The sequence below is a fragment of the Anticarsia gemmatalis genome, chromosome 5 (assembly GCF_050436995.1).
Source record: "Anticarsia gemmatalis isolate Benzon Research Colony breed Stoneville strain chromosome 5, ilAntGemm2 primary, whole genome shotgun sequence".
Classification (NCBI taxonomy): domain Eukaryota; kingdom Metazoa; phylum Arthropoda; class Insecta; order Lepidoptera; family Erebidae; genus Anticarsia; species Anticarsia gemmatalis.
Genome location: NC_134749.1, coordinates 6474887 through 6719199, shown reverse-complemented (window position 1 = coordinate 6719199; position 244313 = coordinate 6474887). Strand labels below are relative to the sequence as shown.

The following is a 244313-nucleotide window of genomic DNA, read 5'->3' as shown; positions in this document are numbered from 1 at the left end:
AGTATAAATTTAGCTTACCTATAGAAATCGTTTTTGATTTAAACCATAAATGACTTTACCATTTATTACTATTAGATCATGACCTGTCATAATTATGTTCTTGTGGTAATTGTTATGTACCTTCATAATCAGCTCGATACGATGATCAACTAGTTATATTTTATTTCAACACTTATAATACCCATACTAATAATATACATATATAATAATATACATACATAATAATAATACGCATAATATAATACCCAATTACAGAAAATCGCCTTTTTTAACTTTACATTCTATTATTTGTCGCCTCTGTTTTATCACACAGTCTCATATCATATGAAAATCAAATAACAGACTATTCTGGATATATTAGCCTCATTAAACAATATTGTTAGTTTTCAAGCGCGACTTGTAAACAATAGCGAGATGTCGCAAATTCTTGTCACACATTATATCTAACATCAATCGTAACCTAGACGTTTGGAGTAAAGTAAATCTCGAAGATTTCAAGATTATCTTTTTCTCACTATTCCTAGAACAGTGTACAGAGCTTTAACAAACGTGTGTCATAATGACAATGATATGAAGCTTTCAAACGAACCCATTGTGTTTTCACTCACGTACTATTTCTTAATCTGTCTGTCATGATTCCGTTTACTTTTTATATTCAATTATATTTTTGGTAAACTACGTCATATGTAACCAACAACTTCTGAATGCATTTGTCTAGGTATTAGGATTAACCTCCATAAAATGCATCAACTTTTTGCTAAACCGTCTGGATATAAAAAAGAGACTTATGTTATTCATGCATTTGATAAATAGATAGTCTATAAGGGAATAATTCTCTTTTAATTACATCGTTACAATGGTAGATAAAAAATATACTTACGACGTTTAAAATAGATTTATTCATTATTATAATAAACATCACAATATTATGGATGAGCCTCATTATTAACGTCGTGATGACAGAAAAACTATAACTCTGTTTACGTTTTAATTGTGTATTTACCGCAGCTCATTCAAATACACATAATATGGACAATTTAATCGACAAAGCATCCAATTACTATGATTTTGCTGCTATTAAAGGTTCGACTACTATTTCCTGTAAATATCAAAAAAATATGATATCTACATAAATGTCACGCTTTAGCTCCGCCCGGCCTAATTCAAATTCACGAACCAAAATTAAAGATCCTATGATAATCTGTAGAGTTTAAACGCACACAATATACCAACAATTACGTTACTATTGATTAAATACCAATGATTGGCAAACATATCGCGAATAATGGTATTGTTGATTAGACATTTGACTTGTGGCCATGTCCAAAGTTCATAAAAAAGTGCTGAGGTCTATTGGGTGTAGAGTGGAGCGAGGAGCGCGTCACCGCGACCCATCCTCACATGATGTCAGCCTTCTGCAAGTGCTTGCAACTCGGGATATATATAAAATGAACGATCTTACACTAGTTACTCATTCGTTAGTTTGAACTCAAGACGAATACTAAGCATCATGCTCAAATACGTGAGTCGAAATTATTTTTTTTATTTTTACTTAAATATAATAATTACGATAAGTACCGAAGACTCGAAAATTATGTGCTTCAAATGTTTAAATTTATAATTACTCGTTATGGACGTTGCGAAAGTGTGTCGTGGCTTTTGTGATGCATCTCGGTAAGGTGTAGTAATGATCGTTAGATGCGCAAAAACAATGGGTGGAGGTGTCATACCGGAGTGACTTGATGATTCCTGACCTCTGGCTCGCGCTGCAATACTTCTCTCATTATCGTAACAGCCTGTGTTCATCGTTACTAAGTCCGAGTCTATGTGTGTGGTATTTGTAAACGTTAATTGAACTGAAAGGGCAAGTGTTGTTAAAGTTTTTATCTGAACGTTCAGTCGCTGCAATCGGTTGGACGCGTAATTACCGGGATTATAACCAACGAAATGATGTGCTGACATACGCATCGACATTAAAACTAGACTTAGTTGAAACACACGTAATTTAAATCCTTACTTTTACCAATATTTATTTTTGTGTCTACGTTGTGTATAATTATGACCCACGGTTTGGCACAAAACGATCTGAAACGTTAACATACTTAACCCGGTTTAACATACTTAACATATTTAAAGGTTCTGTATTTCTAACAGTCGCAACAATCGGGTCATCTGTTCAACCGTGCACTCTCGCTACCTCAGTGATAACATTTAGAACAAATATTGAAAGGAGTTTATCCATACTAGCTTAATTCTACAATCCACTAACATTCATAATTAATATACTATAAAACTCTAAAAGGAAAATTTGTATTAGAGGGTTGAATAAAAAGGGTAATTAATCTCGGCAATTACTGGTCCGATTAAAAAAATTCTTAGTTTGTGAAAAAGCCTGTTTTTTGAGAATCATCCCTAGAAAACGTTTCTTGCTAAAAATCTTGAATGCAGATGATTTTTGTTTATTATTAAACAAAGAGGTGTTGTATTAATAGGTTACGACTTGTGCATACGTTACGCAATTGTTTGGCGACAAACGATTACATACAGTAATGTATGAGTTACGAGCGTGTGTTTATATGCCTATTAAATTGCAACTAGCCAGTTTGAGGTGCCGAGTAACTTAACGACTTAGTGTGTGGAAAATTTAAGGAGTACATTAGTTAAGAAATAATAAACAAAACTATTATGAGACATTTAATTGAAAAATACATGCTTCATTAAATAAGAAATATTATAGCGAAAACTATTATCGCGAACAAATTCGCCATTGTGAGCAAATTTTTAGGCATTTACAGTGACCAACATAATGATTAAACCTCTGTGTAAATGAATACAGCAGACATTTCAGCATGCAAAACTACAACATAGTATTAAATTGCTGCTTGAAAGAGCTTTAGGAAGAAAAGCTCTTTCAGACAGTTATTTTAAAAAAATGCTTCAAGTCAGAAAGCGGGCGGTACTTATTTATTTACTTAGATGAGAATTTGACATTAAGGCTCCACAGTACTAATATAATGTATATATTTACAGGTGACAGTAGTGTGTGTGTTGGTCGCGGTGTGCGCTGCCGCGCCGCAGCAGAACCCGCAAGACGTGCAGATCCTGCGCTTCGATAGCAACGTCGAGCCTGATGGCTACAGCTTTGCGTAAGATAACAACTGCTTTAAAACTTTCTTTCACTATTTTTGAAGTCCACTGTAGAATTCAAAGATCAAATGATCACGGTAAAATAGTTTTGGTTCTGTTACATAACTTTGTCTGATTATTAAAATTTTACTCATACTAAAAATGTAATACCTTTAACGTAAATAGTGAAAATTGAAATTTTGCGCAAGTAAAAAAAATACAAGGTATTTATTTGACTATATAAACATATAGTCACATATATATCATACAGACTGATATAAACACCAATTATCTACTCCAATCGTAAATGAAATGCAGCTATTGTTGCTAAACGAACCCAGTTGAGAAGAGGTGATGACCCTTTGTTGCATAACCACATACCATTATACAATGTTGGCAAGCCATAAAAATATCATGAATATAACCTTTTTAAGTATCACTTAACAAAGCTCTACGTAGGGTTTTAATTACGCAATATGAAAGTTGAATATATAATCAGATAGAGAATACATCACTCAGACTATCATAAGCCTATTTAGTAGTTTATTATGATTAAATAAACATCTGTTGAAAACTCATTGTCGGCAATACAAAATGTTAAAAAACAACCTAAATTAGAGCGCGCGTTGATGTCTTTTATAGGGACTGAACTCATTTAACTAGCTAGCAATTAAATGCAGGCCAAATAACTATTTTACATACTTTTAAATGTTTATACATTTCTTTATAACCACTTTTTTATATAAAATTACAATAAACCTGGAAAATAAAATCTGACATCGGTTAATCCAAAAAATGACATTACAAAAATTATAAACTCATTTTGTTCTATAGTTACGAAACCAGCGATGGCACATCCAGGCAAGAGGAAGGCAAGTTGGACAACCCTCAGTCAGAAAACGCAGCTCTTACAGTGACCGGTCAGTACGCGTACGTCGCTCCTGACGGCAAGCACTACACCGTCACCTTCACCGCCGGCCCCAACGGCTTCCAGCCCAAGACCTCCCTAGGACAGTAGAAACCCCCTCGAGTACCTTGTAAATAGTTAATACTCCACACAACAGATAAAAAGTCAGTACACACTTGAACACGAGATCTCAGTATGCCTTGACATATCGAGGGATCATCCGACAAAATTCACGTGCCATAAGGACGTCTTTTGTACTTTTTATATTTTTTGTAATATAAACGTTTATCAAGAAGTAAAAATCTTATTTTGATAAATATTTACTGATTTTTCATTTTGCATGCACATTACCCCCACAAAAAATCACTTTAGAAAATAAGTAACCAATGGGCAAAATTACAACGAATTTAGGACTTTACTTTTGTTAGTACACTACTCTTCAATCTACATACTAAACATTTAATAAACATGTAAATAGTCCATAGCCGATTGTAAGATAAAATATGAAATTATTCTAAGAGATTGAGATATTAAATTAAAATATGAATGGATTGAAAATCATTTTTTAATGAAATTATAGCCAGTTATTAATAGTTGTTCAATTCAATAGAGTTATAATACAGTAGAGAGGTAGCTACTTATCCAATTTGAGTTTCAAAACGTGCTCAATTTGACCCCGGAACCATGCGAGGCTCTGAGATCAAACGATGGACATTATTTATTCCGTACCGTGCACAATTTCAATACTTAATTTTATACGAACTATTAAAAATCTATACGCTATAGGAGAACAATCTATATGTTTGTTCTCCAACATTTATAAAAAAATAAGAAGCAGCTTAAATATATAAAGCGATTTGTTTAAATACAAATTTCAACTAAATCGATTCCGCCCAAACTTTGTTGGCAAATATATTTCCTTCCAAGAAATGTAAAAATACCACAATTTTTGCTTTATGAAAGTAATTTCCAAAATAACTGTAGAACAAAAAGGAAAGGGTAGTTTTTTCTTCAAAAATATATTATGCTCTCGGTTGTGGTTTTTCAAACTTTTTCGATTTAGAAGCCTGATTCCCGCACCTCTTACGACGCCATAGCGCGAGGTAAAATTCTGCTACAACGCCATCTATTGATCACAGCTATTACTTCCCTTATTACCTATCTTTCTTTTATCCCTAACATCTTGTTACTCTTTACTTAAAATCTAGTATGATTATCAAATAAGATAAGAATAATAGATAAATATATTTAATAATTGTTTTTCTTCTTTTTACTCGGATTTATTTTCCACCATTGGCCATTTAATAGCTTTATTGTGAAAGCGTGTTCTTAATGTTATAGCGCACTAGATGCTATGATAAAATGACAATTCATTATTATTTTATAGTTAAAACGCGTTTCAACTTATATTTAACAGTTAGACGTCATATTATGCATTTCACACATATTTGTTTAACACTTCTTTCCTTACTAGTGGTATTCTTTTAATCCGCCTTATCGAATAAAAATAACGATTACGTACTTAACACAATATTGCTACAAGCCGTTAAATGTCAAATTATGCGCAATAATGAGTGATTGCTCAATATCTCACAGCTTTGTCTATTTAATTACGCTACATCGCCGGCTTATGATTAAGCACCTTATCCAAGAACAGTTTAAGTTATTACGATAGAAGGAGTTATGGAATATTTGTACAGCCTTACACAAGGAAAACTGAATATTATTATTTTGATCATCTATAGGTACTAATATTATAAAAGCAACTGTCTGTCTGTTTAGCTTTTAGTACTAAACCTCTAAACCGATTTTCATCATGTGATAAGGAAGGATCAGGGGTAATTTTATGCTTTTACCACAGACTACCGTTTTGTAAAAAACGATGTCCACGCGGGTGGAGCCGCATCTTAGTTTGTATTTTTATAGGATTCCGTATGTTATTACAAATTATTTCTTCTGTCTTTAGTAAAACATACCGATTCAGTGACATTTTAGTTTTTTCAGCAGCTTTTGTTTTTATCTTTAATTCACAGATTGTTATTTTTTTCATCTTACATAAATATTATTATGTACAAATATAAAATCACACCTCTTTCCTTTCTCTGTACGGGAGCTCTGTACTAGTACAAGCAACTGATAAAATGAAAATTTACGTGTAGAAAGAAACATACACTCGAATAAAGTTTATATTGATTTCATGAACCGTGAATATCAATATAAAATAATATATTTAAAATAGAATAATTTTATGCAACGGAATGTGTCAAATATGTTTTAATTTAGCAAATTAATTCTTAAATACAAAAAAAGACCATAAATAATATAATTAAGTATACAATTTCAATTTAATAGTTTTATTTATGTTACTGCCTTAAGTTTATATCGATATTGTAATTGTTATTGGATCAACAAAATGCATAATCTTGTACGAATATTAATTAATCGCTCATTTACGCAACTATTTTGAATATTAGTCAATTATATAGTCTCAAATTTTAAAAAATGGTTGAGGATATTTGATGACAATTAATATGCTATAAATGATTTTTACCGCGCATTAAAATATGCTGTTTGATCTATCTTACCATTGTTTTCGTCCAAGAACTTAACTGAAACTTTCTCAATGCAGCGCAAATATCACAATATATAAAGTACAAGCTGAACGCTTGCAACAAGCATCGTTGATTCGATTCTAATATGAAAAACTAAAAAAAAACAGCTGAAATTCTAATAAAAGGAAGAAAGCTGTAACTAATGACATCGACCAAAAATTAATGCACAGTTACTTTTATTTTCAGAACCTAAACAAAAAGAAAGTTACCTTTTAACTAATACAGAAAGTAGTTAAGACCAATGTGTTTAGTAAAACTAAACGATTTACTAGTGTTTCGTTTATTGTTATTTGATGACAGAGGAACTACGTGTTTACTAGCACACAAGGCCGACTGGTAGCACATCACGAACGCTACGAAATCTAACAATCAACTTATCGCGTGTACATTTTTTGAGTTCTTTTTTTGAGAACCTCATTAGGAATATTGTTTTAAAGTACACTACTTATTACAGCAGTTTTTTTTATAGATTCTATTAGAGTGAATCATGTCGTTATTAGGTTTTACTGTTTATTTTTTCAGACATCGCTAATATTCTACTATCACTACATTTCAATCTGTCAACATTAAACTTACGTTCTACTTGAAAGATTATATTATTTAATATTGTGACAGTATCTCCTTAAAAGTCTTTAGACCATCCTGCATATTCACTATAGTGGAAACATTTTGTTCTTTGGACAATAATGTACATTTTCTTCACTTGCGGCAATTGTTAACGTCCTATAATATTCCTTTGTAACGTTATAGCACTATAAAATTCATTTACACATTAGTGCAAAAACATTAGGCTTAGAAATTTCACACAGCTAGTGTTCAATGTGTGTTTCGTAAATGTATCTAAATGCCAGCGCACACAGAGTTGGTCGCGAAGGTTCTCGCATCCGTTTATGTTACACACATAACTGTTCAATTATATTTGTGTATTGCAACCTTCACTTATCACGATGATTCTTGTGACTGACCGGTAATTAATCATATTGTTATTCGGCACTTTAATTGTATGATACAATCAACCGCATAATTATATACTTGCCAAAATGATTTTGGTAATCATAGTTCTGACGGCCATTTTCACCACCAAACAAATTGAAAACCAAAACTTAGCCAGAGTATTTTGTGGGATTGTTTCATATGTCATCCGATGCTAATATTAATCTATGTTCTGCCTGACATTCATATGAAACTGGGGATTCCGGCCCTGACTCTGTTGTAGTTAACGATATAGCAAATGAAAGATCTCGTCGGCCAGTACCTAAGATAGTAGTTTCCGGAAACATAAAACATTCCTTTAATTAAAATTACCATAACGTCGTAGTAAATTATCTCAAGCTGCAACAACAAGCCACTGATGACATTGGCGGCAAACGATCACGTAGATAATAATACATTTAAAACGACAGATAATGTATTTTTTCTAAATTGCACACACGGCCTTGAATGATTATGAACTCGAATGAGCAATAAGCATAAGATTCCAAGTTTGTTTTATAGATTACGCAACGACTATTGTCGTGCGACGAATGACAGAGTGTACGGCACTCTGGACGAGTGTTGTGAACCATCGTCATTTAAAACGGTTACAAAATGAGTGTGACGAAACCAGTAACCTTTTGTACATCTATGCGGTGGGGTCACCGTTTGCCAGACTACATAGTTTCAGTTTACGACCTTTTTACCCGATTACGATGTCGAACAGATGGATCGTATCTTGAACATACGACTCGCTATTGTACAACACTCTAAGAACACATATATGTTATGTATTGATTAATGATTAATGAACTTTTTTTTATGCTACATGTCGTAAGCTAAGAGAAATTCATATTCTACTTTGTTAAATTGAGTATTGTATTCATACTTACATAAATAAAACCATATCTTACTCATACGATCACTGACAACTAATACCGCTAATTGCGTAGAATTTTAGCCTATGAGCTTAAACTATAATCTCTATGACTTACTTGTGACTATTTCAATTAATCTGTATCACCAAAAGTTCAGAATTATGTAACAAATCAGTTAAATATTTTTTTTTATCTTTCAATTTTTAAAACTGTATGAAAATTGCTTATTTAAAGTTTCGATTATGTTTTCAATCAAAATCCTGCTAATTAACACATTTGTGCTGTTTATAAATGTTAAAATAAATACCCTCACCTACGCCTCCGCGCCGTGGGAACAGACCGTGCGAATTTGCTGTTATTAATCAAAATATTTTGAATATTTGAAAATCTAGTGTCATTAGTCAAGTATTTCTTTCGTGTATAGTCTTTGTACAGTAACATTGTTATACGTGTAAATTAATATTGGATTATTTTGAAGAAATCGTGCGAGTTAAATGATCTGCCCGTTATTTTTTTTGTGTGTGCCGAATAATTTACACTACAGTTTCTATGTTTCCATGTTTACACTTCAATTTTTTCTACAGTAAATGTGTGAAGAAACCATCAAATTGCCACCTAATAGGTTGAACACTACTGATTTAGAAGCAGTGAAACCGGAGCTAAAATAAGTTTAATGAATTGTTATTTGATGACTACTTTTTGCACAGTAAATTATTAGCTCCTCATTTATAATCAATCATATGTTAGAATAAGTATCGAATTAATAGTATTTTCATTGACTATAATATTGTCTTCACTTACGGTTTCATTGGATTATTCAGCATACACGATTCTGATAGCTACTGACACAAAACAGGCGCTTAGGCAGAAGTTGAACGTACGTTTTATTATTTAACTGTGTACTTTACGTCTTGGTCTCAATATAAAGTTATTAAACAATAAGGTCTTTTAAATAAGTTTTAGAGGAAAGCCTAGCCTAGTCATTTTAGACAAGCTAGTATACTTTCAAAGGGGAAACAAAGCATCATAGACGCCTGTCGTATATTTCGCGATAATACGACTAGCAGTGTTAAGTTTGTTGAATTTTACTTGTGTGAAAACTAGATGGCGTTAGTGATACTATAAGATTTAGTAAAATCACTTCATCGAATTTATGTAAATTGATATTCAAGAATTACGTCAAATAACAAGTAATGAATACACGTTACTTTATTAACACCTACCATATACAACCAGGATATTATACATATGTAGATAGTTACGGTAAAAGATTATCGACAAAAAATAATTTACTTGTCTTTGTTTTTGCAAATCGATCTTGTAAAGCTCATTAAAAATTCTTTAGAACTACGCATACAGTTATACTAGTAGCTTTGATTTGGTTATTATTGACCCACTTAATGGCTTACTTATGGGACATGAATCTGAATATTACATTATTTACCAGCCAAATTAATTAATGAAGAGATCTACTTAAACTATCGCAAACTAAACATATAGTATCAAATAAATGAAGATTAAGTAGATGTCAGTCAATTCACAAAATTAAATGTTTAACTCTGTCATCGCTCGTGTCGCCTTATAAAAATTACTCAGCAAATTTAATTTATTCAATAATATTTAAATACAATAAGGTTTGTATCATCGCAATATAAGGCTTTAAGGCTTCCTTTCCTCTTACGTTAACGTTCGTTAAGCACGCTGAGCTCGCCGTCGCTCGCGTCGGTCGTATATTACACAGAAACAACTGCCGACCAAGTCTGATTAAAAGTACAGTATCCAATAAAGCCTTGTGTTTATTCGTAAGCTCTACAGATGTACTCGACCGACATCGGCTTTGAAGGAAATCAAGCCTTAGTCCAATGTAAATTGCAGACGTGAACGGTGTCATCAATCGTGACCGAGTCGAGTTCCTGAACTACATAGATTCTTCAATGCACACATATTAGAAAGGTCATTCATGATCTAATGAACAATGCTAACGATTTCAAACGTAACAGCAATTATTTATAAGCTTCAACATTGTTACTTGTTAGGATATGTTCATATCATTAGCATGCAACTTTGTAAGATTTTTATTAATTTAATATACATATTAAAAGGGTACTTGGGGACGTTGTTGCGATACGTGAATACAAGCAATAAAGATAAGCTCAAAAGTTACTAAAAACCAACAAATAGTAAATATTACCAATTTAAATTTGGACAAACGGGAAAATAATAGTTCCTACCGAAGCTACGAGGAAAATACATTCAGAATTTAAATATTATATAAATAAACCATTGATCTTCAAGAAGCAAAAAGTCGTCTGACACAAAGGTTTAAGTAGCTTTTTTTTCTTCAAACCTCTTATTTAAAATAGAAAACGTGACATCATGTGGTGAAAGAACTTAACGGCGCTTAATTAGTAGTAAAACAAGCAGCGATTAGATATCCAGCTGAGAAATTAGCTGACAGGTTGACGACATCAAAACGAGTTGAAAATCATACCTACACAGTTCTATGAAAAGATAGGATAGAGAAAGACAGGATAGGATTTTAAGCTGTAAATTTTATTTATATTAATCTCCAGTTTATAACTTGGTTTACTTATGTTTTTTATTTGATGGCAAGGATTACAAAAGTATTAGCGGATTTTATTGTGATATTTACGACAAAAGTATAAATCATTCTTGAACAATTAGGCAATATGTAGGTTGAAATGATGTCAACAGGTAATAAACATGCCTTTTATTTGCCAACAAATATTTTGGTTCGAACTTTATTGAATCGGAAATATAAAACTATGACGTCACTGTTCATTATTGACGCATTTAAGTGTTTTATTAAAGAAGCTCGCGTTTTATCGAATAAAGTACATTACCTATAAAACGTGTGGACGAAACCAGTTTTAATGCGTAAAAAAAATATATTTAATTTTGTTTAAAAAAAGGATTTTATTGTAACTGTAAATGAAAACTGGTCGCCAATAATTCTATGGTACAACTTAAAACTGGATTCTAATTAAGTCGTGAAGTAACGAAATCTTAATATTGTACTAATATATTTACGGCATATTCACCAAAATATTCTATAACAAAATTTAGCCTTTAGCGTAAAGGACTGGTTTAACAATAACGTAAATTCATTAAGCAGGGTATTCTCGATCTAGCAGGTACAGGTGAACAAAATAAACACATCTTTGTACTGGAAAATTGATAATTAACAACAGAATATTAAACAGGTATTGTGTTCTCGTATATTGCAGACAATGGAACATGGAGTCGGCAAATAACATGCATAATATGATGCTTCACGCGCGAATTATTTGCTCACGATCGATTTATTTACATAGAGAACTTGAACCTTATATTTTGACCTAGAATATTTCGGTTAACTAGTAAAGAACAGATTAACGTTGTATGTTGTAAAGAGGCAGATCGACGAATATAGACTGCTGTCAACCAAGATGTGGTAATTGATCAAAAAAAAATTTTCAATAATAATCATTGTATTGGTTGTTATAACAACCAATTATTGTTAGTCGTAAAATATTAATTCACTACGGTTTATTATAAAAAATTGACTCATGCAAGGTATGCTTGACGTAGTTTTAATAAGTGCATGCTATCTATCTATCTATCTATATAGATAGATAGATAGATAGATAGTGCGTGCTGAAAACTGTATAAAATCCTTTTATCATATCAGATATTTGATAGCGTTGATCATTTCAACCACAATAAATGTATTCCTTTAAACTATATGCGCCAGCCCCCCAGCTTGTGCCTAAGGATAAAATAATAAGCTGCAAAATTTATTCGACAATATTAATCTAACAAACTGCCCAAGGCTGAATCAAATTAATTGAGTACAAATGTGTTTCCATTTGCATGTCCACACCAAACAAAATTGTAAATATACGGAGAACGCGTAAAACGTTTTTGATTAGATCTGCCTCTAAACATCTTGTTTGATTTATGACATTTATTTGTCCATATTGTAAAAAAAGTTTCCACAAGAATCGTGGTTTTAAATTAGCCTACGATTGCAGCTCCGCGCGCAGAAAACAGTATTGTAAAAGTGCGATTGTTTTCCACGTATTCAAGTGAGAGCTGTTTTATTTTTAATGGACGGGTAAATTTATCGGTATATCATTTTTAATGATAAACACTCTAAAGCTAAGTAACTTACTTGTCTTCAAAATAGAAGGAAAGAGGAATTTAAAACATACAATCTAAGATAAATACAACACTTAAAGGTTAGAGTATCGTTCTTGTAGTTAAGTTTCCGTCCCACCAACTAACATGGCATCTTCAAAATATACACAATATTTTAATCAGCAAAGCTCGTCTCAACAAAAACTCAATGCAAAATATGCAATTTTCGTATTGCTACGAAGGCAAAAGGTATTCAAAAATCAATAACTGATCAAGATATGAAGCTATTAAGTTTGCTTCACCATAATACAACCATTATTGTGGAGGTAAACTATAATTTTATGCATCGACGGCATTACGTCTTGTATAAATAAAACCGAATCAAAACAAATAACGTATATGTTTATGTAATATTTAACTTACTAGTAGTTTTTGAACCATAACGAGTCCATTGAAGCATCACTTGAACTTTACGTTTCCTCGTCTGTTCTGCATGGAAACGGTTTCCTACGTATTGAAGAGTGGCCAGCTAGCTACTACATCCAGTGGTATGCGCTCACAGCCTTGATCATGCCGGCAATTGTATAGTAAACACTTAATATTATTCAATTCTGACCTTTGACAATTAGTATTTCATTCTCAAGTGCCGATCAAAGGACTACTTTAACTTTTGGTAAACTCATTTATTTCTTTTGATTCGAAAATGTAGAAATATTTTATTAAACTTACATTTTTATACTTACATCACCGGGTCTATTTACAGTTATAATTTTTTTCAGAAATATTTCGATTTCTCATTTCACTTACTAACGTATGCTGACTTAGAACAAAGTAAAGCTATGTCTTTAAACAATTAAACTTTATTGGTTCCAATAATCATTTTCATCAAATGTTTATTTATAGATTTCAAAACTAAGGGTCAGTATCACAGCTATATATACGTAGGGCAACCCTCTGTTAGATCTCTTGACAACAAATTTGTATTATAATTATAAAAATAAGCAGTCACAAATCCGTTTGATAACTTTTTTTAATGAACTCCGGCACTAAGAATTGCTCTTGTGATATGAGTCTATTACAAACATACATCTGACTCTTGAAGAAACAGATTAAGCACATGGGCCCACGACTAATCTGTAGTAAGGCTTTAGTTCAATTGTGTATGCAAATATTGCAAACGGAGAGACAATTTGGTATTCTGTACACGTCGAATGCTTTAATCCTGCAACTATAGATTGATGTATTCGTACCTATAGAGTTTATACATAATTGAACGGACAAAACGAATTATTACCACCAAAGCACGTGAACAGTCTAGACGAAAAATATTTGTGTGGTGTATTCTTAGTTTACCTTAATTTTATTATTATTTGGCTGTGTCTTTGTGATATAGGTACAAAAGGACGTAAGAAAGTTCAATCCAAAAACAACAAATTTTCAAAATGGTACGTATAATGCATACCACTAAATTTATTTTTAACAGAATTTTATTAATTATAAAATTTAGTTTCTGTCCATATTTTAGAATAGAATTTTGCAATTCTTCAGGCCTCGCGTAATGTAGAAGTATTTCCAATCACGAAGATCTTTTATTCATGTGTTATTGACTGTTACCTCAGTTATTATTACTCTAGAAGAATTGTTATAGGCGTGATTTCATTTTAACATTTTTGTGAGGAACCAGAAGCAGTAAATTTCTGTGGTTTCGTTTTATGGTACCGGTTATAATTTGAAACATTTATGTAGGAAAGAATATTTTGTGCCATATCTATATATTTTGCTGGGTGAGGTTGAAAAGTAAATAAATCAGTTTATTGTATAAATATACTAATTTATGTGATTTTAGGGACATAAAGTTAACGGTAACTTGTCGCTAACGAACATGCTCTGGGAGTAAACGACGAGGCGGATTAGTTAAACACTATAAATAATATTTTATGGAAATAACATCGTGACAAATTTATACGGTGATACACAGATACAGCAGAAGTGACATCTGTAATCATCATAAAGTATACATAATTTATTGATCAATGAAACCTGATACTATTATGCAAAAGTAAAATGTCAGCAAATTATCGATCATTATTGGACACATTGACCAAACGTTCGTCTCTTTGTATCGCGATCGTATCAGTCTGTCAAAGGAAAATCACACATAAAAATATGTTTAATACGATTATTGGTCGGAGACTGCCGACCGTCTGACACTGATTGGCTAATTTATAAGAGGAACTTGATTTAATAATGGGGTTCAACCCCATTATTAAATCAAGTTCCTATTAGTATTATAATGCAAATTATATATTTTGTGTGAATTTTTGAAGATGCTTATTTCATTCACAGATTATAATAAGCAATTATTATTACTTATTCAGTATTATACATGCCATCGTTTAATACTTGACCTGTGCCACGCTATTCGTCTAGTCAACTTGTCAAATAAATTAAATTTTCTGTTGTAAACTCGCAAGTCATTTAAACCTATAATATATTCCTTATTAAATTGTTTTTAAGTAATAAATAGATGAATCACCAACGTAACATCGTATTGAATTAATTGATAAGTACTTGTATGTCAAATTTTGGTCATAGGCTCGTCTTCTTATATACAATGACGCTTAATATGATAAAATTAGCTATATGTGGGTGTGGTTACAATCATCACGTTGACGGGTTTCGCATGAAATATCAAAACAAATCAATAAGGCCCGGTATCACTTTTGGATAAACGTGGGTACTTATTAAGGAGAATTTTGCCAGTACTTTTCATTCATTTATTATGTCTTTATCTATCGAATAGGTTATATTATGCGACACATCCATAAACGGTGAATTGAATGCAACTCATTGAAACATACGTATCGTTAACTATTGCTTTCTAAGATTTGGCTCCTTTTACTGTTGCACCTGTAGAATCCTATAATTCAATTGAATCCTTTAGATTGTATTAGAAGACGACCGATATTTATGTTCTTTAATTTAATTTTAGTTCTTTGTTTATTTTCCGCTATTATAACATAATAAAACTCGATATTTGCAATACCTAAACAAATTTTATAATATCCATGTCTTAATTAAGATGTTAATAACGGCGCATTAATAATTAATTCAATCGAATGTTTTATTTTCATATATATATAAGTAGAATGTACTGATTTGACGTTTACTATATTCTTCAATCAATAATGTTTAAGGCATTGCTTATCACCCTAATTTGTCAGTCATTTATATTTCTGTTAAGTTATTGCCATTAAAAAAGAAAAAGCTCATGTAGCCTTATTTTATTTTTAACATTCTGAATTTACATGTATTCAATTTGAAGCGACCACAGACAATTGCACCTGTATTGCCATCTTGCTATAAAACATGTTTATAGCGAAATGGGATTAGAGTTCCAATTTTCTAAACTCCATATTAAATCATAACATCTTTTCATAACAGTACTGACATATTGTTGGTTTTATTACATCATACACTTCGATAATTACAATAAAGCCTTGATATTAATAAAGTTTTTCTTAAAAATCAATTTTACAGAATTAAAGCTTACACTAAACATCAATATTATGATATTATTTATTTAGTTAATTGTAGACATCTAGACAAAGTTTTGTCTGCGGCAAAACAAACACGAATACATTTTAAAAATAATCCCAAATGAACGAACTACGGTAGAACAGTATCAATAGAAACATAACTACCTAATTTTTTGAAGCCTCTCTGAGGAAAATATAAGGATATCTCGATAATAAAACTTTATCTTCGATTTTGCGATAATTTGTGATGCGGTGAATGTTTATTGTTTAGATTGCTGTTTACACAATAATCCTTGATTTCATAGATAACTTTATAAGCTGTTAAGCAACCAATAATTAACGGGTAAGATGTGCGCATAAACTAATAATCAAGTAATTATTTACTTAGAATACGTGAGTAATAGACTGTAGCTATTTATTTTTGCGAACACACAGTAATTATATATTTTTGTCGTGAAAAATCTACCTTCTATTAAATTAAGCTTTTCATACATCCTGAATGCTATTTTATTTATGAAAAGGGCATATACAAATAACAAGCATAATTACAAATAATTACACATTAATCGTGACATCGTTTGTATTCGTGACTGTGATCATCTGGTGCGGAAACAAACGGTAGCATTGCAATAAATATGGCCATAGGTACAATACCATGTCGCTACTGTCCGTCGTCTAGCTGTTCTAAGCAGAAGTATTAATAAATTACGTAGACCAAAGAATCGGCACAGTCTCGTGCGAACTCTTGCGCAACGGGCCGCGGTACTCCGGCCGATTTAACAAATAGGATTAAGCATATAAGGTGAGTTGACATGCCATTAATTAGTGTAATCGTAATATTGCATTTAAACAATAATTATAAAAAACAAAAAAGCTGTAATTAGTTGTGGAATTTTGGCGATTGTAACTTTTATTGATAAGATAGACACACGTATGATCATTGCTCGATGCTAATGATTAATATAATTTAATATTTTTACTATCCTTCAAAAATCTAAACCTTGTATCAATTTTTTTATGTAGGGACGTTGATGGGCATTTGAATAAAACCAAATACTTAATCAGAAATAATTAAAATTTAGTGAACATATACGCATGTAATTATGTATATCAACATAAAAAAAAATTAACTTGAAAAATATATTAGTTTTTTGTACATACAGTTTTGCTAGAAGAGCACTTTTACAAACAAAGCGCTGAAATGCATCTAACGTCACACAGCAAATATACAAGTACATCGTTATATCAGTTCATCCACCCTCTAACCTTAAACGAGGATCTTAACGATTTCCTTATTTCGTGGAAATGATACAAAAACGACGGTCATGCTGATTTATATAAATTACGTATTAAACATTTTCCGCGCTACTTAAAATACAAAACACATTAGTTCAAAATCTTAAGTAGCTCCGTAAGTTCTTAAGTAAATAAAACTTTTATTTATTGAGGAAAAGTAAACACTATCGGCGAAAACATACCTGCTTCTACATAAAGTATACATGATTAAATCACACAGAAGAAATTTTAACTGAATATCGTATACTAGCTTATACCCGCTATATTGCCCGCGTGAAAAGATGACAAGCTATGGACACACATTTTCATCCAAATAATCCATTCCATTCAATAGTTTTAGCATGATTGAGTAGCAAATATCCACCTGGACATCTAAACCATGTGTCCTCTTAGTAACAAAATAAAGTTCGTAACATAGTTGAATGATCGCCGATATTTACAATAAATACCTCATACATTACAATTTAACAGTCGGTATAACAAAGTAGATATACGATCCCATTGTGCACTTGTGAATAGCTTCTGCAAACATTTTATAATTTATGTCACCTCGTCAGTGCTAAACTTAGCCCTTGTTGTGAAAATTTGTGGAAATCTTTAGTCAATGATTGAACAGAAACTCTCAATTCAGACAAGATAGGAAAATTGTAAAGATATTATCAAGAAAATCAAAAACTGTTATGGTATGTACTACACAAACTTCATTACAAAGTAATGTACTCTATTCAATTATAACACGGTCATTACTTATTTTGGACATTCCTTAAGTAGTAACGCACTGTTAATTTCTTATTTATCTTATTACGTAGGTATCGTATTCCAAAAGCCTACTTGAGAGTGATTTTCACGTTTTTCCACAAGGCGGAATTAAATCGATAAACCATTTTAATGAGCGTGATTCAATAAAACACCTACTTCTAATGCATTACATTTTTATGATCGCTATAAAATTTTACGATATCGTTGACATTAGTCAAGGCGTAAACATTTGGTATTCAGGTGGGGCGGATGAAAACTCAGATAATTGTTCGTCGTATCAATTAAAGTGAGTTTTTGAAACTATAAATTAAGTATTCTGCGAGATCTAAGATTTACCATCCGACTAACAATATACAGCCGCCATTCACACCTTCAACTAAAATTCTTTCTATAATCTTATTTGTATCTTGGTATCTACTACATTTCCTATAAAGCTACTATTACCTGCCACTAAATAACTGGTAAAATGTTTATACATCTCTGTATTACAAAAATACGCAGACGATGACATTTTAACATATTATTATGAATATAGAAGTATTAGAGACACAGGTTACCTTTAAAATCTAATTTGGAAATGAATATTGAAGGCCTTGTATTAATACAAAATACATTTGAAAAGTTTTGTGACACCATTAGGTAAATTTAAAAACTAATATTATTCCACAGAGGTTAAAGGTCGGCAGTCTAATGGCTGCTATCAAACGAATAATATCTTTTATATCTAGCCAGAGGTAGGAGTACGATTACTTAAAAATTTTACCCATTAGGAATTAAAATTTTATTCCGCAAATAACACGTTAATAATATTTGAGAATTTATTTTCGGAATGCGAACAAAGCGCATCGTAGCAATTACTTTATCAAATAAATAATTGAATAAATAGATAATCAATTTTACGCATTAATTTTATGTTACGTTGACTACAAATATTTAATTAACTGTTTCTAATCTGTGTAATAATAAAGCATTATTGCAACTTGTTTTTTGCGGCGATATTGATATGTCAATGAAAACATTTTACAGCCAATAAACTGAGTAATAAAATTGCTCATTTGACAAAAAATACGTTATAATGTTACAGTGCTATCCAAACTTTAGTATCACGTGTTAGCAGCAAACTTTTTCACCCCCCTTGCACAGAACAATATAAATAACGTTACCATCATTAAACTTCTCGTCTCTGCCATTGACACTTTCACGTGTTTGAATCTAATAAAAATACAAAATTTAAATACGAACCGGCTCAACAGGTGGCACGACCACGAATCAGTCACGGACTTTAATAATAATAATTAATCTCATAATATACATACATAAATCTTAGCGTTTTCACATTAGAGTCATTTAACATATCAACATCATAATAAAAACATTCATTTGAATTAAATTCATTCATAATAATGCTAAAATCAACTATAAAATCTGTATCATTTGCTCAAACGCCCATAAATCTTAATACCTAATCTGTAACAGAAGCTTTAAATGCTCTTAATTCCAAAATGTGTCATTTATGTCGCTATTAAATTAAATATTTGTTTAATAATGAATAGATAATTTGATACATTGTGTTACAAGTGTATCTTAAACGTATTGGCGTAACGTGTGCTCAAATATTTTGCTATTAATATAGAAATTACGTATTATTCGTGTCGATTAATTCCATGTCACACTTTTCGCAAATAGATACAAAATGCGAACTTGTATAACTGGTTTATTTTTTTAATTACATTGGATCTTTATTTATCCGCCAACACATCACTACCTTGTTACGATAACGAACAGATATCTACGGGAACTTATTAAAATGTGCTATTATTTTTTATGTAGGCAATAAACGGTTACTACCAGTTCATAAAGTTGTGACACGGATTTGAATAAATCTCAATTCATATTTAGATTTTACAATGATTTTTTGTAGACAATATTGTAAAACGTCGTAAATTGGATTCAGTTTGTAATTAAAATGCAAACATAATGAAAATTATATTATATATTTAAAGTACATATTATATATTTAAAGTAGTAAAGACACATAAATATTCCGCTAACATTAAAATCTGTTTGGCTACTATTTGTATGCTAATAAAGATATTTATCGTTTGTCTTTGAATATTATCATAAAATTAACGTGACGATAAAAACTATTGTTCAACTATAACAAAAAATAATAATTTTATCACCAATTAGTAAAATATCACAGGCAGTCCGATGCCACAGGATCCTTTATCTAATCTGATCTATGAATGAAATCTGACTAACTGTTAGATAAATCTAACGAAGCCATCGTTATTATATCGCAACATAAAAGTGTTATGCATTGAAGAATATTCGTGGAGACTAATACTGATTTATTGAAAAATATTGGGTACCTAGTCATATTTGTATGCTTGGCCAAAATGTCATCTAATAAAAATAAAAAGTTTGACTACAATTATAAAAAGTCGTACAGAAAACAACTCATACAAAATCGACAATTTATAACTTAATTTGAAACCAATACGTTTAAGTACAGTATCAATACTATTTATGGCTCAATTTAGGCCTAGCTGACATCTATTATCAACAAAAATGTGGAAAATTAACGAGAACATGAGATACTTATCTAACATCACTAATATGGCTTTTTAATTAATGGTTTACATAAAAAACTTGTAGCAATTAATCACTCATGTTAATACGCTACTACATAAATATATATGAGTAATATGTGTAGTTTTGACATCGGTCATATATTATAATTACGTGTTGATGTATCAGGAAACTAAGTTACGCATGAGTGTACAGTTATCTTCACTCTTCTGCCGGGATGAATTAATTGCTATAGAACAGAGAATATTTGTATAAATTGCATAGAGCCAGCTTTAATGTACTATCAAGAGCTGCAGAAAAGCTTAACATTATCATTATAAAGCCACCTATTGTGTATTTTTATTAAGATTTAATTGATCACTTGCGCTTTTTCCTACAACTACGCGATTAGGACGACGAACAATTTTGCATACAATTCAATTCAGTAAACGATGCGAGATGGCACGATAACATAATGCTGAGTGTAGGAAATACCATTGTTTAGTCTAGGACGAGACGAGCTATTAGCAAAACCTTTAAATTAAACCAATCGAGGCTTTACGCGTGACCAATCACATAGCACGTTTAACGTTAACTTATCTTAAAATGATCATCTGAACATTTTACGGCTTTATATGCGTACTACGGTTTAATCGGCTATCTTTTACGCGGCTTAATAAGTTCTTAGACTGATTGCCACCTCATAATAAGCTGTTGGTTTTTGAGTTAAGAAGTTTAACTTATTTCCGTGGTCGATTCAGACAGTAGTCGTAATTAAACTTTGACATGTATTAGTGTAAACACAAACTAAGTTGTTACGATGTACTCTACGATAATATATACTATTATACTATTTCCTACATAGCTTTTACATGTTATTATGATTACATATTATAAAATTATTTATGTAATGATAAATCAACATGCAATCAACAGCCTATAAATACAACGGTAAAATATTCAACAACAAACTGGTAATGTACTAAATCAGTAGTGATTGTATAATTACTTGCCTTATGTATGTACAACTGAATCCTTCTTAAACAGTCACAGACGTCACAGTCACTAAACGTTAGTTCTATGAATAGAAAAGAACCTTATTATTTCAAAAACTCTTATATTCCATTACTCCTTTTCAAGTACCCCACGACAAATATATAAAAGGTATTACAGAATAAAATATATATACCTACATAGGTAGGTATAAAAATATATAAATACGTATTATGCTCGTATGCTTTCCAAATATGGGCCACCCAGCTTGTACACGATATATGTATAATTGTATACTAGTGTGTACTCTTTAAGCGCTTGAAAGTAATTCTACTTATAGACCAGGCACCCGAGAAAAGCAAATAGCTACCACTTTTTATTCAAAAAATAATTCTGGCCAAAAGAAAAACAATTATGCGTCAACTGTAAAAAGCTCACGCCTCAAGTTTTGTCAAATAGAATGTGGTCAAAAAATATATATGTAATTACTAGTTATTACCATAAGTTAATATTGAAGTTCCGCCTCGCTTATAAACATTGTTTGCTCAGTTAATCGATGATGTGCACAAATTATTCATATCCAGTCACATCGATACGATAGACCATGATCCATCAACATTTTCTCATAATTGGGGAATTTTAAAGTTATATTCTAAAGAAAGCCTACAAGTACTCCTCTCCTTACTGTCAAAGGTTATTTTACGAAAATTATTCGCAATTATATGTTTTATTTCTCTATTTTAAAGCTACTTTTCAGTTTTACTACATGCCTGCTTGCTACATTGCAATATATTAATTTAATGTAAAGTATTAATATATTAAAAATACGGGATCTACTCATCTGTATTATACGTTCCGCTGTAGATTTGTATAACATAATCATTAAACTAAGCAGAACATCTTGTAACTACAATGTCCTATCACTATGTGTATACCACAGTGTAATTTTATCATAATTTACGATGAGTCTATAGTTTACCCATGTCCAACACTACACTGACAAACGACTGACTGTAGAATTCTGGCAGGTAATATGTTTGAAACTGAATGATGTTTTACTGATAATTTCTTACTTTACACATGTAAACGCACAATCTACTGTATTATAAAGTCATTGAGTACTTTACATACACATATTTTATCAGCGATGGCTTGCAAAAACTCAGATTCGTAGTACTTCTAAATTGCGGTCCTGTATGACAAGATCTATAGATGTGAATGAGGCAAGGGATATTTGTAAGGATCGTGGCGACGTGACGATCAAGTGGCGTTCTTTGATCTCTGCCTACCCATTATGTATGTATGTATAACGTACTTATCGTGGCGAATATGTTTACTTATTCTCCTTGACATCAAGTTCTGTTTTAGCCAATGACATAATATTTAGGAAGTACTTCGCCCTGTCAATTTTTAATAAACACATTCTAATTGCTGAATAGCTAGAAGGATGCCGCGAGTCTTTTCGAATGCCATCGTGAAAATGATTCGTAATCAGTGGCTATTTGTACATGCGTATTACGTGTTCAATTAGTATTAAAAACTTACGCAAATATTCTCATGCGTCTGGATTCGAAATCAATTAATTTACAGTTTACCGACGAAATTATTGTAATAAATACTTTCTGAGTCTTAATTTGCAAAAATATTAATTTATGGATTAACAAAAAACGGCAAAATATATTTTTTTATATGTCTCTAAGTTTATTTTCATGTCTTTAGCGTAACATTTAGAAAAAGATTGCTCATTGATGCGCGATATGTGACCATATAAGATATATGTTGGTCCCCTATTATAATGGGACTACATTCTAAATGATGAAATATGCGTGTATTTCATACACCTTAATGTATGCATATACTCAAGTTATGTCAAATGAAAAGTATTTTTTTCTCTTTTATTTCAGATGCATCACTATAGAAGTTTAGGGTTTGCAGTAAGCATATTATTATGCTTTCTAGTGCAAGCTCAATGTGCTGACAAATATACGGACGAGAACAGACCGTATGAGTTCGGCTTCAATGTTGAGATCGAGGGCAACAAACAACAACACCGACATGAGAAAAAAGGTAAATAATTAATAAATTTTCTTGTAAAACTAATAAGTACATGATAGCAACTATTGTGGGTAAAAACGTCTCCTTTCAATACATAAAATGTGAACTGTTGTGGTTTCGTTTTGAAAAGATTCTCATTTTGGGCTTGAACGCAAAAAAATCTTGCAACAACTGTATTTTTTATAGTTCATTTATCTTTCTTTAGAGTAGAAATCATAGAACTTTAAAGCTATTTACAACTTCAAATAGAAATTATGCGTCAATTTGAAATAGAAGATTTTTGTATTCATACTACATATCTACACTTTGAGCAACATTTTTAATAATATTTTGAATAAAAATAATATTTGATTCATCCTTAAATTCGAATTGCGTAGACAGACTATTTTAGTCATTTGAAGTCGAGTATTGAAAATTATCATAATCAATAGCATTTCGGAATGTACAAACACTTAATTTAAGATAATAAAAATAGTATTATGATAAGATCTGAATAAATAGTAAATTTAAACTGCATTTTGGGAGATATATTACCACTAATGAATATCAATTATCCATTTTAAATGGAAACATGCATACACTAATTTATGTATCTTTTATGGTTCTTAATGTTCAATCAAAGTTGCATGTCAACTTACAGCAAATATCAAACGAATTAGAATACCAAAGCAATTGTCAAAAACCGGCGAAAAACATTCAACTTGATGAATCAAATGTTGATTTAATGTTATTTGAATCTTTTCGTATTCAACCAATTTGGTTTTAATTTGGTGATATCATCAAATAAATAATCTTAATTTACCGGTCGTTAGACAGTTAACACTTGGGTGGATAACATTAAAAGCTTAAACATATACGACGAATAACTTAAGTATTCATTTTCTTGTAAATAAAAGCTTTATTTACATGACTTTAAAAGCTGTGATAACTTCTTCAGATTATTTAGAGGTAGGTACTGCTACAAGGTCACTAGACTTCTTGTCACGTTGCGAGTAGAACAAGCTCTTCATATTATCGTCCACGTGAACAGAATCACATATTAAGAATAATAAATTGCGCAATCTAAAATTAAGTAGTTGCTTAAAATATCGTTACTAACAAATATAAAAGTTGGTTAGATTGTATGAATAAAGTGTAAATGACTTTAACCTATAAATGCTTTACTAAAAACAAGAAATTAAATTATTTTTATAGGGCTGGAACGAAGCCTTGTGAGACAGTTAGATACCGAATTATACACAGCTTTAGGTTTGGGAAAATTGTTAACCACTGCACTGCTAATGTTTAGCATTATATTATTGTTGTTTAAGTTTATTATTTCCTATTTTCGCGTCACCGTAGTAGGTACATATTTATTGCTTTACGCGAAACAGTAAAAATGTCAGGTTATAAATTACGAAGCCTTGACAGGGCAGTCGTTTGCTTGTTATCTTCTTATTTAAATATAATGCTAACAAACATAACACACCTTATAACGAACAAGTTAATAATACAATTGATTGTGACGTTTCAGACAAAGACGGGATCATCATGGGCGAGTTCGGATTCGTCACCGCTGATAACGTCTACCATGTCACTGTGTACGCCACCGACAAAGATGGCCGTTTCAAGATATTGTCAACGAAGAACATTCGATTAAGTCCGTGTAAGTTATTTATCAATTTATGCTGCTTAAATAAAATGTTACATTATATAATATAATTCTTGGTATTCATTGTGAGTATTTTTGATAGAAGTGTTTCATATTTGCAGCACCAGACAGAAAAGCTGGGCCATCTTCTGCAAGACAGGGCCATTCGCTGTCCTTGCCTGATTCGCCGGCGGCCCCCCCTCCAGCAGGAGTACCTGCATCTAGACCATCAGTTCCTGCGCCTCCGGTTTCACCGTCAGTTTCTGTATCACAACCTCAAACTCCATTCAAACCACTAGTTTTGGAACCACCAGGAAGGTCATGTTCGTCTTGTAGTATTCCTACGACCACAGTAGTCCCACCACCAAACTTTGTTCCTCAAAATCTACTGCCTTTCTCACCACCCGCACCTGCATTACCCAGTAATGTACCACAGAGTCCTTTCGCCAGTCAACCACCAGCTGGACAACCCAATTATGCTCAACAAATTCCTCAAACACCTGTTCAAGTTCAACTTCCGAGTAGTGGCGTAGTACCTAGACCACTTTCAAACAACGCTCTTGCACCTAACAGCCCCGAGTTAAACGCTCCGAACAATAATTTCCCTAATGTACAAACCCCCAATGGTCCTTCATCTAGTGGCCTCACACCAAATGGTCCCTTACCTAGTGGTGCTGTACCTAATGCTCCAAATAGTGCACTGCCAGATATTGCCCCTCGTATCGGAGAAAAACCACAGGGGGGATCAGGTAGAACATCTAAACAATATACAGGACCAGCACAGAATTTCGGAGCAAGTCTTGACCCGGCTAGTCCACAAAACCCAAGCTTAGTTCCAGGTAGTCAACCAGGACCAGTGAAGCCTACCTTAGTGACCGCACAAATGTCAATAGTTGATAAGAATACAGACATCCATGCACTACGTCCTGGCGAGCAACAAGGCCTACCACCTGGCATAACCACAGATGATATATCCCAGCTTCTATACACCTTCAACTATACTGTAGGGTTCCATGGTCATTTTGAAGAAGGTTACACCAACGGAGCCAAGAAAGGTTATTATTATGTGACTGGTAGAAATGGTGTAAGAACGAGGATCGATTACACAGCAGATGATACAGGTTTTCACCCCAAGGTTTCTCAAGAAGTCTTGGATCTATTATCCGAAGATGTGCCTAAGCCTGAAACTGAAAAAGACGCGAAATACGGTCTCAAAGGCTATGAATTCAAATGGTTATACTTCCCTGCTGATCCGAAAAAGGCGTGAACACATTCCATACCAGAAAATAATTTAGTTTGAAGCTTTAGTGGACCTGATCCTATTAGGCATATAAATTTAGTTTTAAGTTTGTATAATTATTTTAGATTAGACTATTGTAATTATAAGAAAATCGATAGAAGTATTACGACATATGTACCTTATTTTTAACAATGTGCAAAGTAACACACTGCCATGTAACTGCCATTAATATATAAGTAGTGGATACTTTTAAAAGACGGTATCACACCTTATAGATAAGTGTTGGATAGCCTAAACAACAGATTGACTAACATATGACAAAAAAAAGATCTATCACAGTATTTTTGTTACGCTAATCAATTATTATCTTTTCGTTGTGAAATCATCCATAAATAGATTTTAAGATCTATTGGATTGTTATTAAAAATAAGCAATGTTGTGATTAAAAACTAGAAAAGTATCTTTATAATAAATAAATGAAGATAAATAAGTGTTATTATTACCAACCTCTTGCCCGCTATTTTATTTTTAATAATAAAATAAATTGAACAGAATATTGATTCATAAAATCATAACACAACAATGGATAGCATTTAGTCAACAAATATTGTCTATGAAATATATCACTGTCAATTAATTCTACATAAATTGTATCATATAAATCATTGTGTGAGACATATTTTGAATAAATAATGCAAATTACTAATTAGAGTTTACCTCTTATTTATGGCCAATGTTTTTCAAACAACATCCTTAACAATAGATTTGTAATTAACATAATAATGGAGTCGATGAAAATTGCTGAAATACCCTAAATTGGGTAGATCATTATTTATATGAGAATATAATTTTTGACAATAATGCTGTTTTTGAACAACTGCTTATTATTACCACTGTTTACACGTGGAAAGTTAAAATCAGTACATGTAGAAAATTATTTGAGGTATTCATTCATAGAAGAATTATCTTACAGATGCAAGAATTATCGAGCTGTATTTGACCAGTCACCTAAAATCCAGTTATATAAAATCCAGAAAATACGAGTAAAAGTTAGGAAATAACCTCCTCTATCTGGAGTCTCCAGAATTTCCATATTCTGACTTCCATACTTATATAATAACTACAGAAGTAACTCTGTCCGTCTGTCTCTTCTTAATGCTTTAACGATTCTTCGATTTGGATGTAATATTTTACGAAAAATGATTGAGACCCGAGAAAAGCCATCATAGAGCAGTTTTTAAGCCGGGTATTCCTCATGACCTATGCGCGTAATAAGCCACATAACTATAGTCCACACGGACAGAGTTGCGGGCAATAGCTTGTTGTTTATAAATTATTCTTATATCTTTCTTAAAAATCTAAATAAATAACGATCATACTGGTAGAAAGCACATAGCAATCGAAACATCTACAACAATGTGTAGTGTCGTTTTTGAATAAGTTATTCAATATAATTTCCGCAATAAGGTACAAATAATGCTGCATATTTGCTCTTCAATAAAAATGTTAATCTTAGCCCACAATAAACCCTAAAAACCAATCAAATATACGAAGATAACTTGATTGTAACTTAACTATAACTTACTGTATGCTTAACATTAGCTCACTAACGCCATCTAGTAACGAATAGTTGTACCACGAAGACACACATACAACATGGAATATATTTCGTTACTCGTAAGGCCAGTCTGTGAAGAACGATATTGAATATGTTAAAGATCTTCATTTGATGTTTTACTAAAATACCGACAGATGTCAGGTAACTGCTGATGTTGAATTCTTGCTAAGATTTGCGTAGTTTATGGCCAACGCATTTGAATAAGTAATGAATATCTCAACTATGATGAATACGCTTATTCCTTACTTAGTTAATTATGACCGTCCGAAGGCACTTGTCTCATCAAATGGCACCTTATTTCGGTATAAAAATGACCCAAGCGCTAACTTATGTGAAACTGTTTTGCTTAGCCAGTATCGAGTATCCCACTGCTGGGCAAAGGCTTATGCCCTTCCCATGTGTGGTACTATCTTTAAGAGAAAACTTCACGACCCTCAAGTAACCTATACTCCTTTAACCAAGTAAATTTGAAGAAAATCTAGATAATACCTTTACGAGTATTAGACGAAGGCATATTCTGCACAAATACTTTCATTGATTGCAGTGGTAATGATAATTGGTGCGCTTTGCGTGTTGCGCGAGCTTTTAACATTCTTCAGGCACTGATATTTGTAATAATACTCTAAATAAATAGGCTTTTTAATCCAGGAATGAGAATGTAAAAAATCCACCTATGCCACTTGAATCATTTAAAACAGACGCGTACAGGCTAATAATGATGATATTATTATAAATACAACTCAAAACATATAAACACGTGTTGCTTGCTTATTGCCAAACAAACGGGCTCAGGAGCAATAGCGGACATTTCAAATAATATAATTATATTACAAAACAGTATAAAATGGTTTCTTAATCTAGCACATGACGCCTTCCTTTGCAGATTAATCACTCTGAGACCTGCTATGCCGGATCTTACTAAATCTAGGTTAACTTAGAACCTACTGTTTTAAATCATGTACTACAACAATACAATGCCTTCGGTCAGTTAGAATGTTTAATTTAATAATAGGGTATAGATCCTGGTAATGTATTTTTTCATAACAACTTATTGAATTTATTTATTATTGAATGGAAACTGAGCATTATTGCCTTTTTTCCTTCGAACAGCTGCAAACAACCCCAAGTTGAAATATACACTTTTTTTCGGTAGTTTAACTATATCCTGTTATGATATTTATGTATGTTTGTTTTTTAATAAATAAATAAACAACATACACCGTTATCGGTTTCTGAAAAACAAAATTGACAGCTTTGCATTGTACGGTACACTTTTGTATAGTCTGGGTAAAGTAATACTGATACGATTACCTATTCAAGGAAAGCATCGTTGATATTTAAAAAATATGCTGACATTCGCGATTTCGCAAAATCAAAAGCACAGCGGACAAAATAGTTTTTCCTCATAATAAAATATTAGTAATACGATGCAGACATCCTTCCTTCCCATTAAATATCGATTATTTTTAATGACGTCCGACCGTTTCTAAATCAAAGCTTATTTCATAATTTCTTTCTCAACAAGATCCTGGTATGTGTTTCGCACATTATAAATGGTCATGTATGTGATTAATAATGATCATTTATGTTCTCACTTCCTTTCATATAAAATGTATGAGTGGTTTTAATTGAAAAGAAAGCTAATATTTGAAAAGCACAGCAATATCTGGAAAATAATAATTAATTAACTAAATAAATGATTCCCACGTTATAAATACCTAACGGATAGATACATCTATGTAGTTGCTATCGTTCTACCTATCCGTATTAGTTTTTACGTATTATAAACTTGTTTGCGATTATAAAAGGCTTTTTTGCGATGATAATGAAATTTTACAACACGCATGCAAGGAACTAATTAATATTGGAGAAATGTTTACCGCTCTGACTAACTGTATATGTTAAAAGAGCTATGAAATAAGGCAATATAAAAATCCTTGTTAGAAAAGCAAAATACCTAACTGGATCTCATCAATACATATATACCATCACGCCATTTATACCACGAAGGTGTAGGTTGTTTATATTTCGCCATTTACAATGTTAGTCCAAACTATTCTAAATTATTATTACTATTCTTAATTAGAAAATACCAACAGCACTTTGTCCAATCCTGAAATCGAACCTAAGACCGCGAGATCAGCAGTCGTGTACATTACCGACCGCACCACAGTGTCAGTTCAATATCAATTCAAAGGTGACAATAATTATACTCCAATACGATTATCCTGTCAATTCTAAATTAGAATGCAGCATTTGGAATTTAACATTTTAATGGATACTATTGAGCTCATTTTAAATACACGTCTCGCGCTTAGAAATATAAAATCGCATTCATAATAACAAAGTCATAGTTGGGACGTCTGAGACTTGGAAGTTACACACATGCATGATATAATACAACCCCTTGTCACATTAAGGGTAGGTGGAACTACACACTTACTGTGCTCCCAACATAATACTTGTGTTGTTTCATCTACGTTTCAAACATCACGTTACATATGTACGTGCGCGCAGATTTTTATATTATTTCAGATACAGTACGTAAATCTTGGTGACTAAACTTCTAATTTACATAATGGCGTTTAGTGTTTTCCAAACATTTATGACGTCATATCATTGCAATTTTACAATCCGCTACGTTATTACCAATGACGTCACAGTATACGCACTGACCTTATCGCAAAAACTTTATGTTAGATGGCAAAAAGCCTTATATGAAAAGTAAACGATTAACGGTAAATTACAGAAATGGTTTGTCCCCGATTGTCTCATATTTTCTTAAAACTATAAAGCGCCAAATACGACAAATATTTTATCAGTAAGGAAATGTAACGGACCATAACTAAAAACGTATTTGGTCAAATATTTCGTACCACACTCCTTTCTTTGTAAATTACTTCGTCAACCATTGTACTGTTTTCATTTAACTCCGTATACCTATCATGCTCAAGTCTAGTAAGCATAAGGTTTATGCTTAATGCTTTGAAACTTTAAATAATTTAACTTAATGGCTTAAGCTCATAGAAATTTAAATTTGCAGTAAAATTAAAAGACGACAGAAATACATTAAAATGTATTGTATTACTGCGGCGATAGTTTACTAAACGTTATTGGTAATTTGGAATCTTAGACAGTCATATTGTGCGTTAAGTAGATATTATCACTAGGACAAAAGAACTTTTATTATGCAGCCAAACAATAAATGACCCGTCCGTATCTCAGCGGGTTATCGTGACCCAACCACAATGGTCCCTGTAATAATCTCAATAACAAGAAAATTGCATAACATTCGCATTCATGAATGAATCTGTGCAGCTACTTGCAGGCACTATCTCTGCGTGCTTTTGGCGGGAAACCTCCACCAGTCGTACCAAAGCCGGCGCGTGCGCAACACGCGTTCGTTATTCAAATTTTCAAACTCAATGCGATCGCGAGCGCGACGTTTCGTCTCCTAGTCTTATTGTTTTAAAGTTGTTTAAATGGAAGTATTGAGGACACACCTCATTTCCCATTGTATCGATTCTATTTAAAATGGTGTGAATATGCTTTGTTAACTGATAAAAGAAGTGTTAGTTCTACTTTCTTAAACTTAAAACAAAACAAACCCTAATCGAGTATTTGATGTTGGACATTATTGAGCGAAAGACGTTCCTATAAAAGAAGTAAGTAGGATTACATAGCATAAAAATAAATCAATAGATTGCTTATCTACTAATCCAAATTAAATAACAAACGCGTAACAGAACTAACCGTAGCTTTCTCCTAATCATGTTAACTATCAATGACGCGAGTTTAATTGTTACCATTGTTTGGTGGAGGAACTTTGTTTAGTATTTCTTAACTTATAAATGCTAATAATAATACTTGACATTTAAAATTTACAACAAATATTGCCGTAAGGGTGGATACTTCTAAAAATAATAACAGCATTATATAGACTCATAATTATTTAATGACGTAATTTACCTAAATAGCTTAAGCATAACAAATGATTTAATTGCAACAAAAGTAAAAAGTGCATTTTGACCTTATACAAATCAGGTTCATATCTACGAATTTATATCATAAAATAAAAATATTTGCTACAATCTTCTAATAATTGTTATATGTTAATTCACTTGACATTTGACATCATTGTTTTTTTATACGATTTGAGCATAGAGAGATGGCATTCTGGGTATTATGGCCACTCCTTATTTTTAATGGTTGCATGTTACCGCGATCAGCGTCTGATATTATCGGATCGGAAAACCTAAACACTCAAATATCGAATAATGTTATCTGAATAATTGCCGTTTTAAAGTATGCCCACGTGACAGTAAAATCAAATGTAACAAAAACTTCATTGAAGAGATAACTACGGCATCAACCTAGCCTATCGTTTTTTCTTAATATCTTGGAGTCGGCCTCTAGTAGTACGTAGTGAATGCAATCCCGATCTCGCGGGATCCCGATCTCGCGAGATCCCGTGTATTCTTTCGGGATCAATCCCGAAGCATAATATGACGAGATCCCGTTCGGGATTGTCGGAGAGGGCATTTTTAGCAGCTGGCTACATTGCAATAGACTTAAGATGCCGATTAGAAGCTCGTACTATTGATACACTTTGTATTTTAAGAGGCTACTTTCAAAATGCCATGTGATTACTTTTTATTTTGATCTCCTGGAGCTACACCTACTTTTTTGATTATGTTCATGTTATTACACCTGTTAATTATGTTACGTTGTTAGTAATATTCAAAAATAAAGGCTTTTATTTTCTTTCAAATAATAATTTATTGCATATTACACACTATCACACTCATATTACATTAAACAAGCCGTTCGAATTGTATTATTATTACTAACTAGACGGGATCCCGAAAATCTCGGGATCCCGCGGGATTGATATTTCTGATCGCGAGGGATCTCGAGTTGACGATCTCGAGTCGGGATTGCATTCCCTAGTAGTACGACAATACAATGTAAATAAAGTAATCATAAGAAATTTGTGCCAAAAGAAAAAGGTGTAAATAATTATTATTTTACTCATCACCAAATTTTTAATGGGGCTGGCTTAAACTCGTAGAGTTAAAAGCCTTTATTAATGAAGGTTAAAAAAGAAAAAACTAATTATTAAAATTATATTAAAGGGCTACTTATGAGTAATGTTTAAACTAATGTTTGTACTTTTATTACGATGACTGCGTCACGTCATTCTAAAGCCTGTAATAGTAAAAAAAAACATTATCCGCAAAAAGAGGAAGTCAAGGAGCTTACAATATAGAGGTGGTAAATAATATATAATTAATAACACATCCAAATTTTCTTTACAATGTCAACGTATAAATAGCGCTTATTGATTACCAATCAACTGATGACAGGTTCAAATTGGATACTGATCATAGACTCGCTAACTCATTTATTAGTCACTATTAATAACAAAAAAAAATTAACCAAATATTACTTCCTTAAGAAAGCACTAGCATACCGCTCTATAATATTTATTATTAATATTTACATCACTGATTTACAAAGTGCGTGTGTAAGATTGATATTAATTAAATTAAATCCTGATTTGCAACCTTTTTGCAAGTATTTGTTAGATTATCAAATAAAAACATGGTCAGACGTTATGTTGCGGATACTTATTTATTTACTTATATGTATATCGCGAAACTCACCCTTATTTGTATTTCCGCTACTTCAAATAATATATAAATTATATTCAAAATTTTACTCTAGCTAGCACAAGAAATTAATGGCTAAGATAAATTGTTAAAGAAAGTACCGGGTACAGTTACATTATGTGTTTTAAGAATCACACTTCAGAAAAACCCATGAGGTAAATATATACTTCCGATAACTTAACTAATGAATCAGAGGAATACTTGAATTACTATACAAGTTACAAGATGGCTCTGAAACACATGACTCGAGCAAAATTACACATAAAAACTAGTTGCAACTATGTAATTTATCCAATTACTGACAACTCGCAAGGTTACTTATAATTTCATGTATTACGATTCTAGCTTCGCGAAATTAGCTCTACGACCTTAAAAGGATGCGTAGGTACACGGATGACCCTAAGCAACATAACCTACCATCAATCATGAATCAATCTAAAGCTACCAAAAAATAGACAAAATTCTTGTCATTCTAAAGTTTTTTTGATAATGACCAAGATTCTTTATCCGATTAGTTCGGGACTGACAAAAAAGGAACTACTTTAGTTGATTGAGTCACCAATCAATGTCCACTTCGAATATCCTGTGTAAACAAACCTTTTTACTACCCAAGATTGTATCACGATTAAATTGTATTAAATATGACTACAAGACGTATAAAAATTTATAAATTAAGTTTAATTAGTTTATAGCATGTTATAAAGGTACGAGTATGTTTGCAAGATATTTTAGTATGTCTCGGTCATGAATATGAAACACAAAGTATACTTTTTAGGAAATTGAAACATATGTATATATATTTTTTTTTCAAAACGCGAAAACAGTTTAATCAAATAAAGCTGAACTACGAATCTTATCTTATTCTAATAACTAATAGTGCTTAAGGACCAAAAATAAAAAGACAGCTACAGACATAAATTCTCCTCAGGTCTCTTCACCATTTTGCGAGTCGGTTTACTAATTAAAATGCAAATTGTGAGGATGCAGATAAAACTAAAACCAAATCTGATCTTCTTTGCAAATATAACTAAGATCTTATGTACAAGTAATTTATTACTAGGGTAGGACTTTTTACTATGCAGTCATCACCATAATAGGCTCACAATTAGTGCCCGTTATTCAGCGGTAGGTGTCATTAAGGCATATTTTATGCAACACCATATTTCGATACAAACTACACATATCACGTGTAAATTGTTCATAATGACTAAAACAATTACTTACAAACAAACCATTCACATACAATCATGTAGAGAAACAAAGAAAGTGCACTTGCAATGATTACAAAATGCGTTCACGGCCCGCGAGTGAATTGTGCACTCGATATTAAACTCTTATAACGTTTTATTTATTGAGAAACTCTTTCCGGAAAGGTATAACATTTGTTCTGCATATAGTTGTAAAGTAGTGTACAAGAGGAATGTGTTAAATTATTTGTACTTGCTTAGTTGTCTTTACTCTACGTTACCAATTTTTTTGTAGTAAGTGTCTAATTATACATAAATATTTACAAATTCATCATGCGAGTAAATAAGACAGCTCAACAAATACACACATAGTTGAGTGGAGTCTCACCATAAGATATCATCAAAATGCTTTTCTCTAAGCGCTGATTTGATCTCGGAACCTATAATAGAACTCTTGTGAGAGACACTCTAGTAACGTCGAATAGATTTAAAAGGATACTAGACATTCCAGGCAATGCTGGATTGCATCTAATTTGCAAACCAAATGCAATCGTAACAACGACAGCTCGTTCGTATTCAGTTGATAACATAGAATTCGGAATCAATTTGGTGATTCAGTTTAATAGACAGGCAATTCCCGTGTTGTAAATAAAATGCTAATTACTTATTAAAAAACTGATTTATATAGATACAGATAATTACAATCTTACTAGAGCTTAAATATTTTTGCTTATGGTCACCCATCTATGGAATGACCGCAACAAGGTTTGCTTATCTACAGGTCGTTTGCCGACCGGTGAGCACAACTAGCTATCGGTGCCTCGCCTAATAATAATTAAGTCTGACAAAGTTATTCAATCCATTCCTTATACCTAGCTCTAATACACATGATCAGCTGATGTAATCAAAGTCTCATCATAATAGGCTGCATAATGTATTATCAGCCTACGAGATAAGGAAGCTGTAATAGTTACGTGTGATTAATTACTAGTGCAAAAATAAACTCATTATCTTTCTGAATATTTAAACTGCACCCACGCGGCACAAGCTAATTAAATCAATTCAACGAAAAAAAGACTTGAGTAGCTCAGACGAAATGCCAAATAAATAATGTACTTTTCAAAGTTCATGATCTTGCCTCTACCATACAAATTAAAAATGCCAGCTATAATCTTTTCAATGACCTTACTCTCGCGAACTTAGCATAGAAAGTTTTGTATCATAGCAGTATTATATTTTCACGCTTAACACCTTCGAATCTTCCGTTCTATGCATTTCAATAATTACTAGAATAGGTAAAAAACTATAGTTTCTTCTTTCCTTATTTATAATTGTAGTATTTTTATACGTAACGCGATACTTGCCGATTAATTGATAATATCGTAGGTATCCAGTAAAAAGTATACAATTATTCAATTATATCGGTACGGTGAGCGTTAGTATCCGCACATTGCATCACAAGAAATCACTGCCGTTAGGAAATAAAGCTTTTTTAGCTTAATGGGAAATAGACCAAAACACTAGGAAATTATTTTCACAGCATTTATTACTTTTATCAAAAATATTCATATTCAATACTAAATTAGAACTGATGTTTCATAAGACTTTTTTGGTTAAATTTTATCTTCAGAACAATGAAATGTATGTTCTTCTTATGAGTGTAAAAAGTACTAGTAAATGGTAATTGCTTTATATTTATTTCTGGCTTTTGACCAGATAAAATGCCTGGCATGAGTCATCCAGTACGAAGCGATGCGTTAAATTCTTGGATACGATCGTCACACTCGATCATCTTACCTACTTTTAAATAATTAGCTGAATATTTTGAGACTGTGAATAGATCAATTTAAGAAGATATTTGAGGAGCGGCATCTTTGATTTATGTCATTTTAATATTCATCTATGCGATCGAAAGTTCATAAGGCTCCTAAAACTGGTATTTATCTATAGCCAGCCAGAAAAATGGAAACTCATGTCCTAGAAAAACATGCCGCTAAGTCCAAAAGTCTTCTAACTTTTTTGCTCTACATACCGCCCACATTACTCATTCTTTTATTTAAGACAAACCTTTTATTATTAAGTGAGCCCATTTTTTATGTTATTTGTTGTTTTTAAGAAGAAAACTTATAAACAATCAACATAATTATTTCGTAATTCGTTCCGTATAATAGATAATTGTTATAAATATTGCGTCTATCATTGTGAACTGACCGCGACGACACGCTTCTCTTACATTATTGAATTACTTCCCCGCATTTCCTATTCATTGTAATCTACTATTTATTACAATAAGCTGTTTGCACTAAACCACAGAGTTTATCTCATTTGACAGGAAACAGCTGAATACTGAAAAATATTCGCTAGTTATGGTTGGACTCTTTGACATAAAACAATCATGATTTCATTTCATTTGAAAACCCAATATCAAATAATATTATTAGCATTTTTCAATCATATTAACTATCTTATCGTTTTATTTAGGAAATGCTAAAATGTAAATCAACATTCGAGAAAAGTTCCCTCGCATTCTAGCAGTGTAAGCCAATACATTGTTTTAATTACGAAACGATTTTTTTAACAATAACGCGTAATTTTAAAACAAATGCAATTTCTACCGGAATCAGGTCGAGTTGCAATAGTTCCGACGTCGATCATGACCAATCACATAAAACACACCAAATGCCTACTTATTATGCGAAGGACACCAGCATTTTCACTATCGTTCAATGTCCCATTGTACTGACACTTTCTATAGTAAACAACGCCATAATAGAAGGAATTTATAAATAATTACGTATTAACATTGTATGGCATGGCGAATTGTGATGTCACGCTTGTTACTTAATTAATATTATATTGTTTTTCAACAGCCGCATACCTATTTCCTTAGTACATTGTATGTAGGTGGATAATCATTACTTCGCTTACTTGTCAAACAAACAACTAGCCTAGCTCAACCTTCTAAATCGGGCTCTATGGCATGTGGGTACGCAGTCTTTATCTTTGCGAATGATTCAATCGTCACATATTTGGCTATATATAGTATTAATTGGACTAGTTATCAACTCGCAGTCTGAGTTCTTAGAAAAAAGTATTAAATATCTATAAATTGAGGCAACAAATTAAGTCGTTAATCTCAAAACGTAAGATAATCGCTCTATCGATATTTAATTTTGTCGACTTAACAAAGGTCTAATCTTTAATAATATTGATCGAGACCAGGATGTCAGAAAACGAATTCAGTTTACCTATGCGTGAGAAAACAGATATGCCAATAAACTAAGTTTGCATATCTAAGTACCGAGTAATTAATTGCGCACGCACTAGAGCGAGCCTCAAGTGCCGTCTCAATGTCGTTGAGTGCCGGTGTCGGTGCTTGGGCGCAAGACGCACGAAGCAGTGCGACACCCACGTGCAACCTTGCCTTAACTAGAGCACGTGAATACTCACTGTGACTAAAATAATTTTCTTTTATGTTTACCGGCCCGGAATAATAAAGATTTATATGTAATCATGACCTTACATTACTGATTTGGATGTGCTCTTTAGCTTACCACAATATTGCAATTGTCATTGGGTTACTAATCTTAAGTAGTCAATATTAAAATTGATTAACAATTAAATGTCAGATCGGCCATTAAGAAAAACTACATTTAATATTTTTTTTTTACAGGAACTCCCAAAGTGGTGATGAAAAATGATTAAATACAACATTATTCTATTGGTAAGTTCTTCCCATCGTTATAGATTCTAAACGTTTATATAAACTAGGAAAGTGTAGCTCGTAAGTTGGAATTCGTATCTGTGAAGTAAGTATACTTACAAATCGCAATCTATTCTGTCGTAAGTCAAATTTTATGGCCTAAGTCAATGATTTCAATTTCCATTATTTTGTCCAACAATGTTCTTACAAGTTACAACATACTAGGTAAAACTCGTTATCTACAGGTTTCCAATTTGTTAGCCCATTAACGTGCAATGTACCAAACTATTGTTAACATTTTATGGCGTATTGATTTCTTCGAGTCCTATTCGTGAATTCATTCACGTGTGTTATGTAAAATCAGAAATGAATTTCACTTTTTTATGTTTAGTCATCATTCCGTTTGTTTTATTGCCGGGAGCTAATGCGGTAAGATAAGATATTAAATTCCTAAGTTCAGTGGAATCCTACATAACTAAAACCAAATTAACCCTTGCTTTCTTTTAAATTGTTGCTATATTATTTATTACGACCACAAATATCATCTGATTTTTCTAAAAGTCAGTCGTTAATAAATAATTATATTTCACTCATCAATATTATAATGTACGGCGTGATGACAGCAGTCGCAGTTGAACTACGTTTTCATTTTAATAATGTAAATCGTTATAAATAACTCTAAAGCGGAAATTTTAACTTGATTCCAAGATATTGTTAGAACTCAAGTACTATATTAATAGGTCTTGCCGTAACGCTTGCGATCGTTTCGAATTACATAATATTTAGGCATATAGGCATTCTTTTAATACTAAAATATTTTTATATTTTCCAGCTTTATAATAAGGATGTTACGTGCATAGTAGATACGGTAATTATCAATTGGTTTTATACAAAAAGCCTCTTTAATTCAATTAGAGTACATAAACCTGAGTTTTGTAAAAGTTCATTAGTTAACTCAGAAGGAAATTATAAAATCTACCAATAAAAGCGATATATAAAATGATCATCATCATCATCAATCATTGTAATTTTCAGGGCAAAGAACCTGTTTGTAAGACATCCCCAAGGATCAGTCGTAGAAGTGATACAAATAATGTGCCCTCACACGATCCTTACATACCTAGGAAAAATACCATACTTTTTAACTGTTCCGTAGAGTGTCATACAGTTATACCACACTCGATGACTGATATAACTACTCCAAACCTTAACCTAACATCGTGCCATCTGCAAGAGTCAGGCAGGTTCGATTGTGAACCAATAAGATACAACTATCTGAAAAATGTTGACAAATTATTATTTTTAGCGAACACCATTCGCGATAAAACATTTTACATTGTCGATTGTTTAGTTTACTCTGGCGGTGAGCGCGTGTGCCATAAGAAGGACAATAGTGATTCATACGCCAATTTGGTCGACACTGGAACTTTAGCGAGGCCAAACGAAACCAACGTTCTGGCGCAGGACGAATTCATATGCGAAGAGAGCGAAGCTAAAGAAGTAAAGTGTGACTTAAATCCGTACGTTCCTTTTAAAACTGGTCTAGAATTGAAACAAGCGATACAGTTTGGAGATAGCGTTCTTCTCAAGAGCGGTCCTTACGTGGTCATATTGACTCGGTCATGTAAAGATTCTTGGTGTGGATATAGTGGGACAATATCGTCTACGCGCAGGCAGTTCACATACAAACCACCCGGGGGTCACGTGTTCCGCTGTTACTACGCTAAACGGCAGCAAGTATGCAGATTATGGTACTCCCTTAAAAATAAAGAAGTTTACAATGAACGAGGATGGCTCAGATAATAAAAAGTTTCTGTAATCCTTTTGTGTTTATCTTCTGTAATCTCAATTTTCTTGTTGGTGTCTTTTTTTAAGTCATGACTGCAACAGATGTCCTCCTATATTATTGTCTCACAATGTTTATGGGTACTGCAACGCACCCGAATACCTTACCATATTGAAATAGCGCGAAGTATGGTGCGAACAATTGAATTAATCAATTTTATTGTTTTCGATACTTCATTAGGCTTGAGTTCGTGTTCGTATTTTGTTGGAACAATAAATCGGATATCGTAATGCGTTTCTTTGGTGTGACGTAAGCGCATGACTTATCTTAACAAGATCAGTTGAAGTGGTCTCGATGTAGTAACCTAACATGGCTCAGACAGGACATGTTCAGCTAGATGTAATCTTAGATACGATTGAAATGCTAATTTGTCACGTCCAATTAACACTGATTGAGGAAGGTATGTGAAAAATGAGGTTAAGAATTCCGAACAAAAGTCTATATTTAATAAATATTAAACGTTATTACTGATGAACATTTCTAAAGATAATCCCCGCTTATAAGAAGACGAATTAATCATTTCTGCAGACGTAACTCGCAGAGACAATATGAAATCACTAATCACTTCTATATAAGTGATATATTTTTAATCGACTCTGTAACTACATAAATTGTGTTACAAACGGACACATAGATTTTCCTCTTAACATAAGTATAGCATAGAGAAAAATATAGGCTCTTAACGACATAGTGAACTGCAAAATGATATACCTGCTAAGTTATGTTTAGTCATACTTAGTAACAAGTGTTGCTTAACAGCTGACAGCTTAGTATCAAATTGAAATATCTTTCATGCTCCATAAGGCACATTATTTATCGCTATTTCTCTCTCACAACAGGCTCGTTTGAAACGATTAGATCTGGAGAAAAATACAATCCTACTACAATTTTATCTTTAACAAAGTTATACACTTAATTCATATTTCAAAGTTAAAGGTCATAAGATAATAGCTTGTTCAACTTTTGTCGTGAACCCACGCCTCGCTCATAGGTACCTATTTACCTTTGTTGATCAGAATAACGTGAATTATACACAGTAGATAGCACCTGTTCTACCAAAAATAGTAAATGAATAGACGAAATTCTTGAACTCATTAATTTTCGTAGAAGGTAATTAAAAAGTATGTCTGATTCGAAAGGAGTCTAGTTAAAATAAAACTAGAGGGTCAGTTTAAAAATAAATGGCGATTTACTCCACTTACATAATAAAAGTAGGTCCATTGCATGTACCTGGAACCTTGTCAGTATTTTAAGTTATTACCGGTATATGTAAGTAATTGCATCAACGCTCTTGATACTATTTCGCTCATTAAACGTACAACCATTTAAGGACTGCTGACCGCAATTATCTTGTATCTAGAATAGGGTCTTACAGAGTATTTTTGGCGTAAAAATTTAATTATGAGTGAAAGAAAAGCAAGGTACAGCAATACCTTTGTTCCATTTCATGTCTTTTAGTTGAACAATAGAACGACTATAGTCCTCTCTTTCCGCGTATTGCACAAATCACCTTTTGAAACTTATGCGCTGCGAGTACTGCGACCAATCGGGCTTATTGTACGGATCATGACACTCTTTTGATACTTTACACAGGAAATTCCCATGTTTTGAAGTGGTTCTAATACATTAGCAGCTTTCTATTCCTAGCTTACGAACAGTTAATATAGATATAAAGAAAAAAAATACTGTTTCTAGATAGGAATCATCAGGAACACTATCGAACAATGAAAATAATTTATTACAAATTTCAGTATCGAGGCGAGGAGCTTCCTTCTAATTCAGTAAGCGGTTAAATCGTAAGAAATACTTAACCGCGAACAAAGCTTAGATAAAAGCTAGTAAAAGTAGGGTTTCTATTACAGCAAAATATGAAATTATACAACTAGTCGCGGAGCCAGACATTTTATGGAGACCAGTTTTTTGTAGCAATTTATCATTTCTATAACTGGTACAAACTGTCACTCCTTATTGATTTCGCAATCCTACATATATGTATTTGTTAAGTATTTCTAGCTACATTTATTTTGCCGTCGCGCGCCCTGAGAGTGAAAGTGACAGTGGTCCAATGGTCACAATATCTACTTGCAATTACCCACATACAGGACCCAATTCCATGCAATGAAACTCGATTTCGGTATGATTATGTAACTGTTACGCAATGAATATTTCCTGCCTTAAATGTGATCTTGTTAATACAAGGATGATATGGTTTACAAAATAATTATTATACGGTCATGTAATCAATGAATAAAAAATCTTGTTTTTTTTTCTCTTATCGAAGACGTCATATAATAATTGCTTCGCCAAAAAAGTTTACATCCGAATATTTGCCATTTAAAATACCTAATATGTCCAATCCTTTTAAACCCATCAATTAAAAAATAATATCGGTCAGATTAAAAACTATGCCATAAACAAATATAAGCTATTAGTGTTATTAAAATAGGTTATAATAACACTGACAACGTTTATAGGCGGCAATTTTTCTTTGAAACGGAGTTTCCTGGATTTTTTTACACCAAATTTATGGCTTGTAGACGGATCTTTATAAAACACCTAATTTATTGTGATATGAAACATAAAGAATTAGAGTCATCAGATCACATAAAACTTTTAGGATTTTTTTTTCGGGTGTGTGTTGGTAGAACATATTTCTTTAACTTCCCAGAAACTGTATAAGAAAGGAAAGTTTGCAAACGGTGTCTATAACTGTGATTGTTTTTACTTTGACCGAATCGCCTGAAAGTAACACGTTATTTTGTCAAATATTCGCTACGTCCGAAGCATGAGAAATCGCGAGTTCAATAGCGCATACATTCAATATTCATAAAAACATCATTAGTAGTCACCACAGGAGTACTGCGAATAATTTTGAAAAATATCTTTAAACGGGACCATTACAATAACAAAAATCTGAACTATGTTTAGTATGATTCGCAAAATTTTTAAACAATATAAAATACAAATTTAAGTTGAGTATACACGTTCAAAGCTGCCTTGCAAGACTATAGTACAGCTCGATCTAAGTCGTAATTGGAAATGGTCAGCGGTTCTATTGCATCGAAAGGGACTGGGAAGTGGACCCTCCTTCAAGAGTATGTAATGATAGAGGCATTAATAGATTAAAACTTGAATATTAAAGAGTTAGACAAAGACGCACAGTGGCACTCTTCGCGTTCTCCGTGGGTGTCACACAAGATGATTAAAAGATTACACCCGAAGGTTGCATAGTAACGCCCACCTGTAACTTGTAATAACACATGACGATCAAATCAAGTATATCAGTTGTATGGCCAAGTGTAGCAGTTTCGTCAATATCCCCTCAGGACATTATTAAACTGGTGATCAAATGACTCCGATCAAAGTACAAGGTGCTGGTCCATAAGGTCTATCATGACAAATTAATTTATAACTAATCATATCTGACGAATAGCCTTCATACGAACTTAAAAGACAACGCGACAACTTACAAATGATCATACATTATACAAGTCTATATCGTACGCCCACGACCAATTAACCACACCTGGTGGTACTTACGAAGACAATAGGCTCAAAAAAAGTTTCGCACAGATTTGCTCCCGACGTCGACGTGCATTCGGAAGTTAGTGGTCCAAACGAATTGCCGACACATGCGCATTCTTGTGAGATTGTTTACACTCAGTGTATAACAGCATGATATTGTCGTTCGTATACTTCACACTTAGATATGCAAACGACGATCTTAGATAATTTAGTTCAACTTTTCCACCATCTTTGTCACAACTTTTTCACGATAACAAGAAAAACCTGCCTATTGTGTTATGCCGTAATGAGTTATTTAAAATTATATGTGCTCGTTTTCATTGTGTTCGCGCATTCTAAACAGAACAGACATTTTTATTTCAATTAGTTTCTATTCAGGGCTTAGTTAATTTACACAAACATAGCCTAAGAAATTTGTAAGAAAAGAAACCATTAGCAATTCCCTAGATGTATTCAAAAAATATATTACATGAACCGTAGCATTTTTTTTTCATATTGTTACACTAGTGTGCATAATATGGATGTATTATAAATCATATTATTTCTATGTGAAAAACAAGGTTTTGTCGAGTAGTAATTTCAACTTGTATCCAGGTAAAGCGTGAAGATTCGGATCCTAATGTTATGTTGTAAAAAGGTAACACGTTTCTTTATTAATATTTTTTAGTGCATTAGGGAGAAGATATTTGCATTAGTGTTTTTGTGTGTCCCATCAAATTTAACTAATTTAGGATCTGCTCGCAAGGTCAGTAACCCGTACAAGGGCATATGTCAACTCGTTTGCCGTCTCTTCACAAGATATTTAGACTAATTACTGAAGGTAAATGTCCTAGAATTACTTAAAAATGGACAGAAGAGGTCATTTGTCCGCGTCAAACGGTCAGTTTAGACTCTAATTACGTACTTAAAGACTTCGTTCTCACTCATTACTTACGAGAAACTATAATAACGTAAGTATATCCATGTGTTAGTAACTAAATAGTCGCCTTGATCTGGTAGTAGCATGTACGTCTGATTCTAATTGGCTATTGTATTTGATCCTTCAAGCGAAAAAAAAGCCACAAAATTTTACACATGCGGTTATGTCCTAACTTATTTTTGCTATAAAAATGGCAACGAAACTCAGCATAATAAATAGACAAAATCTTATGTTTAATTTTGAAGATTCAGTTTTAAGAAACTTTAGATTTGTAGAGCTGTTGTGATTACGGTTGTTGAATATTTATTACTTACTTCGCATTACCATAATACTAGACATAGGATTCTAGTTTTATAAACTATCCTAGCCGTACGGTTTCATTATACAAAATCGAAGGATCTAAATGATAATAGCTTAAAAAGTTATTAAAATTAAAACTTATAAAGTTTTCACGTACTGTCCGATATGACCACCATGTTGTTTCATAATGTTTCTCTCAATTTCTTGCAATATTTTATCCAACACGGTCCATCCGGCTAGCTAGACAGCCATGGTCACTTTCCCATTCATATTGAATATACTCTTACATGTAATAAATACTTGTTCATTATCTTAACACAACATATCCACCGGATCAAAATGAAATCGTGATTATGATAACAAGAACACTCTTAGGTAAGAAGGTGGGTCCATTGATGTATTCTTATATTATATTAATCTATACTTATATTATAAACCTGAAGAGTTTGTTTGTTTGTTTGAACGCGCTAATCTCAGGAACTACTGGTGCGATTTGAAAAATTATTTTACTGTTAGATAAGCTATTTATCGAGCAAGGCTATAGGCTATATAACATCACGCTACCACCATAAGGAGCGGAATAGCAACGAAAAATGTTTAAAAAACGGGTTATTACCCATTCTCGCTTATGAGACGCAAGCGAAGTTGCGCGAGTCAGCTAGTTCAAAATAAAAACAGATTACCGTACTAAATCATCATATAGTTTCACTCCTAATAAATATTCAAAAATATGACGTGATATGTTTATAAATACATATTACGTTGGCTTAACCGTAATATATTCACGGTCAAATAGTAGGTACTGTAACGCTCTAATTTCTCTATTGAGCAATATCTACTAATAATGTTGTATAACAGAATGCAACATGTTATTGCATATAATTATCTTTAGTACGGAAACTTTATTCGAGAAATAAACTCGATATTATCAGTCTATATTTATTGTAAATGTGGAATCTGTAGTTTAAAGTTAATACGTTATTAAAAGATCTTTGTTACCATAGAAAAGTGAGGACATTAGATAACTGTTGAACGTGGGTTTGGGTGTGGGCGAATCTGCAAAATCTCGCAAAAATCTTGACAACGTAACATCACTCCTCTGACACAAAAATATTGATGTGAAAGCTGTGTAAACATATATAATATGAGTAACACGAGCTCGTAACTATACATTAATTAAAATTCATATGCTATACAATACTTAAAATTCGCATCAACGAGATACAATTATGGGAATTAAATACGCCCTAATGGTCGGTTATATAATAAGTTATACAAAAGTGAGGAAAACTGTATGGTATAAGATGGCTTATTACACAAATATACAGGTTAGTGGGCAGTGGCAGGCGAGCGGGCAGAACTTGCGCGAGTGGTCTCCGAGACAAAGAGCGAATGTGGAGCAAGTTATCGAGCGACTAACTGATGCTTGCGTAATGCACGGCTGTAGGGTTGCCGATGCGGTTTAAACCTCACTGTCACTTGCTATCACCTTTATGGTAATACTCGTAATCCATTATGTCATTTGTAAGATACATCTACATACAAACTTGCTTAATACTTCTTAAATATGTATGTTTATGATTACATGCTACTGATGTGTGGTTACCATCTTTCGTAAGTACTCCATTGATAGAGCTGAATAGCAAATGGGTTGTAGTAATCTGATGGTGAATGTTACACCATTTAAAACGAATATGGTCTTCTATTAGTAGATATTTAATATATAGATGAAACGGTTGCGGAATTTAAAATATGAATCTGTACAGGGCCCACGCGTCCTCACACGAAAATAATGTCTTGTCATTGATGAGTAAATTTTCAAGTTCATATGATAGTATCATATGATAAGTGCATCTATTTTTATGTTTGGCTGGCACAGTCTAATGATACAATAGAAAACTTACTCTTTATAAGCATTAACAAAAGATCACTAGCCCACCTACTTATGCTTTATTTATTTTTGTCCGGTACACTTGTTAAGGGAAACTATGATAAGTTGTTTTAGTCTCCGAGTAAACCAAGAAACATTAACTACATAAACAAGTTGACAAACTCATAAGTCACATAGAGAACTTGATTCTCACGATATACAGTGGTGACCCTGATGAACTATGCAGTCGGCGCGCTAACACCGACAATCTCACGCTGACCATTAGGATACACCCACTAACTTTACATAAAACAAGTATCTATGGTATCGGTTGCGTTGACCTGGTTGCAAAACCGCTAATGTAGTCCCGTGTTTCCAAAATAAATCGTAACTTCACCAAGGCCGATTCAAAATACGTATAAGGCACTTATTACGACACGAATTTGAACTAGATGACATCCAGATTGTGAGGTACGTGCTTCTACTGTGCCGGCAAACAAACATACACAAGCTCAATGTCAGACTAGTATTGTTCCGAAATAACAGCTGAGTATAACGAATGCTCAAAGTAGAAAAATAAGAACACAAAATTTTACTCATGTTTGTTGAAATCGAGTACCTATTCTTAAACAGCAATATATTTTCTTAGAGTAAGTGAATAGCTGTTAACTTCGAGTTTATTACTGCATTGCATTCTACAAAACCTGCGGAATATCAAACGTTGACACACAAGCAATAAAACGAATTATATGTTACATAGTAACTTTCAACAGAACCTTATTTTATATCCATTTAATAGCAACTAAATACGTGCGTATTAGCATTTCTCCTCAGTACATTTCATATTCATTACGTCATAGATTGAAATCAGCCTTAAGCTAGTATAATTTTATGTGTATCATTGCTCTAACGACTGTTATGCAAACGTGGATCTGATCATCAGACAAATTGGAGTTTGACGAAACGTGAGCCATAATATTATTGATATTGAGCAGCCGACATCCATGTGGTGCAACTGTTTGAGTCTTCAATAACCATAATAATCTAGAACTTAAAAATTATTACCTTACTTATAAAAAAGAAAAATGTTTTAACTTTATGTTGATATAAGTTTTTAAAGACAGTATTGTGAAACTATCAGTAAACAGCAAATGGTAATTGCTAAATTAAAGATCGATATATCGATTTTAGTTTAGCGTAGTTAGAGGGCGGTGACATTTGCAAGTGAATGACGAAAGCTAATTACACCTACTCAGCTGACTGAATCAGAACTATTTCCGTCGTTTATCAATTACAGGCCACGTCTGTTAATAGTTCGAAACTCATGCACAAAAACTTACGGCTCAGGTGAAACGTCAATTGCAATGAAACAGGCAAATGTTCTCATGGCCACTTTTTTCGAGAAACCTACAATAATGGGTAGTTTGCTTGAACTTATCGTCTTCATCGGGTAATTAATGTAATTTATTACAGAATATATTTCCCTAATTACGAACCTTTATATTCTGAGTTCTGAATAAAAAGTACCCACTGCATGAATTGAAAGACCAATAGCAGAAAAATATGATTTAATCAAATTTATTACAGCACTTCCCTATTCCTTTTCTTATGAGAGAGAATTATCATACCGAGAGATTATTGATTAAGTAATATATTTTAACTAGGTTTTGCCCGTGACTTCATCCCCGTAAAAAAAATCCGGGAGTAAAAAGTATCCTATGTGTTCATACAGGTTGTAAGCTAATCAGTTTACCAAAATTTATAAAAATACGTCCTGTGGGTTTTGCCAGAAAATACATCCATCCATCCATATGTATAAACGTTCGCATCTTTTTAATGTCACCTTTATGTTCTGACTTTTTAAAACAAATAATTCCCTTTATATTCTAAAGGTAATATAACTAATTAAAGTAACCAAACACAAGTATATAACAACATGCCATGTCGTAACATGACAACAAATAGTTAATTACAGGATAAGAGATTAAAAGTGAAAACAGGAACTTTCATTGGAACAACATCACATGGTGACTGGATTCACGCGACGTTCCTCGTTACTTTGTACGTTTTTATGTTAACTTCCTGCATACATCGAACTGGATTAGAAAACATGTCCTAACATAGATTAATGAGACGTGTGCTTTAAGGTAATTAGCTGGTAGAAAAATGCACCCGTTTTTATTTATACAATACTCTCAGTTTCAATAAACTTAAACTCTTCGAAAGTAATAGTTCTGTACAGCAATACCCTAAAGGGTAATAAGTACTAGTATTATTACGAAAAAACATTTACAACTACAGAATTCAGTGACGCGATTCTTCGCAGTTGGTACTGTCGAGGATTGAATGTTTAACATTTAAAATGTACTGCCAAATTAGTTCTCACAACGCGACGCCCGTTAGAGACGCTGATCAGATTCTCATACAAAATTTCTCGATAGCTAGCCGGTTGTCGATAGTCAATAGTGGAAGGAAATCCAGCTACAGAATGTCACCTTCCTAACCTTAGATAGTTGGACATGAAAGTAATTTACTTACAGCTCTGGCACGTATGAGGAAAACAAAAAATAGCAACACTGGAACTGCAATTCAAGTTTATAACTTATTATTAACGCATCGATAGTAATTTTATCAAATTAAGCTCGTTATTTTATAATCATCAATAACTACGACGTGTAAGGCGAGCAAGTGTACAATTAATAGGAACGTACAGCAGATATATGTGTTATTGTATGTGATTAGTTTAATCTATAGGTATGGCGCCATGGAGGACGTATACGTGTACAATCATTGTTATTTGTGAGTCACAGAAAGGCCATTTGGCCTAGTTAACTATAAAAATAAAATTTAATATAATTATTATGGCAATCGGCAAGATACTTACATAACACGATTAACCCAAAATGTATTGTATTTCTTGCGAGACTATTTGTTGGCTCATATTTATTGACAGCAATCAACTGTTATTGTTTAAAATGTGAATAGTTTTCGTGCTTGATTGTGTTGATATTTAATATGTGCAAATGTTTAACGATTATGCTTGATATATGTCAGATGATTTGTATTAAACTTGCACTTGAAATCCAGTTGTCGTCCCTATATAAATTGAAAGCGGTGACCGTCGCATGTCGGTCTAGGTCGCACGGACGACACAAGGCAAAGACGCCAGCGTATATTACCTATTGTTCTAAGTTTTATTTGAGTAAACTCCTTAATTTCATCAGTGTCACACTTACAATACATCATGTGACAAATGTTGTAATATACACCTATGATCCTTAGGTAATGAGCATGTGTAATCATTTAATAATTGATAAGAACAATGCTATTCATGAACAAGAAATTTCAAAATTAGTTGACTGTCTTAAATCATTTAATTGTTGGCATATTGCAGAAGAATCATTTAAGTTTCGATTACAAAACGGCCGAAATTCTAATTCGAAATTCCTACTGTTTTTATGCATATTTAAACACTTTTCACAGTCCCTTATGACTTGGACTAGTGACTGATTCTTACATACATAATCGTATCTAACAACTGTTAATATTTGGACAAGACCCGAGGGACAAGGGACCCAGAAAGAATGGTGGCAAGGTCGCCTACATAACGAATAACTGATCGCTTATTCGCATACCGATCACACCTTCAATCTAATACACATTGAAGAAAGGTCATTAACATAACGCTTAGAACAATGGATAATTATATTTGTAATGTCGTATATATAATATGAAAAGGCGTACATTATTATTGACGTATTATTTATTAATATGTTAATCTTTAAGTTTTAAATGCAATATTTAACTGAATAGGCCTTGCATATATTTATACTCAGATTACACACTTTACGATGATTAATGATATGAATGACTATATGATATTTTTCAATCATCGTTTAAAGATTGTAATGTACATTATAACTGTTGCGCATATTCATTTATTTTACATCGTTCAAGATGTAAACTTGCAGCATATAAAATAATACGAAATCTGCAACGAATAAATTACTTGCATAAGCACGAAGGTCAAGATCTCAGCAGTTACCTTATCGATAGTTTTTATACATAAATTATTGAAGCATTTCATTCACAACCGTTGCAGTGAATAGTACGATAATCATGTTCTTATTGAGTAGAGACGTCAAAGCCCGACGCTAAGTGACCATATCGCTACATCATCACATTAGACACGCAAAATTATAAACACCCTGTATTATTACAAGTAGTGGTAATTATGTCTCGATACGGTGTTGAACGTGACGCTAAGAACGTAATGCAAGCTAACTTAACAGTAATTAAGAGGTAATTAAATTATCCGGCTTCATAAAAAGTAGTCTACTCACAAAAAGCTCATCCTGTTGTCTGGTCATTAAGTTTATCTTAAATCTATTCAGAATTACCCAAAAAATATTGTCTGCGTTGTAATTGCTGCAAAAATGAATGTCATAAAACTATTATAAAATATTACTATAGTTAGAGTCATTATATGATAAATGGAAGACTTCCTGCAATCAAAAACTCAATCAATTATACAAATACATAATAATATATGTATAATATCCTGCTCGGTCATTCACCTCGGACTGTTCTGATTAATTTAAAAAAAAACTAATTTAGATGAGACTCAAGAGTTAATAACCACTTAATAATATTGTCGTAGTCCTCTATTAGCATAACAACAAAAACCAACAAATATATTTCTTGGAATTGAATTAGTTTGAGCACAAACGCCTTGTCAAGGATCTCACACAATGGATGATAATACAAGGTCCGCGCTAAAGTGCCCACGTTTAATCAAAACTAACATGACAATTGCAATTTGTTTGCCCACCGACGCAAATGGAGTGACGAACTGACAACTAGAGGCGTCTCCTAGACAACTGACAAATGTTTCAGTAAATAATGACGCTTTTTGTATTCACTTCCGCAGAGGCAGTGATTAAGATAAGGTAACAATGACTTAAATACTTATTGTAAAGAAACAACAAATTACTTTAAGTGAATCAGAGTAATGCAGTAGTGCAATTTATTAGTAATGGATATATTTGTTGTTAGTTGTTATTTCATAATAACGAAGCTACTTGGCTCAATTTCCCACGCGATATTATTATCTTGCCATCAATTTTGTAGGTACGGATACGTTTTGAGTTCAACATACATTATCCTACAACTCCAATTACAATACTCTGTTAACCTTAAAAACAATCTCTATTATGTTACCTAAAATCAGTTAAATAACATAATTTAAATCTGTTACCTACATTAAAAGTATATTTTGCAAAGCGGATTGGGGAAACAAATTTTTCTTTTATTTGTTATCAACATGTTTTGGGTGGCTGCTTCACAACATCATTGGCGCTACATTGTACCTTTTTGTCGATGCAAAACCCTCCCACAGATGTCATGTGTTTTTAATAAACAATGGCGTATTTGTAACCAATACCTTGTAATACTATACACGATGGTATCTAGTTACTATATTAACGTCATTTTACGGCGATAGCTATCTATCCGCATTCAAAAACACAACAATGACATTTTTGTCGGGAGGCGATATAAAAACAAACAGACCATACGGCAATATGTGAAATATTCCTATCTGGAACAGAACAATGTTATCAGCGATGCAGCTGTAGGTCACCGGCTACCAACAAAACAATACTGAAGCCTTGTTCAGTAAATTCACCCATCCAACATTCAAGGCTTCATTCACAAGTGAGAACATTGCTCAATGTCACTAGACTCAACTAACGATTACGGCACGTTGCCCGACGACTGGCGACGAGACAGAACGGATGAACACATCAATGTGCGTATAACTTCCTATTGTGGAATTAACTTGTAACATCTCGTACGTTTCATCGCCTACAACTAATACAAATGGTCTTAATTTGAGGTCGAGGTCATGGGCTTATACTTTAAGGTAAAATCATGGACGTACAAGCCACAATGGGTGTTAAATTATGCAGCAGTTCGCCACCGCCACTAATATAATGTTAAACGCATTAAATATATAACGACGAAGTACTTCTAATATGGAAAAGTGTTATTTAGTATTCAAACTCCATGCTTCTGATGTAATAAAAAACCGAGTGCGTAGGATTAGAATCGATAACATCTACAAATTTACATTTGAAACCGTGATACATTTATCTTATGGTATAAACAACATTTCCGATTGCACCATCGCGTTAAATAGATGAAATCATTTGTCACTGGAGTCAATAAAAGTTTGTACCTCATGGTTGCTCCACCAGCCATTTGATTTATTAACCAACAGTGTAATGTAGATTGCAATTTCGTGATACTGTTACCCAAATTGTTGTACTCAGTGCCTTATATGTACCTATTGCTACGTTCTCTAATTGTTGTGGAGCGACGAATGATTTTACTGAGGGCTCAATGTGATTACGATATTATGAAACTGTGTCAATTACTCAGTACTTACAAACAGTAACTGTCTATGATTTGGATGCAAACGTTCTGAAAATGCAATTTCGCGTTTGTTGACTGCAAAAATCTAGTCTAGAATTATTGAGTATTCCGGTTTTTCTTTTTATAAAGAGCAGGTAAACATGTACCATTATATTTTGTTATTTTATGACAAAACGAGTCAAGCTAGTCAGGTCACGACTTTGCAGTTTTACGTAAATGACATCATCTGACTAACACTTGCCGTCGTGCTATGTGCCTCGGAGAAAGTGGTCATCACCTTGCCTTCCTGTCGCCTGTCGCCCTTACTAGGCTTGATTCCGCAACCCGTCAAGCCGTCAAACATACACTTGAAATAGAAGAAATAATTATATAAGCGTGCTTCTCTAATTAGCTAAGACGGTAACGTATACTGGCTGTCAAACACCTGCCTTTTTTAACTGTTGTGCGTTAAGTCAGCGGTAACAGTGTTATGCGCTTGTTAACGTAAGACGCATACATAATTGGTACATATTGTAGAAAGGTATAAGATACGGGAGTAACGTATGATTACACTGAACTGGCTGCTCGCCATATGCCGATGGGAACTAGCCTAGGTTGAAAAATACTGGGATTTTCCAAATTAATTAACATCTCGATGTATTCATTGTTTCTCGTCCTATAAATTACTGAAGAGTTATTTATAGTTTTGACCACGAGTATTGCGTGTTTATTATAATACTATAGTGTCGCAAACTAATTAATTATAACAATAATACAAATAAGGATTTGTCCTTAAATTATTTACATAAATTATAAGGCATATCTTGGCTTATATTGCAATAACATCCTTGAGCAGGACCTTGTTATTGTAATAATAGCCATGTTCTTGTAATAAACATGATAACAATATCCTTATGTAGTCCGCAACTACACTTAATTAACACAGATCTACATACATATATCAGCAATAAGAGCAAAATACTTTAACAATAATTACTGAAGCAAACACGAGGAAAAACTGGAGCAAATGTTAGTAAACAAGCGGTTTGAATTCAACACAACTTCCGATATTTATTTATTTGTCAACTGTAATGATGTGGTTTACATATTAAAAGGAAAAAAACAAACTAGCAGGCGGAACAAAGTCAAGAATGAGTCACATTCGCAAAACATACTAGACCAAATCTAGGTAAATAGTTATCATTCAGAATGTCTACTTCCGGTTTTAATTTATTTATTTTGTTGTTGGACATTGTGATGCGTCTTACAATTAGAAAGCACATAACATTTCAGCACATGCCGATGTGTCGCAGAAGGTTACGCAACAGGTTGATTGTGTAACGACGATGCAATACATGCTAATGTATTTGACTTCCGAACGGACATGTCAATTTAGTTAGCGATTCGAGCCTAAAGATCACATGTTGTATGGCTTAAAACCTGTTGAATTTATTTTGAAGTTCTTCACATAGGTTGGCCGTACCCACTTATGACAGCAAGAGCGTATGTGAAATATTTGTGAAGAAATCCTGTCAACCTGATTATGTTTTATATTTAAAATCAGGGATATCTGCGCATACTATGTAAGTCGGTCTCGACGTTAATCAGTCGAGTGTAATTAATCAATCAAATTTTGCCAACGATGAAGTAGAAAAAGAATTCTTGATTAGAAGTAAAATAAATAACTCGGACATTTGACATATTAGGGTCGCGTTAATGACAGTTTATATACAAAGTGTCCAATCATAAAATTATGTTTCATATAAATTATAAATTGCTTGTCTAATACTAGTTTTTACACACGTTATATAAAATCGTTAAGGTGCGGAACCAGAAATTAGCAAATTGGAACGAAATGGACCGATCGTAAGCACCGATTAATGTTCACTGGCGAACGGAAAGTGAGGTGAGGGCCGAGTATATAGGTGTATAATCTGTTCCAGCGACAGACATGTGTGCTTAGTGCTTGCCTAATATCTAGACACCTGGCACATAAGTCTAGCAGTGGCCTAATAAACGCTATATTTTTCCCTGCGTTGATTGCATACCTCATAACAATTATTACGATAAATGAACGCGAAGTATGTTTATATAATGCTCGTGGCTCAATTACTCTTATATCTGGTATTTAATGACCACATTTCTTACAATCCGAATCATGAATTTGTATGAGTGTTTGTATGTTATATGATTTAATGTGTTCTCACCCGTAAAACATGAAGCAAGTAGCAAAATAATGTAAGAGACAAAGTATATACATTATTTAAGCTTCTTAATGTGTATTTTGTAGTGGATGTCGCTTTAATCTTACTAAATTATGGTAATCGTATGAACAGAAGAGTTATTTGAATAAAACCGATTATCTAAATGAAATAAACTAATGTTAATTCAATTTAGTCTTCAGTTTTCTAACATGTTGACTTATAACACAAATGATGTTCGCGAACATGAGATATGGCAAAACTCTTAACAGTTTCCAAAATGTGAATACCTTTATAATGATTTTCACTTAAAAAGCGTACTGTATATAATAATATGTAATACATTGCCGCTGTATACTTTAATATATTCCAGCATTGTGTTTGTTACCACCGACTACGATAAGAAAATTAAGTATTTATCTCACGGAAAACCCCAAATCCATACTAATATTATAAATGCGAAAGTAACTCTGTCTGTCTGTCTGTCTGTCTGTCTGTCTGTCTGTCTGTCTGCTACTCAATCACGCCTAAACTACCGAACCAATTTGCATGAAATTTGGTATGGAGATAGTTTGATACCCGAGAAAGGACATAGGCTACTTTTTACCCCGGGAAAATCACGCATTTCCCGGGAAAATTCAGGTTTCGCCACCGAAGTCGCGAATAATCAATATCATAATGACATTGAATTAACTAAATTCCGTTGTCATGGCAACAGTTTTAATGGCGGATATGCTTTTGCGCGAGTTATATGAGATATAAATAATTTTGAGAATATTTTTCGTGAAAAAAAAGCATATTTTGTTGTTAAGGAATAATTAAGCTTTGTATTAGTAAAAAAAAATCATTCACGCGAGCGGAGCCGCACGGGTCAGCTAGTGTTATAATATAATGAAGACGATTTATTTATATACTTAGGTATGTTTTCCTTCAGCCAATGATATATATTTAATTTATATTATTTTTAAAATGCATAATGTCCTGGAAATGTGAATTAAACATATTTGTTTTCCTTCAGGGCACCACAAGATAATAATATATTAGGTATATTAATTAAAATTTAATAATAATAATATTCAATAACACTTTGATGTTAACAGTTATTTATTTTCCTTGCGTCTAATGTTCAATAACAAGGAATATTTATTAAAAATAATACATGGATATTATTATTACTATTTATTATTTCGCTTAATAATACCTATGTTATACATACCTATTACTTGTATGCAATAATAAATTGAGATGAGCTCATCTTAATTAAGCAATTGTTTCAAATCACATACTTATTTTAATCATCTTATTGTATGCATAATATATTTCATGAGAGTCTTATTTTCCCATTACAGCTTTGTTTAACAATTTTCATCCAAATTATAATACACATTAGTGCGAAAATAGTTTTACTTAGTTTAAAAATATTCATTGCAAAATGTATGAAAATAACGAAATAACTGTCTACATTTTACAACTCTGTTAACTAACCGGCTAATTATTTTTTATCTGCTGTAAACAAAAAAATAAAATCTAGATACATCTATTTTTTAAAACGTTGAGTCACCTTTGTTCAAGGAAATTATGATGCGACTTTAAATGTCACACTCTTTTTTTTTAATCGAGTAAACTTCTGATGGTTTAACGATAAATTGACTATTTATCCAAGAATTAGGTATACCAAAACCGGCTACTTATTAAAAGTGTTTGTTGGTCGATGGTAGTTTACGTGTATTTTTAACTCTGAATCCCGTATTTAGTCGTTAATCAGTTGCAATTTATCGTTTGAGCATGGAAATGAAGATGTACATGCTATACATTGCTGCCGCACGCCGCCTGTAGCCGTCCCGTTGTCGTACAATTACGTCATTCAGCTTTCGTCGCGTGAGAACCTTCGCACATTGTGGCTCGCGCATCACTTTCATTGTTTATGCTTTGTACGGAACTCCGTGCACGAAACAGTCCGATAGACGTGCGGAACATGTGCGTGAGCACTTAATTTTAACAACCTTGTTGAGTAGACATGTCATATGGTGTAACGATATGCAATGCCATTGTGAATAGTCTGTTGCTCTCTTCTTAGACTTGGATTCTAATTGTTAGAACAAACCAAGAACATAAATTATTTTTATGTTCCGGAAAAACTTAACAACAACACCTCGTAGTAGGCTTTTCTTTAATTTATTACGAAGATAGATAATTTAAATACTAGAAGGTATTGCTACACACCTGAAATAACGATAAACTGTTTTTAATTTCAAAACGCTGCAATACAAGTTGTTACTTCCTCGCCCCGCATGTAGCTCAATATGATAATCCAGTGTTAGTTTCTATGCAGTCTAGCAACAATACGTTACAGTTATGATAAAAGCATTAGCGGTGTATACGGCAAGGAATGCGAGTGCATTGGCGACAGAACGGCGCGCTGTGTGCTGCGCGGACGCACCGACTAAGCGACTGCTGTTCACGCTTGTACATTTAATGGACTCTCCCGTCTAATGAGCTTTTTAACTACGCACTTTGTTAACCTTAATGAGTACTTCCTAACAACTCTCTTTCATATTTCCCTATAATTAAAGTTCCCTAAAGCTACAAAACGACAGTAACCGTTGAAATGAGCCATTGTCGCTGAAGTGAATTATTTTCAAACTAAGCTAAGAAAAAAGTCATTGAACTGAGCAATATAAGTCATCATCGCACGGAATGATGTAAATTATCTACGGCCTAGTTATAAACCAGTAGCTAAATACATTGCAACAACATTATACTCGGAATAAGTAATACATCAAGAGCATCTGGGGGCACGGAAGTGCCCCCGCAAGTCGAGCAAAAAAAAAGCGGCACGGCCGTAACATCCTTTTCTCGAAGCAATTCGGGCTATTTTTGACCCCCCCATAATTTCGTTGTGGATAAAACAAGAAGCCTGGATTGTCAGCAACTAATCAGCCATTGTATAAACACGGTATATTTAAAATTTCAGTCAATTCGAACCAGTAGTTTAAGAATGACAACTTGTTAAAATTTTGAATTTTGTCACTCACTGATTCACTGACTCACTGACTCACCGATCATCAAAAGTCTAAGGTACTTCTAGCAGACTTAGAAGCTTAAAATTTAGAATACAAATAGGGTTTAGTGTCTTAATCATGGGAAAAATTTAATATTTTCTAATTTCGGTCCAGTTTTCTAAATACACTAACTGCAACAATAACTTTGTAATCCCATATAAATGTATAAGATTACAAGGTTACATTTACAGTTAATGAATTATTATTACTGTAGAAAATAAAATAAAAATAAATAGGTGTAAATAGGTACCTACTATATGAGGCATAACGGGAGGGGGTATAGGGTGGGTAAGGGTGTTTAGCCCATGAAACTGAACAACATTCCCATATGAAAATATGTTGAATTATGAAAAAAAAAACGTCTTTCCATACAAATTGGACTTATGTTCGCTCTACAAAAAGAAGTGAGATGCCATCAAAAACATTCTGTAAAAAACCTCAAGTCTCGCCGTAAAAAGTTGTGAGATCTATATAATACCAAGTCGATTAATCTATTTAGTCTCTACTTAAAGGACCTTCTGTCTTAAGTTATAACGTGTGTTATTATCATGCCAATTTTAAAAAAAATACCTTTAAAACAAATAGATCGACTTGGTCATCGCAAGAAAATACAAATTTGCCATTAACATTTCAGGAGCATTAACTTCTCGTCGTGCTGTGATACATACTAATAATCAAATCATTCGATGGCCAGGTCGGTCTATTTGTTTTAGAGGTATTTTTTTTAAATTGGCATGATAATAACATACGTAATAACTTAAGACAGAAGGTCCTTTAAGTAGAGACTAAATAGATTAATCGACTTGGTATTATATAGATCTCACAACTTTTTACGGCGAGACTTGAGGTTTTTTACAGAATGTTTTTGATGGCATCAAATTTATACAAACCCACTAACCCAGATGAACGTTAAGCAACTAAGCTAGGAAAAAATAAAACTAAACATAATATTGACTCACACCTATGAGCAGAAAATTAATTAAGCTCAGTGCTACCACGAAACACTCCCACTCATTAATTCGTCACCCCAAATGTCATAAATGGAATGAATTCGTGTTTGTTTTGTAGGCGATTTAATGAAGGTCTTTTAAGGAATGCAAATTGAGTGCGATTAGCAAGGCTGCCAGTGTTTCGTTGAATGCGGATTTGCGCGCCCTCAGAACCCACACGACGCCTTTGGTAACGCCCACAAGTTATACGGTCACCATCAGTCGACCAGATTAACTAGAACCTCGGCACACGTATGCGTATTCCCAACGCCTTTAGCTTGAATGTCTATACGCAATTACAAGTGGATAAATAACTTATCACCCACACATTATATTCAGTATTTATTAGAGCGCGCTGATCTCATAGCTTGATATTCTTGTCACAATACTAAATTATTCTGTTGATTGATATTTTAATTGTAAATTGATACCCATGACTCAATTAAGTACACAAAAACAGTGTATAAAAAATATTTCATGGCGGACAGGTTAAATTTCAATCATTTTTATTCATTGTTTTTGTGTTGTATCATATTTTATCATGGTCACGAAATTTGGAATTTTTTGTATTATAGTATTAGACGATCACATGAAACTTGTTTCTACACAAAGTTCATCTCATTTATAATTTCAGTGCCAAAATAACATAATAAGGTTATATAGACCACCCATAATGACCAAGATTCAAATATTTAGGTACCAGGCGCCTAGAGTGGGCGTATAATCTGGGCGCCACCAACACCAACACAGTCGGCCCATAATTCTAGTACTTTTATACCTATATATTTAAAAAAAAAAAAAAAAAAAAAAAAAAAAAATTATACCTATATATGGGTTTTGCCTTAGTAAAAGGTTATGAGTAAGCATGGCGTCAGCGGACATGACTAAACCCAAATAATTTAAATGGAATGGAAATGTTAAGGAAAAAGTAACAACATTTTGTAGATTCTCATTTATTAGACTTGTGCGGCGACGATAGGTACGGGTAAGACTTGGACGGGCTCTGGTACAACTGCGATTGGCTCAGCTTCAACGGGCACTGGGAGATGAGCACCTTCAGCGTGGGTACCGTCGAGGCCAGCTGAATACTTAGTGACGTATGTCTTGCCGTCATCACCGATGTAGGAGACCTCGCCTTCCACGATCATGACGTAGCCGGTGTTGTCACCATTAGGTACTAGGCGACCGCGCTCTGATACCACGGTGCCTTCTGCGGTCACGTATCTTAGTGCGTATTGACCGTACTCGTCGTGGACCTCTTCGTGTTCCAGAGCTGGAAGCCTCCGCCGAGCCATTTGTTCCGCACTAGGGGCTGACGGCGCGGCCACAGCCACTGCGACGAGACACAAAGCTACCACGAACTGTAATACAAAAGGAATCGTTAGTTACACTCGTATATTTTAAATTGATCTTGTAGAGCAGTTTGAAGATTCATTGCGGTTTAGCGGAGGATCGCAGGAATAATTGTAACCGTTTGAACAAATATAATTGACCAATTAAGAATAAATGTTTGGAGAAAAAGAGATCAATATTAAGATCTAGGATTGAGTAAATCGAAAAACATAAAAGCAAATTATTACTTACAGATTTCATTTTTGCAATTGAATATTTATTTATAGCTATGGAAGAGAGACTTCAAGGCAATTGTACAAATTTTAAACTGATAACATTTCTCCAATTTGACAAACTTATATAGTTCACTAATCGCAGGATTTAGCAAAGTATGGGTATAATAAAATACAATTAATTAATGTACTTTAATAGTAGGTAATTATGGATAATGATGAGATTTTCTCATTAGTTGCAATACTGGTTTTCTAATAGACTAATGATATTAAATTGTTAGGTAATTGAGTAATAAACTCTCTAAATAATTAGGTAATATTTATTATGGGATGTAGAGACACAGGACAAGTTGGTAAAAAAAGATTTTCTATTGCAATCTTGTGTAATGTTGTTTCTTATTAAACGTTTGAGATTGTAGTTATAAGTATATAAATGTATCATTAATACTTGGTACAAAAGATCCGCTAGTTAAGATGAAGATAAAATATGCAAAAACAATCAGTCGGTTTCATTTGCATTTTTGGAACCAGCTTAACAAGTTAAATAGAATTGAGATTTCTGCAATATTTTTCGTGACATCACTTTATTGTTTGCATTTTGTAAAGCCAGCATTTAGATTCCGCAGCAGCTACTAAAATCTAAAGATACTGATCTAACGTAACTGGTATTCAAAGAACGCGTTACCAGAATTATTCATACATTCTTCTGATTTGATACACTGTTAATACATTTTTGAATTCATGGCATTATAATATTTGTGTTCCGCTTTATGTTATTTTGGCGGCATGTATAATTGTATAATTAACCGTACAATGTGTCACCAGGTGCCAGCCAAGTATTTAAATACAACAATACATACATAATTAGCCAGGAGATGATGTCAACGTGATGCATCTATTGTATAATTAAATTATTTTAATGTATCCGGCTATTCTTCAGAACTACTAATTTTCTTACTGAATCAGTTTTTCATAGAAGCACGTCATACGTTATTTTTATTCTGGTGGTTTTCCTCAATTGCTGTATAATTTAATTAGACGGTAAATTAAACTGAAAATGCAATTGCAAAAACAACCATTATTTCTTATCTCATGAATAAATAAACATACTGCTATTAATATTATTATTTCTAAAGTTTTATGAGTTATCTTTAAAATAAATAATCATTATTAACAATAAGTATTCATTATAAAACCAATTTGGGAAAAAATTAAGGCTTAATCAAGCCAATCTCCTTCATACAACAGAGACTATGCAATAAGGTTACTACCATATGAAGAGAACTTACTAGAAATTTAAGTAAGTATGTCAGTGTTAAACTATAACTATTCAATTCCTGAAACTGTGGCTGTAGTTGTTTAGTATGCAATATACAAGTAACTTATTTATATTCGTTATCAAGAGTTTATGCATAAATCTTACATTATATTATCTGCCAATTTTGGTTTGTCTGAAATAACATTCTTCTCATTTTCATTACCTGAGTTCGAAAAATATAAATTGGCAAACGACTAGTCATGGTTTTTGACATGCAAATAATCGTGCAACCACGCCGTGGAACAGCTTTTGTCTTATTTTGTAAGTCATCGACTTACGTTTCCTCGTAGAGAATGATTTTGAGTGGCGGAAGTGGTCGAAAATGACGTCGGTACAGATAAGAACATACATGAATTAGGTTTTTGCTCGATACATTGCGTTATTCAACTATGCATGTGAACATTTCCGCGTAGGTCCTTAGTTAACCACCCACGTATGTCCCGAGGTTGTTGCGGTAGGCACTACGAAGTAGGCAACAGACAAACACATTGATATTCCATGACACTGTTTGTGAGTAAGGCTGGCATGATTAGTCCTTCTAGCACATTGCTGGACATTTCCTTATATGGATAATGTGACCAATCCTGCTACACGCGTTTAACATTTACAAGGCTTTGTACACTTACAGTATTTTACATAATGCTGGCTACTTCATATAATCTTGTTTGTAGCATCGGACATCTGCATTTTAAATAGCTTTTCAATTGAAATACACGGAGTTTGGATTTAGCATGTAAACATCATGTTAAGCAGGGTGACGCACGACATCGACGACTTATTTGACTTTCATTGTAATTTTTCCATATCAATGTGAGGTTTGTGTGTTTTTGTTGCTACATCTCGACCTTCGGGGCTGAGTTAACATCTATTGTTCAACAAATTACTGATTCCGTCTCTAATTCGTGGCAGAGCCATTGTCTCTCACAATCAGTTGCCCGATTTTACGGGTAGTGCACATGACGAGAAGACTTACTCACATACCTATAAAAAATACATCGCGTGATGAATATAAATAACGTTGTTTTATTGATCACAAGTAATTACTGAACGTGTTAATAGCTGTCGTCTGCCAACTTTTTTGAATGATTCTTTATGATGTTTTAACATCTTCATTTTTTGTACAGCCAGCTAATTTTTTTGCTGTTCAGAAATATCACGTCCAAAACAGTTTAACATGATTGTTGTTTAATTAAAAGTTGTTTACTACTTACAATATCTACCGTTATTAAAAAGAAGTGAAGTTTTTAGTATTGTGTTCTTTAAGCTGTAAAAGCGGCCATGAATGAAAATTTATACACAAATAATTAAATAATAAATTACTTCTTGTAATCATGTGTGACAACGCCTAATTACGTAATACATTATAAGATAATAACGAAATAACAATATAATATGAGTTTATTCACGTGGTCCTTGACACTACCTAATAAACAGCTATTACAAACAATCCCTACTCCCACGCTTGTCTAACTCGCGATTTATGAAACTAACTCCACACAGTAATCAGTAATCAACTACTGCAGACCTTGTCTTAACCCACAATAACCGAGACAATATTGTTATTATATTGCAAGTGTAAACTGCTAAACCAAGCAGGTACTATGTAGTATAATAATATGTGTATATGATCATCCTTCAATCTGTCACTACCGACAGATACAAAGCGATAAGTTTTTGTTATTAAGCTGCACTTGGATTAGTTATGTATGACTTATGAATATAACGGGATGTACTTTATCTATTTATCTGTTTACTGTAGGACTTGACATGCTATATGGTGGAAATAACTTGAAGTGACAGTAGTATAAATAAATACGCCGTTTATGATTTAGGTTTTTTTTTTCTTAGAACACACACATTGAGCTACCAACCAGTTTGAACTACATCCAAAGTTACGCTTCCTTTCTTTAACTTGATAAATTGAATTTTAGATAAAATATTTAGGTATATCTCCTTTATTGAGGGCATGCAAAGTCCCCAACCCGCACTTGGCCAGCGTGGTGGACTCAAGGCCAAACCCCTCTCTCATTACGGGAGGAGACCCTTGCCCAGCAGTGGGACAGTAATGGGTTAAATTTATTTTATTATTTATTATATCTCCTAGTAAATTCATCCATAAGAATAGCCATTAGTTATAGGATAAAAAGTATCGTCGCAACCCAAACAAAAAGCAGTTTAATTAGGTAGTGAACATATAAAAAGAAGCGATAGATACATCGACTATTTCTGTGCCATTTCGTATTATTCAAGACATGGTTATAGCAAAATTTGTCTTGTTCCAGGTGTGTGCGTGCAGCGTGCTAGCTGCGTTAGACGGATACAGTTCCCGACAGGACCCAGACCAGTTCCACATACAGACTGACGAAGATGACGATAGATACTTCATCTACCAAACACACAACGGACAGTACAGGAAAGAAAGGAGGCTAAAAGATGGATCTGTTGTTGGTAAGAAATGTCACATTGTTTGTATGAAAATAAATGTGATTTTGAATTTTATTTGAAAATAACCTATCATTCTGCATACTCATATAGTTTTAGCCATAGCATGTTAGCCGTGACAGTGCCATTACAAATAGACATATATATATACTTAGTTAGTAGTAGAGTAGTCTCAAGCTACGTAGCATACATATACGAAGAATACTATGGGAATAACCATAGTATATTTTTGTTATACCGCCCTAGCACGTAGAGCTGTTTCTTACCGAGAATTTCCTTCGAGCAGAAAAAATATTTAGTCGGAAAACCCGAATCGGATTCTTTAAAGATTAGTCATATTAAGTTCTATAGTTAAGAGATAAATGTTCCAGTCCTACACATATTTCTTAGTTCATTGTCCTATCCTTACACGTTCTTGTAGGCGGTTCATCTAGATAATAACAACATCTATCTAAGGAAATAAGTATCTCCCAAAAAGATTTAAATTATAGTTAATCGTACTCAAGAATCCGATTCGTGACGATCCATATCTGGATTTTACAACTTTGAAACATGGAAAATAAATCTAGTCGAGTGTGGATTTACTAGAAACATTTTATAACCTGAGTTATGTATTTGTCCAACGAATTTGTCAGAAGTATTAAATTGTAAGCAATAAAAATTAGTTTGTGGTTGTCACAAAATGTTTTTTATCAGGTGCATCACGTTATACTTACCTATACGGAAAATTACATATACTACATATTTATAAAAAATAATAAAGTTTAGTACATTATACATTATGCTAAGCCAACCATCTAATTTCAGGTACAACTGGCTGGGTGGGAGCTGATGGATATCTGCGACTCCAAGATTACATCGCCGACAATGAGGGCTACAGAATCTACAAGTCGAAAACTGTCTTCGTTGGAGTTAACAGACCCATCAGTGTATGTATACCTTACGTAATGTTTACTCCTAAAATAGATTACTTTGGGCCACTAAGATTGAATACTTATAATTCATCTTTCTTGCCTTTAACCCAAAACGTCTGCTGTGGGTAATCACCAAAAATGCAACCAATTTTTAGATGATGATTAGTTTACATTTAATTTTACAATATCATATTATTGTATTGCAGGAGTCAATCCAGATAGCTAAAACGGCGCCAACTGATTCTGGATTTGGGGTGACACCGGCACCAGCACGAGCCGTGCAACGCAACCGTGGGCCGCCGCGAGTGACGTCCACTACTCCGGCCCCACCCCCATCGTCCACTTATGCGACACCGTCGTCGACGTACGAACCGCCATATTCGTCTTATGCACCACCAACATCGACTTACGCACCACCATCTGTGACATACGCACCACCTTCAGCGACATACGCACCACCATCAGCGACTTATGCGCCGCCCAACTCGTTCCCTATTGAAGTGGCTGTCACACCGCCACCACCCACCTACTTACCACCCGCAGCGACACCTCAAGTATACATATCCCCTAATTCAATAGATTCATCAACAAAGGTATACGATTTCAGACCCACAGTTACACCAATCACAGCAAGCGAGGCTGCAACAACACCAGGTCCTTATGACTACGATTCGTCGAACACCAACACCCTCGATGACGGATATTATACCAGCGATAGCCAACGCTACGATGTCTATAATCCTAATTCATACAGGCACGCCGATGCCTGGCTGCGAAGACAACAGCAGCAGCAAACTGGTATAAGAGTCGGTGATGGGTACACACCCCAATTCTCTTCATATGACGGTGTATCATTCAACAGAAATGGATTCCGGTATTATCTTCCTAAGCAATACCATGAGGAAGAAACCGGTAGTTCACAAGAGAAAACTGGAAGCTTTGGATACGTCGATCCGTTCGGCATTCGACGAGTAATTTACTATAATACATCACCCGGCAAAGGCTTCCAAGTACGCAAAAACAATAGGTTTGTGGGTCACGACGCGACCCCATACGACCCTAGACCAGTCAATTAATATAGAGAATTTGTGTAATATTGTGTTTGTGAGAAATTGAAGTTACCTAATTATTTATTCATCAGTATTGTTAGCTCCCAGCTACTAGATTAGAGGAGACAAAACGATTTAATCGAACGAAGCGAACAAGTCTTAGCCATTAATTTGATATGTAGGTAAATGATACGTACGACATAATATTGTAAAAAAGAACTTGTAGTTAAAATCAATAGTCAGTTGGTTTTTGTTATATTTTTTGGCAAAAATCATAGTTTTCTTATATTTCAGTGCCATAGGTAGGTATCACAATAACAGTTAATAAATTGGTGCGTTTTAGTTATACACCTGAATACGACGATAACATTTTATTTTTCATTACATTTTATTTTACCCGGTACCTATAAAAAAATCAATAAGTACCTTTCCCATAATTGTGTTTGTAGGGCAATACCTTATAATGAGATCGACGTCATATTTTGAAATTAAAATTTAAACAAATTAATACAAAATTGTCTTCATAATATCAAATAAGGATTGTTGGACTCATTATATTTATAACGCGACAAGGTCTTTGAACTCATCTCGTCATCTTAATGAGTTGCAAATGGACAGGCGTAGGCCGAACAAAACAAACCATTCTGTGTTACCTTTTAGAGCATGGAACTAAACTGTTGCAGTAAAATCTTAAGTTTCAAGTTAATGTTTGTCATAAAGATGGATACCAAAACTGCTCTAATTTGATTGTTACTGAACCCTTAGCTATACAAATACCTACCTAATAAAATACACTAAGTCCGGTGCATGTTTACAAAATGTTATTGCGAATAATTTGTCATTTTAGTGTGAGTGATATCAATGAGTGATAATGACAACTTGTTGCAATGACTATGGGTATTAATTTATAATATAAAAATGTATAATTGTCTAAATATTTCTCGACTTACTTTGTAACTATTTAATTACTGTACTCTTTTTAATTATATACCTTACATTGCACAGCACCTATTTATACTAATTTTATTGTTATTTAAGTTTGTACCTACATAAATAATTTGTTAACCACATCTGGTTTTATTTCAACCATTCCATATTGTGTAATTTTAATGTAATTTTGAAAGTGATTCAAGTTTTACAATTAGTTTAACAAATGATGTTGTCGTGGGTTGTATTACGACATGATCGTAATACCCTATTTGTATAATTGCCGTTTAGTCTATAAATAGCAGGCACGATTAACAAAATGGGTCAGTGATATTATCTAAGCCACCTAAAAAGAAGAAGGTAAGAAAACTATTTTAAGCTACACAACCAATTGCCCGAAAATTATTGGTATCATACCTTACTACTCAATCGCGTTGTGGACGGGATTGTTACTCGTATCGTTTTATCCTAATTGTGTTGTAACATTTTCAGAATCATGCATATACTGGCATTGTGTCTGTTGTTTATAACACAATCCTTGGCAAGTAGCCTCGGCCGGCACGGAGCTTACCCTCGAACCTCAGCACGAGACCATGTTGTGTCCTCTGAAAACCTTGGCGGGTATATCGACGACATTAGCAACAAAGATTGGACAATACCCGACTCCAAATTTATTTACAACTTCGAACAAATGAGAAGAGATCAACCTGCTCAAATAGAACTGAGAGAAGAAGATATTGGGAACTACGTATATAGACGTCGCACCGCTACGACTACGACTACAGCTCAACCAATCATTGAAGAGATTAAGAAAAATGATGATGTACCAGAAATCCAGGGAATGTTTAATACTCCTATTATTGTGGTAGACACACCGCATCGCCGTCACCATCACCACCGTCATCACCATCATTCTAAGAATAAAACGACGACAACAACTCCAAAACCAAGTGAACCCAAAAAGCAAGAATTTGATCCAGAAACGGGGTTTCCAACTCATAGCTGGGACAACGGTAATTATCAATCAGCGTTTCCAGAAAAAATGCCGCCTCCACCTGCCTTGCCTAAATGGGAAGATTTAAATAAGCTTATAGAACAAAATAGTTATCAACGCCCAGCTATAGCGACGACGATTCGTACCACTAAACACCACGAGAAGTACAAGTCTATAACGCCTAAAACTGCGTTACATACAAATGTAGACAAAACTAAGAAACACGGTCATTCTTCACATCACATTACAATGCTGCCAAACCGGGCCCATGATGTTTCCTCTACTACCGTCCAAACAGTTTATGATGAAGCTCCCCAAAGAGATAGAAAAGAGAAACCTAAACACATTCACAGAGGAAGTCATAGATTCAGCTGGGACGATGAATCTAAAGCTCCTACAGTTTTTGTGTCGAGCACCAATTCTGAAAGAAAATTGCAACAGGACGGGAATCCACCCCCGCCCGTTCCCACATTATCGCCGTGGTACGATGGTTTTGGAAAATAAAGTTTATAAAATTATGTGTTACAAAATTGTTTTACTCTGATCCAAACACCTCTATTTTACTTATTTCTTGTGGTGTACAACCAAATCTAACTTGTCAAACTTAATCTGTAGTTTTATTTAGAAATCCCAATTAAAAATTACTATGAAATACTATGAATTATTTAATTTTATGATTTTATTTGATTCTACGTTTTTATTCCAAAGTACATTTATCATCATAATAATATATTAACATGTACAACACAATCCTATGCATATTCGAACACACATGGCAACAAAACATGTAGAGACACAGATTCTGATACTAAAAAAAATCTTAATTATTAAAAATCCGATCTTAATGTCATGCTAAATGTGTTTTGATCAAAGGTATTTTGTGTTTATTATTATCAAGTATCGAAAGCTACATCACCTTACTTGATAACTAAATACTTCGTACATCCATACATCTTTGGTCCTGTTTTAGGGCCCGAATTTCATAAGTGAAGCCAACCGTGTGTCAATTCAGGGTTCAACTAGGGAACACAGTTAAAAAAAGAGATTAATTTTAAACAATATATATTTTATGTATTATTATTACATATCATTCAAATATACATGTTATTATAAACAGAAATTGAATTATAAAACAGAAATGGGAACATTTTTATTAGGCATCGTCAGGAACAACCTCAACTATGTACTCGTAGTATGGTTCATTAAAGCGCGACTTTCCATGCAAGAATGGTATTTTTGGCAACCAGTGTAGCTTATTTAAGAACCAAGATAAAAAGCCCCTAGATGGTTCAGGTTTATCAATGTCTTCTAATTGTACAATGATAGGACCATCAGGAATGCCTTCTTCAATTCTTATATCTCCAGGTTTTGAGTGTTTGTCGTCTTCCTTGGATTCTTTCGACTTACTTTCTTTAGAATCTTTAAAACCATTCACATTTTTGTCTTCTTTTGATTCCTTAGATTCCTTTGATTTCTTCGACTCCCCTGATTCACTAGACTTGGATTCTTTTGAATCTTTCCGTTTAGATACATTCCTTTCCTTGGACTCTTTCGACTCAGACTTTTTCGAATCTTGAGATTCGATTGATTCGGCGAGCGCCTTATCTATTTCTTGTTCAATGCCATCAAGCATATCAAGAATATCTTTATCTGACATCTCCGCGGATTTGGAAGCATCTGGAACCGGATCCGGTAGAGGTGGTGCTATCGGGATTTGTTCAACATGTTCTATTTGCCGTTCTACCTCAGAAGGAAGTTCTGGGGCAGGTGGAAGCTCTGGTAAATTCGTCCGTAATTTTTCCTCAACCGGCAGGGCAGCTGCCGCTGACACCAAACATAGCAATGCCAACACATACATCTGAAATACAAAAATAAAACAAAACTAATAAAATACTATAACGTGATTATATCAATAAATATTATTCTTGTACTAAGCATTTATAAATAATATTATAACCGCTAACAATTTGTAAACTTACCTCTTCCGTTGCTGTTTGAACCATATATCTCATGATCTACGGATGGCTTTTATAGTTAAAACCATACTTGTATTAATTGCTTAGTCAATTGAAATTAAATTAAAAACTCTTTAGGTAGATTAAAATAACATTGTGGTTAGTTTAATATCAGTTAGTCTTCTTTGTTAACATTGGAATGTTTTATAGAAGTTTCCATTTATCTGCGTGCTGCCACATACTAAGACATCGTTTGTTATTATGCGCTAATAACATACATAATTCAATAAGTAAATGTGATTTAATAGTTGTTTTGTTTATGCCTGACCTAATGCTGTTCACAATCTCAGTTGGATCATTCATTCAAACTTAAAAATCCTTAAGAAATAAAACATATGTTCGTAATTTGATAGGACTTTATTTAGAGTAAGCTATTAATAAATCACTGTGAAGGTGCTGGTTTCTCTGATTCTGGAACGATGGGAGATAGCGGTAAGTGTTCACCCTCTACTTTGTAGCCGTCGAGGCCTGCGGTATATTTAGTGACGTAGGTCTTGCCATCGTCGCCAATGTAGGAGACTTCGCCTTCGACGATCATGACGTAACCAGATTGATCAGGTAGAGGTACAAGGCGGCCACGCTCCGACACGACGGTGCCCTCGGCCGTCACGTAGCGCAACGCAAACTGCCCATATTCATCGTGTATTTCTTCATGTTCCAAAGCCGGTAAGGACCTTCTTGGGTGCTCTTCCAGTGGTACTGCCAAGGTTGCGGCCATCAGACCAACGAACATCAAAATCTGCAAGTCAAATAAAGTTTTAATAACTGCTAAATGCTGCTTAAATAAAATAAGTAGCTTTGAAGGATTATGTAGTATTACTTTTTCATCTTCCAAAAGAACATAAAATCAACAAATGCCAACCATAAAACTGCTTACTGAGAAAATATAAACTCTAATTAAATACTTTTATAACTAAGATGTTTAATTAAAACTTACCTTAATCATGATGGTTTTATAAATATGAATACGATCACAATTGTGTGTCAAATAATGTAATATCTTAGATACTGATATAGATTTTATAAAATTCGAGTCCTTAAATATGACTTTATTTCGCAAGAGTGCATTAAACTAATAGTTAATTAGCTTATGACGTTTCATTCTTATGAACTTGTTCAATTCCTTATTATTATAATGGTGCAATTCTTTAATCACTCTCAGTCATTAGCAATACTTAAGGTTCCCAGTTTTGTTACTTCTTTGTTAAGAATGTAATTTCCTATTATAATGACTAGAAACTATAAAATGTGATTTGAAATATTCGGTGACTTCATTACAGTGAAAGTTATTCGTGAAACAAACACCATGGTAAGTTTTTGCTTCAATACTCAAAAATTTGATTATATTGTCTAACTTCATGTACAAAAAAATCGAATACATGTTATCTATAATGGGAATTGATATGTCGCTTTTACGAACAAAAAACAAGTTTCTTTTGATTCAAAAAGTTTAATTGTTCAAAACCATTACAAATGTTTACTAGAAACATGTCTGAATGTTCCTATAAAATAACTCTTTTTGTGTTTTCAGGGTCCCACAACGCCGCTTCTTTTATTATTCGGAATAAGTTTACCTGCTCTTTCAACATGCTCTGAATATTACCAGCCGATCCAGATAACGGTCAACGAAAATTTCAATTCTCAAACAAGTGACACTGTGCAACGGTTGCCTTCACTTGTTCCTAACTTTGTTCATCAAGGCGCAAACTTTTACTTCAATCCGCAAGTTCAACTTCCATTTGGTCTAATGCCACCTCATGTTGAAGCATTATTAGCTTCTCTTCATAGAAAGAATGAGACTATTTTCGCAGGACACCGCCCACAGATTGGTCAGATTATGGTCGGAGAGGAGAAAATTACGGAAATTTTAAGACCAATTGAGCCAATACGAGAAGTCAAGGAGGAATTAATAGAAAGTATTAAAATTACTCAGGTACCAGAAGTAATAGCTGAGCTACCTTTACAGAAACCAATTGAAATGGTAGCCGAAATACCAGCATCGGAAGCAGTTGAAATAATGGCTGAATTGCCCATACCAAAGCCTATTGAATTACTAGCCGAAGTACCTGTACTAGAAGCAGTCGAAATATTAGCTAAACTCCCTGTACATAAGCCTACTGAACTACTGGCTGAACTGCCTGTACCGGAGCCAATAGAAGTTATAGCTGAAATACCTATTCCAGAGCCCGTAGAACTACTGGCCGAGGTTCCCGTACGGGAAGATGTAGAGGTGATCGCTGGACTCCCTGTACCAAAACCTATTGAATTATTGGCTGAACTACCGATACCGGAATCAATAGACACAATCGTAGAAGAAGATGTCAATTTAAATGGCGCAGAAGAACACATTATTCAAGAACTAACCACCATTCCCGAGCCGCCAATATTACCACCACTGTCCATAAATATTATACCTACCGTGATTACGGAAGGTGTGAAAATTGAAGAGCCTTACGCAGTGGACACAGTCAATCAACCTATATTAGTTGAAGAAACCATCGAAGTTATATCCCGACTTCCAAGCATACCTGCAGCGCCAGTACTGCCACCTATGGTAATGCCAGACGTACCAGAACCATCAGAAATAACAGGCGAGTTTTTCGCACCTGAATCAATAGAATATGTACCCGAAGTACCTGTACCAGATTGTGAAGAGCTCCCTGTACCGAAGCCTATTGAGTTAGAAGCTGAACCGCCCGTACAAGAACCAATAGATGTGGCCGTTGAAGAAGTCGATATAACAGTTAACGACAGAAAAGAACATATTGTTCAAGAATTAGCTCCCATTCCAGAGGCGCCGGTATTACCACCACTATCCGTGAATATTATTCCACCAGTAGTTGTAGAAGAAGTGAAAATTGAAGAGCCTTACGAAGTGGAAACAGTTAATAGGCCAATATTCGTTGAAGAAACCATCGAAGTTATATCTCGACTTCCGAGTATGCCTGCAGCGCCAGTACTGCCGCCTATGGTAATGCCAGATATACAAGCACCAGTAGAAGTAATAGCCGAGTTCCCCGAACCTCAACCAATTGAATATGTACCCGAAGTAACTGTACCAGATTGTGCAGGACTCCCTGTACCGGAGCCCATTGTGTTAGAAGCTGAACCGCCTGTACCAGAACCAATAGATGTTGCCATTGAAGAAGTCGATATAACAGTTAACGAAAGAGAAGAACATATTGTTCAAGAATTAGCTCCCATTCCCGAAGCCCCGGTATTACCACCACTATCCGTGAATATTATTCCGCCAGTAGTTATAGAAGAGGTGAAAATTGAAGAACCTTACAAAGTGGAAATAGTTAATAGGCCAATATCCGTTGAAGAAACCATCGAAGTTATATCCCGACTTCCAAGTATACCTGCAGCGCCAGTACTGCCACCTATGGTAGTTTCTGATGTACAAGAACCTGTGGAAGTAATAGCCGAGTTCTCTGCGCCTAAGCCTATTGAACTAGAAGCTGAACTGCCCGTACCGCAACCAATAGATGTTGTCGTAGAAGAAGTCGATATAAAAGTTAACGATAGAGAAGAACACATTGTTCAAGAATTAGCTCCCATTTCCGTGGCGCCGGTATTACCACCACTATCCGTGAATATTCCACCAGTAGTTATAGAAGAAGTGAAAATTGAAGAACCTTACAAAGTGGAAATAGTCAATAAACCGACGTTAGTTGAAGAGACAATCGAAGTAATATCCCGACTTCCGAGTATACCTGCAGCGCCAGTACTGCCGCCTATGGTAATGCCAGACGTACAAGTACCTGTAGAAGTAATAGCTGAATACCCCGTACCTAAGCCCATAGAATTAGTACCCGAGGTACCTGTACCAGACTGTGCAGAAATAATAGCCGAACTTCCTGTACCGAACCCTATTGAACTAGAAGCTGAACTACCGTTACCGCAACCAATAGATGTTGTCGTAGAAGAAGTCGATATAACAGTTAACGACAGAGAAGAACATATTGTTCAAGAATTAGCTCCCATTCCCGAAGCGCCGGTATTACCACCACTATCCGTGAATATTCCACCAGTAGTTATAGAAGAAGTGAAAATTGAAGAACCTTACGGAGTGGAAAAAGTGAATAAACCGATATTCGTTGAAGAAACCATCGAAGTTATATCTCGACTTCCAAGTGTACCTGCAGCGCCAGTACTACCACCTATCATAGTTTCTGATGTACAAAAACCATTCGTAGTGGAAAATATTATACGGCCCAAACCCTACATTGCAGACACCGTCACCGTTGAAGAGAAAATTCAGCCAATACTAGTACGCAAACCTCAAGGATATTTCGGAATGTCTAAAGCAATGCCAATTATCGCTCAAATGTCCGGCTTTGCTAGACCTAAAAGCAGTATTTTTCTCAAAGAAGTAAAAGGATTTAAAAGCCTTAAAACCAATCAAAATGTAACAATAATTCTGTCGAAAATTGTAAGACCATCATTGGTTCCCATTCCTAAACCCAACGTTATCCTAAAGGCAAAAATGGAAGGGAAAAATAAATTTACTTATTCTACTACATGCGCTCGTCGTATTGTTGCTGAACGTGTTGCGCCAAATATAATGATGAAAGGTCAAGCTCCTAAACTTTTTAAATTAATTTCGGCTCCATCTAGAAGAAATTGGGTCCCAGTTAATTAATACGATATACCTACATATTTATTGTGTGAATCTTTATAAATGGAATAAATAAATAAACAAGTTAATGTACTGAAACTGTATTTATTTCACACGTCCTAGATTTACAAACGCACACTATGCGCAATTTAATCATATACTTTATATGTATTTCTGTAATTTCAAGAACATCTTGAAGTAAAAGACAAAGCTATAGGTTGATTCGGTTTGTTAATCAGAAGGGTTCGGATGCCAAGTTCACCGCCCATCCATTTTATTTCAAAATCACGGATTATCTGAAAACATTAAAGTAATATTATATTAATGTAATTGTTATTTAATGACGCCTTAATGAAGCAATATTAAGAAAAATATATAACATTTACCCGAATCAGAGCAATGGATATATTTTGTTCAGCCAATCTTCTTGCTATACACGATCTTGGACCGAATCCAAATGGTAGACTCAAGAAAGGGTGGATGTTTTCATAGCTGTCAGAATCTCTTAGCCACCTCTCAGGACAAAATTTTAGTGGATCACGAACATATTGTGGTAAACGAGACGCGAACATGTTTTGAGTTACTATAACGGTCTGTAAGCAAAAAAAATATTTAAAAAAATATTGGAAAGGATTTTTTGCGCTATCCTTGCGTTGGGAAGTGGTGGGTTCGATTCTCACACGAAACAATCATATGAGATCCTCAAACAGTTGTCTCGTGTCTGTTTGTATTTTGTGTCCGTTGTTTGCATGTTGGTAAAAGTCCCAGCGAATCATGAGCAATTCTTAGTGCAGGAATAGTAGTAGCACTTACCCCTTTAGGAATCAAGTATCCTCTAAGTATAAAATCTTTCTGCGACAGACGGCCAACTCCAACTGACACAGGATTTAATCTTAGACTTTCTTTAATACAACTTTTAACGTAAACCGCTTTAGACAGCACTTCCGAAGTTATCTTACTGTCTTTTTGAGGAAGTAAAGTCAATATTTCTGTAAAAATCTTGTCTTGAACCTCCTTGTTGCGACTTATGTGATATAGGGTGAAACTTGTAGCGTATGCAGTCTGAAACATATGAAATATATAATATATTCATCTGTAGATATATTTACGGATATTGACGTAAAATGTCATCAATTTTTAAACTCACTGTATCTATAGCTGCCATTAAAATATCTACCATCATACCAACAATGTCTTTAGTGTCCAAAATTGGTTGCTGTAGAAAAGTCGCCAGTAAGGACTTATCATCGTAGTTGTCTCCTTCAAAGAAATTCATTCTATTCAACAATATTTCAGTAGATACCCTAAAATAGTCACAGCATAAAATTTTTAATGTTAATTAAATAAATAGGTAATGTCGAAATTTTAAGAGTAGTATATTACTTCTCTAAATATTCTTGAGACTTGACCAGTTTCTTGTATAGAGGTGTTTGAAATAACTTCCATAGAAAACCTTTGTCTAGTTTCATAATTCCACAATTAGATCCGAAAGCGGCGTCAATTGTTTTACTACTTCGTGAATCAGGGTCTTGCTCTAGTGCAGAGAAACTTTTAAAACGTTCGTTGAAGGCCACTGTTCCAATAACTGAAACAATACCATTAATTTATTCAAAAACTACACATAGCGGAAGAATCTCATTAAGAAACTCTAAACCATCAATTTAAGTATCGCCTTTCATAGTGCTTACGAACGTAAAAATTACCTTCCAAATTCAATCGATTTAAATACGGTAAAAAGTCTTCTTCGTGTGTTATTTTCTTCTCCTTTATCCATTGAACAAATTCAGTAATGATACTATCAGTATTTTCGATATGATTCTTAACGCTTTGCGGGCTCGTAAAATTCTTTTGAAATATACTTCTAAGTCTCCACCACTCGGGACCGTTACTAAAACACAACACAAAATAATATGCAAGAATTTAGTCAAATTCTTGAAAATATTTGTTTATGTTACTATAGTTCCTGGCTACACAGCATTTTCAAACGAGCTAACACCATGTTGCTCCGCTCGCAAAATATTTTAACTAAATAAACATACATTACAAAAAATCTAGTCATATTGGAAAATAAACAACTTCAATTACTTTTACAAAAAGTAAGGTTTCGCGTTTGAGCTCTACTGTAAAACCTAGCATCTAATAATGTAAAGATAGACTTTCGTAATTATAATAAGTATTAGCATGGGTGTAAAAATAATATTACGAAGAGTAGGTAAGTCAGTATTACGTGGAAAGTAATCCTCCAGTATTATAAACTTGTGGCTTATTAGTTCTATAGTGGTACATAGCCACGTGACTCCTTCTGGCAGGGTATCGATGGTCCTGTCTGAACACCGTCTCTATGTCATCAGGGTCGTATACGTGGAGCAGCCTTACTCCTGGCGTTTCACGGACGAGGCTACCGTAGCGACGCCAGTTTAGACAAGCTATCATATCCAGAGCTTCTGCATCATAGTCACCTGAAATATCTAGGTATGTAGTATCCTCCAAATGCATAATATCGCGCCTTATCCTTCAATAGGCAATCGTAGTTCGGTAGTTTAATATTCATCAATAATGTAAGTAAGTACGATAAGACAAGGTGACTAGTGGACGAAAATTCAGACGTTTTTTTTCGATTTAGGTATTTCTACGGATTAAAATAATTATCTGTCCATAGAAATAGATCGGAATACGTAAGGATGTGGCAAAGATCTTAACTAATATTTATTATTAACTTAAAACACTGATAAGTAGTACTTAAAACCTTTTATAAACATTAATTACGGTAATATCTATTATTTATTTATATCATCTGCATCTAATTAGTCAATTTTATAGACACGTACTTAGGTACTTAGATAGCTAGTTGATGGACTTTCAAACATTAAGTAAAGACTTACCAATATAAGGTAAATACTTGTGCAGAGTGCCAATGAACGGATAGCTCTTTGGTCCCGGGAGCTCATCGAAATTCTTAACAACTTCGTTGGTGCGTTTTTTACATTTTTCTGCAATATTTTCAACGGACTGCGTTAAATTCGATACCGAGGCGACAGGTTTCAACTGGGTACATAATTTTCTTTTAAAATAAACTTGTAACATGTCTGAGAAGGAATATTTACAACGATGCAACCAGATCGCAACGCGTCACTGAACGAAATCATCGAATTACAAAAAGATCCCGGCCCGACAAAATTATGCACATAATAACATAAACAAAAGAAGTTGAAAGAAACAACTCGGCTCAAGTTCTCTACCTGGTACCTACTTGTCTTATAACGAATAAATTTCAATAACAACACAAATAGCTAATACAAATTAGACGCGCTAGATATTTTCCTTCTGTATTCTTATAGGAAGAAATAAAAAAAATATACTCGAAATGCTTATAAGTTTATAAGCTTATATTTTTTTTGTTGAATGTTTCATTTCAAATCATTTAGATTCGGGTTTGATTCCCACCGAAAACAAGATTTTTTTTAAATGTAATTCTGCCGAACTTACTTAATCCGTGATAATAACTTTGTGGTCGTGATTTCTACATCAAGTTTAGTGTAAAGTTTCATTATTTAATCCCTGAAACATTCATATAATCAAAATCAGAACAGAAAAATATAATAACGTTTAACATCATAAAATATTTCATAATATCTATGACCAATTATTACAATAAGAAAACTAAATAAAATACGTACAGTATTGGGGTTATAGAAATCGACTAAACTGTTATAATTTTCAGATAGAATCAGATCTCGTACTTCAAAACACTAGTTACAGAGTGTTACATCTCTAGAAAACAATGTCAATAATGTCATTAGTGTCGTTTATTATTGATATTCTTAATTTAAGGTTATGTTTAATATTATAATCATAAATATGGGATTATTTATTTTATTTGTGTGATTAGGTGTACCAAACAAATTGTGAATATTTAAGCAAAAAATTTTGTATCTAAAATTGATATACTGCAAGACTGTTTACTAAAATTATGTTTGTTTATTTTTAGATTGAAAATAATATCTAGGTTACCTCATTTTTGAGTTATTCTTACTTTCCGTTCATGCTTATGATATTTATATACAAGACTGCACCATGCTCTTGAGGCGATTAGTGTATCCCCAAATTATCAGTGCGTCTAAAAAGTTATTTTTACAAAATTCAAGATGCATCAATTCTAACCTCTCTGCAAAGATAAATATTCTTGGAATTGAAACTTCCTGTGATGACACCGGCTGTGCTGTTATTAATGGAGACGGGAAACTATTATCTGAAACAGTTCACTCTCAGAATCTAATGCACTTAAGGAATGGTGGAATTATACCAGATATTGCACAAGACCTTCACAGAACTTATATAAAACCGACTGTTAATAAAGCATTAGAAGAAGCTCACATAACTATGGAAGATGTGGCAGCCATTGCAGTTACATTAAAACCCGGTCTACCACTTAGTCTTGCTGTGGGTATGAAATATGCCAAGCATATTGCAAGACGTTACAAGAAACCTATAATACCCATTCACCACATGCAGGCTCATGCACTAGTAGCAAGAATGCATCATAAAATATCATTTCCATTCTTAGTTCTGTTAATATCTGGAGGTCATTGTTTATTAGCTGTTGCTCAAGACGTTGACAAGTTCCAGTTGTTAGGTGAAAGTATGGATTGTGCTCCTGGAGAAATCTTTGATAAGGTAGCTAGAAGAATGAAGTTGAGGAATGTACCAGAGTATTCTAAGATGTGTGGTGGACAAGCAATAGAAACAGCAGCATCAAAGGCTACAAATCCTCATCAATTTAAACTACCTCTCCCACTGGCTGAATACAAAGACTGCAACTTTAGCTTTAATGGTCTTAAAACTTCAGTGCTCCTACATTTGCATAGAAAAGAAGTTTATCATAAAACTGTAGCTCATGAACTAATACCAGAAGTAAATGATTTATGTGCAGCCATGCTGATGGCTTCAACTAGACATTTAATTCATAGAACACAAAGAGCCATGATATTTTGTCAAGAAAATAAACTTATACCTGAAGAAAATAAACAATTAATTGTATCTGGTGGAGTGGCTTGTAATAATTATATTTTTAGTGCTCTACAAATGTTGTGTAATGAGACCTCATATGAAATATACAGACCACCTCCTAAATTATGTACTGATAATGGAGTCATGATAGCTTGGAATGGCTTAGAGAAATGGAGAAAACAGATAGACATAGTTAAAGACTTTGAATCTTTAGATATAGAGTCTGTTAGTCCTTTAGGAGAAAATTTAATTGAAAAAGTTATAGCAGCTAGAATTTCTACCAAACTAATGAAAATAAACACTAAAGTGTAACCTGTTTTTTTTTATTCAGTCACATCTATTAACAATTTTAAACCATCACATATTGTATAAACACCTTAATCAATGGTGTAAACATTTTTAGAAGGTTTATATATTTGGCAGTCTACATGAGACAGAAGTCACGATGCGCGATGGTTTAAAATACCTTTACCTCGAGGCGTAAAGATTAAAATCTTTTTGGGTAATTTTAAATTTGCCGCCATTTCTTATCATACTTTTTTATTTTATTTATAGAATTTTTGCCTGCGTTTAGTATAAGCGCAGCAACTCTTTAGTATTAAATTTTAGGCAATCAATGAATCAACAACAAATACGACAGCCTGAGGCACTTTCAAAATAGTTGTTAGACGAAGTGAGTTGGGTAGTATAAGTTGAGCTGGTGTGGACACAGCATTAATAAACAAGACATATTGTTTATGAAATAATATAAATCGCCTAATTTATTTTAATGTCAGTACCTGTAATTCAATAAAAAAGTAGACAAATAAATAAGTTTTAAATACTTAGGATTTGATCGACAACTTTCATGACAATACATCAATTTAAACGAATTTAAAACATAGGTAGGAGCACAAAAATCGACAATGAAGTCACAAGACATGATAATTAAAAAAAAACAGGACATCACTATTCACGTCACTTTTGATGTTCACTTTCAAATTGTATGTCATGTGCAATCTGTATTTGCATTTTGCAATCACCTTTTGCATACAACTTGTAATGATCAAAATTATAGTATAAATAACATCTCGAACCTTAACAGTTGCCAAATTATGTGCAGCGACGTAACCTTAATATAGTTACTCTAGAATAGAGTGCAGATTATTTTGATTTAAAAACAGCAAGAAAATGGATATCCTAGAGAAAATCTATCATAACATCAGGCGGCAAATAATTAATCTGCCGGGTACTGTACCTAAAACTGTTGATCTTCTCAATAAATCTGTGGCGAACTTGAGATTGCCACCATTTAATAAAGACAATGTGTTATATTATTACTTACCATTACAAGGTCTGGTTAGTTACACAACTTTGTCAGTTAGTGTGATGAACCCTCATTTAATGGTCAGGTGAGTAAAGTTATTTAATGCGGAAAAAGTCGTAAAATTGCTTTAAATTATTTACTATGTAATACATTGTTATTATTTTGTTACAGGCTCTTTCCAAGAAGAGATGTTACTGATGTATTGTTCTTAACTGCAGGGGGTGGTGCGGGATTATGGCTTTGGGCTAGGCCACATATGGCGGCAGCAGCGCCAGCACGACGGTTTTCATGGGCATTTTTAGGTGGTTGCTTATGGCCACTGGGATCCATATTCTTATGGGCTATATTGAGGAGTTCTGTTGGCCAGCGACCAGTCATAGGCACAGTACTAGGTGTGACTACTGGAGCTATGCTCACTAACATAGCTCTAGACTATTTCCATTATGTAGAACTTATGTTCTGTGGTGAAGTACAGCTGCCTGATGAGACCTACAGTCCCAATAGTGATGATGAGAAATATGATATTGATATTTAAAATTATATTATCTTATTACTTAATTTGATAAAATTTTGAGTTGTGATTGTGAATGAACAGAATGATATTTATTTTTATGCAAATGTATTTTTTGGTAGTGGTTAAGGCAAACTAATTTATGTTGTATGCACCTTTAGCATGTTGATGTTGTAACTTCAAAGTCTGTCTAGTCTCTCACTAAGTGCTTTGAATAAAACACTAAAAACAGTATTTCTTTCTTTCATATTTTAACCCCACTTGTTTACACGAAGTAATTTTTTTGACATTATAATAATATCACACCTGTTGTACTCAAAGGTGTAAAGAGAAGTGTATAAAATACTCTTAGTCGTTTAGTCTTTTATGTACCTACCAAGCATGTTACGAGACCCTGGGCTACTATGAAAAAATATAATAAATTAGAAAACGCTAAAAACCTCATGATCAGACCAGAGCAGTGGGGCAGTCAGTTTCAGTAATATAAATATACCAGGATAGCTGTACCTAATATATATTTGTGACTCTTCCGAAATATAGATGCTAATCATCGATTGAGTTAAACAGACACTATTGTCACTGTAGGGACTTCACTTCACTACACTATAAATTGAAATAAATCTTAGTTAAAATTTATTCACAATAACTCATTCGAGAAGGCTCTGCAGAATAGTGGCTTTTGTTGTAAAAATGCTTTCTGAAATTTGTCGAGGGAAAGAAAACATATTTCGCCTGGAGCTTTTGCCGTGTTTAACAGGCGTCGGTAATTGAGGTGATAACAGCCCTAAACATGATAAATGTTATTATGTTTTGCTATGTGATGCCAACCAGGATCAAATATAACATAGTTTGGAGATTCACTATGCATGTATATAGACATGGACAAAATAAATTGTTAATGCGATTGTAATTGTTAAAAGACAAATGCTTTCAAAATTGACCACTTTATCAATGTAAAACAACTGTTAGATGAGAATACAAAATTAATTAAAAATTACAAAGTATATTGTCAGCAATATGTAAAGCCTGAACGAAGAATGTTGTTTTTTCCTTGAAAAAATAATGAAACATCTGTGATATCAATAATAGTTTTTATTCAAAATCTGTATACAATATGGAAATGTTAATGGTTTTTAATTGTTCTGTGGAGGCTTAGACCATTCCACATTCAGAATTAAGTGATCATAACCATGTCCATTCAAAGTTTGAATAGCCTTCGCAGCATCAGCACGGAACTTGAAGTGAACATAGGCAAAACCTTTGCACAGACCAGTACTCTGTAACATAAAAAAAAACATTAGAATTGTTTACAGGAGCTAAAAACATTTTAGTGTCGGTAAAATATCTGATTTAAAATTTTAAACACTTGAGAATACATGCATAGTTGCATAGGTAATGAAGGTAAGCATTGAACAGATACACATACATTATACATAATAACATGGGTTTACATGAATTGCAAATGTTTATAGCAGAAACCATGTGTCTCATATCCAGTCTTTTACTGTATTCAACACATTTTAACATTAGCAAAAATGCATTTAAACCCATGGAACTAAATTGTCTAGTCTTGTTGCATTGTTAAAGATTAGTGCCAGACAACTTTCAGTTTGAAACTAATCTATACTAATATTATAAAGCTGAAGAGTTCGTTTGTTTGTTTGTTTGAACGCGCTAATCTCAGGAACTACTGGTCCGATTTTAAAAATTCTTTCAGTTTTAGATAGCCCATTTATCGAGGAAGGTTATAGGCTATATATCATCACGCTACGACCAATAGGAGCAGAGTACCAGTAAAAAATGTTACAAAAACGGGGAAAATTTATGTGACGCAAGCGAAGTTGCGCGGGTCAGCTAGTTTGGAATAAATTCACATCAAATTATTTAACTTGCACATAAAAATCCAATAAAGTAATATACATATAGAATTACCTTCTCCTTGGCAAGGTACAATTTTTGTACAGGGCCAAAGCCTTTGACCAGGTCATCGAGATCGGCTTCGACAGCGAAGTTACTAAGGTTGGAAATACGGATGGCGGCAACGTCGTCACGGCGGGCGCCTGGGGGTTCACGGCCAGTTCCGCGGCCGGCACCTCCTTCACGCAAGTTCGGAGCCACGTACTTATTAGTGGTGGTCGATTTGGCTTCTGCAAATGTATACAATTATGTTTGTTAGGGTTTATTCTATCAGCCCTTATTACCCATAGGTGTCTAGGTAAATGACTATAGGTGTATAAAACCCTATTGAGAACCCCAAGGCATGATTTCAAGGCATTTCAAAAGAACTCAACACTGCTAAGGAAAGAAGGCTGGTTTTGTGACAAGCAAAAGTGATTTATCACCCTTCCACGTAAACCTAATGAAACAATCAGAACTTTTTCTATTCTACCTGTATCTAAATAAGAACCTAACAGAAATGTTTTCAAAATTTGCAAAGACTTACCAGCAGCTTTGGCCGCTTCACTGGCTTTGGCCTGAGCAAGCTGGGTGTGCTTGAAGGGACAGCTAGTGGTCCAGTGCTCTCCGTGACATGTTCGACACTTGACAATCACACTGCTGCTTTGTGGCTGTAATAATTTATAACAAATAAAATACTTATGTAGCTAAAATATAAAAACTTGAGACAGGAGAGCAGTGATGAAATGAACAATTGCTCTTGCTACATCATCATCTCTCAACACAAACGTATTTAGCAGGCACTACTCTAGAAATGCAGACAATTCATTTAGATCTCCATGATTCAGATGACTATGGTGTCATTACCTTTATTATTTATGAAACACAAGATCCATCAAATAATGCTATCTGACTGGATAAAGTATTGCAAAGACAAAAATGGTAATTACCTTAAGGCCATCAACACACTCATCATCAGGACGCTGGCTCTCTTCTTTGCTAGTAATGAACTGCATGAAAACATCTTCAGCCACATTGGTAGTAGCAGGATTTGGGCCTGGTTTATCATTAGCCGAGTCACCAAATTTGCTCCAAGTCTTACGCTTGGCAATACTCTAAAATTTAAGAATAGTTAGTTCATAAAATTCAGTATAATAATATTTACATGAAAGTATTGATTGACCACTTTTCTATTTGTACACAGACAAACATGCAAAATTACTACATTTCGTTAGATTAATAAAGAAATTATATAAAGATATTATACAAATTAACTCTGAATATAAGTTTAGACTAAGTTTACCTTAATGATTGTTTTTTATGTAAAACGATTGAAAAATCATACCTTTGAAACAACACGTTTTTCAATTTTATATGTCCTCACAATTTTGACTTTTTTGTTGTCATTGTCATATTTGTATTCAGTGACAATTTTCAGTCCATTTTCTACTACTTCTGATGGTGGTGGCAGGGCTCCCTGGTCAATCTCAACCTCGTCAGCCCAAGAGGACTGTATTTCGTCAGCGACAGGCATCTATAAAATTAAGTTGAATATTAGTTGATAATAAATATCCTCAAATATTTATTGTCAACTACTACAGATCATTCCAGTTTAATTGACAAGAGATTGTGTAGATAATAATAATTGTATTAACAGATAGCATTTTTATAACAGTTAAACTCGTAGGATTGTTCTTGGACGTTACCACCTCTTGGTATACACAGCATTATTACTCTAAACAACCATTGCCATTAATCATAACAGACATAGTTTCGCATAATAAACAAGTAAATTAGTTAATGACACGAGTATTATACATTCACATAGTAAATTAAGCGAGATTAAAATTGTGACGAAGGCACCTAGCGAGTGCATACAATCCCATACTTTTTTTGGTTATAAAACGTGAAGCTTGTTACTAAACATAAATATTTAGCACACATTCTCGAAATATTACTTACGTTTGGCTTTTAAAATTTGTTTGGTGCCTAGATTCTTTTTGAAATCTATTTTATTTTCCAGATTTGACAATGCAAAACTAGGGATCCTTTCAATCAGTTCACTCACTTCCCCCGTCCCGCTGCGCTGCGCGCTGCCCCGTTAAAAAGGCAAATAAAATTATGTACGATGGCAACATTACAAATTATTCTTTTATTTTATCCATTTTAATGGGGCAAAATTGCGAGATGCACCTACCTACAGATGAAACTAGTAGCTGAAGCAGTTATTCATACACTGCTATGCTTAAGTTTATACTCTATAATTATTATTTACCGTTTACTTACATCCTAAACATTTAATGGAAAAATAATAAATATTCCCTTAATTAACTAAATGCACATCACTAAAGAGAGGATCCACGGAGAGGACATTTCAACCATAAACATCATTTGACTTAAAGTCAATTGATAATTGTCAATATTTTTTTATCTGTGCCTTTGGCGTTCTAAAAGTTGGATGTGGACGACTGACGAGTGTTCCCGAGTGATTGTGAGTCAAGTTTTTGATCTTTCGGTGTATTCAACGTAGAAAGTGCTTTAAGTTTTTCTGTTTCATGAAGAGATATAATCATTTTACATTATAAATTGTAAGTTCCCAAAATATAAAACTTTAATTTAACTCAAGATGTTTAGAATGATGTCAAACATTGTGTTCTTCGTAACCATAAATACCATTATCATTCAAGTTTTTTATGTAAGCAAATAGCTATTCAACGATATTTCGTAGCTTGTCCCGTTGTGTGGGCCGCTACAAAACAAGCTTTTACATTACTAACTTGTTGTATTCGTGTCAACCTCTAAGCTGCTGTATAATTAAATTATGAAAAAGAAATAATGATTTCTCAAGTATACAGCAAAGTAATGGATAAGACGTTTATGAACGATTTTCATATAATATTCTTTTACAGGTACACCTAATACAATATGTTACGCTTCCTAAGTCGAAGGGGGCGTTCTTCAAGTCAAAACCGCAACAAACAAACTCAAAAGGCGTCCAGTAACAAAAATCTGATACAATGTAAAGTGTTGTTGCTAGACGAAACAGATATATCTATAAATTTATCAAAGAAAGCAAGTGCAGGAGATCTTTACGAGCAAGTTTTTTATTCATTGGATTTGATTGAGAAAGACTACTTTGGTTTGCAATTCACTGACACTCACAATGTAAAACACTGGCTAGACCCTACGAAAACGATAAAAAAACAGGTCAAAATAGGGCCACCTTACACCTTACGTTTGAAAGTAAAATTTTACTCATCAGAGCCTAATAATTTGAGAGAAGAGCTTACTAGATATCAATTCTTCTTACAATTGAAGAAGGATATATTAGAGAGCAAGTTGGAATGTCCTCACTCTACTGCTGTAGAATTAGCTGCTTTAGCTCTTCAATCTGAGTTAGGAGACTTTGATGAAAATGTTCACACTCCAGCTACAGTCTCTGAGTTTAGATTTGTACCCAATCAAACAGAAGAAATGGAAATTGAAATATTGGAAGAATTTAAAAAATGCAAGGGACTCACACCTGCTCAAGCTGAGGTTAATTACTTGAATAAAGCTAAATGGCTGGAAATGTATGGTGTTGACATGCACATTGTGTTGGGCAAAGATGGTTGTGAGTATCATTTAGGATTGACACCCACAGGCATATTGGTTTTTGAGGGGCCTCAAAAAATTGGCTTGTTCTTTTGGCCAAAAATAAGTAAGCTAGATTTCAAAAAGAAAAAATTAACCCTAGTGGTTGTTGAAGATGATGATCAGGGCCGTGAACAAGAACATACCTTTGTGTTTAGACTGCACAATGAGAAAGCATGTAAGCATCTTTGGAAATGTGCTGTAGAGCATCACACATTTTTCCGCCTTAGAGCACCTGTCAAGGGTCCTTCTGCCCGCCAAAACTTCTTCAGAATGGGTTCACGATTCCAATATTCTGGGAAAACTGAGTACCAGACTACTCAGCAAAATCGAGCCAGGCGTACTGTCCAATTTGAGAGAAGGCCTAGCCAACGGTTTGCTCGTCGCCAGAGTCATGTGCTGAGGGAACGTGAAAAACAGAATGTCACTAAATCAGAACCCACACAACCCGAAGCAGCTGTTGAAGTACCTAGTACTTCATCTGACACTGCAATTCTGCTGCCTGACATTGACACTTTGTCAAGAAAGAGTAGTGCTAAATCTCAGAAATCTACTGTGATTGAACCAGAATCAAAGGTTGAAATTGGGGAACCTTCAACTAAAAATTTGATCAATGAGGAACCAGCTGAAGAAGTATTGATTTCGAAAGATGATGCTATTAGTAACAAAGTTCTTTTCAAAATGGACAAGTCCATAAATGAAGAAAAGAAGAACAATCTGACACAACTTGTGATCAACAAACCAGCTTGCAGCTGTTCACCTGTCACAGAATCAAACCCCTTGAATGATTTACTCATGAGTTTAGTTAAGGAGAAACTGAACAGTGATGATTCTAAGAATGAAGTAAAGAGAGATCAGTTAGACTCTGCAAGTGATAAAGAAGTGCCTAACAATCAAACAAAATGCTATCTTTCCTCCACAAAGGCTTTACCACCTGGACAATTGAAATGCAACAATATCTTGAAAGCCAGGGAAAATGAGGTCAAGATAATAAATGAATCAACTAATATTAATCTTGCTATACCATCAACTCCTTCACCAAAAATCTTGAATGAGCCCACAAATCCCATTAATTCCCAGTATGTATCAATCGTGGTTGTGGAACCTCCTCACAATCAGCCCAAGTTAGCCTCACCAAAACCACCAGAGAAGAAGGAGGATTTAACACCTAAGTCACAACCAATATCATCCCTGTCCCCATGGCTGGTCACTTCAGAACCCAGCTCCCCATCTGGCATTGGAGAGAAAGAGATAACAATTATTCATCGTAAGTCTGTCATTACTACGCAATTGTAAGTTTATTGTTTTTTTGTCAGTTATTATTACATAGGTACATCAAAATTTTATATTCAAGTTTTTACAAACAAAAATGACAATGTAGATTATTTTATTTTTGCATGTTGCAATATATTATAGGTAATTAATTTTATTATTTAGTGCCTTACGAAAATTCGCCTATTTTGTTGTAGAATTTAAGTCAAGTATATTAGCAAATTTTGAGGAAACTGAAATTATGTGATAATTTCAGAATTATTTCTTCTTCATAGACTATATAATTATTTACACTTAACATTCCCTAAAGCAAATTTATTTGAGATTTTCGCTTTCTAAGTTTCGACGGAAACCTAAAGCGAGATGATGCCTTATATATGCCACGACAAAATACGTGCAATCAACAGGATTCATTCCGCTTTGTGTGTGCTAAGTAGGTATCGATACTTAATTTTCCTCGTACTTAACTATTTTACTTAGTACTTAATGAGAATGACTTTATTTGAATTTAAAAAAGACTTGAGCTTATTTTATTAGAAATTGACACTACAAGACATTCCGTATAATCTCGGTAACCCTCTAGAAGACATGACGTAGATGATTTGTTTACATTTCACGTCATCATTCAACCGACGAAAGAAGATAATATAAGCGTCATAGGTACCATGGTGTTTCACCGATTGTTTTTCGTTGGAAATGTCGTACCGATTATGTAAATTTGTGATAGTGTTTAAAGCCGTCCATAAAATAATCTTTAACCATGTTTACACATTTTTAGCATTAAGTACAAGTTATCAGTATTAGAATATAAAAAAAAACAACTAGCTTGCTAGGTGCCATAGCGTAGTAATCAGAGCCATTCGTAATACTCTCAGCCTTCTAGAAGTGGTGTTAAGCGATTTTGATGAAGTGAATAGTTGAAAGTTTATAGACTGATAGAGCGGTATGTCACTATCTACTTTAAAAGCATTTGCGCGAGAAAAATATCATGTATTGCGTAAACGAATAAGCCACCATCTTATCTAGTTGATTCTAAACGTCGATAACCGAACGTATTTTGACCATACTTAAGTAACTAGGTAGATATGTATTTCTATTTTTATGATACCTTGTAATTTTAATTACATGTAATGAAGCTTTTTCGACAATTACGGACTTTTTTAAATCTTGAGCCATGCTGCTTGCATGAATTTTATCTAAAACTCTGTTAAGTATTATAATTAGTTATGATTCAATGTGTAACAACTTAATGAAATTTGAATTTTACAAATATCGTGCCAATTATCGAATATTATCAAGGTGCTTGGGAACAATTTACAATGATCGATTAGTTATTTAGAATCTCGATAATAGGATACAATTGTTGAAGTATAATGCCCCTAATTAAAATGTACAAAGCAGTAACATGCATAGGATGAGTAGAATGACCTACGATATGTTATTGATATCGGATATATTTTTATTAATGTTAACATTATGTTATACGTAAGCATCTATAACGTGAATTGCATGACAAATCTTCAAACATTTACTGTTATATATAATGTATTTTGTCTGTATCTCTGTATTCAGCTGTGGAACATTTTAATTAGATATAAGTCTATAATTATCATATATGAACTCTATATCATTGTACTTATTGTTTTTATTATACATAATGAACTTAATAAAATATTTATTTTATTCGATCCATGCGTATTATTACACCGTGACATCAGGATTGAATCCTATCCACTACTATCCTATTATACCTATACTTACTTGAACTTATTATGTACCTACCTACAGTTCATAATGCAACAGATTGAAAAATAAACTCTTGCACAGATGGCTGGTTTCAGAAGTGACTGTCGTTGTCGAATATCGGTTATCGATGGACGGATTACCGACACTACACGACCGACAGGAGATCGGGCACAGGATCAACGCGACGGCTTTTTATATGCTCTCTAGTTAGTAGGGCACGGAGGTATACAAGCCCAACTTCCAAACTCCAGACAATCACTGAGAATTTCCAGATAGATGAACTCTTCTAAGTTTTTGGCCCTGCACGAGTTTCCAATTGAAGACTTCTACGCGGCAGTTGCATACGACTTCTATAGCAACTTAACTTTTTTATACCGAATATAGATCTCTTCAAAATTTACCATAAATGTTCCGTAACCATAGATCACTAACTATTTATTGTCCAAGTGACATTGGTCATACGGATAATCAACTAGAATCTAGATGGGTACATTTGGAAAATAACGAAAATGAAGTCAGTTGCTTCCTTTTCATCCGATAAGTCTGTATCAGATACTGAGAGTATATTCTCAGTCAAACGCTATTTTGTAAACAACTTGGATAGCTATCATGGGGAGTTTATACTTAGAGAATTAGCGAAGGTACTCGAAGGGAATGTGGCATCCACTAAAGTATCTTCACGGACGGTGGTCGGTGAGGATGTTCAATTGCACTCGCCAACTCCGCCTGAACAGCCGTTCGAAATTATAGGTAAGTAGGCGACATACTTCACGAGTATTGGATAAGTACTTGAGCACTATCCCGTCGCAGTTTTTGTCAGTATCAAAACCTATATTATGATTGTTTTAAAAAGGCACTGTATCCGACCCAAAGATCAAAAGTCTAGACAACGTGGCCAGAATTATACCCAAGAATGAGTGCGTGCCTGTAATGTTGACATGTGGGACTGTTATCCTGGATATTAGCTACGACCGAGATGAACTCAGGCTCGCCATGGAATATTTGAAAGGTAAAAAAATATCTCTCCTATGTGCCTACATTTTTAATATCTTATCAGAGCAGGGTTATCTTTGTATCTATTTAGACTGGTCTAGAGAACTGACCGGAGCCTGACAGCACAGACCTGCATACCATTCTAATTTTTTGGTTGTATGACTCGAAGGTACCTAAGTGACCCTATTTCCTGCCTCAGATAGGCATGTTCAAATCTTATACTTACAGCTTTACTTACAACTAGCTGACCTGCACAACTTCGCTTGCGCCACATAGAAGAGAATATAAAGTGGGTCATAATTTCCCCGTTTTTATTTATTGTTGCTAGTCCGTTCCTAACGGCCGTAGCGTGATGCTATATAGCCTAAAGCCTCCCTCGGTAAATGGTCTATTCAACACTTAAATAAATTTTCAAATAGAACCATGAGATTAGCGCGGTCAAACGAACCAACAAACAAGCTCTTCAGCTATATAATATTAGTAGGTATAAGTAGATTACTATGCAGCTAATGATTCTATATGCCTGTAGTCTTAAAGACGTTGCTAGAAAAACAGAAGCCACCGAAATCTGTAGATAAAGATGAAACTGGCGCTACTACTACCATCGATGCTGAAGCCAAGAAACGCTACTTGATACTGATATCTACAGTTATGACGTGGGGCTCCACTAAACCGTTGGATCCGGTGAGTTTTACCCCTTATCTTCTACGATCGATACTATGATAACAAATGACACAAAGATAAATTATCTGCTACACAGAAGAGATAATTTCTTCTGCACAGCTATACCCGTATTTATGAATGTAGGAATCTATTTGTACCTGCTACCTAGTACCTACCTACCTATTTAAACTCATAATGCAGTAGGTACATACGTAGGTACTTACCAGCGTATTATGCTACAGCAATTTTCAACATGACATGTTTGTTTAGGATAGTCCGGATATGCCTTTCATCGAAATGGATTTTCGTAAAAGAAAATGTCACCCAAATTATAAGATGCATTACGATGTTGAAAATGAGGTCATCGGAATAGCTCGGACCTATAGATCACAAATTGGGTAAGTTTATGAAACACTAGCGCATATATATACCTAGCTACTGATGGATATCTACTTACAATATTTTTTATTTGAGATCACGGCTGTACCCATCATACTATTGTTAATTTTATTTCTCTAACAGTGCTATAGTGGTATGCTCTGGTGTTACCTACGGTGGTAGAGAAGACGTGCTCTTTTACTGGTTTCAAAAGTCCTGGGAATGTGAGCGAATACTTCCGATTTTAGGACGCGGAGGAAATGCTGTCCCATTGATTAATGTTGCTGATTTAGCCAAGTTAGTACCTAACGCTTAATACAGGCCGTAAATTTTCAAATTGTTGTGTGTTCGTTTGTTACCAAATTAAAGACACCAGACGGTTACGTCGAAATAAACTGATTTACCTCCCCGTATAACACGTTTATAGGTGTTAACTAGCGTACTTATAGATCATAATAATTTTTTTTCTGACAAGAAAGATATAGGACTTTGTTAAAGCTGAAACAATGATTGCAGAATCGTCTACAATTTAGCAATGGACTTTCCGAAAAAGCTTTACATATTAGCTGTTGAACAAAACGTCACTAGACAGAGAGAGGTAATGATTATTGTATTTAAGACTCAGTCGGTTACTTCCTTATCTAAATACGAGTGCGATAGTTAAATTCCTTTTGCAGATAGTGAAGCCACTCGGACGGTCCGTTGGTTCTGGAATGTTCAAATGTATTCCGCCTGAAGATGCTTTTTTGATACCAGAAATAGACGTAAGAATAACATATTTGTAGGCTCACTTTGTCTTTATTAACTGGCATATTAGATATACCTAATATTCATAGTAGGTACCTATGTACAAGTCACAGGTAGGTACCTACAGCTTAGTTTGGGACCTACTAACATTTCTATGTAACTAGGTAATGTGTAATTTTTATAAAAAAACAATAATCTAATAACTATTTACCTTTCGTGTTTATGATCAAATCAATCCTAGCAAAGAATATTTGACTTAATGACTCTCAACTTGAATATGGAGCCAACTTACATTGTCGAGACAATGGCATTACAATGGACTTCGGAATTGACCTTTGCGGAGAACGTGTCTACGCTTATAAAAGATTTCAAGAAAGAGAGGGGATTAAAATCTTTTAAGGTAATCCATGTTAGCTAAAAGTTGTATTATCACAAGGTAAACGGCTCGTGACAATAGTTTATAGCGTAGATATGGTTGAAAGTTTAAAACAGGTCATTGTACTGTTTCATAGCAGTTTAGATTTCTGTTCAACGCAAGTCAAGGCTCTTAATGCCTCAAAAACTTATTGTTGACCCAATGAATATTATTATACTAGACACTTGTGGATCTTTACAATCTACATCTTGCGTACATACTTGTTAGAATCTAGTGCATTATTCTACGGAACTACAAATCGTTTAAATGTGTTCGCAGATCCTTATTTATGGCCCTCCGATTGTTGGTAAAACTACCTTGGCAAAACTTATATGTGAAGCTTATGGCCTTATTTATATATCCCCGGAAACGGTGGCCCAAGATATTCTGGATGATTTGGTTAGTTCGTAAATATTGTATACATTCGGTATCTACTACTCACACATAATGCTCGATGTAAAAAACACATGGCTCAAGTAGAGGTTTGTCATAAAACAGGTTCTGATAAAAGCTATCTCGCACCAGACATGAAATCGATAGGCTAATAATAATACATAATTAATATGTTCTTAATATTATAGTTTTGAGTTCCTAATCCTTCAACCTAGGAATTAACTCACGCTATCTAACCATTATAAATTTAATTAAATTTAGTTTATCGCCTGATTGTAAATAAGTACCGATTGCTTACTGTAATCCACTTACAAAAACCATAAATTAACAAATTCATAGGTATACTTACTTATAATATTATATGTATACATACTTAGACCTACTCATGCTTCTTGAACAGCAAATACTACTTTTAATCAATACCTACGCAATAGTACCTAGATGCAAATGAGATTAGAATTTAAAATGAACGTAGCTACCCATTCTCTTATGCAGATTTGTACAATGACATAGTTGCACAATTTTATTAGTTGCACGTTTAATTCTGTTACGTTTTCATTTTCCTTGGATGTTGAAATTTCCTCATCATATCTACTTATAATTTTTTTAATTCTGTTACTATGCACCTATTTGTCTTAATACGTATTATCACAGGCATGGCGCATACAACACTGGGAAGCTGGTGAGATGTCAGCAATGGGTATTCCTATGGGCGAAGAAGATGAAGCCGGTAATGCTGATGCTGACGACGACGTCGGCGATGAGGAAGGCGTACAAGAGGCGGCTCGACAAACACTCGCTGTACTGCAGTCGGGTCGCCTGCTCAACGATGAAGAAATCTTAGGGTTTTCTTGTCCTTTGCTTCTCACTTTTACAACGTCAGATAATAAATAACATGAAATATAAAAATAATCACCGCGGCACAGTGGTTTAGGTCGCCACACTGATACCATTGTGTCGGGAGGTCGTGGGTTCGATACCAACACGGAACAATTATTTTTGCGATCCACAAATAATTGTTTCGGGTTTGGTTGTGTTTTGTGTCCGTTGTTTGTATGTTTGTAAAAATCCCCGCGACACAAGAGCAATTCTTAGTGTGGGAATTGCCATTAAAATTATAGCGTTTTAAAAACTTATCAAAACCGATTAAGGTCTTCCAACCATTGTAATGACATGATTCATTACTAAGATGCAAATACTTTCGGTTTACCGCGTGGGAAGCCCCCGATTACTTACGTAAACACAGGCAAGCCGGCTCATTATGGCCATCTGTTGACTAATTAGGAAATGTTTTGTTTAGGTAGATTATCAGTTAAAATCTACAGGTTGCAAAAACGAAGGGTCACATAATTTCAGTGACTAAAATAATTAAAGTTAACAGAGCATCCAACAGCTAACCATTCCTACTTTTTGATTAAATGATTTATTTATGTAGATACCTACGTCAGAGGATGCTGTGCCGTGAAGGTTTGAATAGAGGATGGGTTCTTGATGGATTCCCGACGAACCTGCTGCAATGCTCGGCGTGTAAGCAATACCTACTCAAATTTTTTAAGATTTTCCAAACGCAAAGTTGATGTCATAGATTAAAGATTCGTCGTGACTCGTAGCTAATCAATCGTTGTATGTAAATATGTATCATATAATGAGTATTATTTATAAAAAACATACTTTTTAGTGTTCGATAAAGGCGAGGAACAGGATTCGGAGGGCGAAGATGATGTTGATCATGAACCATTTGATGAAGATACCGATTTGTTCAGCAATGTATTGAAAAAAATATTACCTGGTAAGCGATTAATATGTGACCTCCACATGACTTAATACCTAAGTATCAGTTTTCTTAACAATTTGGTGCGTTTTACTCGCAGATGTCGTTGTATCGCTAGATGCAACGGATGATTTTATTTGTGAGAAAGCAATGCGTCAACCCGAAGGTGATCCCCGGTTGGACGAAGAAGCCATTTTAAAACGATTAGGCGAATTTCGAGCTGGCGATTCTCGGGAAATAACTCCACTGAACTTCTTTGATGAATTAGATATACATCCATTAGTTGTCACTGTAAAGGATCATCAGGATTATGGAATGAAGACGTCATACTCAAATGTAGCGCTACGCATGGGGCGCGCATGTCGCTATGGCAAGCTCGCTGGTACGTACAATTCACATGATTTCTTTATAGGCGTATAGTTATAGCTATATAGCGATATTCGTAAAATAAAATTGTTAAAGATAGTGTAAAAGAATACATATTTTTTCTCAGCACTCATTGAAGCTGCTGAGAAGAAAGAGCGAGAAGAAAAGAAATCGTTGAAAGCTAAAGAAGCCAAGGCTTTGGAAGAACTTGAACGCAAATTGAAAGAAGAGCGGGAAGAGAAAATGGAGTACTGGGTAATTTGTATTGATGGTTAATTTAATTAAAAATGATATCCCTAATCTTCATTAGGGATATCACTTTTATTAAATTTTGCCACGCATCACAACCTACATACGTATGAGTAAGTACCTACTCGTATAGGTATGGTTATGCAGATGGAACGTCATGTTCTATTTTTGTCTGTATAGACTGAGCTGTATGCTCTTCTCCGCGAGGAAGAAGAAGCAGCGCTAGCGGCTGCAGGCGAGCCCATGCGCAACTATCTCGTAAATCATATTTTCCCAACACTGACTCCTGCTTTACTAGAAGTCGCCAAATTACGTCCAGAAGATCCCATTGATTTCTTGGTACGTACCTATAATTATACAATTTGCATTAGGGAATTGATTATGGGTGCATAATGTTCAATGTAAATATGTAGTAAGTCTCATTTTTAAAACGTTGTGTTTTATTTTTGTAAGCGTAAATTTTAAAAGTTGAACATTTTTTGCTAATCAGGTAGATCACCTATTCAAATTGAATCCTAGCACTAAGAAGCTTGAACCAGAGTTTAGATTACAAATTGAAGCATTACTGAAAAAGAAAAATGTTGCTGGTGAATTACACGCGGGTTTACGTATTACTCAGGAAACCCAACCAAAAACAGAAACAGACGACATTAAAGTGTTGAGACATATGAGTGCTTTGTAGACATGAAGTACGGTAGCACTTTCATATATTGAACCCTACAAATTTTATTTATCCCGTGTTAAAACGAGGCAAAGCGTGGTTGTCTTACTTATTTATTTTATCTGAGAAGGGTTTAAATAAAACCTTTTTTGTTTATTAAATTATTTAATTCGACTTGAACGAACGGAGTAATTAGTGTTATTATTTCTTTATTTACGTGTGGCTTTATGTTTTTTAATTTTCCGTGAGATTAAATAATAAAGTTCATTTATCTTGTTGTTGTTGTAGTTTTTTGTGAATAAATCTACTTACCTGATATTTAAATATCTACCTAACTCTTGTCTGTGGTCGTTAGTGCAATGAAAGCTCTTTCATAATTATTACTGTCATTTTACTATCTATCCATTAATTGATTGAAGAAACCAGCCTCTATCTCTCTACTAGAGATGTACTTTAAATAAAATTAATCTACTAAGTATATGGGAACTTAATTGATTAACTGAATAATGTTTTATTTGGCAATCAGGCGGAACACCTATTCAAATTGAATCCGAGCGGTAAGATGCTTGAACCAGGATACAATTTGCAAGCAGAGAAGTTACTCGGAAAAATCAAGATACTCGATGAAGCTATCAAAGATCTTGACATACAAATCGAACCACTCTTATCTGAATTCGATCAAGAGACCTCTGAGCAACCTCCCATGAAAGTTAATATCATGAGCGGTTTATGAATGCGTTCAAGTACCCACCTTTTAAAATTGGCTCATTCAACTTAATTATGTTAGATTTCTCTTATGATAATACAAAGTATTTAATTAAATGTAACTTCTTTTTCTTTTTACAAGACCAGACTTTAACTGTTTTGATATCTCGAACCAATATCTACAGACACTACTAATAGGTATTGTACTATCACCACCTGCATATTAACTTCATAGTGTAACGTGCCTTCAAACGATTTAGAATAAATCTGTCTTTAGACTTGGTGTAAACTCTTTAATACTTAAACAACAGAGTAGGTACAACTGAGAATTTCCTTATTGTAACTTTACCTACTAGTTTTCCTCTTTGAATTGGCCGGTACCCGTTATTCCATAAGGTTGTGGGGTTTCACTGTTGTGTACTTAGTAGATTTTTCCATACTGTTCATTCCTGTATCGCTGAGATCAGTAACGTTCTGAGGTCAAGAAATGTAGAAAATGTAGTTCCTAGACAGGCTAGGTTGAAGTCTTGATGCCTAAATTGTTCTTTTTCGTAAAATGTGTACGACAGTTCTGCCTTAGATACATTATTGAGTAAATGGAATATATTGTAGGTAATGTGAAACAAACTTGTAAGTAAATAAAGATAGATAGAAGCCGGTAGAGTCATGGATCTATGGACACACAGAAAAATTTAAAACCTAAAAAAGTTTATATCCTTTGTTTAGTGCAACGAATAGGTACAGCCTAAGATTTTTAATAGAATATTTTGTGTATTGATATAGATTAACCACGAGGAAGTGAGGTAAAAAAACGTGTTATTTAATTGTTTTGTTATCTAGGTTCATGGAAATTGTGTTAGCTATAGATAATTGAAATAATGGGTGCTTAAGTGCTCGAATAAATAATTAGATAAAGCTATTAAACACCTACATCAATATTCATGTTTGTGATAGATAGGTCCCTACATTGTAAGCTTTTATAACAGAAATTATATAAGTATCAGATTTCATGACACAAATTACTCCGTAGGTGTAAAACTAATAGGTTTTAATATTTAAATGGATCTATCATAGTATGCTGCTTAGGGTTCATTAGTTGCTGAGGATTGTGGTGCTACTGGAAAGACAAAAATTGTGGTGCCATTGTTTATTGAAAAATTCAAAGTAGATCACTGAGTTTCAAAAGCCGTGGCCTGGATTTTTATAACAATTGGACAAGTGAGAGTGTATAAGGTATATTATACTAATACTAATATACTACATAAGTGAATTAGATATACATAAAATTTACCAACACAAACACGCTCGCTCGACACGTTCATAACAAAGGCAGAAGTTAGAACACCACTTTTTATTCACTAACACTTAGAAGTTTAGTTTTAGGTAGGTACCTACCTAAAACTAAACTTCTATCTTCTATCAATAGTTAATTGAAAATTTCTTGAAAGAAAAATCTATCCATCAACTTTTACACCCAACGTGGCCTTGAAACCTACTAAACTTGATACTCGCAACTCGACATCCACATGCAAACCATTTGGTACTTAGGTAAATTAAAAAGCAGGACTACCTTCTCTACAGAAATAGTAAGCAGCTAAGGTTCTTATATCCTTGGGCCAGGATATCAATCGGCGGAACCACGTTACAAGTTAATCATCATTGTTATGTATAGCAGGCGTTTAAATGTGTTAGTAGGTAGGTAAAGGTAGAGTCCATCAGAATAACACGCAACGGGTGGTCGATAAATTCGATGTTATCGTTGGCAATACGTTTGGTGATTTAGTCTGCTCAATGCCGATCTTGAATGAACACAACGTAAACATTTGATATGAAAATGTAAATGACATGAGAGTGTATCCCGAATCTGAATTCAAGAATGGATATTCAGGCTCTAAAAAGGACCGGCCACCTTCAGATGTTAGTGGTTGCTCGTTGCTGGCAGCGAGCCTTCGTCATCAAACAACTGAATTTTTCAACAATTCAACTTTGCATGGAGTACGATACATTGCCGAAAAGGATAGACCGTTTTGCGAAAAGTAAGTTAAGGAGTCCATTAATCTAGCTGCTTAGGATTATTATTCCGCACGTCATGCTGCGCACACACCGTAGTTTTTAGTATTGGGGTCGTTAATTTTCTGATTCTATCGATATGTTCCGTCGTTTTTTAAAGATAATGCAAATTGGGCCACTGCTTAAAGTTGTAGCTCTCAGCATCTAAAATGCAACAATGCCACCAGGGTTGATACGTGCAATAATAAACATCGTTCGCCGGTACCAAAAATATGACTTTGATGTTTTTGCAGGATTATTTATCTGGATCTGTTTTCAGATTCATGTGGTTCAGTTTCACAGCCGTTGGTGCAGTTACAACGTGTATTATAATTGTTAGTTTATGGGAGAAGTTTCAGACAAATCCTACTATAACGGGTGAGTAAACTATCTATGTAAGCTCCATGCATAAATATGGCACATAGATTTTATGGGCTGAATTAGCTTCACATAGCTAGACTAACTTAACGAGGTTTTTTACTCAGAAGTCGAATTTATTTGATGAATTTATTTTGATGCATTCCCAGTGGCGATGTACCTACTTACCTTTGCATGACATGAGGTCAATTAACTATGCTTGTCATTGTACCCTAGGTCTTGACACGGATTTTCACAACTGGGATGTGCCATTTCCAGCAGTTACGATATGTGACGTTAATCCAGTTGATGAGGAGTTACTACAAAGTTACATTGAGAGGTAGGAAATGTTCTTATAAAAATCCTACGACAAAAACGTTTTGCATCTTGCCTTATAAGCTTTGTAATTCAATATTTATTGGATCATGTGTTCGTGTGAAATTACAGTAAAAATAAATGCTTTGGTAGGTAAGGTACCTGCGGGTATTAAGGCCTGTCGGGTAATAAGGCCTAAATAACAAAAAACGTACGAAATACAGTAGTAGACGATCAAGATTACAGTCACACAAGCTCAGAGCGTATACGAGTCGCTGCAAAGTGGCGGACACACTCTTGCACCTCTCCCCCCGGAAATGTCATCGAAATCATTCAGAAGTGCGGTTCAGCAGCACGAATTATAAAAATTGACTCCAGTAAAACGTAAGTTGTTTAGAAAATATCATATTTACAAACCTGTATTGACTGTCCGCTTATTAATTAACGTATGCTTGTCCTTAGATTACCGTTTTAAGAGACTTGTAGTTATAAAAATTATATTATTATTCTTTTCTGTAAATAGGTGGTTGGCGGATATTAAGGCCTATAAAATTTTACAATAGGCCTTATTATACTCCTATTTTTTTAACTGCTATATAAGTAGGAGCGTGTTTTTAAAATGTTTGTTAGTGGGTAGTATATACGTAGTTTATATTTTCAATTTATTTATTATTGTTTTCAGTGCTTACAGTCACGATGCCTCCCAAACCAGCATTGTAGTCAGAAGGCGATCTGACAAAAATAAATCACAAAAAAAAAAAATATCGGTACGGTCATGCCTGCAAAGAAGATAGAATGGATGATGCAATGAGGCAATGTTCGCGATGCTTCAAGTGGTACCACGAAGAATGTGTCGGTTTGACTGCAGAATATACTGATGATTTTCAATGTCCTGATGGATGCGAATAAGGACAATTTATTTAATTTATTAAGACTACTATGCTTTCTATTGCCTTATGTTAATGATTATTGATGTCAAGAATACTAATTTACTTAGTTTAAGTTGATTTTTGAATAGTTTATAGTATAGGCCTTTTTACCTTACCCTATTTTAATAAGGCCTAAAGACAGCGTTTTTTTAAAAGTGTTATAATGTTTTAGTTTTAAGCTTTAGAAGCTATTTTTTGTTTAAACTCGGTAGTAATATAAGTACATGACTGATTATTATAAAAACTGGTTGATTATATTGGATATTCTTCATTTTATTACAAATCTCCCTTAGCTAGGCCTTAATACCCGCGGGTACCTTACATCCATTAGTTGTCACTGTAAAGGATCATCAGGATTATGGAATGAAGACGTCATACTCAAATGTAGCGCTACGCATGGGGCGCGCATGTCGCTATGGCAAGCTCGCTGGTACGTACAATTCACATGATTTCTTTATAGGCGTATAGTTATAGCTATATAGCGATATTCGTAAAATAAAATTGTTAAAGATAGTGTAAAAGAATACATATTTTTTCTCAGCACTCATTGAAGCTGCTGAGAAGAAAGAGCGAGAAGAAAAGAAATCGTTGAAAGCTAAAGAAGCCAAGGCTTTGGAAGAACTTGAACGCAAATTGAAAGAAGAGCGGGAAGAGAAAATGGAGTACTGGGTAATTTGTATTGATGGTTAATTTAATTAAAAATGATATCCCTAATCTTCATTAGGGATATCACTTTTATTAAATTTTGCCACGCATCACAACCTACATACGTATGAGTAAGTACCTACTCGTATAGGTATGGTTATGCAGATGGAACGTCATGTTCTATTTTTGTCTGTATAGACTGAGCTGTATGCTCTTCTCCGCGAGGAAGAAGAAGCAGCGCTAGCGGCTGCAGGCGAGCCCATGCGCAACTATCTCGTAAATCATATTTTCCCAACACTGACTCCTGCTTTACTAGAAGTCGCCAAATTACGTCCAGAAGATCCCATTGATTTCTTGGTACGTACCTATAATTATACAATTTGCATTAGGGAATTGATTATGGGTGCATAATGTTCAATGTAAATATGTAGTAAGTCTCATTTTTAAAACGTTGTGTTTTATTTTTGTAAGCGTAAATTTTAAAAGTTGAACATTTTTTGCTAATCAGGTAGATCACCTATTCAAATTGAATCCTAGCACTAAGAAGCTTGAACCAGAGTTTAGATTACAAATTGAAGCATTACTGAAAAAGAAAAATGTTGCTGGTGAATTACACGCGGGTTTACGTATTACTCAGGAAACCCAACCAAAAACAGAAACAGACGACATTAAAGTGTTGAGACATATGAGTGCTTTGTAGACATGAAGTACGGTAGCACTTTCATATATTGAACCCTACAAATTTTATTTATCCCGTGTTAAAACGAGGCAAAGCGTGGTTGTCTTACTTATTTATTTTATCTGAGAAGGGTTTAAATAAAACCTTTTTTGTTTATTAAATTATTTAATTCGACTTGAACGAACGGAGTAATTAGTGTTATTATTTCTTTATTTACGTGTGGCTTTATGTTTTTTAATTTTCCGTGAGATTAAATAATAAAGTTCATTTATCTTGTTGTTGTTGTAGTTTTTTGTGAATAAATCTACTTACCTGATATTTAAATATCTACCTAACTCTTGTCTGTGGTCGTTAGTGCAATGAAAGCTCTTTCATAATTATTACTGTCATTTTACTATCTATCCATTAATTGATTGAAGAAACCAGCCTCTATCTCTCTACTAGAGATGTACTTTAAATAAAATTAATCTACTAAGTATATGGGAACTTAATTGATTAACTGAATAATGTTTTATTTGGCAATCAGGCGGAACACCTATTCAAATTGAATCCGAGCGGTAAGATGCTTGAACCAGGATACAATTTGCAAGCAGAGAAGTTACTCGGAAAAATCAAGATACTCGATGAAGCTATCAAAGATCTTGACATACAAATCGAACCACTCTTATCTGAATTCGATCAAGAGACCTCTGAGCAACCTCCCATGAAAGTTAATATCATGAGCGGTTTATGAATGCGTTCAAGTACCCACCTTTTAAAATTGGCTCATTCAACTTAATTATGTTAGATTTCTCTTATGATAATACAAAGTATTTAATTAAATGTAACTTCTTTTTCTTTTTACAAGACCAGACTTTAACTGTTTTGATATCTCGAACCAATATCTACAGACACTACTAATAGGTATTGTACTATCACCACCTGCATATTAACTTCATAGTGTAACGTGCCTTCAAACGATTTAGAATAAATCTGTCTTTAGACTTGGTGTAAACTCTTTAATACTTAAACAACAGAGTAGGTACAACTGAGAATTTCCTTATTGTAACTTTACCTACTAGTTTTCCTCTTTGAATTGGCCGGTACCCGTTATTCCATAAGGTTGTGGGGTTTCACTGTTGTGTACTTAGTAGATTTTTCCATACTGTTCATTCCTGTATCGCTGAGATCAGTAACGTTCTGAGGTCAAGAAATGTAGAAAATGTAGTTCCTAGACAGGCTAGGTTGAAGTCTTGATGCCTAAATTGTTCTTTTTCGTAAAATGTGTACGACAGTTCTGCCTTAGATACATTATTGAGTAAATGGAATATATTGTAGGTAATGTGAAACAAACTTGTAAGTAAATAAAGATAGATAGAAGCCGGTAGAGTCATGGATCTATGGACACACAGAAAAATTTAAAACCTAAAAAAGTTTATATCCTTTGTTTAGTGCAACGAATAGGTACAGCCTAAGATTTTTAATAGAATATTTTGTGTATTGATATAGATTAACCACGAGGAAGTGAGGTAAAAAAACGTGTTATTTAATTGTTTTGTTATCTAGGTTCATGGAAATTGTGTTAGCTATAGATAATTGAAATAATGGGTGCTTAAGTGCTCGAATAAATAATTAGATAAAGCTATTAAACACCTACATCAATATTCATGTTTGTGATAGATAGGTCCCTACATTGTAAGCTTTTATAACAGAAATTATATAAGTATCAGATTTCATGACACAAATTACTCCGTAGGTGTAAAACTAATAGGTTTTAATATTTAAATGGATCTATCATAGTATGCTGCTTAGGGTTCATTAGTTGCTGAGGATTGTGGTGCTACTGGAAAGACAAAAATTGTGGTGCCATTGTTTATTGAAAAATTCAAAGTAGATCACTGAGTTTCAAAAGCCGTGGCCTGGATTTTTATAACAATTGGACAAGTGAGAGTGTATAAGGTATATTATACTAATACTAATATACTACATAAGTGAATTAGATATACATAAAATTTACCAACACAAACACGCTCGCTCGACACGTTCATAACAAAGGCAGAAGTTAGAACACCACTTTTTATTCACTAACACTTAGAAGTTTAGTTTTAGGTAGGTACCTACCTAAAACTAAACTTCTATCTTCTATCAATAGTTAATTGAAAATTTCTTGAAAGAAAAATCTATCCATCAACTTTTACACCCAACGTGGCCTTGAAACCTACTAAACTTGATACTCGCAACTCGACATCCACATGCAAACCATTTGGTACTTAGGTAAATTAAAAAGCAGGACTACCTTCTCTACAGAAATAGTAAGCAGCTAAGGTTCTTATATCCTTGGGCCAGGATATCAATCGGCGGAACCACGTTACAAGTTAATCATCATTGTTATGTATAGCAGGCGTTTAAATGTGTTAGTAGGTAGGTAAAGGTAGAGTCCATCAGAATAACACGCAACGGGTGGTCGATAAATTCGATGTTATCGTTGGCAATACGTTTGGTGATTTAGTCTGCTCAATGCCGATCTTGAATGAACACAACGTAAACATTTGATATGAAAATGTAAATGACATGAGAGTGTATCCCGAATCTGAATTCAAGAATGGATATTCAGGCTCTAAAAAGGACCGGCCACCTTCAGATGTTAGTGGTTGCTCGTTGCTGGCAGCGAGCCTTCGTCATCAAACAACTGAATTTTTCAACAATTCAACTTTGCATGGAGTACGATACATTGCCGAAAAGGATAGACCGTTTTGCGAAAAGTAAGTTAAGGAGTCCATTAATCTAGCTGCTTAGGATTATTATTCCGCACGTCATGCTGCGCACACACCGTAGTTTTTAGTATTGGGGTCGTTAATTTTCTGATTCTATCGATATGTTCCGTCGTTTTTTAAAGATAATGCAAATTGGGCCACTGCTTAAAGTTGTAGCTCTCAGCATCTAAAATGCAACAATGCCACCAGGGTTGATACGTGCAATAATAAACATCGTTCGCCGGTACCAAAAATATGACTTTGATGTTTTTGTAGGATTATTTATCTGGATCTGTTTTCAGATTCATGTGGTTTAGTTTCACAGCCGTTGGTGCAGTTACAACGTGTATTATAATTGTTAGTTTATGGGAGAAGTTTCAGACAAATCCTACTATAACGGGTGAGTAAACTATCTATGTAAGCTCCATGCATAAGTATGAAGCTAACATAGATTTTATGGACTGAATTAGCTTCACATAGCTAGACTAACTTAACGAGGTTTTTTACTCAGAAGTCGAATTTATTTGATGAATTTATTTTGATGCATTCCCAGTGGGATGTACTTACCTTTGCATTACATGAGGTCAATTAACTATGCTTGTCATTGTACCCTAGGTCTTGACACGGATTTTCACAACTGGGATGTGCCATTTCCAGCAGTTACGATATGCGACGTTAATCCAGTCGATGAGGAGTTACTACAAAGTTACATTGAAAGGTAGGAAATGTTCTTATAAAAAACCTACGACAAAAATGTTTTGCATCTTGCTTCTTTGTCCACATTAGAAAAACCTTTGTAATTCAATATTTGTTGGACCATGTGTTCGTGTGAAATTACAATAAAAATAAATGCTTTTGGTACATGTGATAACCTACCTCACTATTAACCGATGACTCATACTTAGATTAGCTAACATGGAAAACTTTACGATATGTAATGTATAATTAGATACTTATGGCTACACATGTTCCATGGACATACTAGTTACCTTAATTTCTAGTGTTTGGGGATCTGAAGTACCAGACAAAGCTGATGAAATGTTGCGATGGCTTGCCACACTCAGCTATCGCTCTATCGCAGACGAACGAGCTAAAGAATTTCTGTCAGATCCTGCTCTTGTTGGCAGTAACGACGAAGATGAACCCAAGCCTGCTAAAGATCCAAAAGACGCTGTATTTCAGGTAAACATCTTAGCTATATAATCGAAAACGAAACGAAATACTTACCAATAATAGGTAGGTACCTATTATACTTACTTTCTAGGTATAAACATTTGTAATTTTCCAGATAGTGCGACATTGTGATTCTTTGTTTTATGATTGCGAATGGAAAGGAGATTCTGAAGAATGTTGCGACATGCTGATGCCAGTGTTTACTGAGATGGGATTTTGTTACGCTTTTAATTCTAAACACGCAGAGAAGATTTGGCCGTGGTAAGTAGGCCATTTGCTATTAGGATATGAACATGCCATTATTTAAATATATCATAATTAAATTATTACATTTTAGGCAATCACAGGCCCAAACAGAACAATTTACAGAGGCGTTTATCCATGAAACGGACGCAAAGTGGTCATTCATGTTCAATTCAGACCGCAAAAATACAACATTTAACGTAAGTAGAGCCGAAACTATTTGCGATTAAATAAACGAAAACACGCATTGTGTAAGCCGTACCTTAATAAAAAAGAAACCTTTACTATTAACAGATATACATTCATTCCACCGAAGAAATGGCAGGGTTGGAGCAAAGCGCTCAACACGCTTGGGATCGTCGAGTGGAGAAGGTGTCTTTCTCTGTGAAGCATACTTATACCACTGAAGATGCACGCCAGTTGTCTATTCGTCAACGGCGCTGTATATTTGCTGACGAACAGCATTTAGAGACCTCAAACATTTACACATATTCTGCTTGTATGAGGCAATGTCGTATGCAGAGGAGTCGAGCTTTCTGCAAATGTGTGCCTCACTTCTATCCGCCTCTAAGTAAGTAATTAAACCTTTGTAGTCAATCTAGTTACCTACTTGCCTATCTATCACGTATACTGAACTAAGGACTAAGCTACTTTGCAGTAGGCTATAAATAATTAATCAGTATCTAAATACTAAATATATAATAAGTGCCTAACTAATAAACATAAGAAATATTAGTTAGCCACTAAGTAGGTACTATGGAGTTTATATTCCAGTAACATAGACTACTTAGTAGATAGTAGATACAGAAACATTTTAATTATATTCGTTGTTTTTACAGAAGGTTACAAGCAATGCACTCTTCGTGAGTTGAGCTGTATAGCGGAACATGCTGCCGCTATAACAGACGTAACTCGCTGCACTTGTGAACTTGGCTGCTCTCATACCGTCTACGAAGTGGAGAAACTTACCGATGTTGAGTAAGTTGTCTATTAGATACCGTGCATAATTTTGTGTGCCTAACAAACTGACAAGAGAATATTCAGCTATGCTGAAAGAATTTCTTACAACACTGATCTAAATACCGTGACGTCCGTAACATAGGTCTATCTCCGTCTGACATACTAAGTAGACACGTAGAGTAAATCTAAAAACTATGTTGCTGATTTGATAAAGAAATTCAAAGTATTTAATTTACTGCCTCCGTGGCGCAGTGGTTTGAATCGCCACGCCGCCGCCGCACCGCTACCATTGCGTCGCGAGGTCGTTCGGGGTTCGATTCCCACACAGAACAATTATTATTTGTGCGTTCCACAAATAATTGTTTCGGGTCTGGTTATACTTTGTGTCCGTTGTTAGTGTGTTTGTTAAAGTCCCCGCGGCACAAGGGTAATTCTTAATTCCTGACTGGTTGACTATTTTCTTAAGATGAAATGACATTTTACTAAAACGCACTGGGATCTACCTTAAGTATAAATGAACTGAATCATCGATACGCTCGCTTGGCTATTGAGGGCTCTACCTACATAAATGTTTTTATTTTTAGTTCGCCACGAAGCAATGATAACACGCTGTTAGAAACGGAGTTCGTTTCGTGGCCGATGGTGCGTTACAAGCGCGAAGTGCTGTTCGGTTGGGTCGACTTGCTTGGTGAGTCACTGTGATCATCCTTGTGGAATTTCACATGACGTCTCATTTATACTAACAAAAATACTGTGGTTTTCCTATACTCATTAATGGATGGATGTTGTAATGACCTAGATTGACTTTGCTGACCCTGGTCGAACTTAAAATTAAGATATTGATATATCGTTTATATTTCTACTAGCTGACCCGCGCAACTTCGCTTGCGTCATTTAAGAGGGAATCGGTCAAATTTTTCCCCGTTTTTGTAACATTTTTTACTGGTACTCTGCTCCTACTGATCGTAGCGTGATGATATATAGCCTATAACCTTCCTCGATAAATGGGCTATCTAACACTGAAAGAATTTTTCAAATCGGACCAGTAGTTTCTGAGATTAGCGCGTTCAAACAAACAAACAAACAAACAAACAAACAAACAAACAAACTCTTCAGCTTTATAATATTATAGTATAGATGTTGAAATCCTACGATACCTCAAACAATAATGTTTAACTTTATCAGCAGGATCGTGTTGTCCTTAATATTTAGCTTATTCTACTCATATGACTGTTCCAGTGTCTTTCGGCGGCATAGCGGGCCTTTTCTTAGGTTTTTCTCTTCTGTCGGGTGTGGAGTTGCTGTACTATTTCACACTGCGGGCATGGTGCGCCGCTGCACGAGACGCCGATATACTGCGACAAGAACGCGCCGAGAGACTGGCCAAACCTAAACCTCCTCATGACCTCAGCCTCGTGCCTTGGTATATTATGTTTAGTACAGCCGATGTAGTTCAGCTCAGTTTTATACATTTATAATGACATTTCCGCCGCATGTTTTTATAGTCTAATGGTAATTTTTCAAATTACACAGCAGACAACTAAAGCTGCAACCACTCCCGTAAATATTTGTTTCGTGTGGGTATCGAATTCCACTTGCAATTATAGCGTGGTGACTACATTAATCACTATGCTATTCATTTACAATGTTATTATTTTCGTAGGTGGAAACAGCCTCCAATGCCACGCAGTGCTCGTCCTATAATGGTGCGCTCGAAGAACGAACCACCGCCACCAGAATACTCTCCCCCTCCAGCATATCCTACCTACTTACCATGATTAGGTACTTATTTTCAATGGAAAATACATACTTACAATATGTTTAATGTACTTATTTGATTGTTGATTTATGTGGACTAAATCTACATAAGAGATGTAGTCGCTATTTGAAACAATATTAAGATTCAGCAAAGGCATTCTTGGGATGAATTAAAATAATTTCTTAATTTAATGTTTATTACAATATTTTTTGGTCACATTCATTCTAATGTCGCAATTAGTAAATTCATATCGAACTACATTATCGTGACAATTGGACACAAAAACAGTCAACAAGTTCCAAAATTCGAGAAATATAAACATACATACAGTAAAGTCTAAAAACCGACCACAATAATGCAGTTCAATAAATAACAAGTTTACAAAAAAATATAAATTCCAAAACATTTCTTGTGAACTGTGTGTATTCTATACATATTATTACAATTTGTTAGCTAAGAATCAAAGGGACTAAATCATACGCAGCACCAAACAACTAACTACTAAATAATTAGGAATGAAGTGTTCCGACTAATAAAACATAATAAATATTAACTAATATTGCATAAAACAATTACTTTGCAATTTATTACCTACTTTCTACTACTAGCCCACTGAATATTTATTATAATACTCTTGTATAGTTTCTGAACAACGAGAATTCGAAATGCTGATTGTATTCTTATCGCAGTATCAGTATTAGACACAATATTCGAAAGTGGTTTAAGATAAAACACTATGTTACTTATAATAATTATAAATTACTTACGCAATCTACAAGAAATACGGGGGAGAATTTAAATGGCCTGTTCTCGAAGTTATTTTTACCTTTTAAGAGTGGTAGAGGTTTGTCAACCATTTGGGCAAAGTTGTGCTCGTGGGGAAGATTACAAGCTACTAGAGCCGGTCTGGCACAACAGGAATTTGGCCTTTAATTCATAACAATTGTGTCAATCTTTCGCACAAATAGGGTATAATGTTTAAGTCAAATACGTACATGTTAAGATTTTTAAACATTTTAATTCTAGATATATTTACGCAATCCATGTTTATTATGTTAAGTAACATTTCACTTAAGTATATCAATTGCAAATTAAGTAGATTAATACAATATTTATCACGTTAATCTTTTTAAAATTCTTTCCCACTGTTTCCGCACATATTAATGTTTTTACGATAATAATACAATACAGCAAATTGGTACAATTGTTTTATTTTTATACCCGTTTAGTAGGTAAGATTTTATAACGATATGTTAAGTTTGAATTGTTTGTTACCTAATAAATCATTATTTTAAGTAATATAAGTACTGCAACAAAAATAACTAGTGGTGAAATGCTAAATCACAAACTTTCATCTATTCTTAAAGTAAAACGTACGCCGTATCGGTATACGTCATTTCATTAAATAATTGTATCTATATTTACAATTTAATTAAGTAGGTTTCAACTTACATAACTATTTTACCTAACATTTAATTTAAGGAGACTACTAACATTTACTAATAAATTGATTTATCGGTGAAAATATTACACACGAAGATAGGTTACTGTTCAGTAACCACCTTACGTTATTTTCATAGAATTATGATCGTAATATTTTGTGACATCTCTCTTCACTACCATACGAGAAAAATATTATTTCAAAAGATACGAAATATATTTGAGTTCTCAACATTTGACAAATATTGCAATGATAAACGTTAGATTTGTTACGATGTAATAATAATGTAGATAAATAACTATTAAACAACTCAAAAATGGAAAATGCCGTTAGTATAATCATTTTTTGTACAGCGTATTAGTCTGTCAAGATTCATTTGGCACTCCTGGCATTGAATACCTCCTACTTTTATGAGTTAAATAATGGAGAAGATTGATAATCAGAGATGACTCCGTTTTTCAAATAGTATTCAAATTGCATTTTTCTAACATCCTTGACAGACAAGTTTTGTATTCTCAAGGTGTAAATAAGTACTCTTTAAATATATTTCAATATACATAAAATAATACCACAAAAGTTGACATGATTCTATTTCATAAGAAACATCTGTACAGATTTTTATAAATAAGTTATAAACGTAATAAGATAAATTCATTTTGATAACTTTTACTACAACAATAAATACCTACAGAGTACTGAAATCAGTATTAGAACTACTTTTAAAACAAAATAGTACGGAAATGCTTAATGCAGTGGCGTAAGATCTTAGAACTCTAAAGACATAGAGATGCAATGAGATGCTTAATTAAATTCTGGTTCTTGCTGTTTCGAATGTTGTGTTGGAGTAACCATCGTATCATACCATTATTTATAATATAATAACATATTTAAAGTTCATTGTCGTATTTACGCCACTATCACTAAAGACACGTTTAAGATATTCAGCATCGGAAGTACATATCCGAGAATTCCTTTATCACAGCAGAAGTCGGGTGTATTATCGACGTTAGAGCGACAATATTACACAGACTCGAAGACAATAGCGGGGTTGAAACGATTGCACGAAAGCTATCGACATTTTTTACGAATCAGCAAAAGTATAATGCCGCAATCACATTTAAGTACTCATAAAATACAGTTACGTTAAGTTTTGGCTGTGTAAGTTCATTACGTGCAATACAAAATCAACCTTCAGAGGGCCGAGCCGAAACAAAGAACTCTGCCGCTCCAATAAAACCGCACAGTTTTAATCACTAACTATGGTCCTAAAAATTAAGTAACAGCCCTAAGGCCCGCCGCCGGGATCACTAAAAATAAATATATAAATTTTGTAACAAAATAGGCGGCAGGAACGAGCCTGACATTACACTAACTCTACTAATAAGGGTAACTATAGCGGTAGCGTTCGGGACACGAACGGGAGTAAGCGACGCACGCACATCGACCGACCACCGTAACGTCTCGGCCTAGAATGCGGGATCACCTCAACGTTAGCGAGCTAGATATTTACCTTACATCGTGAAATCGCACTCGACCATCGATGCCATTTTACTCATAAACCAGTAATACGGACCCTCAAATCGTTATTAAAATTCGTTAGGAGAGAAACAGGGCAAAAGTGTGAAAACGTGGAAGATAAAATATGGTTTTGGTCGTGCGGGTGCGTACCGCTCGTGTGTGGCGCGCAGACGGCGGGGGAGGCGGGGGCGGTGAGAGGCGCGGGGGGTGTCAGCACAGCAGCGCGTCGTCCTTGGGCGGCCACAGCGGGCAGGCGGCGTCGCCCGCGGCGTCCGGCTTGTGTCCGCAGCGCCGCCGCACGGCGCGCGCCAGCCACGAGAACTTCTCCGTGTCCGACAGCGTCGCCTGCCACGGAACGTATTCCTTTATTATTTACTCCATAATTATATAGAACAAAAGACATACTTGCACACGAACAAAAAATAATATTGTGTATACGTAAAAAAACCAAACTTTTGTCCATGAATATAGTCGTGCGTGCACGTATACGAGTTCACTCGCTCGGATGCGTTGGTACGAGACTTACCCGCCTTATAGAAACGAGAGCCTATCGATCGTCGAATGTGTACTTACCTCGATAGCTATAGCCAGAACGAGGTGGAGCATGGGGATGAGCAGTAAATATACGCGGAACATCGTTTGCTCGGTGTCCTCGGTCTTCATCATTTCGACTTCCATGTATTCTGCGAGCCAATCCCACGGACACAGCAGAAGAACGATCACGAACACCGATTGGGTCAACAGAGTGATGACCATGTAATCTAAAACAAAAGAAATAATTTAACAAAATGTCACTCGAAAAAGCGGTATCTTTATATTATTTGTAAGTGTAGTTGCATTGCAATAAAAATACATAGATATATCTGGGTATACTTACAATTGGCACAAAACGGTTGACGGAAGGGCCACCCTTTTGCATAAACACAAGCCATGATCAAGTACTGGAATGAGCTTATTATAAAGATGACTGTGTTCTCCCAACAGAGTACTTGCTCCACATCAGGGCCACCTTCCACTGGTTTAAACCTGAAATAATTAAACCATGTAGATGTCAACAGTTCATTCACATTCACAGTAGGTAAGTAGTAGGCTCGGTCGGAAGCAGGTCGCAGCGGGTGGTCACTCACCAGGGCTGCGTGTAGAGCAGGTAGATGGGCGCCACCTGCATGAGCAGCACGAGCGACACCTGCATGACGAGCGGCAGGATGCTGGCCAGCGCCACGAGCGACACGGGCGGCGACTGGCGCGTGAGCAGCGGGCCCGGCGCCGCGCGGCCCAGCGACAGCGCCAGCAGCGTCGTCAGCACTAGGTCGATGTACAGGAACTGGTTGTTGCCCAGGATCGAGTAGAACTGCAACCACATTGTTTATAATGGTGAACCATTGTTTATATTTTTGTTGTTGACTGTTGAAGTGTTGACGTTGAAAAAAGGTGTATGCAAATATTTACTTGCTTGTATCTTACAAATTCAATGATAACCACGACAAAGTAGATTTTAAACTATATCATATTAAAAAACTAAGTAAATTAAGAAAACACACAAAATACTTACGTTATAAAGAATAAGGATTGAGAAGAACTGAATGAGGGAGTAAAGCGCCATGTATTTAAAGATAGCGAATGATGTACTGAGAGCGCAGCGTCCTTCTAGAGCCAGCAGTATTACGCAACGAATGTTCTGTTCTTGAGAAGTGAACGGAGCCGCCACTGAAATTAAAACATAGGACTTTAGTAAATACTACTATCAAGTACTAATACTGTTGCATAATTCTAGACCTATTTGTTAACGCCGCAAACGTATAAGTTTTATTATCGTAACATATCTTCAACAACTGCGGTTATGTCTTCAACACTTTTATATTAAAAACTGCTAACGTAATGATTGTCAAAGGAATTCCGTACAATCAATCTTAAGTCGATGTAAAGAGAAAATATGGTATAGCATTTTTATAGCTTTTTTTTCATGAGTAACGATAATTTAATAATAGTATTGTATATAGGAACGCACCCGATGCGTCGGCCTCGGACAGCGATATCCCGACATGTGCTGCCTTGAGCGCGCCGCAGTCGTTGGCGCCGTCGCCGCACATGCCCACGTTGAGCTCCTCGCCCTGCAGCGCCGTCACCAGCTGCGTCTTCTGGTCCGGACCGAACCGCCCGAACACCATGCCTGTATATACACAATGCAAATTAACATGTTTGTATTTCTACTTTAAAATGTTTACAAAACCAACGGCAATGAAGAAAAAAAGGTGTACTCTGCATGTAATATTATAAACTGGAAGTAATGTCATCTAACAAAATAAGGTACACATTTATGCTCAGAGCAGTACAGATAATTTTGGAGTAGGTTGTCGTTTTATTTCAAGTATTACTAAAGTACGAGTATGACGATTTCTTTTATTGCCTACCTCGGCTTAAAATAGTCGGCATCAATTCTGGATAATGAGTACGTATCACAGCCCAAGTCTTGCCTTCCAGTGCAAGCACATAAGAATCTATCGATAATTTCGGCGGACAGCCTTCACCGACTACCTAAAAACGTAAAAAAATCGTTTTGATATTATTAAAAAAATCATATTAGAATAAAATGACTCATACTTATATAAAAAAATAGCACTTACTTCCATACACAGTGGAGGTCGCGACTCGGTATTTTGTTGTCCTACAGTAATAAGTACTATTTTCTGATGCGGCTGCACCATGAAACACCCTCGCGCGACTGACATAGCTGTCATTATGTTATCCCCTATACACAAAAAAACAATGTATTAGACCGTTGTTAAAGTTAAATTTATAAGGGTTATACAAGTTTTAAGAGAGTTAAACATACCTGTGACCATAATCAGTCTCATATTAGCTTCATGAAGCTCTTTAATCACCTGGGTCGTTTCTGGCTTCAGGCTATTTTGCATGACTAGAAAGCCTAGGAAAACCATGTCGCACTCAAGATTCTCTCTCTTGATCCTCTGTGCGTCGACCCATTTCATCTTACGATCCAACTTCTTATGTGCGAGACCGATCACGCGGAAACCGTTAGATGTATACTCGTTAAGCACTGAACTAAAATTTTCTGGAAGAGTTTCGGGATTGCACATACTTGCGACCTGAATAACAAAATTTAAATTGAATAGATAGTTGACGACGCAAGAAATTCAGATTGTTAGAAATAAAGGTATACTTTTTCAGGTGCGCCTTTTACAAAGTAAACCATTTGCGGCTGTCCAAGTACTCTAGCTATGACCCCCATAGATTGCTGTGACGATGAAAAGTGGAAGCGCCGTAACAGACCAATCTAGAAAAGAAAAATGATAATACGTCATATCTATATTACAGTTGCGCAGGTCATTTACGTGACATCAAAGAAATATGTACCTCATACGGAATTTCCATAGTAAATGGGTCATAATTATCTAAATTTTGCAGATCCTCGCCTTGAGTTGGAGCAGGTTTCACGATAGCTGGTGTCAAGTTATCATATCTCGTATTCTCTGGACCCGGCTCTTCCAATACCTGTCAAGATAAGCTTAATATAGTCTTCGATACATTTCCTTGTGTTAATCAGATCAAAACAAATCTGATAATGATTGTTATCAAACACATCACTTGGAATATTCTGAGTAAACATCATTGCGTCCGTGAGTAATGTTTAATGGGAATGAATGAGATCACAATTGAGGCGTAATGATAATTGTGTGATGGGGACGCAAACTGTTTGTAACGCGTGACGCAGACAGTCTGAATGTAAGGAATGTTTTAAGTTCGTTCGTACTTGAAAGTAGAATAACTCTAAATAATTATCAAAACATTTACAATGTGAATTTGTGATGAAAGTATCCTTACCTGGAATTACAGCGATCATTATCGTATTCGCGTGTGAACCATTTCTATATTTATTATTATGCGTCATTCGGAAGCATAACATTGCGCAACAAAATTGACACAGATTTTTTCACAATATGTTCTTAGAACTTGTCATGTGAATGCAGATAATTAAAAAAATATTATTGTAGTTGTAGGAAGTAAAGAAAACTTACCCATTGAGTAAATTCAAACATTTTCAGATCAAGTGGATCGCCTTTCAATTGTCCCTGTATACTAGTGAGTGAATGGCACGAAGCAAGGGCTTGTACGAGCGGACTGGCGGCTGGTAATGCGCCGACTTCCACTACACGCTCTCCGAACTTCTCTCCAGAGCGTGAAGGTATCACAGCATAGAAGTCTAACCCATCTTCAGTTAACGTTCCCGTCTGAAAGAGACGAACGTACAAATGTAGCTAATCATAAGGAACTGAATAAGAGTTTAGAAGTATACAAATGATACTGTTTTTGTTTTAGAGTAAGTAATTTATATTTTTATGGTAAAATTATTGTCTGTTATTTTGAGAGTATTTTAAGTTCTTAACGTTACGTCACGTTATCGTAAAGAGAATCATTATGACGTTATTGTTCATCCAAAACAAATGACTTTACGTGTCAATAAGGCTGTGACGAATTATATTTGTAGAGACAAAAATATTTATCTTATCTTACCTACCTATCTCTATAATCTTTGGTACACATAGTGAATCTTAAAATCGAATAAAAAGAACATTCTTGTGTTACACAGAGCGGAAGAATGTAATGGAAATATTTACCTTATCAAAGCACATAACTTGTAACTTCCCGCATATGATGATTCTGGGGGGCGACACACAGAAAATTTTGTTTCTACGCAATCGCCGCTGACTGTACACTATACCAGCGGTCATAGCGGCAGGCAGGGCCGGGGGTACTACTATAGTTATAATATCTAATGTGCGGAGGACTATTGTGGTCGCCAGACTCTGAAATAATAAAAATAATTTAGAATTGTAGAAAAGTTAAAGCTTTAAATTGCATAATGAAAACATTAAAATGTAGTTCTATTAATAAGGTAGGTAAAGAAACTTACTCCTCTCAAAACATAAAGCCAGATAGAATAACCCATTCCAATAGCGGCAATGCAGAACATGAATATGACGAATTTAACAGCATCCTTGTAAAATTGAAAGTCAAATTGCTTAGGAAATAATATACTTTTTATCAGTTCTCCCTTTGATGTGTAAAAACCGGTACGTACAACTTTGGCCAGGACCTGTAATATAAACAATCTCATGTTTTATTCAATAGTAATAAATAGGCATTTCTTAACAACAACCTGCTTGGAAACAGTACAAAACGTGTATGGGATTTACCCAAATTAAAAGAAATGGGAAATAATACTCGCGTGTTATACCAATGTTTACGGAACACTGTACTTTTCATGAAATAAAGTAAATTTCAAAGTAAATGTCTAATAGTCTTACCTGATTGTTACCATAAAATCGCGTTTGAATGACATGAGTACCAGCGAAAATTGTATGCCTCTTGTGATTTTCTGTCGAGTATATTTCAGGTGATACACATGGGGGACCTTTCATTACAGGAACACTTTCACCTGAAAAGGGTTAAATGTGTTATTATTACTCCTAAAATTATGTCAAACCATATTTCAATACACGAATAGCCGACAGCTCTTTAATCTATAGGAACATTATAAAGACGAAAGATAAAGTATGTAAGTATATCTGTTACTCTTTCACGCAAAAACTACTCAACAGATTTTCATGATATTTAGTCTAAATATAATTTATAGCCTAGATTAACACATAGAATACTTTTATCCTGGTCAATATACTTACGCGGACGAAGTTAGTTGAATATAAATACCTATCATGTTTGGAGTAAAACTAAACCAACAATCAAATGTGTTACATGTTTTGCTTCGATACGGTCGCACGCAACTTCCATACAATGTGGCATTATGATCGTAAAAGTAATCCGCGTACAAACTCTCAGGTAACATATTAAGTTTTTCACACGATTAGGTAAATAATCACCAAATTACTTAAATCAGTGAAATTTAACAGAGCCGTATAAATTTTCGATGCAAAAGTCTGGCTACTTTCATAATAAACCTCTTCATAATAAATATCGATTCCGATAAGCAAGTGGCTATGGAACATTAATTTCAGACAACAATGCAATGTGTATGTCGGCACTAACCCTCAATAAAACATCTGATTGAAATGATTAATAATATATCGCAATTTGACCGACACCGCATACTTTCAATCAATGTCAAATTTATTCTTTATTGCTGATGTATTACACACAAAATATATATAATCTATTCAATGAAATGGCATGTAGCTTAAATCGAATAGAAATTGCGTCAAGTTAAGCTACGCTTGCTCATTGATTGATATAGCCCGACAACTAAGCAAAGGACTAGCATGCAAGATTCATCTAGATAGTAATAAATAATTCAGTCTGTTTCAAAAATAATGTGAGGTTTTAGATTATGAATTTTGTATACCTCCAGAAGCCGCGTTACTGTTGAACTATAGTTAAATAACGCACGGAAGGTAATAAAACAGTTAATGCAGCCTCAACCACTTACTAATTCTTAAATTAAAAAGTAAATGATAATTACAAAAGTATTAAAATTACCTGTGAGCATGCTTTCGTTGACAATGCATGTGCCGGTAAGTAGCATAGCGTCGCAGGGCATAATGCAGCCGTCTGGAGGTAAGACCAGCACATCGCCGGGTACAAGTCGGCTCGCATTCACTACGCACTCCTCACGGCCCATGCGTGTCGGACGCAGGACGGTCACGGTGAACGAACTCGTAGAGCCAGCCATCTTGTGAAGGTTCTTGCTCATCTGTTCAGATATTATCAATAGTTAGAGATTGCACTCTCCATTAGGTGCTGCTAAATAACTGATATATTTGTGTGAATAATCAAATTCGGAAATTTCGAGAGATCGATTTCTTAGAGTATATTGATTCGTGGGAAAATGTTCCCGGAAGAATGCACATAATTATTGCTCATTTGTCATGGATTAATATGTGATAGTAGTGCATCTTAATTGCCAGGTAATGATGGCTATTTGTTAACTGCTTACTATTAACAACGATAGCAATGCATTATAGAACTATTCGTACCTAATTACATTTAACAGGCTAAGTTGTATCCGATTACATATAGAATTACAATCGCAATCGGGGTGTGAACTTTATTGCACCTACACGCTGCACCAGATTCGGTGGACCGAGAGATCGAAAAGGGGTGCATGATTGAGCACTTTGGTGTACCTATTATTCACGAATTGAGTCGTTACGTTTTGGTGGATCGTCGTCCAATTCACATGTTCCCCTTCGTGAAAACTACTTTACAAGTATTATACAGAAAAACATGGACGAGAGTCGTGAATATTAATATGAATGCACTAGGCACTTTACTCTTACAAGTACAGCAATATATTTAAGTGTCTGAAATAATATTATACCTGTTTTGTTTGATATAACGCCAGCATACACGTCCCAGTTGACAAGAGGAAAACGCAAGTAGCATACTGATAGTATTCGTCCAATGACCAAAGTATAATAGAGAAGACTTGAAACAAATAGAAAGGATTGAAGACTTCGTTCACGAATAGGGTCCAATAACTTTTAACTTCCACTTCAACTGAATTGGTTCCATACAGTTTGATCCTGAAATTACACTCCGAGGTTAAAATAACTCTTACATACAAGTCTATAGAGATACATATGTACATTCATAGATGACATGAATTATTACGTACATGCTCATGTCGTAACGGGAACAGTGTCGCTACTCGTATTTTAGTTAAGGCATAAGTATTAATATCACATTACAAAAATAGCAACCAATACTAAAATAGAATCCAAGGAAAATCATTGCTTACGCAAAGTTTTATTATTAACTAATTGCCAAGGTGTGGTAATTAATCCTAATAAAATCATTTATAACTAGGCTCTTTCCACGGTTACTTACAATTCATTTTGCTGACGTTTGTTGATACCAGACATATTTTCCATGAGCAGGCCGATGGTCAGTTTTTCATTTAGTGCAAGTACGTTGATAAAAGCTCCTTGGTCGTTAAGCCAAATAAAACGGCTGTGTTGGTAAATAAAATATCGCAATTTGTTATCTCGGTGATTTGATAGATTTAAATCAATTTCATGGACCTTTTCTGTCTTAAATAGCCCCTCAGCGTCAGTTACTAAAAATTAAAAACAAATTGTAGAAAATTGCCAATTATCGTGAATTTATATGGCGTGGTTTTATTTAAACTTACCGCAAATTTCATCAGCCGTTTTCAAACTGCATTTTGTGTATTTGAACCTGTTGTATGACGGATAATAAGCTAACACAAAATAGGGTAACCCACATAGTAATATGCATACGGTGTGAAATAAAGTAGCGCGTAATTTTGAATATTTGAAGCCGTATATTTTGATGGTTTGCTCGTCGCCGCTGTTTTCCAGTACCTGCCATTGTGTTTCGCCGATAACTTCGTATTCGTCTGTAACATAAAACAAACGGTCTGCATACCTTACCGGGGATATCTGTTGGCTGTGGGTGGTGGCACCGTGTTTGCATCATACGTACGCAATAACATCAGTATCCTATTATATTTTCTACCAAAATATTTAGTCACTATGGGATGAAAGATGACAAAAGTCAAACTCGTTAAATGATGTCCACTGTCTATTTAAAGACGATTGGACTACTTGTTGATTTATTGGCTTTATTGTCCAATTAAACTCTGGAGTTACATATTGCAGTACCTAATCAAATGTGGAAGGGCCCATAGAAGCGTCTCGAACAAACCTTTTGTATAACGACTAGCATATCAACTAGCGAAAGGAAGCCTTATTCATCATAAGAAAAATACATAAATGAATAATTATGCTGTTTTATAAGGAAAATAAGCCTAAACTTTTCAATTATGTACTAGCTAAAATTGTAAGTAATTCCCCCAAGTTTCTGCAGTTGGTATGGAGAAGCAAAGCATGATTGCATGACCATGGGTGCTGAATACTAATACTGTTGGTATTTCTCGGAGTATATTTTGAGTGCAATTTTTACTATGCTACTGTGCAAGAATACAAGGAAAATGTTGAAATTAAATATTGTACACTTATTTTTACTTGTGAAGGAAAGTTAGAATTTCTCTTGGACAATTGTTCTGATACCAAAACGATGACTGTCTGGATTTTTAACATCATAATTTTAAGGAATCAATGTCTAACAAGCAACAATGTGAGGGTGCAACATAAAAAAAAATGAATGAAGCTGGTTAATGACTAGGTCCTCATTATTGCCTTAAAAAACAAATTTAAGCAAAGCTTAAGGTTTTGTTTTGACAAATAGCTAACCCATGCAGAATTTTCTTTTCATTTTTTTTGTCTCTACATAATAACCTTTCCCAGTTAATTTTATGAAAACTAATAAATCAAATTGATTAAGCTGTTCTTAAGTTTTATGCTTAGCAACAAAGTTGGTCTTTCATTTTTACATGTAAGATATCTATTACAATGGTAAATATTATAAACAAGTAATTTTATATGTATAGTCAAAATTACACCACTACTACAAAAAGTTTGAGAAAAGAGCAAGTGGATGGGATGACATTATTAATGGCTGTTAGAGGTGTAGATTACTTTACTGATGAGTGGTATGTATTTATAAAAATCTCATTTTTTACCTTTTTTGAATTAGTATGGATGATATATCGGTAACCATTATGACAATCACACTACAAATATAAGACAAACATAGACAAATAATATATTATTAAAGTGCAAACACACAGTGCAATCACCTCACTATTAAAAATAAACACATAGCAGAAAATTTGTCTTGGTCAATGAATTTCATGAAAATTAACTAACCTCTTCTCAGATCTATTAAGTTTTATCCCCTTATTTGATTACATATGAAAATATGACAATGGATAGGTACAGAATACTATGTGCTTATTTTTAGTCCAACAGTATCCCCGGCAAAGCATTCAATTTAGATGACAATAAAACAATTATGGCAAAAATAATAAATAACATGTGCTGGTAAACAATACAACATAAAATTGTTACTGATTAATAAAATGGTAATAAAGTTATACACATAATTATATACTATTGATGATTAAATGGAACATAAAATGAAAACATAGGTACTTGTTCTGTGAAAAACTGGTCAACATTTCATTAAATATTTTAAGTTAGATTGAATCTAAGATTTTTTCTGAGTCAAAGTAAGTGTAACCTATAAGTTGTGTGATATTACATTTTAAAGAAGTACAACAAAGTACTTACCTATAACTTTTAATGACATGAACACAAAACCCAACAAAATAATAATAAGAAATATCTTTAACCTTCTACGTCTAGGCTGTTATTATTTGATACTAAACTATCTGATTTTTCTGATCTCTGCTTCTTCTTGTTTTGGAGTGACCAATCAGAAGCATGAGCACTGCACTTTATTATAGGTACTAGACCCAATTAAAAAGAGTCAATAATACTAAGGTACAATGATACACAAGCAAAGTATTAAAAAACTGAAAAACCATTTCAATGTATGAATTCTGAAGTAAGTGTTTCACAATATTTTGAAAGAATCTATCACAAAGGACTTATAAGACAGCTTAAAATTTGATATATATATTCATAAATAAATAACAAAATAGCAATTTACAAATACCTTATAACTGGATATTATGAACAATGCAGTAAGTTATTTATATAAAATGTACAATTTTAATTTTGATTTAAACAAAGTACCTAAACACAGAGGTTCTATATTAAATAGCACATTCAGCAGTAACAATGCATTTTAATATTTGCATTTATGTCAATCTTTATGGTTGTTTAGGTAACTCGTATCTGGAGGTTAATAATTAAAAAAATAGTTAAGTACACGTAGATCAAGACATGCTACAAAATACCAGCACTATTAGTTTCTACTAAATTCAATAGAAGTTCAATGGAAAACACTGGTGTGGTTATACATCTCCTGTTTTCAGTCATGTTGTGAAAATATATGTTAAACCTTGACCCTAGACTATCATATAGATCGAGCAATTTTCCTAAACTAAGCAAAAACCCGCTGATATTATGAGACAGTTTCCCTTGGCAAATTTCTACTTCCAACTAATTAAAATACCAGTTTTCATCGGTTACTTTTACACAATTATTAATAATGACACAAATGGTTATTCTTTTAAATCATTTGAAGTATTTTATTATGTTTTAAATGAGTCACACGATATTTAATCAAGTGTGCGAGACTTACCATTGGCGACGGTGGCATTATTAATGTTCGGCATTCCCGCGAAAACTATTATAAAGATTTATAACACAAAAAAGTTAAGGCATATTACTCAGATGTTGTTTCGTTGTTTTTAAGTAACCGCTGCTACCTCATTGCAATATATTTTAGGTTTTTTTGAGTAATCGCACTACTCACATCACACCTCGCGAATGAATTGAATCATAGATAACGTGAATTCAAATGTCAAATAATTGCACATTTGTGTCATCTCTGGTTTGAAGACATGTCACAAGGCGTAAAAATAATCGACTAAAAATAATAAAGCCGGATTTAGACAATATGCTTTCTAAACTTTGCAATTCGATAAATACCTACAGGTTTTTTTCTTCGTGTTGCGCAGGTAATTGTAATTTTTTTTTAATCGAAAATCAATTTAATATTTATATGTTTATTTTATTGTAATACTTATATTAAATATGGCAAGTAAAATGGTCTGTGTTTCGTGAAATCACTTATAGATGGCGGTACGAATCCTGTCAAAACGGATGTTATTGATTTGGCGCGAACATATAGAAAATGTGCGCTTGACGTGAGAGAGATTGTAAATCTCTATACATATTTTTCCATTATTTACGTAGGTCCCGGTGTTTCTTTTAGGAGGAATTATTATATAAGCTAGCAATGGCGCACGGTGGCGTTTTTGCAAAAAAGAGTGAATATTTAGAAATTGGTGAATATAATTTTACATGGCCCGGCGAAAATGGGACTTTTCAAGACTTTGGTTCTGTTAACTATACAATGCCATCAGGTAAACAAATATACTTCCAAAGTCATATGAACTTACGATAAAATGTGTAGTATATTGTTGATATTAGCACTCTTATCAATACATAGGTACTTTAAATAATACCAATGTTTTATATTGTGCAGGACCCTGGTACTGGCCATGGTGTCCACTATGGAGATTCCCGCAACACCCATTATTTCAGGTAAAAAAAGTGTTATGGTCATTATTTGAATACCTTGTATTAATTACCTAAATGAGACATAAATGATAAATAATTGATTTCTTTTTTCAGTTATCAAATATGCTTTTCGTTGCCTCATACTGCGCCCCAAGTACAAAAAAGGGGCAATTATGGATGCACACTATTTTGATATTCGGTAAGTTAAAGTTGCACGCAGTAAACATAAATACATTTTTTTTAACGGGAAACAAAATAAAGTAAATAAGGGCGCGCGATTCATAATTCTAATAATTTAGTACCCAAAATAATACTAGTTAGTAGTTTAAAGCTGTATTGAAGCTTGTCTGGTCTATAACAAAATAAAGCCATTCACTGAGTTACTCTGAAAGTCCCTGTTTGTTGACGGTGTAGGACTACGATATGAATTTGTAACTACATAGCTGTTATCTAATAAATCTGACTGCTTATGCTCTCGTTATTTTGTCAACAGCGTTCATGCTGTACTCGATATGGGCATGGCACGTGATCTGTTCACCTGATGCCTTCTCCTGGAATTTCGGTTTCGTCTTCCTAAATTTAGCCCAAGTCGTATACCTCGTATATGAGATGAGGCCCGTCAAATTTGATCCTGAACTCGAGGAAGTTTATCATACGCTGTTCGAACCGTTCAAGGTAATATAAACAACATTTTCAACTTATGTATAATAGTATGCTCTATATTTTATTTAAAATTTTAACTTAACTTAACATCTCACTTTTTTTTCACACACGGTCATGTTCTTCTTGCCTATTGCTTTTTCCGGCCAAAATCTTCTTAAATACAACTTAATTGTTTCATCATCAATCATTTACTTAGTATTTGATGGAACTACTTTTGAGCGCTACTTAAAAATGAGTGACATTTAGTATTCGGCCGTAACACTTCAAATACATTTCGGTACACTCTGTGAGGCTGGTCACATACTGGTTTTATCGCGTGAGTAACTAGTTGACTTATTTATTGATTTCGTCCGAGAGCGCGGCTAGCGATCACGTCTAAATAAATAGTGGCTCGGTAGCCAACGTTTCATCTTTCAGCTATAGAACCATTCTAGCCCTATTTAGATGATTAAAGTTATATATCACAATATTTTTTAGCCTGTGGTCTCTCGGTAAACTAGTTTTTGAGTATATTATTATGATGGTGTATTTTTATCAATAAATTTATGATTACTTACGAATAAAAATACCCTGTTTGTATAATACCGTCTCTTGCAAATAAATTAGTCAACTAATGCTCGCGCGACTTTATTCTGGTGGCAAAAAATATATTTATTACGAGAAAATGTCCGACGTATTTCCTAGGTTTCAAGACTTCAATTCAAACGAATGGTATCTCCAGACTTCGCACACGTGATGTCTTTACACGCGGGGGAGGCTTATGCCATGCAGAACCTGACTAAGACCGACCGCCTTGGCTTACTTCTATCGGGAAAGGTAAGGAAAAATCGTATTATTGATTATACGTTATATCACCTGAATCATAAAACGTTGATTTAGATTTTTAATTCTAAGCAAGATTAGATAAACATTTTTGTTCAACCTTTTTATTGGGATAATCACTGTAAATCTATTTAAATAGATTAATAATGATCTGTAACCTTAAAAAAACATCAATAGGTACAAAAAGGTAAGGTTAATTTCCAATTTTGTTACGATAATATTTGGCGGGTATCAAGGGCATTATCAAGGTTCTTGACACGGGCTAAGTAATGCCCTTGTAGTACTTCAACAAAATAGAAACAAGGTCAACTTTCTAAGTCAGCGACACCAACGAATTGTGCGTGCTTTCTTCTCGGCTTCTAGGCTTTTGACCATACTTGGTAACAAAAATGGTTGCAGATTGTTTTGTTTAACAAAAAATCTATCTCGTTGAAACAGTCCTTGAGATAAAGGCACCTAAATAGTCTAAAGATACACGAAAGAAACGTTACTATGGTTGAATAGCGCATTCTTTAAACAAAGATATTACAAAACATTGCACAATATTTTGTACAGTGCATTTACGCGCCTGAATATTTTGTACAACGGCTTAGTGCAAGCCACACTGAAATATTACTTACAGGAAGGCCCAGAAATATAGGAAAATGCAAGCACAGGTTTGGCGTGAGTTACCGGAAAACGTTATGATTCACGACCTTCTATATTCAGGAATTTCAGAAATAACCGTAATACTGTAGGAACAACACAACTTATTTCAACAACAATTTATTTAAAAGTCGTCGAGCGTTTCTTGCTAGCGTTTTTAGTATGTTAGTTTTACTTTTTGTATTCGGCCACTTTGCAAATTGTATTGTTAAATATTGGATTGTTTCAGAGACTTATTCAGTTTGTCGAATAATTATCGTAAAACAAAAGTTATGATGTATTTACATAATATATGAAGCGATTAAATCGATTTAATTTTAACTTACATGCTGATGATACGAAATATCTCTTCATGTTTCCTTCTTATTCCAATTGGAAACCCGAAAAAATTGTTAGAATAATGATTTTGTATGATTTAGAAGCAGAATGAAATAGATCACTTGCTGCATTTAATGATACGATAAAACTAACTGCATATCAGTTATTACATCTTAACAACGTCATAATTACGTTGACCTTAAATAGCAAGATGTGTAAACTAAACGGGCGTACCTTATAAATTCACTTAGTATAATTTAGTATATACTTTTTAATATCGACCGATTTCATATTTTATACTCTAACTAATATTAGGTAGGTAATTTCTGACTTTAGCATGTAAGAGAAGTAAGAAACAATATTCTTATTTATCTTTTACTTTGCGTAAGAGCACTATCTATCTATACTTCTATACTAATATTATAAAGCTGAAGAGTTTGTTTGTTTTATTGTTTGTTTGTTTGTTTGTTTGTTTGAACGCGCTAATCTCAGAAACTACTGATCCCATTTGAAAAATTCGTTCAGTGTTAGATAGCCCATTTATCGAGGAAGGTTATAGGCTATATATCATCACGTTACGACCAGTAGGAGCAGAGTACCAGTAAAAAATGTTCCAAAAACGGGGAAAAATTTGACCCATTCTCTCTTATGTGACGCAAACGAGGTTGCGCGGGTCAGCTAGTCTACTAGAAGATTTATGCGTGCCTCTACATAATGTTACGTAACATTAAGGAAGGGAATACTTAACTAACTTCCCAAGTTTTCTTTTAATTATGACCGCCTCTTGTGGTGCCGAGGGTGACTGTGGGCGTGGGTGGTGCTTTATTGGGTCGTCTTTCCCTCAAGAAGCATAGAATGTACATTAGCCTTAAAATTACCCCCCATGTACATGGCAGGGGAGCAGTGACTTCCAAAAATACAAAATTGTAAAGTTTTTCTTTAGAAACCCATAATAAAAAATTTGCTATCCGTCTGGTTTGTTCTTTAATTCAGATGTTTGATTTAATTTGTATCCCTTAACGCTTCTCTATAGCCGTGAACATTTGAGATTGGTTACTAAAGTAAAAATTGAGTTTTAATTTGTATTTACCAGCCAGTTTTCATAGTTTGGGGAAAAGTGAAGTTAAACCACATGAGTCAATTAAACAACAAAGTTTAATTTATTGTACGTCATTCCATGGCTAATACGTACATTTTATAAAGCCTTGACTATCGAGATACTTTTTAAGTTATAACTATCCGCACTGGCATACTTATTCATAAGTAATTAAATATACTAGTTCCACATTCAAGCTCCCAGGTCACAAAATATGCAAATGCATAGTTTATATTCTACGGATAACATACGGCTTGGAAAATTTAAAACAATTTTTCATGCTGCACGTGCCAATGTTTGCAATGAATACCTATAGCTGTGACACTATCGTAGCTCACCAATTGTCGAGCGTTGAAAACATTATTTTATAACGGATGAAAGAGAACAAGTTCGTACCAGAATTTCATAAGTATGACCTACAAATTACAATTTATTGTTTCTTTACTTCCTTTAAGTTTCATTTTTTTATTCATATCACCACTTTACGTAAAATACAAAACTACAAGAACTGTGCATCACTAAAGTTGATGCTCGAGTTCAGCTGTGGGCCAAACTTTTCCCACAAATTCCAAAGTAGTCGAGTAAGAATATTTTCAAAATTCATATTATACACCAAGCATCTTATTTCCCCGTGAAGTCTGAAAGTAGGTTTTACCTGTGGTATTACTTAAGCTAGGATAGTCTGGATTATATAGAGATGAGAATACAACGTTTATGAAAAAAATATTATTATATACACAGTAGCTAATTGAACTTTAGCGCAGTATTGTACTATTGTAAAGTTTTAGTATGGAATAATACATAGTCAAGGGCGAGTCGTAAATATGGGTCACGTTTAAAAAGAGTAAAATTAAAACAACGTAAAGAAACATTACAAGGACGCTAAAGCCAACTGTACCTCGAATTTTCTAAACTTCTACCTGTTTATTCTCTCTTTGTATATACTGAAAATTCGAAAACGAATATTTCATAAGACAGTCATATGCACTGCACTGAACCTATCCTATCGAAGTTGTACACGCTGCAAAATGTAAATGACTACTGGAAATCGCACTATGGCATCTGGCCAAAAATATTGAAAACAAATTTGTCTTAGCGGATTAGAAAAAATAACTGTTTTTGGAATAGGCGAGTTTACTTTCTTGGTATTATGATTCTTAAGACACAATAATATTATATCATGTTATCATAAATGCTGCTGGCTAATACTCGTACTTACTTAAATAATATAAATTTATAACAAGTTAGTATAAGAATTTTGGTGTCAATTCCTAATCTTCTCCATCTGTTCGTTAAGTAGACCCTTGCCCAGCAGTGGGACAATGATAGGTTAAGAAATAAATTTATTATTTATTTGTATTTTAAGATGATAGTAAAGTAAATTTGTTTCCCCAGGTCAATGTTATGAGCGGCCATCAATTCCTACATCCGATTCTTCCCTGCGAATTTCTGGATTCTCCTGAATTTGAATCTAGTCGGGCTACAATAGATGAAAAATTTAAGGTGAGTAAATATAATCTTAGATGTTTTATGAGTGTGTTTATTTTTTATATATTAGCCGGATTAAGATATTGGAGACGCCACCTAATATCAAACAATTGAATTGTACATGTAGCGAAACTTTTTTTTCTTTGTAGTTACTCGTATATTGATTCAAAACTGTTACCGATAGACTCAAACCACAAACTATTTTCTATTTGTATTTTATCACAACTGTGTCACGTATCTCAAACAAATACACGACAGCTCATTTTGGGAATAACAAAAAAACAAACCGAATTGTGTCAAGTGAGAGCGCGTCTAGTCCATCAAACATAATGTTTATGTTGTCTAAAAGGATCTTATTTCACGCAATAATGCTTTGGCAAAAAAGCGTCACCTTGTTAAGTAAGGCAATGGGGCTAACTAACACGGTTGGTTGGAGGACTGATGAGTTCATTATTCAAAGGGAGCGGAGTTCCTGACACCGTAGCGCGTTCCAGAACCCACTAACCTATTTAAACAAATGTTACTATGGTCTTATAGAAGAAAAGGTCGGATTAATATCAGTGGCTCTATTGATGAACCGTAAAATAACCCCTTGTTTGCTAAAACATTGGGATGGGGCGCTCCAGTTTCATATGCATACCATTATAGCTTGTTAGTAAACATTGTGTGAGACTTCACTGAATGAAAACAATAATAAGTTGGCTGAAATTCAATACGGAAAATGGCTTTTAAATGGAAGGGTTTATACGGCTTTGGACAGGTTAGTCACAGACCGGCTCTCTTGCAATTCACTTAATCAAATTCAAAGCCATTCCGAACACCGCGGTGCTGGCAGATTTTAGGTCTAAGCTCGTACGATGTGCTTTGGGACAAAAGTAATTAACTTAGTGAAGGTAACGGGTTAGTTTCATGACAAATTAACGTATATTTATTTTAAAACTTCATATACAAGTTCCCAAACCGCGATAGGGTGGCTTCGTGGACTCAAGGTATTAGTCCTTCTTGATTCCGGAAGAAGACCCTTCTTTATAAATAATTGTATATCTCCCCTCTGCTAAGTCTACCTAAATTAAAAAATGTAAGTAGATGTATTGTATTAGCAGGAAGTAAACCAAGTTTATAACCAGTTTTTATTTAAATAACTTAATCACATAAATTGTGCATGAAAGTCTGTGAAGTTATGTTAAAATGAAGGAATATAAACTCATATTTGGCACGGAATTACTGATGCAACCTAATAAACGCAAGTCAGAAATAGTTACGCTCACAGCTCCACGAGACAGGTCGTAAACAACTGTAGACCAAATCGCATAAATTTTAGGGGCGTATTGAAGCTAAAACACCTCGCAGGCCGAGCCGAGCGATGTGCCAATTACTTCGCGCAAAGTGCAAAGTGTCAGGTTGCGATAAACTCTACATTGTGTAGAGCTGATATTTTTAAAAAAGTTTCTTAATCGGAAATAGTCCAGTTTTGTTGAACGTTCGTAACAATGTTAGTGTATTATGCTGTATACTTAACTGATTAATACGTCTTTGCTAAACGATTTCCTACGTTTATAATTTTTATAGACGTATTTTACAATGAAGCGCTGTTCTACTCAAACGGTCTTTTTAATATCCACTTATCTCTTTGTAATTATTCAAATAACCTATATATTTTAATTGCTAACAGCTTACATTATGCCGTGAATAATTTAACTTCTAGGTAGGTATAGTCAGTTAATCGATTTACCCCCGGTTTCTGGGTACATTTAACGGTAGTTTATCTATTCAATAGCGTTTTTTATATGAGTTTTAACGCTATCGAATAGATAAACAACCATTAGTAACGCGCAAAGCATTGTGAAGCTAAGTGTATTTTTATTGTAAACTTAACTTTATTAGATTCATACTTAAAAAGTAATATTAATTCGCTTCGATCGGAACCCTGAGCCATGCCCACACGTATCGTAGTACCGTTTATTCTTAGCTAATGATACACGAAGTTTACGAGAGCACGCTATACTGATACGGTCATCTAATATTAATATGTAAACTACGATGCTCCTCGAATATCTACGAAATTCCGAGTACATCTAACAGTTAGTATACATAAATGAAGATCATACAGAACGGGCACTAAACATATCTAGGTATTAGGTATATTCAGTGCATGTTGAAACCCTTCTCATTATTTTCGCGATCGGTTTACTCGTTCGTTGATCGCGCTTTGGCATTACCTACCCCATTCCGTTGACCTAATTGTTGCCTGATATGGCAGTATAACAGCCGAAGTGGCTATAAATGCAAGAAACTAGGTTAAATATCGATGAAGTCTCGCAAAGACGTGGTAAACTTACCTAAATTACTTTTTTACGATTACACCTCAAGATCGAGTATGTTTACAATCCGGTAAATTTAAATTTTCATACTTTATCTTACGGTAAATTTAATACACTGAATATACAGTTAGCTATATTGTTTAACTCTGATCACCTATTGACCAAACATACATATAATTGCGCCAAATTAAAATTGTATTTTAATATGTTGATGACATAATCTAAGTAGGTACAATTAGATCGAATCCAGATACGTGAATATTATTCAATGCTTTACAATGCGGATTTGTACTATCTCCGATATGTTTCTCCTTAATACAATAGATGCTTGTAGGTGATATTCACTCTTTGATATAATTATGTGAATAGAACTTAAACTACGAATACTGAACATAGTTTAAGGAAGTGATTGTAGTTCCTAGAATAGATACACTCTCTGAGGCTAAAGTTAATTTCAAGTTCATTATGAATTCTAAAGCTGGGCTTAGCAAACAATGTTGTAACATTGTTCCATGTTATCCATCCGTTCAAACATAAGATCAATATGTTTTATGGCTAGATAGCCCTCTACCCCTATATTTAGACTGATTCGTGTCTCGACAAACTAAGTCTAGTAAAAGCATTTTCCGCTTTAAAAATATCAACCGGTAATTTATAAGTCGAACCATGACGCAATTTATAAATGACTGAAACATTGCATTGTACGTATAGGAAATGAATGAAATCAATACAAATATAATAAAAGTTTGTCTCATACGGTCATTCAATATAGAACAAAATGATAATGTACCACGTATTTAGCTATGTTCTTTATTAAAATTGCGCCTCCGCCTACACGTGTCGGCCGGCCACTCATCAAGTTCAGTAATAGCTTTCTTTCTTTACACTAGCGAGATAACGGCCAACACTTATTTAACCAAAAACCTTGTGAGGGAAATATTATCTTCCTTTTTAAAATAAACTATAAATAATGTTTTGCTTTTGTCAGAGTATCACAGGAGGTTTAAATTATACATATTATAGTCATTTTGATCCAGGAAAAAAATAGAAGGACAAAAGTTGCGTATCGTATCACCGATACCTGCATACTGCAATGAAAAGGTCATTAATCACCTAGGAATTGTTATGTGGAAAAGTTTATCTGTTCATAGCTCAGAGCTGCAGAAAACCGTTTTATCGTAGGCGCCGAGTGAGCGTGAATCCGGTCTCCAGCCATAGCGAGACGGGAAAATACACAAACTAGTTTACGTTCGGCCGATTCACTTGCTCAGCCATCTGTCCCGCCATCCGCGTATTTCACGGCTCGTTCCGTTGTCACTACGTCATCCACAAAGAGAATAGCGTGTTTATGATTTCCGCGAGCGAATTCCGCTGACTCCCAACCTCGGCTCTACGTGTACACCATTGCACGACATTTTAATATTCTTATTTTCAGTACAGTATAAATAAATTGTATACATTTGTATGATGTATATGGATTATGGATTTAATAGCAGTTTCTCCAGTATGATATTTAAATACGGTAAACACGATAAAGTTTCCTTTATCGTGTCAGTTACCGTATTTTACATGTCGATCAATCAGATAGCCACCAGAAGGGTGGTTATCGTTTCGCGTGATAGAATGATGGCATTGGCATAGGATATGTTTCTGAAGTTTATAAATCTTAAATAACACAATTTTATTTACACCCAGGTGTCAATAGTCGCGGCGTCATCGTGTCGATATGTATACTGGCAACGGAGCTCCCTCGAATATTTGTTCGTTAAGGAGCCCTACCTCGCGTGTGTAGTCACCACGCTGATCGCACGCGATATTACCACAAAGCTGTACGCGATGAACAACAAGATCGTAACAGAGAGAGGCTCGCATTTAGACATCAGACTTCCGAGCATATCGCATGCACTAGCTCGAAGTCCCCGAAGGCTTCGTGCTGCAAGTAAGCTACCGCCGCCGACAACCGTGCAACCGGTGCCTCCCGAGAAACGACCGAGTGAGTTGTTGATATTGTATAACGTTGTGCAATACCCAGAAACAAGTCCACTATGACTGAGTTATCTTAATTATTATTTTATTAGAATTCGTTTGCAAACAAACATGTCATTTATGATTGGGTATATCAGTTTATACTTTCATTTCTCACATATCAAAGAAATGGAATCAATGAAAGCGACGTCTTTCTTCAGGCAAGCTCAACTACGAAATTTTATACCTACCATTAAAGGACGTAGCTTATTTTTTAATGTGAACTGTTTCTTCACAGATTGTTGGAGCCGAGACACGGAGCCTCTAGGTACAGTAGTGAAGCGCAACTGTACTTCTCCGCCGGGCTACGGTGGCGGTGATGAAGAACTCATGCCCTTAGCTGCTCACGAGGCACCGGCAGCTTCTTCCGACGATTTGTCTGTAGCTGATAGTTGCCCAGACACTTCTTCCAAGTACCACAGCTGCGAAGCTGTTGAGACTGATGACGAACTTAGACATTAAATAAATAAGACAATGTATTTTTTTCGTTCTTCCACACTCGTAGAATTATTACTTAAAACGCTGATGCATTGATTTGTTACTTAATTGTAAGCGTAACAATTAAAGGTACTTATGTAAAAATGAACAAAACGAATATTAAAGCAATTTCCGCATCAAAGCTGTGATAGTTATAGGCTTGATTGATTTGATTATGAGTGAAATGTTTTTACGAATTATGATTGTCCTATAAAAAGTTGTTTATAAATAAAATTATTATAAAAAGTTTTAATTTCATTGCCATTAGTTTTACAGAATCCAATCACTACCATTCAGATCACGTACTATTGAAGTGTTTAATTTTAACAATATTATTAAATATTCACATAAAATATACATAATAACATTTTATTAGATACTGAGTTTTTATGTCTGATAAATAAACCGCATTCATTGTTGTTTATCTATGTTGTATTATTTACCCTTTTTGCAGCATACTTTTTCAAACAGGCCTTTAAAAAAGCAAACAAAGTTTATCGTATGAATAAAAAAAGACTACTGTTTCTTTTGTGCATTTATTTATTCCAGTTGACATATTTTTTCAGTTTACATCACAAGATTTTATAAAATGTAGGCACAGGAATACAATAGTAGCAACAATACAATACAAGAGACAACATTCAGCCAAAACGTACAAGTTTCCCATTGTCATGTTCAAAGCCAGTTGTATTTGCATAGTTACTGCTATTAGAGTGCATTTATTCACGTCAACTTCAAAGTGTATTGTGCAATTTCATTACCCGAGGGTTGGGGCGAAGCAATAAAGTGGCATTACGAGTGGTCACTCCCCATGACGACCAATCAATCAACGGAACCAATCCGGTTATCGCATCAATACCCACAATTCGACGGATATAAGGCGAATGTTGCGTTCATATTGAACTGTCGCCGTTTTTTTAGTACGTGTTTCGCCCCCTTAAGCGCCTATACTATCTATAATATTTTTGATTAGATAGCATCAACCTAACCGTAAATTGATTCACGTATTAATAGCTACAAACGAGTAGAAAAGTTGTGGTTTCTTACAAGGTAAACAGATTAACAGCTAATGCGAAAGTTCTAATTGAAATCACGTCTGACCTTAATATCATCGGTACACACTACAAAGCTACGTGAACACTGGTGATGGATTGCGTACACATCAATAACTCTTTTCCCGAGTGGACCTTTGTAGGGAGTTTTGGTTTACTGCAGGTAGGTAGCTACTTTTTCTTTTATGAGTTTAGGGTCAGAATTATTTATACCGTCTTACGACTAAACTCGTCGGCGAAGACCGGCACGAAGTCGCGGATCAGCTCAAACTGCACTAGAGGCTTCCTATCTGTGGAGTAGTTAAAATAGTTAAAAATAATGGACTCATTACCAAGTTAATATGGATTGAAAACATATTTTAATTAACCACTTGTAGTGTGAAATAAGTATGATATTGGTATCAGTACTATCGAGCAATCTACAGTTTTACTAGTTTTGCGAAATATTCTTGCGTTGTACGTTGTGAAGTTAGTTAAACAAGCTTAATAGATCTTTGAGTATTTATGAGAGTTCGCATTTGTGCAGTAGCTAAATCTCTCTATGACTATTAGTTTTATTATGCTTTACATAGCAGGTATAGGTACTGTTGTAGTATGAAAAGGTAAACTTCTGAATGTTTTTTTAATCTGCGTCCATCTGTGGAATTAAACAAGTTTGCTGGAGTCATTTGGCTCTCGGTGTTGGTCATGATGCCAGCAAAGGCAGCAGATATCCGTCCCAGTCTGCCAAACACCGTCAGTCCCAGATGCTAGTCTTGTAGCCAAATGAACCTCATCTAAACGAAGTAGAAACGTGTTGGCGGTGCTTTTTGGCGTCAACATGCAGTGTGGGCGCTACACATATCAAACACTAATTAACTTTATCTTGTCTCCAACGTTTATAACTTCGTCGGTTTAATCAACAGGATATTACACGGACTGCTGGTGACTGCTAGTCAACTATATTATTTGGAAAACTAAAGACACTTTTGTCAATGATTTGACCAAGCGATGTAGAAAAACATAAAAATACAGTATCTATGGAATACCTACTCGCTTTAAATGTGAAACCATTAGTTAATGATTTTCAAGCCCTTGAAATATGCAAATTACATATCACTATTTTACCTACATAATACATATATTATATTAAATATTATTATGTAGGCATATCGTATTCGATTATTCATTGCAAATTTTAAACCACAATTAGTACCTACTGTGTATTTTGTCACACATCCTGCTCATATTATAAGCGCTCATTCAATTATGATACAGTTTAGCGTATATTCACACTATTTCACTCGAGCCGTGCCTAGCTATTAGGTTTGCGATTAAAATTAATTACTAAACAATCATGGTGCGCGATTACACGGGTAAGTTATCGCATAATTACGGAGGGAAGGACGTGATTGATGAAATAGCTAACTGAGTGTTGAGTACAAACAACAATTTAATTGCATTGCTTCTTGTACATTAAATTCTCCTGCACTATGCTTCTTTAAAATACAAAAAAGGAGTTGTTTCGTAGAATGGATTTATAAGTAGAACTATTCCTAGTATCTAATGAATCATCACTAAACTACGTTAATATAATATGATGAATATTATCTAAAAAGGTCTCCACACTGTATTTGTCTGATAAATAGGCATGATTTAATAAATATTTTTTATGCATGAAGTTCTTTACATCATTGATTAAGTAATAAATTCGTATTTGGGAAAAAGCATTTACTGAACCATATAAACATATAACTCGATTGCGTTTTTCAGATAGGAATTCTTGGTTTACTTGCATGAAAAGTAGGTAAAGCAAACTCGTTAAAGGTGTGCAAACGTGGACTTGCCTTCTAAAACGATCGATTTTACATAAACTTCCTTCGTAGGTAGGTACGTAGACGGCCTAGATCAAAAGTTTGCCAATCATGATTCAAACAGCGCTGTTTTGCTTGTTTCCGTATTCCGTCTAAATTAAGACCCATAAGCAAGTGGCCAGTCATTTTGAGAAATGTATTTTCAGAGGTAAATAAAATACCAACTAGCGGGTAGTTCTTGTGCGGCCTTTTCATGATTGATGAATGTGCGAACGCCTGGGTGTGTTACTAAGGGCCGCCCACTAATAGTCGCTTTCTTAGTTTGAAGATCTCGCCAGGAAAAAACGCCGCGCCGAGCTTCAACTTTTGCCTGTAAATTAATTTACAGCTGGATTTATTCGTCTTCTGTGAATAATTTCTTCTGCTAAGGAACATTTGGTGTTAAATTGACTAATTTAATTAAATATCTCCCTTTAAGTATCTAATGTGGTTTATCAATAACTCTGCGTTTTTATGCTCTCAGCCTATCTGTGGTTTAAAATATATGTAGGTGCAAATTCAATGATTGGCTCGGATTTTATATAAGCGAGGCTGGTATTGCCTGTAAAGTTCTTGAACAGTTACTAGTATCTGCGAGCTGTTAGCACTACAAATATAAATAGTAATTATAAACGTGCTACAAAATAATTTTCTAAACACTTGGGGGATCGCGTGTCTGTAAGTATCACGTTCTAAACTACTTCAAATTAACGTGAGGTAATTCAAATATGAAGAGTACCTACCTATAAACATCGCATAATTATTTGTTGGTATAATTACGCGTGGATTTACATGAACATAAAATTGTAAGGCTTAATGCTATATTATTCTTAGAGGTACTGTAATATGGTCCAAAGAAAATAATAAAAAAACTGTAAAAAGGGATGTGCCTTATGAGGAGAACTGGTAAAAAACTGAAGACAACGCTCTACACTGTGGAATATTATAATCATTGATGAAAATGGATTCGTAAACTACACAAAGTCTAATTCTATCATCTATACTTTTAATATAACAGCGAATAGTATAGTAGAGGTGTACTTAATGAAATGTATTCATTATTGTTTTCTGAAAGGATTGAAATTGTTTCACTGAATGGAGAAAATTTACACAAAATCGTCGCGAACAAGCTGTAATCAATATTTATGGGTTTGTTTTCGTATAATGTAATCTAATCAGAATGTTTACCGACACTGGTGTTGTAGTGAACCGTCCGTCTTTCTTTATCTAGGTAAATGAACAGGTGACCTTATAGCACAAAGGTGACTCAACAAAGCGATAGTAAAAGATACGATCTGATCACCTGCAGGCCGGAGTGGTCAAGGCTGGGCTAGCCTGGCACTCGCGATGCTTTCTTATCCACTACGGCTACGCCGCACTATTCTTGAGCATTACATGCGATTTACCATTTCAACCGTTATCTGATGGCCTATGGGGCTGCTAACAAAAGAGCTCTGAATAACGGTGAAGTAAGATCGATACTCTTGACCAACGGATCCAATGTGGAAACGGTTCTAGCGCATGTAAACCACTTTAGCTTTGAATAACAGAAAATCTAAAATAGGTTTACTTTAAAACTTATTTATAGTTTTATTGTCCAAGTTATATCACGACAGAGTGATTTCTTTTTAAATTATTTATCCCCGTTGGACAGGTTTGATGTCGCCAGTTTTAGGTGGTTCATATTTGTCAAGGTCCTTGTACCGAGCACCAAAACAGATAATAGGTAAAACAAGTTTACGACAATGGCCCAGTACTGTCGGATGTATTAAAAATACTAAAAATGGTTTAACCCTGAACCGCGGTACGTGCTTCAATGAAGTGAACGTTGTAATATTGTAACATGTAAATGTGGAGTTTGGCAACTGTGTGGGAATTTGTCATGATGGTAATGTGGTATTGTGAGGATTGTTTTAGTGTATCGGCGACGGCGGGGGCTGCGTCGTTGTCGTCGCTGCACGCTCTTGCATCTCCTCCGTGTTGGACCGCTGCCAGTTGCTAATCGTCGCGTGTTTATACATTCAATCTCAAGGGTTGAATAAATACGTTTATTTAATGAATTTCATAAACAATAACAAATATTATATATTATAAGTATGCTGCTTATGACTGGAGTTATGTTTTGTTAACAAAAAATGGGTAATGATCAATATGCGTTATAAATACCTTAAGTAGGTAGCTAAATATATGAAAATGCAGCCTCTCTCGTCGTTACATCGACCTGGCAAAGATATGGGTAATTGATGGTCAGCTATTGTTTTGTACAACTTAGTCCGTGGCGCATATTTTTAAATTCTATCCATCAATGTTATGTTTTCGTAGTTTATACTTACTGTTTTTTTTTTCATGCAATAATTACCTTAAAGACGAAGTGATTGATTTTCAAATATAAACATTTAAATTTACCATCGTTACCGTCTAGTGTTACTTCCTATGATTTATTAAGGGGAGTCTCGGAAAAAAATCTGGACCGTTGCCGACGCTCGGCACTTGTGTCAATACTCTGCCATACATTAAGTTGGTGTAGACCTGAACCACATAAAAACGTTACTCGTCAACAAAGATAGATGTAGTTCTGGTAAATAGTTTTAGAACTACCTCTTTTAAGTTCGCTGATAAACGGCTTTGCTCCAAATCAAGATAAGTGCAAGAATAATTTTAGAGATTTTGAGACGTGTTTTGACGCTTCGTTACAAATCACTCGTTTTCACGCTCGATAAACGAAACAATTGACAGGCTGCGGCTATCGGACGAGTTCATGTCGTACAATAATTTTATTGATAATATCTAAGTAGGTAGTAGCGAGATGGGAGTAAGGGTTGGAGCGGGCGAGGGCGGCGGGGCGGGCGCGCGTGCGTGCGCCGCCGCCGCGCCCGTCTCTCGGCGGTGGAGAGCGAGCGGCAGTCACAGTGCCGCGCGGCGCCGCGCTCCGTCCGCCGCCGAGCGCCGAGTGCGCCACATCACGCACCCGCGTCCTACTATGCGACTCGCGTGCCGCGCTCACTCGTGTTGTGGTGCTTTATGATGGTACGGCATGAGAGTGCCCGATATGCGGACGTTCCGTGAGAGACGTGCTGCCGAAATCGCCACCGCCACAAGTGGGCGGAGATACGGGACGCGTCCTAGGCTGCTCAGGTGAGCGGCCCTTCGCATCTCACGCCGTTGCACGCTGGCTAAAGACGCTGCGATCCCGGGGTCGATAAGGCACCTAGCCTATATTCGATGAAATAAAAGCTTTCAAAGTAAAATTGACCGTAGCACAAACGCTACGAAATTCGTAGCAAGTGCTACGGATGACGATCTGACGGCGTAACTCTAGTCTTTGATTTTTATATAGTTTGATCTTTATACACCTACATCCTAATTCTAAGTCACCCAGCTATTCTCATTTAGGTTATTATAATGCGTGTATTCTATCGAACCCACGTAACATTTATGTCATAATATGTGTAATAAATAACAGGAACCAGGTACATTATTTATTTCGGTCTATCTTATTTAAGAGAGAATCCTATATGTAAATCAGAATAATACGAGCGAGCTACAAGTAAGTCTTGTCGACCAAATCGTAAGACAACAACATCTAAGTACGTCTCAAAGTACAGATCGTACACACGTTGCTAGACACGTAATTTGAGGAAACTTGGCAACGTTACTACTATCGTGTACTTATTGATGTGATTGGATAACCAATAAATGTAAATAAACAACAATCAGTCCACGTTTTCTTACCTTCTTATATGAAACCATGATTGATGGTAGGAATTAATTCTGGATTGACCAGTCACAGCGCATTTAACTTCGTGCCTGATATGTATCGAGTCTAGGGGTTTTCGTTCATCTTTGTTTGTTCCTATAACAAAAATACATAAATTGTTGCAAGTCAATAAATTCTTACAGCATATTCGTAGGAGGGTTGTGAATCGTGACTTGTAAGTCGTCACGCAATATTGAGAATACAGCTTATCTTGGAGTCGGTAAAGCTTCGAGCAACCGTCATCAATCTTGAAGCTCAGGGTACGATACTTGATGTGGTGTTGCAAAAATATATTGATACCACAAATATCACACAACATGTGGGTATTTAGGTCTGTATTTCTGTATGTCATACGATGTAGAACTTCCGCGTCAGTTTAATGAGTCATAAGCAACGAGATTTTCATATTGCTTTTTAGATCTTTGATCATTTAGACATGAAAGAGACGACACAAAATTGAAAAAAGTAAACCCAAAATAACTTTGTCGGCTACAAATTGCCTCATTTATCAAAATTATTGCAATTTTATGAGAGTTCGGAGGTTTGGTGACTGAATTCAATGAAGTCTTCCCAAGAGGCGCAAAGCGCTATTAATATGAGAGAATGCAATAAAATTGCATTTGTACATGGTGTGTAGGTCGGCAGTTATTCTGTGTGTAAGAAGATAGTGGTGGATGTAGGCGGGCGAGACGGTCGCGACACAACGTCGCCATGCCTGATGCCTGTGCCAGCCGCCCCTGCACTCACACACACGATATGTATACAAATATCTTGCCTATAAATAACCGAATAACAACTATTCTACACATGAACGAATTGTTTATTTGGCTTAGTGAGCTTTCATAAATGCTACTTCATGGAAATATGTACAGTCATATAAGCCTGATTCTCCTTTCTTGCTTTATTATTGCCACGCATATTGAGGTCGGCTTTTAGTCTGAATTACAGTTTTTCTGAGGAGCGTCTGTCATTTAACCACAGCTACATATACATCTATAGGCATATTAGGAGCCAAAGAGTGTCTATAGATTTTCTGCAATACAGTGAGTTTTATATCGACTATCTCCGATTCAGTTATAGAATTTTAAGTCAGCGTAGTAGACATGACATGAATGACCCTTCAGTCTTTTAATATTATAAGATTTTTCAACGAATATTCTCGACTTTGTGTTGTTTTAATCCGGTATAAAGTTTCATTTTAAAATCAATCTTAACTTTTTTCTACAAATAAACGATTTTTTAGCCAGTACCAGATATAAATTTACAACTGCTTAATTTGGCAAAATTATTATTAATTAATTAAAACAGCAAACAGGGCAGTTAATTAACAACTATAGAACTAATGAAAACAGTTTGTCTAGGATATCAAAACCATCCTTTTTTCCTGCAGTGTAGAAAATGCAACATGGAAGCCTTTTCAACCACATCTCGTCTCCATTACCCTGTTATAAAAATACACTTATGTGTCATAAATAATATCAGGCGCTTTAAAATTTGTGAGAACGTGTCGCCCCCGTGTAATATAACTGCATTATATTTTACGACAAGGCATTTTACTTAGACGTAAAAAATACCCTATTTGGTCCGTATCGTAACCTACATGCACGTTGAATAAGCTAATAAAATATGTCGGAGCTCGCAACAAGGTGACCTTATCACGGTTCGCGGTGCTTGAAAGATTTTTAATACACACATTATATCCTTGAAGGGCGCTATTGAAGGCACGAAGAAAATGTTTTTGAAGATAAAGTTTGTTCAAAGCGGGTCGCCCGCCAGTGTTATTGGAATTAAAATATATTTAACGTTATAAAAATCAAGAACAAAATGACTGAAATACAATAGAAGGTCGAACTTACAGGACAAGAACACTATATTTAGCCGTTTTACTTTTTCTACAAAAAGCATTTCATTTGCAGACCACTGCATGTCAGTCATTACGGTAATTTTAGTTCAGAAACCTTCGGGCATTTGACAAAAGAGTTCCAAGTTTCACTATAGTTTGGTTTAAAGTTAGTGCTACTAAGTGTTATTTAGTTCTACTAATTGCACTATAACTTCCGATTGTTTAGTTGTAAGAGTCTTACTACCCAAAGTACTAAATTCGGAGATGGAAAGCGAAACGGAAACATTACACAAATCGATTTTAAAAGATGTCAGTTCAAATCATGGAGTCGACATTGATGGATAAGTGAGCACGAATCTACTTTTTTACTCCCTGGCATCTTTATTATAGATGACATTTCATTAACTTTCTTTTTGTTTAATACAATAATTTGGTAACTGTTGTTTATTACACTTTTTCTTACTTGGTACCGTGACGCAGTTGAGTTTTACGTCATACTTTCAGAGTTTGATGTTTAGGAAATTATTTTTATAGTTATTGAACAAAAAAATACGTACTGGAATTGCAACTATATAACTAAATAAATAGTAAAAACGAAAACACCTCAAGTAAAAGTTAGTTGTCTATGGCGAAAGTCGTTTAGAAAAAGGATGTGCCCATGTAGTCCCATAAGAAACAGAAGCAACGTTACACGCCAGCCACAACAAAATCCCCCCTCCGTCATTAATCCTACATTTGGCAGGCGAATTGATGATAGCAATTGGATGCAATATACATAGATAGATTCCATCTATCCGTCCTTTGTTGCTACTTGTAGGTAATGATAAGATAATTTATTCACAGCAACTACCCTCGGCGACATAGACTAGCCGCCTATAACGTGGGATGAAGCATAAACTATTGTATTATATGTGGTTACATGTAATGCTCCTCACTCGGCGTAATAACGACATGTCAATGTAATTACAAGACAGTGCTTCTCAACTAAAATATGTTTATAACTTGTCTCAATTTTCTTCTATTCATATCACTTTCCAATTTGTTCGAAAAAATTGCGAGTTCAATTCGTTCACTGAGGGTTCCGTTCCATTAATTTTGACTGCCTGTGGTCGAAATGATTACGCGTGTTCAGCCAAATTCATGGACCTCCAAATTAAATTTGTTGGGGATATGAAACTTACCTTCCCGCTTCAACATACCTACGTTTTGTTGCATTTATAAAGCTATTTTTGAAAAACTATATCGATATTTTGTAATACTATATAATTAACTAAAATGTGCTGGTAAGAAATGATTTTATCTTGGCGTGCAATTGTTTGTAAATAAAATTTGATATGGTTGCCATTATTTAAAACCTGGAATTCCGTATCCGTACCTACAGTTTTCAATTTTATCAAGCGTTCGAACGTAAATCTCAATTTAGATCTGAGTGTCTGGTTGTTTGTTACTCCTTGGCGAGTTCAACAAAATTTGGCAGAGACACTGGCAATTATCATTCGCAAGAAAATTCTTGAGGGAACCGAATATCTGAGTGAAACTATATTCCTCGTAGACTAAAACGTGTGTGCACGCAACTCCAGCTAGCGAGGAATTATTTATTGTATCAAATTTTCAGGAGGGTTCAAAGGACAGCATAATAATGTCTAAAAACATTACATTGCAATTATTCACTCTGTTCAATATTAAGACGCTTGCATTCACACAAAGAAGAGGTGCTTTGGTTTTTAAACACTGTGGCAAGTTAGTCAATATTTGTCTACTTTTGCTAAAAACATCACAGCGTAACAGCTTTTGATTTTATGCATTTGTATCTTTTTAATTATTACTATTTATAAATATGACTATGACGTTGTAAGTGATATGCCAAAATCACGACAGTCTATATTTAACAGATATAGTTAATAAATAACAAATAAACTTTGTTCGGCTAACACTAACATGAGTCATTTGGTCAACTAATTACACGTTTTTGAATAGTAATGGTATTCATGCAATTTACTAGCACTAAGCAATAAAAGTGGACATCATAAAATCGCATTTTAATGTAAGGGCGCAAGGGCGCAGACTCTGAACTTAACTGTCAGACAAGCGGCAGATAAAATAGCAAAGCTACTAAAGCACCATTTTTTTAATGTTTTTATGCCATGTTGTCCACTTCGTAACTCGGGAATGAGAGTCCAAACGAACAGTAAGTGTAACATATTTTGAATACATTTCATACCTACGTACTGTACAAACAACAATTCGGATTGAATGGAACTTTTCAGTATTGTTGACCAACGCCGAGTGAGACAACTATTTCAATAACCTGCTACGGCGCCGGCCAGCTTTTAATTAACTCTCACGCTAAGCGTTCTCATAATGGAAATATGCTTGATAATAAAACAACGACATGCTTTTGTGTTATCGCTATGAATGGAAAAATATGTAGTTGTTCTAAGAAGTATGACTATTGCTATATCAAAAATACATAGAACAAACCGTGATGCTATATATATACGTTGATGATAGATTGAATAATGTTTTACTTTTATTATACTGTAGATTTACATATTGAACGTTTTGTAAGCATCGATTTGATTTAAAACTTTAAAACGTATGTGTTACGTTATAATATTTGCATATCGGGATTAAACGCGATCATCCTATTTATTTTATCTTGCTTGTTATTTATTATATTACATTTTGTTAATTATTAGTTTACAGTATTTATAAAATGTTTAAAATTGTATTTTATTTAAACATACTCGCTTTGATAGTTCTCCGTTCCCTAGTAAGATATTGTATAATGTATTCTACTTCCAACAATATTTGTAAACAGGTGGACGTTGTAGCCCATACTTTTAATATAATCCCTTAGACCCTCTTACGCAGGGGAAGTAACGAGGCAGTCTATTTTTAGAGGAGACAACAGGTCGTTATTTAAGATTATACTATGCGTGTACTAATTAATTATCTTAGAGATAAGTCCGTGCCTAAAACTAATTAGAACGTACACGTGTACCTCTGTAGCTACTTACTTTTCATTACACATTCCAGTATTATACACGCGGAAAATGCTGACAAATAATTTAATATGATTAATAAACGACGTACATCGGATTTAATTGACTCAATAAACAAACATGAATCTCAGATTTTTTTCGGTGACGGTGGATTGATAGTTGTAAATGCAATTCCACATTCCTTCAACAACGTGAGAGAAAGAAAGGGAACTATAAACAAATAGGACTTATGCAGTTTCCGTCCTTAACGGAGAAGCAATGTTTCCTGTAATAATATCTTCCGATGCCACTGGAGAAACAGGGAGGCAGATTAGAAAGAACATAAGTGCATACATCACAATTGTAGAAACAAAATGGAAACTATTAAAGCTGGGTATTTCTCTAGGAAATTTTATTTTTCGAATATTTTGTTGCTGTCTTTTGTTGTGGTAAGTAATAGTCATTATTACTACAGATCAAAATACAAGTGAAACTGTGCAAAACAAAAAAGTTAGTTGATGACATTCTCATAATTCATTTCATATCTGACGTTCATTTTCCGCGTATAACGTGACAACTGGTGATAACTGACATCATAATTTGAGCAATATCTGTAACTATGAACATGTGGTGACGTATTTTATCATTAGTGTATATTTTGATCGCCGCGTTTGAAAGGTTTATTACTTAATCGCTCCATGGCTGACGCACATTATAAAATAAGGATGTGTTTTAATTCATTAATTTTTTCAACGAGTTTAAGAAGTGGAGATCTAGTCTAGTAAGTTCATGACTTTTATCATTGAAATGTTTTGAAATAACTGTAAAGTCTAATTGCTAAGCTCATCGAGTTGTACATATAAAAGAATATTTTAACATTTTTAGAATTACGCACTCCGACGATTTCACTGGGTAGTTAGTAAGTTGGCGAATTGTCGTCTCTAGTATACGAATAAAACTCAAAGCACTTTACATACATTACTCGCAGATCGAAATCATTCAGATCTACCATCTCTGTCTACATAAGAAATATTAAACCAGATTAGTATTCTTCCTCCGTCTCACATGGATAAAATAGATGAGGAGTACATTTAAATATTTTATTAGATACTCTTATGTCACATTTGAAATGGACGTTTATGTGTTTTACGACACTACTCCAAATTACTATGTTTGTAAAAAGCCTTGCAAACTTTCAGTTTTATTATTCTTTGAACTCATTTCTAAATGCTACGTTTCTTTTTCTTACATGTCATGTTAAATTAAAGAGAACCATAAAACTTAAATTGTAAGTTTTATCAAAAGTATCTCTGTAATGGATCGGTTGGTCTGTTAATTCTGTAAGTAATGCAATTTAATGCAAATGTGTTGATGTGGCGATAGCCAGTCTCGCGAGGCCACGAGTGCAACTTATTCGCTGGCCGGCCATTTCCTCCGCGCGGGCACCGCACCGCAACCGCGCCGCTACGGCACCGCTGCCTGGCCGCAACTGCGTCAGCGTATGACTTAGTATGTACGGAAATGTCCCGGATTACACGCCTACCGAGCCGCTGCATACAGCCCCATACTCCTTTACAAATAAACGAGCGTTGTTGTTTTGTTAGCGGCCAAGTTTTGTAGCATTGTTAACAAAGGATATTTTCCATTTAGATTTGCGGACATTGTCCTCAAACAAGTCCATTACCACTGTAACATTAAGCGCTACAAAAATTGCAATTTATGAGAAAAAAATCTTAGTTTCACTTACTACACATACGGGTTCTAAAACTACAGAAATTGAACACATCAAAAGATAAAACGTGTAAGAAAACTTTAAGAATGAAGAAAAACTAATATCGTCAGAATCGTGCAGTGCGTAGCAACAAGCTACGCGTCGTGTGGTGTCTACGGATCCCTACGCCAATATACGTAGTCACTTACGTTCTCAGCCTGAATAAAATACTTTCCTTTACTCACATATATTTTCTAGAAGCGAAGTAAAATAAAAACGCAGTTGGATTCGTATAAACGTAGACCAGAAACAGGTCAATGGGCCAAATCTATATAGGCACATAATATAGGAAAGAAGAAGAAAGAATTACGTCGTTTTAAAGTTGTATCAATGATTAAACTGGTACTTAACGTATACAATTATTACTTACGCAATATTAAGGTCACTTGTTCGAAGCATACAACTACTTCTGTAACTTATCCCTATATAAAATATTCTAGGATAAACTTATTGATAGAAATGATTTATTTCATCATTTTCTTTAAGTGAGTCTATAGAGGTGGAACTTTAGTGGCATTTATATTGTTTCTATTTATTGGCCATGGAGCACCTCGCGTGCTCTAAGATCATTTGGTGTTTCTTGAGACGTGCTGTAGATAATTGGTGGTAATTTGTCTTTAGAGCTTTTACACACTAGTCGAATATTTGTCCATTTTCATGCTTCTGTAGCGATAAAAATGTTGTTCCCTAACTCATTTAGGGTTAAATCCAAACTAGTTATATGATGTTATTTCATGAATAAGTGAAATATTTACTATTGTTTTAGCTAGGGTGGGCTCGAGCTCGAAGTGGGCAGCAGTGTGTGGTGATGGAGGTGGTAATATTGAAAGCGAGAGCCCAACTGAATCGTCTCGTGTCGTCGTCCGGTGAGAGGCGCGCGGAGAGCAGCGAGCGCGAGCCCCGCTCGGACGGCGGTGGCGGGGGCGCGCGGGGGGGCGCGGGCCGCGCGCGCAACGGCATCATGGCGCCCGCTGCGCCCGCGCCGGCGTCCGCCGCGCCCTGGCTCAACGCCACGCTCCTCTACAACGCCTCGCGGCTCAACGCTACCTTCGACACCGACTACGAGCTGCTCAATGCGAGCTCTACCGACGAACATAACAATCATTGGTTTTGTGCCAAGTGGACCAACGCGCAACAAGATCTTTTTCAAGTAATTATCATTTTTGAAATTAAGATTTCTTTTTTAAGTATGTAATGTTTAAATTCGTTCATTTAACTACTGTTTATAACTGTTCAGTTTCACTAATAACTTTTTAATCTGTATCCACTATTTCATTATCATTATCTTTGGACAGATAACTTACAAGAAGTAATTAGACTCATCTAGGTACTAAGTAATGGATTTGGCAGCAGGTTTTTTGCCTTTATTTTGTTAGCTACGCGCTTACTCGTAGAACCTGCTACGAAATTATAAAAATATCATATCAAAAATGAATTGAATTTTGACATCGTAATCGATTAAGCAGCAACTGATTTTTTGTGTACCTATACTACAATGTTTAAATACATTTCTTAACAATCTCCGGTCCGATTGCGTAGTAATCGTAGCATCCCCGTAGCACCTTTGCGTAGCATATAACAGAGTCTAATCTATCTCAATACCGCAATATTGATACGTGTATTTATATCTGGACAAAAGTATTAGTTCGAAATGAGGTATGAAAATGTTTGTATTTATATTTCGTGTAATTTTTACAAGTATGTTTGTAATTATGTCTTTGATAAAACTTCATCAATATTCATTTACAAATTTAATGATTAATTGATTGTTTTTACTGTTTCTGACGTAAGTCTTTTTGCTAACAGGCGGCGAACTTATGCTTCGCTATCGCGTTTCTAGCGCCGAAAAGTTTTAAGCAGAGCATCTTGGTGCTGCGCGCTCTGGCCGCGGCCGGCGCCGTGCTCATGGGGCTGTGGGCCGGCGCCGAGGTGTGTGCGCCCGACGTGCTGGCCTGGAGCCTCGCCCTGGTGCTCGTCAACTCTATACATACCGTGTTTTTAATTATAAGGTATACTTCACTGTCAGTGCAACGTTCGTTGCCTATATTATATTAGGTCGGTAAAAAAAGTCTTTTCGCATTATAGTATTTATGAACTCGTAATAATATCTCCTTGTCTTCAAGAATCACAAATGAGTACACGGTTCATTAGGTTTTTTTTGGAGAGCTCGTGAGGTATCCAAATATGGAGCTTTCTTGTGTAGAGAAAATATTTTATTACAAGTTCATACATACTGTAATGCGAAAAGACTTTTTCCACGACCTAATAGGAAAATCACAAAAAAGTAGAGTCGTTTACGAATTTAACATAAAATGTATCTATAAAATATGCAGCGCGTCAAAAAAATGGCCTGCCGACTGATGTAAGCGTAGTCAATAATTTTATGGCATTAAATTATACTTATGTAGATAACTTAATAACGACTGGTATCGATAAACTTGACTAAGAAATAAGGTCGAGATGTCCTAATGTCTTAACTTGACTAATCTACTCCATAGCAGTCCATAAAGGCTATCAAGAGAAATAATTACACACGTCATCATCGTTACGTCAGCCGACGAGCGTACATTATTGAACTCTCATTAAGTGCTCTCTACGAACTTACCTACTTACATATGTAGATACATACAAATGTAACAAAGGACATGTCTCTTACAACAGTATTAGTGCGAGTTGCTCAAAGCTCTCAGGTTTTAGGTTGAACGGTGACCACTCGTGCATTCATGAGTTTCTTTGTCGGTTGTAAAGCGAGTAACAAAAGACGTCTGTTCCTGTAGTAAAAACATTGTCACAGGTTTCTCCCGCCAGCGCTATCACTCGAGCTCACAGAACTGTACTTGAAGCTATTTAAGCCACTAAAAGTCAACAAGAAGCACTTCCAAGAACTGACACGCGAAGCGCGGATAGTGCGACTGGATCCGGGCGAGGCGTACGCGGTTGAAGAAGTTACGCCGGCCGACGAGAGACTCTCTATACTCTTAAAGGGGAAGTATGTATAAAAATTTACTTTTTTTAATAGTAACTACCTATTATCTTACGATATTTCTTTTTACGATTACCGGTTTTCTGAAATAATTTTAGGGAGGTCAGAATGTATAATTAACTGAACCTTCCGTCTATTAGAGGTGCGTCATCTGTTACAGAATAAATTGAATACTGAATGAATGTCCCCAAAAAATCTATGACGATAAAATATCGAGGGTACAGGGCTACAAAATAAACAATTCAAAGACGAGAGACGACCCTCACGATGTAAAATAAGATACCTACACAATACACATGTTCCTTTTGTTTCACTCGTAGAAAAATATTGCTTCTTGTTTTATCAATGTTGGCATTGTTGGAACTTGTGTCTTGAACTCGTACTGAAAAGAAACATCATTTACTATTCTCTGACTAACTGACTCTCAGCTTTAGACTGCATTTTTTTTATTGTCTATTCTTTTAATTGTCTAGGAAGTATTTTTAGATTCCTTTATAAACTTTGCCAAACGGTGAACTAACGACGACGTGGCAAAATGAAACGTTGATATACATTTTTAATTAGACTTATTACCTAATCTTACTAAACATTTTTGGGTTTGAAACCAAACTCATAAAATCTAAGTTCCAATTGAAACTCTCTTGCTGTGGCTATGAAAAACATTTTATCTAGACAGTTAACTCCATTTTTTTATGTACATAGACGTGTCGATATATTAAAGCTACACAGCACGAGTTTGGGTTGGGCCACTTCCAGTAATGTATGATAGTCCATAAGCTAATGATTTCAATTCCCCAGCAAGCCATTTTAAAGGTATGCACGAAAGCCAAAATAAAACGGAATGTTGTCGGAGTATACATATACAGGTACTTACAATAAAGAGACCGTATTTGTAAAATGCGGTTGCATATAATAACGCCGTTGCCGTAAAATTTTCAATTAAATTCAGGCGTGTATTTTATGTTCAAAATAACTGCAGCATAATTAACTATAATAATAATACAAACCGGGCATAAATGTGTTAAGTGTTGTAATAGTCACAATTAGTGTGTAATTTCTGTTCGTAAAGGCTTGGCGCAAAATTATTAGTGAATCCTCGTAACTAGTCAGAGATTTTCTAAAATGGCATATGTAATTAACGTTTGTTTTATGACAGAATGCGAGTGAGCTGTGATGAAACGCATCTCCACTTCATACAGCCGTATCAATTCGTCGATTCGCCTGAATGGGAGGCCAATCGCGAACAATCAGACGATGTCTTCCAGGTAACGTATACAACAATTTATTGTATTATCTTACACATTTCAATTCAAGAATCCTTATGCAGCAAGATTATATGTGATAGGTGAAAATTATTTTTTAGATGTAAAGATATAAGTAGAGAATAAGCAAAGAAATAATAACTACGTTTACGTCGGCTATATTGTGTGGATATCGTAGCTAGTAGCATTATGCAGTTTCTACCTATCCTTACCAATAAGGAGATATAAAATGTACTTAATTTAATTAAAATTCTTGCCAGTGTCAATTAAAAACAATTATAAGTAAGAATTTAGAGCAAATAACAATACAATAACAGTAGTATAAACTAAAATCACTTATTCCGAAATGAATGAAACCAAAGCTACAACATGTACTTATTCTTCTTAAAAGTTCTAAAATGCTATCGGTAGATAATTATACTAAGAATAAACATGGAAATATAAAGTTCATCCATGAAAAACGAGAACACATATCGTTGACATCTTTGTTGGTATCGTCGGAGTACAACTCATTGTAATTCTGCGCACAATTACACTAAATAATTCAGGAACGCTACGGAATAACGCATTATCCTAATGACTGGGAATTTATTAAAGTGGCTACTAAGACATGATAAAACTAAGACAAATTGACGTTTTGCAATTCGTATGAAAGGAGGTTGCCAAACGATACAGAAAACAAATCTTCTAATTTTCTTAGTCACCAAGAATTGCATTGAAAACCAATAAAGAGCTATACATTTTCTTCCTTCTTAATAAAGTTATAATTTTAACTTAAATAAGTAGGTACTATGTAAAGAAATAAAATCACATGTGAACCATCGGCTTTCTTTTGCAACTGCCAATCCGCTTTTCAGTTACTATCTTGACCGCGCTTACACCTTTTGATTTTAACAATACATTATTATATCTATAAGATAATAAAAACATAAATAAGGTTTGTAACAAGGTAATACGTGAAAGAGATAAAATTACTTTTTTCACGTATTATCTCTTTATACGAGGGGAAGTGCGAAGATGTCGCCCGAGGGCGGCCGGCGACTTCAGGTGCCCGGCGTTAATGAACGTCTCATTTACCCTACATCTTTTCTTAAGCCTCAAACTACATTAAACGGAAAATATTCTTACAAAGATCAGAGCACTGGGGTTAATGACTCGTATTTGTATAGAAGACTTGAAGTGACAATTAAATGTTGTATAGAATGTATCTACGTCTTCCAAACGACAATTTTAAAGCTTTCTTCCTCCACGTAGCACATTAGCTAGGTATATTCATAAGTAAATAAGTCCTCGCTCACTCTATTCTTCGCAACATGTGGAGGAAATTCCGGTAGAGCGTGAATAGGTCGCGTGATAAAGTAAGTGCCATGTCATCATTTTGTTACGTATGGTTACAACATGTCGTCTTTTTTCAGCAATCGTTCAACTTCAACTGGATTATAAAGTTTGCATATAAATCTTTCTACAAGTTTACTTTCATAACACGATAAGTGAACGTTTTCCTTATATGAAAATAAACTACCCATGTTACAAAGTAAGCTAATGTCATAAAAGAGAAATAATGACAAAAAAGTTTAACCGAGTATTTTATTAACTACTGCTTTAAGCCGTACTTTTTATAATTTTGATTTTGAAATGTATCTTTGTTTCAATGTTGGCACGCTCTGTGAAGGTAAGCTGGCGCTAATATTTCACAAAAGCCTGTCATCTGCGATCAATTACAGCCACGTTTTTTTATTCAGTTTAAGGGAAGTGAGAGCAGTCTAATTTACTGAAGCACCGCACTTCTGCGGCGTTAACGTTTATCATATTAACTCTCAACCTTCTCATATTATGTAGATTGTTAGCCTTTGCTAGTTTTGTGCCACGACGATGATTAAAGTGTATGTAATAATTTTCAATTTACATTTTTTTATATAGCAACAAGTTAATGGAACGTTAAAGTGTAGTCTAAAAAATCATATTTCCTAACGGCTTGGAATGTAGATATATAACTAACGTTTTACATATCCTGTTTCTTACACATCAACACAACATACTATGTGTTTATGAAGAAGTTAATTGAAATCACATAAGATAGTTAACTGTTTTCTATGAAGGTGTTAGGTGAATGAGGTCAGATGATAGCAACAATGTTCCCAGGTGAGCGTGATCGCGGAGGAGGTGTGCACGTGCGTATGCTGGCCGCGCATGCGTCTGGAGCGCGTGTTGCGTCACCGCCCTGCACTCAAGGTCGTCCTCGACTGCCTTATAGGTCAGTCCTCCTTCGTGTTTTTGTTGCAACCTTACTCTTTACTTAACTTACCCCCGGTTTCTGAGTAAATTTAACTGTAGTTTATCTTTTCAATAGCGTTTTTTTGTATGAGTTTTGACACTATTGAATAGATAAACTACCGCTTAATGTATCTCAGAAACCGGGGGTTAATTTCTTACGTGAATTATTAAGCTTAAATGAGATGACGTATAGATATTTAGCTACCACGATTATGCGTAGCATGTATATGTACAAACTTTCTAATAAAAATCAACTTCAGATTATATGCGTGTAACTTCGAAGTTTTCGTGACTCAAAGCACTTTTTTAAACTGCATAGCCACTAACCAGGTAATCGATAGGTACCGGTTCTTTTGAACAAATATAAACGAGAGGAACTAGGACACACAAAAATACAGACATTTCACTATATAAATAAAAATACACCAAAACATCATCTATAAAATATCACTTAATAATATAACTCCATGAATGCATATTTCCTACAAAATACACGTTCAGTAAAAGCCTCCCATTATATCGTACAAATTCCTCCCTCTCTTTATGCTAACGCTTTCATAAGGCTTAGTATAAAGGAAATTTTAGTGGTACCAGGGGCTATTGTTTATTCAACGAATTAAGGAATGAATGCATAGCAATTTACTACCAATTTGTGTCCCTAATTTCCTTCCAACACACCCTATGCTAGAAGCAAAGTCACTCTACGAAAAATCGAGTAATTTAATCTTTCTTTGTGTACATAAACGTGCATGTTAACTTATGATATTTTCGTCATTTCGTCGTTCAATAAAAGTCAATCAAAGCCCTAATAAATAGGTAATTTATTAGGTTAACAATTAACAACGTTGAAAGCTTATAGAGTATAATCTTCCTTTCCCGTCTTACCGATGATGGCTAGTCTAGTCAAACATTCCTACTTTTGAAAGTATCATTCATTTTTTAAAGGACATATTATTATCTGGTAAAGCTTAAAAAACACGTGATTCGATGATCGTTTCAGGTAAAGACATTACCCACAAACTATACTCAGTGAGTGAGGGGCTGGGCGCAGGCATGGGAGCTGACAGTGAGGGTGCTCCCTCACACCTGACGCGCTCGGCCAGCGTCGACGCCGTGCATGAAGGAGCACGCGGCAGACTGCGCAGTGTGGCGTGGCGCGCGCGCTCCTCTACCGCTAAGAGTAATCATTACATATTTGACAAACTGAATACATAACCATTAAATAATATCGCATATAATATTAAAATAAAGTTAAATAATAGGAACGTGCTCATAGTTACCTAACCCATTTACTAAATACTTTCTAGGTACGTCGTACTGGCAACCAGTGGTAGCCCGGCAGTTCCTTCGGCAATCACCGTTCGGGCGGTCGGTGCAACCACCGCCGCGGTTGTTAGCGCAGGCCTCGTCCGCGAGCTTGCAACCGCCGGCGGCCGCTCGGCGCCGGAGTCCGCCGCGGCGCACCACGTCGTTCAGGCGAGGGCGAGAGGTGAAGTTCGCGGAGATGACGGTGTCGCCCGAGCCGGCCGTGTGACGCGGGCCGCGGCTCCAGCCCGAGCTGGTGCCGCTCGTATCACCCCAAGCCTTTTCACCGACCACCACCTCTCCGACCCTTAGATCACCCTGACCGCGAAATGAGCGAACGGACTCGCCGCACACCACAGACTTTTAACGAAACCTTCAACGTTCATAGTGTTGTCGATAACCCAGTGCCCTAGCAATCGAGTGCTGTAACATAAAAACTCTTTGACGTATATAAACTAAGTGATATGCGAAAGATTAAACACAGTTTCCATTGTTAATTTCGGTTCATTCACAAGAAGAGCTTCCTGTTATAAAATAATTAATATTTATTTTCTTACTTACGTATAACGGTTTCTCGTTCGCTCGAAGTGAGACTCGTATGGTGTGACTATGAATGAGCCTACGTTATAAGGCACTGATATGAAAAGTGTAATACATAGTGTAAGTGGCGTATGTTAATTTTTATGAGTGACGATATTATATTATAAATATTGTATGAGAATGTAGTCTAGTGTCGATGTATCAACGGTGTGCTACAATGTACATTAACAAAACGCTCAAGTACCCCAAGGAACACTATGATAAAGTGATTTTTTTATGATACCAAGTGATACAAACTGAGCGTATTAGTTCCAAACGAAAAACACTGATAGATTAATGGAATTGTAATTATACCTAATTTTTTAGCAATTGATAATTCATATGTGGAATTCTAAAAGTATTTTAATGTTAAATTAATTAATTGTTTATTAGTGTTAAGATGTGTTAAATTCGTGATAATATATTAAAGTTACTACGCGAATTTATATTAAGTATTATTCAGCAAAATTTGCTATTTTCAGCTCCTTTGTGACATACCAATGTAAATCATGCTACTTTAGCGTCGCTAACTTTGTTTCACCGAAGAAAATGTCAATAACTTAATATGTGCCTACTTAGTAGTGAAATACAGACAGGGGAAGTTCCAGTGATACCATCTAGCACAGCATTATAATGTAATAATCGTAGCGTGTCGTCAACACTGCTTAAACTTATCACAAATTATACCGAGGGTTAGAGCTGCTCCTTCCCCTGTTTGTATCCACAATGTCTACCACTTTTATTACTGCTCTACTAAACTAAATTATGTACGATACACGAAGACTAATAGATTTATGTGTTACCTCTAATCACATCTATAAGCTTGACATTTTCAAGAATCGCTATTAAGTTAGAATGTAAATCTATGTTTTTACCGTGATTTTGCTTGTACCAGGTTTGTATTTTCCTTACATAGAAAACCTTAATATCGATGAGCGCGTTGACATGTGATAGTAAATATTATTACTGCATCTAATTACAACGAACTATAACTCTTTTTCTTGTAAAATGTAAAACGCCGTCGAAAAGTTTTATGTTTGCAACGATGTCGATTAATAACACGAACAATTATTAAACTAGTATAATCTCAGAGCCATTTGCAACACTTATTTTGACAGATACCTGTGTAATTATTATTTATTTTAGTGAAGTAAGTAAGAACGTTGTCAAAGATATATTTGTTTTAAGTATATAGGTTAAACATGAGTTAGGTACCTGATTGATCAAATATAATTCCGTATCCTTATAACACATCGTTAGTCTATAGAAGACGCTTACACTACGCTACAACGAAAATCCAAGCGTAAAGCTTAATACCAAAACCTTGCGGTTTTGACAAACCTGCTACTACAAATCAAATAGTTCTTGCTTGTTTCACAAAAGTTTAGTTTAATACTTTGTTAGACATGTCACTTACTAATTTTCAAAACGATGTTCATTTCAGTAAATTGCCGGCGTGTATATGCAAGATCATAATAATATGAAGTTGGTAATAAGTAAATGTTATAAACTTACGAAACATAAATGAAATTTCAATTTTCGATTCATCAAGATTTTTTCTTTCACGACTGCATAAATATGATATTAAAAGTATTTTTCGACATCGTTGAAAGCGTGCCGCAAGAAGACATTTTATACAAATCTGTCAAATTCTCTAAAGTCAATACAGTAGAACTATTTTTGGTAAACTTAATGAAGTTCAACATTGTTTTATTGAGCTTTATACTGTTTTTCTTTAAAATCTATAAATGTAGCAATATTATGTATATTTTACAAACAAAAAGTATTTTTTTGTACCTATTTTCCGTGTAGAGCGCTCCTTTATACTTCTATTTTAAGTACACAAAATGGAATTTATAGATAATAAACTTACTATAAGAATGTTCTAATGTTCAAAGTGCACATTTGGAATATCTCACAAACAAAATTAAAATATTCGACTTCATGTAAATGCTAAGAGCTCAGCTTTTAGTAAATGTATGTACTCATATAATATAAGTGTCAAATGGATTCATAATGTTAACTCTACCTTGATACAGTGTCATACAGACATCTGAAAAAATGAAGATTTGAACATCACCCGCCGTGTTTGCAAACGTATGTGTATAACAACTTAATTTTCTCGAAGAGACGTACGTTTAGCAGACCATATAGTGCAGTTAACTTTGGTACAATTGTTGCTGTGAATCTGATCATATTATTGCGACGGCTGCGTGATGTGCAAATCGTTCTTTAGATACATAATTATTCACATTGATGTTTAGTTGATGTTGTTGCTTCATTACTATACGTGCACGGTGTCAGACTAGATGAGCATGTAGTTCGTACTTGTTTACTGTACTCAAATTGGTCGGAAAATCATTTCGACTATAATACGTAACTATAAGAGACCGTACAACGAGGATAAAAGCACCTTTAACTACTAAAAACTACTGTATATGTGATAACTTTTTGGTAGTCTAAGAATACGTAAAAATAGGAGAAAGGTCAAATCTCAATAAAGAGAATCTTTATGATTTTATTAAATTCGGCTTTTACTTTATAACCGTTCAACTCATAGTTTCTTGTGCTTCTTCAGCAACATGTAAATACTCTATTTTGGAACAAAATCTCGTCCAAATTAAGAATTGGACATTTAATAACATTACAAACAACAATAGTAAACATCCTGATTGTACGGTGTCTCACACGAATACATATCGTTCTTCGTCTTGTCTCGTCTCGTTAGTTATCTCTCTAATGGTGTAGTGAAATGTTATCGGTGGGCTGAATTTTATTTAAATGCAGTAGATTTTACAAACAGACTTCAAGTAATTAAGTATTCAGTCAACTTCATCACCTTCATCGTAACCGTAAAACGCTTTGTTAATGAATTAACTAGTAGCAAAACACGACCAGAGAATAGTGTGATATTGTAAGAGTTATCCATTCATAAGGAGGGCTATTTTAAAAGCGAACGTTCTCATCGGTGTGAGACTGCAATGTCGCACCGTTCTCTACGTTCACGTTTTTTGCTAATTTACAAAAATGTTGGCCTTGCTCTTATGGTGTAATAAAATAACATTATAAAAGGCTAGTGAAATTTTGATAACTAAATAACAACTAGACTTGAAATTATAAATTGATAAGGTATAAATCATTACATTAAATTATAAATTGACATACATTGTGTATTTCATAATCAAATGCTTTTTGAAATTGAGTATTTTGTGTCTCGGTATAAGTTACTAATAAGGATTGAGTGCAACATGTGTAGGACGACTTTGAACAACAAGCGAGCAGATATTACCACGAGAAATAAAACGGACAAGAGAGAAGGTCCCAGTAGTGTCAGCTCCTCTTCCACTATCTGCCTAGTCTATCTTTTCTTCCTGGAACCTGCTGATCCTTTACTTATTTATGCATTTCAGAAACGGTTCTTAAAACTAAGTCTTCCAATGTTTGAAAGAATCTTCCTGTTCTGTCTATTATGACCGACTATACTGTGTTACATACTACTTCCACTAAGAATATCAAATATAAGTTTGTATGTTTAGTAAAAATATATTAGCAGCTCTAAATATAAGCAAGGCCCTGCTATACTATGATGCAATGTAATCGCTTTATTGTATTTATTTGTAAGCATCAATAGGATGATTTATAAAGTACTTTATTGTCAAAGCTATTTGTACAAAAAAGGGAGCAACTTCTGTATTATTATCGCTTATGGCATTTAACTACTGTTTTACAGACAGGCACAGTACATTGCCTGAAACTATTAGAGGAAATATCACTTATCCACTGTGTACAAATCACAAATATCTATATCTGTAAGTATAATGTTATGTTCTTCATCGTAAATTAATTATACTTTACGTGTTACTTAAGCACTCATGTACAAAGCTATAAATAGATCTTCCAAGCGTATAATATGTCGACTGTCTATAAACACTTGAAACACCAAATGTATTTCTTCCAACGTCACTACAGGACTCTTATTTTATACACAATCAATTGTAAGTACATTAAAATATAACATTGTATATTCTTCAGTATACTTAGATACAAGTAGGCAGTTATGATGTGATAAATTAAATATCGGCATATTCATAGATTTGTGAAAGGCGCGAGTCGGTATGCACAGACATTGTTTTAGCGAATTTGTTTTAATATAATAGTGCAGCGAATGAAAGCAATAGTTTAGTGGTAATATGTGAACGTAATGCTATTTTAACTATGTGTGTGTCGTTACATAGTACGTATATATGTATAATATGCTGTCAACTAAAACAATGATCAGTAGCAGAGACTTGGCAGAGCGCCTCTGTGATACACGTTAGCTAATTAGTATAGGAGTCGTCGGTTGAAATATCATGTACTCGCAATCTGATGTTATTCTCAATATGGGTTGCCTCCAGCGTCTCGTCATACATGACATTACAGTTATTGATTATATTATTGTATTTATTCACTTTATTAACATGTTTATTATGTCTTTAATAAAACAATTGCTTATTAAATAGTTTTATTTCAGTTATTAAACCACAAGAACGTACACCTATCTTTTAGTAATCATACGAAGAGAATTTGTGTTGGTTAAAAATCTATCAGACGGGTTAAAAAATTAGTTCCCAAATTCCGTATCATATTCAAATATATCATTTAATTCCGGGATATTGTTCGATCAGGTATAAACTACAGTTAACAGAAAGAAGAATTAAAGCACATTTAATTGTTTGATGTTTATAATACCTAATAATAGATTTGGAATTGTCGACCACTTGCAATTTGGCATACCTAGGTAATATTATTTCCAATATGCATAATTACAATTTGGATCACCGTGACACAGGAAAAATTGGAAAGGCACATAATTTTGTGCAAACGAATTCTGTATAGGTACAATGTTGCAAGAAACCGTATGGCCACTGGTTTGCAATACCGGTATCGAGGATGTAAAAGTAGTGGGGACGTTAACATCAAGCTACACTCATTTTGATGCCAACAGTATTTCTTTATGTCAAACAGTTGAACATTGAGTTTAGTCACAACGCGTGACGTCGCGCCCGCTACATATTCGACTATGTAAATGTTGTTTAAAATGATAATCAATGCACGCGGTGGCCCGCCCCGCTGATAATGACTTGATAACATTCAGTAGTATTTGTTAAGCCGAGGCAAGGAGCGCCGGTCCGCGACTGTCTTGCGCCGCCGAAACTTGTTTATTAACTCATACTCTCATAGTTTAATATACGTTACAATGTCGTTTTTAATGCGAAAGTGTATAGTGAACTTGAAGAATGTCAATGCTTGTCGCACTGTTTGTGTGTTGATGCAAACTGTAAGTGATTATGATACTATTTTAGTGGTCGATATGTTGAAATACCGAATGTTATCTTATTTCGTTTTGTGTGGTCAAGGTTAAGGTCATTCCCTCACATATGGTACGAAAACAATCCTGCCGACATTATTTGCAACAATAAGGTCGTTAACAATGCAACTTGTTTCTCTATTAAATAAGTAAATGTTTTCGAAAATCTTAACAGATAAGTAGATAGCAGATTAAAAAAAGTTTGTGTGATTGCCAGAAACAGGCAGCTGTACAAAATTAAATAGGTTATCTTCTCACAATTCAAAAGGTTACAGCATGATAAATACAATACTTTACATATTATACGTGTACAAATGAATGGTCAGTTATGTTAATGAATCACATTTGCGGTGAAAAGTATTATATACCTACACGTTTTAATGAGGCAACTGTACGTAGCTACTTGTTTAATACGTACGTATAAGTACATAAAAAAAATAACGCCCTCTTTAATATTTTGTGAATATTTCAAGAAATATATTAATACTTGTAATGTACACGTCAGAATGTTTTCAAATCGTGTGCAGAATATAAATAAAATTATCAGCTGATGTGGGGAGTTAGGCGTGCTTAAATTAATCAGTGATGTATAAAAATCACAACGTGATTTTGTATGTATAGTAACAAGATAGTACTATCTAAGATGCGATACAGGGAACATTATAAAACGATTATCTTCAAACTCAAGGATTTAATTTATGTCATGCGAAATTGATTTACTCGATATGAAATTACGTGATAATGTATGTATATCCGAATAAAGTCTGATGGATTTTTTGTGCTAAGTCAGATAGAAAGTGATTTATTTATTTGACCTACTTGATATTGTAAGTAAGCATTATTTAATTATTCATAGGTATACTTCAGAAAACAACAAAGAAAATTTTCTAACGTCATTACAATATACGACGATTAAACAGTAATATTGCATACATAACAAGTTATTATTTACATGAGTCTCATATTCCTATAAGAATCGGCAGTAAAAGTTAAGCGGCTTATGAATTTAAAAATAATGACCACTCTATTGCATTGGGTACATTACTTACGTAAGAACCAAAATGAAGCCAAGGCACTTTAAGGTCTAACTCTCAACAAAATAATGTACATACAAATGAAACATAAATTTCATACAAATGAAAGCAATGCCGCCATAACCGCAATTTCGGCACCGGAAAGCTAGTAATAGTTTCAATTTAACAATTATCAAGACCTATACTCATCGAATCTTTTAAGGAAAAAAAACATAAAGAATAACATATCTCGTTATACTGAATTTCAGGAGAGGCATCGATCACAATGTCCAACAAAGACTGTTGCCAAGAGAAGTATATCGGACATACACCTTCGACGCAGAAAGTTTCACACAACACAAATAGTCAACAAAATAGTCGCTTTCAAACTCTCTGACATCGGCGAAGGCATACGAGAAGTAGTTGTTAAAGAATGGTAAGTTAATAGCCGCGTGCTGACTGACCGAGCAGCCTCGGCAGCATCTCGGTCCCGCTCATTTCGATCTAAAAGAAAAGGGACCTAGATATTGTCCTGCTCGGTCAGTACGCGGCTAATAACATATACTTATATACTTCAAGGGTAAAAAACCTACATAACACTCAGATTACGGACACACCTCCTAGATGAGTAGTTGTTTCCTTCGTAAAGTTAAATCACTTTTAAGAGTTTCAAGTGTGCTTAAAAGTGTAATAATCTAATTTGTTACCTGCATAGAGAATTTTTGTGTGAGCCAAGGTGATCCTTTTTGAAAGTTGAACGTGCTTTTTTGTTCCTGCAGATTCTATAGTCAGGTTTAGTTTTGGTCCTAAAAGTAGTCGCAACGAGTTTTGAGATATCGCTCTTAATTTCTTTTTCTTTTTGTTGAGAATATACACATTATGACAAAACATCTTAGATTGTCGGTGTTAGTTATTATAAAATTGTTTGCTTACACTAGCGTTATCTCTTAAGATAGTCGGGCTCACATTATCATCAATAATAATAAGTGAAATATACTCATATGATGTAATAATTACCCGAGCAAAACAAACGCGATTACGATGTGGGTAGAGTCACAATAGGTTAGTAACTATGACGTAATATTTACTTACTTTCGCTTTTATCTGAAATCAATGCAACAAGTTTGATTAATAAAGTTAAGGCAAACAACTGGGAGATAAAAGGATGATAAATGCTCGTCAATTTAGAATTAGCTTCTGGTTTAATTGCATGAAAGAGATTTTTAATCACAAAGCAAATACATGGTCAAGCAAATTGGTGAAATATTACCGTAGGTACATTCAAAAGGTCATATTTAATAGTGTAAAAAACTGTCTCACACTTTTCCGATAAATGAATTAAATCTTATTATAAACTAGCGGCCCGCCCCGGCTTCACTCGATTTAAACAGTGATTTTACAAATAAAAATCACTGTTGAAACCAATCATGTATAAAAAATTGTGAATCACCCAATCTTCAAAAAGAAACTTGCATCAAAATCCGTTGCATATTTAAAAGATTAAGCCCCCTTACGCACTAGCGGTTAACCGCGGGAGCGGCTAGCCGCGCGGTTGCAACTGCCTGACAAAATTGTTGGCGGTTATGTTGCGGTTCACAGGCGGTTGTATATTAAACTATAACCGCGCGGCTAGCCGCTCCCGCGGTTAACCGCTAGTGCGTAAGGCGGCTTAAGCATATCTACATACATACATACAGACATGGGGACAGACGAGGGAAGCGACTTTGTTTTATACTTTGTGATAAGTGATGTATGTATGTATAGTATGTGATAGGTGATAAGTGATACTGGACAGTCTATTTGGTGTTTTTTTATAAAGGTAGAGCGATTTACTGAATTTCCATGTTGAATATTTTCAGGTTTGTCAAAGTGGGCGACAAGGTGCAACAGTTCGACAATATCTGCGAGGTGCAGAGTGACAAGGCGGCCGTCACGATCACAAGCCGATATGACGGCGTGGTTACCAAGCTGTACCACGAGGTCGATCACACCGCGTTTGTCGGACAACCACTTGTTGACATCGATGTGGATGGCGATGGAGGTAAATGCTTCTTATTAATTTATAAAATCAAAAGCAAATCATTTATTAATTTATTTAGGGAAAATATTGACAATTACTGAATCTACCACTAGCTCGAAAAGGGGGTAGAGCCTTCTGAGAAGAGCTAGCAAGAAAATCATGGCCTCTCTTTTCAATCGCCAAAAGATACAATGCGGTTGATACAATATTTGATTTATAAATAAGTAGTACCTATTAGTATGAAGATAGTGAAATATTACATACTTAGTTAAAATAAAGTTATCTTATTGTACTATCATAGTAATTTTTATGTTTCTGATGGTTGGTGGCTACAATACATTTGGTTTTAGAAGTATTATTAGATAAATGAGAATGTTTATCACCGTTACGAATCAGATATGCTATTTTGAGGAATTTGCTAATCATAGGTAAAGTTAATCCACTTTGAATTCATTTTTTTTCGCAATATCCATTAGATATCATAGCCATGGAATGTAACTAACGGCGAGAAAAATAAAGAGAAGCTAATGTTTTCTTTAAAAACTTTGTGTTTGTTTTTCAGGAGTTTCTCCCGAAGCAGAAGCAGAGAAACCTGCAAGCATTGCTACACCAGTAGCAGACAAGAGCCAAAAAGTTAAAGTTCTGACAACGCCTTCAGTTCGAAGAATTGCTGCACAATTTAATGTAAGTTTTTTTATTATGTGTCTATCTATATTATTAACTAGATTCGTTTGCGCGAAAAAATTTGCAATATAAAAAGTACAGACGTAAATCCATAAACTTTCAACAGAATCGTATATGTGGTTTTTGCGTGTAGCAGTAACAAACATTCCTATATTATGTTAAGCATTAATGACCTGACCTTTAATCCTGATCAAAACTGTACTTTTCAGGTGGACTTAAGCTCCGTAAAGGCTACGGGAAGAAATGGAAGAATCCTCAAAGAAGACATGCTCTCTCATTTGAACATCAATGCAGATGAATCTAATAAAGTTCCTGACGCGACAACTGTTCGAGCTGTAGAGATTCCCATAACTCAAGCTCAAGCCAAGGTAGAAGTACTGTTGGAGGATAGAGTTGTACCTGTGAGCGGTTTTACTAAAGCTATGGTGAAATCCATGACTGAAGCAATGGTAAGATTGTATTTCTTGTGCACCTAGTTCCTACCGAAGTTTATGATATAGAACACGTAGTAACCTACACTTATTTTTACAGAAAATCCCTCATTTCGGATACAGCGACGAATACGATGTTACGAAACTAGTTGAAACACGCGAAGCATTGAAAAAGATAGCTCAGGAGCGAGGAATTAAGTTCTCTTATATGCCTATTATAATCAAGGCTGCGTCGCTTGGTCTCGAACAAGTTCCTGTCATCAACAGCAGTCTGGACAGCACTTGTGAACACCTCACGTACAAAGCTAGTCACAACATCGGTGTAGCCATGGACACACCGAATGGTCTGATTGTACCGGTCATAAAGGTAATTTCCACTTTACAATTTTTACGAAGATATAAAATTATATGATTTATTTTAATTAAACCAGTGATTCCCAACCAGTGGTCCGCGGAAGGCAAAATATGGTCCGCGAATTATTTTGAAATTTAAAATTTTCAGGATGATTTAGATTTCATTTTTAATATACTGACATAGTGGTCCCTGCTAACAAGAATATTATAAAAGTGGTCATGGACTAAAATAATGTTGGGAACCCCTGATTTAAACTAAGCCTTTCTTTGTTTACAGAACGTACAAAACAAAACCATACTTGAAATCGCCAGTGAACTGAACACCATACAAGAGAAAGGCTCTAAAGGACAACTGGGTCTTAGTGACTTAACTGGTGGAACATTCACCATATCAAACATAGGCATTGTAAGTACTAAAACACTGTCATGAAGATACTAACAAAAGAATAGACATATATGTAAGTATCAGCAGCCTCATTCAATGTTACTATAATATAATATTTTTTTACACTTCAGATTGGAGGAACTTACACTAAGCCTGTGATCCTGCCTCCACAAGTGGCCATCAGTGCCTTAGGAAAGATTCAGGTAAGAAACTACGATATGGTCCAATTACCTTGATATTAGCAATAAACAAAGCTGTTTTTAATTCGTTGCCGAATGGATCAAAGATTTTTTTTAAATAACAACCCAAGGAACGACTGCCTTAGAAAACATATAGCACAGTATAGTATGTTTTAAAACTATTGTTAGAGTATTAATAAGGTATATTTTATGTGTGCAGGTACTGCCAAGATTTGACTCGGAAGGCAATGTAAAGAAGGCTCATATACTCACAGTGAGTTTCTCGGCGGACCACAGGGTAATCGACGGAGTCACAATGGCGCGCTTCTCAAACTATCTGAAAAACTATCTCGAGAACCCATACACGTTACTACTAGACTTATAGGACAAAATATAACGTGCTGTTTGTAAATATTATTTGTTGGTTTACACTGGTTAATAAAGATAATGTTAATTATTTTTGTAATGTGTTGTTTGATTCCATGTACAGCCTAAATAACGAGAACCAAAGAAGGGCAACAGCATATTATTGTTTGACAGCAAGTCGCTCAAAACTTAGGTCACCAGATTTAGTTATTCTATAAACTATGTTATTGCAGAACTATGTTATAAATATCTAAATACAAACACGAATTTCTCTAATATCAAAGTGTAAATATTTTAGTAACAGCTATGATTTCCGTATTGAATTTTATCCTCGTTGCAGTTTACTTCTAAATAAACACATTTTAAAAATAAATGCTTTATTTACGTACACGTACAAGTATTACGTATTTTCAATTTTTTTGTGAACATTCAGTTTATCAGTTTAGATTCACAAATAAGAAATAATTTTATTACATCGATGCAATTAAACTTTTTTTATAGAAGACTCCACATTGGTAAAATTTATGTTTATTCTTCAATTTGTTCATTTCAAATTAAATCACCGACGCAATACTTCAAAACGGGTGACTTTAAAGTAGGCTATTGTCCATTCAGGTATGCAATGGGGTGTGTACTCACGGTGAAACCTTGCAAATATCTCGGTGAATATAAGGGCTTCTATACTATTGATCGGAGCCCATTTCAACGCCAAAAATGCCATATCAACGTCGCAGAATTTCTTATCTGTAAAAAATAGTATTACAAACAATTCAATCATTTAGGTTATACGACTTAAACTTTGAGCATTAAGATGTTTGGTGACCTGAATTCCTGTAATAAGTATAAGCAGGTGTTTGAATAGGTATTCTTTGCAATAAATCAGAAGTCAAAGTTACGTTTGACTAGAATATGGTATATTCCATAGTATAACAACAACCTGAGTAATAACTCTATTCCTAACAACAATAAATATATACGTACATATATCAATTATTTACTTACCTATTAATTAAGTATTAAATAATATTTATTCCTATAATAATAGTTAGTGCAATTTCAACTAACCACTTATGTCAACAGGAAGCTGTGTAATAAGTATACCTACTAATAATTAATTGAGCTCGCTGTTTCTTTGCCATGCAGCTAATTAGTAAGTTAAAACTGTTTGTTTGTCGTATGGTTAGTGGTCAACCTAGTGTCAAAGTTGTTCAAGCCGCCCAAGAGGCCTTTGACGTGGCTTAACGACTGTTATCTTAGTAGACAACAACCGGGACCGACTTTTAACGTTCAAATTAAAAATATCCTTTATTTCGTGAGTAGGAAATAAACTTATTCATCTTGTTGTGGTCATCAATAACACTACAGTAACAGTATTATCCTGTCTCATTTTCACATAAAAGTAGAATTGTAATCCTTCATTAGAATTACAGTAACGCCATTTTTTACAGACAAAACTATAATAAATTAGTTTATTATGGCAACCGAACGGACGCAAATCAACCACATATAATTTTTCTATTGCTAGCCGGTTGTCGATCGTCGATAGTAGAAGGGATTTGCCCCACAGCAGAAAATAACTTCTTTAAATAATTATAAGATTAGCCACTGATATGTTTCCATTGGTAGGTATTCGTATTAGTCCATTGAAATGTTACAATTTGAGGGTCGAATATTGCATTTCTTAGAGGACGCAATTTTATTTTTGGAACATGTAGGGGGGGTTAATAGAAGCTTAACTTGAAGTTTGTGGGGTCGCTACTCTTGTCCCCCGGCCGCCATCTTGGAAAAGGGGTGGAATCACTTTTTTCGCTATATCTTGGAAACTATGCGTCTTACAATAAAATTGTAAAAGCATAATTTGTAGCAAATTATTTTGTCTACAAAAATGTTTAAAAAATTTTTACCCTAAATTGACAATTAAAGAAGTTATAAGCAAAAAAGTGTTTTTTTTTTACAAACATTTTCTTCTTCGCTCTGTAACTTTTTTTGACGACAGCCGCGCGGATCGATCTCTGAGGTTAAGCTACGCTTGCCGTGGTTGTTCTGTAGATGGGTGACCAATGTACACATATCGAGTTCCTCTGTGTTTCGGAAGGCACGTTAAATTGTGGGTCCCGGATGTCATTTTCGAAGATATTTGACAGTTGTTAAAAGTAGTCAGAAGCTAGAAAATCTGACACCCAGTTTTACTGAAGGGTATCGTGTTATAGCCCAGGTACTTGGGTTGTGGAGGTCAGATAGGCAGTCGCTCCATGTAAAACACTGGTATTCAGCTGCAACTGGTGAGACTGAAAGCCGACTCCAACATAGTTTGGAAAAAAGGCTAAGCTGATTTATATATCTAAAAAAATTACCAAAGACCAATCTTATAGAGTATTTTTTGAAGAAAAATTTTCCCTATGACTTTTTTAAATTTCATTAATTAGAAATTCAGTTACAGCGGTTCGAAGTAGACCGGGTTCGGAAAGAAATTTTTTATAAAAAAAAATTCACATTTTTGCTTATAACTTCTTCAATTGTTGATTTAGGGCAAAAAGTTATTTAACATATATGTAGGTAAAATAAATTGCTACAAATTATGCTTTTACAAATTTATTTTAAGACGCATAGTTTCCGAGATATAGCGAAAAAAGTGTTTCCACCCCCTTTTCCAAGATGGCGGCCGGGGGACAAGAGTGGCGACCCCACAAACTTCAAGTTAAGCTTCTATTGACCCCCCCTACATGATCCAAAAATAAAATTGCGTCCTCTAATAAATGTAAAACTCATGTAACATTTCAATGGACTATATTGTCGATGCAATCTCTCTTTCCCTCGCTTGTTTATATAAAACTTGACAGCTGTTGCTATAGAAACACGACCGTATAATCTGCGCATTTGCAAACGTCTATCGTAAAACCACTCATAAAATATTAAATTACTTATTATTAAGGTTGAAAATTCAAGATACGAAATCAGAATAAAAGGTATCGTAAACTGAAGGAGACGAACTTATTAAAAAGGTAACTTTTTGAAATAAAAACACTGAAATCTACACCCTAGAGTATATTAGATAGTTATTCCTGCGAGATTAAACTAAAAAAGTGTAATTTATTATGACTTGTTATTCGATAATTTTTATCATATTTTTCAACCTATCACTACAGGTGTGGTCGATGACCGATGTTATCAGCTTAATGATTAAGATATGCATAGTTTGTCTGCAAGAACTCCTGTACTTAATACAGATTTAAATAATCAATTATGCTCAAGATAATATGTAGACTATCGTAGACCTACTTTTATATTTAGAGCCGTTATTACCTACCTACATGTTGTTTTCATTAGCACCTGTGTCTATTAAACAGAAAAAATATCCTGAATGCTTTTTTACGTGAAATTGGCTTACATCCAATGTAATTACTTAATGGAGGTCTGAATTGATTAATGCAATAGCTTATATGTACATATATAATAAGCCATGCAACTAAATTGAACTATGATGTTTTTAACATGAAATCACTTTTAGGGTGACTGCCGATCATACACTGCTCAAAGAAGTTCCGCCTTCTCTTTGTGCAAGTTCGCCTACGCAGATACCGCAGTATATAAAAACGTTGTTATCTTATCTATTAGAATTTTAAAATATTCCATTTTGGATGCAAATGTTCTTCGAATTGACGTCATTATAAAAACCAGGTACGACGAGGATCCATGAAAAGTAATGATTACTAAGGAGGTAAGTAAGTAACTGAAATAATACACACCGGCAATCCGTATAAAATAAACCTTCCTGGGAGATGAAATTTGTATATCTTCAAGGTTTAACGCCAACAAAGAACGTTGTTTTTCTCCCCAATTACGCTCCAATTCTCGCATCAAACTTAAACGGGCCGCTTTAGTCAACAAGCCGTTTAGTTCCGTGTAATGACCGGAACTGATCACTTGAGTTATTCGTGATATAGCCTGAAATAAACCTTATTAAGTAGATGCTGGACTGTATAACACAGTCAATTAATAAACAAAACTTTTTGTGTTATATTATTTGATTAAAACTGATTGAAAAATCAAGATTTTAAAGGTCAAGTAACAATCAAAAGGTAAGTAATTCTACTGACCTCCTATTCATATTATTCCAATTGGCCATAGTTAAACGGAAACGATCCAACCCACACAGACGTAGTTTCGAGATATTTAACTTTTAAGTTCAGATCGTATTCCGTCATTGATTCTCCACTTTAACTTTGGGGACTAACTCAGGACTATAACTTCATGGTGGGTTTGAATTAAAATTTTAACTTCAAGGAGTGTTTTGGTATAAGTGTAATCATTTTCGGCCGTAGTGTATTTTTGTAATTGATCTCAGTAGATTATATAATTTATCTAAACCGAAAGAGCCATCTAATACCTGCAAAGTAGAACCACTCCCTACCAATACAAAAACTATTTACCTGTTTAGTCCCGTATTTAAATTCCTTTTCTTGAAAAGTTGGATCCCATATGTTTCTCAGTACACTAAAGTCGATTTTAATCATTAACCAGGTAAAGGGATTTTGAACCAATATTAATTTGGGTACTCTTCTTTTTTCGTTCTTTGACTTGTCGTCCCGGATTGGTTTCCTTTTAAAGGAAAATGATTTAGGTAGGCCCTTCACGAATCTGTGAGAGCTTTCTGATTTATGAAGAAGTTTACTGTCACCGCAGTCATATCTCGGAGGCTCCAATTGTCTATATAATGTAGGAAAATGATTACACATCTGAGAGAAACTGTGCACCGTAATCGCTTGGGTCTGAGACTGAATTGGTAATCGTTTAATTAAGCAAAATATATTGTAGTTCTCTGTAGAATCACGTATAATTCGTGATACTACCGGACATAATTGTCGCTCAAGTAATTTAAATGAAACAGCCATCTGAAACAGTGATATTATTGTGGTAAGCATAATATGTACGAACAAAATAATACAGTGCGAATCGTTACCTGCCCTACCTACCCTAACTTACCATTCATCCGTGGCATTTCTTAACATTGCACTAATTTTTAATATCCGAAAATTTGTCACTTGAAATTTTTTCCATTTTTATTGAACTAAATTAGTGGTTTGAATGTAATTGCAATATTTTTAAAAGGCACCCATATTGACATTGACATTTAGCATTCTAAGAAATTGTCGAATTATCGTCGATGGTCGTTTTCAAAATCGTGAAAACCACCGAACAAAAGAGTTTAAATAGCCATACAACGGTTTAGCGTATTTCGTTTATTATACCATAGTTACCTAGTCATTCAATGAAGTCACGATGATTACGACAAAATAAGATTTAAACCAGTAAGCGGTGGTAAATTAGATATCAACGAAAATCAGTTTAGTGTTATCCGTTTTGAAATTCTCTAGATTAGAAGTCAGTTTATTTTCGCTACAGCAGATTAGTAGGTATAATTAATATTTTAGGTCTCTCAAAGTATAAAAACATGAACACTCCTCTTAGTACCTGGACATGTCTATTGTTTATCATCTCAAATTGGCTGGGAAGTTATATAATCTAATGACTAACATAATCAGGTAGCAACGTACAGTCAACTTAATTGTTTTTCAGTCTGCGTCAACGGTTTTCCCTTTTCCTTATAAACCGTTAGACAATAACAATAACACAATTATATTTTTTGTGGTTACTAATTTCAGGCTTTTTAAAATGCTGTTGTGTATTTTTACATGCAACTAATTAAATCACGTTTATTAGACATACCAACATTAATAATAGGAAAAGCAGAATTCAGATCACTCAGTATCCTCCAGTTCCTTGGGAAAACTTATTATTCAATGTAAGTACCTAGATATATACGAGTAAATTGGGACACAAGTTTTCATAGTAATATCATTATAAATTTCTGACTTATTGTAAAACGATAGATATAGACTTATGTTTTTCTATTATGGTATATATTATACTTCACCGTTTACAGTTTTATACAAACCAAAGTATCCTAAATCAATTATTAAAAAATATTTCCTTTGATAACTTAGTAGCAAAAAGTTAAACAGGCCTTCATACGTATATACATACTACCTGCTACCACTTGTACTGTTGCCGTTTAGTGTTATTATCTACTACATACTAGGAAATGGGTCTAATGAACATCTTTTTTCATCATAACAAAACAGACAGGACTATTCCTATACAAACGTTTGGCTCATCACATAAATATTTGTCTCGTGTGGGATTCGAGCCTAAATTCGAACCCACGACTCGATTTATAATTCTTAAGACGTTTTTTCCCTACTTCGAGTCTATATTAGTTATTGATCTGGTAATTACGTAACTATGTAATAATTTACAAATGCATCGGCACCAAGAAACAACAAAAGTAAAAATGTTGTTCATTTTCAGGGCAAATTTATCATAAAGACTTTTTAAAAGACAACATCGAAAGTCGTTGGTCACCGAGCACAGGCCACACAGCCTCCTGTATATATTAGTTGACAACTAGTGTACGTCAATTTGATAGCCTTACACTATGCAATACATTGCTGCTTCCATGTAACGTATTAATCACCATAATTATAGGATAAAAGCATTGTAATGCACATTGGTTCTGCAAAGTGGTTATCAGATAGTTGTCAACAGAGATATGTTATACGTTCGCTCGACGACATACATCGTCTTAGCATTGGAACACGGATCTGAAGGAAAATAACAATAACATAATTTATAACATACTTATTAACAGTGTGTTCCTTCGTAAATTGTACGGGAAGAATCATAATAACAATGAAAATAAATTGACACGGACCTCGCAAAACAATACAGTTTTAACTGAGAGCCAAACAGTGACTGAGATTGATATAAATGGCAGCATTTGATTGACTCTACACATTACAGTTTAGTATTGTAAAGCGGTAAGTACAGCTGAGTACCTTGTGTAGCTACTTATACATACACAAGTTTCTTTTTTGATATATTGTTCCTACTTACTTCCTATTCACAATTTATAATGTAAAAGCTCAGGTTTCTGTACACGTTGAATAAAATAATTAACTTCGGTGTAATTATCATTAAAATTTTCTTTCTTTCAGAGATGTGGTGCTTACTAATAGGTGTATTGACGATCGCGTCCCTCGGCGCCGCTTGCACTCCCAGTGTGACGACCGTCAGCGGCACTCATGCACCCGCCAAAATCTGCTCCGGCGCTTTAATCTTTAAGGATGAGTTTGACGAATTCGATTTCGAAAAATGGCAGCACGAGAACACATTAGGCGGCGGTGGTGTTAGTATTCACTTCTACTACTTATTCTCTAAAAGTTGCAGTGGTTTGATACACAAATATTGTTATTATTGTTGCAGAACTGGGAGTTCCAGTACTACAACAACAATCGCACTAACTCATTCGTACATAGTGGCCGCCTGTTCATCCGTCCGTCTTTGACTGCAGATCAGCTCGGTGAACCTTTCCTATCTCACGGAGTCTTGAATATTGATGGTGGAGCTCCAGCTGACCAGTAAGACCACCTAATTACTACCAAATAAAACTCTGATTATAGTCTAAATAAAGAAGAATAAAAATCTAACAGTGGAGTAAAAATCTAAATAACTGCATACCAAATAAAAATATGGAAACAGTCTAAGGAAGTTCATAATTTTGCAAAATACCGATTTTCTTGTCAACAACGATGAATACAATTTGTGAATGTCCTTTCAAATATTTTTTTTCAGGTGTACTAATCGAAAATGGTGGGGTTGTGAACGCACAGGCACCGCGGCGAACATTTTGAACCCAGTGAAAAGCGCACGTCTTCGTACGGTGAATTCCTTCAATTTCCGTTATGGGCGCCTTGAAGTCCGTGCGAAAATGCCCACCGGCGATTGGTTATGGCCAGGTAAAAACTGAATATGCAGTCAATTACTCACACCTATAAAATATACAAATATATTTATTAAAAGTAACTTTTACACATATGTAGAAGCTGGTCGGCAGTGACTCTATTTAACTTAAATCAAACATCAGATCTACGTTCATGTATGTTAAACATATTCAAACCATAAATCTCATTAATTTCATATTTTTGACAGCTATCTGGTTGTTGCCTACTTACGAAAACTATGGGACCTGGCCCGCTTCTGGAGAAATTGATGTAGTAGAGTCGCGTGGTAATCTTAATTTAGTGTCCAACGGCAAAAACATGGGGACACAGGTAAATAATAATACATAATTACATTATTTTATACATGTTATGATAAATATGGATTTGGAATTTAATCAATATGCGTCAACTTAGGAGGCTGGATCTACCCTCCATTATGGGCCTTACCCTGGACTGAACGGCTGGGAACGTGCACACTGGACCACGAAGAACCCTCACGGTTATAACAGCGACTTCCATCGATATCAGTTAGAATGGACTACAGGTAATCTAATTTCACTTGTTCCTCGTTTTTATAATAATTATTGTACAACTTACACACGATCATTTGATTCCAAACTGAGTAGAGCTTGTACTATGGTAACCAAATAGTTGATAAACATACGTCTAAATATATACTTAGATAAATTGACAACCAGGCTCAGAACAAATACTCGTGATCATCACACAAAGATTTGTCCCGGGTGGGATTCGAACCCACCACACGCGGCGCTACGGTTGTTGCGGCGAGGTGACCGCTTAAACCACAGCGCCAAATGTGCAGTTTCGTCTTTATATATTAGTTTTGTTCTATACTTTACACAGATTACCTTAAGTTCAGCATCGACGATGCCGAAGTTGGTCGTGTTACTCCTGGTAAAGGCGGCTTCTGGGAACACGGTGGTTTCAACTCTCAGTTCGAGAACCCCTGGCGATATGGAACCAAGATGGCACCGTTCGATCAGAAAGTAAATAAAATAAGAATTAATACAATCAGTACCGAAGTAACTAGATATAATGATAATTGTAAAAAAATACACGTACATACTTGTTAAGAAAGCAGTAATATCGAGGCATTATGTAGCTACAAAAATGAAATAAAAATATAGGCTAGAGTTCACCCCCGGTTTTTAACCAATATTCTATCAACTTTCAGTTCTACATCATTTTGAACCTAGCCGTTGGAGGCACCAATGGATATTTCCCTGATGGAGCAACAAATCCTGCTCCCAAGCCATGGTCAAACAAATCACCAACGGTAAGACGAATTTAAAGCGAAATAACCTCTCTATTTTTTTTTTTAAAGACAACTCCAGAATTGCTTTTGTGTCTCGGGGACTTTTACAAACATACAAACAACGGACACAAAGTACAACCAGTCCCGAAATAATATATAAATGGCAATAAATCCAGAGTTATACCCAATTCTCTTCTCTTTTTTTCACAGGCTTTAACTGACTTCTGGAAGGGTCGTAATGGATGGGAGCCAACATGGAACTTAAAGAAAAATAATGGTGAAGATGCTTCACTGCAAGTTGACTACGTCCGTGTTTGGGCTTTATAAATGTTATGTTAATAAAATGTATATAGTATATGTATAAATAATATCATTTTACTCATTAAACTTAAATAAAGTACCTAAATACTTATTTTTTTTATATCTGCACATAAATATGATAAAACAACCGAGATGTATAGATATTTAATTATTTATACAAATTATAAAATACCACGCACGACATAGAGACAACATTCTATTAAAGATATACCTAGATATTGTTAGTTATTCTAAAATCAGGCTGTTATTTTGTTTTCCGAGTAAGTATACGATATAGGATAAGGAAAATGTATCTGTAACTTCACAAAGTATGCAGTATTTCTAAAGGCATATATACAATAGATATTGTACTAAACCCGTATCGGAGGTGCCGATATTAACATTTGTGTAAAACAATTGCCTTTCAGTCTCTGTCCACGGTTTTCCTTTATTTCTGTTAGTAAGACGATAACATAGGGAAAAATAACCTATTTTAGACCATTTTTAAGTATTGGCACCGTATTTTTTTAACTATGAAACGAAACACGGCTGGTATTAGCTTGTTCAATAGCTAAATAGATAAATTATACTTATTCGTTTTTGTCAAACATAAAACTGTTAAACAAATATTTAATTAATATTTGTTTTAGTTGTCAGTTTGTAATGTTGATAGTTGTTTTTCAGTCGTATCGTAAGCAACCAACTACAGATTTTATTTATATTTAGCTTTTTTTCTAAAATCAACCCTAAACGCCTGAAAGGGATAAGTGATAACATTTTGTATGCTGAGGCAAGAACAGTCAGTTTATTAGAGATGATCTAATGTAGGAACTCAGAAGTGTTGTAATACATGGTCCTGATTTGCGATTTACTATAGAAATAGGCACGTTTTCTCAACAGATTTCTGTTCCCTCACCAGTGATTATAACTATGTAAGACTGTGTAAAGTATGCCGTGTTTTGGAATAACTTGACTACTAACTTAACTAAATTACAGCTTACCATTATAATGAACAACTATGGTCTAGGTCTTTAAATGAGAACAGACTGTATAAATAGCAGCCTAACGTACAGATCTCAAGTGAACAAGTAGGGTCTACTAAAGAAGTCTAATGCTGTGCAAGATCTGAGGTGAAGACGTTTTTAAGAATCTGTCTTTATAAACCACTGAAAAATATTCCTAAAATTCCAATAGAATACTTTCGCTGCGCCACCTTATTACAAACTTTTGCAACAAAACAATTTCTTTGTGTTAGATGAAATCCGACATTCTGCGTTACTTTTCCTTATCAGTCACGTTTTATACAGGAAAACGAAACCTCGCATTGTTTATTATGAATTCCCAGGCCGTGTTTGACTCCTTGGGAAAATGCACTAGATTTCCTGTCTATGGTTAACCGTGTTATGTTAACTGATGAATAATGTAATTAATTGTTACATGAAATAGAACAGTGACATTGGTCATTTTTCTTTAGAAAATTAAAAGTTCTTTAAGTATGATTATGGTACTTATATTGCTGGCTATTTGATTATTAAACGGAACTAAATCTTCGTTGTGTTATTTATGTCAAAATGTTGCAGCCAGTCATATTTCATGACTTTAAAGCTGCAGCTGCAATCTTGGGATAACACGGTTTTTGGCCTACGTTGAAAATAGATAGGAACTTTATGCACATATTAATATGAATCTTGGGATTAAATGGATTTTGGTCCGTGTTAAAAATAGATAGAAACATTATGCACATATGAAGGTGCCAAAAACTGGCGCCTGGGTCCATTATAATTAAACATTTTAAGCACATATACTTAGTGAAGGTATGCAAACTATTTATTTAGTTTCCACTACGCGAAAAAAAAATAGATCAGACTAATAAAAATGTTAGTGGATTGTAAATTATTATTTTAACTTAAGTGCTTATAATTAGTCACTTTACCTTATGTGACAATATAAATTTTGAATGATAAACCATTTAAAGTCTCGCTGTTGGAAGAGTTCAGGCCCTGAGTCCACCACGCTGCTGGCCAAGTGAGTGTTAAAGACAAAGCCGTATTAAAGATCTCTTAGGCATGGAAGTTTTCTTTCCTCACGATGTTTTTTTTCACCGTAAGTACGAGTTCAATATTTCTAAATACCAATCTAAACTTAAATCTAAGAAAAGTTATTGCTGTGTTGTTGCCTCAAGTTCGAAGGTACGAAGTTTCCAATGTTCAGCAATGGAGGTGAATGCTTAAACCACTCGGCTATCACCTCTCTACCAAGTATTTACAAGCCATTTTTTACAGTAATTAACAAATGCCAGCCTAATTAACTCCTGTTGTCAGTCGATTTGTGAATGATATAATATAGGGATAGAGATAGGAAGAATGGGAATTCTCAGGAAATCGTAATTCAATTTTTTTAAGAACGTCTAAATGAATGTATTGGGCACAGATAGATCAACAACGATTGTTCATTATACAAATGTCAGATTTCATTTTCTTCTGTGTCATTTCATTGTCTTGGGGAATCAAATCTGCTACCCCTGACACTGCGCAACGAACTCAAGGGCTAGAGATCTGGAAAATAAAACTAAAGGAAAACAACAACCATATTATTAGTCAACGCCACTTTTTCCGCTTCATCACACGTTGTGCCTACAGAAAGTAGGTATTAAGAGTGACAATAAATTGACACCATCGTCGCAGATCAGTCCAGTATTAACTGAGAGCTGACAACAGCCACTAAGATTGATGTAAATGGGAACAAATTGTTCTATTGTACAGTTTTGTGTGGTATAAAAACTAGTGAGTGTTACTTACGTTTTGATATAAACTAATTAAATTCAAGAACTGCAGCATGTACATTATAATATATACTCGTAACGACTTAGATATTTAGTTTGTAGAGTAACTAAACAAAAGTCATTCCATTATAAACTTAAAGTAAATCGTAACTTTAAATTTGATATTTCAATTCAATAATAATTATCATTCTTGTATTTTTCCTTTCTTCAGGGATGTGGTGCCTACTGATAGGTGTTTTGACGCTCGCGTCCCTGGGCGCCGCTTGCAAACCTAGTGTGACGACCGTCAGTGGCTCTAAGGCACCTGGCCAAGTCTGCTCCGGGGCTATGATCTTTCAAGACGAGTTTGATAACTTTGATTTCGGAAAATGGAAGCACGAGAACACATTAGGCGGTGGTGGTGTTAGTATTCATATGTTACTTGGTTACTAAACCTGACAAAATTGGATCTTTTTATTAATAAAACACCTCTCCTCACATTTCAGAACTGGGAGTTCCAGTACTACAACAATAATCGCACTAACTCTTTCGTACAAAATGGCCGCCTGTACATCCGACCGTCAATGACTGCAGATCAGTTCGGTGAGGATTTCCTATATCACGGAACCTTGAATATTCAGGGTGGCGATCCAGATAACCGGTAAGTTCATTTTATTGTAAGTCTTATAGATATTTTATTCCAAGGTAACAGTAACAGTATAAATACGAATGAAAAATTACCTTAACGGTCAAGTATCAATTTACTCAGCTAAACGTTTCCAGCATAATTTTGTATTTCTGTTATTATTACTGTTAAAGCTCAGTATATGAGTATACCGACTTACTTAATTAAATATTTCAAACGTTTATAAGTTTCAACAATTTTACCTAACATGTTATATTTAATATACCTTACCTATTAAATTTATTTTTAGATGCACAAACCCAAATTTTTGGGGTTGTGAACGCACAGGCACACCGACCAACATTATAAACCCAATCAAGAGCGCGCGTATTCATACGGTGAATACCTTCAACTTCCGTTATGGACGCCTTGAAGTCCGCGCAAAAATGCCCGCCGGCGACTGGTTATGGCCAGGTAAAAACTAAATAATTATGTCTACTAATTTCTTCAAGAACCGGCAAACCTAACTTACCTTAAAAACATAACACATAAAAAGATTAAGATGTTAAAACAGTTCCTATAAGTTAGTATATAGTACCACTAACTATACAATGAACTAGTCTGTTTTATAAACTTAAATCTTACCCATTTTATATCTTTGACAGCCATCTGGTTGCTGCCGGCTAAAGACACATATGGCACCTGGCCCGCCTCTGGAGAAATTGACGTGATGGAGACGCGAGGAAACCGTAATTTAATGATTAATGGCAACAACATTGGCACACAGGTAAATAATCGTATTATATACATAAATAATAATATTATAAACATAATGTATATTCATTCCAAAGTAAACTCATTATGCCAAAACGTATTTCGTAATGTAATAATATTCAATGATCGTAGGAGGCCGCCTCAACCCTTCATTATGGGCCGAAGCCTGGAGTGAACGGCTTTCAAAAAACTCATTGGGCCAAGAAAAATCCCAATGGTTATAACAGCGACTTCCATCGGTACCAGTTGGAATGGACTACAGGTAATATAAAACTGCATTAGAAATGTCTGCGGTCAAATAACTTAATTAAATTGCAAATAACATGAATTCCAGAGAATAAAATCTATTTTTTAAAGGAAATAATTAACATATTTCCTTTTTTTTTTTTTTTTTTTTTTTTTTTTTTTTTAATTTTGTTAATAAAGAATTTATTGTCACATAATTAAGAAACATAACATATTATACAGTACAGAACTTAACTAAATATTTACATTAAATTATTAAAATTAAAACTATATATACACATTAACGATAAAAAAACAAATATATAAACAAAAATTAAGAATATAAAAGAAAGGAAGCGCGCTACGCGTCGTAATACTCCTCCACATCGCTGTCTATCGGGAACGTTCCCAGAATGCTGGCAGCATTGCCACGTTGTATGGCAATGCTTAACCTTTGTCCCAAGAAAATGCCAGCATTCTGGTCACGGGAACTGTCGACGAGGCGTTTGGCGATGTCTTTGTAAAGTAAGTGGGCGCTCGGGCCCCATGGTCCCAGCGTCTCGACCCCAAACGGCTCAAACACATAGTCACCAACAAGACTTCTGTATTTGCGCCGCTTGAGGTCTTCGGCAGCCGCAGCAGCAGCTCCAGAAGCACCGGCCGTCCTTGGAAGATGAGACGGCATATTTTCTTATTTGATTTTGTTTCTGCGCAGATTACATCAAATTCAGTATCGACGATGCTGAAATTGGCCGTGTTACTCCTGGTCAGGGAGGTTTCTGGCAACACGGTGGTTTTAGCGCACAGGAGAAAAATCCCTGGCCACCTGGATCCAAGATGGCACCGTTCGATCAGCAGGTAAATAAAAATTATATCAGCGCCTATAATGTTAATCTTAGAGCATGATATTATGCAGATAGGTAATAGTTGTCTGCACCAGTCTACAATATTTTCCGACTCACTTTTACAGACTCCATTTTCGACTGTATCAAATCTAGGCAATGAAACTTACTATCTCTTTTAAATAATATTGCAATCATTTTCAGTTCTACATCATCTTGAACTTAGCTGTGGGAGGCACCACTGGCTATTTCCCCGACATAGCAACAAATCCCACCCCCAAGCCATGGAAAAACACATCCCCATCGGTAAGACCAAATACAAAGTTAATCGACCTTAATAGTTAAGGGCTTAAGTGGCAAATTCATTGTCATCATAAGTACTCGCAATCTAACTAAGTAACTACGTTTAAAATAATACATTTTCGCTTTTGTTTGAACAGGCCATGGCTGACTTCTGGAAGGGTCGCAGTGGATGGGAGCCAACGTGGAATTTAAAGCAAAATAATGGTGAAGATGCTTCACTGCAAGTTGACTATGTCCGTGTGTGGGCTTTATAAATATTATGTGTTAATTAAGCGCATAATTTGTATTTTTTCTTCAAATATATATCTTTCTAATAAAATATTATGTTAATCATCTGTTATTTTCATTGTATACCTACAACGAAAACATAGAGGTAAGTAAAACGGAAAGGGTAACAAGCAACAAGTAAACTTATTTAGGTGTTCAACCAAGTGGAAAATATTGAGAAATATACTTTTTCCAATCTATTATAGTATGTATCCGTATTCCATAATTAGATTATAAATACGCAGATACTACCTATACATTACATATTAGTTACCTACCTAGATAATGCTCATTATTATACAATTCGGTGATTAAAACTTAAGCTGAAGATACAACGATTATATTATGTTTAGAAATGGAGCATATAGAAAAAAATCCTCTCGTTACATTTATTCTGCACGGTACCGAAAAAGCCAACGTACCAAACTACGATAAATGTTAAGCAAATCTATTATTATTCAGGATTTTCCCATAGGTATGCTATGTTCAAAATGCACCTATTGTAATCCGTGTGTTTCGTATCTGTTTATTTACTGGTATTTTAATAATATAATTTTACGTTTTACTCAGAGATACGGCAAATGTTTTGTACGATACTGAAAACAAATATATTATTATGTATATGTTACTGTAAAAGCCCGAACGGTGGTCAATCCTAAGATTTTCCGGTATAACCTAAGATTTACCAACTCTCAATGGTAAAAGTCCGAAAAATTCTTTTATTTCGAACTTTTACCTATATTCACTTGATGATGCCGAGATGTCGCCGGAGCTCCGCTTCGCGGGGCTCCTCCTACTGGGTGGTTTAAAAAAAATAATCACGAAGGCTAAGGTGGGAGCTTCGCTTCGCTCGCTCCCACCTTAGCCTTCTAACCTAACCTGCCCATGTCGCTTTGCCCAAAACTCCTTCTTTATAACTATGTCTCGGTATATAATTATACCGTGAAACAGTTATAAACATAGTTATGAAGAAGGATTTTTTTATATATCGTAACAGTTTTTAAACTCTGACTTGTTCGGACTTTTACCATTGAGAGTTGGTAAATCTTAGGTTTTACCGGAAAATCTTAGGATTTACCACAGTTCGGGCTTATACAGTAACATATATACCTTAAAGTGTTATTCGTAGTGTCCTATAGTGACGCCTCAGCCTATCGATTTTTCCAACTACTTTGTTATCAAAGTATTGAGATCGAATATGATTAATATAAATTCAACATTAATTTTGATTTTGGTACAGTTTGTTTTCGCATCGTAAGCCGGTGAGTACCTACTTAATTTGTCCCTATTTCAAATCAAATGTTTTTTTTAAGTTTTTTTTAAATAAGTATCTGTAAAACAATTAAACAAGTAATAAAATTAAACATATTTGCATTTGAAGAAATTTGTTTGATGACTTGGTCATTTTTTGCAGAGATGTGGTCCATTCTAGTGGGAGTACTAGCGATTGCTTCGCTGGGGGCAGCTTGCACCCCCAGTGTAACGACCGTCAGTGGTACTCATGCGCCTGCTACCGTCTGCTCCGGGGCTTTGATCTTCAGCGACGAATTTAATGAGTTCGACCTCGAGAAATGGGAGCACGAAAACACACTCGGCGGTGGTGGTGTTAGTATCAGCACCTATTTTTCATAGATACATTACCTCTTTTCTTGTGAACTAATTAACTGCAAATATTACAGAACTGGGAGTTCCAGTACTACAGCAACAACCGCTCGAACTCATTCGTACACAGCGGCCGCCTGTTCATCCGTCCGTCCATGACTTCGGATCAGTTCGGTGAACCTTTCCTATATAATGGAGTTTTGAACATTGATGGTGGAGCACCAGCTGACAAGTAAGAATGCTTTCTTTTTATTTTTCATAGGTATACACATACACCTGCATAAATTTTGCTTAGAACGGGCTAGACATAACTTACATTATTATCGATTAATGTACGATAATTTTGTTGCCATACAAATATACAATAGGATTTAGAGCTACAATCTGATATCTTTGTCACCGATACCTAATTATTGTTGACCTTCGAAAGTAATCAGAGTAAATGACTTAGCTTATTGCAGCGTTGTAAACAGTCCATTTCTTATATCCTTTACTACATTATTGTCGTTGATTAACCAACCCTTCATTTAAACGATATTTTTCAGGTGCACTAACCCTAAATGGTGGGGCTGCGAACGTACCGGTTCTCCGTCCAATGTACTGAACCCAGTGAAGAGCGCACGCCTCCGAACGGTAAACTCCTTCAACTTCCGCTACGGACGCGTTGAAGTACGCGCTAAGATGCCTGCTGGAGACTGGCTATGGCCAGGTAATCAACTTTTTAACTTGAAAAATTTACTCAAATCATAATGTCAAAGAATGCAAAAGTATGAAATCTTATAAAAACATCAACTTAAAAAATCATATAATAAATAATATACACGTCTCAACAGCTATCTGGATGATGCCTGCTTACAACAGCTACGGAACTTGGCCGTCTTCCGGAGAAATCGACATCGTTGAGTCCCGAGGCAACCGCAACATGTTATTCAACGGAGTTCACATCGGCACACACGTAATTATATTGTATTAATTAACTACCAAGCCATTTTATCATATAAGACATCTTTAGACGACGTGATAAAAAAAATTAAGATACAAAGATAATAAATAAATACACAATTTTGTTTTTAAATTAATGTATAATAAAACTCTTTCAGGAAGCCGGCTCCACCCTTCATTACGGTCCCTACCCCGAAATGAACGGCTGGGAGCGCGCTCACTGGATCAGAAGAAACACCAACGGATACAATAGCAACTTCCATCGTTATCAATTGGAATGGACCCCAGGTAAATGAAATTAAAACATCCTTGATCAGACAACAGTATCATACATATGAATGAATTTTTACGTGTCTGAATAGCTACCATTTAGAACTATTAATTGTTCTTTAGACTTGAAAGTGGACTTAACTGTGAAAGTCAATAAATAACCTTACTTTATTTTACCCACAGATTTCATTAGGTTTAGCATTGATGACATCGAAACTGGCCGTGCTACTCCTGGCAACGGAGGCTTCTGGGAATATGCTGGTTTCAACCAGAACCCTAGAATTGAAAACCCATGGCGATATGGAAGCAAGATGGCGCCCTTCGACCAAAAGGTCAGTAGGAGTCAAACACCTGTGTCATTTATTATGCTAAACTGTGTTTTAAAGATGTTTCGGTTATATTTGTTGCTTGATTTCAGTTCTACCTAATCATGAATGTGGCTGTTGGTGGCACCAATGGATTCTTCCCCGATGGAGTTTCCAATCCTAGCCCCAAACCCTGGTGGAACGGATCACCGACGGTAAGATAACACTTAAATATTTATATATTTTCTATAACTATCCTACCTTCGTTCCTCGTAATCTTTTTTTGCTGTTTAGTTTGAAAAAACATAAATATATTCTTTATTTACTTTTCAGGCTGCAACTGACTTCTGGAATGGTCGTTGGGCGTGGGAGTCTACCTGGAACTTGGGTCATAATGATGGACAGGATGCATCCATGCAAGTTGACTACGTCCGCGTTTGGGCTTTGTAAAACGTGATATTTACTATATCTAATAGTTTAAGACAAGCTACGAAGTGTTTAAGAATTAGTTTTATAAAATTATACGCTCATAAGTACATGCTGATTTTTTATTCTGCCCAGTGAAAGTTTCATTACGAATTAGGCACGAATGCCGGTACAAAAAAGCATCAAAATAAAACCACTCCATAGATACTGATAACAAGCAATATAATACATATATGGAATGATACAACAGTTCGACATAATTACCATTAGTCCATATGATAGAAACGTGGACTCATGTACTGAGCAGGTCTCTTGTCCGACAGAGGAGTTGAGGTCGCCAGGATGTACGGGGGAATGTTACGTCTCTTATCGGCAAACGGACTCACCCTCGAATAATACCTTCGTTCTATTACCTGAAAATTGCCAGCAACCTCAGTATAAAATGTTTATTATTAGTTCACAGAGATTACGTTATCGCAACAACTAAGTAACACACTAGGTACAATATTGCGCGATAAATGCAACCGATTTTACGTACCTTATCAAAGAATCTAGTTAACTTGACGGAATTACTCGTGGCTGGAGCCAAAGACCTGAAGGAAGAATAATATATGAATGTGTGACGTCAATTTTCATTTATTACCACTAAGTCAGTAAAAATGTTTCAATGTTTGCAAACCTAGCTTGGTGGCAGTTGACAAATATTTCGTCTGCACCACATTGCTCTGCTATGCTACTGGCCAACCGTCTATATTGATTCTTCCTCTGCTTCTCTTCCGCCAAATCAAATTTTGTTCCAATAACTAATATAGGTATCTGAAATCGTAAATGATTCCTTGTCGAAATATTCGCAACATAAAATAATATGTTAAAAATAAAATCGTTACGTTTTCAACTTCTCACAATGTGTGCTTTTTTCATAAGATAACATACCTGCGTAGAACCTAGAAACTGTTCAGGATCCACATCTACATGTTGCTGTGTGGGATTAGAACTGTCTTGATTCAAAATTTCGGAAAGCCATTTTTGTAAGTTCACCTGACTCTTCCTATTCGTTAAATCGTGCACCAAAATAATACCTGCAAAATATCATCATTTGTATTAAAAGAAGGCCCTCAATTTAAAAAAGCAGTGCAAAAAGAACTTACCATGAGTGGGCTGATAAAAAACGTTCCTGGTGTTCCTGTGCCCATTAGAACCTCCGACATCCCAGAGTTCTACGAAAAAGGTATTCTGCGCTTGCGTACCCTCTTTGTACCTGTGCAACTTCACTTCGACGGAACAGCCGACGGTCCATCCTGGTGACACTAGTGGCTTATTGTGGGCAATCAAATAAGTCAGTGAAGTTTTGCCCACGCCTATAAATGATAGATAAATAAATACACGGAAGTTTAACATCAGGTATATAATATTACACCAACGGAAAGACCTACCCAGTTAAAAATGGGACAAACTAAAATGAAGCAATAGAAAGCTAACTGAAGACAAGAACTCTTGTAAACTGAAAGTGATTATTATTCCGCTATTTAATTATATTTTTTAATAGTTAAATTGTTTTTTGCTATCATTGCTACAACTACGCTACGTGATTTTGGTAAGTCGATTCGATTCTCGCACGGGGTAATTTCCAAATACCCACATATTAATGGGATGTCTACTGCGACCCAAAAATAACATAATAATCGTAATTAATTATCACACCAGAGACAGAAATGGGAATAAAAAAAAGAGTAACTCGAGTAACTAAATTTGTTTAACTTAATGGCCCTCAGAAATTTTAGGGACAAATTCCTATACTTAATCAAGATATTTTTTATTGACAGCAAATTCATTGGAAATCTGTCAAAGCGTTTCATTGTTATTATTTATGTGAGAGAGAATAATAATTAATATTTTTATAAGTAGAGAATCGACCACAAATATATTATTAAGTTATCTATAACATTATAAAAAAATAAAGAAATGTTTCAACAGAGTAACCGCGAGTTATCACTGCGTTTACTTTATTGTTTTTCCCGCCAAAAATGTATTCGTTGAATGTTGGCTAACCTTCAAAACTGTCATGGCCACAGACATATTGGCAAGCGACAAGTTGAACGGTGAATTTTGTGTGTTTTTTGATAAATTTACAAGTACGAATGTATACGAAGTGTGATCAAATTGATTAAAATTTTAGTTACCAGAATCACCAAGGACGACGACTTTAACTTTCTCTATAGCCGCCATTCACAAGGAATAAACTCGGTTCGTATTATTTCTATTATTTTGACATTGGCGTTGCCAACTTTCTAATAGCGAATTAAGTCAAACGTCGTAGTGATGGGCACTGATATAGAAACGCTGTAGTCTCTGACACGAAATATAATCGACTAACTCTTAAAATTTGTATCCACAATGCCTATTGAAGGCATTTTTTCAGAACTTAATCCATCAAAAGAATATTACCTATCTTTCTTTTATCTGGTCTTAGATTTATCCATTTGCTTTAAGAAATATTTTTTGTTTTTATTCGGATTTGTCCCAAATTATTTAGTAACACTATTCCAGTTTGTATAGTCTCCAGCTGTGACTGCTGTGACAATATTGAATTGGCCATCATTGTTCATTCACCAGCTTCTGTTACGGGGCTAGCTAAAATCAATACATAAAATAACTACGTCCGCCATTGTACAAGTATCGTGTTTTTTAACATGTTGTATTAAGCTTTACAGTAAAATGCAACGAACCAATGTTAGATACATCGACTCTTTGACTCTCTTCATATAAAACAATGGACATTCACTACAAAGTTTTTATTGTGCTTCTTCTTATAAAATCTGTGCATCTTTACTGTGGACCATACAATGGACAAATATGTAAAAATTATTCAACTGGATACGTATGGTATAACCATACAGGAGGTATTGACAATGAGAAAATCACAACTGGGCTGTGGAAAGAAATGATATCAAATTTAAAAGAACCTTGTCGAAGTAGAGCTGAAAAGTTGTTATGTGCTTATGCGTTCCCCAAGTGTATTAATAAGGATGGGGTTGGTTATTTCGCACTGCCAATTTGTTATGAAGATTGTATGGCTGTTAAAATGCAGTTTTGTTACAACGACTGGATAGTTATTGAAGAACAAAAACGCCGTGGAGTTTTCTTTGAGTCTAGAGGACACTTTCGCTTTCCAGAATGTGAAAAACTTCCAAGATTTGCAGGCAAAGGTTCCCAAGTAACATGCAATAATGTTGGTACAACTCATATGGACCAGACCCAAATTACTACTACCTGTTACAGAGACAATGGCCGTTACTATCAAGGCAATATGAATGTCACTGAAACTGGTCTAGCCTGCCAAGCTTGGGAGTCACAGTCTCCCCATCAACATACTAGGCCACCTCTAATATTTCCAGAAGTTCAGAACTCTACAAATTTTTGTAGAAATGCTGGAGGTGAGGAACGAAAGCCTTGGTGTTATACTATGGACCCTGATGTAAGATGGGAATATTGTGACATACCATCATGTGCCAACACAAGTGAAGAATTTGACAATATTATTGGACCAAGTATTGTAATGGAGAATTATTTCACACCAACATTTGTCTTATTACTCTCAATTGGTGGCCTTGGATGTGTTTTGGGAATAGCTTCTGTAGCACTGTTATGTCACTATTTTGTCAAGAATCATTACTCCAAATGTAATGTATCTAACAGAAGAAATGTACAAAATATGGATATAGATCTAGATAAACTCCCAAGTAACTTAGCTTATCATACAACTGGTGCACAATTAAATCCCAAGTTGGAAAAGCTTGAGTTTCCGAGAAATAACATAATTTATATACGAGATTTAGGCCAAGGTGCTTTTGGCAGAGTATTCCAAGCTAAGGCTCCAGGTCTTGTGCCTGAAGAAGAGTTTACTTTAGTGGCTGTTAAAATGCTCAAGGATGAGGCTTCTCATGATTTAAAACTTGATTTTGAAAGAGAAGCATGTTTGTTGGCAGATTTTGATCACCCTAATATTGTAAAATTACTAGGTGTTTGTGCTATTGGTAGACCAATGTGCTTGTTGTTTGAATTCATGGGAAAAGGGGACTTGAATGAATATTTGAGAGCATGTAGCACAGCCACCAATTACCCACCTGCTGTTGAAAACAGAGAAGATCTTAGACTACTTGCAACTCCTTTAAACCATATGGACCTTCTTCATATTGCCCGCCAGATAGCTTCAGGTATGGTTTATCTGTCTGATAGGAAATTTGTTCACCGAGATTTGGCAACAAGGAATTGCCTTATTAATGATGACATGGTGGTGAAGATAGCTGACTTTGGATTGTCCCATAAAATATACTTACAAGATTACTACAAAGGAGATGAGCATGATGCAATCCCAGTAAGATGGATGCCTTTGGAAAGTATACTATATAATAAGTATACTTTAGAATCAGATGTGTGGGCATATGGTGTTTGTCTTTGGGAAATATTCTCTTTTGCTCTACAGCCATACTTTGGTATGACACACGAGGAAGTCGTCAGATTCCTCAAAGATGGGAATGTTCTTGCCTGTCCCGACAACACACCTAGATGTGTATATGACTTGATGAAACAGTGCTGGAATCACAGCCCAAGTGATCGACCTAACTTTAGAATCATCTATCAAACATTGGACAGTATTCAACTAATACTAGAAAGAAGTCATCCAGAATAATTTAAGACATATATTAGAATGTAGGAGTTACATTTTGTATTAATTTTAGTATGTACCATATTTATTTACAGCCAAGTGTTATTTAACTGGGAACATGATTGTGTCCAAATAATCTTATGTTTAGATAACATTAGTATTTCCACTAGTGTGATATTAAATGCTGCCTAAATGTCCTAATTATAACATTTTGTATAATGTCTTGCCCTAGATTTGTTAAGTGAACAATTTTAGCAATTATTTGTAATAATAAAGTAATAATTGCTTGTCAATTTATATTGTAATTAATCACATGTTATTATTTCTTGTTTATGTTAGGTGGCATACTAATCTTACACATTATTTTTGAACTTTAAATCCAAGACTGATTTTGGTTAGTACTCTATTATCCTAATTTATATAAGTAGGCTAGCCATTCTTGAATTACTTATGTGTATGTGCAGATTGAATGTAACTGGATTCCTTTTTTATACCAGTTATACAATTGATACACAAATCTGTGTACCTTTTTTAAAACGAAATTGTTTGTAACTATATAAATATTGTTTGTCAAAAGTAGCTCTTAAGATAAAAGGTCATTTTGTCCATTTTTTATTTATATTAGTCTGGCTATGAATGTACTGACTTATTTTGACTTTCTTTTGTAGTTTTACATCATTCCAAGCAAAAATACTTTTAAAGGTCCACCTATTGTTGGTCTAAAAAGTCTTGGCTTCCTGATTATGGCTGCCTAAATTGAGTACTTAAAATTGATATTTGTTGTTTATCCGTAATATGGAATTGCTGTAATAATAAAACAAGGAATTAATATCTACAAATCTATTTGAAGTGGTAACAGAATAAGGTTGTAGGATAGATAAGCAACAAAATTGGACTGAATGTCTCTCTAGTGATTGATAACAATATGTATATGTTTAAAGTGATATGTCCAAAGTAAAATAAATGTACATACTGCCAAACAATTAAAAGTTCTATATATGTATACACACAAAAGAGTGAATCAAGTAATATTTTTCGTAATGCTGATGGCTAATATATAGGCATTTTGAAGTTTTAATTTTTAGAATACTTTTATTTATGTACCGATTAATTACAGTTTTACAATATAATGTAATGTTAGTTTGTCAATAAAAAATAATTAAGTGAATTTAATTGAATAAATTTGTTTTTATGAAATATTGTAATCGTTTTATTTACACAATACAAAATTGCTATCGTATCTAAAACGCGATGAGAATTTTATGGTTTATGATACCTTATTTTATTGACGAAGTGTAATTTCATTTTAGCTATGAAAATCTTGTTCTTGGATTCCTATGCAATGACTAAAGATATTAATATTATGTATTATAATCTGATGCGTCATACGTGTGTCAAGACATATCCTGATTTGATAAAATTGTTAAAAAAGCCATTATCAAAGTAGCGTGTAACATGACTTGAAGATACCTACTTATTGATAAAACGATATTTAAGTAGGTATTTACTTATTTACATGTCCCAGTTAAGTAGAAAATGTAGGTAAATATGTATTTGAATGGCATAGAAGTTAATCATAAAGTTATCTGTAATTAATCCTATATAGAGCCAAATCTATGAATAACAGATGAATCGTCGATAGTCGTAAGAATAACAAATGAATTAGCCTATTTAACTGTTTACTATAAAAGATAGGTTTGTTAAGACTTAGCTATTCCCAAAATCAAGGAATTCAAAAAAACGACAGTTGAGTAGGTACCTACCTACCTACTCATAATTTTTTATTATAGCCTTTCATGAATTGGTGATAATGTTACAGGTATGACGACTGAAGAACGGTTGGTGACGGAAGTACCGAGCAGTCTAAAGCAATTAGCACGACTTGTCGTCAGAGGCTTTTACACAATAGAAGATGCGCTTATAGTGGACATGCTCGTCAGAAATCCATGTACGTTGTCTTTTCACAGATTAATACTTTGAAAGAGCGTGATGAATTTTCATTGTTGTACTAATGTTTAATTCCCTGAATAATTATATTTATAAAATAGAGAAATTAATATAGTCAAATTAATATACCTAATTAATTATTATAATCGTGAGGAAACCTTGCATGCCTAAAATTTGTTTAATACATTTATTGAGGGCATGCAAAGTCCCCAACCCGCACTTGGCCAGCGTGGTGGACTCAAGGCCTAACCCCTCCCCTTCGATTGGGAGGAGACCTTTGCTCTGCAGTGGGACAGATATGGGTTATTAAAAAAAAAATTGAGAAATCTCTTACACTTACTTAACCAGAGAATACAACCCAAGACCTCTTGATTAACAACTACTAGTTCGGACCACCTATGCAGCTTTTCCACATTTTTCGTATAGGTAGTATAGGTACTTACGATCTTGTCTCGGCTCATAAAAATGTAATGAAACCGTAAAACACAGATGTAACGTAGTCATCACTTGTCTCGATCCCTGCCCAGTAGCGTCGGTCAACGACCTTTTGACCCCCGTCTAAAACGGCTTGCTACTGTACGCAGACACTGCAATAAACTGCGACCAAACCTCTCATCTTAACAAAATAAATGAATCATCAATACCTATGTGAATAAGTGGATAGGTAGAAAATACCAAAAGGCTATCTCTACCTAGTAACTATCTAGCCAGGGCTTATTAACCTTTAGTGGTCGCAGGCACGTGGAAAACTTTATATGTGTTTCGTTACCCTTAAACGATAGGTAATTAAATCCTTCTGTGTTTTCAGGTATGAAAGAAGATGACATTTGCGAGTTATTAAAATTTGAACGGAAAATGTTAAGAGCTCGAATAGCTACACTGAAAAATGATAAATTTATCCAAGTGCGACTAAAAATGGAAACAGGTATAAATCTACCTATTTATCGGTACTTAACAGTACCTAATTTACTATTATAGTCAATACTTTTCTCCTGCAATTAAAAAAAATGTAAAAGATAAGCTTGTTATCTAAGCCCTGCTTAAAATGTAGATCTATAAGATCTTTTCAATGAGTTGCCTCATGTGCCCACCTTGAGAAATGCGGATGAGACATCGAATAGGTAACACAGCGGAATACTAAACTTATTGAAATGACTCATACAAATACCGTACCTATCGATGTAAAACGTCGATCTTTATATAGTGCCAACTCAAGCAAAATAAGAGCACTATTATTATTTGATACCATTTAGAATGTAATCACAAGCTTTAAAATTAATCTATATTTAAATTCTAAATATCGCAATTCTATTTTCCAGGTCCCGATGGCAAAGCACAGAAAGTAAATTATTATTTCATTAATTACAAAACGTTCGTGAACGTTGTTAAGTACAAGTTAGATCTTATGCGTAAACGTATGGAGACAGAGGAACGCGACGCCACAAGTCGCGCCAGCTTCAAATGTCCATCCTGTGGGAAAACTTTTACAGATCTTGAGGTAAGACATGGTATAATACTAGAATAATGTCCTGGCTGATTTCAGCAACGGCGGCCAGTTTCATTGAAACCAGCAGGATTTTGTTTAGGTATAGTGGCCGAGTGTGTGCACAATACTCTCTATTTCTTTATTCTCATAGTCTGGTGGGCCGGCTAACTACAACTTCCTAACCCCGGGCAATTTCTTAGATTTTTTTAACTCTGAAAAGACTTTGCCCCGACCTGGGATTCGAACCCGAGCTCTTGCGTGGCAGCTCAATTCCCCACCGAACGTGCCACAGAGGCAGTAATATTAAATCTTTAGTGGAAATCGCCACAATCGTAATAAAGATTATCATAAAAAAATACACATTTTGTAAGTTAGGTACCTACATAAATAAGTTCTAAGGGTTCCATACCCAAAGGATGAAAACGAGACAGCTATAACAATAAATACTATAAACTAGATTTAAATAATAGAGTTATAGTTTTATTTGTAAACCCACCTATTTATTTATAGGCAGACCAGCTATACGACATGATGACACAAGAATTCCGTTGCACATTTTGCAACCAAGTAGTAGAAGAAGACCAGTCGGCACTTCCGAAGAAAGACTCGAGATTATTGCTGGCCAAGTTCAACGAACAATTGGAAACGCTCTACATATTACTGCGAGAGGTGGAAGGCATCAAATTGGCGCCAGAGATATTGGAACCAGAGCCCGTGGATATTAACACTATCAGAGGGTTAGTTTCTAATATTCTAATAAGGTTAATGATTTTATGTCGCAGGGATATAATTGTCGTATCAAGATTCTGAATAACATCAGTAGAGAATATACCTAGTCATGTTTAAAATTTCCATTAATCGTGTAGTGTTTTCCTTTTTAATTTAATATTACGGCGAATTTGAAGTGTGAGAAAATATGTATATATTATAAAAATTTTACCCAAACTGACGCTGTATCTGTTAGATATACTGATGTTGCTTCTTGCGTCTGTTTTACGTCATTAGACCAATACCTAAACAATTTATAAAAGTCTAGTCAGCTTCTTAACAAATCGCAATTGAAATTTCCAGACTCAATAACAAGCAAGGGCCGCAACGTCCAGGCGGCGAGCAATGGTCGGGCGAGGCCACGCGTAACCAGGGCATGCTGGTGGAGGAGACCCGGGTCGACGTCACCATCGGTGAGGCCGACGCCGCCGCCGACACCAGCGCGCTCAGGAAAGAACGACCCGTCTGGATGGTGGAGAGTACCATCGTTACCAACGACCAGGTAATCTTCTTCTTCTTATCGTATGGTTAGTGGTCAACCTAGTGTCAAAGTTGTTCAAGCCGCCCGAAGGCCTTTGACGTGGCTTAACGACTGTTATCTTAATCGACAACAACCGGGACCGACTTTTTACGTGCCCTCCGAAGCACGGAGACGCCCTGTTAAAATACCTCTATGCGGTCACCCATCTATGGAATGACCGCGCCAACGGTTGCTTCACCCACAGATCGTTTACCGACCGGTGAGCGCAACTGGCTATGGGCGCCTCACCAGGTAATTAAATAAATAAATATTGTTGGACAACTCACACACGGTCAATTGATTCCAAACTAGGCAGAGCTTGTACTATGGTAACCAAATAACTGATAAACATACTTATATACTTTTAAATATATACTTATATAGATAAATTGACAACCAGGCTCAGAACAAATACTTGTGCTCATCACACAAAGATTTGTCCCGGGTGGGATTCGCTACGGCTGTTAATTTATTCAAACTATCAAATTCCTGCATTAAAAAGTAACGTTTGTGTCGCAGGTATAAACTTAGCAACAAGAACGAACTACAACTGCAAAAAATTTTTTTTGTAGATCTATTTGTGTTTCAAATATATTTGCTTCTGCTCTTTATGGTATTCAACGCATTGTCTTTACGATCTTATTTCCATAGAAATATTTAATCCTAAGATCTAAGAACGTAGTCTTAAAAGAACATAAGTATCTGATAATATTAAGCCTATTCGTGACATTTCTTATCATTATGTTACAGAGCGACAGCGTTCATTCAACGGACGCTGCCCTTGAAAAAGCGGCTAGTAATGCTAGCAATGCAAAGACTGTTGGCAAAGAAAAGAACGACGACATCATGTCTGTTCTTCTTGCTCATGAAAAACAAAACACAGGTAAACGACATATTCTAATTATTCGTTCATGTGACTATTGAATATAGTTGGCTCTTTCATACCCTGATACAGGGTGCCTACATAACCTGATCTAGTAAAAATGCGTAGGTATGTATCTAACAACAACAAAAACATCATTAAATATTTACCCCCAAAAAAATAATTGAGACTTGTTCCAGAAAAAAGGTTAATTAAAAATGTAACATTTCCAGTCTATGATATTTCAAACATATTTCTATAGCAAATATAAAAAAGAACTATATTTACATCAAATTACTTATATTTTTTCAGGCAACGCTGCGTCGAACGCGTTGAAAGGAATCGAGCCAGAGAGTTCAGATTCCAGTGACAATGAATCTAAAGACCCCTACAAACTCAAAGATGAACTTGCAGCTGTTGGTAAGTTTTCACCATGTTTTCATTATTTTTACCGGTATAGGGAGTTTGCAATAAACAATATCGTAGAATTATTATGCTAGACGTGCTCAAGGTACTTAATAACAATTGTTTCATCTAAAATCCCGATTAATTATGAATTTATTTTTGCAGCTGAAATGGAAAGTGATGATTCCGATAGTGATGACAATGCGCCCACTGTGCTGGTCAATGGCAAAGCGGTGCCGCTTACCAGCATCGACGATGACGTCATAGCTCAAATGACACCTTCCGAAAAAGAAACATACATACAAGTATACCAGGAATACTACAGCCACATGTATGATTAAATAATGGTCAATTGAGATAAATCAAGTTGTCATAATGTCAATAAATGTTTTGTCTATAATGTTAATTTCAATAAGTTCCTTGTTAAGCAAACTCTAAAATTCCCACTATTTAAGATGTTATCATCTTAAGTGCATTGTACATAATAATATATTTTAAGTGGAAGTAATGGTAGCTATAAGTAAGCTCCTGCAAAAAATGTTATAAATAAAAGAGATCTGAAAGTAAATATAAATGTCACTTGTTTATTCTCAAATAATAAATTACTAAAAAAATAATAGTTCCATAACTATTTACAATACATTTTATAAAATAACACAAAATGGAAACATGAAACTATATTCTGAATAACATGAGAATGTTATTAATACTGCTCGATGTTTTAATTTTTAAGTACCTTAATCTTGACATAATATAAGTTAACATGTTGTAAAAGCAGGCACTTTTATTAAACACATCATTTATCGACTATTCTAACATCTCACATTGAACACATTGTCTAAGCAAAACAATCAACGAAATAAGCGTCATATAATCACATTTTGTAAATAACTAGTAGATATGCTTGCCCCATTTCTCCCAATACTCCTCAGTTTGCATTTCCATTATTCTAGAAAGGCAACGGTCAACTGCAAACATTTCTTCTTCGCCAGTAAAAATGGCCGCTTTTGCATCCTCCTATAAAGCAAATAGTTATTAGTGAATAACTTAATGCTCTACACCTTAAAAATGCGTTTAGCCACATTGCAATCTAATTTTAAGTTTATAAATTCATATGGATATCCTTGTGACGCTAGGATGTACATTGTACAGTCCTAATTATAATAGATTCAAAACCATTCCTTGATACTATAATGACTAAATAAGTGTCAATATAAACCTACAGAATCTTTTGTGATCTTCAAATCATCCATGAGAGCTCTATCAGCATCTTCGATTTCTGTTTTTTCATCTAATTTTAACAATTCTTTTGGGTCACATGCTGCAGCTATTACCACCTGCAAGAATAATATTTTGGGATTACAATATCAATTATTTTTATAAATATACATTTAATATACATGGTTTTACTTACCCTAACTCTATTGTCATACAAAGTGTCAATAAGTGTAATGAATCTTCTTAGCTGAGATCTATGTTTCGTAACCGATAATTGGGGCAGATCCCTGATGAATACTGTATGAAAAGTTTTTGATATAACTAAGTAATCACTTGCTCCAAGAGGCTGAAAACAACAACAGTTAGGTAAGAATAAGTACAAAATACAAGGATTTTTGGTGTTTTTTTTTTTGCTGCAAATTATTTATTAGAAAATAAGAAAACTAACAATATTGATTTTTAATATTATATAAAACCTAATGACAGTCTGTGAACAATAAAAATATTTTACATGATTGCTAGAAATTAATCCATTATGTAATTTTCTTGGAGGTATTTATGGAAAACTTATGATAAAGATTAATCATTTCCTCAGTCTAGTATCATCTTTATCTAGTATCATGAACATGGATAAACAAAATTATCTTATTTTATAAATTGATTATGATCAGAATGATATCTGTTACAATATACTTACCCTATCACACAGTTCCTCAAAGGTGGAATCTAAAACTCTTCCACATGACTTAGCAAACTTTACATTTCTGCCTAGAATATTTATTACTCTTGGTCTTACTGTATCAGTTTCCTTAGAAACTAAGAACTTAAATAAATTATCTACAGCATTGTTTTCAGTGGTTAACTCACTCTCTCTGCAAATTAAACACATATTGTACATACTACACCATATGAGTGTTTTATTGAAAAGATATTATGTAAACTTCAATACTTACATAAAATATTTACCATACTTATTGCCAGTTCCCTTTAATCTATAATCAACTCCAGAATCTAATTGTACTACATTACAGTGGGCTTTCAGAACAGGAATAAATGGTAAAAAGTTAGATCTCTGCAATCCATTCTTGTACAAGTCATCAGGTCTTCTATTACTAGTAGCAATTACAACACAGCCATTGTCAAACAATTGTGTGAACAATCGTTTTAGAATCATAGCATCACCAATATCTGTCACCTTGAAATAAAAATATTGAACAATGTTGAAAAATTTGATTTTACTTTAAACATTTTGTTCAAGAACATTTTGTGATTACTTAGAACAGTGAAACTGTTTATTACTAAGAAGTGCCTGTTCCAGGAATAACATTACATCATACATGCTACCAAGAATAAACTGTGTTCACAAGAAATGTTTAGTTTTAACAGGGTCTTTATAAACAAAATAATTTTCCTGTAGCCTGTGGTTAGAAAATATTTATATCTTAATAATTAATTTCATATTTATAAATGTACAAGATAAAAGACACTTACTTGAAATTCATCAAAACAAATTAGCCATGATTCTTGGGTTATATCCGCAGCAACTGGTGGTATTGGATCAAATGGTTTTGAGCCCTCATCACGGAATGAACTAGCTCCTTTGCCAGATTTAATTTTCAACTCATGGATCCTAGCATGTATGTTTAACATAAAGGAGTTAAAATGAACTCTGAGTTTTTCTTTTATCTGAAATAATCACACTGTAATTAACAACATAGATAAAAAATATATATTATTTTATGGCTTCAAAATATTTTTACCGGCACTGTATCATAAAATAGATCCATCAACATTGTTTTCCCTCCTCCTACACTACCATATATGTAGAGACCTTTTGGTGCTATAATTTTCTGAGGTTGGGGTTTCCTAAAAAAGCTAAACAATGATCCAGAACTTTGACTTTGAAGGGCAGGTCTTTCAAACGACGAAACTTCATCATAAACTTGTTGCAAGTGCTGTACAACTTTTTCCTGGTAGGAATCTTTACTTAATTCTCCATTAGATACTCTGTGAGTGTACACAGACCAAGGACCCTCACTTGACGAGGGCTGTTCTTGAGCTTGCGAAGATAACAATTTCATACATTGATAACATCGTTTCCAATGATACTTAACCAGGGAGGAAACATGGAAACATGAATTTTGTGCAAACATTTTGGCTTTTGTCAACTGACTGAGACTGAGCCAAGCATAGAAAATATTTTCATTATATAACTTTCATATCAGTCTCATAACCTTGGATAAGTACTAAAACAATAATGCAGCTTTTTTATCATATTTTTAAATGACACTATCTTGGAGGATTCACATTTCTTTTCACATGGTATAACTTAATACATGTTAATTGTAAAGAACACTACTGACTAGTTATTATTTGTTAGTCATATTTATAGCCAGAATTCAATTTCAGGCCTAAACATGTAAAAAATATAGGTTATATTTGCAGCAAACGTCACTAGTGTCAATGTCAACAATGTCATCGAATATTCATAAAATAATTCGGATACACCTACAACAAAATCACGAAATAGTGGGTAACTTCGTTTGTGTGTATTCGAATTGAGTGGTATAATAATAATAAAGTATATTTCCTTAACTAATCAAACTGAAATGACAATTTTATATCCCGTGTTTTGTTAATATATCTATATCAATAGCTACGTACTTTACATGACGAATGCAGGTAATCTAATGTGACTGAACTCGGTTAAATAAATTCATAGCGTAATTATACAGGTCTGGGCATATTGACTATACTTACTTTCCTTACTAATAATTTTATTGGCCTTTGTTACAAAACTCCTTAATTAGAACTGAGGTTTAACACTAATGGTACAGTATTTCGAAAACGACTCCCGGCATGGCGGCAGGCAGGTAATACCAACGAAAAGAGTTTTGTCCTCTGTGAAAATGCGAACCATTTTCTTACTAAGTACTTCATCATCAGCCTAGCCTTTCTTTCAAACTATGTTGGAGTCGGCTTCCAGTCTCACCGGATGCAGCTGAATATCAGTTTTTTACATAGAGCGACTGCATATCTGACCTCCACAACCAAGTTACCTGAGCTGGGTTATAAAACTACTGTTAACGACTGTCAAAGATCTTCGAAAATGACAGCCGGGACCCACAATTGAACGTGCCTTCCGAAACTCGGAGGAACTCGATATGTACAAGATGGTCACCCATCCACAGAACAGCCTCGGCAAGATTGGCTTAACCTTAGTGATCGATCCATGCGATCGATGTTGTTAACTAAGACAGGAGCTCCTCCAATCATTTTCTTGCTACATAAAGGGTGTTAACTATATGAACTTAATAATTATTATATTTCTACAAAGAAGCGATCTTACCATTATGAAAGTCCTGTAACTGATCATCTCGTTTTACTTGCGGAAATAATAATAAAGTTATGGGATATATATTTTTATTGAACAAGTAGGTAAGTACCTATAATAATATAAGTAGGTAAATAGGTATCTGTAGTACCTATGTATGTATTCTAAATATGTAAATATTAGCTACATTTTATCAAAATAAGGACGGTTCAATTTCAAGACAGTAGGGAACCTCAAATTTAAGCCAGACCTGTTTCACATGATGCAAACAATTGACATCAAGAGAGGGTCGGAGATAATTTAAAAAATTCTCATAACAATAAATAACAAGAATATCTTGAGAAAGCAGGATGTGGTCAAATTGAAATCGACGTCCTGACTGAATTGATGCAAAGTAAGTGCTTATTGCAATCAACCATCACACATTATCGTGACATCCTCTTTTTCTTGAACAATAACAAAGTTAAATAAGGATGCCACTTTATACATAATGTGGGTACGCACAAGAGAATCGCATTTTTTACAAACGAAAATTGTGTTTGATATAAAGCACCGGACGGCATTATCCAAGGCTATAAATATTATATTTTATCTTATTTATACCCACGTCTATCCGCGGGCGCGCTTCTATGAAAATGAAGAAATCCGAAAAACCATCACCGTAGGTACGGCAAGATTCAATTATAGGTACAATAGTTACACTACCCGAAGGGGAAACAAAAGCTATCAAAAAGAGTAACAAAACTAAATTCGAAATCTTAATTTTGCGGAAAGCTTTATGTACCTACGTTAAAGTTGCGTTATAAATAAACCGTCTGGGTTTAGCACCAAAGGTATGAATGAAATATAAAACAGCCCTGAATAAAGCAGAAGGAGAGTGGCGTCTCCGCCCGCTCGGCTCGCTTAATTTACGAACGGTTTCTTTTTTTATGTCTGTACTTATCTCCTGTCTCCTGGAAATCCGTCGCGACTTCTGTACCTACTTAGGTAACAGTAAGTTATTTTTACACTTTTCAAAAGCTCTTACTCTAAGGCAAGTTGAAAGCTCCAGAAAAATAATTACGGGGAAGGAAAAATCTTCCCAATAATTAAACAGTTGTAGTTACCAGTTTACCTACTACTCGTTGTCCTAGTCTTTGCATTTACTTAGGTTTGAAATTTTCTGTGATCTAGATAACATCTTACAAAAATATTGACCAAATGCACGTCAATCAATTAAGTACATTTAAGAAAAACGTTGACCATAGCTTGCTCTCTCATAGCTATTCAATGTATGGCGTAGACTTAAGTACCTACGCTTATTATCATCATACTTATTTTGTTTGACTTGGAGTCACAGTAGAGATAAATATTATGATTTGTCGAAATAGTTAAACCAAAATAAACATTTCAGGTGCAACTATTGTGGTCAATGTCAAGGTTACCTTCGGCGAACTGACCTACGGAACCTAAATTGCTCTTGAACTCGCTCACACACTGGCCTCAATTGTGCCCCATCTAATGCACCGGTTATCAACCTCTAGTGTCAAGGTGCCTGGTGTTGTTTGCATAGTGAAAGGAAGTCTCAAAACGATCAAATCTTCAAACGATAACCCCGGTACAGTACGAAATCTTTATTCATTTACATGATCTTATGTAGGTATTATATACGAGTAGATAATGAAATACTAAACAAAGTTACACTTACATATATGTGCAATGAAATGCTAGGAGGTATTTTTTGACATATTGTACCTACACCACGCTTGTTTAGGTAGGTATTGTTTAAACCATAATCCTAAACGATGACCTCCTGAAAATGAAATGTTTAATAGCATGATAATGTCAATTACAGAGAAAGTAGAAATACCTACCTAAAACATTTTATTATTCAACATTACTGCTATTTATGTACTAAAATATCAAAATGCAATACTTAATATAAAACGCGATCATACTGCTAGGTACCTTTTTGTGTATCAATCTTACTAATGTACATTTGTCAATATGAAGATTTTATTAGGTACATTTACCATCCTGTTAAGACAAAATATCTTCAATTACCAAGAATTCGTACTTATTCATACATTCCTACATACTCTTTTAGAAACATGAGACCTTTCTATAATTATATTGAGTACCTTAATATAGAAAATACGGCATATAATTTATCTCCCTTTATGTTTACACTAGGTATTACATCTCAGTCTAGGTATTCCCGTTTCTCCTGCATCATTAAATCACAATCATGACCTAGCTCAAGACGCGGATGTGTCCAAAATCCACGCTCTGCAAGCACACGTATCACCTATTGTGCCAAATAAGCAATCAACGTTAATAAAAACGTGCGTTGTCACATATTGTGGGCACGCTGTATAAAAAGTTAAACTCTATCCCGCCCAGGGTTCCCAACACATCCCCATTGCTGCCAACCCTACAGATTATGATTACCGATTTGTTGCAAAAGCGCGAGGGTGGTCGACACATGCGGGCTCAGCTGCGTATAACTTTACACACAGTTTTGCACATATGCTATTCTATATAGGTAAGATGTTCGTACCTACCTCTATTTAAGTCTGCGGATGTGCTTTCCATGCACGAGATATCCGCTATCTTTGTGTAAAGAGCTTGAGTTATCAACGTACGTAGTTCACTGAATTAAACCATGCTAAAAATTGTGTACCTGGCAACTACGAAAATGTATGTTGGCATAAATATTATAAGAGATCTCTGTAAGATTTGCATCAGATAAAAATATATTTTTATTCGAACGAAATAGTAGCAATTAATATATCTAACCCTGACCGAAATTATGTGAGTGCTTTGCAAAAAGTAGATAACTAGAAAAGCTGGATTATTTTTTACTGATTAAACATGAATGTATTATGCTACAAGTCACCCTCGTATCTGCAGTAGGTACTTGATAACGAAGTAAATAAGTTAAAGTGGTAAGAAGATATTGTAACGAACAATGTAATTGCAATATAAATAATGTAGACTTGGTGAAAAATAGGTAGGTAGGTGAGTAAGTATCTTATCTAAGTACTCATAATATTTTTACCTGTGCAAAAAAATAAGGAGAACAAATGAAAGGACGTTAGACATTTAAGGTAAATATTAGATGTTTTTACAATTTTGGGAAAACTTCATTACTTAGTTAATAATTAATAACTTTACATGATCATTTTCATCATTATTTTTGTATGTAGGTATAATATCATTAGTATTTAACGCATTTGAATGATTTGATATTACTGACGTACCTGAATGTATTGATGTACTTTTATGAACAGTTACATGTACCTATTTATTTTCTATTCGATCGTTTCAAAAGTAGAAAAGTAAATAAACATCATTAAGATGCTGGTCAAAATGACAAAATACTCATTAGGCACGTACGTACCTACTTAACAACTAAACTGTAGTAAACGCATTCCATAACGAAGATACGATATTAGAACTGGTCGTAATACACAATTAATGCAAATAGGTAGGTATATTATTATAATCTACAATGATAAACCTATCAATAGTTTTATCAGTCTAGTCCTGATCATTCCATACAAAAGCGCTCAAGTCATCTTGATTCATGAGCAATTAAGGTGACTACCAGCAGCCAAAACAATCGATCGTTCGCAAATGGCCGTCTCGTTGACACGCACTTGTCAGACGCGCGCGAGACAGTCTCTACTAGCGCGACAAAGTAGCTCTCTGCAAATCTATACTTTATTTTGTAGAAGTAAGAGCATTTTTTTAATGATACTTCAGTGATAGATGGTAACTAGGTACCTTTTAGGTCATCTTGCTAGGATGTAATAGTCGTACTCGAAGTACTTAGTTGTACTTGACGTATCTTCTACATAATAATATTATGGCCACCTACCCTCATATCTTTCACTGTTTGGTACTGGTTTTTAATCAGTAATTAGTATGTGTCATACTTTAAAGGTATAGACTTACTTTTAATACCTTCCTAACACTGTCAATTGTCGTATTGCAAAATTAGATTAACGTAATAATTATTTAAAATTACATTTTCTGTAGGTTATCTCTAATTAAACAATGTAGGTAAGTAGGCATGTATCTGATGATTGTGGTCGCACTTAGCTGGAGAGGTCGGTAGTGGACCTGTTGCCAACCACTGAACGATCTATTCCTTACGTTAATATAACCATGACCTCAAAAACTATCCGATGAAAGTAGTTCTAGTCATGTTGAAACATAAAATAAAATATGAATGTTATTTATTCAATAATATTGTTGACTGTATTAAATGCAGAAACTATAAGTAGTTTTAATATGTAATAAAAAAAACGTAACAGTGTCACGTCCTTGCTTCTCCCGATAAGGAATGATTATTTATAAAAATGACAACCACAATGTATATTAAATTAATGGATATTTGACAATGTTACATCTCATGAGCGATATTTCAATTTTCTGACGATATATCTCAATAATGTTCGAAGATGTAGCGATGCGATAACCGATTTATCGGGTGTACTCATCGTTTTGGCAGGAAGTTGTCTGTGGGTCAAGGGTAAATCAATTAATGGAAACAAAAGTTATGGTACTTACTATGTGCTATCTTCAGAACTATTTAGAACTTCTTACTTACGTTTCGTTACTTATATTAATTGTATATAAGGTAACATGCAGGTTCTTTTTCCACACCACCTAGGAGGTAAGAACAATAGGTGCGCTTTTTTTATAGAGGTGTCCCCAGTAGGCCTAATCCTCTTTGATATTTGACCAGTTACAAAATAAACCGTAACTTGAGATAATATCAGTGGGATAATATTTAGCCCACTCTGACTTAACAGATTGGGGACTCCGATGTCGCGAAATCATGGTAGCGTACGTTGTCGAGATTAGGTAATGTGTCAGGAATTGTGTCATTCAGTTAAACGGAGGCGGTGCGTTTGCACGTCGATTATTATGAGTCGAGGGCAGTGTTCCTCGGCCAGCGCGAATGGCAGACAGAGAGACGTCAAACGCCTACTCAAGTACTCACCTACTCTACGTCAAATCCGCGATTGGTAATTTCGACCAGCGTAAGGGCCGCTGGATATTTAATCTAAACAATAAGAAAATGTATTTTTTAATATTGTTTTAACCTATTTTTGATGACATAATACTACGTTAAGCAGTCGCGGAGGTTGTTTGGCATAGGTAATGCATTTTAATTGATATTTTTCAGATGTAGATATACCTTCTAAGTTCAGTCATCCATTGTTTTCATAATTTACACGTTCACTCTAATAACTTTAGTATGTTAACTTTATGCATGTCAGGTAAAAAGATTTGTGGTGGCGGCCACGCTCTCTTGCCCGACAGATAACTCTACATACTAAAATTCCGCTTCACACACCACATTCCGTACAAACTCTATCGACATGCTAAAAAACTACAATTAAAATACATCTTAATAGTAATTAAACTAGAACAGTAAAGAGTATGATAATGAGTATAAATAATACGTATAATATGTTGCACCTTGTCAATGCACACTGTAGAGCACTAGTGATGACTTTATCAACTTTGATAAAGCTAAAAATAACGTACCTCTATCAAGAGCTTTGAGTCGTCACACTATCGTGGGAACATCACCTTCCTAGAAAATTAAGTTTTTATATTCTAGTGTCAATAACTAAATGATAAAATAATTCTAAGTTAGGTACCTACTAGATATTTGTAAACTATCTATCCAAGTAAGATATCCTCTTCTGCTAACATATACCTAAAAGTTATTATTGGAGTCTGGAGCTAGAAACTAAAATTAACAGACTTAAATATAGCAATTCTTAATATATGTCATGTTTAGCTTCTGTTAAGTCTGTTTATATAAAATTCTGCATCACCGTACGGGTCGTATTTTTATACTTATCTGTGCAGTAGTCTATCTACAACTGATGTTTTTTCTTTATATTCTTATAACTAAGTATAACGTTTAAAGATAATTTATACACGCACATCGCATTATTAATTGGATATATTAAGTATATCTCTAACAGTAAAGTTAAATGGAAGGAGCTTCAATTAATTTTGCGCTAAAACTATTCAATTAATGGTAAGCTACGCACAAGTGGCGGTGGAGTTAACGTTATCGTCAGCGGTCGAAGCCCCTCGTTCACGTTACCAGATTACATACTAGCCTGAACTTTGATAGCCCCGTTTTCGCATTACAAGAATTTCACCCTTCTGTGTCATGCATATTATACATAATATATACTTTATTAAACTACGCACGAGTAAAATTCTGTCGCATAATTTGCGCTACAGTTCACCCACCTATGACTATTTCGATTACGAATTCTTACTACATAGAACATAACTTGAGCTTAAATTAGAATACACAAGTAGGTATACCTAAAATACTTAAATGTTCAATAGGACTCTACATTGACCGTTGCAGATTTTATTATTCAAAAGCTGTCGGAGACCATCGTGATAACAATCTCAACTTGTCGTGTTCTATAGACAATGGTACATAATGTACGCGTTGAAGTTGAAGCAATCATTGGCTAATTAAAATTTGCTGTGCGTGACGCGACCACGAAGTGCCTTACCCACTTATAGGCTGCACACGTGCCTGTCAATGAACTTCGCAGACCATGCCAATAGCCGACCACGCGTCAGGCCGACCAAAATTCTAGACGTAACTCTCTACTGTTCTACCCGACATGTAAAATAGGCACGTCTGCATATATTTGGGTACCCAATACCTATCTTTAGGCTATAATTCTATCGCGAATATTATAACAAAATATTTATATTTAATAAATTCTAATAATTCATGTTCATAAAATCAGAGATTTTGACAAAAAGAATATTACCAAAGAACCTTAACTATACTTTTTAGTACTACGATTTCATTGTCACTTGGAAACCTATAAATGGGCTACTGCTTCTATCTAGACTCGGGGCATCGAACTTAGTTCTGTGTTAATATTATACACTATTTAACTGATTGCTAAATCACTTTTGATATAAATAACGTAATTTATAGTTAGAAAGGTACTAACGGGCAAAAATGAGGACATTGTCGGTGCGTGCGAGGAAGTCGTCCTGTTCTGTGTGTGTGACGAAGGTTCGCGTCGGAGCTGGTGCATCGGCCTGCACTCCCTGCGGCGGCTTCCGGCGCTCGAAGCGCTCCATCATATCTGCCGGCACGTGCGGTAGCTCCCGACCAGTCGTATTGGGGGCTTGGCTGAAGCCGAGCTTCGCCAGCAGGCTCTCGCGGATGACTCTCAAGCTGTGTTCCCGCGCGTTCTCGTACGATCGGCAGGAGGCGCACGCGATCTGAGCCGCCGGCGGCTCCAGAGGACAGGCGACGTCGGCAGCGACGGCCGCCAGCCACGCGGCCAGAAGCAGCAGGCTCGCGGGCCTGGCCCGCGGCCCGCGCGACGCGCCCAGCGGACGCGTGGTGCGGCAGAGCGGGGAGGCGGCGGCGTAGCGCGATGAGCGATGTGCGGCCGCGGGCGGCGCGTGCTACACTGCACACGACTCACATTCGGCACTCGCATGTCGCACGCCACGCCACGCGGCGCCCGGGACGCTGCAGCGGCCCCCGCCGCCGCCCCGCCGACTGACCTGCTGACTCATCTGTTCGCGCAGCGCTGCCGGCGCCAGGCCCACGAAAATGCGCCCACTGATGAACTTTCAACCGCTTCAGTCCGCCCGCCCTGCTGATACGTACTCACCCTACCAACTGACGCATGTATAATAATCTCAATGACATTAATAACTCGATGTCATAATCATTACACAGCCTAATCACTCTTTTAAACTTTTTGTGATAACATTTTTGATAACACAGTGGCTCACAGAGTTAACAACGTAAGAACTGGATATGGATATACATTAGTATAGTTTTTTATTGCAAATTAGCAATGATATTATTTTTGTACCTACTGTTTGCAAATAGTTAGGTACCTGGGTACAGTTCCAATTATTTACTAATTCGCAAACTGAAACAGACACTCCCAAAAAAAATAAACTGTAGAACATTTACCTATCATTATTAAGTAAGTAGATATTTATGTATTTAAAATGTACTTACTTGAAAGAGTTAGGTACAACTTACAACATTGCCATTTGATTCAATAAAACATGGTTGAGTTGCATATTGATACAACGATGATCTCTTTACAAGTTTGGGATTAGTTAGCAACAACAATCTTTGATCAAGTTAGTGACAATTTTGATTTCATAGACTTCATGTGAGTAAAAATCCCGCATTAGAAAACTTTATTTAAAATACATTTTGTTACCAAAAATAATTATCACTAGATAGTTGCTAAGCAGAAACCTGTGATAAATGTTCTGTAAAATAGACTTAGAATTATTTATAGCTACTCGATTTTTTTGTATATTTTGACAAGAAACATATGGACTAATCCGTTGTACAAAGTTGAATAAATATTTTGACAGCTAACACGCGAAAAAGAAAAGTTGTTAGCTAAATATCAGGCAGTAGGTAGCTAGGCAAGAAGTCTGTTTAACTTTATTTCTTATGAAGTCTATAGGATTCTGGAATGTTTTTAATTTAGCTTGAAGCGGATGAATGCTATACTGGGAACGGGTAAAATAACTCTCGGCCAGCAACAACAATTAACAATTAGGTAAGTAACAGGCAGGACGCTGCATTTTAAATATATAACCTTACGGAGGCCTTAGGGAATCTTGGCTTATGCATAAAAGTATTTTTATTATGAACGACTCCACCCTGCAACTGCGCAGGTCATTCTACGTGGTTAAGCGACGCTGAATACTGTCACTTGGCCAATTCCTGGAAGCGTAAATGCAGTTAACACATCGAGATCTCTCCATAACTAGCACGGCTAATAGCGCTAGTGTATCTATAAGGAGACGATGACTTCTATTCATTGGTGTGTGTTTTCTTTTTATTTTACCGACTGTTATTTGCAAACTAGTTAAAATGTAAGATGTTCACTTAAGTATGTATTCCAAATCGGGTATGAGCATGAACAGGAGATAATTGTCTTTGAGGATCATTACCATCAATAACAAAAACATTTGTTAAAGAGAATAAAATTTTCAGTCTGAATTCAGTCAACTAGAGTGTTAATAACAATTACAGCTCTACTATTAACCCAAATTCTATTTCAGATAATCGTAATATCAACATTTAGTGAGTAAAAAAAAAGATAAAGTAAAAGTATTTTTTTTCCAAACCATCGTTACTACATACCAGTAGGTAATGTAGGTATAATGATATTATTAAGAATAGATAAGTTTAACTTTGAGTTCAACTTTTTTCTATTCATGTTGTTTCTCTGTTTCTTTATTATAATAAATATGAAAGGGAGAGATCATTGTGTAAAATTATTACATTTTGATTTGGCGTAAAGGGACGTCGTTGGCTACATAGGTAGGTACTCTTAACATCGGTGACTTGCAGCGACATTGCATCGTATATTAACATCGGATACGATAATACGATATCATTATCATGTAAAGTGTCAAAATATCTAGCTACTTATGCCACATAGAGTTAAGAACCAAAAGTAAGTTTTTTAGCTACGTATAGCCAGTTCGATTCTCTTCCCTCTTGTAAAAATTGTTTGTGTACCCACAAGAACCTGTACTGATACAGTTGTATTTGTAGATGTGATATTTATGTTTCGAAACAAGATTTATCTGTTTCCTATTTTTCTGAAATAGGTGTATTCTACGTAAACTATTTAAACAATATAGGTATCTATTGATATCTTAAATTCATAAAAAATCTAAGTTAAGTTCGGTGCTTGTGAAAGACATGGAAAGAGAGATGAGCTTTTCAGTTTGAATGTTTTGAGCATGAACCGTATTTATGACAACAGTGGAGACCTAAAAGCAAGTAGCACAGTGTCACAACAACAGTAGCAAAATGTGAGTACCTACCTACATAATATTACTCATCAAAAATTTTTTGGCGATCTGAGTCGATCCTGCCTGCAATGATAATTCAAGTAATAATAAATTGTACATTAAACCGTAAAACAAATATTTGGCCTAATATCAAAAACTGCTAGAAAATAGAATTAATCAATGAGACCAAGTACAAACTACAAGTAACTGATATTTCTCAAAAAACCTAATGATTATTATTCATGTTCAGACGTAGCACTCGTTATTTTGTGTGATATTAGGGAATACGGAATGGGATCACAATTTTGACAGTGATATGACACTTGACGGTAATGACAGATCATGAAATGAATGTCGAATGCAGCATTTATTATATATTGTGATTGAAAACAATTACATTTTTTTGAGTTCAAAATAAATAATTATTAGATATTGTCAACTATGGACAAATGTCGCATTTGTTTGAAGTGTCGCAAAAATTTAAGATCTCTTCATAGTGTAGAAGACGGAATCACTTACCATGATATGATAACATCAATAATAAACAAAAAGGTACACTTGTTTGGTGTCTTTTTTTTATTCGTACTAATTCTTTGCATTAGATATTATAACAATTCACGTTTCCAATCCTTAGATTCACATTGGCAGCGGTATTCCTGATAAAATATGTTTATCTTGCTGTAAGAAAGTGAGAGAAACTTACGACTTCAAAGGTTGCATCGAAAGGTTAGTTCAGATATTTTGTTACTGGATTGACTAGCATTAAAACTAGAATAATTTATAAATTCTTATTTTTACAGATCAGAAATGGTTTTAAATGAATCTGCTAACTCAAAAAGAATTTTGTTCAATAATATAAGTGATATCAAAATTCAAATAGAAATTGAACCAGATTGTAAACCTGTGATACCAACTTTAGATAATTATTCTGAAGTCTTATTCAAAGACAGTATAAACACTTTAGAGTACAATGATACTACTATAAAAAAGATAAAGGAGGACAAGGAGGATTGCTCAAAAACTCAGATAACTGTTAACGAGTTTTTAAATTCTGTAAAAATGGAATCTGATGATGATTGTGATGTAAGTATAGAACATGCGAAAACTTATTTAAACTTTGTTCTTTAGAATCAGATTTTAAATCACTACTTGGGTCATTATTATTTAAATGTTTGTACTGTTTTATTATAGCAAAATTATGAACTTGATATTGAATATGATCAAGATACTGATAGTGATTATCATTATGAAAAACCACTAAAGTCAAAAAAAAAATCATTCAAGAAATGTAAGAAAAAAGGTGAGTAAGTGTCTTTAGTCAAGAAAGCTTAAACTTTTTGAGACTATACACAGTTTTTTTCACAATGAATTACACAGTGGCTTATCATTATTTATTATTGTTATCATACAAAAGTTTTTTTTTTTCAGAATCCAAGAGAAGTATTGACAAGTATCCACTGATGAAACCAATAAAGCCTGTTTATTTGCAAGATGTTGGAATAGTAAAAACAGAAATAAAGAGAAAACCATCAAAACCAAAAGAGAAATCTACAGGAAGGAAGAGTGTTTGTCCACATTGTGGCAAGTTAATATTTTCTAGTGCAATGAAAAGACATTTGATAAATCACACTGGTGAGTTTATTGTTTTGCTCTGCTGTATTGAATTTCTTAATATAGCAAACATAATTTATTGCTTGTTGTAAAAAGTTGATTATACACAATATGTACAGAAAATTATAATAGAATACCATTCACATGTGTTACTGCAAGGCTGCCATCAGCAAGGGAGTAGAGTATATTGAATTTATATACCTTATTGTTTTTCAGCAATAAGATCTTATAAATGTGACCAGTGCCGAAAATCATTTTTCACAATAAACCAACTGACTGCGCACAAAGAACTTCACAATGAACCTAATAAATTTAAATGTGACCAATGTATTGCTTCCTTTATGTATAAAACTGGATTGCTAAGGTATGTTAAAGCTACATATTTTGTGGTAAATATAGTGTAACAATTTTTTTATGATTATATAATTATGTAGTATTTTTGCTTAATCTGAATATATCATTTCAGTCACCTTAAGATGGTACACAGTGATGAGAAGAAACATGTCTGTGAGATTTGCAAAAAGGCATTCAAGAAGGTATGGACTAAATTAATATCATTATCGGCTCATAATTTGATTATATTCTTTAAATCAGCTAGAATCCCGAGAATTTTGTCAGAAACACATTGCTTCAAAACTTACCTGCACTATTAAGTGTCGTTTGTTATGATGGTGATTTTGAATTGATAATTATTAATACGTAAGTCTACCCCTGGAATATCAACCCCTTTGAAATGGAGATTCTAATGTAGGTAATTGATAAAAACTTATTTTTACAGAAATCCCAGATGAACCGGCATATAAAAATTCATAGCTTTGGAAAAAAACCAGTCCCGTGTGAATTATGCTCTATGACGTTTTATACCAAAGACGCACTCAGGCATCACATGCGAGTACACACTGGAGATCGACCATTTAAGTGCGATGTGCGTTTTAAATTTTTTCTATGCTTGTATCAACAATGTAGCAACAATACATCATGACATGTGCATTCTGCACATTGCAATTAGTCTATTCCCCTGTTATCGCCTTAGATGCTTAGTAACAAAATATAAGATGGTATACAAAAATACCTTTAATTAATATTGTGTCACATAAAAAGAGACCTGCCAGTTTCGACCTAGGGAGATTAACATTTCATCTCTTTTTCAGATTTGTTCACAGCCCTATAGCTACAAACACGATTTTAACCGACATTGTCTCAAAAAACATGGCGTATTTCTAAAGCGAAGGTCAGTTAACATTATGAATGAAGAAGTTTTGGAGCGAGAGAGAGCTCTTATGAGAAACGTAATACTTCACGCACAAGGTGTAATAATGAGTGACGACATAGTCACAAGCACTTTTGAAGGACCACAGGGAGCGTTGGCGTATAAACAGCTAATGAAGGCTATAGAAGCAAGACAAATACCTATTAGTTTCTAAATCATGAAAATCTGTTATTTGTTTGTCAAGACTGAAATAATTATCTCTTAATTTTATACATATAGATTAAGAAGTTATTAAAATGTTATTTAATTATTAATACTTATTTTATTTACAAAAAAACGCACCATTTTTAATTAAAGCGCTGTCTCGAAAATCCCCCGGTCACGTCTTGTACACACACTTCTTATTAGCCTTTACTGTCCCACTGCAGCTGGGCAAATGCCTTTACCCGTAAATGAGTGAACAGTTCTACATTAACTAGTTTGTCCAATTCGATATCAAGATCTATAATATACCCAATAAGCATATCCATGTTCGTACAGGGTTGGCAATATCAAATAATAAGAATATCAATATATCATATTAAACTGTTCTGTTACTGTGTGACTGATTGACAGAAAACGCACACCACAAACTTCTGAGTAGAAAGTTTAAATTTGGTATGAAAATTCCTTAGGAAGTGTAGAGGAGCTAATTTAGAATTATTAGAAATTCCATCACAAAAAGGGGGAAAACTTTTTTATGAAAGCTACAGTCCCCGCGGACGATGTTGCGGGCGACTGCTAGAAGCTTATGATTCAATTTAAAAATCTCCCCGTGTGGTCACAATATGTGAGATCGGGATAATAGTCGCGTGTGGCGTTGCGTTTAAAGTGTTTACTGCACTCTGCTATCATTTCGTGGGTTCGATTTCCTCACGTAACAAATAATTTTGCATCAACAAAAGTTTAACTTCGTTAATACGGACTCCGGTTGTAAATAGGCCTAATTAATTTACGTTTATTAGGTACGTTTTTTAAAAGAAAAAATAACTTATCTCCTGCAGGTAATCAAAATCAGAATTGATAGATAGGCAACCAATCAACAAGGTTATTAATTAGTGTTTGAAAATATCCGATATTTATTATAAATATCAAAATATCGGATATTTATGATATATATCCGACGTATATCAAGTTTGATATACATATATCATGATGAAAAAATAATCGAAACTAGTTCGAATTCCCACATTCAATGTTATCCAAATGATTCAAAGTTACCCAGGTTGACTGTATTAAAAAAACCTGATAATTGCATTTTGTTACTACTAGAAAACTGTTGTTGTACCTGAGTTTTATGTTGTACTGGCCTGTTAAGATTGTAAGTCATCTAATAATATTCAACCCTTTTTGTCTTAATACCTTGTGTTATTAACGTCAACCCTCTATTGTCACTAGAAAAGCGTAATCCGATATCCTGATGTTCACCTTTTGTCTATAAATAACACAATAGATAAGATTTTCTTCTAATGGATCCTTTTATCTACCTTTCAATCAATTTCTACTATATAAGGGTGGAAAATTTTCCACATGTATTCAGTCTTTCGTGGCACCTGTAGATACAAGTATCGAGATGGTAAGTAACTATCCCAGCGTTATTTTTTTTATTTAGCTTACTGGTGCGAGGTAAATCTTAATATAGTATTGATTTTTTATAATAAAGAAGTGAATTAATTACCTTCTAAACATAACAAATATTTTAAATTTCAGATAACGCGACCTCTGGTGTTAGTGATAGTATGTTTTGGATTTTTCGTTTTCATTCAACTGCTAGTTCCCAAAGTGATGGCGCTAAAAAGATCGTCTAACGTGAACGAATTTATGCTAGAAGACCAGAGAACCCGTAAAAGAAAGAATTATGTCGTGAAAATAGCCCGGGACAATAGGGACAGTGAAATGTTAGGAAGCACTGACCTAGGACCTAGCTATGATACTGAACCTTTCCAGTCCGACTCCAAACCCGAAGAGCTGTCAGCCTTTATCGTTGACTATGCAAATATGATTAGAAATGATGTAATTTTACTAGACAACTCGGTAGAAACGAGAACTCGGAAGAGGGGCAATATTAAAGTGAAGAAATTTAATGTGAGTTAGCTATTTTCTTTTTGTTAGTTAAATTTAAAATACTCATAATTTTATTATAAATTAAAATTGTGATATATTATGTTTAAACATAGAAGTCTTGTATTGTGCATGACTAAAGCAACGGTCTTTGCTTTGTTATTTTAAAATATTTTACATATTTGCAGCAAGCTATTCCTGATCCTCCATGCAACTGTGAATCTGTTGTAAGTATTCGTCAAGTACATGGCCTTTAAAACAGTGTTTGAACAAGGATTTTCGTATTATTAATTATACGTCTTCGTGCTTGGAAAACAGAATGGCATAATTAGAAGTAGGCTTACAGGACTTGACCTGCTACTGTTTACAAAACCTAAAAATACTAACCATGATTATTTTACTTTTCAGAGAAACAAAAGGGATTTCGGAGAGAATGTATACCCTCGAAACATAGAAATTGTAAGCTGCAGCTCAAGGCAACAACACTGTCTTCCACCTTACGTGTGCAAGGAAAATATGTATAATGTAATTATATTAATGGCACAATACTACGACCATTCATTTTTTGCAACTTCAGTTGGTATCAGATAAGGATAACGTTTTCCAATTTACATCAAGTGATCAAGTAACAATTATGCGCCTATTTTTTCACAAGCCTTATATTTTTGTTTGGAAATGTCCTATTACGAAACATACATGAGTATCTAAATCTATTAAAATCATTTCAGATAACCATCATAAGAAGAAGAACACTCTCAAGACACGATTCTCTAGAATTACCAGGTGATTTGAAGACCAGATGGTTCGCCGAACATCTACCAATAAGTGTTGGTTGTATTTGTGCTAGAGACTACCATGTACAGAATTCCCAGATTCAAGAATAAATCATGAACATGCTGGAATGTAGAACGATACTCGGGAAAGTAACTGAATATTGTTTATCCATATCAACAAATGAAGTGGGGTGATAAGTATAATATTAATATGTTCATGTAACCCATTATAAATATACACCCTTACATTAAAGTGTATTATTTATATTTCCTTTTTTAAGTTATTCTGCTTACTTAAATTTAATCAATATTACCATTCTTTTTTATTTTTTTTATTTAGCCTGTTTCTATGTTCCACTGCTGAGCAAAGGCCTGTCCCCTCATTCAGTCCTCCCTATTTAAAATTTAGTGTAACTAAAATGAAACTAAATAGTATATGACAAAACTATTTTAATTAAGTAATAACAATACCTCGTATTTATGTACAAAATGTGTAAAAACAAATATAGTACTTCTCTGTTTGCTGTTGTTTCACGGGAAACTAAAAACATTGTCACAACGAAAATAACAAATACCAAATAAAATATTAACTGTAATCACAATGGTGACTAAATGACGTTAAGTTACTAATTTATTACATCTAAGACGCGTATAAGTACGTAGATGTTAGACTTATTAGCTGGAATTTTATAACAAAGGCACCTATTATTATAACTAAGTTGATACGCTCAATATTTATCACGTTAAAATGCGGAGTATTAAAGTATCCTGAGTTAAATGTAATAGAATGTCGTTATAATTTATAGTTTCATCCGCTGTCCCCTTTTCGTAAAGATGGATCGATACACTTTTCGCCAGGCATTACACATGCACGGCGTATAACCAGCAATGCCTCGTAAGATGGCAATCATTTTTAGACCTTAACATTCGTAACATCAAACATGAATTGCAGTCTGTTGCCATCCTTAGTGCGATAATAATCCGATTAACAAAATTATGCATACGCGGAATATTAATCTACCACTGTTTTTTTTTTAACATCAATGGTGTACAAACCGGAGGGGGCGATGCAACAACGTATGGTAACAACTATGCTCTTAATTAACAATCAAAAATCTAATACTAATTAACATTGAAGGAGGTTTTCATGACTTATTTACATGAAATAGAGAAGTTAAAATGTTTAATAAACGGTGCCTTGTATAACGTCCGTTTCCTCATCACTGCTTATCGATGTCTCATCGACATCGTGACACGATCATGATAACGATAGAACAGTTTCGTGAGCGGCCGGGGTAGGAACCTCTCCCAGCTGTGGCATAATGTGTGATATTGCAACCCTTGTCTCGTTCACCATGCCCATCTCTCGCCGTAGCACGTCCTCAGTCACAGTGTGTATCGACTTAAACTTCAAGTTAATGCCGTGCACTTTGAACACGTGGTTGTTTAAGTTCACCTTGTAGCTAAATGCGACATTGCATACCTGAAAATTTTAAAGAGAGTACTTATTATATAGCTTTAACTGCAACATATAGACATATAGAAACATTCGCGAATGGTGACTTTATTGCGAAATTGTTAACATATTAGGTTTATATTAGTTCTTACATGTCTTAATTTTTAATGAAGGGGACATTGCAGTTACTTCAGTGAAGTATAATAACAACCAAAAACGTCCAAGTCGTCGTTCACAAAATATTTTTTATATATTATGGCATGTCGTAACAAGGAAGAATATGAGAAACTAGATATCTCTCTATAATGATGCGTGAAAGAATGTGAATTTGAGAATTACAATCACTCAGGTGGCCTACTGACCTCACAAGAATACGGCCTAGCACCAGTGTGAGTAAGCAAGTGGTTCTGAAGGTGGTGACTTTGTGTGAAGTTTTTATTGCAGTATTCACAGTTGAATCTTTTGTCGCCTGTATGAATCGCCATATGGCGGCGGAGTCCTGCCATCTGGAACGTGATAAGAAATAATTTTGAAAGTGTTTAACGCACCTGACATGTGTATGGCCGCTCCCCGGTGTGCATTCGCTCGTGATTTTGCAACTGATGTTTCGCGTTGAACGACATTGTGCATGTGTTACATTTGAATGGTTTGTAACCCGAATGTATGCGCAGGTGCCGATTCAGATCACAACGCTGAAATACATCAATTGCACTTAGCACATAATTAGGGGATCAAATTTAGATAGAACATACAGATCAATTATTCAAAAACGTATTTTAATACCAAACTATCGAACATTTTAATAATAAATTGTAGTTCAGATCATCATCAAAAGTCCTATAAAAAAATAAATATACTCACAGCAATAAATCTCTTGGTACATAGATTGCATGAAAATGGTCTTTCCCCTTTGTGAATCAAGTTGTGTCTGTAACAGAATTGGTAGTGATCAATTAATTGTTAGTGTATCTCAAAGCATAGTTAGAAAGAAGCCAAAATCGCAGTGAAATAATGATACATCAATTAAACACAGTAAAATCAATTGTTTAGTGAAACTTACCTAACAAGTGACTTTTGACTGTAGAAGCCAGCACCACAAATTTCACAGATATGATCTTTAATTCCAGTGTGCTGTTTTGCATGAACCATTAAATTACTTTTCTGCGCAAAGGACCTTGGACATTGTGGACATGTATATCTCTTCTTTTCTGTAAAATAAAATGCAATTCATTCTTCAAAATGTAGACCTATATACCTGTTTTGTATTTTTTAAAACAGTAACATGTAGTTTGCTATACTTTATTGTTTTATAACAATATTTTTTACAATGTAGTACATTTATTGTAGTGTTACTACTACTCAACATGGACAACAATTTTCGTTCATATCTACTATACAATCAAAATTCTGTATAATGTTTGTAAATACCTTGATGTGTTGCTATGTGATTTCCAAGTGTGTAAGTAAGTATTCCACATACAGGACAAACAAGTTTCTCTCTCTGTTTAACACTTGCAGACCTCACCATTCTCACTGGCTTGTCTCTACGAAGAACTTTATTTTGATCTGATAAATTCTGCACCTTAGTCTTGTATCCGGAGTGAACTTTTAACACTGTAGCATCCTTAGGTCTTTTTAATAGAATAGGCGCACCTCGTGAGCCATTCTTCAAAATGGGATCTAGAAAGAAAAAAACATTAATTTATGTTGTGGCAAAGTTTAGCAGAGAGAAACCTTGATTTGAAAACTAATGTTGTAAATATCAAAGTAACTTTTAATTTATAGTCATATTTTTTTTATGATTAGAACTAATGTCAATATTTGTGCTAAATATTTTTACGTATTTCAAACAACTTACAGCAAGTAATTGTGGTAGATTTAGATTTATTTTCATCCCTAGATCTGATAGAATCAATGTCATATTCATCTTTGAGTTTTTTAACTACTTTAACTTTTCTCACAAGAGTTTTGCCTTTAAACACTTTGATATCGGATAGTTTAGGCTTCTTAAACTTTGTTTTTGGTTTCTCCACTGGTGGAACATAGTCTTCATCATCATCATCTTGAAATACATCATCATCTAAATATTCAGTCTGAAATTACATAAAAAATTAGAAATTAGACATTGATATGACTTTGAATAATATTTAACTGTACTATATAGCATAAAAATATTACGTCGGGGAAAAAGTCTTCTTGCATTATAGTATGTATGAACTTGTAATATAATCTTTTCTCTACACAAAAAAAGCTCGATATTTGGGTACCTCATGAGCTCACTGAAAGAAACCTAATGAATTGTATACATATTTGTGATTCTTGAAGCCAAAGAGATTTTATTACTAGTTCATACTTACTATAATGCGAAAAGACTTTTTCCCCGACCTAATATGAAATATTGAAAGCTACTAAGTGATTTTTTACAAAACAAGCAGAACAGGTTAGGCATTTCTTAAAATCTGTATATTGGATTACAATTATTCGGTAAATTATTCAATTATTACTTACATCTAAATCATCTTTAACATATTCAGTCTTAGTTGACTTCCAAGTAAGCTGTACTTCCTCAGTGTCATCAACTTTTTGATCTTCTTCAGCATTAGGATCTACCTTCCTTATAATAGTGTTAGCTATTACTATGTCTTTGCCATCCATTGTCTCCACTGGCCTTGTACCCTCCGGTACTTCTATCTCCATTTCCCATTTTGGCTCCGGCTTTATTGTAAGAGGACCAATCTCACTTTTGATATCAGTAAAAGAATCAAATGCAATCTTTTTGGTGGGCACACTCTCCTTTTCTCTGGCTATTATTTTTCTCAGCTTCTTATCTGACCTGTAAAAACTTTTGCCTTTAAACAATGTTCTCACAAAACTAAGCAATGTGTGTAAATATGTAATTGTTTTATTTCAGTGTCAACTCAAGTAAACACGAACTTATCATAATAACGGAGAATTATATTTAATTATATTTAACAAAAAAAAAACACATGAACTAAATAGTAGTATAAATTATGTGATTACCTTTCAGCAACAGTTTTAAGCAAATAAGCCTTTTCCAGAGTGGTGCAGCACTTGAGGCAAATCTTTTCCGGCAAACCATCGTTGGAGGCCACCTAAAAATATTTGAATGTTTAATAATCTATCAATATACGATTTACCAAGTTTGACAAACAAATCAAAACATACGAATTCCTCTCTATACTTGAGAATTACTTTCGCGGTAATATTGTCGGTTATCATTAGTTTTGTCCCGACACTATCTAGTTTGTTTATATTTGCTGTAAATCGTCATTTGACAAGAAGCTACGTTTATGTCTCTACCAACAGTATTTTCACCTACCTTAACATCTGCAATTGCTGTAAGCATTTCGGCATAATTTCCAGACAATTTGTATCTGAACAGAGGGCATAATGGTTTTTTATTTGTCAAGCATATACGACAAGATTTCATGTCGATAGTATCAATTGGATCTAACATTATCCAAAACTAAAGTGATGGACTCTGATGGAGTAATCCGTTTATATTATCGAAGAGTGCACTTCACTTCTCTGAATATTTAGGGATTGCTTTGTACGATTTTATCAATCTCTTCACCACCTCACTACGGGACCATAGACAAAGAAAAGGAAAGAGATGTGCGTCGCAGGATTATGTTGCCAGCATCATACGTTGTGGTATATTCGTTAATTCTAGAATTATTTTGAAATTGTTTATATTAATCAAATCCTTTTATGAATAAAGTAAAAATAAATCTGTTCTTAAACGTGGAATCTTGCAAATACCGGAATCTTGCGGAACTGACAATTCTGGGTCCGTAAACTCGGAGATTGAATAAAGATGTACAGGTGCATGCTTCAGGATTGAAAGCCTTGTTTGAAAGTCATCAATATTATGTCGTTATTTTATAAAAGGGTTTTATACCTGCACACGACTTAAACGTAATTTTAAATTAAACAATAACTAGATTGTATATGCTTACGTAAACAAGACTAGTATGAGTATTTGTTCTGAGTCTGGATGTCAATTTATCTATTTACGTATGTATTTAGAAGTATATAAGTATGTTTATCAGTTATTTGGTTACCTATATAATGTAGGTAATGTATGTAATGTATTGTATTGATAGCTAAAGTAGCCCCAAAAATATGATACCGTTCTGAACCAACGACAAGATAGAGTTGTAAAATTTTGCAGAATGTATATCTGTCAAAGTACAAGTCAAGTCAAATGTGTGATGTTGGTGTGTGAGGAAAACAGGACTGAATTACGGTTAATTTTATGATCTATGTCTAATTCACATAGAAATTACTGAAAGTATTTATGTCTATACGCTTTGTTGTAACTTATGAACACTTATTGCTTTCACAAACTGTTGCGTAAAAAATGTTATAATGGCTACCTCCCACGAAAATTGGTTCAGTCGCAGGAAAGGTAAATATTTGTAATTTTTCAAATAAGTACCCATCTAAACATGTACACTTGCGTATTTTCTGTCGTTGGAGTATGTGTTTGATAATTATTTAATTGGTAAATGTAAAGTTACATCGTAAGCAAAATAGACGCATTGCACGTTTCAGGTAAACAGAGTGATTTGTTTAAATTGGACACCAAGAACAAAACGCCTGAAGAGAATATTAAAGATATAATACAAGGCCTATATTTGAAGAAACCATTCCACAATGACACCTCACCCACCAGCAAGAATAATCCCATGGAGTTTAAATTGGGCCCAAGAGGCATGCAGAAAAATAGCTCTGATAGCCGTAGACTGTCCTACTTAAATGCCTTAGTCACACTGTTATGTAAAGAGGATAGAAGTAATTTAGGCTTTACACCTGATGAGTTAATGACCTGGTAAGAATCAAGTGTTTATATTATTTTCATTGGTGAGAAAAATAATTTTCCAATTACACTAAAAGATCAGGTTGCAGAAAGTATTTTGTTAGCAAAGTTTCAAGAGGGATAGTGTGATATTCTGGTTTATGACCTTGGAAACCTTGTTTATCATTTGGTTTGATAAAATACATTAGGTAACAAGGTGTTCTCTCTTCTATTTGGGAGTTGTCTTAGTACTGATACTTCACATAAGCATTGTTTATATAGAATATCATCACACTAGTTGTTTTAATGTTACTTAGAGTAGCCTAATTTCTTAAGAAATTGAGCTGTTAAACAGTTGCTCAAAGTAAGTATGAAATTTGAAGTAAATTTAGATTATAGACAGTTTTAATTTAAAATGTGTTGGTGATAAACACAAACACACCTATAGGTACTGACAGGAGATAACTGTGTATTCCATGAAGGTTTGTCTTTATTGCTGTTATATCAATTATAGTACTTATGTATCAGTTACAGATTAATTTAAGCCATGTTAAAAGGCCTTTCAGGCGGCTTGAATAACTTTGACACTAGGTTGACAACTTACCATACAATAGAAAAGAATAGTTACAGATGTTGGAAAAACGAATATGAAAGCCAAAAAACTAAATTTTTGCTATTTATAGTTTACTTGTGTAGCCAGTAAAGCCTTTACTTTTCATTCAATATTACATTGTAACTATTTATTTAGTATGTTATTGTTATTTAATACTAGTTTTTTTTTATGCTTAGTTGTAGTTAAGTATATTTATTATTACAATAATCTATATTTCTTTCAGCATTCGTGTGAGCCTTGTGGATGATTCAATGGTAATCAGGGCATCAGCTCTAAGAGTATTACGATATTTGATTAAGACAGAAAGTGATGTGGCAACTTTTAACAATTTGAAACTACCATATTTAGTTATAAGGTAAAATATTTATATAACGTTTTAGACAAGTTATTAAATTAATGAATTTTATTTTTTTAATTATAATTTTGATTATTTCCTTGTAGCTGTTGTTGAAGAGCATGACTCATAGTTATACTATTCTTTACCTTGATTATACAGATCAATGGACTTGATGCTTCGCAATGAAGAAGAGCGCGCCCAAGCTTTACGCGTTGTTCGACGCGTGGTAGCAGTTGTTGGTGCAGCAGGACAACCGATGCGACGGCACCGCGCCGCTTACGTAGACCATGGTCTTCTGCGGTGTCTTGCTGCCGTAGCAAGGGCTGCCAGCGCTGGAGATGGCACTGGCGATAGACTTTCAAGACCTGCCATCGCAACTCTAGCTGAAATATGTGCGTTAACAAAATATAAATGATTAAATCTCCGATTTATGTTTTTTGGTCTGTGCTCTGTTGTCAGCAAGTAATATTAAAATTTTATATTAGGTAGTATGAATATTTAAACCCAATCAATATGAAATTTGAGACTACAATGGTTCTGTAGCAATCTCGTTACAATAAGATTGTATGACCTAGCACAATCTGGTATTTCTCTCTGGTAGCGATCAAATCCTAACTATTCATTGTCATCAAATAATGCTATTCATATTCCACATTCAGGTGTGTTGAACACTGAAATGTTCATATCATGTGGTGGAGTGAATGCAGTGACTCGTCAGCTAGCAGAATGTGCCACTCCTCGTATGGCGGAAGCATTGTGCGGCGTTCTACTGCATGCACTCAACGATCCTGTGTCTCGACGCTCCGCGCGTATTGACTTGATGTGTCTCAGTTCACCATACTGTGATTTTCATTTCCGTCCAGCTGGCACTGAGACTAGCAGGTAAGAAAAATTTTAAACATTCGCATATTTTATGTATTTGAATACAATTCTGTGCTTCACTTCTCATATTTATATGTGTAAATACTGTGTTTTTTTTGGGTGATAAGTAAATATAAAAATATTGTCATTGCCTAGGGATGAACGTGAGATGCGGTTTACATGTAGTCGCCTAGCCTTACTGTGTGTGCTACGCAGTTGGCCAGGGTTGCTACATTTTTGCCACCCGTGTAGCGCGGGTGGTTTGCGCGCGTTAGTTGCCGCTCTGTACCTACCACGTTTAGAGGTTCGAGTGAGTAAACCAGTGCATTCCTTTCTAACAAATTTAATATTACAATAATGTTTGTTTGAAACTTATGAATGTCATTAATTACAGAAAGCTATATTGGATCTATTGTACGAGCTTGTAGGATTACCACAACCAGAGTGGACAGATGAGATTTCTGTAGCTTTAGATGCAGTTGATCCATCTGATTTTCAAGTGAGTGTTGTTTCCTATGAAGTATTTGAAAAAGTACTCTTTTAATTAGTTGTTTTACATTATCTTATTCTTTTAGGATTCCTGGCGACTGAACGAAGGTTTTGTTGCTGCTGAAGGCACTGCCATATTACCTCATCTTGGTGCTACGGGTCCTGATATAATAGAAATTCATCTTGCACTTTTACTTCAGTGTTTCTTAGAGGTTGGCTTCTGACAAATAATGTTACACTTATTTTTGTAAGTAGAAAAATGGGAATTAATATTATAATAATTGTATTTCAGGCTGGATTATTGGACGGTTTAGCTGAAGTGATCGTTACAAGTGATACTTTTATATCTGTCCGAGCGACCGTATTATTGGGTCAACTTTTGCATTTAATACACCTATATCTACCTCCTCAAATATGTAGTATAACGCCGGCGCTGCCCACGCTGATGTCGCAGGCGTCGGCCGGCAAGCCGCAGGCGCTGGCCGCCGTCGCGGCTCTGCGGCGCCTGCACTCCATGCTCGAAGCTAGGCCGGCGAGTAGCAGTTTGTTCCTAGACCACATTATACAGTATTGTAGTGGGACATTTAGAGAAAAAGTAGAAGACACTACTAAGAGTCGTAAAGAAAAAGACAACGCTAGTATGGTTAAGCCTAAACACGACGTTTCCCTCCATAAAGAGAATAGTATTGAGTTTTTAAACGATTCTGATAATGAGAATGAGCCGAAACAGAGGCACAGCGTCGGTTCGCGAGCCGACGTGCCGTGTAGAAATGTGAGTGCTTTAGTGAAAAGTAAAAGTGTCAGTTCTCGGACTAGTGCGGCAGTGAGCAAAGTTACTAAGTCGGCGAAGTTTTTTAATTTGTTTGATCGTGATAGTGATAGTCTGATTCACTGTACCTTAGTTATACAGAATAAAGATGGCAATACATGGGACTGGGAAATTATAAGAACTATTCTTAAGGTATGTAGTGCTTAAACGAATTCGTTCACAAGTTATTTGACACGCAAGGTTAACAAAGACCAGATGAACTTTACAATTTACGATAAAAATGGTAATATTTTTCAGGAAAGTGATACTCCATTGTTAAACCTTAACGACAGCGGCCACAAGGCGTGGGTCGCTCGTATAATAAATTACCTGAAGCCGTCTTCCAACAAATATTCACACACAGACTTATCTAGCACAGGCCATGGTCACTCAGCCACTCGCGCTGGCTGCCAACTTATCAGACACCTATTGAGGCATAATGATGTAAGTATTGTTCGAAGCAGTATACATACATTCTTGGTTCACACGCTTTATAATCGCAATTATTTATTATCATTTATGGCAATGGCTTATTTTTTTTTTATAGTTGCATTCTCAAAGGCTTCTGGAAGATTTGTTTCTGGACGTGAGTCGTCAGATCGAGGCTATAGAGACGGGTCTTAAGGCGCACGAGTGCTTGTTCTCTCCTCAGCACATGTGTAACACCATGTGCCAAATGTACTTCCTATTTATTGGACAACTTTGTCATTCTCACAATGGTCTGAGGCTATTCAAGCAGACTGGTTTGTATGAAAAGTAAGTATTCTATTTTAATCACTGAGAAATTAAAACTTGTCATGTGAATAAAAACTTAAATCTTAATTATTTTACTTTGTAGCCTTTTAGAACTATCAACCAAAACTCACCACAGTTGCTATGTGAAGCTGGTTATATCAAGTCTGGACTACACATTGGACTCATATCCACGGGACATTCTTGCCAAAACACTAACGTGTAATATCCAAGCCTCAAGACTGTATGCTACGCAATTTCTTAATGTCCTACTGAGAGCTTCACGTAAATCACGTGAATTGGTACGAAGGAAAGCTAAGCTAAAGAAAACTGTTATGAACGAACATCTCAAAGCGTCACACAGAGAAAACAACGAAACTAATAATGGTGTAGATATGGATACATGGATATTACAGATGTTGATAGGTCAAGTGAAAGATGAGTCGAAGGCGGTTGTTAAAATAGCTCTCACTATTTTGGAAGAAGCTTACAATGTTCCGGTAAGATTCATACTTATAGTTATTTTTATAATAATACCCCTGGGTGTAATTAAATAAAAGAACGATAACTATTTTCAAGTTATACATGCTTATCGTAATTTTGTTACAGAGTTATGTAGAAAAGTTGATAACAATGAAGGAGGCTCTCTGTCAGAACTGTCGATTGGACAAGAGTGCGGAGCCGTCTTCCATCGACTTCGCGACCATCAGCGACCGAGGTTACTTGTTGTGGCTCAGTCTCGAGGTGGCCGTCGCTGTGCAATCAGTCGACGCAAAATCGGTCGCGTTCCTCAAAAAACATCTCGATTTCTGGACTAGGTCATACAACTATCGGTAAGACAGTGATATATTTCTAAAGGTTTTTTTGGCTATTTTACAAAACGAGTTTAAGGACGCTATAATAAATTAATTTGACGAATTAACGTTCCTAAACGTTTCGGTACGCTTCGAATTAATCGAGTCGTGTGTATCTGTGTAGGTACGTGCGGCTGGTGGAGGCGGGCGCGCACGAGGCGCTGGCGGTGAGCGAGGCGGGGTCGCGCGCCGCGCCCCGCGCCCGCCGCGCTGCCCGTCCCCCGCCGCACCTGCACGCCGCGCTGGCGCCCCGTACGGCGCCCGCACACGCCACGCACCCTCCGCACGCGCACCGCGCCAAGGCGCTGCTGCAGGCCGTGCTGCCCGAACACTTCAAGGTATTCAAGCTTTCGTCGTTACACCGCGGTTACTTGCCGTTTTTATTTGCATGGAAAACGTTGCTATCTTCGGTACAATGACGGTGATCCGATATTTTACACGATTTCTATGGAGAGAGGGAGAGTCGTCCGGTCTACGAACTTCGTTCTCGATGACCATAGTAAATCTTTTTATGATCGATGATTAAACATATTAAAAAAATATTTCTATTATATATTTTAGTTTGACTAATTAAATATTTATACATACAGATTCTCCAACGTAAGAAGTGCGCGACAGACCAAGAGATCGCCGATATAAAAGCGTCCCTGTGGGCCGTCGGTAACACCGCTATCACTTCACAAGGACTCCAACAGTTGATGGGATTGAGCAACGGCTACTTAGAAGACTCCGTTCTAGTACACATTGTGCGCTTGGCTAAATACAACCCAGTGTATTCCATACGCGCTACAGCATTCTATGTACTCGGCCTTATAGGAAGCACTTACGACGGCGCTAATCTGCTCTCTGATTTAGGTAACTATTATAACCTGTGGTCTCTTCCTTCGAAACTATGCGATTGAGATATTATAAAAGTATTTAAGAATATTTTTTTTACATCATCAAACGAGTTAATTTGTATAATTTTGCCGAATTTGTATTTATTAGTCACATCGCACATAGAGCTTCTGCTAAAGTTACAATAAAATATATTTTTAGGGTGGCTTTGCGTTCGACATACAAGACACGACCAATTCCCTGTGATACCAGACGAAACGTACAGCACGTTAGAACAAGGAGCTAATTATTATTTCACATCTTCTGAGAGTCGCTACAATGCGTACGATACGGAGATGAGTGAACATTCAGATCATACCGACCAGAGTGTTGCGGAGAGCTTGCATTCAGATAACATCAAGACAATAGGCAAGACTTCTGCCGATCATTCTGAAATAAAGGATCAAGACGTAACTGATCATAAAGGTTATGTCGACGGGCGCCGAGAGCCTGACAAAAGGAAGTCACACACACTTCCATCGCAAAGTTGTTCGAGTTCCCACGACAGGCCCACCTTATCAGAATCAAGAACGGTAGACATACTAAGAGATTTTTCAAGTTATGAACGCCCCTCGCATCGAATGCCTGAAAACAGATTGCTAATAGGCAGGATGAACTCTCTCGAACACGCCCATGAAGGCAGGGTACGAAACACTAGCGAATCTAGTACGAGTGGTGTTAGTAGCTGTGATTCTTTCCACGGGAAATATCCTATTCCGTAAGTTCCATTCACCTTTCGGGAACGTTCATATCTGACGGAACATACGTCGCGTATTAGTGGTCGCGCAACGCCAGCACAGACAAATGTATAGAAAATCACTTGACCGTTCACACTCAACAAAGCTCATACAAATTAAGTTACCCGACGCATCTACCGTCAGATATGAACTTTCCCTTATTCTAATTAAAAATTAAAAATTAATACGATATTGTACTAACTAGATTATCTTTGTTTTTTTCAGTGACAGGGTTCTAACTCTAAGCCCGATCCCTAGTTCGTCAAGTCTGTACGGTATGAAAAGCAGCAATAGTTCACATCGGCCGAAGATATCAGACCTGCAACGTCGCACTTCTACCTCGAGTGAGTTTGTCTAAGTTCGTCGTACATTTCACTGATTTAGACAACATTTTAGTTTTTCATATATCATTATTAAAGTACTCCAAGATATTTGTGAAGAGATTATATATTAATATGTAAAATTTTAAGGTTTTACGGGCCCCGATGTAGCAAGTTCACCTCCGTCGCAAATGGATATGACTGGTTATGCCACATTGAAGTCTCTCAACAGACGGTAACGCATAATTTTTTTCATACTTAATAAATGCCAATTTATTTATTGTACATTTTAACAAACCATACTAACTAACCACAATCATTATGCCACAGGCCTTACGTATCGGAGAGTGCAGCCACAGGTTCAAGTGAGATGGATGACTTAAGTTGGTTGCTATCGGACTCTAATAGACGCACCAAACCGTTCTCTTCCCTCAGAGACAGAACTAAGTCTACTAAAGAGAGGCGAGCGAAACTCAGGTAAAAATAAAACCTTCATTTTCTTACCCACTGTTGTTGTATATATTGTAAGCCAAGTATTAAAAAAAGGGAGCTTTGATAAGCGATTTTACAATAAATTGGTCTACGATTACACTCGTTTTTGTTCCATAAAAATGTGTTTCATATTTCAGTCTCTTGGAGCACGACTGGAAGCCGTTGCCTCTGAGTGAAACGGCGCGGCTGTCGCCAGGCGGCGCAGGGGGCGTGGCGGCGGGCGGGGCGGGGGGCGTGGCCTCGCGCCGCACCGCCCGCGCTTCGGGCGCTCCGCCCCCGCTGTCGCCGCACGCACACGCGCCTGCCTACATGGGCATCTGCCTGCCGCGGGACCTCATGGAACTGTTTCCAAGGTCGGTACCCGGTTCGACATGCCGGAAATAGATGATATTCGTTGTATTCATTCACGAACATAATAATATGCGAATCGAGTACCTTGTAACCGACTTCGAAAAAATAATAGTTCTTAATTTTCTGTATTGTTGCATAAATGCAATTAACAATGTTTCAGAGATGAGGACAGAAATGACGAGGACACCGATAAGAGTGAACAGGTGAAGCGAGGACGACTACCGTCCTTCCTCGTGGACACTAGTAGTGCGAGTACGGAAAACAAATCTCGCGCCACACCCGATAGTCAGAAATTGACTTCACATAGAGGTAAGCTTGTTTTACAAAATTTCTATTGTTGCATTACATTGCTATTCTACTGGTGAATGAGAAAGATCCAGAATTAAGAAGGCTTTATGATCTTTTATTAGTATTCTATTTATTTATTTTCATAAAAATTCTTACAGGTTTAGAAAGTATCCTTTCTCTCACACGAACCTCGCATAATACGACGAACGCCAACCCTGGTGCTGTCACGAGTACTACTGCGGTTCAGATACATAAAATAACAAATTCTGAGAAAAGCGAAATCGTATCTACTAATTCAGAGGCACCAACTGCGGTCACAGACGTCGGCGAAACGAATGCAACCAAAGAAAAAACCAAAAGGGCTATAACTGCCGTTAACGAGGATGACAATTCAAAATCTGCTTCAAAAAATGTCGAAGAGAAAGGCAAATCGACAATCTGTGAGAACAAAGATGAGAAAAATCCTGCAGGGAAAGAGAAAGACACTGAGACGAGCCGGCCTACAAATGAACTCGCGACGGACGGAGCAGATAATTCACAAAGTGTAATGGCTCCGGTGTCTGAGAACTTCGCCAGTACGACTTCAGCATGTGCCAGTAAGAAGTGGCGCCACGCGACTGCCGACTGTCTGGCGTGCGTGCGCACTCGCCCGCCTTCTTCACACGAATTACGTGAGGCATTTTTTGCTGGTAAGAATATGTATAGTACAACTTCATAAATATTGCCCGATGATAGCTAGCGATTCAATAACAATATGTTCAAAAATCAACCTTTACACGGCAGTATTTAACTAGTTTTACTGTAGATAATTCAAATATATTTTCAACAAGCTATCTTATTTTTTGCACGGTCATTGTTGCTTGAAAAATGTAACGTTATTTTTCACTACAGTTAACAATTAAATGTTAAATTTCGTCTAGGAATGGACGGGTCTATTGCGGCTGAAACAGAGCTCCATAGTCCGCCAAGTGAAAAGTCTGCTGCTGAACAGGGCACTGCTACCCAGGCGGAACTATTGCATCAAGTGCACTTCATGTCCAATCCTATACACCTGAGACAGGTAATTTATGATTAATTTTAATAAAAAAAAGTCAAATCGTTAGGATGAAAGACAGAAGCAGAATATGTATTGAATACAGATATACAGAAAAAAAATGCATTATTGTAACATTATTATGTTTCGGTTTCAGGCGCGATCTGTCCTATTATCTTTGAAGCAGCGGCACCCAGAGGTGTTCCGCAGTCCTTGCGTGTACTCCGACGTGTGCGCCTTATTGTCGAGGGACACGTACATGCTGTGCGCGAGGCGGTTTATTCAAGAACTGTTCCTGGATGCGTGTTTCGATTGTTTTTCTTTGGAGCCTGCCGCTGTGCTTAAACGTCACGGAGCCATCACTTCGCCGACGACTAGTGTCGCTCCTCCCGTACGCCAATAGTGATTGGATCATAAATTAGTGAGGCCGCGCAATGCTTATGGAAGCACTCAACTGACTAGAAAGTATTGATCTTCCCATTATTCATATTATTAGCATTCATAAACAATGCCGCTTTACATAGTCCTAACTTAAGGTTGTTACATGAATTGTAGAAAATATGAATAACCTTAATGCCTTCCCTAAAACAAGAAATTCTTCCTAGTGAGTTGCATCACTCGAAACACCTTGCATTTATACGTGACAGATAGTTCGAATCGATATAATTTATCGGCTAATTATTTATTTGCCTTATTGAATAAGGTCTACCATTACTGAACTGTAGCAATAAATTGGTTGGTTATGTTTCGTGTCTAGTGTATTGATATATTTCCGAATCGTGTATGTTAATGTTACCTTTGTGAGTGCTTTGGTTCTCGACCTTATTGTGTCGATCGACACCTCTGCTGTCAAGTTTTATGTTTACCTCGATTTGGTTTCGGTAATTTGTTAGGCATTCATTTGTTTTTTATTTTTATTTTAATAATGCTTATCTTACTGAGTCTCTTTACAAGCACGCGTATGGATTTGAATTAATATTAAAACACATTGATATAAAACATTCTATGTATCTATAAGGATATATAGTCGACCAACTGTCGGTCCCAATAACATGTCTTTACATGGAGAAAAGCAAACTAATTTATACCCAATAAAAGAAAAGAAAGAATAAAAACCCTATTTCAAGATATGATATTGCAACCGGCAGTGAAGGTTTAAAATTATGCAACAAACTACTGAATAGTATTAGAACATTTAACCTTTAAATGCTATAATATAATATGTATTTTTTAATACATATAACGATAGACCCTCGGATTATATCGGCGTTTTATATTATTTCAATGAGTATACACATAACATAATATTGATATTCCTATATTTAAGGATTTGTCCTGAGTTACAACATCGCGAACTAACAGCCTAAATATGTTCTGTATTTTTTGAAAAACAGTGACTGCGAATCGCATTTTTAATTACCTTATGCTAAAAGCAACAGGATTTGCTAGATTTAGTCTTGCCTGACTAAAAAATTAGAAAAAATCTCATGATGTCTGAACATGTGCAAATAAACTCATTAATTATTAACAAGAATAAATTGATACTTTTGTTCTGTGTCAAAAATAGCTCCAAATTCCTTTTTAAATAATTACCAGGCTGTAAATCATGGAGTTGTCTATTCCATGAATGTGGAAAAATAATTATTTATGCTATTACACCAACAATGTTTGTATCAAGAAATTACACTTGAAATTGCCGAAATCAGGATGTAATGGCACTTATGATAATAATTTAATTTAGTGCATTGTATATTTTAAATGTGATTGTAAAACTTCAATTGTTTTTGTCCTTAACAGTGTTTTTTGTTGTTGTTAATTTGTATGAGCACTCGATTTCACTCGAAACGAAACTGACATGGTTTTCCTTATGTTAATATTTTAGTGAAATAACAAAAAATAGCTTACTAGTCTTTCATAATGACAATAGTTAACACCACTGACTGAATATTGCACCATTCCCACTGATTTCAATACTTAGTTTATCTATAGTACCTATTCATAAATCCCACCTAAAACAACGATATGAAATGTTCCCTAGTTCCAAACATATTATTATAGTTATAAATACCTACTACAAACTTGTGTTCATTACTTTACTAAAGTCTTATGTTTGCATTTAACACTAGTTGTTCTCCTAATTTCATTGTTGTTATTTATCGAAACTCAACCAGAATAGCAATTTACGTTATTTTACATATTTATATGATAAGTATTAATGCAACTAGCACCCAGGATGTCACATATTACATAATTTACACACCTACTACTTGTTATAGATTTGTTTGTTATTGATGTTCAATCATAGAGTGTAAAATATAATATACTAATATAAATAAGTATTTCACTATGTACGTGAAATGTATTAAAATGTGTAAAAAGTTCTCAAACGTACGTCGCAGTATTTATATAATTTGTGTAGGAATGTTCTGATGCCCGAGTTAACTAATTTATGAGTCCTCGAAATCCTGCATTTATGATACTGTAACATTAATTATCAAGTGTGTCGTCATATTTACTGCTATGCTACATATTTCCTGTTAAATACTAGTCTTAAGGGTTGATTCTGATTGTATATTGAAACCTAAAAGATACGATTAATTTCGTTTTAATAATTAACGTAAGACCGCGCTTTTAGGTATTGGAAATTAAAATATATTATGATCAGTTAGTTTATTAATTTATGGTTGCACATAACATATGTTCTTTTAAAGAAAAGAAAACAAAAAGTGCCATCGTGCTGGTTCCTTACAGTTATAATTACATGTTACATTATTACTAAGTACCGACCTTCAATTATGCCACTTCATTACAATAAATATATTATTTTATATCATATACATATGAATGTTGTTTTGTCATTTCTACCTACATAAAAAAATCCTTGGAACAGAACGTAAACGTAAAATGAGCTTTACGAAGTCCTATGCTGCCCTCGATATTTGATACGACGCTTCTTACATTTTGTCGAAATAAAGCTTTTTGGACTCTGACTGAGATTCAGAAGTCCAAATAGAAAATTTCTTAGGGAGCTATGGAGCGTAGTATTCTTGGGGTAAAGAGGACGGATCACGTCCGGAACTCTACATTACGCTCCAAAACACGTATTAATGACGAGGGCAAATAAACCGCCAGACCAAAGTGGAATTGGCCCAGACATGTCCACCGGTTGCACCCTGAGAGAGGGTATATGTAAAGTACTCTGTGGAGATGGGTTAACATAACTACGAAGTGGATGCCACAAGACGGTCGGCGGCAACGGAGATGGCGGGACGACGTTCCTGGACGGATTGCCGGAAGCAGCAAGCAGCCGAGGGGACTGCAAGTCTAGGGGAGAGGCTCTACCTCAGTAGGGGGATACAGAAATAGGCTAGATAAAAAAAAACAATGTTAGCCATGTGATAGTAAAAGCCGAAACCTAATAAATGATTGGGGCAATAAAAACGCCATAAACAAACATTAACAATGAAATCGTGCAACAATAAAATGTGCAGTCCGACTAGTCCCAGATTACAAAATGTCATCGTTAATTTTTGGAAATTCATAGAAATCATTTTAGGTGAATAAAATTCAAGACTGCTACTACTGAATTTACATTTCCAGACTAATAAGTTACTTATTTAAATCGAAAATATAACAGGTCGAAGAAAACGCGCCTTGTCTGTTTATCAAATTCGAATTTTGTTACATACTTCTGTTCTTATCTTTATTCACCAATGGCAGCCCTGAACTATTTAGGGGTAGGTATACACGTTTTTGTAGCAAGTTTTTATTGAAAATGTGACTAGGGGTCATATTATTTATAAAAACTGCTGTTTTTGTTCAGTACAATTAAACGTTAACTTAAAGCTTAAATATTGTGACGTAGATATAGGAGGTTTTTGACTCGAGCTAATTCAAGTTAAGCTAAACTCGAGTTCTTAGCTCGATCTCGACATCACTATGTCTAATGTCAATCTGTCAATTTGACAAAACTTTATTACTCAAATAGATGGTCTTAAATAAGCTGAATTAAATGTTGTGAATATATTATAATAACAGTGTCATTATTGTAGAGAAATCGTGTTCAAAATGGAGGATTTACAAAATGTTCCAACCGATACTTGTTCCATTGAAGGTTGGACAAAAGAAGAAAAGTTTTACCTACTTCAGGGTCTAAAAGTTTTTAAATCCCATGATATCGAGAGAATTCATGAATATATTTCGACGAAAAGTCCTGAGCAAATTGTTATGGCCATCAATCACTACAAGGCTATTGCTGCTAAACACCCAGTATTCCAAAAACGGAATGCAGAGAGGGCCAAAAAGTGCCTTAAGCCGCGTGTACCTTTATCAAGCTGGGCTAAATTACTAATAGATAATCGAACATTAGATGAACTGAAGACCGAAACTTCTACTGCTATCCGAATGATTGCCGATCTGGAAAGTATTCCACCACCTGTTTGTACAGGAAACATAGACTTTAGAAAACTTTATCACACCATTGCTAGTGCTATGGAAGGCAAAGCACTTACACCAGATAAAATTACGGTTGCCATTTTAAACAAGTGTATTACAGAAACAGCCATGGCAAGTAAGGCTTTTATAAAAAATAGTTCATACAAGTATGTAATCAACTCCATAGACTTGAGTGATAAAGAAATAAACACGTTTCCTAAACCAACTGAAAACCAAGATCTCTCTGTCCTTCGACATTTGGCATCACAAAAATGCTACAATCCATTTAGAATCCAAGAACATTTTATGAAACCATCTTGTGAGTCTAGATTGTCTGAAGATAAAGAAACGCATAGATATTTCACATAAAAGGATCAAACATTTTTAACTTAAATGCAAAGTTACTGAAGTGACTAATTTTCTATTATAAAATGTTTTGAGGATATATAACCAAGATCTAGGTATGTGTTCTGTGTCATTTCAGTGAAAGGATATTATGTCTTTAAAACATGTTTTGCAGCGACTGGAAACCCAAGTATACCATCATACTGAAAATTGGTAGGTTGTGGGTTGACACTTCTTCCAACCTACTTCCAGTGTGACCCTTCTCCTCAAATTTATTGTTGAATGTAATAGCTAATGGTCTAAACAGGATATAGTTGTTACACAAGCCAAATCCTGCCAAATTATCCAGTATTGTGTAGTCCAAAACCATAGCAATACTTTAAAATATAACAGGCATAATAATAATATAGGATTTAACTACTAATTAGTGTCAATTCTTTAGTCACTGCCTACGCATATAGGAAATAAGTGTAATTTTATGCATGCATGATATATCCATAACTATTTACTTCTGTATAACTACTTACCAAGTTTTATTGTACATCATTAGTAGGTAGTCATGGGTTAACATTATGATAAAATGTTGACAAAAGATAAAATTAATTGTGAAGGGCAAATTCTTTAAGCATGTTTAATGTTTATTGTTAAAAAACAAACATAGTAGAACATGAACACCTAATTATTAAGTATAATTTAAAATATGGTCAACTGAAAATTCTGTTTTAGGTATCCACCTTACTTTTTTATCATAGTATCGTAAGTTTTAAATTTCATTGAAATAAATAAAATTGAACCACAGAATGGTTTTTTTCTATACACAGATATTCCTTATTGAACCAACTCATATTGCTCATCATTATTATCCACAGCTATTCTCTAGGAAATTATAGCTTATAAATTTGGCAACTGTCTAAGTTACTAATAAATAGCATAATAATTATTAACCAGTATGTTGGTTAATGACTACTTAGTCTATAAGCAAGTTATTACTTATTATACAATCATGTACATCATGTAAACATAATAAATAGTCATGAGCTTCAGTGGCGTAACTACAGGGTGGTAAGTCCGCAAAATGCCACGGGCCCTCAGCCTGAAGGGGTCCCCGATCAAAGGAGAATCCCCCCTCCCAATTTTTTATTTCTCATACATTTCGCCTTTTTTATATTGGGGGAGGGGGCCCATCCGATGAATTCACGGGGTTCGAGCGGTATAGTTACGACACTGATGAGCCTACTTGGTTGTTGGTTCCAATTGCCTGTGGCACTAGACAAACAAAAACAATGTTTTTATTGCTTGTAATAACAACGAAGTTAGAAATAGATATTTAATAAATAATATTTATTTACAATCTCACATTTTGCTGTAGCCTTATGATAAGCTTGTACACATTTAGTTTATTGATTTCCCTATAAATAACTATGATTCACAAAATACTTGCAAGGTGTCAATTCTTCTATGATGAGTTCAGCCATTCTACAAATCTACTAAATAATTTAAGTGCAACTTTAACAATTCGGTCCCAGAATCCAGGTTCCTCTTCTTGATCCTGGCTAACAGCTGTTGGATATTCATCATCGAAAGTTTCTACTTGACGCTTTTCCCTTACGGCATCCTCAATAGTGTCAATTCCATCTGAAAGTAATGTTCAAATATTTGAATGCTATCATAAACATACAGTTGTATGCACTCCATTATTTTATAAAGGTTTTTATAAATGAAGATACAACTACCTATAGGTAACTATCCCCCTGATAGTTACCTATAGTTGTACCTTCATAGGTACAGCTAGCAACATAATGATCAATGATTATGTATTTAATGTGCTTCTGCACTACAAAGAAATAGTTATTGAGTGTTGCGTCGAACTCAGGGTAAATATTTCAAATATTCTACAAATGAAACAAAATTAAACTATGCAAATACCTACTGTTAAATGTTTAAAAACTAGAAATGTGTTTGTTGTTGTTATTTTTTTTAACAAGTGCTGTTGACTGTACCGACCTATTAAAATATTTTGTCATATAAGTACCTACAGGCCGTAAGCATCTGTACGGTTAAATAAATAAAGAAACCGACAGAACGATCGAAGTCACAGCTCCTAAATTCCTTTTCAAATCACTCAACCCACCAGGCTCCCCCTAGGCGCTTGGTAGCTTGGTACCTAAGTAGGTACCTAAGTAGTGAATTTTGACCAATCTAATAACTTACGTGAAAGTCCCGATGAGTCGAGGGAAATCTGGAACAAATATACAAAATATGAGATCAGCTATTATAGTGACAAGACATATTAATATAATATTGGGTTTGATTCTAAGGTTGGAGTGCATTTGTGACTTACCTAAGTATAGGTAAAACTAAGACATTTATTAAAGTTTTAAAACTTTAATATAAATCTTAGTTTTTTAAGTTACCTACCAATAATAAAATTAAAAATTAAATTAAGTTCAACACCTGTTTATTAAAGAACCTAACTTTAAACTTGTACCAATATCTATAGGTAGATGTACGTAATTATTTAACAGACCTGCTTAATAAATAACTGCTTAAGAATCTACTCAATAGTTTTGTAAACTGCTAAGTAACTTATTAGGAAGTAGATATATGACGATATTAAATATATCTTACATAATGCAATGACTTACTTGAAACGCAGAAGCGACGGAATAAAATAAAGCTAATAAAGCAACGGTCAACAGAATCGTCCTCATGTCTCCGTATTCAATTATCACATTGATTCCCCATGACTGTGAACTTGCGTTTTATACGAGGGCGTGGTTTCGCCTGATTGTAGCGGAAAATCATCGCATGCTGTATCATTACTGTTGTGACAAGTGCTTACAGCCCTTTATTATATTTTGTTAGTGTACAACCACCTGTAATTATGTTGATATTAGGTGCCTCTAGCGGGCTACCTGGAGCGTAATATACTTATCCACATAGACAGTAAAATAAGACACAAAATACCTGCATACATTTATGATATTATGTACGTCTGTTATACCCGACGGTGTAGGTAAAGTTATATGAAATACACTCGCATTTCACCCTTAATAATGATAGTCCCATGTAATTGAGGGCGCGTTTGTTGTCATATAAAGGGCTCATTGTCAAACTTTAGACTACTATTGAAAACAATCAGATATAAATCACAAAAAAGCCCGTAACACTTTGTCCGACCTGGGAATCGAACCCGGGATCTCGCGGTCTGATACACAACTAACAGTTCCACAGGGTCAGTCCAATAAAAAAAAAATATGACGTGAAAAGATATCTAAATATATCTTCTGCGTGTAGTTATTTGGATTCCTGGCATTTAATATTTTACGTTGGTTGTAATCAATTTACTATTATCTATACTAATCTATATCTATACTAATATTATAAAGCTGAAGAGTTTGTTTATTTGATTGTTTGTTTGAACGCGCTAATCTCGGGAACTACTGGTCCGATTTGAAAAATTCTTTCAGTGTTAGATAACCCATTTATCGAGGAACGCTATAGGCTATATATCATCACGCTACGACTAATAGGAGCAGAGTACCAGTGAAAAATGTTACAAAAACGGGGAAAATTATGCTTCTCTTATCTGACGCAAGCGAAGTTGCGCGGGTCAGCTAGTTTAACTATAAGTGTTTTGGCAGGAGCATCGTAATTCGAGATGCTGAGCGTAAGGTCGTCGGTTCGATTCCAACATTATTCAAATAAAAGGATGACTACATTGATTACAAATAACTTCTCATAATTCCCCAAAAATTCACACCTTACCAAAATGCAAAACCTGCATCTGCTACCGTGACACCGCTAGCTCGGAATAAACTCCACTTCCGGTTCTCCGTACCTAAGTACATATTTTTATATACTTACCTACCTTAGATAATAAAGGTAAATATTAATGGCTGAAGTAAAGTGCGTATCTATTGGTATGTAGGTATAATAATTTACGTAGGTATCTTTAATTTGTAGTAAAATCAAAGATCTTAAACACTTTTGGAATCGCTAGTACTTCTAAGAATATTGTGTTACATGCATGTTGTTATTTAGTTAAACGACCTTGTCGATTCAGATGCAGTTCCGCATGAAAGCTCTCGTACAATGGGACACTGGCCAGTATGTAATATAGGAGTGGACTTCACGGAAATGAATAGTCATCGCCACGTAATGTTTTGATTGTATATTGAAATGGAGTTTACATGTGTAATCACAATGTACCTACCTGGGTAGAGATGTGGTAAATAGATTTCCTAGTAAATATGTAATAATATGTTATGTGAATATTTCTCGATAGTATCCTCGAGTTTGATTACGTGCCCGACATATTATTATGCCTACAGTATAATAGATGTTATATACATAGGTAATGTGTTACGAATTTACGATATTAATATTTGCGTTAGGTACGCATGCTATGTTGTTAGACTTTACATGAAGCCATAAACAAGTTAAATGAGTCTGGTGTTACGATAGTCAGCTATTACGCACCCCGGCTGGTTAACCGATTCATTGCCACCTTCATTTTCGTGAACAATTCAGCCAGGCCCCATTCATTGGTCGGTGGCTCACCATTTGAGCCATCGGCCTCCCTGAAGGATGACTCAACTGATGAGTCATTGGCTCCTTGTAATGATTTAATGCTTTTCGCCATCATTCGAGCCAGTCTGACAACCAGAAACGTGTTACTGTGTTCTCCTATTCGAATTTGTGGATAATAAAAGTTAATATGGCGTTTCAAGGTAGTATTTGTTGGTTTTAATGAAATATTGCAGAGGTAGTAAACATTTTAGTAGTATTCAATCATTATTTATTATTGTAATATTATTTGTAGATAATCAGGACTACGACGATTTTACTGAATGTAGCCAGGCAATGTTTACTGATTTCCATGATCAACAAATTGAAGATAAAGAAAATCAAGGTTTTCCAAGCTGTAGTCAATCGATTTTACAAAAAAGTGTACAAGATGTTTTGCGGCAGTTATACAAAAGGTTTATGACACCTGACTAATAAAAATATTCTCTAAATTGAAGGGCCAGGTCTGATATTCACGGAAATGTTTAATGAGATCTGAAAAATGGTAGTTTAAGTGTTTTTTTTTTTTAATATCCGTTTTTATACAATTTTGGTTTGACTCACCAATTGAGCCATCGGCCTTCCTAAAGGTTTTTTAATGACTCAACTGTTGAGTCATTGGCCATGAATCGGTTAAACAAATAGCTTCTTGAGTGATGAAAAATTTTTAAAATCTTTGCTTGGTGTCTATGAGTGACGATATTAGTACTGTTATAGTTCTGCCCTGTAAGCTTCATAAAAAAATTACTGTTCACATAAAAAGCTATAATAAATATTAAGTTACTTGCCTACGACTTCGTATATTTCTAAGAAATCTTGAGAAAATTATTTTATAAATAATTTATTAAATTAAATAATTTATTAATTATTTTTTAAATTATTTTATTTTATAGCCAAGCTACTACTTAACAACATAACAATAAATTCATCAGTTATTAAATTTTATTAATAGTTTCTTATCACTTCTCAGTTAGATTAGATTCATATATGTATGACCAATAACATTAAAAGTGAGGACCTTTATGTTTGCCAATAATGTAAATAACATGATCTTAGCAAGGTTTCACAATAAATATAATGAATATGCCATTCCAAATGAACTTGTTTACATGAACTATCAATATGTCTTATTTTGTACTGTAACAGGTTTATAAAACAACAAAATACAGTCACTTAAAAACATTTATTACAATTATAACTTTAGTCTTATTTTACTTTTTGGACCCTCCAAAACCTGAAAAGCCCATAATCTGAGCTAGTTCTGACTGTGCCGGGGCATCCTCATCAGGATCTTCAGATTCCATAAGCTTACGTTTCTTGTCACGTCTTCTTTCACGGCGTAGTTCCTTAACTCTTGCCTCTTCTTCAGCAGCTTCTCTTAACCTAGTATCTAATTCATATTCACGCTTCTTTTCCTCTAATTTTCGTTTATTAAGAGCAAAACGAGCTTTGACCTGGAAAATACAGAACATTATTGAATTGAACGAAGTCTTCAGTCTGTTTCTCTATTATTTACTGTGTTACTGAAAATTCACATGTTACAACATTTGATCTCATTTTATGGGATAATCTGTCATTAGTACCGGTAGTCTATTATTATATTATTACAATTTATAACCATCAAAGTAATAAGAAGATAGAGAACAAGAGTTAATATCATATGTAAGAACATAAAAGTAGAAATAGACCCACCTGATCTAGTGAACTTCTTTCAATCTTCATGGACATACCCAGATTTCTTTGATGTTTCTTTCCATTGATATGGTCCAAGAAGTTAATGGAATCTTTGACAACACAATCACAGACATTGCAATAGTATCCCCCTGATTGTGATGTTGGTGTGTTCTTTGTGATAACTACGCTTTTTCCTAATTTAGAATCTAAATCGACCTTGTAATCTCGTTGTTTTAGGAGCTCCCTTTTAACTGGCGGGGCTGAAATCAATAAAATTGTAATAAGAAAAGGAATACAGAAACTTGTTGTGTTTAGACAACAGTTATTAAGATGTAACAAACCTTTTTTCTTGGCTCTTTCTTCTTCATCTAATTCAGCTTTTAGTCTTTCTGCTGCTATTTTCTCGAACTCATCTTTATCCCACTTTCTACGGTGGTCGTCTGGCCTCATACTCATGATGACGGCTTTATATTGCTTTCTTTATTAGGCAAGTTAATGTTAACAAATGTTTACTTGAAGCTCTGAAAATAGATAATTCTAATCACACAATCACAGCCAGCACAGGCATACTTTTTTATTATTGAACGAATGAATAATTGTATGACATCTAACGTCATTAATGAGACCGAGCAAGTGAACAATTTTGAATGAAATGCCATAGAGTATTTATTTCTTATTTAAAGTACTTTTAAGTCTTAGTCTGGTAGTCGATTATAGGTCGGTCTTATAAAGAAGTTAATATTTTATTTTTGAAATGAATTGCTTATTATAGAACATAATCAATAGGAATATTGGACCTCTGATTAAAAGTTAAAAATAACATTTTCTTTAACCCTGCTAGTTCCAAGTTTATGCTCTAGATGGCATTGGCATTACTGTTTATTGTATCAGTGCTCACTTACTTTCCTCCATAAGTTAAAACTTAATATTATGAGTAA

General features: G+C 34.8%; 33 protein-coding genes across 45 annotated transcripts; 22 read left to right on the top strand and 11 right to left on the bottom strand.

Annotated features, from left to right (window-relative positions):
• Positions 1-1384: 1384 nt before the first annotated feature.
• Positions 1385-4352, top strand: LOC142972956 (endocuticle structural glycoprotein ABD-5-like). The gene is made up of 3 exons (XM_076114423.1): positions 1385-1522; positions 3031-3146; positions 3961-4352. The coding sequence occupies exons 1-3, from the start codon at positions 1511-1513 to the stop codon at positions 4142-4144; spliced, it is 312 nt and encodes a 103-aa protein (XP_075970538.1). The 5' UTR covers positions 1385-1510; the 3' UTR covers positions 4145-4352.
• Positions 4353-13940: 9588 nt separating this feature from the next.
• Positions 13941-27194, top strand: LOC142972955 (uncharacterized). Of its 2 annotated transcripts, none has more exons than XM_076114421.1 (4): positions 13941-14080; positions 23698-23860; positions 25362-25493; positions 25601-27194. In XM_076114421.1, exons 1-4 carry the CDS (start codon positions 14078-14080, stop codon positions 26743-26745), a joined length of 1443 nt encoding a protein of 480 aa, XP_075970536.1. In that variant the 5' UTR covers positions 13941-14077; the 3' UTR covers positions 26746-27194. The 2 variants fall into 2 exon arrangements, with proteins under 2 accessions (XP_075970536.1, XP_075970537.1); XM_076114422.1 differs by lacking the exon at positions 13941-14080 and adding an exon at positions 16875-16976.
• A 4499-nt stretch (positions 27195-31693) lies between these two features.
• LOC142972953 (uncharacterized) lies at positions 31694-67715 on the top strand. 2 transcript variants are annotated; one of them, XM_076114418.1, is made up of 5 exons: positions 31694-32001; positions 38869-38919; positions 65190-65355; positions 66157-66278; positions 66470-67715. In XM_076114418.1, exons 2-5 carry the CDS (start codon positions 38893-38895, stop codon positions 67337-67339), a joined length of 1185 nt encoding a protein of 394 aa, XP_075970533.1. In that variant the 5' UTR covers positions 31694-32001; positions 38869-38892; the 3' UTR covers positions 67340-67715. The 2 variants fall into 2 exon arrangements, with proteins under 2 accessions (XP_075970533.1, XP_075970532.1); XM_076114417.1 differs by lacking the exons at positions 31694-32001; positions 38869-38919 and having other exon boundaries at positions 65160-65355.
• LOC142972954 (uncharacterized) lies at positions 39129-40719 on the top strand. The gene is made up of 3 exons (XM_076114419.1): positions 39129-39327; positions 39731-39766; positions 39934-40719. The coding sequence occupies exons 1-3, from the start codon at positions 39265-39267 to the stop codon at positions 40699-40701; spliced, it is 867 nt and encodes a 288-aa protein (XP_075970534.1). The 5' UTR covers positions 39129-39264; the 3' UTR covers positions 40702-40719.
• Positions 59665-61881, bottom strand: LOC142973351 (endocuticle structural glycoprotein SgAbd-2-like). Its single transcript, XM_076115002.1, has one exon. The coding sequence runs from the start codon at positions 61317-61319 to the stop codon at positions 60981-60983; it is 339 nt and encodes a 112-aa protein (XP_075971117.1). The 5' UTR covers positions 61320-61881; the 3' UTR covers positions 59665-60980.
• Positions 67716-70278: 2563 nt separating the features above from the next.
• Positions 70279-71261, bottom strand: LOC142972951 (uncharacterized). Its single transcript, XM_076114415.1, has 2 exons — positions 71213-71261; positions 70279-71091 (listed from the first exon to the last, which is right to left on the bottom strand). The coding sequence occupies exons 1-2, from the start codon at positions 71243-71245 to the stop codon at positions 70387-70389; spliced, it is 738 nt and encodes a 245-aa protein (XP_075970530.1). The 5' UTR covers positions 71246-71261; the 3' UTR covers positions 70279-70386.
• A 423-nt stretch (positions 71262-71684) lies between these two features.
• Positions 71685-72646, bottom strand: LOC142972728 (flexible cuticle protein 12-like; the record flags this gene model as incomplete). The annotated part of the gene is made up of 2 exons (XM_076113982.1): positions 72186-72646; positions 71685-71987 (listed from the first exon to the last, which is right to left on the bottom strand). Coding segments are annotated over exons 1-2 (312 nt in total), but the record flags the coding sequence as incomplete, so codon positions are not given.
• A 3321-nt stretch (positions 72647-75967) lies between these two features.
• Positions 75968-78970, bottom strand: dib (Cytochrome P450 302a1, mitochondrial). Its single transcript, XM_076114411.1, has 8 exons — positions 78752-78970; positions 78097-78328; positions 77573-77757; positions 77253-77454; positions 77017-77173; positions 76683-76931; positions 76256-76462; positions 75968-76165 (listed from the first exon to the last, which is right to left on the bottom strand). Exons 1-8 carry the CDS (start codon positions 78951-78953, stop codon positions 76052-76054), a joined length of 1548 nt encoding a protein of 515 aa, XP_075970526.1. The 5' UTR covers positions 78954-78970; the 3' UTR covers positions 75968-76051.
• A 704-nt stretch (positions 78971-79674) lies between these two features.
• Positions 79675-81651, top strand: LOC142972950 (tRNA N6-adenosine threonylcarbamoyltransferase, mitochondrial-like). Of its 2 annotated transcripts, none has more exons than XM_076114414.1 (2): positions 79675-79700; positions 79858-81651. In XM_076114414.1, exon 2 carries the CDS (start codon positions 79944-79946, stop codon positions 81186-81188), a length of 1245 nt encoding a protein of 414 aa, XP_075970529.1. In that variant the 5' UTR covers positions 79675-79700; positions 79858-79943; the 3' UTR covers positions 81189-81651. The 2 variants fall into 2 exon arrangements, with proteins under 2 accessions (XP_075970529.1, XP_075970528.1); XM_076114413.1 differs by having other exon boundaries at positions 79691-79774.
• Positions 81652-81873: 222 nt separating this feature from the next.
• Positions 81874-82927, top strand: LOC142972952 (uncharacterized). Its single transcript, XM_076114416.1, has 2 exons — positions 81874-82267; positions 82354-82927. The coding sequence occupies exons 1-2, from the start codon at positions 82047-82049 to the stop codon at positions 82715-82717; spliced, it is 585 nt and encodes a 194-aa protein (XP_075970531.1). The 5' UTR covers positions 81874-82046; the 3' UTR covers positions 82718-82927.
• Positions 82928-83770: 843 nt separating this feature from the next.
• Positions 83771-86712, bottom strand: eIF3g1 (eukaryotic translation initiation factor 3 subunit g1). Its single transcript, XM_076114410.1, has 6 exons — positions 86552-86712; positions 85935-86123; positions 85540-85704; positions 85137-85260; positions 84626-84840; positions 83771-83970 (listed from the first exon to the last, which is right to left on the bottom strand). The coding sequence occupies exons 2-6, from the start codon at positions 86121-86123 to the stop codon at positions 83827-83829; spliced, it is 837 nt and encodes a 278-aa protein (XP_075970525.1). The 5' UTR covers positions 86552-86712; the 3' UTR covers positions 83771-83826.
• Positions 86713-86942: 230 nt separating this feature from the next.
• On the top strand, positions 86943-91182 carry yrt (erythrocyte membrane protein band 4.1-like yurt). 2 transcript variants are annotated; one of them, XM_076114409.1, is made up of 2 exons: positions 86943-87080; positions 87499-91182. In XM_076114409.1, the coding sequence occupies exon 2, from the start codon at positions 87515-87517 to the stop codon at positions 89516-89518; it is 2004 nt and encodes a 667-aa protein (XP_075970524.1). In that variant the 5' UTR covers positions 86943-87080; positions 87499-87514; the 3' UTR covers positions 89519-91182. The 2 variants fall into 2 exon arrangements, with proteins under 2 accessions (XP_075970524.1, XP_075970523.1); XM_076114408.1 differs by having other exon boundaries at positions 87021-87177.
• Positions 91183-91707: 525 nt separating this feature from the next.
• LOC142972943 (adenylate kinase 7-like) lies at positions 91708-98659 on the top strand. The gene is made up of 16 exons (XM_076114404.1): positions 91708-91990; positions 92094-92249; positions 92763-92917; positions 93167-93294; positions 93419-93571; positions 93791-93872; positions 93952-94038; positions 94263-94421; positions 94716-94835; positions 95484-95674; positions 96265-96356; positions 96508-96618; positions 96701-96982; positions 97094-97221; positions 97396-97554; positions 98403-98659. The coding sequence occupies exons 1-16, from the start codon at positions 91750-91752 to the stop codon at positions 98607-98609; spliced, it is 2451 nt and encodes an 816-aa protein (XP_075970519.1). The 5' UTR covers positions 91708-91749; the 3' UTR covers positions 98610-98659.
• Positions 98660-102564: 3905 nt separating this feature from the next.
• LOC142972945 (uncharacterized) lies at positions 102565-104316 on the top strand. The gene is made up of 4 exons (XM_076114407.1): positions 102565-102661; positions 102773-102900; positions 103075-103233; positions 104082-104316. The coding sequence occupies exons 1-4, from the start codon at positions 102595-102597 to the stop codon at positions 104286-104288; spliced, it is 561 nt and encodes a 186-aa protein (XP_075970522.1). The 5' UTR covers positions 102565-102594; the 3' UTR covers positions 104289-104316.
• A 1678-nt stretch (positions 104317-105994) lies between these two features.
• On the top strand, positions 105995-110465 carry LOC142972944 (sodium channel protein Nach-like). 2 transcript variants are annotated; one of them, XM_076114405.1, is made up of 11 exons: positions 105995-106296; positions 106590-106687; positions 106903-107005; positions 107289-107469; positions 107576-107721; positions 107798-107903; positions 107998-108274; positions 108543-108681; positions 109248-109351; positions 109903-110086; positions 110327-110465. In XM_076114405.1, exons 1-11 carry the CDS (start codon positions 106106-106108, stop codon positions 110439-110441), a joined length of 1644 nt encoding a protein of 547 aa, XP_075970520.1. In that variant the 5' UTR covers positions 105995-106105; the 3' UTR covers positions 110442-110465. The 2 variants fall into 2 exon arrangements, with proteins under 2 accessions (XP_075970520.1, XP_075970521.1); XM_076114406.1 differs by lacking the exon at positions 106590-106687.
• A 136-nt stretch (positions 110466-110601) lies between these two features.
• Positions 110602-124743, bottom strand: LOC142972942 (polyamine-transporting ATPase 13A3-like). 2 transcript variants are annotated; one of them, XM_076114402.1, is made up of 20 exons: positions 124551-124743; positions 121549-121776; positions 121245-121473; positions 120736-120940; positions 119895-120108; positions 118709-118839; positions 118315-118497; positions 118019-118207; positions 117419-117631; positions 116757-116894; positions 116563-116676; positions 116215-116488; positions 116006-116130; positions 115793-115916; positions 115390-115551; positions 114934-115088; positions 114509-114732; positions 114259-114407; positions 113955-114142; positions 110602-113726 (listed from the first exon to the last, which is right to left on the bottom strand). In XM_076114402.1, the coding sequence occupies exons 1-20, from the start codon at positions 124582-124584 to the stop codon at positions 113592-113594; spliced, it is 3414 nt and encodes a 1137-aa protein (XP_075970517.1). In that variant the 5' UTR covers positions 124585-124743; the 3' UTR covers positions 110602-113591. The 2 variants fall into 2 exon arrangements, with proteins under 2 accessions (XP_075970517.1, XP_075970518.1); XM_076114403.1 differs by having other exon boundaries at positions 121549-121764.
• A 354-nt stretch (positions 124744-125097) lies between these two features.
• Positions 125098-135752, top strand: LOC142973350 (popeye domain-containing protein 3-like). Its single transcript, XM_076115001.1, has 8 exons — positions 125098-125337; positions 125460-125518; positions 125609-125693; positions 125988-126169; positions 126842-126973; positions 130434-130541; positions 134543-134840; positions 135111-135752. Exons 1-8 carry the CDS (start codon positions 125211-125213, stop codon positions 135332-135334), a joined length of 1215 nt encoding a protein of 404 aa, XP_075971116.1. The 5' UTR covers positions 125098-125210; the 3' UTR covers positions 135335-135752.
• Positions 135753-141156: 5404 nt separating this feature from the next.
• On the top strand, positions 141157-161490 carry LOC142972941 (popeye domain-containing protein 1-like). 2 transcript variants are annotated; one of them, XM_076114401.1, is made up of 8 exons: positions 141157-141368; positions 149359-149738; positions 150395-150597; positions 151383-151577; positions 152728-152836; positions 154976-155087; positions 156108-156287; positions 156415-161490. In XM_076114401.1, exons 2-8 carry the CDS (start codon positions 149397-149399, stop codon positions 156639-156641), a joined length of 1368 nt encoding a protein of 455 aa, XP_075970516.1. In that variant the 5' UTR covers positions 141157-141368; positions 149359-149396; the 3' UTR covers positions 156642-161490. The 2 variants fall into 2 exon arrangements, with proteins under 2 accessions (XP_075970516.1, XP_075970515.1); XM_076114400.1 differs by having other exon boundaries at positions 149355-149738.
• Positions 161491-161983: 493 nt separating this feature from the next.
• On the top strand, positions 161984-167873 carry Dbct (Dihydrolipoamide branched chain transacylase E2). Its single transcript, XM_076114398.1, has 9 exons — positions 161984-162311; positions 163624-163790; positions 165214-165395; positions 165937-166058; positions 166268-166507; positions 166590-166856; positions 167121-167249; positions 167360-167431; positions 167628-167873. The coding sequence occupies exons 1-9, from the start codon at positions 162231-162233 to the stop codon at positions 167790-167792; spliced, it is 1425 nt and encodes a 474-aa protein (XP_075970513.1). The 5' UTR covers positions 161984-162230; the 3' UTR covers positions 167793-167873.
• A 260-nt stretch (positions 167874-168133) lies between these two features.
• On the bottom strand, positions 168134-172928 carry LOC142972938 (uncharacterized). The gene is made up of 4 exons (XM_076114396.1): positions 172757-172928; positions 172204-172665; positions 171520-171718; positions 168134-168517 (listed from the first exon to the last, which is right to left on the bottom strand). The coding sequence occupies exons 1-4, from the start codon at positions 172757-172759 to the stop codon at positions 168333-168335; spliced, it is 849 nt and encodes a 282-aa protein (XP_075970511.1). The 5' UTR covers positions 172760-172928; the 3' UTR covers positions 168134-168332.
• LOC142972936 (beta-1,3-glucan-binding protein-like) lies at positions 170652-177371 on the top strand. Its single transcript, XM_076114395.1, has 12 exons — positions 170652-170775; positions 171282-171491; positions 173437-173576; positions 174143-174651; positions 174829-175019; positions 175097-175251; positions 175466-175629; positions 175823-175944; positions 176029-176158; positions 176479-176621; positions 176810-176911; positions 177101-177371. Exons 5-12 carry the CDS (start codon positions 174831-174833, stop codon positions 177215-177217), a joined length of 1122 nt encoding a protein of 373 aa, XP_075970510.1. The 5' UTR covers positions 170652-170775; positions 171282-171491; positions 173437-173576; positions 174143-174651; positions 174829-174830; the 3' UTR covers positions 177218-177371.
• A 1806-nt stretch (positions 177372-179177) lies between these two features.
• Positions 179178-183051, top strand: LOC142972931 (beta-1,3-glucan-binding protein-like). 2 transcript variants are annotated; one of them, XM_076114390.1, is made up of 9 exons: positions 179178-179215; positions 180184-180374; positions 180458-180612; positions 180887-181050; positions 181242-181363; positions 181483-181612; positions 182291-182433; positions 182622-182723; positions 182858-183051. In XM_076114390.1, exons 2-9 carry the CDS (start codon positions 180186-180188, stop codon positions 182972-182974), a joined length of 1122 nt encoding a protein of 373 aa, XP_075970505.1. In that variant the 5' UTR covers positions 179178-179215; positions 180184-180185; the 3' UTR covers positions 182975-183051. The 2 variants fall into 2 exon arrangements, with proteins under 2 accessions (XP_075970505.1, XP_075970504.1); XM_076114389.1 differs by lacking the exon at positions 179178-179215 and adding an exon at positions 179705-179973.
• Positions 183052-184220: 1169 nt separating this feature from the next.
• On the top strand, positions 184221-186642 carry LOC142972935 (beta-1,3-glucan-binding protein-like). Its single transcript, XM_076114394.1, has 9 exons — positions 184221-184249; positions 184402-184592; positions 184667-184821; positions 185135-185298; positions 185423-185544; positions 185690-185819; positions 185985-186133; positions 186220-186321; positions 186440-186642. Exons 2-9 carry the CDS (start codon positions 184404-184406, stop codon positions 186554-186556), a joined length of 1128 nt encoding a protein of 375 aa, XP_075970509.1. The 5' UTR covers positions 184221-184249; positions 184402-184403; the 3' UTR covers positions 186557-186642.
• Positions 186643-186733: 91 nt separating this feature from the next.
• On the bottom strand, positions 186734-188853 carry LOC142972939 (rab-like protein 3). Its single transcript, XM_076114397.1, has 6 exons — positions 188713-188853; positions 187681-187890; positions 187466-187611; positions 187212-187348; positions 187071-187125; positions 186734-186945 (listed from the first exon to the last, which is right to left on the bottom strand). Exons 1-6 carry the CDS (start codon positions 188756-188758, stop codon positions 186799-186801), a joined length of 741 nt encoding a protein of 246 aa, XP_075970512.1. The 5' UTR covers positions 188759-188853; the 3' UTR covers positions 186734-186798.
• Positions 188637-197586, top strand: TfIIEalpha (transcription factor IIEalpha). Its single transcript, XM_076114393.1, has 9 exons — positions 188637-188776; positions 193018-193146; positions 193954-194070; positions 194465-194643; positions 195142-195368; positions 195703-195901; positions 196670-196802; positions 197094-197201; positions 197352-197586. The coding sequence occupies exons 2-9, from the start codon at positions 193020-193022 to the stop codon at positions 197525-197527; spliced, it is 1266 nt and encodes a 421-aa protein (XP_075970508.1). The 5' UTR covers positions 188637-188776; positions 193018-193019; the 3' UTR covers positions 197528-197586.
• Positions 188983-192395, top strand: Nrk (Neurospecific receptor kinase). The gene has a single exon (XM_076114391.1). The coding sequence runs from the start codon at positions 189303-189305 to the stop codon at positions 191220-191222; it is 1920 nt and encodes a 639-aa protein (XP_075970506.1). The 5' UTR covers positions 188983-189302; the 3' UTR covers positions 191223-192395.
• A 164-nt stretch (positions 197587-197750) lies between the features above and the next one.
• Positions 197751-200853, bottom strand: LOC142972933 (putative ATPase N2B). Its single transcript, XM_076114392.1, has 7 exons — positions 200165-200853; positions 199896-200090; positions 199358-199599; positions 199102-199276; positions 198601-198750; positions 198410-198523; positions 197751-198203 (listed from the first exon to the last, which is right to left on the bottom strand). Exons 1-7 carry the CDS (start codon positions 200555-200557, stop codon positions 198078-198080), a joined length of 1395 nt encoding a protein of 464 aa, XP_075970507.1. The 5' UTR covers positions 200558-200853; the 3' UTR covers positions 197751-198077.
• A 9361-nt stretch (positions 200854-210214) lies between these two features.
• LOC142973349 (uncharacterized) lies at positions 210215-214725 on the top strand. Of its 2 annotated transcripts, none has more exons than XM_076115000.1 (9): positions 210215-210341; positions 212225-212316; positions 212391-212673; positions 212782-212890; positions 213019-213222; positions 213418-213565; positions 213668-213737; positions 213980-214126; positions 214353-214725. In XM_076115000.1, exons 3-9 carry the CDS (start codon positions 212398-212400, stop codon positions 214623-214625), a joined length of 1227 nt encoding a protein of 408 aa, XP_075971115.1. In that variant the 5' UTR covers positions 210215-210341; positions 212225-212316; positions 212391-212397; the 3' UTR covers positions 214626-214725. The 2 variants fall into 2 exon arrangements, with proteins under 2 accessions (XP_075971115.1, XP_075971114.1); XM_076114999.1 differs by lacking the exon at positions 210215-210341 and adding an exon at positions 211926-212142.
• A 1106-nt stretch (positions 214726-215831) lies between these two features.
• LOC142973346 (prothoracicotropic hormone-like) lies at positions 215832-217540 on the top strand. Its single transcript, XM_076114998.1, has 5 exons — positions 215832-216026; positions 216161-216535; positions 216700-216738; positions 216920-217036; positions 217240-217540. Exons 1-5 carry the CDS (start codon positions 216024-216026, stop codon positions 217393-217395), a joined length of 690 nt encoding a protein of 229 aa, XP_075971113.1. The 5' UTR covers positions 215832-216023; the 3' UTR covers positions 217396-217540.
• Positions 217541-217717: 177 nt separating this feature from the next.
• LOC142972930 (uncharacterized) lies at positions 217718-222376 on the bottom strand. 3 transcript variants are annotated; one of them, XM_076114386.1, is made up of 9 exons: positions 222081-222376; positions 221762-221853; positions 221249-221573; positions 220599-220833; positions 220169-220420; positions 219801-219948; positions 219602-219668; positions 219103-219246; positions 217718-218767 (listed from the first exon to the last, which is right to left on the bottom strand). In XM_076114386.1, the coding sequence occupies exons 1-9, from the start codon at positions 222216-222218 to the stop codon at positions 218543-218545; spliced, it is 1626 nt and encodes a 541-aa protein (XP_075970501.1). In that variant the 5' UTR covers positions 222219-222376; the 3' UTR covers positions 217718-218542. The 3 variants fall into 3 exon arrangements, with proteins under 3 accessions (XP_075970501.1, XP_075970500.1, XP_075970502.1); XM_076114385.1 differs by lacking the exon at positions 219103-219246 and adding an exon at positions 219289-219432 and having other exon boundaries at positions 222081-222375; XM_076114387.1 differs by lacking the exons at positions 219103-219246; positions 222081-222376 and adding exons at positions 219289-219432; positions 221927-222065.
• A 588-nt stretch (positions 222377-222964) lies between these two features.
• rictor (rapamycin-insensitive companion of Tor) lies at positions 222965-235194 on the top strand. 2 transcript variants are annotated; one of them, XM_076114384.1, is made up of 24 exons: positions 222965-223172; positions 223319-223595; positions 224399-224530; positions 224672-224904; positions 225172-225394; positions 225530-225683; positions 225768-225872; positions 225949-226074; positions 226155-226823; positions 226929-227114; positions 227218-227426; positions 227509-227902; positions 228012-228235; positions 228381-228594; positions 228847-229111; positions 229295-229850; positions 230095-230213; positions 230340-230424; positions 230520-230666; positions 230819-231034; positions 231193-231341; positions 231479-231991; positions 232241-232380; positions 232511-235194. In XM_076114384.1, the coding sequence occupies exons 1-24, from the start codon at positions 223133-223135 to the stop codon at positions 232754-232756; spliced, it is 5622 nt and encodes a 1873-aa protein (XP_075970499.1). In that variant the 5' UTR covers positions 222965-223132; the 3' UTR covers positions 232757-235194. The 2 variants fall into 2 exon arrangements, with proteins under 2 accessions (XP_075970499.1, XP_075970498.1); XM_076114383.1 differs by having other exon boundaries at positions 231479-232009.
• A 1115-nt stretch (positions 235195-236309) lies between these two features.
• LOC142972927 (uncharacterized) lies at positions 236310-238093 on the top strand. The gene has a single exon (XM_076114382.1). It carries the CDS (start codon positions 236422-236424, stop codon positions 237154-237156), a length of 735 nt encoding a protein of 244 aa, XP_075970497.1. The 5' UTR covers positions 236310-236421; the 3' UTR covers positions 237157-238093.
• Positions 238094-242865: 4772 nt separating this feature from the next.
• On the bottom strand, positions 242866-243979 carry LOC142973345 (zinc finger matrin-type protein 2). The gene is made up of 3 exons (XM_076114997.1): positions 243717-243979; positions 243394-243635; positions 242866-243155 (listed from the first exon to the last, which is right to left on the bottom strand). The coding sequence occupies exons 1-3, from the start codon at positions 243829-243831 to the stop codon at positions 242913-242915; spliced, it is 600 nt and encodes a 199-aa protein (XP_075971112.1). The 5' UTR covers positions 243832-243979; the 3' UTR covers positions 242866-242912.
• Positions 243980-244313: the final 334 nt, after the last annotated feature.

Excerpts from the sequence above, each read along its gene's own strand:
- LOC142972935 (XM_076114394.1), top strand. The coding sequence starts at position 184,404 with ATGTGGTCCATTCTAGTGGGAGTACTAGCGATTGCTTCGCTGGGGGCA. Across the intron at positions 184,593-184,666 it reads ACACACTCGGCGGTGGTGGT|AACTGGGAGTTCCAGTACTA; the intron begins GTTAGTATCAGC and ends CAAATATTACAG. Across the intron at positions 185,820-185,984 it reads TCAATTGGAATGGACCCCAG|ATTTCATTAGGTTTAGCATT; the intron begins GTAAATGAAATT and ends TTTTACCCACAG.
- Nrk (XM_076114391.1), top strand. The coding sequence starts at position 189,303 with ATGGACATTCACTACAAAGTTTTTATTGTGCTTCTTCTTATAAAATCT.
- LOC142972938 (XM_076114396.1), bottom strand. Across the intron at positions 171,719-172,203 it reads TTAAATACGGGACTAAACAG|GCTATATCACGAATAACTCA; the intron begins GTAAATAGTTTT and ends GGTTTATTTCAG. Across the intron at positions 168,518-171,519 it reads TTATTTTATACGGATTGCCG|ATAAGAAATTCTGCGACGTT; the intron begins GTGTGTATTATT and ends TATTTTTTACAG.
- LOC142973346 (XM_076114998.1), top strand. Across the intron at positions 216,536-216,699 it reads TTAAAGTGAAGAAATTTAAT|CAAGCTATTCCTGATCCTCC; the intron begins GTGAGTTAGCTA and ends ACATATTTGCAG. Across the intron at positions 217,037-217,239 it reads GCAAGGAAAATATGTATAAT|ATAACCATCATAAGAAGAAG; the intron begins GTAATTATATTA and ends AAATCATTTCAG.
- LOC142972933 (XM_076114392.1), bottom strand. The coding sequence starts at position 200,557 with ATGTTTGCACAAAATTCATGTTTCCATGTTTCCTCCCTGGTTAAGTAT. Across the intron at positions 199,277-199,357 it reads AAGTATGGTAAATATTTTAT|AGAGAGTGAGTTAACCACTG; the intron begins GTAAGTATTGAA and ends TTTAATTTGCAG. Across the intron at positions 198,204-198,409 it reads TGAAGATCACAAAAGATTCT|GAGGATGCAAAAGCGGCCAT; the intron begins GTAGGTTTATAT and ends TTTGCTTTATAG.
- LOC142973350 (XM_076115001.1), top strand. The coding sequence starts at position 125,211 with ATGGCGCACGGTGGCGTTTTTGCAAAAAAGAGTGAATATTTAGAAATT. Across the intron at positions 125,519-125,608 it reads CGCAACACCCATTATTTCAG|TTATCAAATATGCTTTTCGT; the intron begins GTAAAAAAAGTG and ends TTCTTTTTTCAG. Across the intron at positions 125,694-125,987 it reads GCACACTATTTTGATATTCG|CGTTCATGCTGTACTCGATA; the intron begins GTAAGTTAAAGT and ends TTTTGTCAACAG.
- LOC142972931 (XM_076114390.1), top strand. The coding sequence starts at position 180,186 with ATGTGGTGCCTACTGATAGGTGTTTTGACGCTCGCGTCCCTGGGCGCC. Across the intron at positions 181,051-181,241 it reads CGGCGACTGGTTATGGCCAG|CCATCTGGTTGCTGCCGGCT; the intron begins GTAAAAACTAAA and ends TATCTTTGACAG. Across the intron at positions 182,434-182,621 it reads TGGCACCGTTCGATCAGCAG|TTCTACATCATCTTGAACTT; the intron begins GTAAATAAAAAT and ends AATCATTTTCAG.
- LOC142972939 (XM_076114397.1), bottom strand. The coding sequence starts at position 188,758 with ATGGCGGCTATAGAGAAAGTTAAAGTCGTCGTCCTTGGTGATTCTG. Across the intron at positions 187,891-188,712 it reads CGTCGTCCTTGGTGATTCTG|GCGTGGGCAAAACTTCACTG; the intron begins GTAACTAAAATT and ends TATCATTTATAG. Across the intron at positions 187,349-187,465 it reads AGTTTCTAGGTTCTACGCAG|ATACCTATATTAGTTATTGG; the intron begins GTATGTTATCTT and ends TTACGATTTCAG.
- LOC142972956 (XM_076114423.1), top strand. Across the intron at positions 3,147-3,960 it reads CCTGATGGCTACAGCTTTGC|TTACGAAACCAGCGATGGCA; the intron begins GTAAGATAACAA and ends TTTGTTCTATAG.
- yrt (XM_076114409.1), top strand. The coding sequence starts at position 87,515 with ATGTTACGCTTCCTAAGTCGAAGGGGGCGTTCTTCAAGTCAAAACCGC.
- LOC142972950 (XM_076114414.1), top strand. The coding sequence starts at position 79,944 with ATGCTCTTGAGGCGATTAGTGTATCCCCAAATTATCAGTGCGTCTAAA.
- LOC142972951 (XM_076114415.1), bottom strand. The coding sequence starts at position 71,245 with ATGAGATATATGGTTCAAACAGCAACGGAAGAG. Across the intron at positions 71,092-71,212 it reads TTCAAACAGCAACGGAAGAG|ATGTATGTGTTGGCATTGCT; the intron begins GTAAGTTTACAA and ends TTTGTATTTCAG.
- LOC142972955 (XM_076114421.1), top strand. Across the intron at positions 23,861-25,361 it reads ACACCGACATGAGAAAAAAG|ACAAAGACGGGATCATCATG; the intron begins GTAAATAATTAA and ends GTGACGTTTCAG. Across the intron at positions 25,494-25,600 it reads GAACATTCGATTAAGTCCGT|CACCAGACAGAAAAGCTGGG; the intron begins GTAAGTTATTTA and ends TCATATTTGCAG.
- Dbct (XM_076114398.1), top strand. The coding sequence starts at position 162,231 with ATGTCGTTTTTAATGCGAAAGTGTATAGTGAACTTGAAGAATGTCAAT. Across the intron at positions 165,396-165,936 it reads CGATGTGGATGGCGATGGAG|GAGTTTCTCCCGAAGCAGAA; the intron begins GTAAATGCTTCT and ends TTTGTTTTTCAG. Across the intron at positions 167,432-167,627 it reads GTGCCTTAGGAAAGATTCAG|GTACTGCCAAGATTTGACTC; the intron begins GTAAGAAACTAC and ends TTATGTGTGCAG.
- rictor (XM_076114383.1), top strand. The coding sequence starts at position 223,133 with ATGGCTACCTCCCACGAAAATTGGTTCAGTCGCAGGAAAG. Across the intron at positions 228,236-228,380 it reads ACTAGGTCATACAACTATCG|GTACGTGCGGCTGGTGGAGG; the intron begins GTAAGACAGTGA and ends GTATCTGTGTAG. Across the intron at positions 230,214-230,339 it reads ACGTCGCACTTCTACCTCGA|GTTTTACGGGCCCCGATGTA; the intron begins GTGAGTTTGTCT and ends TAAAATTTTAAG.
- LOC142973349 (XM_076114999.1), top strand. The coding sequence starts at position 212,032 with ATGGACAAATGTCGCATTTGTTTGAAGTGTCGCAAAAATTTAAGATCT. Across the intron at positions 213,566-213,667 it reads TATAAAACTGGATTGCTAAG|TCACCTTAAGATGGTACACA; the intron begins GTATGTTAAAGC and ends ATATCATTTCAG. Across the intron at positions 213,738-213,979 it reads GCAAAAAGGCATTCAAGAAG|AAATCCCAGATGAACCGGCA; the intron begins GTATGGACTAAA and ends TTATTTTTACAG.
- LOC142973345 (XM_076114997.1), bottom strand. The coding sequence starts at position 243,831 with ATGAGTATGAGGCCAGACGACCACCGTAGAAAGTGGGATAAAGATGAG. Across the intron at positions 243,636-243,716 it reads AGAAAGAGCCAAGAAAAAAG|CCCCGCCAGTTAAAAGGGAG; the intron begins GTTTGTTACATC and ends TATTGATTTCAG. Across the intron at positions 243,156-243,393 it reads AAAGAAGTTCACTAGATCAG|GTCAAAGCTCGTTTTGCTCT; the intron begins GTGGGTCTATTT and ends TGTATTTTCCAG.
- LOC142972941 (XM_076114401.1), top strand. The coding sequence starts at position 149,397 with ATGGAGGTGGTAATATTGAAAGCGAGAGCCCAACTGAATCGTCTCGTG. Across the intron at positions 155,088-156,107 it reads CGTCCTCGACTGCCTTATAG|GTAAAGACATTACCCACAAA; the intron begins GTCAGTCCTCCT and ends TGATCGTTTCAG. Across the intron at positions 156,288-156,414 it reads GCGCTCCTCTACCGCTAAGA|GTACGTCGTACTGGCAACCA; the intron begins GTAATCATTACA and ends AATACTTTCTAG.
- LOC142972945 (XM_076114407.1), top strand. The coding sequence starts at position 102,595 with ATGAAGACGTCATACTCAAATGTAGCGCTACGCATGGGGCGCGCATGT. Across the intron at positions 102,901-103,074 it reads AAGAGAAAATGGAGTACTGG|ACTGAGCTGTATGCTCTTCT; the intron begins GTAATTTGTATT and ends TTGTCTGTATAG. Across the intron at positions 103,234-104,081 it reads AAGATCCCATTGATTTCTTG|GCGGAACACCTATTCAAATT; the intron begins GTACGTACCTAT and ends TTTGGCAATCAG.
- LOC142973351 (XM_076115002.1), bottom strand. The coding sequence starts at position 61,319 with ATGGCTCGGCGGAGGCTTCCAGCTCTGGAACACGAAGAGGTCCACGAC.
- LOC142972942 (XM_076114402.1), bottom strand. The coding sequence starts at position 124,584 with ATGCCGAACATTAATAATGCCACCGTCGCCAATG. Across the intron at positions 121,777-124,550 it reads TAATGCCACCGTCGCCAATG|ACGAATACGAAGTTATCGGC; the intron begins GTAAGTCTCGCA and ends TTTATGTTACAG. Across the intron at positions 115,089-115,389 it reads GTCCGAGGCCGACGCATCGG|TGGCGGCTCCGTTCACTTCT; the intron begins GTGCGTTCCTAT and ends TTTTAATTTCAG.
- LOC142972952 (XM_076114416.1), top strand. The coding sequence starts at position 82,047 with ATGGATATCCTAGAGAAAATCTATCATAACATCAGGCGGCAAATAATT. Across the intron at positions 82,268-82,353 it reads AACCCTCATTTAATGGTCAG|GCTCTTTCCAAGAAGAGATG; the intron begins GTGAGTAAAGTT and ends ATTTTGTTACAG.
- LOC142972943 (XM_076114404.1), top strand. The coding sequence starts at position 91,750 with ATGAAGTCAGTTGCTTCCTTTTCATCCGATAAGTCTGTATCAGATACT. Across the intron at positions 92,250-92,762 it reads CGCCATGGAATATTTGAAAG|TCTTAAAGACGTTGCTAGAA; the intron begins GTAAAAAAATAT and ends ATATGCCTGTAG. Across the intron at positions 96,983-97,093 it reads TCGCTATGGCAAGCTCGCTG|CACTCATTGAAGCTGCTGAG; the intron begins GTACGTACAATT and ends ATTTTTTCTCAG.
- dib (XM_076114411.1), bottom strand. The coding sequence starts at position 78,953 with ATGTTACAAGTTTATTTTAAAAGAAAATTATGTACCCAGTTGAAACCT. Across the intron at positions 78,329-78,751 it reads CAAGTATTTACCTTATATTG|GTGACTATGATGCAGAAGCT; the intron begins GTAAGTCTTTAC and ends TAGATATTTCAG. Across the intron at positions 76,463-76,682 it reads GATACTTGATTCCTAAAGGG|ACCGTTATAGTAACTCAAAA; the intron begins GTAAGTGCTACT and ends TTTTGCTTACAG.
- LOC142972944 (XM_076114405.1), top strand. The coding sequence starts at position 106,106 with ATGAGAGTGTATCCCGAATCTGAATTCAAGAATGGATATTCAGGCTCT. Across the intron at positions 106,297-106,589 it reads GATAGACCGTTTTGCGAAAA|ATTCATGTGGTTTAGTTTCA; the intron begins GTAAGTTAAGGA and ends ATCTGTTTTCAG. Across the intron at positions 108,275-108,542 it reads TCACTTCTATCCGCCTCTAA|AAGGTTACAAGCAATGCACT; the intron begins GTAAGTAATTAA and ends TTGTTTTTACAG.
- TfIIEalpha (XM_076114393.1), top strand. The coding sequence starts at position 193,020 with ATGACGACTGAAGAACGGTTGGTGACGGAAGTACCGAGCAGTCTAAAG. Across the intron at positions 193,147-193,953 it reads CATGCTCGTCAGAAATCCAT|GTATGAAAGAAGATGACATT; the intron begins GTACGTTGTCTT and ends CTGTGTTTTCAG. Across the intron at positions 194,644-195,141 it reads AAACTTTTACAGATCTTGAG|GCAGACCAGCTATACGACAT; the intron begins GTAAGACATGGT and ends ATTTATTTATAG.
- eIF3g1 (XM_076114410.1), bottom strand. The coding sequence starts at position 86,123 with ATGCCTGTCGCTGACGAAATACAGTCCTCTTGGGCTGACGAGGTTGAG. Across the intron at positions 84,841-85,136 it reads TGAAGCGGCCAAAGCTGCTG|AAGCCAAATCGACCACCACT; the intron begins GTAAGTCTTTGC and ends ATACATTTGCAG. Across the intron at positions 83,971-84,625 it reads TGTACCTTGCCAAGGAGAAG|AGTACTGGTCTGTGCAAAGG; the intron begins GTAATTCTATAT and ends TTTATGTTACAG.
- LOC142972954 (XM_076114419.1), top strand. The coding sequence starts at position 39,265 with ATGAATTTCACTTTTTTATGTTTAGTCATCATTCCGTTTGTTTTATTG. Across the intron at positions 39,328-39,730 it reads TATTGCCGGGAGCTAATGCG|CTTTATAATAAGGATGTTAC; the intron begins GTAAGATAAGAT and ends TATATTTTCCAG. Across the intron at positions 39,767-39,933 it reads TTACGTGCATAGTAGATACG|GGCAAAGAACCTGTTTGTAA; the intron begins GTAATTATCAAT and ends TGTAATTTTCAG.
- LOC142972930 (XM_076114386.1), bottom strand. The coding sequence starts at position 222,218 with ATGTTAGATCCAATTGATACTATCGACATGAAATCTTGTCGTATATGC. Across the intron at positions 220,834-221,248 it reads ATGTTAAAGATGATTTAGAT|ACTGAATATTTAGATGATGA; the intron begins GTAAGTAATAAT and ends ATGTAATTTCAG. Across the intron at positions 220,421-220,598 it reads ATCTACCACAATTACTTGCT|ATCCCATTTTGAAGAATGGC; the intron begins GTAAGTTGTTTG and ends TTTTCTTTCTAG.
- LOC142972936 (XM_076114395.1), top strand. The coding sequence starts at position 174,831 with ATGTGGTGCTTACTAATAGGTGTATTGACGATCGCGTCCCTCGGCGCC. Across the intron at positions 175,020-175,096 it reads ACACATTAGGCGGCGGTGGT|AACTGGGAGTTCCAGTACTA; the intron begins GTTAGTATTCAC and ends TTATTGTTGCAG. Across the intron at positions 176,159-176,478 it reads TCAGTTAGAATGGACTACAG|ATTACCTTAAGTTCAGCATC; the intron begins GTAATCTAATTT and ends TACTTTACACAG.
- LOC142972953 (XM_076114417.1), top strand. The coding sequence starts at position 65,160 with ATGGTTATAGCAAAATTTGTCTTGTTCCAGGTGTGTGCGTGCAGCGTG. Across the intron at positions 65,356-66,156 it reads AAAAGATGGATCTGTTGTTG|GTACAACTGGCTGGGTGGGA; the intron begins GTAAGAAATGTC and ends ATCTAATTTCAG. Across the intron at positions 66,279-66,469 it reads GAGTTAACAGACCCATCAGT|GAGTCAATCCAGATAGCTAA; the intron begins GTATGTATACCT and ends ATTGTATTGCAG.
- LOC142972927 (XM_076114382.1), top strand. The coding sequence starts at position 236,422 with ATGGAGGATTTACAAAATGTTCCAACCGATACTTGTTCCATTGAAGGT.